We start from the raw sequence: 288,358 nt of genomic DNA on the forward strand, positions 1-288,358 counted from the left end.
GTGTGTGTGTGTGTGTGTGTGTGTGTGTGTGTCAGCAAGGCACATCATGTTTTATGATAAGAGTTTCTATTTTTGAGTTGATATCAGAACATCATGTGAAAAAAAGGCCATTTTTAGCTGACTTCACAATTTTACATTTATGACTAAGATAAGATAAGATAAGATAATCTTTATTAATTTGTTGGGTTAAGGCTGCCGACCTTTGCCAGCGCCATCTTACCCTTCGACCATACATACATTACAACATCACATGGGGAAGTCAGGTCAGAGAGGTATAACAATGGAAAATGCACAACATGAGGAAAGACGAGGAGAAAAAATAACTCCCCCCAGACTGAGCTCCAACAGGGAGATCAGTTTGAGAAAAGAAAGAAAAACACCTCAGCACATAGGACATGAATCAGCATATCTCACAACATAGAAGACATAAGCATCGAAGGCATTTGGAGGGGGTGGGGGGTGAGTGTAGGTCTGTGTCAGTGTACATGCGTATGTGTGCGTGTGTGTGTTCCGTGTTCAACCGAGAGAAAGTGTCCCTTCACCCAGTTAAGCAAAAGTCAACAGTCTTCGGTCGACGCGGGTGGCCTTGAATGAGGAGGGAGAGAGTCACAACACAGTCTTGTTAGCTAAGGGAGAATTTGTTATTCCCGTCAGCTTTTGCCTTGAGCATCCAGCTGGCGCCAGGGGGGCCGCATGAGATGAAGATGGTAGCTGTTTTGGATGGTGCGAACAAACTGAATCCAATTTTACAGTTGGTCTAATGTCCATCACTGGTTACCAGGTCTCTCAATTCCCGTTGTTCTTCTTCAAGATCTTATCCATATAGCAGAGCCATGAGCTTCTCCAAGATCTTGTCCATATTGCGTTCAAAAACACAGTCTGAGTACTCACAGCCCTGCTCATCATCTATCATGTCGGCCAGACTTGTGGGATTTTGAACAGCTGTAGCCGCTTCTTGTTCTTCGATAAGTCATCATCATCATCATCGTTTATTTATATAGCACTTTAAAAACACACAAGGCTGACTAAAGTGCTGACCAACAGAAACATAATAGATACCATAAGAATAATAAATACGATAAAATAATAAACATAGCGAAAACAATAAAATACAAGTCAGTCAACCACTGAATCAAAAGCCAGTGAATAAAAATGCGTTTTCAATCCGGATTTAAAAACCATCACTGATGTCGATTGCCTAATGTGAAGAGGAAGATTATTCCAAAGCTTAGGAGCCATGATAGAGAACGCTCGGTCTCCTCTCAGTTTCAACCGTGATTTGGTGACTGAGAGCAACAGCTGCTCAGCTGACCGGAGCGAACGAGTGGGGACATAGGGCTTCAGCAAATCAGACAGATACGCAGGTGCCAGACCATTTAAAGATTTAAAAACCAATAAAAGAACTTTAAAATGAATCCTAAATTCAATTGGGCGCCAGTGCAGGGAGGCCAGAACCGGAGTAATGTGCTCAAATTTCCTTTTACCAGATAAAAAGCCAGGTCCGAGCCAGATAAAAAGCCAGGTCCGAGCCAGCTCCAATCAGCCAGAACTCTGTTATTGTGGTTCCGAATTGGTAGATGTCGTTCAATCTCCATCGTTGTATTAACAGACCTCTCTGCATTGAATCATATCTGTTATTAACCTCTGTCTCTCTTCCACAGCATGTCTTTTATCCTGTCTTCCTTCTCTCACCCCAACCGGTCGCAGCAGATGGCCGCCCCTCCCTGAGCCTGGTTCTGCCGGAGGTTTCTTCCTGTTAAAAGGGAGTTTTTCCTTCCCACTGTCGCCAAAGTGCTTGCTCATAGGGGGTCATATGATTGTTGGGTTTTTCTCTGTACCTATGAAGCGCCTTGAGGCGACTTTTGTTGTGATTTGGCGCTATATAAATAAAATTGAATTGAATTGAATTGAATCATCGAGAGTGTTGCCAGACACACGACGCAACCGAAAATCGAGTATCCAGCAGCAAACGTCTCCGCAGGACAATCAGGCTCTCCCAAGCCTAGGAGTTGTCGGTTTCGTTAAGGGACCAGTTGATCAAATCCACAATTCTTCTTTAGGTTTTTAGAGAACAAGTCTGGGAGACTCTCTTAGGGTTAGAGAATAAGCAAGACTATACAAAAGACATGAGAAGCCAAGCAGGAAAGATAAGGGAGAGGGAGAAGGAGAAAGTGTGACCGCCTCCACCAGGAGCCAAGAGAAGAAGTCTTTTAGAGAGCATACCATCTCTGTCAGCTTCACTGCCTTGCTCAAAGGCTTTTTTGACATGACATGGTTGTTTGTATAGATAACATCTGCAAACCATGGCTATGACCCACAAGCCACCACTTCTTCGTCTTTGTAGTTTGTTGAATTTAAACTTGATCACCACAGCATCCACTGGTACAAAATCGGGAGCTTTATTATATTATCATTATAGTTGTGTCCTTTTATTTTAATCCAGTTGAAGGTTGATTTACTTGTCTGACAATGGATGGGATGGCCACTTAAATATTTTTCAGTTTTAGTAAATTTGCATTCAGCTTCATGTTTGAAGCTGCACTCATAATCATGACCATTCAGGCTTCAAGTCCTTTTTTTTTTTAAACAGTTAAATGTTTACATTACCCCCATTCTACCCCCTGTAGATTTTAATTAGAGCCTACTACACTGGTGCCCATCTTGGCTGCAGTTTCTTCACGAGGGGCGAGGTTGAAATGAAGTAACACTAGCAGGAGTGTGCCTGTGGGTGACAACAGCAGATGTTTTTAAAATCTGCTCCACCAGAGACAAAGGGTATGAGTACAGTGGTTAGTGATTATTTTCTTACAGTATTTGTATTTTAGATTTTATTTGGGCATGCATAGAAAATTGGAATACTGTACAACAGTTCAGTCTGTTTCACTACTTTATTTGGGATGATTGCTGTCCATGGTGCTGAAACAGCCACCCTTCCCTGGAGTGATTACTTGGTTTTTATGACACATTTTCCTGTCAGTTTGTTGTTTCTCTGGTACCTAGGTTGGCAATACAGACTATACTTGAGGGATACAGGAAATCTGGATATACATATTTGAGCTGCAGGCTGGGATATGACAGTTATATATTTCCTTTGATTTGATGGTTTGCATACTTGCAAGGTCCACCTCTCATTTCTGTATTCTATATAGCAACTTGAAACTTTTACCATGGAGACAATAAGAGCAGATGCTTTCAAATAATACATCAAACAGGATGTTTACTCAGTGAGCTCAATGAGCCATGGTACAGATGTCATGCCACACCAGAACTAGTCTTTGAAACCACTGGCCTTTATTATTTCCACCAGTAGAATATTATCACTATTTTGCAGAAGTTTCGACGTTTTCTGAATTTCCACACTTTCCACTGTAGCCTAAACAAGTAATCCAAATGACACCCCAAAACAAGTTTTAACCTTAGGCTCATTTTGGAAATGTAACAAGCGGCATGTTGTGAGCAGAAATGGTGCAGAGTCAGAAACAGAGGAGCAGCAGTGTCTGGGGGAGAAGTAGAACACAAGGCAGGCGTGTGTGTGTGTGTGTGTTAGGGTTGGGGGGGGGGGGGGGTTACTGTGGGGATAAAGCAGGTTAAATCATGATGACGAGTGCCATCGGTGCCTCTGCCGGTGTCCTGTAAATAACGAGCCTACAGGCCTTTGCCTTAAAGCGGGCTTGCAGTTCTTTCTTCTCACACCGCCCACTATACACAGATTCTCTCGCGCGCATAGAAGCGCGAACGCGAAAGCGTGCGTGCGCGCATGCACTAGAGGTGGGAGTGGATGCTCGTGTAGCTGCTGGAAGCCAGGATGGGATAATCCTGGCTCCGGGCGTTGATGCAGCTGCCGTTGCTGGATACGGAGTGGACTCGGGGCGCAGGGTGGGTCTAGTTCCCGACTGGAGCTGTGTGGACCCCGTGTCGATGTTGTCAAGCGTTCCGAGAAAGACGAGGGCGATGGCCGTGAGAGGAGTTGGTGCAGCTCTTTGAAACGTCCAGGCAAAAGAAATCGACCGTCTTCTCCCATGGAGGACACCGGCATTAATCTGAAGCGCAGAACCGGTGTGGAATAACTTAGGAAAGGAGGGAGAGAGGATACCGGGGCACTCCGTAGAGGATATCAGGGGAATCCTTCATTCATTTTCTTTATGGTTTCTTTAAACTGGGATACAGCTAGAGACGCGAGTGAAGGAACGGATCACTTTTGCCTCGGTGATTAGGAGAAGACTGCCTCCTTGGATCGAGCGGCAGCCGCATCCGACCTACCGTGGGGGGGTGGGGGGAGATCAGGATACTTGGATGGAGAGGGCGCAGTGAAGGCTAGCGGCTTGCCGTGTGTAGGAGGGGACGGAGGGAGACCGGGCAGTTTGAAGGGACGGGGAGCCAGGAGCGGCGGCGGCGGCTCCATGAGCTGCTCCTGCCGGGACAGAGCGCCCAGAGCCCAGCCGGAGCGTCTCCACCGCCGCGGGTAGAACCCCGGGCAACAGGACGGCGGCCAGTTTGGAAGTTTTGATGCATATGATCACAACCACCATGATTTTTATGATTCTTGGTGCTTCAGTTGTAATGGTAAGACACCTTCACCTCCCTCGGCCACGATCTTATTTCCTCACTGGGCTGAGAGCCTCCCGATTTGACAGAAATGCCTCAAAAATGTAGGCCTATCACATTTTCAAGAAACTACAGCAGGCCTATCACTGACACGAGGAAGTAGGTTAGCCTACCTATAATTACCTGCCGTCATAAATAAATAATCTAAGTCCGTTTGAGGCAAGAGTCCCCCCTCTTAGAATCGGGAGGATCTGCCAAGACTATTTTCACTCATGTCTCTGTGGTCTTTATAGCCTGCTGTTATTTATCCTAATAGCACCTAATGAAAAGAATTATTCGCTGTCTGTGGTAATAGCCTAGCCTATTGCTTGACATGTCCCAGCTGACTGGAATGGTTCTTTGCAGGCGATAGCCTGTTTAATGGACATGAACGCACTACTGGATCGCTTTCACAACTACATCTTACCGCATCTACGAGGGGAGGACCGCGTCTGTCATTGCAACTGTGGAAGGTAAATGCCATCATCCAGCACGATATTCGGGTTAAACATGGTGTGCTTCATGGTGTGTGTGCACGCGTGTGTGTTCTCTTCTTTAGTCGTCCATTCTTAATTGCTGAAGAGGCCTCGAAGATTTCCGGCGGTGAAGCCAAACCTGTCGGCGCTCTCACAGGCTACACGACTGTCAGACCCGTTATTATTCGCTCGATCTCACGTTTGATCGCCGTGTGCTGCTTTTTTCTTTTTCTTTTTTTTATACCACCGGTGGCGGTGAGGATTTCTGATTTTGCTCCATACACGAAGGTGTATGTCGGAGCCATAAATAGGTAATGAACTACGAGCGATGTGAGGCCGTTTCAAAAACAATCTGAGCATCAAGTGCGCCGTGCTATTCACACGCAGGCCTACACGGCAAGAATATAACCTGCTGGGGCCAATTATGATCCTAAGTGCCGAAGTGAGGTGGTTATGGCTTAGGAAGTGCTACAGGGCTGAGGGAGCTGGCTGCTCACCAGCCTACCTGTTTGCTGTCACGGTGAGAGCGGGGATTGAAGTGTGGAAAAACAACAGCATGACACTCATTAATGTATTAATTTGGATTTAATGAGCATTATTACGTGTTTTCCATCATCATTAAGCACTTAATATGACACAGGCTAGATATATGGGTGAGCCATGGCACAAGTGGGCCTCTGTGTTGTGTTTTTTTCTTCTTCCTCCTAACTCTCCTCAGTGCCTGAGGGTATGGCAACAATATTAGAGCAGGATTTAAAGTAAGACTCCTATTTTACAAACGGGTGCACACCTATAGTGTCCTCATGTTGGATCCTGATTGGTCTGTGCTCTGCAGACAAGCAGCTAGAAGAACACACAGAGGCTTTAGAGGGAAGAATTTTCACTATTCATATTGGTGCAAGCTGAACAGATGCACACTCAAAGAAAACAGCAGCCCATAGTGTTCATGCTGCAGTGAGGGGGCTGATGTGTTAGCAGTTCATTAGCAGCATTAAGAGGGCAGTTCCACAGTGTGTGTGTGTGTGTGTGTTTTCTTAGCCTCTAAATCCAGAAATGGGTCACCATCAATCATAGGCAATTATATTATGCTTGTCCAAGTCAAAGTTTTGAAAGGCGTCTAATACATGTGATGTGATATAGTTTACTCAAGGCCAAAAAAAAAAAATAATAAATTGCATGTTTGGGTACAGCTCTGAGATGAGATGATGCATCACTGATGGGCTTTTTTCCCTGGAATATTTAGACAGGCATGTCATGTTTGCTACTGCTGAGAGGCCAAAGGGATTTCTTTCAGTAAGTAATGCAAAAAGACTAATGATTAAAAAAACCCTTCTCATATAAGTGATCAAATAAACCTCCATGCTAATGAACAGTATGCACAGTAAAACCTCTGCTCCTCCTGCTAGTGCTCAGGTAACCACAGTGTCTTTCACTGACCTGGAAATACTCCTGAATGAGAGCCAGTCATCTGTTTTCACACAAACAGCAGAAACGTGGGATACGTGGATGAATAGAGCAGAGCGTTGACTTCGCCTGCCTGCCCTTCCATCCATGAGGCGTGGAGGTGTCGGGACGCCCACAGTGCTCACCTTATCAGGCTTGAGGACACAGCCAGTGTCATTTTATTTGGCAGTGCTCATGCTCTGTTTTGGATGTGGTTGTAGGATCTATGATGGGCTCAAGCCTGGCCTTAGAACAGCTGTATCCGTGATGGGGAAGATACAGGAGTGGACTGCGTGTGTTACACAAAATTCTTGACCTGATTTTTTTTATATTGGGGGAGGGAAAAAAGGTGCACAAGAAAACTTATGTGCTACAAGAAACTTATAAGTATTTCAGCAAGGTCCTTCTTCAGGGGAAATAAATGAATCTGGATAGACATTTTGGGTTATCATTACACATTGCTTAGCTTTTTTCTTTTTTTTTTTTTAGATGTTTCCCTGTTAATGGACTTCAGAGGCTGCTTTGATCCCCCATGTGGTCATACTTCTTTAGCAAGATGCTTCAGGTGCTCATCTGCAAGATCTATTTGTGTTTTAAAGTGCTGTAGAGTTCCTGCAGCGCAGTGTCCAGAGATTATCTGTCAGTCACGCAGCGTGGGTGGAATTTACATTAATGAAGTTCAAATTTGTGCTTGTCTGTAGCTGCTCATGATACAGAGAACAGAGTCATACCTTAACTTTTAACGCACTTTTAACAGTCTTAACTACAGTAATGTCAGAGACAGAGAAATCTAATCAAACAGTTGCAAGCCATTCAGATTTACAGAAGTTAGAAGCTATTTTAAATTGCTGCAGCATGTCTTTAGTCTAGCAGGTCTTCACAAACCTCCTTCGGTCCAATCCTGCTATCAAAGTAATGTCCCAAAGAGCGTGAGTGCATCTGGACTCACTTCCAACAGGTAAATCTCTCAGCTCCCACTGCGTTCCCTCACCGTGTTTGTCAGACAGCTGCCTGTGTTGTTATATTGAAAACGCCTTCATCCCCTCCCAGGAGGCCAGGCAATACCTGTATAGTGAGGCTTTCACATCAAGTGAATCTATTTTACAGTAGCGGGGAGGGCAGTTCTGGACAATGAGGCAATGTGATAGCCATAGCTAGTTACTTGCTACAGTAGTGGATGTACAGAGCTTTATGGATGTTCTTTTATTCTTTATTCAGATCCTACTGTGTGTATCTGTATATATATATATATATATATATATATATATATATATATATGTATATATATATATATATATATATATATATATATATATATATATATATATATATATATATATATATATATATATATATATGTATATATATATATGTATATATACACATATGCACTGGTATCTGTCTATGTATCTCTCTCTCTATTTCTCCATCTACCTCTCTCTATATATATATTTACTTGTAATGCAGCATAAGCTGTCCTCTTCCTCTCTGTGCATTATGGGTGGAACATTTCCATGCGTTCCCCTATGAGATGTGAACACCTGTTTAGTAGCAATCAGGCACCCTGTGAATTTGTGGTAAAGGTATAAAATTGCCTTCTTTCTTGCTTCTCTTATTTGGAGCAAATTAAAGAGACTTTCTAACAGGAGCTGGTTTGGCTTTAAATTACACTTTTAATTCTAAAGTAAAGTGAAAAAACAAACAAACTGATGTTTACAAGATCACACCAGAGCACCCAGTACAGTTTGCATTATATACATGTCCTATTTGCTCAGGAAGGCATTTATTGAGCTGGTAGAATATGGGAGTAAATGCCTTGCTTAGAGGCACTTCAACCATCGTCACTGAGAGAGGCAGAAACCCTTCTGTGTTCAGTCCTTGAGCTGCTTCTCCAAATTTAAAAATCACAACTCCGCCGTGAATTTTTCTGCCTAAAGTGCAGCCCGGAGATACCCATGGGTTCCCTGAGAAGGCTTCTGGGGTTAACAGCAAAGTGCGGATTTGTGCAATCTTATCATAATTTAGAAATCTCCAGACACCCCCCTAGTTAGAAGGGTTATATAAGATGCAAACATAGAGCATAATTAACTCTTCCATCACTTTGCCCTGTCTGCCCTCGCCCCCAGGCATCATGTCCACTATGTAATCCCATACGATGGGGACCATTCCTTGGTGGACTCTTCAGAGAACTACTTTGTGAGTGACAGTGTGACCAAGCAGGAGATGGACTTAATGCTGGGACTGCTACTGGGCTTCTGCATCAGCTGGTTGCTGCTGTGGTTGGATGGAGTCCTACACTGTGCCGTCAGGGCCTGGAGGGCGAGCCGATACTACGGTAAGATGGACGCTGCCTGCTGTTTATCTGCTGCTTATACGCAAGCTCAGCAATACTTTAACATCATATAAGTTTTTATTCATTTTAGTTGAACATCCTGAGGCACAAATGCTTGAAAGACTGGAAAAAATGTAATATGTAATGAAATAACGTGTATTTTATTGCAGGGTATTAGCAAAAACGCAGAAAGATCTTTTCGTGTAACTATCCGCAATGTATCTGGATCTCTAAGTGCTTGCCAGGTTAACGCAGCAGTTGGTAGAGCTCTGGAAAATGACCTTACCCCCATTGCTTGGCCCACTTTTGGCTCTTCTTGCTGATTTTTTTCTCAGTTTACTGCGACCTCTTGGAAAAAAAATCACAGCGAAACCTTCCAACTGCGATGATTCAGACGTAGGCACATCAGACAAACCAGCTGAGCTGAAGCTAAATTTAAACGGCTGTCCTCTTTTTCTTCTTTTTTTTGGACAGTCCACATATCTCACACCTTATTTCACTAATAATACTTAATTTGTTTGCAGGAAACAGCAGTCATATGCTCATGTAATGGCACTGTCATTAAGTGTAATTTCTATGCTCGGGATGTATTCAGCTCATTACTTGATAGGACAACATAAAATCACTCTTTAATGTTGTCTTTCCCAAACTGCTGACTCACATTAAACTCCCTGCAGGTATGTCATTTTTAAATACATTAGTGCAATCACTTGTGTCTATTGCTGCACGCTGGTATGTTATTCAGCATCGGCCTCTGAGCCCGAATGTTGTGTTAGCATTAAGCCAAACTGAACAGCTGACATCTTCGCTTGGATTAAAGTTCACATATTTAAGCTCAGTTTACCTGAGAAGAATTAAGCCTAGTTCTAGACTTAAACTTACTTATTTTTGCATTGGAAGATGTGTGTCCTTTTAGCCTAGGGCTAGGTTTACATCAAGTGTTTGGATAAACGGCTCACCCAGAAAAGTTCTGTTTAGGGTCTGTGATAAGTTAGAGCTTTAATGATCTCATTGGGGATGCTATAAGAGCAAAATAGCAATGCAAGTAAAACAGAATATTAATGGGATTTTAAATATGTAATATAGATGATGCAACCTCCAATTAAAACCTCCATTCGGTTGAACTTAATTGGGACGACTAGACAAAGTGGCTTTGCAGGGTCCGACTTAGCAAATTAACAATTATGATTATGACATTCGTGGCTAGATAACTTCCTTGTTTGAAAGTTCAGCCAAGCATAAGTGTAGACTAATAATAAATAATGAACATGCGTAACACTTTTCCAAAACAAGTAAACAGCGCAAGAGGAAATGAAAAACAAAACTTTGGGGAAAATGTATGGCAGTGCTAAAGATAAAGCTGAGTGTTCAGAGTGGATCTATAGGAAAACCCTAACTTTGCAAGCCTGAGATGCATTGACTTTGTCCTTTAAAAGGTTCCAATCTCAACAGGGATTTTCCAAGCAGCAGTCATGGGGTTAACCAGTCACACCACATCAGTTGTTCAATTTCCAGGTAGGCTCTAAATGGAGATGAGGATTTAGGTAATATGGTAGATTTGATTGATTGGCCTGAGAGCAGTGCTCTGAAACAACTGTAATATGTTGATGTCTCTTCTACAATGACTGCAGATCTAGAGCAACGTGACATTTATGGAGGCTCCAAAAGAGAGAAAAAGAAATCTCAGCTTAATAAACCCCTCTTCTTAAATAAAACTTTATTCCTTCAATAAAACGTTTAATGACAGGCCTGCATTTTTGGTTGTGTTACATGACATCGTTAATAATGCTATGTGGAGATTTGTGCATTGTGAGAAATTTTTCTGTGCTGACATTTTCACTTTGCTTTACAGTTTGGTTGAGTTACATAAAAATGGAATCTCACAGTCATACATCCCAAGTCTAGCTTCTTATTACAGAACAATCAGGGACCGAGGATAGACACGTGAGGAACTCCAGAAAAAGTAAAGACCGTTTTATCTTTTTGTGCATTTTGCACCACATCTATGGTGCTAAAAATATTCAGATAACTGGTTTAAATACTTACAAAGGTGTAAAAGGCAAAGGTGTACTAAAATAACTTTAGTTGTACTGACTTTCCAGAGTTTCTGGTAGTGGAGTAGTATCCACTGACAGCTTTAAAGCGGCTCCAGCATTTAACTCGTTAAAGAATGACAATTAGACACTAAAATTCAAAAGATTTTGATGACAGCTCCATAGCAAATCTGTAAAGGTGCATGATGCATCAACACTTCTTGTTTATGTCCAAAAGTGAAGCCAACTTATCTCAGAAATAAGAGCTGCCATCTTGCACTTGTGAGTGTCTGCGCTGTAGTAACTGGGGACATTGTGCACTTAACACAGGATTTAATGGAAGTTGATGTCAGCAGCACAGAAATATTTTGGCTTCACTTTTGGGAAGCTGTTGTGACCTCCATAGTGGTATTTATTTTCTCATATAACTTTCATTTATTCCAACATGTATTATGTTTACCAATAACAATGAAAAACAGTTCATAAAATCTACATCTGCTATTGGAACATCTTTGTGATCAAGTAGTTGTGTTTTCCCAGCTACACTGACAGAAAACATGAATCTGGGCTCTTAATTATGAGTCTTTCATAGTAGACATATCAGCCAACGCCATCAACAGATCCTCTGTTCTGTTCATCTCTCCCACTTAGCCATGTGAGTGTGATATTAAACCAGCACGTTCAAGATCAGAGCCCAGAAACCAAAGCAGCTGAAGCAAATTCAGCCATCATTATACTTCCATGTTATTTTGGTTGTGACATATTAAAAAATGTCAAAAAAAAAAACAACCTCCACTGAAGGTATTTCCAGTAATATGCTGATTGGACCTCCTCTTCAGCTGAAGGTGGGTGGAGCTGTCCTAGGATTTACGTGAGGTCACCAGACTAAATGAACTACAAAGAATGGCTGCGCTCCATTTGGCTGTGACGCTTATTAAGCAGTTGCAAGGTTGGAAAACCTTTTTAAATGGAGTCCAGGCGTGATATGAGGTGGCCAGTTCAATTTAAATCAATATCAGTCAGTTAAAGCAATCTTTTCAGAGGCAGTACCTTTTTCCACATGAATTCAGACATTCACTCACACACACACACATAGCAACATGAAATATGTGTTTACTGAGATGCTTTTAACACGGACACACAGACTAATCAGTTCACGTTAGCGTGTCATTCTGTATCTGTAATAGAGCTGCCGTGTACACCACACACTATACAACACCGTGCACTTGAGAAAGCTAACAAGAGAGGCATTTCAGTGGAAGGTGTAACTGGAGGTTGTAACTTTGTGAGTTGGATTACATGGATACTCTAATAGTCTTTCTAGCAGCAAGTTTTGCCACTTGGAAGCAACATTGAAATGGGCTGTTATTTGGAAAGTTACTTTGAAGCATTGCCTAAATAAGCTTTAATCACAGTGGTCACTAAGGCATAAAAACTGCATGTATAGAGTCACTAATCCAATCTGATAAAAATGCTTATAAAGTTTCTGACTTTGCTCCAAATGATGGTTTTAAAGAGCTCTTTCCCCTTTGGAAATGATACTTCTACTACCATCTTTGCTCATCAAGTGCCATATCTCCGGCTCTCCAAGATCTTTGCTTAAAAGTATAATAATGAAGCGCGTGGGAGCATCAGCGCAGTGGATGACAAAAAGGAAAACTGTCACCGCTGATATTACACTGAATGAATGCGGTGGAAGTCCTGGAAGTTAACTGATTAATGAGGGAAATCTGACCAAACCATTTTTTATTTTAAAGCAAACACTGCTGTGGTGTGATCATCAGTGTGATACACAGTGATGAGTGACAAATCAAAGAAAAAGCCTGAATCTGTGAGCCCTACAATGAAGGGATCCAGTGCCTCTGTGATGCTCCGTTGTATCCACTTAGCACGACGGGTCACTGCAAATCAATTCAGAGATATCCCAGATTTTCAACCTTCAAGAAAGCAATCCACAGGGCAGGAGATGTTGCTAAAGGGATTCACAGGTATTAAAGCGAGTCTTTATTGTCGGTTATTCTTTTAATTTGTCACCCATATGTGTAAGAATACACACACAGCAATCACCAAGACTGGTTTAAACCAGGCTTGAAAAACAGAGAGTGAGATGACTTCACTCCCACCATCTGCTGCGCTGTAGAGAATGCTACATTCCCACATACCGTGTGTTTAAATCCAACTGAGTGTGATAGTTGCCTCTTTATTTCCCTCTGTCGGCACGCTCCCTCCCTGAAATATCCGTCTCATTTCTCTCCCCATCTCCTCGTGACAGATGAAGGATGCATGTTACTTTTGCAAAAGAAAGCAAACGCGGCAGATTTAATGAGACAGAGCATGTGCTGTACAGCTCGCTGGCACCGTTAGGCCTATGCGCCTGTGCGGGCTCGAGCAAAGAAATGAAAAAGCTTTCAGTGGTGCCAAAGTTAAACAGCCACTAGACGCACGTGTGAAATCATGACATGACAGCATGAAGTCCCTCACAGCTCACGATCATGGTGGGTTCTCAGCCTTTTCCCACCCCGCCAGGATTGAAGTCATGTTTGGAAACGCTCATGAACATTTAGCAATTCTTTTGCTGCAATTCAGCCGAGTTTGGAGGCACCGAATGTTGAAACATGGAGAAAACTGCACTATCCTGTTGTCTCTATGCTGTAGCGGGTACAGAGAGTTTGGGGCAGGCCCCACGATGAGGAGGTGGCCTGGATCTTCAGTTTTCAGGATAAAGTAGATGATATGTGACCTGGATACTGGGACCGCCATGGAAAAGCTCCCCAGGCGGGATGGGAATCTGTCAAGAGCTGATCAAAGAGTGACAGTGATTTTAAAATGCACTAATATGGGGCTTTAGGATGGAGGTTTTACCATTCGTTTGCAGCTATAATGAACAACGTGCTCGAATAGTAAAACCTTTGATGTTTGCTGGCTGCTGCTGCTTTGCACAGTCATGGAATTGAGAACAATGCTGGTTTTCTGCAGTGCATTAGTACAACAGTGCAAAAATCATCATAAAAAACACCCAGGGAAAGAAGAACATCCATATTCATTAGCAGCACTTATAGAATGGGGAGAATAGTTGGGGCTTTTTTGGCACTTGGAGGGAATACCCCTCATTTCTCTGTATGTGCCGGTGCTAGGTCACACTCGTTTAGCCTCCCCGAGATGAGGAGCGAAGGTGAGGCTGACAGAGCGGGGAGGAGAGTGTGTGTGATGGTGGGGAGCAGGATGGAGATGCTGTCACATCCCCACCCCCACTTCACACACACACACACACACACACACACACACACACACACACACACACACACACAAACTCCCCTCCAAAGCTAAAAATAGAACGAGGGGAAGAGCAGCTGGAATAGCAAGTGAGAAACGCGCACACACACATGCGCACACACACATGCGCACAAACACATGCGCGCACACGCACTCACGCATACACAGCGCACTCAGATGCACACTGTTCCCTTTTTTCCTCCTCCTAATTCCTCGTCTAGCTCCTCCCTCTCTCCCCCTCTTCTTCACTTATTGAATCTACTCCTGTCTGTTTCCTTTACAGTGCTTCCTGCTGCAAATACATTTTCCTGTTATTGCTGCCTTGCCGTGAACGCCTAACTCGAAAGGCCAAACGGAAAAAACGCAACAACGATCACACAAATTGAGAAAACGATGACTTAGCACCCCCCCCGCTCTAAATTTAAAGCATAACAATTGTATCTCTGCCTCCCTCTTCTCCTGCCATGCCATTATCATTCCTCCGGACTCAATCTCCACCTCCATCCTTTTATTCAAATGAGAGAAACCTGTCTTGGTTGCCCCTTTTCCTTTGGATACCCTTCAGAGCAGTCCTTGTGGACAGCATACCCATTCACAGCTATAAATAACTCTCCCTTTCTCTCCCTCTCCTCCTCACCTCCTCTCATCCACAGAACACTCCCCCCCCCCCACCAGCTCTTGCCTAACTTCACCACCACCCCCTCTTTTCTTGCTCATCCTCTAGCAGGGCCATTTGCTATACTGGGTTTGCTGTCTGGGGCTCTCCCCTCCTTCTCTCTCTCTGCTGTCTCTGTGGACCTCGCGCCGCCTCGCCGGCTCCAGTTTATAACCTGACAAGCACAAACGTCTGCCCCGCCACTCCCCTCCTCACATTATGCACCTCGCATTTGCAAAAAAAAATAAAAATGAAAAAAATAAATTCTACTTTGTTTCCAGGCACAGACACAAATTTCACGCCAGGTCGGCCTTTGAGACGCGTATTCTGTACGTGTGATGTGATGGCTGCTAATTGGGTGGAGTCAGATGGATCCGTTGTGTCTTAAATATGTATAATGTCATATGTGAAATCCATTTTGGTGTATGGCAGCGATGCCAGGACACAGTCACCGATGCAACAGTCGAAGCACAAATGTGAACGCTCAAGGGCAATGCCGCGGCGCGCGTGAAGAGTGACGCCATTTACAGTTCACATGCAATATTTCAAACTTTCTTCTTCTTCTTCTTTTTTTTAATTCTCGTCTCGGTTTCTCCGTCGTAAACAGCTCGCTTCTGCTCCACAGAATAAAAAGCTACGTTTGTTGTGAAGACAAAATAAAAATGTAACATCGTTGTGCAAAATTCACAGACATAAACTGACTTTTATTTTATTTTATGTGTAATGAAATGTGATATATATAAATTTCCTTTCTTTTCATTACGCTTATACCAGGCAAAAGAGGAACATTACTCGTCTGATTCTCTTTTTGTTTGTTTGTTTGTTACATTCAGCTCGTCCATCTTTGAGACTGTTACACACAGTAAGTTTACCCGTTTGGCCATCGAAACATTTAGCCCAGAAATTTGTTCATTTCAGAGCAGAAAAGTGACGCGTGAGCCATCACGGTTCTCGTCATCTTATCTCCAAGGATGAAAAATAGAAACTATTAAAGGACAAATCGACGCGCAAACCTTTGCTTTTAAAGCCAGTGTGAGTCAGGCCAAAATGTATTTATATTTTCAGTCAGTTTCCAACTGCACAGTTTGCTCATTTCAAGTCCCCCCCCCACACACAAATATCTTTACTGAATTAATGCAATTAATGCACAGATGTCTATAAAGAGAACAAACAAGCAAACAAAAAGTCGACTGAGGATCATCTTGATAAATGATTCTCCATTGCAACATGTTTATCGTGCACAACTGCTTTAGAACACGTCTGGAAATCACAAAAATGTACTAACAGATAGATCATCAGATATCACTGACACTGACGTCACATCAATTTTAGCAGCTGGATTGTAGATAATTCAGGAAGAGCCCCAAATACATTGGAAGAGTGAATGTTTCCTCCTGATAAGTAGCCTATTTGTCTTATTTAATTCTTCTAATAAGGAGGGTATTTGTCGGCAGATATTACAGTGCAAACAACACCTCGTGGAGGAGGTTGACTCACACTCATGTAAATATCCTAATAAACAGACACACCAAAGCGTCATCATGCAGGTTGTATTGGCAAATTTCACCAGTATAAACTAATGGCATTTACCACAAAGGGTTTTTTAATTTTTTTTTAATTTCAGTTGGTTTTGTAAATACAGATTCTTGATTTTTTTTTCTTCTTTCTAGTTCATAAAAGTTTAAGAAAGAAAGATCATGACATTAAGGTCAAATAAAAGGAGGTTCATGGGTCTGAGATCAGTCCAGCTTCACTGAAAAAAAGGGACTGGCCATCTCTTGGATTTATGTAAGCATCTTGCATGTATTTAACACAATTGCCTCATGTTTTAAAGTTAAATGTAACTATATAGTGTAAAAACTACATGATATGCAGAAAGGGTGTATTAAATTGTTCATATCATGTTCAGGTGAAGTAAGTCAATAAGATAGCAACGTTAAATCTCGTGAAACCACGCGTGATTTCATCTCGCGGGCTTTGGATCGTGGTTTAAAAAAGGCATCCATCTCAGTCAAGTCGAGCAGCCAACTCTACGTTTTTGGTATGTCTTGATTTTTTGAATTAATATTTACCATATTTCAGCCAAATGTAGTTAAACGTCTAGAGTGTCGCCATGTAACATGCTAAAAAAGAGCCGTTAGCTTATTTGCTGTTTTATCTGTTGTCAAAGAATTGGCGCTTTTTCATTTGAATTTGTCTTTGGCACAAGAGCCGTAATATCACATTAAACCTAATTACGAGGCACTCATAACATAATTTGGTTTTCTGTGTGAATAGATTTGCCAACTGACTCTTCAGTTACATTGTGTATTTACTGCACCGTGGTGTTAGTGAGATTTTGGACATTGAACAGCTTTAGCTAATATCATCAGCGGCATTATGCTAGCTTACATCCCTACCCCTCCTGCCCTCACCTGCTGTCCTTTTGTTTTTGTTTTTGTTTTTTTTGCTGCACATTGAGAGACGACCTCTATTCTGCATTTCACCAGGAGTCAGCTGATGGATTGTGGGTTCAAGGTGTTATGGTAAGAAAGTATATTCTATTTTCGTTTCTGTAACTTAATTATAATAGGTTTTTTATAATTATTAGGTGCATGCATACTCACCCTATTAATACAACTGAGAAATCCAAAATCTGCCATAGGTTTAACTTATACCTGTATGTATTGCCAGAAAGGTGATTACTGGACTCGCATTAATGCACACTTGAACTGAAATGAGGTTGTAACTTGTGGGTTGTTGGGTTGCAAATCAGAAACAAACATCTTTGGATTTTTTTTAATCCCATAAGATCTGGAAACACAGTTTTTATTCAACAAAACATTACTGATTAACCAAGCACAGTGCCTGCTGTTATTTCAAAATAATTTTATGTCATTTTAGATAAAATGCAGCATTCCAGTGCATCCCAACCATGCCTTTACAGTCAAGGTTTCTGACGGAGCTGAGTTTCTCTCTGACAGTCTGCTGAAAGTGTTTGCAAAGTGATCGGGGGAACAGGGCACAAAGCTAAAGGATGTAGCTGCCATTATGACAGTAAGAACTTTAAAATTCTTTAACTACAAAGTGTATATGTATTGCATTAGGTCAGTAAAAGATTTTTATGCTACATCCATTGAAACAGTCAACTATTACCTGTGAGTAATGATTCCACTAAAAGGATGCCATAATTTTCGTCATGCATTTACTGGCCCACTGAGAAAAATTTATCTTTTTTTAAAAAATAAATGTTCTGGAAACTATATATCCATAAAGTTGATGTCAAACAGGAACTTTTGCTATTGCTTTGTAGATGCTGGTGTTGCATGTTGACTGGTTTAAAAAGTCAAGAGTTTTTGTCTGGGATCATTTTCTTCTGTGCTACTGAAAAGTTCACAAATCTTTGTTTTCTTTGTTATAATACTCAAGGATGACATTAATGCTTGAAGTCCCTCATCAAAGTGCTCCGCATCTGTGTGAAAGACAATTGCAACATCTTGGTGCAGGAGTTCATGGTGAGTGTTTTATGAGTAGATTGTGGATTTGCAACATTTAAAAATGCATTTAGTTATCCACTTGATCCTCATTGGACTGGTTAGGACCAGTAGTCCTCTTTAATAATTTGAAGTTCACATGAGGCCTGGTAGTGAACTCGGCCGCCGGCCCTTGAGGCCCCACCCCCACCCCTGTATTAGGGGTCACATCAGTGTGAAAAAACTTTAAATTTGTCATTCTAATGAACAAAGGAAAATCCCACCAGTATTTACATTAGCTTTTGTTTGAAAAAAAAAAAAAAGACCAACTGACCAACAGCTAACCAAATTGTGGGGCTGAAAGTCTAAATTCTAACATCTTCTGAGTGACATAACCTGGATTTCTGATGGGCCGGTGTCTTTCTAACAAAAACTAATGTAAAGCATTTGAAATTATTATGTTTTTCACCCTCTCTTAGAAACTCTGTTAGACCATGAATGGCAGCATGGCAGGCCACTCTTTGGCTATAGCTATTTACTATGTTGCTTGCATTGGTTTAAATTACTCTAACATTAGAACTGGTAGATTCAAAAGAGATGAGTTTAAAAAGGAATCTTAAAGAAATGTTTTGTGTTTAACCAGGACTTGCCTGAGGCCACTGCACAGATTGAGAAAACCACAATGAACATCTGTCTCCAGAGATGCGCCAGGCAATGACTTTTCTGATGTTGTTCTTCAAGATCTGGATAACGTGACCTTTGCAGTAGCCATGCTGTTTGGACCTTTTTTATTCCTTCAACATGAGTTACCCATCACAACTCTGCTACACTTTTGAGGTGATTCAAAGGGTGGTAATGGAGTTGGATGCAACTCAGCTCTCAAGAAAAGCTCACAACTAAGACAAAACTGCTCCTGCAACGAAGCTCACTGTTATGCATGTGAGGTGACCAGCTCTAGGTGAGAGGACATTTAAATCTCACACTTGTTCTGCTGCATTTTTGAAGCTCAATTCCAGGAACGGATCGCAGGGTTCATTTTTATATACTCTGCAACTGCCATGAGGACGAGCTGTTTTTTGTTGTTGTTTGTTTTTCCTTTTGCTCTGTACAAGTTCTGTTTGTCTGTTTGGCAGCATTTTTAAATTTCTCTTTGTATTTTTTCTTTCTTTTACTAGTGAAGAGATGTAGCGTGAACAGTTATACAGTCTAAATATCCCATATGGGTCGTGTGAAATGGTATTTTCAGTTTCATTCAGTTGAAGTAAAGAACGTTGAATATTTCTAAGTGTGCTGTTTTGAACCAAGATGTCACAGTATGATCAGTGCTGTATTTTTTGACAGTCACTGTATCAATGTTATTTTTGCGTCTCTTGAATAAAGGTTTTGACCTGCAAGTGCTAATTTCTTTAGTTATTGGGGTAAAATGGGTAGTGTTAATAGGAAGGTGTTTGCCAATTCAGTAACCTAATTTAATGTTAATGGAAACTAACATTACCTCAAATTGTTTAGTTATAATTGTTGTTTAACTGAATCTTGATGTCAGAGGCCTTAAATAGAATGTTTTGTATTGTTCTTTCCCAACATTTTTCTAAAGAAACAGTCTAATTTCTTTGCTGTGATTGATTCCAGAGAACACGGAAGAACTGACATTATTTAACTGTTGATTTATATAGATTCAGTAGAGGAGTAATGTCAGTTTAATTCTTTAACTACTGCAGTGAAATTAGACATGTTGTTTTGAAAGGTTACTGGTGGATGCCAGCAACCATCTTGGAAGAGAACAATACAATCTGTTATAAGGCCTCCATTTGAAAATTGTGTATTTGATACTAGAATATAATAGCAAAATGTAATTTGAAGATAACATGTAGTATTTAAGTGACCAAGTAGTATTGGGTAAAAGTTATTGAATGGTGTTGGGATAAAGTGAGAAAATTGTGAAGGATTAAAATATTTCAAGAGCTCAAATTACTTCATCAAAACATGTTTAAGTCACATTTTATCAACACAAATTGCACAGATTTATTGAACATGAATAAATTGTGTTAATTTAACTCAATTGTTTAAGTTGCTGCCAAAGCAAAACATCTGTGTGCAACAAATGTCCACCATTGAATTAAGTAAATCCAACAACATATTTTTTTCAGTGTTGTGTGTCTGGTTGCTGATATGCCTTGTATACTCTAACTGGATTTAGAACCAGAAAACCAGGCTAAGAAGGATTTTAGGATTTTACACTATTGTGTGTGTTGAGCTCATGAGTGTGTCGTCTAGCTGCTCGGCTTTGGTGTCTTTAAACGCTTGCATTCAGCTTCTTACATCGACACAACTGCATGTGCGAATGACAGTGCAGCTTATTAAACCACATACTCACGTCCCCATACTTTGTGTTAACATCATCGCTGAGGCATTTTCTTTAGTTCCACTGTCTAGCAGCTCAGTCTTTTGGCTATTTTTATATGAAATATTGACATTTTCATGTTTTTGGGTCTTTTAAAAGGCTCAAACTCTGAGTTCCTCCATTACATATAGAAACGACACAGAAAAAAATGTTTTCACATTTAATTTCTCATTCCCATTGAACATTTCCTATTTATGTTTCATATAAGACTTGAATACTCCCCCTCCTCCCCCCCCTCCTCCTCCTCCTCCTACTACTACTACTAATAAAAATATTTGTCTTGAAACACTTAAGTGTACAACCTGAAAGTTGAAGAAAGAGGGTTAAATGATTTTTTAAACTGAATCTAGGGCAAAATTCATACAATACTACTACCACTACTACTACTACTACTAATAATAATAATAATACTAATAATAATAATTATTATTATTTTATTTATAGGCGCCTTTAAGACCCTCAAGGTCACCTTACAATAGCACAGAACAGTAGCAACAATACAATATAATAAAACATGGAAAAATACAATTTAAACATAAGGTAAACAAGAAAGAGAGGGGGAAAAACAAGCATGAAAGTATAAAAGCTGAGCAGGGTAAAAATGGACTAAGATGTATAATGACGTGTATGCAGTTCTGAATAGATGGATTTTGAAACGTGATTTAAAAGTAGAGAGAGAGAGTTTGTAGTCCGGAGATCTGGTGGAATACTAACATGTTACATATAGGAATTCGGGGATCTATGTGTTGCTATAGTTTTATCTCGATTAGTGGTTCAGCTAAAAGTACTTTGAATGAACTTTGTTAGTATCCTACTGTACTATAATCAATGACTGGCAACTGATGCAGAACCTCGGTGTAATTTCATTAAAAGTACTGCCCTAATTCTGACTTGAAAGCGTCACACAGTTGGTGCATATTTGTTGCCTGTACTTCCATGATGTGACTCTCCCGTTTTACCGCATCCCAGGTGCTTCATTGGATTAAGATGTGGAGGCTGTTTGAGTGCAGTGACCTCATTGTCGTGTTTAAGAAACCAGTTTGCAATGATTCGAGCTTCATGAAATGGCATTATTTGTGACATGGCATTATTTTGGTGGAAAGCAGCCATCAGAAGATGGGTACACTGTTCAAAAAGGGAGAAACTTTGTCATTACACCACCAGCAGTGTCAAGGCAGGATGGATCCATGCTTTGATTTTGTTCACACCAAATTGTGACCCTACCATTAAATTTGTCGCAACAGACATCAAGACTCATCTAACCAGACGACGTTTGGTGAGGCTATGGTAATTGTAGCTGACAGGTGTGGTCTTCTGCTGTTGCAGCTGGTTTGCTTCAAAATTTTATATATGTTGTGCATTCAGGGTGCATGCATGGCTACACGTGGTTATTTGAGCTACTTAAGTTTTGCTACCAGTTCAGAGTAGTCTGCCTATTCTCCTCTAACACCAAGACATTTTTGAGAGCTACTCACTGGATATTTTCCCCTTTTCAGACCATTATCTGTAAACCTTAGAGATGGTTGTGCAGGAAAGTCTCAATAGATCAGCAGTTTGTGAAATACTCAGACCAGTCTGTCGGGTACCAACCACCGTACCCTGTTCAGAATGACTTAAATCACCTTTCTTCCCCATTCTGATGCTCAGTTTGAACTTCAGCAAGGTGTCTTGACCGTGGCTAAATGCATTGACTAGCTGCCATGTGATTGGCTGATTAGATATTAACAATTCTCAACAATCAGATGAAGAAAGGGATAAGGTTATTAACGACCCACAACATTTTTGCTTTTTTTGTATTTTCAGCTTGATGTATGAGCAGGTAAATCGGCCCGTGTGATTCCATATCCTCTGCACTTTTGCAAACAAATTAAATTATGACTTCCAATAAAAAATAAATGACTTACTCAGTCACACGTAACTTCTTTTCATCTTTCTTCTTCAGATACTCCATCCTGGTCATGGCTGCCCCAGTTCTGCAACCTTCGAGACCTCCGTCGCCGAGCCCAGCTCAGACAGCTGGAAGACTCCAGTGGCAACATGGTCCACATCAAGCAGAAGCTCTACCACAACGGCCACCCAAGTCCCCGCCACCTCTGACTTTAAAACAAAACAAAAAAAAGAATAAACTAAACAAAAATAATATAGACGACCCCTGCCCCTCCCCTTGTACCCCTCTTCTCCTCCCTTCTAAAACACCTGTGACCCTTCCCAGCTGCCCCAAGGCCAACTGTTGCCTAAGAGACCCTGAAAACTACCCTCCCACTATTCATAACATGGCCCCCCAAAACCCCAATGACAGGACTTTCTTTTGACTAAAACCAGTCCCTGTCAGCACCTAAAAAAATTAATTTATCAATTAATTAATTACAAAAAAAATCCCAAAATGGAGCAAGATGACGATTATTTGTTGCCACTAAAATCTTGTCTTACGTCCATGTCCACCATTGTGGGAGGAAGAAGAAAAAAAAAATTTTTAAGGGTGTTTTTTTCTGTATAGAGACATTTTCTGTGTTCATTGTTAAACTTGGCATGCTCTTTTAGAACAGGGTAAGATGTGGGTAGTGTATGGAACGGGGCGGCAAGACAGGTGTCATTATATATACATATACACATATATATATATATATATATATATATATATATATATATATATATATATATATATATATATATATATATATATAATTTTTTTTTTCTCTATTGGGTGGGACCAGGATTTTGTTGGCACAGGGTAGGGTGAGTGAGGCTGGCGGGTGGGTGGGTTTTTGTGACGGTTAGAATGCTGCTTCTGTAAATAGTTATAAAAACAGGCAAGTGGGATCTGACAGTGTTTAAAAAGGGGGGTGGGAGGTGGGAGAGGGGTGTTGGGGGGTTCTGTGTGAGTCTTTCATCAGTAGAAAAATTAATGATGGGACTGTGGGTAAAGTTTGTAGGAATGGGAAAAGCAACACGAGTCTGTTTGGAAAACTGGATGTGAAACCATGTGATTTCTGCTAAAAACACACACACACACACACACACACACACACACACACACACACACACACACACACACACACACACACACACACACACACACACACACACATTAATTAGCTTTGTTACTTAGTGAATTAACTGAATGTATTAATTTTTCCTGTAAATATGTGAGGGAGAGGGGAGCGAGCATGGTTGTGATCCGGGTTCTCTTTGCTACATTATTGTTGTTTAGTAGACACTGGAGGAGAAATAAATGCCAGCCAAGATGAGTCAGTTCAACACATTTACGCACACACACACACACACACACACACACACACACACACACACACACACACACACACACACACACACACACACACACACACACACATGCACACACGCCTGCTCATGTTCCGCTCACTGTGGGGAGCACAGTTCAATTTTCTTTATCCAATTCCCTCTCACTTATCAGGAGCAACCAGCCTATCAGCAGAGGGAACCCTCACCCAGCCCCCCCTCCCCTCACCCTCTCTGTCCAGACATTGCTGTTGTGAGGATGAAATGTCTGTTTTATTAAAAGTGCCATTGAAGCACAACAGTGACCTCTGATGTTTGATTGTGTCATTCCAATCATATGAGCGCAGATGAGGACGCGTTCTCATTTCAGAGCACCACCAACAGACTGATTATACAGAGAGGTCCTGCTGACAACTTCAGTTTGGTTTAATATTATTCAAATAGAAATTTCTAAAGCACTGACTAACATCACTTCTGCTGTGACTAACAATGCCAGTGACACCTGGATGCAACTGAGAAAAGCCCTCCATCATTATCCAGTGGAGCATAATGACAGCTTGTGGAGGCAGCGAGGACATTTAGAAGAATACTTTGGCCCTAATGTATATGCTACCAGATACATGTCCTTCGGTCGTCATCGACAGATGCTGGCTCCACGTGCACTCACAGTGTCTAATTGTGCATAAGTTGACATATTTTAAACGAATGCTTCATTTCAGTCTGGAAGCCAAAAATATGTTTTATGAGAAGACGGAAAATCTCCACTTTTGTGACAAATTATTGATTCATTTTGTTCCAGTTATTATTAGGTTAAACGCTGTTTTAAAGTGTACACACAGTCAGACTTTGGAAACAGCACACGAGTATAAGGAAATACAGGAATAAGGAATGCAAAAGTTGGCCTGTGCCAGTTGTTCGAACATACTATAGCCCAGAATCGAAAGATTATTTTTATCTTGTTGTTTACAGCACATGAAATATACCATGTTGGTAAAAGAATATAGTATCGCTATACTTACAGCATGTGATCAAAGTGGTTATTTTGTTGGCTTTAGCTTATGAACTCTGATGTGCTGAAAGAAACTTCCCATCTTCATTGCTGAGAGTCTGAAGGGCAGACTGACAGACTGTACATAAAAGATGGTTACGCCCCCACCTTGACGTCACCCATTGGTTTAGAAAGTCCAGTATAGCCCTCAGACAAGCGTGTTTTCCAGCTGCTTTTGCTCAAATGGAAGCAAATTGCCAATGCAAGGTAGCCATGTGCTAAAACATTTACAAAATGATAATGTTGTACTGAATAAGACTTGAAACTATCAACTGTATCTGTAAACTGTTTCCTGTAAACTCAACAGGAAATTACTTACAGACATCAAAGAGTGGAGAGCGAGACGAGGGAGTTGGCCGATATCCCCATGCTGGTGTTGTCCAGCATCGTGTCTGACCAATCAGTTAGCATTAGCCAAGAATTAGCTAATGCTATCTTACAAATGATCACAAACAAACCAGCATGAGTAACTTAAATTTGGCTGACAGCAAACCTAACTTGATAAAATATTTGTTACATTGAATAAATTAATAAATAAACATTTGAAATCCTTAATATTTGCTCCAGAAGAGAGTTTTAAATAAACAAGGGTATCTTTTTCTTTTTCTTCCTATGACATCACAACAGTGTGACTGGTCAGTAGCAATGCTCATCCTGGACCAACATTATTATGACGATGCAGGAACAATAGCACCAGGGGGACACCAGAGACACCTTGTCCAATAAAAACCTTTTTGCCAGCAGAGGGGTCGTCCCCTCATGGCCATTAGACTACAGGCTTAAGGCACTTCCACACTGACCTTTTTTTTTTAGACTCTGTTTTGAAATCCTTTTTTTGTGAACAGGTTAAAATTCTGACATCATAATCTATTTATATCAACCTCGGTTCTGGAAGAACTGCTGAATTCTTAATCTCCTTCTTCTTCTCCCCACATCTCCTCAGTGAGAGCTGCTACACCATCACCAACCTATACTTATGTACATTCAGGCTTGTTTAAATTTGCCAATGTCTACTCATTCAAGCTACATTGGTATAATATAATCTGCTGTACTGCCAATTGCTATATACTGTAGTCCAGCTTTAATTGCTTCTCTGTGAGTAGCAGTAGCTACTGACTCACCCCAAGTAAAATCTCCATGTTGGTGTCGTCCCTACATCATCTCTAGAGAGGACAACATCTAAGCCCTCCTCACTGACTATGTCACTGGACTCGGTTTCTTGCATTACATTAGCAGCTGTCTCCCTCTACTCACAACAGATTCTTGTATGCTGGAACCTGGGATAACCTTCAGCATCTATAAGAGCCTCAGTGCATGCAGTATGTCCTTCAGCTTAAGTGCAACAATATCTGGACCAACAGACCAACTTGGCCTACTCAGTCAGATCCTTCACAGGCTCAGCCTGACAGCATTTTGTCCTGTCAACATTTGATTCAGCTGGTTCTGTTTCATGTACGCTTGTTGTTCTAGCAGTTAATGCAGCAACATCTCCACCAGTGTGTGAATGTGAGAGTGAATGAATAGTGGCATTGTAAAGCGCTTTGGGTGCCTTGAAAAGCGCTATATAAATCCAATCCATTATTATTATTATTATCTTCGCTCTCTTTAAAGATGGAGTGGCTGCTTCCACCTGAAAACTACTTGTTGTATAGTTGGGGTTCTGTCTTAATTTTGTGCAAGTAAAGCAGCTTGTGCTTGCTCCTTAGCCATTGCCTTGCAGTGTGTAGGTGCATAAATAAACTGCAGTGATGTAGCAACGAGACACAGTTGAAAATGAATGAAAAGAATGAAGCAGTCAGGGTTGCACTAATTTCAGATTCAATGTATATCGTTAATTTTGGAGTGAAAAACTGTAGGACTTGTACAAAGTGTGACCAAGCAATGAGCAAACCATGCATCACATGTGCCGGAGTACACTTGCCATGCCAAACCTGACACCTGCTTCCATCAGAGGTTGTTTTCTCTGAACACTGCGCTGCTTGATGGCATCATCATTGTAAAGGTAAGTCAAAACTCCTTGCAGGAAACACATTTGTTGCCAGGCTGGTTTTGAATTAGTGAGGCTAGGTTTTTATAATTAGATGTGCTGCCTCTGTGCTTTGAAATGTCTGAACCCTCCTGCCCTTTGTTCATCTAGATCAGCTTTAAATTCCTGGCAAAAACAGTCTGCACAATAGTCACTTTTGAGCTTTAACCCTATCTGACCTTTAACTCCATCTAACCATACCTAAAACTTGGTATTTTCACAGAGCAAAGTAATCTGCTTGTGTTGCTGGGGACATAAACATCATTTCATAAAGGCTGTAAACGTGATACTGCACCACTGTGGTTTCACAATTGAAAGCATTATACACACTACAATGCAACTCGAGCTAGCAAAGAAGTGTCTGGGGACTATTACTTCCCTTTGCGGTGGTAAATCACCTCAGCCATCCAGAACCAAGACAAGCACTAACTGTCTCTCTGCAGTTAGGGGGCCAATGCAAATTTGTCAAGTACAGCTAAACCATTTTTTAAAAAAGTTTGAAATCCCATCCACGTTGGCATTAAAGGCCCAGTCATTACCCACTTCGTGACCTTTTTAGTCACAGCGGTGACCTTTTCATGGCCAACAGTGTAAACGGTAAATAAAGCACCAATAAAACGCCAATGTGTCGCTTTGCTCCCGGTGCAGTACAGGAATGCACTGAGGGTGCCATCGAAGTCCTCACTACTTCACTCCCGCAATGCAAAAATCATGACTCATAAATATATGATCAAAAAAAACAGGGCATCATCACCATGCATATGGCACTGCAGCTGAACTCACTGTGGCTCGCTTACACAAGAACGCGTTAGCTTCATCTGCGAACAGCAAGACGCTGCAGAAGAGAACATCAAAGAGAATGAAGATTAAAAACAACATTTACTTAATTAGCCAGTAAAAAAATAAATAAATAAATAAACCCCATACCATTTCCACATATACCACTATAACAGTCTATCATATTCAACCCTATTCAAGAGTCAGTATTTAACAGCTGATTCGCATGATCTAATTCATTGATTGTTAATGGAGCACAATAAAGTGCTTCCCCCTCTCCTGCTGGTGTTGGCTCGCTCAAACACCTTGTGGCAGTGACTCCATTGCTCCCCATGGGTGCCACGTCCCCACCTGTCACAGTGGCACAGTCCATGCTTGAATGGAGAGCCAGTTTCTGAGAGGAAATGGAAAAAGAGGGAAAAAATAGAACAGAATTTCACTGCCATCTTAAAGATATAAAGTAAATATTTATTTATTGTTATAAGCATTATAAATGACCGATTACATTGTTTTTTTATATAATTTGTATATGCCAATGATGTATGTAGGAAATATTTATTCATAACCTGTGCTTTACAGTATTGTGATACCATCACTCATCATGGTAACCTTTTTTATTTTCTTCATGGAGTCATTTTGAACTAGAAATAAAATGCATAGCATTACATAGATTTATCCCTGACAAAACCAAACGCAGTGTTAATCAACACTACATAAATTGACAGCAACAAAAAAAACTTTTAATTATTCAAAAGACAGACAGAGCCATACCTTTGTGAGGAGAGTTGCTTCCTGTCCAGATGTACTAGGATGTATTCTTACAGGACTTTGTTCTGCTCAGGGATTCAAGTCGTCACAGGTAATTCCTCTCGTTTCTTTCAAAGTTGCTTGTGTGAACTAGATAAAAGTGGAGTCAAGTTAGCTTTATTTGTGTGGTACATTTCATACACAGGGGAACTTGGTGTGTTTTACAGTAAATGCATAAAGATAAAAGATTTCAGCCTCTTATAACACACGAGAGGAGAGAGAGAAGACTATGGAGTATCTCGGTGGCGTATGTATCGTCACTTCATTTAGTTTTAATTCTCTGTACATTCAGGAGCTGCGTAATGAGCTGGGTAATCTGATTTTAGCTATAGTGAGAAGGCTGGAACATCTATATATAGACTCGAGTGCAGCATTTGGTATTTTTTGTAACAGCCATTTCATGTGCATGTGAATATGGGCTGAAAAGTACATCAGAATGATAAACCATGTCCACTCAGGCTTTTATGTTTGAACTTGGAGCATAATTATAACTTGCAGAAGTGAAAAATAGTCAAACCAAGCCTGAAGATAACCATAACTTTGCTTTTAGATATACTAAAATTAATGTAGTCATTCATTCTTAACAACACATTGGTATTTCAAAGCATCTCTGAAAGCGTTTGCTTCTTTTTTTTTATGTTACATTCAAGAAATCCTCTCAGAGTCGGCCTGTTTGGCAGAATCAACAGGATGCATTACACATGGCACATGAATAGACAACTGAAAGCATTTATTTTATTTTGAAATTTTATGCACTTCCAAGTTGATGTTGGAAAACCCACGGAAAGGCTATAGATTTCTTAAATTCAGTTTTATTTATATAGCACCAAATCTCGACAACACTCACCTCCGGGTGCTTGATATAAGAGAAAGACCCTGGAATTATAGTATAGAAAAACCTAACAATCAAACGACTGCCTCTAAGTAAGTGGAAAAGAAAAACTCCCTTTTAACAGGAAGAAACCTCCAACAGCGCCTGGCTTAGGGAGAAGTGTAAACGTGTCGTAATCGTTTCAGAGCAGTTAAAACTTTCCTTTCTGTCATTTTAAAGCAGTTTACACATTTAATCACTGAGATATTTTAATATAAGCAAAAGAAGCACAATTTCAAATGAACATCTCAGTTTTTCTACATCATAAATAAATGTTGTTTCAGTAAATCAAAGAAGTGACACAAAAAACTCATATTAGTACTCAGTACTTTACTAGTGTAAGCTAATTTATGGAGCCCTAACTCACTAAAATATCCTATTTGGCCACACATCCTGCATGTAATTCCTCCTTGTGATGATAATGATCAGCGACAGTTGGATTTTATTAGCAGTACAAACTAGAGAGCAAATTATTTTTCCTGTTTGGAAAACAGTTAACCTGGAGGTCTTTCAGTCCAAGACGATGCATTCATCACCCACCCACAAATTGTTGCTGCCATCAGGGTCAATCAAGCAACCTATGCTAGAAAAAAATACATTTTTGAACGAATGAGGATCACTGCCTCCCACAAACTCCTACAGTGCTCCTGTGGTGAAAGTGTGACAGAGCCTGACAGGTCAGACAGAGATTAAGCATGGCTGTGAGTTTGTCCCAGACTGAGATGAAGGCCCTGAATCGCTGCCCAAACACTGCTCCTGCAGTCCTGCCAGCAACGCAGCACAATTATCACACTGACTGCTGCCTCGATGGCAGCTCCAGTCACTGCTGCCCTGTGAGATTCCTGCTTAAAGCGCTGCTGAGTGAGATACTAGAAGATAACATAGCAGTCATTCTGAGGATTAAGGAAAGAACAAAGTCATTTCCTCTCTCACCTCATAGACTCAAGGACAGTCTGTCTGTGTTCAGCAGCTTTCAGGTTCATCTGTTCTGTGATCAGATTTCTGGTTCCTGTAGAGCACAGGTTTTGGCCTCTGCTGCCACCTTTTTCTTACAGCTGCATTTTATGTTAAACGTTAGCTGGAAAGAAAAAAAGAAACAGATATTATTTAAATGTATATGTTTTGACCACTCCTGGCATTGACCTACTTTTAATTAGGGTGGATTTGTGTCTTTTGTCCTGTCCTCCTCCCCTCACCCCCAAACCAGTTGTGGCAGGGAACCTGGTTCTGCCACAGGTTTCTTTGTATTAAAAGGAAGTTTTTTCCTTCCCATTGTCACCAAGTGATTGGTAAAAGGCGTTTTTATATAATTTTAGTATAATTTAGCATGGAAAGTATTTCAGTGGAAACAGTTGCTCTGGTTTGGGGGTAATTTTTGTGGCTGCTTTTATTAAGGCTGTTCCTCATCGAGCATCTCTTGTTGTCTTCCATGAATATCTTGTTGTGGTCGCTGTAAACAAGTGCGTATAGCCAGTCTCTCTCTGAATAAATAAATAATTGGTTTTGTTGTTTTGCCACTTGGGGGCAGTTGAATAACCTGTAAACACAACATATTATTTTCTTATTAAATAATGATGGTGCAAAGGAGAGCAAACAGTTCCCTGTTTGTGTGATATTTAATGGGAGCCCACCTGCTGTATGTAACCTCTGACGCAGTGTACAGTAACAACTTGAAGAAAACACATGGCACTGCTCAGTGCTCTACCGTGTTTCACCAGCTAGTTAGACAATGTGGTCGTGGTGTTGGAAATGGTGTCAGGTCTCTCCTAAAAAACACCTCCTGCTGCCAAAAGCAACACAATTGAGGTTTGGTGATCCCAGCAGCAAGTTAGCTAAAATATCAGCATTGTTTTTCTTTTATCATAGACTTCACTGCAGTGCTATAACTAATGAGGACTGCCCCATTTAGCTGATATTTATTACTGGTGTCCATTTAAAGGGAAAACTGTTGCCTGAGCTCAGCCACACAGACTACCAAGTTGTGCCCTCTAGAGGTGGAACATAATGTAACCATTTACAGTCACATGCATTACTTTTGGCTGAACCTGGTATAAAAGGCCAAAGCGATGGATGGAAAGGAGGTCAAATTCTTGCTTGCTCACGTCCTCTCTTCTACTTTCTTCCTCCACTTTCCATTTTCTCCTTATTTTCTCTTCTTCTGCTGTCCTTCATCAACCTGACTTAGATTTCCTTTGCTTCCTTTTTTATTCTTCTCGTCTTGGCACTCTTTTTGTCACTTTGAGTGCGACATTTTACTTTTTCATTGAGCTATCTCTGTGAGTCATTGTTTGTTTTTTCAAGCTGTCCTTTTAGCTCTGTAGGATATTTGTCTCCATCTGTTTCATCTTGGTCAGGTTCTTCAGCTTTATCCATACCAGCATTATTTCAGTCTTTAATACTGGTAAATGTCTCCAACGTTATCCTTGGGGTTTATTAGATTTTTTTTCATGGCCCCAGTGAGCTGCATGTACAAATAGGTTTTCAGGGTGAGGTTGGCCACTACAGGTTCACTATGATGACCCTCCTCAGTTTTTCGGGACATGTGATTCAGGGTTGGATCTGTCATCAAGGGCTGATTGTGGCCTAGAGTATACAGGGAACTACCCTGGCCACCATTTCTCTCTCTCCTCCTCTCCTCCACATGGCAGACAGGCTTCTGGGCTGATGGCCAGAGGCAGTTTGCTTGCTCATTCAAGTGTACATACCACACCACTGATTTACTGAGTTCACAGTTTTTATCTTTTTGTAAATAAATAGTTCATGCTTAGCGTACTTGCACGAACAATCTCTTTTGTTGCAAGCTGGAGACACTTATGGATTCCTCCCGAATTTAACATCGTAAATTTTTCATGCACTTGAAGTTACACCCAAACACTGATCTGGTTTTAGCACAGAGGTAAAAACAGCACACAGAAAACACACCAACTGTTTAAACAGAGACGTGTTAAAAATATCAGCTCAGCTCAGCAACAGAAGTACATTTTCTCTTTAATATTGGTACAGGGACAACAAAAGGCTGGAAAAGTAAGAAGCACTAAAAAGAAACAGCTGAAGTTCAGTTTTGCAACTAAGTAGGTTAATTGCCAACAGATCGGTTACACCATTGGGTGTAAAGAACATATTAGAGCTGCAGAGTTTCTGAGGATTGAAGATGGGCAGAAGTTCATTAGTCAGCAGAAAAACTGGGTCTATAAATTGTGGAAAAATTTCAGAATAATGTTCCTCAATGTAAAATTGTGGAAATGGTGAGTATCTCGTCTTCTACAGTACATGGTATCATCAAAAGATCTTATCTTCTATAATCTGGAGAACTCTCTGTGTGTCATGGTCCCAGGTAGGGTTGCAAAATTCCCGGAATTTTCAAAGATGGAATCTTTCCATGGGAATTAACGGGAATTAACGGGAATTTATGGGAATAAAGTGGGAATTTTCAAAATTGAAGGTTGGCTCTTCTTAGGGAACTTAAATATAGTTGAGGAAAGTATATTTTAGCATAATATTGACAAAAACAAACAAATGCAATTCAAATACACTTGAATATCCATGCCATTCCTTAATCACATGTACAGAGCACAAGCTTGCTGCATGGCTATTGAGACCACCTACTGGCACTGTGCATGCCTCCATCACATGTACACATGGACCACACTTTTGAGCCTGAAGGACAAAGAGTATTAAAGGCACACATTTGAGCCTGTGGACTTAACAAGTGAGGTAAGTTTTGATGATATTATGGGAAAATATATTCATTAAATGTTTAAATTGTGAATATCACATAAAATGTATTAATCTGGTAGATAGCAATCTGATAAGATGCTAAATAAAATGCTAGCATCTGTTAAGATGCTAAATAAAATGCTAGCATCTGTTAAGATGCTAAATAAAATGCTAGCATCTGTTAAGATGCTAAATAAAATGCTAGCATCTGATAAGATGCTAAATAAAATGCTAGCATCTGTTAGATGCTAAATAAAATGCTAGCATCTGTTAGATGCTAAATAAAATGCTAGCATCTGTTAGATGCTAAATAAGCCATAGCTAGTATAACATAAAGAAGATGCTAGCTTCCTCATTTGGTTGTTTTGTTTTGAAGATCATTCCAGTTGTTTAGCTAGCCTTACTATTTATATCTGTTTATTATCATATTGCAATTGTATTATTACGATCTCTTGCATTGCATTAGCATTTTTACAAGCTCTTGTTTTATTTTACAGAAAAATGCCACGTGCGCTATCTGATGTGTGGAGACATTTTACACCAGCTAATGTACAAGGGAAATCTGTATATATGTGTAAGTATTGTGATAAGACGTACGTGAAGAATGCCACAAAAATGCAGCAGCACATTGCAAAGTGCAAAAAAATTCCTCAAGGCCCAACACATGCAGCAGCCAGGAGTTCCACTCAAGGGGAAAATGAATCTGTTTCAGCTGTATCAGAGTCAGATACCCACTCATCAGCTCCTGGTCCCTCTGGCATCAGAGGATTCTTTGATTTTATGGATGACACTAGCCAGAAAAACGCAGATGAGTGTTTCGCTCGTGCAATCTATGCAACTGGCTCACCCCTGATGCTGACATCCAATGTGTACTGGAAGAGATTTTTGAATGTTCTCCGACCAGCATACATTCCCCCAACCAGACATGCATTGTCTACTCATCTACTGGATGAAGAGTTCAGTCGAGTTCAAGCAAAGGTGAAACAGACCATTGACCAAGCTGACTGTATTTCAGTCATCTCTGATGGATGGTCCAATATCAGGGGACAAGGAATTATTAACTACATAATCACCACTCCTCAGCCTGTGTTCTACAAGAGTGTAGACACAAAGGAAAACAGACACACAGGCCAATACATTGCAGATGAGCTAAAAGTGATCATCAATGACCTTGGACCAGATAAGGTTTTTGCACTGGTTACTGACAATGCAGCCAACATGAAGGTTGCCTGGGCACATGTGGAGGAGACCTACCCTCATATAACTACTATTGGCTGTGCAGCCCATACACTAAACCTTCTCCTAAAAGACATAATGGCACTAAAAACAATGGACACTCTGAATAAGAGAGTGAAGCAAGTTCTGAAATATGTTAAAGGCAAACAAGTAACTTCCGCTACATTTCTGTCAAAGCAAAAGGAAAAGAACAAGAGTACTACACTGAAGCTTCCCAGCATAACGCGATGGGGTGGTGTTGTTATCATGTTTGACAGCCTTCTGGAGGGAAAGGAGTCTCTGCAAGAGATGGCCATATCCCAGTCTGTAGGCATCGACAGTGACATCAAGAAGGTCATCTTGGATGATGTGTTCTGGGAAAGAGTATCTAGCAGTCAGAAAATCCTCAAACCTATTGCAGCAGCAATAGCTCTCATCAAAGCTCTCCTCAACAACAAGAAGAGGGCTTTCAGAGGGGGCAACAAAGAGGAGGTGAGGAAGATCCAGGTGTTACTAAAGGACAAGATCAGAGAGGCTAAGGACAATTACAGGAGGAAGCTGGAGTGGAAACTCCAGCAGAACAGCATGAGAGAGGTGTGGAGGGGCATGAAGACCATCACTGGATTCAGGCCAACCAACAGCAGGGGAGCTGAGGGAGGTGAGAATAGAGCCGACGAGTTGAATCTGTTTTTCAATAGATTCGACACCACAGTGTCTGCTCCCACCCCCACAACCTCACCTGCAGTCAGCCTGGAATCCAGAGCCACACCACTGTGCCAGCCTTTCTCTTCACATGTTGCCTCCTGTGAGATTCCTGACACCCCTCCCCCACCCATCACCATCACTCAATACCAGGTTGAGATGCAAATGAGGAGACTTCACTCAGGCAAGTCTGCTGGACCAGACGGAGTGAGTCCCCTTGTCCTCAAGGCCTGTGCCCCCCAGCTGTGTGGAGTCTTTCATAAACTGTTTATGCTGAGTCTGAGTCTGCAGAGGGTCCCGGTGATGTGGAAGACATCATGCCTCGTCCCTGTACCAAAGACGCCTCGTCCCAGTGGCCCCCAGGATTACAGGCCCGTGGCACTGACCTCCCACATCATGAAGACCCTGGAAAGGCTCATCCTGGACCAGCTGCGACCCATAGTAAGACCACATCTGGATCCCCTTCAGTTCGCTTATCAGCCTCGTCTCGGAACAGAGGACGCCATCATCTACCTGCTCAATCGTGTCTACACCCATCTGGACCAGCCGGCGAGCACTGTGAGGGTCATGTTTTTTGACTTTTCCAGTGCTTTCAACACCATCAGGCCGACCCTCCTGGGTGATAAGTTAGCAGCGATGCAGGTGGATGCTTCTCTGGTGTCCTGGATTGTTGATTACCTGACAGGAAGACCACAATATGTACGTCTCCCACAGTGTGTGTCTGACAAGGTGATCAGCAACACAGGGGCACCACAGGGGACTGTCCTCTCCCCCTTCCTCTTCACCCTCTACACCACAGACTTCAGCCACTGCACAGAGACCTGCCATCTTCAGAAGTTTTCTGATGACTCTGCGGTGGTTGGATGCATCAGCAGGGATGATGAGACAGAGTACCGGGCTGTGGTCGACTCCTTTGTCACGTGGTGTGAGCAGAATCATCTGCAGCTCAACGTGGCAAAGACCAAGGAACTGATCGTGGACTTCAGGAAGACCAGGAAACACTTGACCCCTGTTTCAATCCAGGGGGTCAGTGTTGACATTGTGGAGGACTATAAATACCTTGGAGTACACATTGACAATAAACTGGACTGGGCTAAAAACACCACAGCACTTTACAGGAAGGGCCAGAGTCGTCTCTATTTTTTGAGGCGACTGAGGTCCTTCAACATCTGCCAGAAAATGCTGAGGATTTTCTATGAGTCTGTTGTGGCCAGTGCGATCCTCTATGCTGTTGCATGCTGGGGGAGCAGGCTGAGGGTCGCAGATGCCAACAGACTTAATAAACTGATCCGTAAGGCCAGCAATGTTGTGGGGATGGAGCTGGACTCCCTCAAGGTGGTGTCGGAGAGGCGGATGCTGTCCAAGATAAAGACAATGTTGGATAACACCTCCCACCCACTCCATGACATGTTGGTCAGTCACAGGAGCTCGTTCAGTGAGAGACTGAGATTACCGAAAAGCACCACTGAACGACACAGGAAATCATTCCTGCCTGTGGCCATCTCCCTGTACAACGCATCCACTTAACACACTGTTTGCTGCTACAGCTACACATGTTTCTTTTCCAAATATTTATTTATAAGTGACTTATGTATGTATGTATGTATATATATGTATATATTGTACTATTCTTAGTTAGCGTATTGTCTGTCTTGTCTTAATGTTGGTTTAAAATGGAGCACTGTAACAAAAAATAATTTCCCCCAGGGATCAATAAAGTATTCTGATTCTGATTCTGATTCTGATAGAGGGGGATGGTGCCATCTTGTCAGATGTCCAGTGCCTTTTTGCAGAACTCAAAGAAGAAATCCAGACAATTCTGCCCACTTCCCTACTACTGAAAGCAGAGGAAACTGCTGTGGTCAAGTCATTGGAACAGCGGAGGGAGTTCTGCATGAAGCCAGTGCATGCAGCAGCATACATGCTGGACCCCAAATATGACAAGGGCATACTTTCCGGGGAAGAGATCAACGGTGCCTATGCGGTCATTACAGCCATGTCTGACCACCTGGGTCTCGATAAAGGCAAAGTTCTAGGCAGTTTGGCAAAGTATCGAACAAAGCAAGGCCTTTGGAAAGGGGATGGAATATGGCAGTCATGCCAGCACATATCTGCAGCCACCTGGTGGAAGGGACTATGTGAATCTGAGGCCCTTGCACCTGTAGCCTCCATCCTCCTCCAAATCCCACCATCATCAGCCGCCTCCGAGCGCAACTGGTCACTGTTTGGGAACACCCACACAAAGGTTCGCAACAGGCTCACAAATGTGAGAGTGGAAAAGCTGGTCGGCATTCGGGCAAACCTACGGCTCTTTGAGCCTGACACAGAGCCATCCTCAACAAAGCTGGAAAGTGACACTGAAGAGGAAGACTCAGAGTTGGATGTTGAGGAAGTGGACATGTTGTTGGATGATGATGAGGTCCAGGAAGAGTCTATTGACTGAGCAAAAATGAGAAAAGAGGATTGCTTGAAGGAAGATTTGAATGTTTAATGGGACGTTTTGGAGGATAAGTGGCATTTTTCATTTAACCTTTTGAATGGGACTTTGTGGAGATTTTTGGACAGGGGGCATTTTTGAATGAGCGGGGTTAGGGGATGGTAATATTGAACTCAACATTTCTGTTTTTATTCATCCATGAAACAAGTTATTGAAACGTGTTCTATTCTACTGTACTTACAAATAAATCTGTTTAAATATCTGTTGAAAACATTTTGCATGGAGGTTTTCTTATGATTTCTGTTTATATTTATGCTTGGAAATAATATATTCCCAGTTAGTTCTCCTAAATTCCCATTAATTTCCATAATTCCCATTATTTCCATGGACAGTTTCCAATATGGAATATTTCCAAAATTCCCAAGCTTAACTTACCATGGAAATTTACCGGAAACTTTTCGGAAATTTACCGGAAATTTTCCGCCCCTTTGCAACCCTAGTCCCAGGACTTCTGACCTGATGTTTTGAGTTTTGACATTCTGTATTAAGTTCATTTGTATTCTTAAGATCCCTAGGTTTTCTGTTCAGTATTGCTTATTAGATTTCCCCCCTGTGTTGTCCTCTGTGTCTCCCTCTGTGTGACCGTGGATATAGTGATTTGAGTTATTGCGCTTTGCTTCCACACCTTGTGTGTTCTCTCTCTCTCTGCCTCTCTTGGCTATCTCTGTGTACTTTCTGTGTTATGTTTAAGGTCCACGTCTTGGCATCAGCATTTTCACTTAGTGTCCTTCCCACTCTGTCATGTGTAATTGTCCTCAGCTGTGTTCTCCGTGTTCTTCCCCTCACCTCGTTACCTTCTGTGTATTTATGTCAGCGTTCCCCCTCTGTTCCGTGTCGTGTTATCCCTCATGCTGTGTGAGCCTTTGTGTGCCTCTCTGTGAAACTTTAGGTTATATTTTCCCAGTCTAGTTTAGTTCATCATTAGTTGTATCATTTTCCTGAGTCTACAATAAACTGCCTTTTTGAGTTGATTCACGTGTTGCGAGTCCTGTATTTTGGGTCCAATCTCTTGCCTGCACACAGTGATTCATGACACTCTGAACAAGGGACAAGTGTGAAAATCAATATTAGATGACTGTGATCTTTGAACGTCTTCAGGCAGCACTGCGGCAGCACAGTCGTGACTATTTCATGCAAATCCCTGCATAGGCACAGTTCACTTCATCAACAAGTGCAGGTTAAAGCTGCAATCATGCAAAGAAGAAGCCATATGTGAAAATGATATAGAAATGCTGCTGTGTTCTCTGAATTAAGACTCATTTAATATGGTTTAAGGTAAAGTGGAAAACTGTTCTATTCTCATGGGCACATCTGGAAAGGTGCCATCAGTGCTGAAAGGCTTTAGGCCAAAATTTACTCCCATCCACAGGGAAGGCCTTGCATATTTCAACAAGCCAAACCACACAGTGCACGTGTTCATAGTATAAGAGTCTGGGTGCTAAACTGGCCTGGTTAAATCCTACATCAGACAAGAATGAGACAACATTCCTCTCCTAGAATTCCAGCAGTTCAACTGGTCTCCCCCATTCCCAAACATTTACAAACTATAAGGAAAGGAGATAATACACAGTGGTAAACATGGCCCTCCTGTCCTAACTTTAAATCTGTTTGCTGCTATCAAATTTAGGATGAGCTAAAATTGTACATCTTCTCTGTTTTCTCAGTTTTACTGTAAATAAAATATGGGTTTATGAGATTTGTGAATCATTGCACTCTGTTTTTATTTACATTTTACACAGCATCCCAGCAATTTCAGAATTAGGGGTTTGAAAAGAAGATGCTGTCATCTTGACCCCTGTCAGTCAGCAAAGATGGGCAGTAACGCGTTACTTGTAAAGCGTTACTGTAATCCGATTACTTTTTTCAAGTAACGAGTAAAATAAGGGATTACTATTGCAAAATCGGTAATTAGATTACCGTTACTTTCCCGTAGGAACGCTGCACTACTGTGTTGATTTTTTTTGTGAGGATGTCTCATGACAGTGACGTAAGCGAGTGCAACATTTGTGACAACAGACGTGTGCAGATAAACAATGGATAATATATCGAGTGCAGAGAGAGTATGAGCGTGCAGCGTTTAAAGCGTGGAAGTACTGACCTTACTTTGAGTTTGATTCCATAAAAAGTGACAAAAACATTAGCGTCCGCTGCTCACTGCGTGGGAAGAAAACTTCTTTTTACAGCGAAAAACCCCCTAAACTTTCAAGCAAGCGCAGAGTGCGCTACAACGTAATGGTAAATTCACAGAGAAACTCGCGGATTCTTCAACTGACCGCTGCGGCTCACCTGCACCAGGGCAAACCTCCGCCTACCCAACTCCTGCTTTACAGGTGAAAATAGAGCAACAGGACCACTAGTCTTTGATTTTATTTATTTTCTGCTGTGTTTTACTTGCATCTATTTGAAAGAGTGAGTGTAAACACAGAAAAAATATTTTATTTTATGTGCTGGAATGTGCAGAAAATAGGTTTAAATGTTAAACAAATTTCTTCCAGTCAGTGAATGTTGCATTTAATTTAATTTTTGCTTGATGCATACAGTTAAAATATTAAAACTAATAAAACAAGTTTTAAAAAGAGACTTTTCCATTTTTTGGGGAAGTAATCGGTGATTAGTTACTGATTACTTTTTTCAAGTAACTTGACCAACACTGGTGGACAGGCAGGGTGTTCCTTGAGATGCTTCATGAAACTGCAACCAGCATGTTGGAGTGACGTTCTGGTGACTCTGCTCTGTATTACGAAAATAAACCATGTAAAAGAACGTAAAACATTTCGGATTAACTTAAATTTTGAAAATATCTTAAAATATGGTGTCTTTATAGATAGATAAATAGTATTAATTTCCTCATATAGCAATGATTAGGGTTTTGGGACAAAGAGAACTGATTACAACCATAACCTAAGATAAATTACTCCAAACAACAACCTTGCATTTTAAAGTATGTAACTGACCCGACAATGAGAGTTGTGAAAGAGTCTCATACATATGCTACTTTCAGGTGCTGTCGGAAAAATATGAATGAGTAATGATTAAACCTACCCCTACGGCCCAGCTAAGTGATTAAGCAGAGTTTCATACATGATTGTTTAAATGTTAAAATGTTCTCGTTTCATGCTTCACGTAATTCTGCACGAGCTTTAGAGCAGACTAATATGCTTGACGAATTTAAAGAAAGAGGGGACGTGAAGGCAACAAAAAAGACGTTCCCTGCGTCAAGCACGTAGGGGGCGTGGTCTCGGCTTACATCAGGAGCACAGACAGCAGTAGCAGTTCACATAAAGTGACCGAGACTATTGTGGCTGTCAGAAATATCCAGGCAGAAACATGTCGGTGGCGTGTCTGAGTAGAAATGTTTTGGCTTTTAGGAATTCTAGTGTGATGGTGGTAAGTAGAAAAAAAAAAACCCCAACAAAAAACATCTAATTCGGTATTTGAAGGCTTCACTGACGTAACTATTAATGGCTTTTTTGTTGGTTCGTGCACTGTTTACTTTTTTGCTAGGCTACAGGATATTATCACAAAGTGTTTATGCCTATGTGTAGCATAGGCCTTTTTGTATCCTATGCCTATGTGTAAATCTGACAGTACTTGACAGAGTCAGCTGTCAAGCGAAAACTGTCGGATAACTTTTTCTCCTCGTAAAGACCTCTTTGTTGAGTGGTAGTGCACATAGGTTATACACTTCATAACTTCTAATAAATATATCAGCTATTAATGCATTAAATTGATATTTTATTGTCCTGGAAGAGTCAGTTAGATAACCAAAGTCCGCAAGGTGATGTAACGCTTTCAGTTCAGTTCTTTCAGGCCTCCACTAGGGGGAGACTCCATACTATCTTACACAAAAGGAGCGTACAGTAAGTAACTGTGTTGTGTAAATACACAACGCGACAAAGACTGATCTGAGGGCATCTAAGTGTATTGTCTGTCATTATAACTGTAAATTAAATGCCCTTGTTGCTGTTGTTCATACGAGGGAATGCATTAGCACTCGTACTAGATAGACTCTTGTATTCCAGGATACTCCCCGATTAGTTTCAACATGGCACCACCAACAGGAATGTCACATCATGAGGCGTCCCTTTGTACATATCTAATGTTTTTAATCGGACTGTACTGTTGTACTGTTCTTATTCAGATACCTTGGTAATGTTCAGTTCAGTTCATTTGGGATTGTTTGTTTACTATCTGTGGTACAGATGGTGCGCCATGCTCAGACTGCAGCTGCTCCGGCTCCTGAACCCAGGATCAAAAAGTTCCAGGTTTACCGCTGGGACCCCGACAAGTCTGGAGACAAACCACGAATGCAGACGTATGAAATCGATCTCAACACGTAAGTCATGAACTGGTCATTGAACAGAAGGCTGCTGAGCAGTATGTTTACTTTTTACTGCACGTTTTATGCCATTGTCTAATCTACTGACGTGTCCTCATTATTACAGCTGTGGGCCGATGGTTCTGGATGCCCTCATTAAGATCAAGAATGAAATAGACCCCACGCTCACATTCAGACGTTCCTGCCGTGAGGGTAAGAGAGGCCATTTGGATTCTGTTTGCACATAATAATGTGAACAATTTCTGAATGAAAGAAATCAGTGACTTGGTTTCAGACTGACTGTCTGTGAATATCTCAAATATCTTCAGGTATCTGCGGCTCATGTGCCATGAATATAAATGGAGGAAACACTCTGGCGTGCCTTAACAAGATTGACGCCAACACTAGCAAACCCACCAAAATCTACCCGCTTCCACACATGTATGTCGTCAAAGATCTGGTGCCTGTAAGTACTGCTAGTCGAGAGAACCCATCTAAGTTTAAAAACAAGCGACGTGGAAGAAAGTATATTACAGTTTATTACATTCATCATGTGTCTCTCCTTATTACCACCAGGATATGAGCAACTTCTACGCGCAGTACAAATCCATCGAGCCCTACTTGAAAAAGAAAGATGAATCTCAGGAGGGGAAGGAGCAGTATTTCCAGTCAGTGGAGGACAGACAGAAGCTGGTAGAAAAAGAAAAAAACTTATTCTTTTAATCTCTACGTGATTCACATGGTTAACACAAGCAACATTGAAGCCATGTGTCAGTACTGTATAACACGCTGAGAACTGATCGCGTAACCCAGAGATGTCAAACTTATTTTACACTGCTGACCACATACAGCCAACTTTTATATGTAGGCCAGACCAGTGAAACTCCACTTTCTGTCAGTCTTCAGAAGTTTAACTACAGATTTAATCAATGGGATATCTTATTATAAGATGAAGAAGCTTCATTTCAACAGTGTGCCTTGGTTTTTCTACATGATGAAGAAATGCTGCTGTAGTAAATTGAAAGACATCTGTCAGCCTGACTCTTTCGGCTTAAATTGTAAGAAGTAAATGTGTAAAATTACAGAAATCTATAATGTAATTACTTTGCTGTATTGTGAGATGTCATGGGGGAACCTTTTGTCATTAGGAGAAGCTGTAAAACCTGAGAAATGCAGTTAAAAGTCCAAATTTCTGTCTTTCTTCACACTGGGCCGATTCTGGCCCCCAGGCGTCATGCTTGACACCTCTGGTTTAACCATTAAAATAAATAATTAATTTGGTAGCAACGTTTTAGGAGCTGTTGCTAATTTGATTAAACAGGCAGAATAAGCTGGTATTTGACTGTCTAACATAACAGGATGGCCTGTACGAGTGCATCCTCTGTGCCTGCTGCAGCACCAGCTGTCCCAGCTACTGGTGGAATGGAGACAAATATCTTGGACCTGCTGTCCTCATGCAGGTAGGTAATATATTATATTATTATTATAATGTTAGGGAGATAGCTCTTTTTTTTTTTTTTTAACTGCTGGTGGAGATGCCATTGATACTGAATTTGGTGTCTTTATCCCACAGGCGTACCGGTGGATGATTGACTCCCGTGATGAATTCACAGAGGAGCGCCTGTCTAAACTTCAGGACCCCTTCTCGCTGTACCGCTGCCACACTATCATGAACTGCACTAAGACTTGTCCCAAGGTGCTCCAATGTGACCAAACACACACTTCCTCACAGTTAAGACTTTCAGTTTCTCACTCTGTCTGACTCACTTCTCTACAGGGACTCAACCCGGGAAAGGCCATCGCGGAGATCAAGAAAATGATGGCGACTTACAAAGAGAAGAAAGCAGCAGCTTCATGAGCGTGTGAATATGAAACTGGCTCAAGATCCACTGAGAATACCTCAAACTTAGGAGGCCAGCTGTAAACCTTGCTTAGAACTGTACATTTTGTGCTCTTGATGAGTGTCTTATGTGTTTGAATGAGTCCAAGTGTGTTTAAGTGAACAGGAAGATGGAAATTCTGAGAAAAGGACGCTAGAAATGCCGTACAAGTGTTGCGACATGTTGGACTACAGTTCTGCTTTTTGCATGCTGTACTACATTTGCTTGAAATTGTATCAGCTTGTTAATATTTATATGCATAATCATTAAACTCGAGTAAAGCTTGATATGGAGACCATGCTCGTATGCTGATCACCTTTGTAACTTGCATTCCTAGGGAAGGATAATGAGATGAAAACATATCAAATGTTTTGTCACAGTGACATAATTTTCTGCTCATGGCAAAGAGGAAGAAATAACCTATGGTGAAAAATCTGCACCTGTTGTCATAATGACAACAAGCGCTACCCGAATTCTAAATTTTGATGTCCTACACCTACAAGCTGCCCAACAGCTACGGGGCTGCATGTGTTATTGGTCTGTAGTAAGCCGATTTCACTGTGTAAACGAGAACTTTTTTTTCGACCATAAATATTCTTAGCAGAATGAGTAGTGGTAAAATGTTACCAGGTAATATTACACCCATGTTATGCTAAAGCCATTTACACACTGTCTCCATACCAGCCTTTGTGGTGGTGCTCTGTCATACTGCACATTCTGGTATTGATCCAACACTAAGTAAATACAGGGCCAATATTGTCGATACCAGTACCAATACTTTTAATCTTTAAAGGTACCGACGCTCTTATTGGTATTAGATACCAGCTATGCCAGAAAGAGCAGTGTGTCATGAGTTTGCAGATTTTAGACACATTTTAGACCACTAAAACAGATTTTTTTTTTTTTTACCTCCCATAATAATTAGTTAATACAGTAATTCACACCTTTCAGTTTTGCATGTATGTTGAAAATGTGTTTTTTTGAAGACCTGAAATGTGCCTGTCTCTAACCAACTTTAGGTCAGCTTCTCTTGTTTTAATGTGTTGTAGGCTATAAATAAAATAGAGATGACAGTCAATGCAAAAAGATTCAAATATTTTTAGTAGCTCATGTTTCAAGTATATGATTTCATTGGCAAGTAAATAATTTATTTAACACATTTATTAATTTATTATTAATTTATTTAACTGCGTGGTGAACTTGGATAGAAACAAAGTATTGGTCCTTTCGCGCTGGTATCTATACCAATAAGAGCGTCGGTATCGATATTTGGATTGATCCACCCAAGGGCGTAGATTTGGCATGGACGGAAGGGACATGTCCCCACCAATATCCAGCAATTATTGAATTTTCCCCACCAATAATTTGATCTCTTCGAGTACAGAAAAACTCTGTTTAGTTTTAGCAGCGCCAAGCCTGCGCTGCAAGGAGGAGAGGAGGATGGCAGCGCAAAGGAAGAACCTGGATATAAGAAAGTATTTTTCAAAGAAACCTGTAAGTCACTTAAAGTCAAGTTCACTCATAAAATGTGTCCGTCATAATAACGTTACAGGCTATGCTAGGCTTTGGCCCACATCAGTCTAAAATTGTAACCATGAATAACGTGTTTTGGAAACTAACTGCACAACAGGCAGCACTATTAGTTATCTCAGTCTCAGAGCAGCATTTCTAATTTTGATTGAAACTGTCAGAGAAAACGGCAGCCTCGAGCAAGCCAGGATATTAGTTTACAGAGGCTGTTAAAATTATACGTCTAACCTTAAAATTTCATCCTAATGGTACTGAGATATTCATAGGGTTAATTTTGAGACAATATATCATGAAGTAGCCATGATTTTGCAAATATTCCACCTTGTAGTGCAGTTTGCAGAAATTGTTTTAAAAATGCACTCACCCAACAAACATTACTGATGAGTGACTCATCAGTAATGTTTTTATAGTGTGCCTAAAATGTTGCATAATTTTGCTGAGAAATCTTTTACTTTGTGGTAATTTTAGATGAGTAGTTTTATGGACAAAACCCACCAGGTCATTCAGTGTTCCCTTAGTGCTAATGTATATAAGAGATGTTGGTGTAATATAACTGAAGTAATGTTGTTAAGTCCTTAAAGTCATATTCTTTTATTGTCATGACTGTATTTGAAGCTATTTTTTATTTTTGTATGATACCTGATTTATATGGAATATGGCTGAAGTAAAATACATTTAATAGTAATTTAACATTATATAATTAACATATAAAACTATGAATTTCAATTTTAAATGGTTTAAAAGCATGTAGAATAGCATATGTAGGCAAGTATATATTCTCCCTTTTTATCAAGAAGCAAAGACAAAAAGGTGGTTCGGTGGTTGAATCATCCGTCCCCACCAATGCCAAAACAAAATCTACGCCCTTGGATCCACCCGCCTCTACTCTTGGCGATGGCTGAATACGATTGGTTGGTATTTATATTTAATTAAACGGGTTTTCCAATATTAGGTCATAGCATTTTATTTGTTATTTTTGGCCATTTAATAAAAATGTAAACTTTTCTTTTGTGTAAGGCCAAAGTTAATTTGTTGGATGCCAATTTTCATTCTAGGGACATGTAATCATGACGTGTTGTTTTTGTCATGATATGCGTGATCCACATGAACTGCACCTAAAACAACAACTGTTCACGCATATCATGACGGCTTTATTTGGAAAAAGGCGCCACGTGAAAGAAATGAGCAGATATTTGTGGTCCTTACCAAACCAGCAGTAAACATCACCGCTTCGCGTACCACGCTCTTTAACTTAATGCTATTTCTGCGTCGTCACAATTTTGGACGAGGAGGCTATCCGTAGACATGTGTCATTGTAGTTTAGGTCGCTGCATGGTTTGAAAGAAGCTTTTATGACCGGGAGCAGGAAACTGTTTGTCATTAACATTATGATGGTATGAGAGGTATGCGGGATCTGACGACGGGATGAACGGGAGCGGTAAGTGCGGATGCTTTAAAGGGAATGTTTCCTGCAAACATACACACTGTGTTTGCTAACTGTTAGCCACAACTCTGTTATCTCGCCGGCTAGATACGGATAAATGTTGGCTACTGATGGCAAAAACTAACGGTCATCTTCTGTCAGCTTGCGTACTAAGGTCCCACTTTCTTATTTTTTTCATTTGATCGACTGTGTACTATGTCAGTATAGTGTCAACAAAGGACAAAGGGCTGCTAATAAAGATAAGCATCCAGAATTACTGGAAATTCAACTCTAATGTGAAGCGAACCACCTTTCATTTCTTTATATTTTTGTAGAAAAATGGGAAAAAGGTGCAGCGATTTATCGAAAAATGTGCAAACGTAAATGAAAATACAGTATATAAGGCAGCAACCTAGTTTTTACAGTTCTAGCAAGCTAGGAAGTAACCTTTATTCTTCAGCACAGTCTGAACTCTGTTAGGCATCTTTCATAAAAATGTCTTTAAGTAGTCTTCAAGAATAGTTCTCCAGGCTTCTTGAAGAACATTCAAAGCTCTTCTTTGGATGTTGGCTGCTTTTTGTTCTGTTTTCCGTTTAGATGATCCTACATTGCTTTGATAATGTTCAGGTCTGGGCTCTGGGGACAGTCCAGTTCATGACTGATAGTGTTCTACTCTGTGTTTTTCTATAAATGTGTGCTTTTACTGCACTTGCCATTGCCATAAACCCATTGCCAATCAGACATTTTCAATTCTATGCATTGTATGGCAGGTCAAAATCTGATGGTACTTTGCTCCATTTATAATTCTATCAGTTTTGACAAGATCCCAACACCACTAGATGAAATGCAGACCCAACCATAACAGAAGCCTCACCCTGTAGACACTCATTGTTTACCTCTCTTCTCACCTCCTCCATACTTACTGACAACAGTCACTCTATAAGACCTGCTGCCACTGATTTTTCGGTCAAGTTCTTGTGAAATTTCAGCCAATAACATAATACCCTGGAGATGAATTAATGCTTATCCCTTTAGACCTTGGCAATCTAAAGACTTCACCATTGCCCTACTTTTGCTACTTACAAAAGCACTACAGAAACTACTGTTTCCTCAATTTACTGTTACTTATGGTATTGCTGTTGTATCTGCTGCAGCTGCAGATACTAGCACCTTTCAGTTTGTGTGCCCTTTTGCAGTTTCATAAAGTATTGTTTGGGCTCCGAGTCAGTAAATTTCACTGCTGTTGTTGCTAAAACTGTTTCTAAGTTGCTAAGATGTAACAAAGGAATTTACTGGCCATATCAGGATGGCAAGGTTATCCTTTGGGTGTACGGACTCTTGGTCCCGGCAGAAAAGCCCAGTATTGGGTTATTTAATTTCAAGGATTTGTTTTTGCATCCTCAGCTCAGATGACTGTCTTGTGTCTGTCTAGTCTTTTTTTTTTTGCACACAGGGCATTTCCTTTTTGAGACACTGCATTTGAGACATTCCAAGATGGCGCCGCGTATGGATGCCCTGGTGCTTCAGTGCGTTACTTTTGTCTTGTTTTTGTGCATTTCTTCTGTGTCTGGGCACTCCTCTGGATATTCTTACACCAGAGAAGAGCTCCCTAACTGCAGGACTACAACGCCTGTGGATTTATTTCCAATATTTGTCGCATCTGCGGCAGATTTACTGCTGACTCTGATCAGAAAAGTGAGACGTCGAAAGAGAGGTAAGCGAGCCGGCGTACTCGTGCGTTTGAGGAAACGCGGACTGAGAACGGCCCTTCCTGGGATCTTCCTTTCTAATGTACGCTCACTCTGGAATAAGATAGACGAACTGGCCCTGATGAGAAGCATGAACAGAGACTTTGCCTCCTCCTGTGTCTTATGTTTTACGGAGTCGTGGCTCAGTGAGGACATCCCGGACTGCGCGCTCAAGCTGGAGGGCTTTCATCTGCTGCGCGCGGACCGGCAGGCCGCTCTCTCCGGTAAAACCAAAGGTGGAGGTGTCTGCTTCTACATCAATAGTGGCTGGTGCACAGATGTAACAGTGATTGCTCAGCACTGCTCTCCCTCTCTGGAATATCTTTTTATTCACTGCAAACCGTTTTATTCTCCGCGGGAGTTTGCTTCATTCATCCTGGCCGCTGTTTACATTCCGCCAGACGCGGATGCGCGAGCAGCTCAGTGCGCACTCGCAGAGCAGATTCTCCACACGGAGCGGACATACCCGGACTCTCTCATCATTGCTCTTGGGGACTTTAACAAAGCCAATCTGAGCCATGAGCTTCCGAAATACAAGCAGTATATTAAATGCCCGACCAGAGAGGAGAGGACATTGGACCACTGCTACAGCACGATCAGCGGGGCCTATCGCGCGGTGCCGCGCGCTTCACTCGGACTTTCTGATCACGTCATGATCCACCTAATCCCCGCGTACAGACAGAGGCTGAAGCTCTCCAAACCTGTCGTGAGGACCAAAAAACTGTGGAGCAACGAGGCTGTGGAGGAGCTTCGCACGTGTTTGGAGACCACAGACTGGGACACATTGAAGGCTGCTTCTAACAGCTTGGACGAGTTTACGGACACTGTCACCTCCTATATCCACTTCTGTGAGGACAGCATTGTGCCATCACGCACCAGGGTGAGTTATAACAATGACAAACCCTGGTTTACCCCTAAACTCAAAAAGCTGTGGCTGGAAAAGAGTAAGGCGTTCAGAAGCGGAGACAGGGACTGCTACAGAGAGGCCAAGTACAAGTTCACTAAGGAAGTGGACATTGCCAAACATCAGCACTCTGAGAAGATGCAGCAGCAGATCTCAGAGAATGACTCGGCCTCTGTGTGGAAAGGTTTTAGGAATATTACAAACTACAAGCCTAAAACCCCCCACTCCACTGATGACTTGCTCTTAGCCAACACCCTTAACGACTTCTACTGTCGTTTTGACGAGCCATCAGGCAGCCTTCACACCTCCAACGACCCCAACAATAGAGGCACTTTGGACACTCATTCCCCCACCTCTCCCCCCTCCATAGAGCCATCACCACCTTCAAACTGTTCACCTACAACACCCCCCTCCTCACCCCACACAAAAGAGGATTTCACACCACCTCCTCCGACCACAACTCTTCATATTCATGAAGCAGATGTGAGGAAGCAGTTTAAGAATCTGAATGCTCGGAAAGCTCCCGGCCCAGACGGTGTGTCTCCTGCCACCCTCAGACACTGTGCAAACGAGCTGGCCCCAGTGTTTTCTGGCATCTTCAACTCCTCACTGCAGGCATGTCATGTGCCTGCCTGCTTCAAGTCCTCTACCATAATCCCTGTCCCCAAGAAACCTAGGATCACTGGACTAAATGACTACAGACCCGTGGCTCTGACATCTGTGGTCATGAAGTCATTTGAGCGCCTAGTTCTCTCCCATCTCAAGACCCTCACGGCCCCCCTCCTGGACCCCCTGCAGTTTGCATATAGAGCCAACAGGTCTGTAGACGACGCCATCAACATGGCCCTACACTTCATCCTGCAGCATCTGGACTCCCCAGGAATCTACGCCAGGATCCTGTTTGTGGACTTCAGCTCTGCCTTCAACACCATCCTTCCAGACCATCTCCGAGGCAAGCTTTCCCAGATGAATGTGCCTGATCCCATCTGCCGGTGGATCACTGACTTCCTGACGGACAGGAAGCAGCATGTGAGGCTGGGAAAGAATGTCTCGGACTCCCGGACCATCAGCACCGGCTCCCCTCAGGGCTGTGTTCTTTCTCCTCTGCTCTTCTCCCTGTACACCAACTGCTGCACCTCCACCCACCAGTCTGTCAAGCTAATCAAGTTCGCAGATGACACCACCGTCATTGGGCTCATCTCTGACGGGGATGAGTCTGCCTACAGGAGGGAGGTTGAACGTCTGGTGTCCTGGTGCAGCCACAACAACCTGGTGCTGAATGCCCAGAAGACAGTGGAGATTATTGTGGACTTCAGGAAGCACACAGCCCCACTCCCCCCCATCATCCTGACTGACACCCCCATCACCTCTGTGGACTCATTCCGCTTCCTGGGTACCACCATCACCCAGGACCTGAAGTGGGAGCCCACCATCACCTCCGTCATCAAGAAAGCCCAGCAGAGGATGTACTTCCTGAGGCAGCTGAAGAAATTCAACCTGCCAACACGGACGATGATGCAATTCTACACTGCAATCATCGAGTCCATCCTCACCTCCTCCATCACCGTGTGGTACGCTGGAGCCACTATCAGGGACAAACAGAGACTGCAGCGTGTTGTGCGCTCTGCTGAGAAGGTGATTGGCTGCAGACTCCCATCTCTGCAGGACCTGTACACCTCCAGGACACTGCGGCGTGCAGCCCGGATCTCAGCTGACCCTTCTCACCCTGGACACAGTCTGTTTGACCTGCTCCCCTCAGGCAGGAGGCTCCGGTCCATTCGCACCAGAACCTCTCGCCACAAGAACAGTTTCTTCCCCTCTGCTGTTGGACACATGAACAATAACCACATGACTGTCCCCGCCACTCACACATGACCCTACGCTGTGTCACTGCATCATCTCATGTCTGGCACTGATCACCACCTGCACTCATGTATATATCCTTCTACGTAGCACTCTTAATTCTTATTCTCATGTATATATCTCATGTATATCTCATGCACATATCTTTCTTTCTACATAGCACTTTAATTCTTATTGTTTGCACTGAAGCACCGCAGCAAATTCCTAATGTTGTAAACCTCAACATCTGGCAATAAACCCATTCTGATTCTGATTCTGATTCTGCAGAAATTTTACTCTAAGTTCTGTATTATCGTGAAATTGAAAGTCTGGGCTTTCTTAAGTTTTGTAAAGAGATGACACCTTACATGGGTGACATATTTGAATGAGTTGGTGACTCTTAACCGGATGAAATCAAGCACTGATTTTTACAAAGAAAATTGGTAGAAGCTGGTGAGTAGCAACATGTCGTTAAATGAGCCATTCCAAATAGTTAGGTACACAGAAAACCGTGGTGAATGACTTCAAAATCAAGGCCCACTGTGGTGAATGAATAGCTGATACTTTACAGGCTTCTTTTGGTTGAGTATGGCCTAGTTCGACCAAAGTGAGCATGTGATTTGGTCAAATTGCCCAACTTGGATAATCCTCCACATGACTGCAGTACAGGCATGGCAGAACAGATGACTCGGTTGTTTCTTGTGGTCAGGGTAGTGTGCGTGTGTACATGCGTGTGTCGTACATCATATTCTTATTATGAACATGCAGCAGTTATGGTATCATGCACAATACATTGTCTTAATGATAACTTGATATGTGCGTGTGTTTCTTGTTTTTCCAATCAATATCATCTTGGTCTTGAAATGAAATGAGGTAAGCAACTGTAAGTCTTTCTAGAAGCAAACCCTGGTAGTCAGGAGTCATGTTGAAAATTATTTTGACAAAGCACTGTCTTCAGTTTAATTATAATTTTAATAGAAAGACAGAAGTTTGATATAAACCAGTTAAAACATTTGGCTGTAAAAGGCATTTTTCCCCTTAAAAATGTAGATTTTTACCTCCGTAGAGTTTCTCTCTTTTGTTATCTGTTGAAATGTAGTTAAATGTAGCTAAGGTGTACTGGGACATAAACTAGATGGGTAGGTGATCTGGGAAAGGCGCAGATTAGCCCTCTGCTATCTCCACTTTGTCTTTTATCTTAGCAAAGCACACGATAAGAAAGGCAGAGAGCAATCACTGTTTCTCAGCTAGCACTGTCCACAGTGTTGCAGCAACATCCAGTGTATTTTAAGATAGCTGGTGGCGCAAACAAGCACAGAAACGTAATTGTGTTGTTGTCTCTAACTGTTGCTGTGTTTGTGTGTGTGTGTGTGTGTGCGCGCGCGCGCGGGTATGAACCAGATTAACTCGTTCTTTTAGTTTTCAAACAAGGGAAAGCAGCAGTGTAATGTCTGTGCCAGAAAACAGCTGTGAGGTATTGAATGGCCCTCATACTGTGCTCAGGTGCGATTTAATTACTGTGCCGTTCCCATGGTTACCTCACCCGGGGCGGTGGGCGGGTTGCACTCTGGCTGTTAGCTACCTTTATAATAATAAGATAAGATTCCCCTTTCCCCAGTACATTTTTTAATGTAACTGTCCTGTCCATTTGTCCGCATGCGTAGTCTCAGATATGATAAAAAAAAAAAAAAACTAGATTAAAATAAATAAAAATGAACGTCCTGTCTGCAGTTTTCCGGGTGACGTTTCGTGTGACGGGTTTGTTTCAGAAGCCGGTTAGACTCGTAAGCATGAAGAGCCCGGATCAGTGCAGGCTACAGGGAGCCGAAGCACCACTGCAAGGTGGTCTGATCCGTAACTTTCGGGAAAAGGCTTAATTTTAATCGCGCTTTGACGGTAAGGTCAGTCTATTCCTAAATTGTGTTTTCAAATTAAAGGAATGTGGTTTTCTTTTCGATACGAGCCAGCTGTTTGGAAGCGGAAGTCTGTTCTGAAAATAGCGTCGTTTATTGTGCTTTTGTTTTGATTTTCGCTGTTATCGGTATGAGTTTATAGCGAGCTTTTCACCTCTTTCGCGCTGTAAAGTTAATGTTTTCGTAAAACCTCAAAGTGTTTCCAGCTTAATGAGATGCGCGGATTGACTTTATTAGAGTTTATGGTGACTCTTGAATCTCCTAAAAATCATATACATTGTGATCTTACTTATTTAGAAGTACACAGATGAACAACTGTGAGATGTTTTTACCCGCACTGTCCTGGACTGGAGAGCTCTCCCTGTTCAGTTTAGACTACATTGCAGAGGCAAAACATTTTTTAATATTTGTATCTGAATTACTGCTCAGGATGTCTCACATTAAAGAAAGTCTTCTTCAAGTTTGCGGCATGGACCGGACACAAGCTTTGCACTGCGTTTTGTCAATATTGACTTTGAAGGCGCGCGTGTGTGTGTGTGTGTGTGTGTGTTTTATGCTGCTTGGTTCATGTTAATGTTTTAACAGACGCACCATTCACCCTGCATATCCTGTTCTGTAGGTAGTGTGGTGGAGCCGCAGAGCGGACTCCCCTCACCCAGTCCTCGAGACCCCCTACTGAGTCCTGACACACACATGGTAAGAACCTACTCAGTGTTTCTGATTCCTGTTGTGGTGTGTGTTGTTTGTTATCTAGCTGTGAGTTAGATAGATATAGAAAAGAAAAGGTTAAACTGGGAAAATCAAATGCTGTATAAGTGAAAGTGCAGAAACTGATGACTTGATGTTGTGCCCAGCACCTGTCACCTGTAGATGCAGAACTTGTGTTGGTCTCTGTGGCCTTGTTATAAATAACTTCTATCATTTGTGGTTTTTAGTATCACTTCCAAAGACAATACAAGACACAATCTGGCTTCCTACAGTGGCTTTTTAACATGCAATGTCACCAATGATAAGTTGACTAGATTTATGGAAATGAACCGCTGTGTGGATGTGAAAATGAGTCTGATTTTGAACCTGAAATCCTGTTTGGTTCTCTCTCCCACCAGGATGTTCAGGGGTATAAGTGGGTGCGCTGGCGGGTGTGGTTGTGTCGACTGGCTGCCCTGCTGTCCTTAGGGCTCCTCCTGCTTGTGTTTCACTGGCGCCCACGGTTTGGTGTCTTTGCCCGCTGCAAGTCCTGCCCTCCGGCTTTGGCGGATATTCTGCTTCTCAGAGTGAGATAATCAAACAGTTCCTATGCTGAAGTAAACTCAACCTGATGGCTGGCATTATTATCACTGCCTATCACTTTGTTCCACATTGTCCTTGCAGGACTTAATCTAGGCTTCTTATTGCAAAAACTGGCTTGGTCATAGAGTATTAGTATATGTATTATGTATAGTTGTTTACACATTCTCCAACAAAAGATTCCAGGAAGAAACAAAAATCCTTTTGGGGTTGCGTCAGGAAGGGCATCCAGCATACTAGCGTAACTTTACGTAACTTTTAAAAAAAATATATGCTCGCTAATATATGCAATGATAGTTCCATTCCAAAGTTTTAAATAGGGCGTCATCTCCAGCTTTGTATTCCTGGTGTCCTGCATTCACAGTTTGAAACAAGCTTTTTTAGCTCCTCTCTCATTAAGACCAGCTTCCTTTTACGCCAACTGTCTTCAGATTGGCTGCCAAATGTAAACAGAAGGTTTGAACAGCAGGTGGGTGAATCACTGAAGTACTGGAACTTTTTAGTGAAATACTCCTGCTTACACTAACCTGAACAGTTATTACTTTACTTTATTTTGTGATGTTCTGATCACCTAGATTGAATGGCAGTTTTCTGTTAGATACTTCCTGTCTTGCTTTAAGAAAGTGTCCAGTTTCCAACTCTAACTGGTGAATTTGTGTAACCTTTTCCTTCAGGACAGTTTTGGCCAGCAGCATGTGGTGGAGGTCCTTACAGAGGAGATGGAGGAGGGAAGGTGAACTACTTGTCTATATATTCACACAACACCCTAAGCCTTTCAACTGTGTACATATATCTAAGAGAACTGTTAAACAAAACTAATCTAACTTGGTTGTTTCTTTCCAGTTTGGAGTTGCTTGGACAGTCAGAGGATACCGAATCCAGAGATACAGTTCAGCTGTACAAAGAGGAGGTAAAGCAGATGTTTCAGCAGAACCTTTTGTCCTGAACGGTACTTCTCCAAGATCTGACAGCTTTATTGTGTTGCAGAAAACACTGCTGCGGTACTACCTGTTTGAAGGACTGCGTTATGTCTGGGTGGATAGGAAAGGCGCGTTCTGTCGCGTTAGGTACGGAAAAAACTATAATGCAGTGGGATTCAACTAAACTAGACTCATGAGTTTGTGTGTCTTAAATAAAAAGAAGAACATACCCCCCAAAACTCACTCTTTTAATAGTCTAATGCACTCGTTGTGTTGTGGAAAAAAAAAAGTGGATTAATTTGTTTTTATAGTGTCCTCAATGAGGACTGGACCTGCAATAACCTGCATGGCTCCCAAAAGGGACTGAGTCCCCTGGAGCAGAGCTTTAGGTAGGAAACACATGGACACAACACATTCCCTAATCTCAGAGGACCATGCTGAATAATCAAATGCACGATTTCTTTCAGGAGAACCATATATGGAACAAATCTTATTGATGTGCCTGTGAAGCCTTACCCAAAGCTGCTGTTTGAGGAGGTGGGATACATGATTACCTTCATACCGATTTCTTTTTCATTTGGCTTTTAAATATTTGATGTAATAATTTATTTAAAAAGCTCACATGATGCATCCAGTTATATATATTTTTTAACATATTTTTTTCACTCTTTTTTGTTTCTGTAGATCCTCAACCCATTCTATGTGTTCCAGATGTTCAGCATCATCCTCTGGACGGTTGATCAGTATTATATTTATGCCATATGTATATTTATTATCTCTGTCATCTCCATCGGTATCTCACTTTATGAGACCCGGAAGGTGAGCCTGTTATCAGAAACACACTGGAATTGTAACTGACTGTGTTTAAGCACAGAAACGAGAGAATAATGGTATTTATGTTTTTGTGACCAGCAAAGCATCACGCTTCGCAACATGGCCCAGCTAATCACAACCGTCACTATTCGCAGAAAGTCGGGAGGTGAGGGGTATTTTTGTTTGTTTGTTTTTTTAAGCAGATGTTTTATAATATGAATTTACTTTTTTTCCAGAAACACAATTATTTGTGGAATGTTTAACTGATTGATACTTAAAATAACTTTGACAGGAGTCCACTAATGTAATTCATGTGAAGATGGAAGAGCAGTCGATATGCTCAATAAATAATAAATAATATTAAAAAGTTTTAATTGTTAAAGCCAAGACAGTCACTGAGAGGAGCATGTTTATCAGTTAAAAACACTTCGATTTGCTGATGAGATAAAAAAAATAGTGTTCAAACTAAATGAAACTCATTTGTGTCGGTAACAGTTGCTAACTCTTAAACCACAGATGCACCCTGTTAAAACAGAATGTCAGGTCTGATCATTTGGACCAGTTACAGTGTACAAGTAATTTGTTAAACGGTTTAACTGGCACATGCTTGTCCTCCCTTTATGGTCCTCTCTTTATGCACCTACGTGGACAAGGACCTTGACAATGTGCTTTACCGGCTGTAGTTGTGTAACTTTGTTATTCTATCTCATATACAAACATGTTCTACTAAGCATCGCTGAGTGCAAACAGAAAAACTCCCCAGGGAAACTTTAAGCTGTTCCCTTGAGGCAAAAACCAGCTGAGCTTTTTGTTTGTTTAACTAGTTTGCAAAAATATCCAGCAGCTATAGAAATGTAACAAAAAAAGAGAGAGTGAGAAAATATAATTTGGTTCCACATTGCCTATAAGGTTACACATGCAGAAACAGAGAAAAGTACTACATTAAGCACATTAGTGTAGGACTGGTCACGAGGACAAACATTTGCAAAGGAAGTGTGAAATTATCATGTTCAGTAGGTTTTTGATTCTGACCAGTCACTCCAGAAGCCTTCGCATAGACATCTGTACTGGACTGTGTGTTTTCTCAGAGGAGGAGTGTGTGAGTTCAGTGGAATTGGTCCCCGGCGACTGTTTGATCATCCCTCAGGAAGGTATGCTGCTGCCCTGCGATGCTGCCCTGCTGGCTGGGGAGTGTCTTGTCAATGAGAGCATGCTCACAGGTAATTAATTGACCTTAACAGCACCTAAAGACATTTTCAAACAGCCATTTTGAACTTTTCTAAGACATCCTGCAGATGTGCACGTGAGAGCAAATGTTTGGACATTTTATTTGCCAGTCTGTGTAGTGTATGATAGCTCTGTGGCCCATATGATGTTTTAAAACGGGTAATAGTCGGATGAATTCGTAGATCTTGCATCATGCCTTCAGTGTGTTCTAACCAGGTAGCACCCTGGCCTAAACCAAACTGAGTCGTTCCAGTAGTGAGAATAAATGTGAGGCAGACAATTTCCTGCTTTTTGAGAGACGACAGTTTCTAACAATGTCCCTATGTAACTATCGTAACCAGGTCCTGACCCGATTCTCTGCATCTGGAGTTAATGTGTGGAAAAACAAAATCGATTGGCTGTGCTCCTCAGTCGTCATGTTATTTGCTCGTCGTGCCCACAAGACTAATTTAAAAGTGTTATCAAGGCTAGAGTCAAGTCACATTTCACAACCTTGAGTGTAACTAAAGCAACAAATTGGCCATCAGAAGGGATTTTCTTCACTTCCAAACTACTTTACATGTCAGTGCTAGTTATTCAATGAATGTTTAGTGTAGGAGTCTGTCCAAAAGAGGGTACATAACTTGCTTCAGACACATTTTTATTATTTGACCAACTAATGGTCGTGGCGCTTGGTCATAAAGGTGTGTTACTAATTCTTATTATAGCCTGACTTTTGAGGAATGTGTGCAGTAATCTGCTCTTGTCATCTGTGTCCAGGCGAAAGTGTCCCCGTGCTCAAGACTCCACTGCAGGCTAGTGATAGGAAGTACAGCTCAGACACTGAGCGCAGACACACCCTGTTCTCCGGTACGCAGCTCATTCAGGCAAAGGGAGGAAGACCAGGAGGCGGTGGGGCTGTTGCTGTTGTTACAAGCACCGGTGAGTAGAGAAACCGATGATGTGACTCGTTCTTTTAGAGTTTATTTTGCAAGTTGAAGGGACCCTGTGATGCTTTGACTCCATGCAGAAATATTTTTCACTGAGGCAAGACGGATCAGATTTTCCTGAAGTGATTAATAAACATGAGTATAAAGAAAATATAAAAGGGTTTACAGTTGCAAATAATTATACATTCAATATATTTTGGCACTTAAACTGTTTATACACCAAGTGAAACCACTTCTGTTTGTATGTGGATTATCCACAGGGTTTTTCACAGCCAAAGGTGACCTGGTCAGCTCCATTTTATATCCTCAGCCAATCGACTTCCGCTTTTACCGAGATGCCGTCAAGTTCCTGCTCATCCTGGCTTCAGTTGGTAAGAGCTTTAACAGCAACCTGGTTATCATTGAGACATGAAGCCTTTTGACCCAATAACAAGTTTTTCCAATATTCCCCATCTCACTGCTGCAGCTCTCATTGGAACCATTTACATTTTTGTGGTCCTCTATAGATCAAATGTAAGTGGCATCTCTAGTGACTGCATGTTTTGCTCGCATAGTAAAATACTATCACTGACATGTGGTTGGATGTGTATCCAGGTGACCTGGGCAGAGCTGGTTATTAGGAGTCTGGATATTGTAACCATTGCGGTGCCTCCCGCTCTGCCTGCTGCCATCACTACTGGCACAATCTACGCTCAGCGAAGGTTGAAGCAACGTGGCATCTTCTGCATCAGTCCACCGCGCATCAACATCTGTGGCAAGGTCTCACTCTTCTGCTTTGACAAGGTGAGGAGGGAGAGTGTTGCTAGAAGTGTGCTGTGTACATAGAGATGAACCACAGCTACTTTACATGTTGCTGGTGCTTTGTACATCTGTTTTCTTAGACAGGAACATTGACAGAGGAGGGTCTGGATGTGTGGGGAGTGTTGGAGGCGGGGCCTGCCGGTTTTTCAGAGCTGGTGCCTGAGCCCAGGCTTTTGCCTCCGGGGCACCTGAGGTCTGGCTTGGCTTGCTGTCACACTGTTGCGCTGCTGCGTGGCCAGCTCCTCGGAGACCCTTTGGAGCTTAAGATGGTCGAGTCCACTGGTTGGGTATGTTACCGTGTTACTTATTTCAAAGTGCTTGAGCTCGCATGCATCTCATTTAAAAATTTGGATTTTTTTTAAATAATTGATGAAAATGTATGCTTGGAGGCTCTTTCAGTTTCACAATCTGAAAACATTAATGGGAATTGGAGTTCATTTTTTTTCTGATTTTGCAGACTCTTCAAGAGCCAGATGGAGATGGCAGTGTGCTAAATGCAGAGTTTGGAGGCCACAAAGTTTTGGCAGTAATGAGACCACCAGATCAACAAGCTTATGGAGCAGTGAGTATCCCTGTTATCACTGATACAGGTTGATCAGTAGGATTTATTAAAGCGAATGCTTACTGACTGTAAAGTTGTTATATGGGCAGCGGTTGTTTTTCAAATAGTTGCTCCTGTGTTTCGGCTGCTGATAATGAAAGATGTACTTGGTTTGTGCCTCTTTTCTAATGCAAGACAGTTGGTAAGCAGATGTAGCCAGGGCAGGTGGATAAATGAAAACGCGTAAGCTTAAGCAGCGTAATTTTTTTTTTGTCTGCTTTGTCTGCCATTTGGAAAGATCAAGAACTTGCCGAAAGTCTTCATTTATTCTTTCATTTTGCTCTCAGTCCACGGATGAGGCGATGGCAATTGTACAAAGGTTTCCCTTCTCCTCAGCCCTGCAGAGGATGAGTGTGGTGACAGTGACCCACGGGGGGCGCTCAGCTCTTGCTTTCATCAAAGGATCTCCAGAGATGGTGGCGAGCCTCTGCCAGACTCAAACAGGTTCAAAATTGACACAAATCATAACTATAGCTTTAGTGACATTTACTCACGTTTTGTTTTTTTGCAGTACGTTTTCCTATTTTATGACATTTGTCCAAAATGGAATGTTTGCATTTCCAGTTCCAGCACAGTTCTCCAGCAAACTGCACAGCTTCTCCAGTGAAGGCCTCAGGGTTCTCGCAGTTGCCTACAAGCCATTAAATGTGAACTCTAACTTAAGCACCATTGAGCGGTAAGAACATAGTCTATATTTCTGGCTTAATTGTGGCACAAAAACTTATCCATTTTTTAAAAAATGATCTATAATAGTTTAATATGTTTGCTGATCAAGCTGTTTGTCCACAGAGGGGAAGTAGAGAAAGACATGCACTTTCTGGGTTTGCTGATGATGAAGAACTTGGTAAAGCCTGAGAGTGCCAAAGTTATCAACATCCTGAGAAAGGCGAACATTCGCAGCATTATGGTCACTGGTGAGGAATGTTTTTGTATTCATCACTGACCGTGCAACTTATAATATTTCTTGTTATAAGATAGTAAGTTGCAGGAATCGACACAGATGGGTTTTTTAAAAGTCTTTTTGTCCCATCTTGTGTGTCTTTTTAACCATAGGGGACAATGTTCTAACAGCAGTTAATGTAGCAAAAACCTGTGGGATGGTGGGATCTGACGAGAAGGTGATATTCATCACTGCAACCCCCTACACTGCCCAGTCCATGCCCACCCTGAGGTTCAGCCTGGAGGAGGAAGCGGCTCTTTCTGGCCAAAGTTCAGTAGAGGTCATCACTCAGGTTGGTCTTGCTTAAATGGGACACTCCACTCTGGATTGTACTCTGTTGCTAAAATGTTTGTTACAGTCATACTAGCAGCTATGAAATTATGAAACGGCTACGTTGTGAAAGAGTTCCGGTTGAAGTGTTGCTCACTGATGTCACGCCTGGTTTCTGTGTTTGTGCCTGTGGCCTGCAAACATGGAAGTAAATGACCTCAGTGCTCAAGTAAAGTCGAGGACTCATATTGTTGCCTGGTTATAGTTCATTTTTAATGGAAGCAAATTTGTGCAGCTTTGAAGGCAAATGAAATGGTATGATCTTCATCTCTCTCTCATGTCAACACATTTCTAAACAGCTTGAATGCTTTCTGTTTCTATGACAGTTGTATGCATAACAAGTCCAGCTATGGCCTACTTTTTTTCAACTGGCAGGATTCATTCGAGTTACTGTTACTGATGTCTCTCCTCCTCTCTCAGGGTTTGTATCAGGGTGGTTTTGTCTATCACTTGGCTATCAATGGCAAGTCCTTTGCTGTCCTCTGTGACCACTTCCCTGAGTATCTGCCGAAGGTAATGGAAACTGTGTAAACAGGAATACTTTGACAGTGCACCGCACTTGCACGCTAATGACTTTAACCTGCTGTCACTGCAGGTTTTGATGAGAGCCACGATATTTGCACGCATGGCCCCTGACCAGAAAACCCAGCTAGTGAAGGAGCTGCAAAAACTGAAGTGAGTACAGTTTCTGCAGCATACACAAACTAGAAAGGAGTTGACACATAAGGAGAACAAATGGGAAATAAAACAGAGTAGAAATATAATGAAAGGGAATCATTTTTATAACATTAACTGTGAAATACTGCTACTGTTTCTGAAGCTACCGAGTGGGGATGTGTGGAGACGGGGCCAATGACTGCGGGGCACTAAGAGCTGCTGATGTCGGGGTTTCTCTTTCCGAAGCTGAGGCTTCAGTTGCCTCACCTTTTACTTCCAAAACTGAAAACATCAGCTGTGTGCCCCTGCTTATCAGGTAAAGACTGAGATTAAAAGCCTAGAAAACACAAAGCAGATGGGGGAAGTCTTTTTGAAAACCAACCAAACTTCTCATTTGTGTCTGCAAAAAGAAAAAGATCTGTCCTTTTTTTTCCCCCGTCCTACTCTTTTTCCATTCAGAGAGGGACGATGTTCTCTGGTCACCTCCTTCAGTCTCTTTAGATACATGGCCCTCTACAGCCTCATTCAGTTCTGCTCCGTCATCATCCTCTACACGGTGAGTATCAGCAGATCACAACTCCCTCATCTTTCTCTGCTTTGTCCCCGTAGATCACCTTAAACATGAAGCTGCAATTTATTGCCAGCTTTTCATCCATTGTAGAAATAAACCAAAACATACATTTTATGGATAAAATGACTGAAATAAACTAAAAATGTATGAAAATATGTGTATAAATAACTCATAATAAACGTTACACATGTTTCAGATAAGCAAAGACAAAGATAACACAAAACAGGTGTAATGATACCTGCATTTTGGTAGGTCTGGATAGCCAAAAGCTATCCGGCTATCCAGACCTACCTGGCCCTGTGGGAAATGGTTATTACCCCCTCTTCATCCCACCCTCTATATTAATTATGAATTAATGTGATTAGATGCATTTTTTTTTTTTTAACGATGAGTTCAGTTTCACACCCAGGCCTGATTACTAGCAGATCTGTTGGATAAAGAAATAACGTGACCTGTTTGACAAGGCGAAACAGGCAAAAAGATCTCAAAAAGCAGCTTAAAAACAAATTAATCAACATCTATCAGTCTGGAAAGGGTTAAATATCTGATGGTTTGGGACTCCAGGGATCCACAGAGAGAGACATGATCCACAAATGGTGAAAACTCGGAACAGTGGTGGACCTACAGTGGCAAGCCTACCAAAAATACTCCAAGAGCTCATTGAAGGTCATCCAGGTCACTCATGCTGGAAAACCCTCCGCTTTGGCTGAATGAAAGCAGTTCTCCGAAGAAAAGTTGAGCAAAGTTCCTCCACAGCGATGTGAAACATTCATTGCAAGTTATCACAAGTGCTTGATTGGACTTCTCGCTGCCAAGGGTCAAACCCCCCAAAAAACAAAACAAAACAGTACAACCTGGTCTACAGGTAGTGAGAAATGAATGTGGCCAAAAACTTTAATAAAACGGCATGAGCGAAAGCACACTGCATTCTGTTCAGCTCTCGTCAAAAAAAGCAGTTTTAACTGTTATTCTTAGAAGCAAATGGAAATGACTATGTGTATGTGGAGCTCCAACTTTAAAATGTGGAAAATGTTCTTTCACTTAATATTGAACACTTTGGTAGCCCATAAAATGTGACCTGTGCAGTCTCTTAACACCAAATGCCAAACAGAACCACAGTCCGGTTGACTTGATCTGCATGAAAACAAAACAAAGTCCTAAATCATACAAGTTTGTTTTGTTTTTTTTTCTCCCCTAAATAATCATTCTTGATGTGTGTCCAGGTGAAGACGAGCGTAGCAGACCAGCAGTTCCTGTATTGTGACATTCTTCTGGTGACTCTGCTGGCCATTGTGATGGGAAGAGGAGGCCCTAGTGAAGAGCTGTACCCTTCCAGACCCGCGGCTAGTCTGTTGGCCCTGCCTGTACTGGGCAGCCTCTTCATCCACACCTGCATGATTGCTCTGGGCCAGCTGGCTGCGCTCTTCATCACAACCTCAGAGGAGTGGTCAGCAAAATAGCTTTTATTTCTCATCAGACTGCCCTCAAGAAAACTGTTTACGTTGACTTCTGTGTGTTCAGATGCAGATTTAGAAAAAGAGCATCCCACGTGTTCTGCACTTTAACTCTTATTTGTCTCTTCCTTCATTTTTAGGTATATTCCTCTCAATGCGACTGAGGTCGGAACAGCCAATCTGCCAAACTTCGAAAACACCTGTGTGTTTGACATATCTGGTTTCCAGTACATCATCATGTCAGTGGTGGTCACCAAGAGCTACCCCCACAAGAAACCCCTCTACCACAACAGTGAGTCAACATGTTCAAATGCCAAAGGAGGATGATTTCAGTTTGGGAGGGCGATACATTTGGACAAATTTAGAACTATTCATGAAAGTCATACTGAGTTCAACATTAGTGAAACTTATCACTGATGCAGGACAGTTGAGTCACAAGTGTTTTTTTCTCTCCTTTTCCCAGTGGTTTTCCTTATCCTGCTGTTCGTCCAGTTTGGTGTGACAACCTGGCTGGTGTTGTATCCTGGGGCTGTCTTTAGCCGGTTACTTCAACTGTACAACATCTCTGACATGAATTTTAAATTGCTGCTCGTTAGTCTGGCTGCTCTCAACTTCCTCATTTGTTTTGTCGTGGAGGTGAGTGATTTGTACGGAGCTTCCCAGATTCCCCGTCTGTTAAACTACACAGCAAAATCAACGAAATCAGACATCTTTAAAGTGGCTGTGATAGAAAGCTCGTAATATTCTAAAGTGAACATGTTTGCTAGAATAAGGCCCTACTGTAGACTTTTTTTTTTTATTATAGCACATTTTAAAAGCAGCAGTGCTGACCAAAGGAGTGATGTGACCATGCTTTCTGATGCCTGTTAAAAGATGCACAGCAGCATTTTGGACTAACCACACATAGTCCACTCTAGAGGTGTTGAAGGCCTGAATAAAGAAGATGGGATTTTTCTTTAGCGAATTGATGTAACTGATAGAACATTATTTAACAACTGTGGCCACATTTGTTAAATAAAATAGATAAGCATCTTAAAAAAAATAAAAATAATTAACAGTGAGGGAACAATAAGAAGCAAGAGGGCACACTGTGTCAAGGTTTGTGATACCATCTTGTAGACTGTTAAACGGAGGCTGCAGTGGGACAGAGGGATCAAATTAAATGGGGTAATAGTAATAATGATGCTTTCATTGCTTTAAGTGAGATACGATACTGTGCAAAAGTCTTCACACTTCATTTCCTTATACTTTGCTTTCAAGGAGCCAGGCTTGTTTTGCAAAGTAGGTCTTGAGCAATAGTTCAAGACTCTGAAGTTCTTTCAAAATTTTCTTTGGACACAGACTTGCTTTTTAAAAAAACAAAAAAAACAAAAAAAAACCCCCAAACAAACACACTTCCCATTATAAAAGAAGTGCTGGGTCTAAAAAGTAACTTATATTAGATGAACATAAAATACAGAAATCCAGCCCAGACCTGAGACTGTAATAATTTGTCATTTTCTGAGCAAAATATAAAGTATAGGGGTGCCTCAGTACTGTTGTGCAGTACTGTATATCAACAGATTCCCTGAATTATTCTACCACTTCCATGTTTTTTCCTCCCAGGTGCTGATAGACCTGGGTCTTTTGAACTGCCTTCGACTGCTGCGAGGGAAGCGTCCGTCTAAGAAACAGTATAAACAGCTGGACTCTCTTCTGTCAGACTCTACATCATGGCCGCCTCTCAATCAAACTCTGACCCCCACAGATACAGTTCTGTGCTGTAGCTAGCATCTGCTTGGCCTTCCGTGACTGTAATCTGAGCCAAACTATGCCACAGATGCCCAAACTACATCCCCAACTTGACCAACAATGCAAAGTCTTCAATAATAAACTATTTTTATTTAAGCTGCGTTTTTTTTTTTAACAAGTTATTTCCATGAATTTAATGTGTTTTCCAATGCAAAGCACTGAACGTAAACATTTTTTTTTTCCCAAATCATTTTATTAAAGTATTTACAGGCAGTTTGTGTTCGCACTTGGCTAAACCCGTCTCCTGCTCTGTCGTTAGAATTCCTGAACAAAAAATCGCTTACCAGTACTGTGAACTCACCCTCAGTTTCTTGAAATACAGTAACACAACCAAAAAAAAAACCCAGGAAGTAAAGATGTGATACAGGAGGCACAAGCTGAATTCAACCACTGTAAGAACTTTTTGTGTTTATGTCACACCATTTAATATGGCTTTGAAATCTCCTCTGTTTCCAAAAAAATAAAAAAAAATAAATCTATTGAACACAATGGTCTTTGAAAGCCACACAGGCAACTGCTCTCTGGATCGCAGCTAGCTGCTCCATTTAAGCAGTGGACCATCACTCACCATTCTTGTGACTAAAATGCTGACGGTGGGAAAAAAAACAAAACACACCCAACATTCATACACCTTGGGGCATAGACATCATTTCAGTTACATTGCAATTTATAGAGCACGGTTTCTAAGTGCCAACCCAAGCTTAAATACGGACATTAGCTGTATGAGCAATCAACCCTGCTGGAAAAATACAATCTTATTCATTCATTCAGCCTCATTCACTTGACCTGAGTTCCTACATGCTGTACTTCAGTGGGGTGTATGAAGAAAAGAAGCACGCCGCCAACAAGGTGGAGTTAAGACAGTGAGGCTCGAGAGGTACAGCAGTAAATTCACCATCTGACCCTTCTTTAAATTGCTGCCAACATCACCTTCAAATAATGATTTTTAGGTTGTTGTTTTATTAGTTTTTGATTTTAAAAAAAAGGGCTTTTGGTTCTTTTTTAGTTAAAAAATACTGCTCTGACATTGCTGCCCTCTTCTTAAAGAAAAAACTGCAGGAAAGCTACTTAAAATGGACTTCAATCCAACATCTCATCTTTTTTTGCCTTTACTTTTAAATAGAAATGAAATGACAGTCTAAGGAAGACAGCCAGAAAGCTTTAAAAAAAAAAAACAAAAACGTAAACATACCTTGTCAGATATACAACTTCCACATAAATCCTAACCCCTGTTTTAAGAAACAAATGGCAATTTACATATTAGGTTGTGTCCTGATAAATCTAAAATCTCAGTCAAGTACTCATTAGCAGTGTGTGCATTTTAGACACCAGCTGCAGTTCCAGGTGTTTAAACCATACAAAGAACCCAACATGTAATATTGTCAGATTTTGCCACCAAATAAAGGTGGAAAACATATTTCCTATTTCTTAAAAACAGCAAATGCTATGTTTATTTTAAAAAACAAACTCAATATAAAAAGCTGCTCTAAACAGATTCTTGCGGTGTATGTGTGTGTGAGAGAGACATACTTTTACCTGTTAGATATCAGAACAACCCTAGATTTGATAAAGACAAGCGAGAGAAAGATGAGATTAAAATTTAGTGAGCCAACAACTGAAAATTAAAAACACAAAAAGGTGACGTCTTATTGCTGGGAGAAAGCTGCTGCACAAGTACCAGCTCATCTCATTTTAACATGGCCCCTCATTTTTCCTCCTCTGTTTAAGTCTTTCTGTTTGTCCTTTTGGCATCCTCTGACGAAGCCACTTAGAACCGGAGGGGAGACAGATGGAGGTGAGGGGCTTTTCTTAAAGGGGAACATCACAGTGAGTCCAGAAAATGTCCATAATCACAGTGCCAAACAGATTGAAGTGGGGAGAGATGAGAGCATGTTTTCATTGGACTTCTTCCTGGAGTTCCTCGCTCCCTGTCGGTCCTAGACGGCTGTGAAAGAGGCCGACAGCAAGGATGCTTTACTTATAGATCCCCGTGTACGTAGGGAACTGAAGGAAGACGTTTTTAAGAATACAGTACTGCATTTGCTCTCAAGAGACCCTTTATCTCTCTCCCTCAGGGGCTGGGGGGCCCTCTAGGTGCACTTATCTGTGCTGTCGGAACCCTTGGGTGCCGTCTGGGCCGGTTGGCTGCCGGACAGTGTGACTGTTTGATCTGGTGTCCTCTGAAGGCAGTGTAGAGTTATTGTGCCCTGGTCTGGCATGAAAAAAAAAAAAAAAAAAAAGAAACAGGAATAAATTAGAGACAGCAGTCTTTTCCATATGCCAACAGCTTGACACAAACTGCACACAACTCACTGCCAGTTGGCAACGTTCAGTCATAGTTTTTGTTTTGAATGGACGTCCTACTCCAGAACTGTCCTACTTAAAGGATTCCTGTCGTGTCACGAGAGACAAGTACCAGCACACGATTTTACAGTTTTGTCTTTAAAAAACAAACTTTCAACTTTTACACCACTGCACTTTGGTTGCATTAACACTGATTCTGGCAAAACCCAAATCAAATGAATAGAACTTCCTCTTTTTTATTCAAATAATGTCACATTAAGTAATGCAAAGGATTAGGAAGCTTTCTGTGATCAGTGTAAGTTTCAACCAAAACCAAAAGATATATTAATTAGCCGTAATCTTCAGAGCGGGAGGACATGAAGTCCACCCATCCTAGTAACCGTGTCCTCAAAGCTCCTGTTTATCCAAGAGTATAGATTACAAGTGTCAAATCAAAACTGTAAATAAAAACAACCCCGTTTTGAAATTGTGATAAGAGACTCCCTTGCATTTTAGACTGAAACACAAACTTCATACTTGTGCCTGTGCATAGGTTGCTGTTCTGTCAAATGACTGCTAAGCTCCCTAAAGTAAGCAAGCATTTTGTTAGGCTGTGATTAAAACGCCTCAGTTATATTTGATGAGTATTACCTGTCTATGTTGGGCTTATCCTGTGGCGTCTCCTCTGGGCAAGCGCTGCCCAGTATTCTCTTCCTGGCCTCGGCATACTCTGCTTCTCTCTGGGCCAGGGATTTGACCTGCGGTGTAGGCCTGTTCTGATTCGGGCCCGAGGTCAGAGAACCGTTACTCGCAGGCCGCTTCAAAATGCGTATCTGGGGTGGAGGTGCAGCTGGTAAGGAGTCATCCTGTATTACCATGGTTTTCTTCAGAGATCTTGAAGAATTGCTGGAATCCCTGGAAGCAAAACAACAGAGGCCGTCCATGTAAATTTACTTACATGACAGATGGGAAGAGGCCGCTACAAATGAGTGCTAATAAGTTTAGAGGATAGAATTAAAGTCTTTAAAAAAAGTTGTATTAACAAAAGCAGGTATTGCTATAAATGGTACAAGTATAGTGGGAACAGCAAGAAGCATAAGAACACAAATAACATTTTTCTTCAACCTTTAAAATCCTTACTTTTCTTTCTGGCTGATCCTTAGCTTCTCTTCCAACCGTTTTTCCATTTCCTGTGTGGAAAACCAGCATGCATGGGGATACATATAAACAAATGAAACTTTCAAGATAGGAAGAAGTTCAGCAGGCAATAAGTGGGAAAGTGGATTGAAGTTGGGATTCAGTTACAAGCTATTTATACATGTGCACAGCAGCTGCCAAGTCATAACAGAGTGAGTGTTCCGCCTGCTAACATTAGCCGCCTGATGTTGCCAACGAAAACTAAATGTAGATGTTAGCAGAGGTACCGGCGAACTCCCAGCAAGATACGTTAAATCAACCCGCAAGTTCAACCTGAGGAGCTTCTGAAGTTCCGGCCAACCCCAACCAAGAGCCACGTTCGTGACGTCACCAGCTAACGAGCGTTTGCCAAACTACCGTGACTACAGCTACCTACTGTTAGCTGAGTGATACCAACTGACCAGTTGGGTGACATAACTAGATATCAAACCGGGAACTAGTTGACAACATGGCCGAAATAGTCGAGCAACAGCCTGGCCTTGTGAGGAGAGGGGGAGAACACGCTGAACAATACAACCACTTTCAATCAGGCCCCACGACAATGAACATCAACGTAGCGGTACCTATTTAAAGAAGCTTATATTCACTTTCTGACAAATTTCCTCCTTAAATTGACTTGTCGCCATCCACGGGCTGCTTTGGCTCTGACGTTACCGCGGGGATGTCATTTTTTCCAAGATGTTTTAAGCTTTAAAAATGTATGCCGAAATGAATATGAGGCAAATTTAGATAGGAATATGGACTCTGGTGCTCTTCTGCGAAGTGCCTATACCTGCCGACAAATAAACTGACTTTATTTTGACACATTTTCTACGCGAGCAGTAAATGGCTAGCTTAGCATTACATTAGCCAACTTGAACCTTAGCATTTCAATTGGAATTCCGGGGTTTAGCTCGCGTCAGAAGCCATAGTGCTTAGCTCGCCAACGTTAGCTAAAAATCTAGCACATTAACGACATTCAACGCGAAATTATTCCAAACAGCTTCAGTCGTTTGCTTGGCAAAGTCCGCGTTAAGCCTGGTTCAGTGTCAAGCTATTGCTACTTGTTCGCCAAGTTTCTTACAGCTAACATTAGCTTTAGCCACATTGTTGGCCCGTAAGACCCGTTAACGTTGAACAGCGTTATGGGAACTTCTTAAAGCTAACCCCTTCGTTAAAAAGAATCGCCTAGAAGCACATGTGTCTTTAACCGAAGCTACATTGAGACATTTGTTATTTACCCCACTATCAGCAGCTTCTTCCCAACTTTCAGCGATCTCCTCATCCATGTTACATTTTGCTCAGACACGCTGTAGAGTTAGGTGAACCGTCCTCCTTCAGGTCCGCCTCCCGGCTGCCTTCACACAGTGACGTCACGATCACGGATTTCCCCAGAGTTTGACGCTGATTTTTTTTTTTAAGGCCACACTACATTTCAGTACAGTCTCGGTAAACAGAGCATTTATATTATGCGTAAAGTTATGTGAACTGTGTTCAACAAAACAGTGACTTCTTCATTGTTAACAGCTTTATGATAACAAAAGGCGCACCGTTTTCAGAGACAGTATAAAGACAGAACTCGGAGGACATTTGCGTATTCTAGTGAAATTTCTTAGCCAAACCCCATATACAGATGTCAGTATTTTTAACCAGTTGTGCTACATGACATCTTTGTCATAAAATGACATGTACTTTTTATGCCCTTGCATTAACATCTGTGGTTTAAATTTTACATTAGAAAGCGAGGTAAAAACGTCCATGTGGCTGCACAAATAATATGGCTCGCTATTTAGTGAGCCTCAGAAATCATGAATTCATTCATTATTTTTCCATCTGTATTCCTTCTCCGTGCTAAGAAGATGTCTAAGAAAAAGTCATCAGTGTTCTTGAATTGAGAGAATAATTTCCTCAGCTTCGAGTCCTTTTTTGTCATATATGGCAGCAAAATTTGCTGGATTAGAGCTCATGTTTATAATCAGACCTTATATATTTATATATAAGCATATATTTTCTCAGTGATGATCGCTTCTTTAATTGCATAAAATAAAGAAGACCCACTGTCATTTGTAGTAGAAAGTCAGACTGATTGATGACACAGCAAGCTGTTAAATTATTGTACTGTACTTGTTATCCAGAGATCTTTATTGCTACCGGAGTTACATCTCCTTCCTCATTATCACAGTTTTGTTCATAGATAAGAAAGACTTTTAAATTGCTCTTAAAGTGATTTACACCGGAACCACCGGAGCTAACCTGGACAAAAAGAACATGAACTCAATAAACTCACTGATGTGCATGTCAGTTATAGTGGCAGTATGTGCCCCATTGCAGCCAGATATATTTCTGTTTTACAATGCAACAGAAATGTGCTGCTGTTTTTTTTTTTTTTTTTTTTTACATTTTACTCATTTATTTTTGTAAACAGCAGATTATACTGTACATATTAGGTAGAATATGTCCTACATCTCATTTCAGTGGAGACATTTTTGTAGATTCAATACTTGTAGGATATTAGTGTTCTGAATAAAGACATGAAGGCGATCTGAGTGCAACACTTTGAAATAAACACAGAACTAAAAGTCAAGTGTTTGTTTGTTTTTTCGTTTACCTGGGATCTTTGAGGAAGGATTGGCACACAGCTGTGGCTTCTGTTATGGCAGCCAATCAGAGAATAGCTGCTTTTAAGAAAAGATGGCCTTAAAGGGACAGGAGCTAAAACAGTGGATGTTGTTTGGAAGCTCACTGAGGGCAATTATAGGATACATAAAGATTATATTTAAACCATCCATCCATCAGTTTTTCTACTGTATAAATGGTAGAAACGGATGAACGTATGGAAAAGTGAACCATACAAAAGCTACCCTATAGATAAGGCAGAGTAAAAGAATAAAAATGTAGAGCATTAAATGTGCACTTTCAAATCTTTCATGTCATTTCCTAGTCCAAACAGCCTGTCCACTTTGTTCTCATGTTACAAATAGGTTAATGTCAAAATGTCAGTGAAAGATTAGATGCCCTTATAGTTTAATATTTCAGGCGTAATAAACACAAAGATATGACTATGGTAAATATCTGGAGCAGGTTTTCCAGAGGGTAATCGAATGCATGAAATAAACAACAGACACTGTATGAAAGTAAAAGTTGGATTTATTTGAAACAAAAAGTGAGTTCTCAAAGCAGAGCATTAGAAGAAGGAATGATTATAAAGGAGCTGCAGTGAAACGTCCAGCAAACTGAGTTTAGTTAGACATTATTCAGATTCATTCAGAAATACTACATTAGATGCTGTTGTATTTCTAACCTAAGCATCAGTCAAGGATGCCACAGTTAGTTTTGATTAACTTAATTTCTCTTTTTAAAAGCAGAATTGTATGTGCTACATGAGTGTTAAAAGTCTCCATAATAAGGATAATTCATCATTGCTGCTTTTTCTGCTTTTTAAGATAATTGTAATGCACTAATAACTGGGACATTAAATTCCTGTGTAGTTGCTGGTGAATGTTTGTGGAGAGTGTTTCACAAACTATAACAAGTCAACTGCTGCAGTCACTCCTTTTTAAGAAGCTGTGCAATCAGCCAGTCCTGCACAGTTTAACTGATGATTGTGTTTAGATGCATTTCTGAAAAGTGGAACACTCATCTAGGAGCTGCAAATACCGTTGAATGTACAAATCAGTATGTCTTTGCTACATAATGCTGGAAAACTAATTACGGGCTGGAAAGCCTAATGAAATCAGTGTGCAGCAAAAAAGGAAAAGGCTGTCTAGAGTTCAGAAAATGCTGTCAGTGCTTGATGTCAGTTAAGAGTGAATTTCCTTTGAATGAATGAATTTGGCAAGAAACATTCAGACACAATTGCATTTTAAAATACAGCTGAGAGCTACAGAGTTGATTTGAATTCTGTTCAACACAAAGATTTTCACTGTTAATGTAGCATTGTATAAATTCATGGTTTGTCCATGCACTTTTATCTTGTGATGGCTTCCTTCATTCTACGGGCATCGATGGATGTGGTATCCAGTCACGTATCCTATAATGTAAACAGTCACCAGTGCAGCTACAGCTCCTGCAACCTTCACTGCTATTCCAATGTTGCCGGTGCACATTCTGTTGTAGATCCTGTGAATGGCAGAGAAAGGGAGGAAGAATCAATTATTTAGTGGTCCAGGCTTAAAAGGTTAAAACAATACTTGTGGGTATATTTTTTGTATAATGCTGAATTTGAAACTGAATTTGCAATGCCCCCCATCAAACCTATACATTATATTTTTATGTTTTATCTCATGTGTGTAGTTCTGTTTCTATTCAGTGCATTGTAGCTTTGCTTCTCTATACCACTAGGAAATATGCAACTTTAATGTCATGCATCATTTCAAGTCTCACCTTCGCAGAACAGGCTGTGAAGCCTCCACGTTCATATTGATATTTTCCTCATTCCAGCGGTCGTATTGCACGCTGGGGGTACCGTTGGACTCCATGTGAAAACTTCTCCTTCCTTTCAGAGACTGATCTACTGGAATCACTGCTCACTCACTGCTTCCCTGTACAGGTTCACTGTGCTCTGAAACAGCGAGTTCAGAGAGAGTTGTCTTGGTGTATATAACACAATATCAAGTGTCCATAAAAGACTTTTAGGTCATAATCTTGATCATAATTTTGAGATTTGTGTGCAAATCTGTTTGATTATTACCACTAACTGATGTAATATTCTACACAGGAGATTGCCAAATGTTCAAAAATCAGTTTTCACTTCATATGCTAATGTTTATATAAAGATCTTGCTCACCTGTAGGAGTCTCAAACAGTCACCTCCTTGCTTAGGAATCTCTGCTCTCAGGCACTTTTAAATCCAAGCCTGAGATCAAAAGCCCTGCCTCCTGCTTGGTATGAGACCTTGGCCATAGTACATGTCAGTCTGTCATAAATGCTTTGGCTGTAATCTTGCTCTTCTTTTTTCACCTCATTATATGACTCTTTCTCAGTTATAAAACCTGGTGTGGTTCATTATAGTCTCCGGTTTCATCCTGCACATCCTGTGCAGATAGTAGACTACAGATGAAATAAAAATGTTAATGGTGATGGTCATGATACTCCCCTGTGCCAGAGAAAACTCGATTTGTTGTCTTTTGTTGCCTTTTCCTTGGCTGCACTGCAGAGAGCATTAGTGATCCAGTTTGATGGGGTTGGAATAACAGCACCCTCTGGTGTTTGTAGCATCATGGCCAAGCGAAGCTTGTGTTTAAAAAAGCCGCTCATTACTTCAACGTTCAACACAGTGATCTCTGGTGACATCTAGTGGCCACAAATATGAAGAACAGCTTGAATCTAAAAATTAAATGGCTTCATTATGACTGACCAGTGACCACTCCACTGGAGTTCCCAATTCTGTCTAATATTGGGTCACGCTTGTCTTGCTTTGAAAATGGGGGAAAAAATATGTCTATTTGTTTCATTAATAAATTTAAACTATAAACTTTTCTTATTTAAACATGTGTCATGGTGTGGTCTTTCTTTGCTTGTGACTACTTGATGTTGGTAAATACAATAGATGAAAGATACATATGATACACATTATGGAATATGGTTCTGCTGTGAGGTCCTGCCTCCATGTACTTATACAATTAATCATGAGACTATGGAACGCCAGGACTGCCATAATGAATTAATTAAATACACCATTAAATAATTAATTAAATGTGGCAATAATTAATTAAAATTGGAATTAATTAATTAAATAAATAGTTATGATATATGTAATTAATTAATTATTGACACATTTAATTAATTATTTATGTATTTCACGTTTTAATTAATTATTGACACATTTAATTAATTAATTATTGACATATTTAATTAATTATTTATGTATTTCACATTTTAATTAATTATTGACACATTTAATTAATTATTGACACATTTAATTAATTATTTAATGATATATTTATTTATTTCATTTTGGCAGTCCTGACGCCTGGCTCTCATCATGAAATAATTTTATCTGTCAGCCTCACCCATCAAACTCAGGGGGCGGGGTTAACGCTGATCGAGTCAAAACCATTGCTTTGGCCTGGTGGCCATTGTTTCTAGCACACAACAACCGGCATGTGGAAGCTAACAGAACTGAGCTTTGAAAAACCCTGTTTGTGTGTTACCAAATACCGTTTTAATATTTTTTTAGCCGAGAATGTAGTGGTTTAATCTTCATGTGTCTGGTCGGTTTGTCAAGATACAGCCTCTTTGCAAAAGTGTTTCGATGATTTCGGAGATGTCGTCCCAGTCTCACGGCAAAGCGTGGGATAGACCCGCTCGCCTCGCAAGCAATCCCACCGACAAAGCGCAGGCCCCGGTACACAGCTGTAGTAACCCCCGCTGACTTCTTCGGTGTTTTATTTCCTGATGTTCTTATGTGTCCTACGTGTTTCAGTCGCCAATTCTGAATTATAACTAACATTAAAAACATGTTTAAGGAGGAGAGAGAGCAAATAAATCTGTTTAACATCTGATCTTTGGGTTTTTGTTCAGTAATCAGCGTGACCTGTGTATAAACACATAAAAGAGATAACGTTGGTGTTTCCGTCATGTAGTAACTGCTGGCTTTAACTGTACAAAGGTTGTTCGACACTATGAAACATATACAGACTTCATGATGTTCGGCTAATATTTTTATTGTGAATATTAATCATGCTGACCTCGCTCTGTACACCACGCAGCGAGGTCAGCATATCCACGATATCCTCAGCTCCATGAGTTAACACAAAGTTTCCCAGCTGACTATCTAACTGCCAACTATTCCAGAGACGTGAAAATATACAGCATAAAGAAAAGTGTAAGAGACTCAGCAGCAGATTAGAATAACAGTTATACATTTAATAAATCACCAAATGAATCCAAGAAACGAGCAAACCTGTTCCGACAATTTGAATTTGTATTCCCTCAGCTGCAGACTCGCTGCTGTTTAAATGTTTGAAAAGGAAGATTAGATATAAAAAACGTCAAACATAGACTCAGTCTGCCTTCACATTTGATATGAGGCCAGCACGTATAGTGGCCTCAGCAGGCTATTACTGAAATACACGTGCTATATCTTAAACTATGATATAAACAGGGAGGTCCTATTAACATGTTTAGTTTTAAAGGACACCTTCCTGCCTTTAGTCTCATTCATGAGCAGTATTCGTTTTCTTCTAACATCCAGAAGTCTGCACGATGTGTTTCATAGTTTGTAACAAGCCTTTGACAGGTAAACATAACATGACCGAAAAAGCAAAAAAAAAAAGAAAAAAAAAAGAGAGAGAGTGTTGACATAAGAAGAGAAAATTCTCTCAATTATGGAGACAGGCAAATGGTTCATTTATGTTTGATGTGTGTTTATTCCTCCCTAAATATCGTCGGTGAAGTTCGCCATGCATGTCAGATTTTCCTGCGCATTTTTATACCTCTGCCAACAGAGAGAGAAAAAAAATCACATTCTAACAGACAGCTGGTGCTTAGAATACAGTTGAATAACTATTAAAAAACAGATGATATTTAGATGATAGTTCAGTCTCACACATGTGCCAGTGAACCATTAAACGTCTGTGAAACTATGCAGTTATGAAACGTAACTTTAACCTCAGCCAAACCGATTTGCTCAGTTGTAAATAAAACAGCGAAGTAAACGTGACCCGACAGACAGAACCTGAGTGAATGAAGTCCAGCGTTTAACCACTGAGAGCTAAAACTCAGCTGAGGTTTCAAAGCTGTGTGCCGGTGATTGGACATCAGCCGCTGATAAAGCTGGCTCGCCTATAAAGTGCTCTGTAAGGAAACAAGCTCCAGCAGCTCTGCGCTCGGGGAAAACACTATATTTACTTATCTTGTGCAGAAAAATGCGCTGACATTGCGTTATATCGAGCACCGGCTGCCCAGTTAAACTGTGACTATCACCAGGTAACTAGGCGTGTTTCTTGAATTAGCAGCAGGTGTTAAACAGCTGACAGATGAGGAGGAGGATGCATGCAGGTAAACTGAGGGTCTGCTGAGCTGATCGCTGGTTTCGTGAGAAAAATGTCAGCTCGTTCTTTATGTTACAGAAGCACAGAGACACAAGACCAGGCGGAAAGAGACGATCATTCGGTGAAAATGAGAATCTGCGAATGCAACATGTGGAACACGGAGAGTGGAATATGTAAACAAACCGGTTAATGTACCCCCTCGGTGCACTCTGCATGCTAACTGTTAGCAGAGCTAGTGAAATCTCTGAAAACATCTGAGCACTTTTGCAAGCATGTTCTATGTTGACAACCTGACCAGACATACGGCGCGACATTCGCGGCTAAAACACTGTTAAAAGTGTAGCTGGTGACAGAAAAACGGGGTATTTTAAAACTACACCACCACCATTGCTGCCTGTGATTTGATCTGCATTCTGGGATAACTGGCTGCCCCAAGTCTACACAAGCAATCGATTATCTAGGATCGACCTGTTTTGACTTACTTTGCACGGCAACCAATCAAATGTTAGAGAAGCTGCATGGGCAGCGTTAACCCCGCCCCCTGAGTTTGATGGGTGAGGCTGACAGATAAAATTATTTCATGACGAGAGCCAGGCGTCAGGACTGCCAAAATGAAATAAATAAATATATCATTAAATAATTAATTAAATGTGTCAATAATTAATTAAATGTGTCAATAATTAATTAAAATGTGAAATACATAAATAATTAATTAAATGTGTCAATAATTAATTAATTAAATGTGTCAATAATTAATTAAAATGTGAAATACATAAATAATTAATTAAATGTGTCAATAATTAATTAATTACATGTGTCATAACTATTTATTTAATTAATTAATTCCAATTTTAATTAATTATTGCCACATTTAATTAATTATTTAATGGTGTATTTAATTAATTCATTATGGCAGTCCTGGCGTTCCATATGAGACAGGTATGTTTATAAATAAGATTATATTAGGCCAATTTTCTTATACATATTTTTGACCAGGGGAAAGGGAAAATGCTTATGAACTTGTAAAGTAAAAACATGCTGCATTTAGGATTAACCTGTTTGGTTTTATTAATTTAAAACAGAAGAAGCTGGAGTGCAGATACACTGCAATGCAAGTCGGTAGAGATGCAGGTATACGGTCTACCTGGGTCCCACAGGCTATCACCTAAAAAGACTAAACACATTAAATTGCTGCACATTTTGTTGAATAACATTTTAAGATTTTTTTTTTAAATAAAATATATATTTTATTTTTATTAAAATTTAAAGAGTCAAATGGAAGTCTTTCTAAAGTTTTTAAATGATATTTGTACTATGAAAAGCAGATTTTTGTTTTGTTAAAACATTTTACATTTTCACATTTACAGATAAAAAAAAAAGCCCCCCACACAAAACAAAAAGCAAACAACAAGAACAGAAACCTAGCAAACCCACTCGAATGACTAAAATCAACCACCTCCTCCCTTCCTCGCTGGCTCCATATCTCTCAATAAAATGATCAGTGGAATGATCAAACCCCACGAATGATTCATTTCCTTATAAACCACAGAATACAGTGTGTTGTTGTTTTTTTGGACGCACAAGCCGGAGCGTCAGCTTTGAGCGGGCATCACTACTAACAGGTCTCCTTACTTCTCTTACTCACATTTTCTTTGCATCTCTATGAGAGAAAGAAGCACGGTTTAAAGATCAGTTGCTTTTGTAGTGCATTCCTCTCAACTTCAGTAATTTGAAATGATTTATCTCAGATGTGAATTAGGCCTTTGTGCAGTAAAAGCGCTAAAAAAATAACGTGGAAAACTGATAATAATGACAGGGATGAATGAATGGATAAAGAACTCAAATATAACACAAATTTTGTCACCCAAAACCACAATAAAAAAAGCTTGGCCAATGTCAATAAAATGTCAATAACATAAGATTTCAATTGCAACTCATTTAAAATGTTTTTTTTTTTTTTTAAATTTAAAACAGTGAAATAACAACACATCAAATGTTGTAACTAAGAATTTATTTTCTTTTTCAGGCTTTTACCTTTGATTTAAGTGGATTGATGGAGAATTTGTTTTTTAAATCTTTAAAAGTATTTTATACATTGAGCTTAAATTTCACAGCGATCATGTATGTCCAAACTTAACCAATTTACAAACCTTAAAATTCTTATGAAAATCAGACATGGTCACACTAAAGGCCTTTGCTGATTTGAGATGGCTCTACGAGCTTTGAGCCCAGCAGAGAGATTCTTCTGGGTTCACTGTTACACACGATAGTGAATGAAACTCACTAAATCTTCCCAGCTTTGTTGTATGCCTTCAGAGATGTAGTGGTTAACGTGTCTGCTTAATAAAGAATTGCTAGTTGGATTCCAGCAGCAGATAACTTTGGGGTTATGTCAGAAGGACACTGAGTGTAAAACTCTTCCAAATCAAACATGCAGAGCTACCTGCTGTGACAGGGAACAACCTACAGTAGTTTTTTGGCAACTTGAGGTTGCAAAACTTTGTCAAATGACTGACTACAAGTCTATGCAGTCATTTTTTTGATTAAGCAAACTTTGTTCACTGTGTAGTTCTTTATTTTTAAATGAAGTGATGATTGTAGCCAACAAGGAAGGAGCTTTCTCTACAGTGTATATCCTAATATTTTAAAAATGAGATTAAGGGAGCATTTTTCTTAAATCTCAGCTTTTCTTTTCTAGCCTTTGTAGCAGATTATTGTTGTTTCATAACTCTACAAAAGTTCTCGGTTATCGTCCTTGTTTCGTTGTTTTATTGCGAAAACCTTAGTTTAGAGAGGACACTTTTTGTTTTTTTGACAATTCTGTGCTTTATTGAAATAAAGTCTTGTGAACCACGTTATTTCTGTGCCTCTGCGGAAATTCCGCTAAGAGTCTGTCTTGTGCGGCCCAGTTAAAACACAGCACAGGAAGTCTGATTGGTTAGAATTCATACCACATAGCCAAGAATACTGTGAATTCTACTTACAGTGGGGCAAAAAAGTATTTAGTCAGCCACCGATTGTGCAAGTTCCCCCACCTAAAATGATGACAGAGGTCAGTAATTTGCACCAGAGGTACACTTCAACTGTGAGAGACAGAATGTGAAAAACAAATCCATGAATCCACATGGTAGGATTTGTAAAGAATTTATTCGTAAATCAGGGTGGAAAATAAGTATTTGGTCAATAACAAAAATACAACTCAATACTTTGTAACATAACCTTTGTTGGCAATAACAGAGGTCAAACGTTTACTATAGGTCTTTACCAGGTTTGCACACACAGTAGCTGGTATTTTGGCCCATTCCTCCATGCAGATCTTCTCAAGAGCAGTGATGTTTTGGGGCTGTCGCTGAGCAACACGGACTTTCAACTCCCGCCACAGATTTTCTATGGGGTTGAGGTCTGGAGACTGGCTAGGCCACTCCAGGACTTTCAAATGCTTCTTACGGAGCCACTCCTTTGTTGCCCGGGCGGTGTGTTTTGGATCATTGTCATGTTGGAAGACCCAGCCTCGTTTCATCTTCAAAGTTCTCACTGATGGACAATAACCATATCCAACTTCTTAATAGCAATGAACTGGTCTGCATTGGTGCATCATATCTTTATTCTCTTTCCCCTCCTGCCCCCCCCCTTTCTTAAATAGATAACTATCATATCTGATATCATATCTCACAGTACAATAATATTGAATGGGTTGCATTGTTGTATTTTGTCATGTTTCTCAGGTCTTTGTCTGAATTTCTACGAACATTATTGCTAAGGATTGTCTTATTGCATTGGAGTCACACTGGGTTAAATATGTACACTTGGGTTTTAAGGGGTATTTATTATTTTCTTCTTTTTTTGGGGTTGTATGGAAGCCCCAAACGCAATTTCATTGTTCTTGACAATGACAATAAATAAATAAATACTAAATACTGGAAGGAGGTTGTGGCTCAAAATCTCACGATACATGGCCCCATTCATTCTGTCCTTAACACGGATCAGTCGTCCTGTCCCCTTGGCAGAAAAACAGCCCCATAGCATGATGTTTCCACCCCCATGCTTCACAGTAGGTATGGTGTTCTTGGGATGCAACTCAGTATTCTTCGTCCTCCAAACACGACGAGTTGAGTTTATACCAAAAAGTTCTACTTTGGTTTCATCTGACCACATGACATTCTCCCAATCCTCTGCTGTATCATCCATGTGCTCTCTGGCAAACTTCAGACGGGCCTGGACATGCACTGGCTTCAGCAGCGGAACACGTCTGGCACTGCGGGATTTGATTCCCTGCCGTTGTAGTGTGTTACTGATGGTGACCTTTGTTACTTTGGTCCCAGCTCTCTGCAGGTCATTCACCAGGTCCCCCCGTGTGGTTCTGGGATCTTTGCTCACCGTTCTCATGATCATTTTGACCCCACGGGATGAGATCTTGCGTGGAGCCCCAGATCGAGGGAGATTATCAGTGGTCTTGTATGTCTTCCATTTTCTGATGATTGCTCCCACAGTTGATTTTTTCACACCAAGCTGCTTGCCTATTGTAGATTCTCTCTTCCCAGTCTGGTGCAGGTCTACAATACTTTTCCTGGTGTCCTTCGAAAGCTCTTTGGTCTTGGCCATGGCGGAGTTTGGAGTCTGACTGTTTGAGGCTGTGGACAGGTGTCTTTTATACAGATGATGAGTTCAAACAGGTGCCATTCATACAGGTAACGAGTGGGGGACAGAAAAGCTTCTTACAGAAGATGTTACAGGTCTGTGAGAGCCAGAGATTTTCCTTGTTTGAGGTGACCAAAGAAAGACATCTACAGTACGTATACCTCCGACCTGCCCTTTCAACAATCCAACAGATCAAGAAGCGTAAACCTTTCTGAAACTTCCTGCAAGTCTTGTGCAATACTTATTTTCCACCCTGATTTACGAATAAATTCTTTACAAATCCTACCATGTGAATTCATGGATTTTTTTTTCCACATTCTGTCTCTCACTGTTGAAGTGTACCTCTGGTGCAAATTACTGACCTCTGTCATCATTTTAAGTGGGGGAACTTGCACAATCGGTGGCTGGCTAAATACTTTTTTGCCCCACTGTAGCTGGACCTTATTTCCCTTTGTAAAGTCTGGATTTTTTTTAAGCTAATAATTATATAATAATTATAGTGAAAATATTTCCCTTACCTTTATGGAGGACCACAAGAGCCACACGCATCGAAATAAAGAATTCTGTAATTAAGTAATAAATTGTAGAATAAATTTGTAAATTCCTTTTTGAATTCCAATTTTTAAAAAAGTGATTTTAAAAATGTTTTTGAAAAACCTCATTTCAAAACCCATTTTTTAAATTGCAATTTAAAAAAGTGATTTTAGCCTCGGGATTTACACTTTGCCCGACATGGATTATGTGACGAATGAAGGGACCCTGCAGTGAAACGAGTGTGTGCCTCTTTATTCAGCCTCACCACCTGTTGAAGGTAATGTGCTAACATGACCAGTGTTGGACAGGTTACTTGATCAGTAACTAATTACTGATTACTTCCCCCAAAAAGTAATTGCGTTACTTTACTGATTAATTATTTTTAAAAGTAATTAGTTACTTAGTTAAAAACTAAGGTCAGTACTTCCACACTTTAAACGCTGTCATACTCTCTCCCGCACTCGATATATTATCCGTTGTTGATCTGCACACAGCTGTTGCCACGAACGTGGCACTCGTTTACGTCATTGTCATGAGACACTCTCGCAAACAAAATCACGGTTTAGCAACACAGTAACGCAGCATGCTTACAGGAAAGTAACAGTAATCTAATTATCTTTTTTGCAATATTTACTTTACTGGTTAAATGGTCGGGTTCCCGGAAGTTTAGCGCACCCAGGTTCCCCTTAGCAGAGAAGTTACAGATATAGGCACACCGAGGGATCAAACCTATGAAATCTCTGTTTCGACTCTGCTAAGAGCCTGCCTGTTATTACCTTGCGCTACATGACGGGCTAGTAGAAGCAATACAAAATTCCTATATTTAAAGTGCACGCTCGGGCTCTCTCTTGCTCGCTCGCTGTGTGTGTTTAATGTGTGCATACTTCAAGCGGTATACACGGGGAACAGTGGGGGGAGTATCCCCCCAAAGGAGGGACAAAGGACCCCCTGATGATCCTCTACCTAATCACATGAGCCAAGGTGTGAAAGCGGGTGTGGGTCACAATCAGCCAGGGATTTGGGTGAGCACATTGGGACACCTGGCCCCACCCTATCATGTGATTTCCTGAGGTCAGATGGCCCAGGGTGTGAGTGGGTGTTAAAGCGTCTGGGAAGGGATCTCAAAACTGGATTATAGATGACAGACAGTTTGTATCGTAAACCACCGCCTCTGTTCAAAGATGGTCGCTCACAGTGGACATAAATGGCTTCTTTCACTCCTCTTTCAAACCATCTGTCCTCTCTGTCCAAAATGTGAACACTGGCATCCTCGAAAGAGTGTCCTTTATCCTTTAGATGCAGATGGACCGCTGAGTCTTGTCCCGTGGCGGTGGCTTTTCTATGTTGTGCCATGCGCTTGTGAAGTGGCTTTTTGGTCTCTCCAATGTAGAGTTCTGGGCATTCCTCGCTGCACTGTACAGCATACACCACATTGTTAAGTTTGTGTTTTGGAGTTTTCCAAATGAGTCATCAAGCAAACAGGCATGTGCTTTGACTGTGGGAGAAATTAAGACACGTTTTGTTATGCTTTGTCTTTGAGGGGAACTTAATTTTTTCCCCATTCCGTTTTCAGTGGTGAAGAGTGGGCACTTTCCTGGGAGACAAAGGACTCGCTTCAATTATTGCTACAGGTAATAATTGGTAGCACCACAATCACTCTTAACAAAACGTAATCACAGCAAATCCACACAGAGCACCTCTGTGAGACCAGCTCAGGGACTGCACTTAGCCCGACTAATATTGCACCAGCCCAGTAAAGAAAAACAAACCCAGAATAAAAAAAAAACAGTTTTAAAAGGTGACCCTACTCTAAAACCAACCTGGGAGAAAAATGCAACGAAAAGGAGAAAGAGGAAAAAACTGTGACCAATTCACATGTGCAGCCTGTCCTGCAGGAGGCAATACAATATAAATTACATTGCAGTGCATTAATATCCTGTTTTAATGTCAAATACATTAAATGAACATACCTCCAGCTAACTACTATGTTTGCTGCACAACTTGCTTGTGGTCTTCTAAAATCACTTCTAAAAACATAAAATACAATAAACATCAAATACCTTTCAACAAATTAAAAAAAAAAAAAACACTAAAAGAAAAACTGCCTGTACCTTAATTTTCTGCTGTAAAGACATAACCCCAGTATGTGTGAATGGCTACTCAATCATCTCAGGAGCTTCACCTTCACAGCAGCTTGTCAGTGCAAGAGAGTGAAGAAGAGCACCTGCTGCTATTTCCTCTTTTATACCCTCCTTTGGGTCCCCTGGGTCCTAAAGCCTTCCCATTACAGAATTATACCTTATAGACACTTGTTGCTGCTCTCCTGGTTCAGAAATATAAATATGAAAACTTGGTTATTATGCTTCACACGCCCGACTAATCCCAACAAGACAGCTGAAATGAAACTTGCTTCCTGAACAACAGCATGGTTCTATAGAGGTTAAATGACTCCAGCTCTATCTTGTTATGAAAATGCCTATAAGCAGCGTGACCTGGACGAGGGTCATCTTAATTTCCTAAGACCCGAACTCTTCCACGGCATGCATTTTTAATTTCTCTTTGATATAGGTTGATTGGGACCCGATGAATGTAAAAACAACCAGATTTTTTTTTTTTTTACCTGATTTTTGTTTCTAAGAATAATGAGAGCCACATATCAGGATATTCGTTTAAAGTTTTGATAGAACAGTGGCAGTATAATGTCCTCGTAAGTGGATATCAGGCCCTTGTAGAGCAAAATTAAGTATTTTGGTCTAAATAACCCAAAATGTGATGTCCACATATGTGGACGCCAGGTCCTAGGAGGTTAAAAGAATAAAATATATTACCCCAAATTGATGACGCAGCCTTTGTAATAACTTGATATTCATTTGCTGTCTTTCATTTCTCTAGTAAATCAAACAAACAGCAAGTGGCATTATTTTAAAGACAGAAACATGTACAGCACAGGTAAACATATGGAATCAAGTACAATGTTGCATATGTTGTTATAAGTAGTAGGTATAAGTTATAAGTATAAATATAAAGCATTTTATTTTGTTGAATACAATATTCTGATTAATATCTGAATGCTTTGTGTACTCAGTTTAACTCTGAAGTGACAATGTAAAGACAGGAGAGCATAAAGGACTTCAAAGACACTGGAATATATTTACTGCTGTTTGAAATCCAATTACTTGTACATCAATCATCGCTGCTGTCTTCAGTTGTGATCTACAGTTAATAGTTAAGATGGCTGTATACATACTTCTCTATTAAAAATATCACTATAATCCCAAAGAAAGAAAGAAATAGATGACTAAGGTGAATCTTTATGGATCCTGAAAACTGCCAGAACAAATCTGACAGTATGTAAAATGTGAATCTTGTTGCCTGCTATTTTTCCTGGAGTGGAGCTTTATGAAAAATACTGGGGTTTGTTCAATGTCCATGAAGTATGCATGTGCCCAGTAATTCACTTAATAATCTACATGATGAACTTGGTTAGAATACTTATGATCTTGACTTTTAACATCTGCGATCATGAAATAAAACAGTAGGAATAGCAGCTCTAGTATAGTGGACAGATTATGCAGCAATGTCGAAAATTATAGCTTTGAAGTGGGCATGGGTACTTTTGGAAATGCCAGTTGACTCAACTGCTTTGTATTTCCTGTATCAGCTAAAGATTACGTAAAGTTAGAGGGGAGAATTTGACTGAAATACCCTGCTTAGGTTGCTGCCACTTGTTTTGGTTAAGCAGAAGAAAATGAGCGAGCAATAATGTGGGGATTATAAAAAGAAGAAGAAGAAGAAGAAAGAGATAGGGCAAGTTGTTTTCTTTCACCCAGCCAGCTTCAATCTGAGGAAATACATTTGAGAACACAGATGTTGGATCATAAGCTGTGGCTGAAAACTTTGGTTTGGTGCATCAAGCAGTTCTAGAGTAACAGTGTAGTTTTCAGAGTGAACAATGAAATGAAAAGACACCTAAGTAGTGTTGTCTTCTTCATCTTCACTGGTGTGTGGACTGCTAATGGCAATGTGATGATCCATGAATGAGTGTGTGCTTAGCGCCACGCTCTCCCCCAAGCTGATGTTTTTCTTGGTAGCCATGACAAGAAAGACGTCCCACGAATCCCAGCTTCATAAACACAGGGCCCCAGCACCCAAAAAAAGAAAAGAAAAAAAATTGGGATTCCTTAGGGGGGAAGACAACCCAGAAATCCCCCTATCAGGGAGAACCTACAGCATGAGCGACTGAGTGAGAACCAAACCGGTGCCCGTCTGTGGTTCAGGCTGCCAGGGGCTGGCCAGGGTTCTCTGCGCCACCTGACAGGCCGAAGAAAGCCATGCAAATTTGATATATTTGATTTCTCTGAGCACAACAAAATTTTTGAAAAGGAAACACAAGAACTGTGATGTGAGGCAATGTATGGTACTCGGTAAAGATTGGGGGGTGTATTAAATCAATGCCAGTGATGTCCATAGTGACGACCAAACCACAGGTAAGTAAAAACCTGAATCTGTAGATCTTTTTCTTTTATTTTTGTAATCTAAAACACAGAAATCCCGAAACTGTCAGCTCACAAAGTTGAAATTTGGTGTCAATTTGGCTTAAATTACCTAAAACGTTTAAGTGCATCTATCTTGCCACACTACATGTTCCTAAGCTAGCTAAATTAGTTTCTGTTAGCCAATCAAGTTCAAGCTCATCACATATCATCATTCAGGGTACGTTCACAGAGAAGTTCGTACTCATGTTTGTTTTTTCCTTTTACTTACTTCCGAAAAGAAAACCTAATTTCTGCCGTTCAATGGGCTACTGAACAAATTGAAACTTTTTAAAATTCAGTCATTATTATTTTTATTATTATTATTATTATTACTGCTCTTGTATTCAAGTTTGTCTCTTAGTGTCAGGTGGGGCACACATTGATTTTAACACTTTACATATGAATGGGTAGGATGAGCAGTTTATAACAGCCTGTGTGGTTTTTGTTTTTGCAGGAAGGCTAAAAGCTGTTTAATGTCTGATCTAACTGTGTCAGACATTTGCGTTCTCACGCGCATGGATAATATCTAGAAAACCTCAGGTCTGCAGTACATGTGCAAAAGTGGTTAGAAAGCAGTGCATTAACATGTGTTTTGTCTCCTTGCGTAGCTGCTCAGTCCATCCAGACTCCTCTCCATATCCAACAGTGATGCCGGCAACTCAAATACAAGCTCTCTCCAAGCGATTCCTTCATCATCAACATCTGCATCCACGATCCACCAGCTCAACACCAACATCTGGCAGCTATCCATCCAACTCGAGGGCATCGCCTGCTGTGCTCAGGCGCTGGGCCGCGATTTCCATCCCTTGTTGATGACCTCGCTGTATCCTGTGCTGGAGAAAGCTGGTGAGGAGACGCTGCTGGTCAGCCAGGCGGGACTGAGCTCCATGTGGGACATCAGTAAGGCCTGTGGATACGCTTCCCTCAAGGAACTGATCAATGAGAACTCTGACTACCTGCTTAATGACATTTCACTCAACCTTCAGAGAATCAGCCAGCATCCACAGGTAGTTATGTTTTTAACCCAAAATGGACACAGAAATGACTGCTGGAGGGTTTACCTGATTTCCTCCTTTGTCTGCTTTGTGCTGCCCTGAGCTTGTACTGTATTTCATTATAATCCTGTCTTGTTGCCCAGGCTCCACGGGTGTTGACAGTTATGTTGACTCACTCTGACTGCAGCCTGCTGCCGCTGGTCGGGGACATCGTTCAGGATGTGCTGACGGCTCTGGATCTCAGCTACGAGCGCACAGCTGCTCTTTTCTGCTCCGTGCTGCACGCGCTCATGAAGGCACTGGGTAAGATTTCAACAGTGATGTCAGCTTGAGTCTCACATATGCTGGGAGTCAAAGAGGACAAGGAAGAAAATGTAACTTGTGGCATGCTCTGCCAAATTTTTTTAATGTTGCTTAACTTTATGTTTTCTGCAGTGCCTTTCAAAGTTTCTACCAAGGGGTACATTTCAGGATGTATAATTTGCTCGTTATCAAATTATCAGTATCTTTGGAAACATTTAATACATCGTGATGGTTTAAATGCTGAGTTGTTTTCTGCTGTAGAATTAATATTCATAATAATACTTATACAGCGGCACTATAGGTGTTTGCAGTTTTACAAGCCCTCACAGTAAAAATGTGTAAATTAAATGTCACTAATGGCTCTTTCCAAAAAACATCAGTGTCTGTGTCACACTGATTTGATCAGCTGACTTATTTTATTGTAACCAAACCTATGTTCATATTGTTGTCTTGTTTTTCCTTTAGCGAGGTGGTTTCCTTCCACTTGTAGCAGGACCAGTAAGTCTGACAGCTACAGGCAACGCTCCAGTGACCAGGAAGACCTCAGCATTCGCCAATTCCTGCTGAATTACCGCAAACAGAAAGAACTGGCAGAGAGCATTGGAATAGAGGATGATTATAACACTGAAGACCAAGGTAATAGGTCTGTCTAAGGGCCAGTGGAATATAAGCTATAGGTTGTAGTGGTGATTATTTTAGATTCAGAGTGTAGAGGAGATGGATCATTGTAATTAAGATTCATAGAAATCTGAACCTCACTGCAAAACTGGTGTAACCAGCATTTCATTGCTGGCCAGCACTCCTGCAGAGACTCACAGCTGATGACCCATTAGCAGTCCTCAGAGCCTTCAGGGTAAATAAAACAAACCTCTCTTTTCATTAAGTGAGTCAAAATTATTCAAGTCGTCTTTAGTTTTAAACTCTTAGTAGTGAAAGAATGAAAGATGCTGCCCAACAACAGGCTTATTTCATTCAGAAATAGTTCTGTTATTTTCTTTTTTGGGTTGTAATGTGAAGACTCTTTAAACTAACATTTCTTCTATCAGCACAGAAAGATCACTGTGTGGATGCCTTCTTAGAGGCTGCTTTTCAAACTGTCTCAGAGAATCACAAAGTAGGACTTTGTGATAAATGAAGCTGATAGTTTTTTGTGATCTTTGGTGCAAGTGTCAGCTGATTCAACTTGTCGGTGTAAATTAGGCTACTCGTCAGCTCCTGTCATCAGCTGGAATATTTTTAAATTTGTTATTCATATTTTCATTGATGAACTGACAAATACAGACACATTAAGTCTGTAAACAGTCATTTATTCACTCAGAGCTGCTGCTGGGAAATTGTTTCATCAGCAACATGCAGCTTTTGGATATATCCAAGTTTTGTAAATAGGGGAGACCGGGGATAGTTGTAACGTGGGTCAGTTGTAACACTTCCAATTTCTCCAATCAGGGCTAAGTTTCAAATGATGTGACTCATCCTGTGCATGCCCAATTCAGTTCTGCTATCACATGTGAAAAATCAGCACATTTTGTCAAACACAGACAATTTAACATGAAAAAAAGTAATTTGTATGCCAAAAAGTAAGTTTTTCTACTTTATTTCAATTTGTAATAGCATTATCTGCTTTGCAGTTAAACTCATCAAACTTAAATTATGTTATTTGTATGTCTATGGGGATATATTCTGTGTAGGTCTTTAGTGCTAATGTTTTAGCCGTTGCCTGTAATGTTAGCGAGTTCATGGCTATAGGAGTCTGGGTCAGTTGTAACAGCAACAGTCTGGGTTAGTTGTAACAATAATGCAGATGTTACAACTTACCACACTATTACTTTAACTTATATTAAACAAGTTGGGACAACGACATCAGCAGAGAGAGGTTCACTGGTCGCATTTGTATATGCGGTAATGCCATTGGCAACACAATTCCTCCACTGTTTGTGTTCCCACACATACATTATGCAGACCACTGTGTCAGAGATGGACCAGTAGGAAGTACTGGTAGTGGAAATAAGTCAGGATGGGTGCAAGAAACAGATTTCCTCATCTTTCTGAAGCACTTTGCAAACCACACCAAGGTAAGCCATGATAAAAAGTAATGGAATTGCGATGCTGGTGAACAACTACATTTTTTCAGCTTCATTGTTATGTTCAAAATTGGTGCAAGAGTTGTAGGTTATAATGCCCACTGAGCCAATGAGGCCAAACTCAAGGAAGACCAACCAAAATTAAGGAAATATTCAGTTGCAGAAAATTCCATAACTTGTCTTTTTTGGGGGGTTGGAATATGTTCAAAAGCTAGATTTCTGCATTCTGTCACACACACACAGAGCTACATAAATGGATGTAAGTGCATTCATGTGTTGAATAAACAAAGATTACATGTTAATGTTTTGTTAGTACCCTTATTTCATTGTGTTACATTTCACCCCAGGATATGTTACAACTAACCCAGACTATGGGGTTAATTGTAACATTTCACTCTTCGTGTTTGAGACCATACCATGCAATGGGTAATTGTGCTGCAGAGAAAATAGCTGCACTATTTAATAGCAGAGACATGTAAATACTTTGCATTACATTTTGAATCCACTACCTTAAAAGAGCTCCAATTTACAGACAGAAATGTCAAAAATGTTACAACTATCCCCGGTCTCCCCTACTACAATTCATCCAGGAGGATACAATGGGAAGGTTTTATTGAATTTTGACAGCTTGCTGCTTTTGTACATTACATTTTTGTGCATTACATGCCAGGTGCTGTGCGTGCTGGGTGAAACATGTGGGGACTTTGTGAGGAGGAGGGTTTCTAAAGAGGTTCTGCCCAAGCTGAGCGCCTCTCTGGCACAGCAGGCTCCAATCAGCGCCAAGGCTGGGCCTGTCTACACACACCCTGGCCTACAAACTGCAGCTGGCTGTATTGCAGGGGCTGGGCTCACTGTGCCAGAGACTGGATCTGGGTAAGAGAATAGAGACACAGTGCTCACAAACAGCACAGTTTCACCAAGACACAACATAGTGCATCATCCTGTAGAACTGTACCTGGGCTCTGGCAATGATCAAAGCAGCCACAACATGGACAAATCAGAGCAAGACAACTATTCTTAGTATGACGCCTCACTTTATGGAGATTGGTGCAACATGAAGCCCATTTATGTAAAACCACAGTGAAGATAGATTACCTCTTTCCAGCTGTAATATTTAACTGAAGCTGAAGCTCCTTCACCACCAGGTGGCAGTCTCGTATAACAATGAAAACCAACCATTGGTGTCCCAGCATAAATCAGGGCATCTCTGTTTTATTATACAAACCTTAAACTGTGAAACAGTTTGACATCCTAAATGCACAACGGTGATGTTATTACTAAAAATGCCTCTTCACTGTGGCAGCTCTGTCATTCAACATATGTTAACCATGACTTTGATGATACGGACCACAGCCAGCTGTGCCAGCAGGATGCTGCTCAGGTCCAAACTGCACACACAGCTACGACTGCAAGCAGCTCTTCTTATACCCAACTGAGAAACGTGATTGTTCAATCAGCGAATCATGAGGTGACAGCGAAGGAGGCCGTTTAATTGATAAGATCAGAGAAGTTGTTGTTGTTTTTGTTTACTTTGTGCTCAACATACTTCCATTAGCATGTTGAAAATATTCAAGTGGCCTGCAGGCTTCTGCCATTACATTACCAATTATGCAATTATGAGCTGCTTGTGTGATTTTTCATCAGTCATTAAGTTCATTAGGCGCTGATGTCCCTGTCACAACATAATGGCTGAGGATTGCTCTAATTTTCCAAAGCTGTTCAGTGTGTGTGTGTGTGAGGTTCATTGCTGACAGATGAAAAGTTAGCAGCTGGTGACACCACATGTCACAAAGGTGACAGAGCTGTCTGCAGCCTTTCCAGAGCCAGCGTTACATCTAACAGTGACAAGGACTGCAGTGTAAAGACAATTGTTTCATTTTGTAAGAAACTGTTCCTTTAAAATAGCTTACGGCACTTTCTGTACAGCAAACTCTCTCGTACAGTGCAGTGTGCAGATAAACAGGCACAATACACGTTGTGTGTTTGAGATGCTTAAACGGCTTGTTTTTTGTTAAATCCACGTCACGTTCAGTTTTTGGTCTGCGTTTGAGTCCTCTCTTGCAAACACATACAGTCTGCCTCAGCCAGACTGTGACAACGTGGTATTAAGTGGGAGTGGGCAATTTTGAGAATAAATGCCTGGACAGGCAGAATTATTGTTAGTAAGCGTTAACATTCTAACCTCTCACCATGCAGGGCTCTTCAGTCAGAGTCTGTGCTTTTACTCTTTCTACTTTTAAATGAGCTGCAATTAAAAGGTGAGAAAAGTCATTAAGTAAACCGGCAGAGAGGCCATCTGTACCCGTCTGCAGTAACAGTGAAAGTGCACTGTTTGATCAGCGGACGTCAGAGCACTTAGCATGTCACTGGTATATTATTTTAGCAACTTAAAAGACGTTAAAACATTGTTCTAATTCTATATTGAGAACTTGTAACTTAGCAACATGATCTACAGATATTTTCTCAGATTGTCTTTAAAATACCACACGTGAAGCTGTTAAAGCCACAGCGAGTGATCCTCGGTTAATATTAAAAACTGATCATGTGGAATATTTGATAAGAACGGGGTCTTTCTTGTGACACACAACCTCACAGAGAATTGCAATTAAACTGTGCAGTTCAGCAGCTGAAGCGCTGCACATAGTCAGGCCCATAAATATTTCTTACAAAGCCTCCCTACAGGCTCCAAACTGTACAAGATAAAATAATTTTAAACCTTGTAAGATTATTTTTAATACTTTTAATGCTTTTTAATCAGTGGTTACCTGAAGCTTGTAGCCATCAAGGATCACCAAACTTCGGTTCCTCACTATAGATGCTCTGACATCATTTACTGCTGCTCGCTGTGGATACTTAGCCTTCAGTCTTGTCTTCATAGGGTGACAAACCTGCTTAGCTGGGTTTAGTTTGGGTGACTGAGTCAGCCATCTGTACTTCACAGTACAGAGGGAAAACAATTCGGCTGTCACATCAATATGTCTATCCCCTCTAGTGACTTCTTGACTTGTACGTTTTTTGTAAGGTTTTTCTTCACCAAGAAAAGATTTCTGTGAGTATCCACTTTAGTCACCCTCCAGGATTTCCCAGTCCTTTTAGTGTTGCTCATCTTGTCACTGTGTTTTACATAAGTGTACAGTATTTAAAGGATGCATTAAATTGTTAATTTGTTAAGTCCATAAACACTCTGCTATCTCTCTCTCTCACTTAGATCATTAACTCTTCGGACTGCATTTTGAGTATTCTCTGAAATGGAAGTTCAACTCTTATAAATTGTCATGAAATAATGAAAAACTCCAGATCATTTATCTGCTTATTTTGTCGTGGAATAACAAGGGAGCGGGTATCAGGAGAAAAAAAATCTGATTGCTAATTTCTTAATAAATAAAATCCATACAAATAGAGTTTTACAACCACAGTTACACCACTATCACTGGAATCATATAGCTGACAGTTTGGTTTAAAATGCCTCACTGGCCTCTTGGTTTGACATTAACTCTGTATTTCAAACAAAATCAGAGTACAGACTGTACTGACTGCAAATCTAAACTGTTTCTCTGAGAGGAAAAAGAATAACTGCAAGTTTCTGTAGGTTTAATGGTTTTGGTGTACACACCTGTAAAGTGAATAATTTCACAGATTAAAAATGTCATTAAAGTATACATACCTGAACTCAAATACAGTGTGATGAGGATTTGTTAGCTTTACCTGAAAGGCGGGGGTTTCTTACACTGACTTGCAGAGAATAAACTATATTGGTCTCTCAGTTAGAAGGCAAAGCTCCGTTACTGTGATTACCTCCTGCTGTCTCTTTCTGCCCTGGCAGAGCTGCCAAATGTATATAACAGCAGACCGTAATTTGAAAAAAAGGTCCAATTTTGGCAGCATTCACTTTATCCTCTGTCACAAAGGTAATTTGCTTCTCATGAACTAACTTGCTTAGAAGTCAGTATATGTACTTTTATGTTCTGGGCCCTATGGGTAATTCCTTCTTTTTGGTCTTTATTATATCGTCGTCATCAGATCTTATATGCGGTACTATGCAAAATTCTGCTATTAGCCAAAAATTTGGCACAGGTTGGAATGTAGTGTAGTGATGGCTGTGAGGGTCTAAAGCTGTCTGTAAAACACGGTGGAGGCTCTGTCATGGCTTGGTGCTCTGTTTCAGCATTGGAGATCTTGTCAAAACTGATGGAATTATTAACCCATAAAAGTGCAGTCAGATTTTGATCCACTATCCAATGCAATCTGGAAAACGTCTGATTCACATGGCATCACTTTTAAGCATGACAGTGATCCCAAACACACTGTCAATGCAATACCATAATTTTTACTAAACACATAATTCATCGTCGTTCTTTCAGGCATACTTAATCACTGTTCCTGTGCTTGATAGTGGAAACTGTTACGATGAAATGATAACTACTGCTCACAGTTGTCTGATGGTTTTAGTGTAAAAACTGTGAGCAGTGTTTGCATATACTGGCTCTGATGCTTCTGTATTTAAACACAGTAAGACTACACCTAACAAAGGAGCCAAAATGCATTTGGGCAACAGTCAAGATAGTGTAAGTTTTGGTTAGACATGTTAGACTGTTTGTTCAACACTAAATAAAATAATTTCTTTATGCACGTGTGGCATTTTAATTAATCCAATTGATGTAAATTCATAATGTTTATTTTTCTTAAAGTTGGAAGAGTGCACACAATTTTGAAAGACACTGCAGGACATCATTCATGTTGTCATTTGTACTGGACAGTATTATTAGCTGAAATTATTCCAAGTGTGAGATGGAAACAAAATGAGCCTGATTGGATTTTAGCCATGCTAGCTGCAGGGCTCGTCAGTGCCTCCAAAACAGCTTTTACATATCAGGACATGGGACTTCTTGGGGTGTTCTGTGGTAAAAAAATAAATAAATAAAAAATACCTTGAACTACTTTAAGATATGCAAGCTGAAGCTTTTGGATTAGCTCTTATAGTCTCTTGACCTGATAATTGAAAATCTCTGGTGAGATCTTAAGCATGCTGTGTGTGCAAGACGGTCCGAAAATGTCTCACAGCTTGAGATCTGAGGGTAATTGTGTCCCAGTTACTCCTAGGAGCAAGTTTAAGAAGGTGCTGGTCTGTGTTGGCATCACGCTAAAGCTGCAGATTGTCAGATGACCGTTCATGTTATTAATCTACAGGCTTGACATCTGATAAGTGTTAAGGCTGCTCGAGTACAGTGAATGGTCATTAACATGTTTTTAGTGGAACCAGCTCGAGAAGACTTGGAGATTATTTCAAATATGTTTTTGTTCAAAGGAACATCATAAAGAATCATAAAGAAGATGTGTTGGTTGTGCTGTTAAGTGAATGATCATGGCCAGCAATAGATTTTAAAGAATGGTGAATTAGTTTTAAGGGACATAAAGTCATGGAAAATATCCCCCACCATCACAGCAACACTGCTAGCCTCTTAGATGGCACAACTAATCCATGGATTCACTGTTTTCCTCACCCTACCTTCTGTATATTGCAGAAGGAGGAATGGAGATCTGTTAGGCTAGCTGGAATAGTTTTCCCACAATTTTCAATTTAATATTTGGAGTTTGCTACTGTGGCCTTGTTTTTCTGTTGACAGTTTCTAGCTGCGTTGCGAATGTTGCTGTCACATGATTGGTTGAGCAGATATTTGCACTAATGAGCAGTTGCGGCGTTATCTAATAAATTGGGCGGTGAGCATTTCAGCTCATTTGGTTGCCAAAGCAAGGCTCTGTCTGCTGTGAAGAAGCGTGACGCCGGGCTCAGCTCTCACATGTCATAGCTGAAGTCAGGCTCTTTTTCTTGACTCTCAGCCACGGGCAGACTTCTAGCCTCGGTTAGATTCAAGGTCTTTAGTTCTAGAGTTTCTACACACAACCACTAACAGAACACTGGGCACAAGCTGTTATAGATTGTTTAAAAATTCCCAGTGGGATTAATAAATACAATCTCTATCTATATTTACATGCTTCCTGTCTGTGTCAATACATTGTATGGCCTTAAAAAAACAATAGCTTTAAAGGTCACTGAAGGATTTTCTGCTTATCTTGTACTCCATTGCTGGTTAGTACTATCTCAGGCAACCTCTCAGAGGGGTAAAGCAGTGGAAGCGTAACCTCTCCTGTCTTTTTAAACCTTGTTTTTTATGAGGAAATTAATCTCTTGAGATTTAGAAATTTGAGTTTTCCTTTTGAATTTTTGCCAAAATGGACAACATTAGCCTAGCACACTATTTGATGGCTGGACAAACCAGAACTCCTGGACACACAGAATCACACGGAGAGCACATAAACACCACAAAATCAGGACCTGTTCTTGTTTTATACCCAGGGCATCTTGCTGCGAGGCAACAGTGCTGACCGCTAAGCCATGATGCCCATGTTGCTTTATTATTAAGATGTACCCATGCTAAAAAGCAAAGGTCTTATTTTTCCCATCAAAGAAGGAGACAATTTTTTTCCTTTATCAATCCTGTGCTTGATTTTCGTTGCTGGCACTTGACGCTGTCCTCCTTTCTATCTGACAGGGGAGAGATTTGGTGTTGGGAGATGGAAGGAATATGAAGGAGCAACAGAGAAACAGTCAGCGGCTGCAGCCTCACTCATGTGAATACCGATTTGGCTACAGCTTACCTCTGGGACGCCTGCAGCAAGCCAATTACCAAGCCTTAGTCACAGAGAGAGAAAGACAGAAACACACATTGACTGAAACAAATAATATGTTTCAGCTCCAGCTTCAGCTCCAATTCCACCCTGTTACTCATTTACTGCAAAATTTACCAGCACCAGGCCCTTTCCTCTTTAGTATTTGTCATTCCTCTCCTTCTATTCGAACACCTTGATTCCACAAAAGACTACAGGCCAAGAGTGTAGCCCCAGAAAGGGAGGAAGAAAGGGGATAAAAGCAGCTGCTAAATAATCCCATTTAACTCTGAAATGTGCACTGCTGCTTTTATTCTTGACACACAGCGAGCAGGCCTGGTTGAAGCCGAGTGTGGGTTGAATTGGCAAATAGAGTAAGCAGAGAGGGAGAGAGACATGTTTTGAAATGAGGCTTGAAAGGCAGCCCAGTTTGCAGCTCAGGGAGTTGCTAAATGTCTGCTGGGAAGGATGGTGAAAGAGAGAGATACAGAGTGTGAGTGAGATAGGAGGAGGAAGATGAAAGAGTGGATGGAGGGAGCAGGAGCTGGCAAGGTTACGAAAGGCGCACCAGGTGAATGGGAGGAAAGGAGAACACAGGGAGCTGGGCCACCAATAGACTCAAGACATAAAGGTGGAGGGAAGTGTAGAGGAAAAAGAGGCGCCCCCTTTTCCCACATACATCCACTCCTTAATGCGAGGAAGAGTGGATCTCCTGGAAATCCAGGGATGTGCAAACAGCCTGCTGTGAAATTCTCCACCTGAACCACCTCAGCACTTTTACTGAGCTCATTAGGAGTTAGCAGAGGTAAAGTCCAGGCTTGGTCTACTTTTTATACTCTTTCATCTTTTTCCTAGTTCCTCTTCTTTCCCTCCTCCTTATCTTTACCCCATATTTTTGGAACCAGTATCATATCTTCAAAGGTGATAGTATGTAATGTGCCCCACTTTCCTCACAACCTACTGCACCACTGCGTGCTGTTTCAGCCCATCCACCACCCCAGCATCCACCTGTGTGCTCCTGGAGTTTTATGAGTAACATATTTACAGGGAGTGATCCACCCGAAGACCAGGCACCGAGCTCAAACTGTATTCTGCTGCTGTGATTAATCCGTGAAATTAACTTGGCTTTGTTGAATTTTATTCTTTTTTATTTTCTTTTACAAGTCGATTTCTGTTGTAATTTCTGGATAAAAGTAAAAAAAAAATCAGATTTTTATATGAATAAAATATAGTAAAAATGTCCTGTGTTTGGTTTTCTCAGCTGAAGCAGACCTCGATGTTTGTGAAGCCTGAATTTGTACTATGTGCAAGGCGGTACTTTTCTTTGGGTATTGAAATTCTAGCATGTCCTGCCTGATAATAATTTAGTATGGTCTGATATTTTTATAAAAGACAAGTTGTTGTTTTTTTTCTTGTTTTGTTTTTTTCAAATCTGCGCTCACATGGCCCTGCAAATGAATCTTCAGTCTGTTTCTAATCAAACCACAACACACAGCTCTGATGAAGCACATTTGGAGTGTTTAACTATTAATCAGTAATAACTAATAGTGTTTTGTTCCTGATACTTTGAATGCTAGTTAATCCTATGAATAGTTAAAGTGCAGATCTCAGAGTTTTCAGTCTTAGTTGATTTGACAACAACTGTATTACTGCTAATAGCAAATGTTTAATATAAAGGCCATACATTGTAGGGCCAGCAAATCAAACTATTGTTGTTTTTTTTAGGAAGGCAATAAGTTAACGCCATCTGACTTTATATTGCAGCGGTACATCAAACTTAGGTACTTTGATGTTGTAAATTTATGTTGCATGTAGCACCTTGGTCCTGGAGGAACGTTGTTTCGCTTCACTGTGTACTAACTGTATATGGTTGAAGTGACAATAAAGCCAACTTGACTTGACCAGTACACATTGAATTCCAAATTCTGGCTGTAATATTCAAATATCTCAGCAGAATTCAGGAGTTCCAATCACTTCAATGGCCACAGGCTTATAAAATCAAGAATTAAACATGCAGACAACAGCATCTCAGCCATGAAGTGGTAAGCCATGTAAAATCACAGCGTGGGGTGAATGGATGCTGGGCACATAGTGTGCAGGTTGCCAACTTTCTGCAGAATCAGTCACTATACAGTGGAGAAGGTCCGTAAAGACGTCTAACTTCTGGCATCAACAAGACATTTGCATCAAGAGAACTGCAGCACACAGGGTATTTTCTCTTTATTAGACCATCTATATAAACCTTAAGGATGGTTCTGTTGGAAGAATCCCTGTAGATCAGCATTTTATGAAATACAATCATACGACATTCAAGTCACTAAAACCACATTTCTTCCCCATTCTGATGCTTAGTTTGAACATACATACTGAAATACTAATTGGATGATTAGATAATTGTATTTAATGTCGAACCAAGTGGCTGCCGAGTTTATAAATATTGCAGACACCAGTATTCATGACTTTAAAGTATATTACCTGTAATATAAGACTTTTAACCCTTTGCTGCAATCTTTAGTAAATCAGTTTTTGGGCTTTATTTAAATATCACCCTCACTAATTTTGTCCCTTGAGAAGGTAACTCCCAGAAATATGCAGATGTAGTTCAGCGGTGGTGGCTAAAACCAACAGGAGCAGTTAAGGTAACGTCAGGTTGGCACACAACAGAGCTAACTAGCAATAGCTAGCAAACTTGGCAAAAGTCTTCCTAGCCAGGTAAAGAGCATAAACAGTGAGGAATGACTGTGATGACAAGTTTATATGTGGCATATCATCACAGGTCAGTTGCCTTACTTTAAAGTATATTACCTGTAATATAAGACTTTTGAATAGAATAGAAGTGTCTTCAGGACATGTAGGGCCGTGATCTCCCAATACTGTGTGTACGAATCTGAAAGGGAACTCGTTTCACCATCACACTGGCAAAAACGCAGTATGCAAGCAACCTTTAATAACTCACATCATTCTGAATTATTGATCTAAGTGTTTGGGTAGCAACATAGCAGCCACAAGTAAAAACACACGCTTTAATATATTTAAGTATTTTCCTGCTTGGAGGTGATTTAAAAAACAAAGCTGAAGAGAAAAGCAGTGTTGAGTTAATGAGCTTATAGTTAAACTGTTGGTTTGCATGTTAAAGTCAGCAAAACTCGTTCAGTCTGTCACTTTGGATTATAGGAAGGTGTTTTCCATACAATAGATATTACGTACAAAGTGAACACACAGCTCAGAGCTAATCCTGTTCCCATGTTTTTTCCCTTTCCTGCACAGTGTGTTCCGACACTTAATCCAGGTGGATCCGGACACCTTCTGGTTTACTCTAAATGAGCTGCACTGCCCGTCCTCTTACATCCCACACCACCCCGACCTCCTGCCGGTGCAGCTGAACGGCACGGGCAGGCCGAGAGACGAGTTCTCGGACAACGTGTTCAAACTGCTCAAGGAGGAGTTTGGCTCCGTTACTGAGACAGTTAACCAGCCAGTCAGCTAATGAGCTGCTGCTTGATGAAATTGACTCTTCTCACAAACAGACGACTTATTGAACCACGACTCCAACAGGTCATTTAGCTGAAAGAAAGTCTATCAGCTGTGCCAAAAAAAGCAGCCGTCAGATATGTTTGTGATAAACTTCATGGTGTGCACAGCTCTGATAAACAGCAAGGTATTAAAGAAACCAGGACCACACCTGACACGTCTTCTACATTAGGAAAAGAGCTGCTGATTCTGTTTGATCAGTTTTTATGTTTCACAGGCATGTTAAGGAAATACAAATGTTAGAATTTCTATTTCTTTTCACTCGACAAGTTTGAGCATTTTGAAGCAATTTTGCTTTTGCCGACCCTAATTTAAAAAAAATTTTTTCCGTGAACTTCAAAGGTAATCACCAAAGATCACCCGACTCAAAAGGATTTCATTCTGCTGATGTGAAAGCTGCACTTGAGAAGAGGGATTGTGAATGTCCCACATAGTGCTGTGTGCACCTATTAAAATGTGTCTGTAGCTCAGAGGGTTGAAAGGCTGGCTTCAAGTGTTTGTCCAGATAGGAAACAGTATCCTTGATGATATATTTTACCCCCACCCCAAAAAAAGTGTATGCAGATGAAAAAGTGAAGTCTCTTTTTAACCAAATTACCTGCTAAAAATAATAATTTAAATTCTACAGCTTATATCTTCTATTAAATGTTAGTCTATAATATTTAAATTGGCAGCATTTTTTTAAAGGTTTCTACCCAAAAAAGCTTCAAATAAATCATGAGTGCAGGTGAGTGCATCATCTTCATAAATATTCTTTTTTCAACCAAAACTGTCATGGTCCTGGGTCGGTGACCCAGCGCTTTAAGTTTATTATTATTATCATTTTCCAATTTATTGGAACCCCGTCTGTTTGTGAATCTGTCTGTTTAGTTCAATGTCTTGTCTGGTTCCATGTGTCTGAGTTTCCTGTTTTATTGTGAAGGTCTGTGTCGTATGTGAGTGTGCTCAGCTTACGTTTCCCCTGTCTCGTCAGCTGTGATTTCTCCCCGGTGTGTTCCCCTCCTGTCTCTCATCCCTTGATTACTGCTATCTGTGTATTTAAGCCCTGTGTTTCTTTGTGTCAGTGTCGCGTCGTACCCTCAACTTGCTGTGTGTTTGTAATGTCCTGTCCTCCAGCACCTCGGTTTAGAGTTTTGTTTTTGTAAGTTTTATTTCGTGAATCTTTCCTCCAGCAATAAAGCTGCGTTTTCAGTTTATTCCCATCTCCAAGAGTCCTGCAATTTTGGGTCCACCACTTCTGCTTGCCTGCCACACAGCCAACCATGACAAAAACCTAAAAGCTTTAAAGTCCAGCTCATCAGTGAGACACACTCACAGTGCTGGATGTATCTGTGATGTCAGGCACTGGGTCAGTGTGGCTACTTCACTGATATATTCATAACAGTGAAGTACTTTATTTATCATCAGTCTTACACATGCTGAATATCACAATACATAGCAGCACATCTAAAATACTGCCCATCAGGTAAACTATTCATTACTATGCACGTCACAGGAAACACATCGTATAGTATGTTACAAATATAATTTTAACATTGACCTTAAAAAAGTCCTGATATGACAGCAGCTATGTCATAAAACTTTCTGTTTTTAAAGCAAAGAAAATATTTAAATATTTGTCAGCCAATTTCATTATGATAGCAGTTTTATTTCCCAGATTCTCTTCTTTCTAATCACCCAGCTCTGTGAGCTACTCTGTCATTTAGAAAATGTCCCTTAGTCATTACCTTGATTATCTAACCTCCTGGCTTCTGCTAGTCCACAATTAGTACTTACTGTACATTAACATTAGGTGAAAATGAGTTATGTTTGATCAAAAAGAGAAAAAAAAACTACAGTATTGTGCAGTTTTTGGCTCTTCCCTTACAGTGGGACAAAAAAGTATTTAGAAAATCTGTGGCGGGAGTTGAAAGTCCGTGTTGCTCGGCGACAGCCCCAAAACATCACTGCTCTCGAGAAGATCTGCATGGAGGAATGGGCCAAAATACCAGCTACTGTGTGTGCAAACCTGGTAAAGACCTATAGTAAACGTTTGACCTCTGTTATTGCCAACAAAGGTTATGTTACAAAGTATTGAGTTGTATTTTTGTTATTGACCAAATACTTATTTTCCACCCTGATTTACGAATAAATTCTTTACAAATCCTACCATGTGGATTCATGGATTTGTTTTTCACATTCTGTCTCTCACAGTTGAAGTGTACCTCTGGTGCAAATTACTGACCTCTGTCATCATTTTAGGTGGGGGAACTTGCACAATCGGTGGCTGACTAAATACTTTTTTGCCCCACTGTATTTTCCCGAGGAGGGAGTCTCAGCAGATGGATCCAAACACATTTTTTACACCATATGACCTTCTTGATGTAATCGTCTCATTTATCCAGGCTTGGGACCAGCAGTACGAGTGTACTAGCTTTGGAAGCCCTGAGGGTGGGTGTCTCCTCCACCAAGGAGCCACTAAAAAAATACAAAACATTAAAATATATATATGAATACGGTTACAGCTGTTTGATTGATTTTTCTTTTCTTTTTAAGCTCTACATTTGTGTCCTACTTTTTGATGGTTGTAGTAAGACAACACGGACAGAGTTTTAATTTAATTTTTTGTTTTTTTTAAATGAGATTTTCAGCAATTAGTAAAGGAAGTGCTTCAAGATCCTTTGGAAACTCTATGGCAAATCTAGCTCTGGTTAGAACAGACTGTGTCCTATTAAGGCAGAGGTTGCTTGACATAGTGACAAGGATGCTGGCCGATCTATCATTGTTATCAGTCAGAGCCCTGCAGGGTTCAAGAGATGTGTAAATGAAGGAAGCAGAATGTCTCTTCCATTATCTCCTCACTGATGGGAGAGCCCGGGACCTCCCCACCTCACCGCTCCATAATGGATGTATGACGCGTTTAGTGTGGGGAAACAAGATCACCACGTTTTGTATTTAGCTGGCCTGGCTTAATGTTAGCGAGCACGGCACAGCGCCTCTTTATCTCATCCGGTGCTGTTGCTATTTATCCTGCTGCCAGTACTGACAATAGCACCATTAGTCATCAGCAGCAATAGGATGAGGGGAATCTGGCAGCACCTATTACACGCAGGCAACTGCCGAACATCGCTGCTCCTTGATGCACATGGACAGGCACACACAGAGCAAGGGGCCGTAAAGGTAAACTGCAACTGGCGAAGAACAGCAAAAAACACCCACTTAGGTAGAAATGTGTAGTGAGTACTCAAACTCCATTGTTTCATATACAATTTATTTCATTTGATAAAGGCATACACTTAGTGAGAGACCAAACATTCTAGAAGAAATGTACATTTCCCTCTTTTTTTCCCACCCCAACAGTAATCTCTTCTTTACAAAACATCAAATCAAATTACTAGTTGAAAAATAATTCTGCTGATCACCGCTTTAAACCATTAAACAAGCCTCCTGAAGGCTGCTCATAGTAACAGCAGCACTGTTGTCCCTCTGGAGAGTAATACACCAAAGACGTGGAACCATTCATGGCCTTTGAAACCCAAGAATATATTTTGAGGCAGAGGATTTCAGTGTTTCACTAACATTTCCTCTTACTTTACCCCCTCACCGCTGAAGGCTTTATCCAAAGTGTTACCCATGTCCACATTGTCCCAATTGATCCCTTCAGAGTAACCTACAGCCCAGAAAGCCTCCCCTTCACCTTTACAGATGAGGTTTCATACAAGCATCTAAGCAAAGAGATTATTCTTGAAAATGGCAGAAGTAAAACGGCCCCTCAGACGTTTTCAGACACACATGTTCAGGCTCATTATTATGTGATTACACTCATGTTTGCTGCCCTGCAAATACAGTAGTTTAAGAAACACTGCTGAAGTACTAAGATACATTAGGGGAGCCCCCCTTTCTGAGCAGCTATGGAGAGAATGTGTCATTCATCTGTCTGTACAGCACTTTTGGAAAGCAGGAAAGCAACAGAAAACTGCTTAAAAACTAAAAGATCTAATTGAAAGGACTTTAAAAGTAAAATATGGATTTGGAACAGAATGATGTTTTTTTTTTTTTTTACAATATAAGTAAACTCAGGTAACACTGTTTTTATTGGTTGGCTGCAAAAGTCTTTTTTTTTTTAAGAAAATCACTAAACATGCACTAGCTTTAATTCATATTTTACAGTCATGTACACAGGGTGGGTTTAGAGGCTTGTAGTGGAGAGGATTGAGGCTTTTTTCTTTTAAAATGACTGATAAGAACTGGGCCAGAGCACTGGAATAAAAGAACTAAGCTGGGAGAGGAATACAGTCCAGCTCCTCCATAAACGGGGGAAGTTTGTTTCACGAAGATCACGATCTGTTCCTTCTATGTATTTATAGTCAGGATTCAGAGGCACACCAAATCTGTTTAATTTAGAGGCATTGGGATTTGACCGTTTCATGGCTTTCCAATAGGATGGGGTCCGCATGGAGCGATTTGATTGATTGATTTCTCTCAGCGTGAACAGCCACGAGTGGATCAAACCTGCAGCACGAGCGAGGGAAGGCAAATTTTCAGAGAGGCGTCATAAACTCAAAAGAGCTCTGCGGGGAGGATGGAGCCCGTGTTGTTGTTGGTTTGATTTAAAATCTCTCCCTTTTCAAACTATCGATGTATCTGTGATTTAAGACTTGTGTCTGTGCTGGATAAGCACTGCTGCTCTGGGAACACAGGGAGAACACTTGTCGATGTGTGGCTGTATACTTATTGAATGCACACAGAAGAGAAAAAAAAAAAGATGTAATGAAGCTGAAAAAGATTTTCAGGGAAAGAAGTAGGCTGAGTTTCATTCAGAATACTCTCAGAATAAAAGGGAGGATTTTTTTCTACTGGGGACAGACCCAGTTATAAAATGTACAATATCAGCCTTTCTTTTCTGAGGGTGTATCAAATGACAGAGTAAGGCAGTGGAAGAAGTATGAGCATGAAAGCAGAGTGTGTCTTTTACAGTATGTAAAGTACAAGAGTGGAACAGAGCACGGGTTAATAGTAAGACAGAGGTCTCTTTTTTCTTTTCTTTTTTTATAATTGGTGCTGAGACCAGAACCTGTGGAGCTGCCTAGATCTACACATCAGCACCCCCCTCCCCCTTCCCACCCTTTTGCTGAATGCTGTGAAGCCAGGCTTTACAGACAGGTGAGCAGTCCAACCCAGACCCATGCACAGCGAGAAAAAGCTACATTCCCTGCACAGTTTGCAGCCCTGTGCTTAGAATAAGCCATACTGGACATTTTCTAGAGATTCTGGATTTGTGCACAGGCCTGCACTGTGTGGGAAGAATAGCTTTTTTATGCTGTGACACACATCATATTATGCAATCCTTGTGTAATGCCATCTACAGCGCACAGCTCGGTTCGTTGGTGCAGTCATTGTGGCTACTGTGGTTACTGTCCACGTCCCTCTTCCTCAGCTCTCTGCCCGCCTTGTGTTGCTGACTGCTGCTGCTGCTGCCGTGGCTGTGGTGGGCAGGTGAAGAAGAACGCTTGCCGTGCTCCTGGTGGTGCCCGTGATTCTGGTGATGGCTGTGAGCGTGCTCTTTGGTGCCACCGAGAGACTCCCCGTCGTCCCCGTCAGAGAATCCCACTCCTCTCTTGGTGTCGTCCATGGCCTCAAAGTTGTTGCTGGGGTTACGGCTGATTACGTCGCTCTCCGGCACCACCTGCAGGTAGGCTCTGACGCGGTGGTGACGCGCGCCCTCGATGTCGCTGAAGTCAATGACTCGGCACTCGTACGTGCCCTCGTCAGACGGCTTGACTCGGGAGAGGCGGAGTTTGTGGGAGATGTTGCTTCCTACAACCTTCACAACCTGATGAAGGTAGACGGACAAAAAAACAAACAAACAAATAAAAAAACATATATAATGTGGTTGGACTGTAACAAATATATCCAATATAACTTCCAATCAGAAGAGAGTTTACCAATGAGTGGCCATTTCAAGATAATGGCAACCCAACAATAAATGTAGTAAAGTAAAAGCTATTAGTTTAATGAATGAATGAACTAACAGTCACTATAGCTCCTGTTCATATCAGACCAAGAAAAACCTGCCATCTATTGAGAGTACTGAATTAATTAATGTTGCAATTTTTACGAGTCCCTTTAACTGGAATAGAAGGAAAATGTCATTTACTCTTTCAAAAAATGAAAAAGAGCAATTTGAAAACCCTAAAAATGATTCAACTAATATTTCAGCAAAAAGCAGCTCCAATACTGTAGCTATCTGTGCTGTCAGATCAGCTTTGTTTGGCTTTGTTCTTGTTCTCTATATATAGCTGAAGATGAGCCTTCAAAATAAAATAAAATAAAAAAAACACAGGAAAAGTGCACAAAACCCCCCAAAAAGGACTTTTGCTATCTCACAGACCCCGAGATGAGTGAGTGCACATCTTACAAAATGTGCACTCACCTTCTCACTTCAACTAAGTATGGTGTGCTGTTTCTTGGCTTCAGCTATGAAGTTTTACTATTCACACGGGGCAGCTACAGCAGCGTATTAATGCCATTGTAGGTAAAATAGAAGTTTGAGCTGGGTCAACATATACAGAGCTGTGCAAAAGTCCTTCATTTTTATACATTTACCTCCAAAGTAGTCAAACTTGTTGTCATATTTAAGATAGTTTTGAGTTCACAGGCTTTCTGCAGGTCTTTTAGAGTTTCTCTTTAGCTGTTCTTTTTAGTTATTTCCAGTCCTTGTAGCTGACCCTGTTCAAAGAGTTTTTTGTGTTTTTTTGCCAGGCAACTTAATTTCTGAATATGTTTGCACATTTCAATAAATCGCTGCACCTATTTCTCGTTGTCTTTGTAGCAGCATACAAAGAAATGAGTGAAGAAATAAGAGGCAGCTCAAGACTTGCAGAGTACTGCATGGTCTGTGAGATTAAAGTCATCATTTTTAATGAACCTCATGGCTACCCTTTGTAAAGTGGGAACAACCTCATTACATCACACATGTGGCCCACTTGCCATTTTTATGCCTGGCCACGCAAATTACACTTCAAAATCTGACTCGGCAGTAAGGATAAACTCAGTATTTTAGTGAATCATCATATTATCATAAGCATCTGGACATGACCCTGAATTCTGCCTGTTTAGAAGAAAATAACACACTGGTCTGAATGAAATTGGCAGTGCTCCTTGTTTACTCGTAGCCTCTGTCGCGTGATGGTGATCCCACTTGCAAAATGAAGTGTTGCGGCTCATTTTACAAAAAGACAGTTTCTGCAACATTTCTCATAAATTTGTAACTTTAATCTCATTTGTTCACTGCAAACTTTCAAAATGTTATGAAATTCATCATTTTCTTGTAAACCTGTGCAATTTCCGGAAACACCCGTAATCTTTTCTTTTTTCTCTCTGAATCGGTGAAGTGGTTAAGATGATGATAGATGGATGGCTCATCCAAATGTATCAGATTTCACAAAAAGTTTTTTTTTCCCTTTGCAGTCCTGAGCCGGTTTTCCTCAGAAGAAGAACACAACACATAGAAAATCAAGACAAAACGACATCACAGACGTGGCATTTATCTTCTCATCTAACAATCAGCGAGAATGCAAATCAGTGGATCGTTTCAAAATGCCAAATTATTACTTTGATTGTATAAGCATCCTTCTTGCATGCAAATTCAGTCAAGCCACTTAAGGCTTGCGGCTGCCTATCATACACTCGTCTGTGTTGAGAAAATGAGCTGAGTGTATTTTGAAGATAGTTAAGATGCGTGAAGTACTGGAGGTACAAAAGAAAGATCATGAGAAGAATAGAATAAATGTGTGGTGTGGCCTGGATGCACTCTAAGGCCACGTCTCCTCCAAGCCAATCACTCAGACAAACAATAAAATCTGTGAAAGTACGAAGAGAAGACGTCAAATGCTTTGCAAGTTTGCAGAGCAGGAGTTAAGACGATGAGAGTCTGGGGACATCTTGAGATGTGACGCACCAAGATATAAATACAACTTCATTTATCACCCACCTTCCTCCTCGTGACGCCAGTAGGTGTTGGGATGTGTGCGTCGTGTGTGGCAGTGACATTTGCGCGTTTGGCTGTAAGCGTGAGCTTAATGCGTGCCGTTTGCGAGTTTGCGTCTGCATATGTGAGCATCTCATGGTGTTTTTGGTTTGACTGTATGGATGTGAGCCAGGATCCATTATATAGAGAGAGCTCATAATGATTTTGCAGCTGTGTAGCCTGCAGTGTTTTGCTCCACCCACACAAACATGCACACAGACACACAAAAGCACACAGACACACACACAGTCACAAAAACACAGCATCAGTGATTCAGCAGCAGCTAGCCTTTTGGGAGAAAGCCGAAAGGTTTTTGTGTGTACATGTTTCTGCATGTTTAATGCAGCTTTATGCATCTTCAACTTCTGCACGCACACACACACACACACACACACACACACACACACACACACACACACACACACACACACACACAGCTTTAAAACCCCAGAAAGTAGAACATTTTTTGGTTCATTTTTGTAATTATAAAGTCAGTGGAAAGAGATAAGGCTAGGGGAATAAGTTTATGTAGAGATAACATGCAGTCGGTCCTGCAGTCTGCTCACTTCTGCAGGTAATTAGAAAAAAGTCAAAATGTTGAGTTACTCTATACTGTCCTGCTTCTTTCAATAAAAGGCTCACCTATTTTTCCATTTGCCAGGGGGAATACCAGAGGAGATATAAAAAGATCTGCTGACTTCCCACCCTTCCTTTTCTACTCTGTTTTACTGAGATCTGGTGCTGCAGCCACAAAGTTTCAGTAGTGTTTATTAAAATTTGCAGATGATGCCCTCAGGGGCCACTCCCCCATGGGGAGGACACTTAACCACCCACGAGCAGCAGCGCTGCCTGCTCTTTGCCTGACGCTGTGCTTCTGCAGAGCCATCGAGGTTTTTCGTGAACGTGTTAATGCACCGTCTGGAGCGTTCACCCACCATGCGAGCTGCAACGACTGAAAATCACATCGCTGTGTGCAATACAGCATAAGCACAACCTCTGTGGATCATGCAGAACAAGAAATTTAAATGTAATCATAAGCATTTTGAGTCTTCTAACACCAAGGCAAACATAACGGCTTTCTGGTGAAAATAACTGCAGATATTGTTCGCAACTCACACTTATCTTTGTAGCATCCTTTGCCATCTCCTCCTCAGGAGCCACCTAGGAAAAGTGACAAACATTAGCAGAAGGATCTCAGTTTGATTGGCTTTCTAAAACTAAAAGTGAAACACATGTACCAGAATACAGAACTGATTATGTTTCTTGTTGTTCTTAGTGTGCCAGTTAGATACTGAAGCCCACATACAGTACTACAGTCAATATTTCACAAACACACAAATCAACATGAAATTAGCGAAGGTTTTTTCAAGTTTTTTTGGAGGAAAACTTCAGCTGTCGTGGGATAAATACCATCATAATATGCAGTTTTGTGCAGATTTTTGGCTCCTTCTTGGTCTGTTTTATACACAGTTACTGTATTTAGCTCAGTCTGACTCTGTCTTATCAATTCCTACATGCATCAAGAAAAACAAACCAACTGCTTAACATAGTCAGACATCTAAAAAACAAAACATATTTAATATTGAATATAAATGTGATATGGAATCTGAGTCTAAATGAGCGCTAATGTTACTCGAAGTCTAGTAGATGTGAGAACAGCTGGTTAACACCTAATTATGTTATTGTATTGGCGTCATGTTCTTCTGCATCGTTTTATTAATTTTCGCCCCCATGTGGCTAATAGAATAATTAAAGTTGTTTTAAAGACTTTAATACGAGCTAATGTGAAATCATAAGGGATATACACGTGTTGTGGGAGGAGGAGCTGGTTAAGATGAGAAAGTGTGTAAGTTAATACATCGCCTGAATATGAGCAACCATACCACATGCAAGTCATTTTACTCTCATTTAAAATAGAAAGTAACTTTTTCAGCTCGCTGTAAATGAAGAATCTTATGGATGACGTAAACAACAGATTTTTTTTTTTTTTAAAAACAGCTTTTGACATAACAGGTATCATCGATTTCAGGTCAAAAGCTATAATAATACTTAGATCGCATATTGATGAAATGGTAATGAATACATCAAAACAAATGATAAAAATAAAACATGCAAAAGTGACTGTGGGGCAAAATGGGACCAAAGCTTACAGTCTGCATGTGGCAAGCTGATCCATAACGCCACTTTCTTTGGACTTGAGGTTGTAATTCTCTAACTATAGTTCAAGTCAAGTTAAAAAAGAAAAAGGGCTCATATTACCTTACTCTCCCATATACTCAAAAGACAATTTCTGAAGACAACTCAGAGACAGAGAGCGTAAATACTTATTTCACCTTATGAGTCCGTGGGCTTAAAATCACCTGCTGTGGCAACTGCCATAAAGGTTGTTTTGAGCACTTTGGCAGGTGTTGAAATGTGTCTCTGTGGGCATATTTCAGCAATGTGAAACACAGACGTGAAACCTGACAAGTGTGTAGCTGAGGTCAAAATGAAGGCTGAGTTCCAAGATCAGTACTGGGTAAAGGACACTGGAAGAAATCGCGGCAAGGGGCTCAAAACCTGTTCGCACCTTACAAACCTGCACCCACATTAGTCTGTTTTCCTTTGCATACTTATAGCCCCTTCTTTGATTTCTAATCTGTTCATTTACATGTTACAAACACATTTACTACAGTGCCAACTCTAGTGTGTGCATCAGCATCACTGGGCTGGTGGGATCCCATTGCAAGATCATCTAGAATTCATCTGGAGTTGATCTTTTATTTTAATTTTTCATCTTTTCGATCATTTTGGTAACATTGTAGAAACAAGCAGTCAGGCAGTAGTGATTCAACTGAGCATTTAGATTTTCCAGGTGGCTGTGTTAACTATCCCAGGAAGGATGACCACCTGTAAACAAGATCACTAAGGGTGAACATATCCTTTAAATAAAACCAAAAAAAGGAGCCAGAATTTCTGTTGTGAACTTACTTCATTAGTTGTCCAGGGCTGCCTGTGGGTCCAGTCAAGATGGTTCCTGATGTACCACCACTGGATTTCCAGTGCATAGGAAGGGGTTCCCGCTCCTCTGAATGAGCAGGCCATCTCCACATCCTGACCTCTTTGGGCAGTCATATCGTGAGGCACCTCTGTGAACATGGCTGGACAGACACAGACACGGTTAACAAATGGTTCTAGTAGCAAGCTTTCAGTTCAGACAGACCAGCAAGCCTGAAGTGGATGCCCTTTGGAGCTTGCACCAAAACCGTAATGAGCTTTTTACAAGTGGATGACAATTTTCTTGACTTGAGCCTGGTAAAAGGGCACTTAGTCACTATCTACTCATTTTTTTCTGCCCGGTTTTACTCTTGTAAGGGTAGAAAATGTTCTGATCCAACATTCAGACACAGAGTGAGGTTTGATTTATACATCACAAATCCAACAATCTTTCAGAGAAGAGAGAAAGTTAGAGCTTGAGACCCTTTTCTGTCAAATTAAAATTGAGGTAGAGTGAAATTGAAGGAGGAAGTTGTTAGTGATAAGTACTCAGAAATATATTCTGAAACGCTTAAATCAATTTTCAGGAAAACCCTTAAATTGCTTCAGCAAAACAGTTGATAAATCTGAGACTGGGATGAGTGTAATGAGTCTGCATATTAACTGAACCAATAATATAGCAGTCCTAGCATAAATCATGGCGGAAACGAGGTGAGTGCTTTCTTTGTTCCATTTTCAAGCTGCTACAGCTAAATGATAAGTGTGTGTGTGAAGGTGAGACTGATGAACGCGAACAGGCAGAATGAGTGGGTGTGTACTGAAGAAAGACCCCAAGGGTGAGAAGGAAGTGTAAGTTATATTTGAAAACTACACATAAAAAATGTTCAATGTTTTGGCGTTTATGAAACCTATTAAGAAAAAAAGGCTTTTTTAAAACTTAAAACAGTGTAGCTGTGATTGCTTAAACCTTTAAAATCACAACAGTATATGAAGCAGTCATGAAACTTTATAGCTTTGTAGCTGAGATTACATGAAAGGGTGAGTCTGACGATGGCTGTGGTCCAACCCGTAATAGTGATCCAGTGGGCCACTTTACAGCAGTATCATCATATGATCAAATATGGTGTTTAACTGGAAGAAAGTATCGTGGTACATGTGAAGGATGAGGTAGGTTTAGAGCCAAGTCAGAAATAGATGTTGTTCTTGAAAATTTAAGGTCAAAGACTTGTTTTGCAAGCTGATTTTAAGAAGAATTTGTTTATTTTTTAGGAATTCCCAAGCCAGTGAGAGGAATATCTCAGTAAAGACTGAAGACAGTGTGGTTCCTAAAATTTCGAAAAAATCATCCTCGATAACTTTAGGATTAGGCTTCAAACATCTCGTTAGGGTCCCAGAATCTCCTGCAGAACCAGGCTCAGGGAGAGGCTCAGGACCCCCAACCGGTTACAGCAAATGGCTACGCCTCACTGAACCGAAGGTTTCTTCCTGTTAAAACTGAGTTTTTACTTCCCACCATCGCCAAGCTCATAATCTTATTATTGGGGTTTTCAATCCAACAATAAAGGGTGCAAATAAAACACAAATGACCTGAACTGAATATGTAAGGGTTTCCAACACATTATAAGAATAAACAGGAGAAAATGTATGCCCACCCATCCATTTCCCTACACAGCAAATTCAAAAGTGTTAAATGTTTTGGTGTTAGTAGTCTTCTTGCAAAAGTAGAGTTAATTTTACTCTAAGTAAAGTCACATTCTTTTAATGTAACTCTGAGGTGTAAAATGATAGTAGTTAAAATCGAGTGTTAAAAACGAGTGTTTCTATGTCAAATCTGGAGGTGTTACAATGGAAACTTTAACTCTTGACCTCTTAACTCCGAACTCCTAGAGGGCCTATGACACCAATAGAGTAAATTCACAGACTCCGCCCCCAGCACCATATAGGCTCCAATCTCCAGGAGTTATTAAACTAGGCTAGCATGATCCACAGATGGATGACTGAATATAAAAGATTAATTCACAGTTAAACTTCCTTAGACTGATGAAAAAGTGCGTTTCTTTGGTATAAAAATCAAAGTGTGTTGTATGTGTATGCCTGTCAGTCTGTCAACAGATTTTAATCTTTGAATTATTTAAGAAAGGTAATTTAGAAATAACAAAAGTCACTACTGCTAGTTTTCCCATGAGAGAATTTTCTCCAAAAATAAATTTTCAATAGCCACCCAAATTCACCTTCTGCAGGTGTTAAAGTGCATGTATCTACAATCACGCCATGGCCCTAATTTTAAATGTGCAAGAGCTGTGCCAGGAAAAAGTCTTTGCTATCCAAGAGTAACCATAGAGAAAAAATTCATTCTGCCAATAAACAGAAGCAAAGACAGCCCATTGTTTTAATTAATGTGCCATGCATCATATGAAAGAGTCGTTGAAGACAATATGAGGCCGTCTGTCCAAAAGTTCAAGCTAAACTGGAATTGAATTGATCACCATGAAAATGATACTAAGCATAGTAAATTTGCCAAGGAATGGCTCAAAAAAAGAGGGTTATGGAAATGGCCAATTCAAAGCCCGGCTGAAAGCTCGGGAGTCATTAAAAATATATTTCACAGCGTTTAAACATTAAAACAAGGGAAAACATTCACACATGAACACAAGAAAACAAGAATCTTACATCATTTTTATTCTTCATCCCTTTCCTTTCACATACACCCACCAAAAAAATCAAGACAAAACTCAACAGGCAGCGATCAATCACACCAGAGATGTCTACTACTATGAAAGAAACGCAACACTGAATTCGCTGCTTGCGTCTATATCACTGCCGTATTTTCAGCATTGTCTACAAAACTTTTCATTTATCATGCAGGAATTAGGAGTTTTCCTTCAAACTGTAAACTTCAATAAACTTTAAAAAATCTCCACCTTTGAAATTGCCCCTACCAAGATTTGTCCAGCTTATTCACTCAATAAGACCGAGTGAAATCAGTGCCAACTAAGTGCCGATTTTCATCTCGGTTCATAGATTAATCTCGCCCGTTCAACCAGTGAGGCTGCGCTATGGATCCGTCTTGTATTACGAGAGCGGTACAAGCCTCGAGTCATATATCCCTCTTGTACATTGATCAAATCTGCTTGTATTTTTCATTTGTGAAACCCGAAACACACCAGGTATCGATTTGACATTACACAGCCGGAGTCAGCAACAATGCCCGTGGCCCTTCTCTTGTAGATAATATTCAAAGCTGGGACATAAAGAACGGTGGAAGATAGAGCCTTTGAATTTGCTTTTAGCAATGATCATCTATCTTTTCCCACTTAGCTGTGAAGCCCACAATGCAAAATCCTTGGGCATTTTTTGGGGGAGGGGGCTTTAATGCTTCCCAAATTATAAAACCACATGAAAATGTGATAGTCATCAGCAGTTTATTATAATGTAAGAGAGATAATTCTCACCCAATTTACAAAACCCACACAGCAGATGCTAATTTGATAGCACAATGTGCTGTTTCTCAGTCTGCCTCATCCAGTAAAATGTCTCTTTTCTTAATTGCAATATTTCCTGCACCTGTTTAAGACTTTAAAAGCAGCTTTTAAAATGTAACAAATCTGAGGAAAATCTCACATATTGTCGCGCAGAATTAAATTATCTTCTGCTACTCTGCAAATCTGAACAATTCTCCTGTAATGATGATTCAAACTTGTGGCTCTCTAATGCTGTATCTCTTATTAATAGCCATTTATAATCACTGCATTGTTGAAGCCATAAAAGGCAGTGATGAGTTAGGTCTGCTCACCCCTAAGCATTATTATTATCCGCGAGATAAACGACGGAAGGCTCTCGGGCGACTGCTGCAAGTCGGTGCTTAAAAGCTACAGTACGGCTGCCAAGTCACACTCCGTGTCAGCCCTGTTACCACAGGAGGACGGAGAGATGGACAGACAAATTAACGGGGGCTGAGAAGAAAAGGCTGCGTGTGTTTGCGCAGTCATCGAGAAAATAAATCATCAGCAGAGATCAAATTAACGACTGATGTTTGTGAGAGTGTGGCTCTGTGTGTTTGTATATGGGAAGAATTAATATGAGATGCGCTGTGTGTGAGACAGAGGGAGAGGGACAGGAGAGGAGGAGGAGGAAGGTGGAGGACAGCGTGTGAGGCAGCAGATAGCTTGGAGTGGAGAAAGCTGCAGAGGCGCCTGCTATTGTTTATTTCTTTGAGAAGTGGAATGTGGTAATTACAGTGGTGATAAGAGGGGAACAGGAAATGTTCCTTTGTAGCGTACTTACTCCGGCCAACCTAACGTCTATCTTACACTCCTTATAAGCTTGTTTACACGGATGAGATCCGCCTAGGTGACACTTTTCAGAATAGCGAAATTTTCGAGAGAAAGGAAGGAAATTGTTTTCTGTTTTGTTGAAAGAACCATAAATATAAAATTTCTTAAGTCAAAAAACTACCTTTCACACTTGCTGCTACCCTTCTGTTATAGATCACACTCATCTCCACCCTGCCTGCACATACTTCTTCACCTCTCTTGTGCTCTGTTGCTTTCCACAAGAAGGATGTAAATTCAAGGAGAAGAGATACAGCAGGTTCTAAGATGAGTTATTGCAAAACAAATTCCATTTTCTGATTATTTACTTCCTCTCTGGACAGAATTCTTTTAGTAAATTTGGTTTATGGCTTGTCTTATGTATAGCATTCAGAAGAGATATAATCATACCAATGATACCAATGCGCAATGTCAATAAAGTCATTATAAGAGTTCACAGTATCTTCTTATGTTTTTAATGTGGAAATGAAGAAGGAAGAAAATCAGTCAAGAGCAAAGACACTGGGACTGCGTTGGAAGATGATGGTTTTTGCTTTGGAAATGCTGATTTTCTCAGTGATTGGTGCCAGCTAGCTGTTTTCAGCTCCAATATGTTCACCAATACTACCTGCCCAGCACCAAACAGGAGGCAGATAATGTTAGATAAAATGTCCAATGTGGCAGTTCTCTGGAAGAAAATGGCCTTGTTGGTGCCAGATGTCACGGGAGAATGGCCAGACTGCTCAGAACGCACAGCACGTTGGAGCAGATGGGCTACAGCAGCAAAGACCAAACCAAGTGCCACTCCTGTCAGCTAAGAACAGAAAACTAAGACTACCATTCCCACCAGTTCACCAAAACGAATCAACAAAAGTCTGAAAGAATGTTGGAGGGCCTGATTAGTCTTGATTTCTGCTGTGACATTGACACGTTAGGGTCTAACATGATCTTGACGTAACCAACAACATGGATCTATTATGCCTTTGCATCAGTGGTGCAATGGCGTGGAACATACTTTCTTGGCATACTTTGGGTCTCTCAGTACCAACTGATGCCTCCATCAGAATAATGTGCCCTATGTCACACAACTCAAGTCATCCTCAAAATTTTTTGAAGATGACAATGAGTTTAATGTACACAGATTTCAATCCAGCAGAGCACCTTTGGGATGATTTGCTTCATAGATGTACAGCTGACAAATTTGCAGCAGCTGTATCAATATGGATTAAAATCTCTAAGGAATGTTAAATTTATGCCATGAAGAATTAAGGAACTTTTGTGGGCAAAAAAGTCAGATCCAGTCAGTTGTATAATTTGCTACTTGACTTTTGATACTAAGTTTAGCTCTGTTACTGGTACTCTACAAAACTCATTAATGCATTCACATCTTTTCTAGTAAACCTACAGAAATAGAAAACGAGATAAGCCGACAGCGCATAAATTTGGGAGGCTTTAACAACCAACCAGCAGCAGGTATAGGCTCCACAACTGCACAGACTCAGATCTTGACCTACAGTGCACAGTTTAAAAAGTGACTCCTGAATCTAGCAGTGGATATTAGCTCTAGAAAATGGTTATTTTTTATCATTTGTTACTGTTTGTATACATAAATTCCTAACCTTTTTAAAAGCTCTGTGTCTAAGGCTTGCGAATGGGGAACCGTGTAGCTGCACATATTCTTTGCTCCAATTATCGTCGGAGATTTGGAGGGTAAACATACCACAGCAGGCATAAATCTAATAACCACAGCAAAGAAATTCACAATTTACAGCACAGTAACGCACTTTAAAGAGATACAAGTGAAGTGAAGACCTAAATTTTAATCATTCTTAAATTTATTTATTCATGATCTTTGTCTCAAAACAGAGACCAAACAACAACTCTGACAAGCTCTAAGGACTACACCTGGAGTGACTGTGAATTCAAGAGCAGTCATATTTAAATCCAAGCAGAGTAAACGGGTAAAACTTTTTGCTGTTCACTTCTCCTCTTCTCCACGCCTCAAAAAGAAAAAAGAAAAAAAAATCACTTTCCAAGGGCTCATATGTTATTTTACAGCTGCCTAACAAGGATATTGAGAGACCCGTCATGCATTTGCTTCTGTGCATTTCGCCCGCAGCCTTGTGTAACCCTCTCTCACTCCTCATAGCTTCCACAACGCATTGGTGCAACAGTCGAGTTTTTTTTTTAATACATAAGGGCTTTGGCAACACTGAGCCTCTCTGTGCCTTTTCTGCTCACGATCTGAATCCATCATGATCGGGCAGCTGGCAGCATCAGCCTCTGAATGTCAATGCTGCTCAGTGTGCGAGATGGCTGGTGGTGCATCGTGCCGCGTACAGTGCTCTCAAGAGCTTTTCAGCATCTTGAAATGGCTTCATAACAGTTAAGCAAGTGGTTACAATGTAATGTGGCTCACAGCCTATTAAAATGGTAATTAAACTGATGTATGTGCATCTTCCGTTACACACAGAAAAAGAAGGGTTACATTGCTGTGTTGCCCAGCTACATTTCTGCAAATATAGAATTACATTTTCATTACAACAGTAACTTAGTTAATAATCCCCAATGGATGCATACACATCCAAATGTGAATCTATTTGTAGTTGCTAGTTTTAGTGGTGCTTTAATCTGCTGGTTAAATGGATGAAATTAAACATCACAGTGCTATTCATTTTTGCGCAGTGGATGCTTTATGCTTAGCTGTAGACTGAAAGATACTTTAGCAAATAGTACAGTAAAACAGGCTTCATATTTTGCATATGTTTTTCTTTTGATGTGAAGGATAAGGTTGTAATACCTGTTACAAGGTGCCTCCAGTAAGTCAAAATTTCCATTAAACAAAAATGATTTAAAATGATTAAATCGCTGTTCTATGGGTTCCAATCTATGTGTTTCCTTTTTGTTTGGAAGTTTACCCTTTACCTGTACACACCTTACACATTACTGTAGCAAGGTAAAAAATTAAATGACCAGAGGCTAGACAAGGTGGAAGAACTGATAAATATACAGTTATATACATTCTGCTTTTGGCTCTAGCTTGGTTTCCAACAGCCCATATTAGCAGAAAGTATTTGACTTTCTTGTTGATGTTGTCTTTCTGTCATTTGTTTACACTGAGAACTGTGTCAACATAAACCAAAACAATGAGGTAAAAGAGGTGAAAATGAAACGATCTGTAATACACACCAGTCCTGGGATGTGCGTGCATATGGAATTTTGTGTTGCATGCTCTTATGTCCAAAATCTATTGTGTCTGTATTCTATGTACAGCAACACTGCACAACCGCAGTGGCACACAATGCACACATGTGTATTGTCTCTGTGTGTGTGGACCTTCACCACCCTTGGCTTTGCCAGCTCCTCCATTTGAGATCAGTTTCCTGCTGTTTTGGCCTAAATCCCAGCTGCCGGCCTGCCTCCCCACAGCGCAGGTCAAACACTGTTTTCCCTCTTAATCAAATGAAAAAGGTTAAAAGGAGAACATGGCTTCCTGAGCCAGAGGGTTCAGCCAGAACACCAAGGACAAGTCATCTTTTTCCTGTAATTCAACACAACAAAAGGTGGCACGTCGGCACAAGAAATTATTACCACATCATCACTGAGCGATTATTTCTTCACAAAAACACAATGAGAGCAGAGAGTTCAGAATAACAACTAAGCCCTTGTATTACAAAGCAGTGTGAGACGAATGCGCTTAAAGCATCTCTTGTTTCACCGCATGTCTGAGAGCAACAGCAGGCGAGTGAAGAGGCTCACTTCGATGTAGTACGAGAAACATGAATAACAATATACTGAAATGCCCTGTATTGTCATTGGTAACGGGATCAGCTAGCTGTGGCATTTACTATCTAGAACGGTTTGATTTAATCCAGTCATTCGGATATCACCTCAATCTTCTTTTCACATAACATGTACCAGATACACCAGATTTAGAAGCAACCTTTCTTTCTGCAGAATTTATAGAAAAATCAACTCTCCAGCTTCCTTGTTTTATCTCCATTAATAATAACGACAATAAAACAGCCACAGGAATCAGGTTCCTCATCCCGAAGATGGCTTATTTTGCTCTGGACTGCATCGCTTGTCTTGCTCAGCGCCTCCGTTTGGAACAATGAGAAATTCAGGACTTGAGCTGGAGCTATTTCTGTCTTCTCTGCTATCCATAAAAACATGCAGCCTGTAAGGTGCTGTATGATTTCTCTTCTCTTCATTGGGAACCCTGAGAGGCACAACCAGCTTCAAGTCAGTTATAAATGATTGTCTCATGGACTCAGTGAAGATGGAGACTAATGAGGTAAAAATACACATCCCATAAAGATAAAGTTGGCCTATTTACCTCTTTATCTGTATCTTTATCTGTATGTCTATTTGTTGTATTTTTTATCTGCACTATATTTTCTGCCGCTGTGACAACTTAAATCCCCACTGGGTTTATTTATATCCATTCTTGAAAAACAATCTATCCACTGCTTGCACTGTAAGCAGAGTATTTTCCAGCATGAAACTGTTATTTTACCAACTGTAATCTACAGGAAAATCCTACAAACAACAATTTGTGGGACGTCATCTAATACAGCGGTCCCCAACCTTTTTTGCGCCACGGACCGGTTTATGCCCGACAATATTTTCACGGACTGGCCTTTAAGGTGTCGCGGATAAATACAACAAAATAAAACTAGTACCGGTACCGAAAAACAAGAAAATTTATTCATAACACACGTGAAAAGACCAAGGAAAACCGAGTAAACGATAAAAACGATAACAAAATAACGCTGAAAACCGATAAAAACCCTGAAAACCATACATTTCACACCTGAGCCTCAACTCTCGCGGCCCGGTACCAAACGACTCACGGACCGGTAGCGGTCTGAGGCCCGGGGGTTGGGGATCGCTGATCTAATACATTTCTTACAGTATTCCAGTAAAGTGTATAATAGAGAAGTGTTACTTAACAGTTAGGTCCCTAAGTACTTAAGCACAATTTTCGCAATTCTGCTTGCATATACCATCACAGTGGATTTGACATGAATCAATATGTGTTTGAATGGCAGACTTTCAGCTTTAATTTAAATCATGAACTTATTAAGTATTACAATCATTTTATTCATGAAGCTTTATGGGCAGGTGAGGCCTGTTCCCTTGTTATTCCATAACAAATTAAGCACATTTAAGAAATAGAAAATACTTCAAATGCACATTTTGACTGCAAATGAAAGAGGCCAGCAGCAATAGGTTGAAAAGTTAAACCAATCAGAGAAACAACAAACATTTTTAGGAGTGGTCAGTTCAGCAGTTCTGCCAGTGGAATCAGATCACTTGTGTTTATTGATAATGTGCTCATAGAAGTAGCAGGATGAATTCTGCAGGTCTATACTCTGATTCAACCACCCCTGCAAAACTGGGATTCACAGAACAATGCAAAAATGGCGTTAATCTGTTTTAATCCCAGGTAATGCAACACTTCAGTCACATCTTTATTTGTTTGTTATTTTAAAAAAAAAATACAAAAATCATTAAGACTTTTTTAAGTAATGAGTAATGTAAGGGATTACTATTGCAGAAAAGATTACTGTTACTAACCACGCTGTGTTACTGCGTTACTAAACCGCGATTGTCTTTGTGAGAGCGTCTCATGACAATGACGTAAGCGCGAGCGACGTTCGTGGTAACAAACGTGTGCAGATCAACAATGGATAATATATAGAGTGTGGGAAAGAGTACTACCATGCAGCGTTTAAAACGTGGAAGTACTGACCTTACTTTGAGTTTGATTCCGTAAAAAATGACAAAAACATTAGAGTCCGCTGTACACTGAGTGGGAAGAAAATGTATTTTTACAGCAAAAAAACAATCTAAACTTCTGAGCAAGTACCTAGCACACTGCCACGGGAATGTGAAATTCACAGAGAAACTCCCGTATCCCCCCACTGACATGACCGCTGCAGCACCGGGCAAACCACCGACTGCTCCGCTTCTGCTAAACAGGTAAAAATAGATTTAAGAGCGACAGGACTCAGTGCTGCTGAGTCTTTGATTTCATTTATTTTCTGCCGTGTTTTACTTGCATCTATTTGAAAGAGGGAGTGTCCAAAGAAAAAAAATACTTTATTTTATATGCTGGAATATGCAGAAAATAGCTTTAAACGCTAAACAAATTTCTTCAAATCAAAGACTGTTGCATATAATTTAATATTTGCTTAATGCGATGTGCATGAAGTTAAAACATTAAAACTAATAAAACAAGTTTTAAAAAGGGACTTTTTTTTTCATTTGATTACATTTTATATGAAAAAGTAGAACTGGGCTGAAAGGTCTACTGCTTTATTACCTATTTAGGTTGTGTATCATGTTTTTAAAAAGTAACTAAGTAACTAATTATTTTTGAAAATAAGTAATCAGCAAAGTAATGGGATTACGTTTTGGGAAAAAGTAATCAGTAATTAGTTATTAATTACTTTTTTCAAGTAACTTGACCAACACTGGTGTGTATACAGTAGGAATATGCACAAATGAATGTGAGGTTGACAACAGGGATGTAGATAGATAGTCTGAGAGAAGGGGACATGCAAGAAAAAAAACTTCTAAAACCCTTTAAAATGCACAAAGGAGGAGGGAAACATTTGTTTTGATGGGCCAGATGATGCCCAAAATTGCACATGTAACTTTAAAACTTTGTCTACGGGAATATCATCATCACATTACTATAAATCAGGGGTAGGGAACTCCAGGCCTCAAGAGCCGGTGTTCTGCAGGTTTTAGAACTAATCAAATGATTAGTTCATTACCAGGCCTCTGGAGAACTTCAAGACATGTTGAAAAGGTCATTTAGTCATTTGAATCAGCTGTGTTGGATCAAGGACACATCTAAAACCTGTAGGACACCGGTTCTCAAGGCCTGGAGTTGGACACCCCTGCTATAAATGGTTCAATCAAGAGTATGTTAGACTGACTCACCCCAACTTACATGGATGATCTGATATCGTCGTGTTGGTGTTGATCCTGGAACAACATTTACTATGTTGTTCCTGGAACAACATAGTAAATGTTGTTCCAGGATCAACATTGCAAGTGACCAATCACATTGTTGTGACGTTATTCTTTGGCGCACCAAGCCATTCGTGCATTTATGAAATTCCAATGTTGCAAGGACAATATCAATTCTTAGCGTTTATTAAAGGGTTAGGGTTAGGGTCCGTTGATCGGCGGACAGAGGCAGTTTCTCGCAGCTTAAGTACAGTTTTTTGTTTTACGGCGGTTTTTCCCGAAGTCGCAAAAGTATGACGTCACAACATTCTGATTGGTCACTTCCAATGTTGATCCTGGAACAACATTTACTATGCTGATCTGGGAACAACACCAACACGACGATATCAGATCGTGCAACTTACACAAGGGTACTGCAAAGTCAGAAGTGTTGAAAATTTGACGAAAAGTGAAATTCTGAGAAGCTAAAAATGAAAAGAGCCCAAATTATCTTTGTTTTTTATTCCTTTCTACATCTTTTGACCCCTCAAAATGATCCCATTCACCCTTTTAAAATTAAATCTACCACGTAAAACAAGCACATGGCAAACATACAGATTAAGCTTAAATTCATGTACACTCTAGTGAACTGAAATTCCCAGTGGATTAAAACAAACAGTAAGAAAGCCTCACTCATTTGACCCCTCTGCAACACTATGTCTCTCTGCTTCTCTCTCTTTTTACTTCCATCACAGCTTGCCAGGCAGCTCCTCAGAAATAATTAGCGAGTAACGAGTCTCTCACATGGCCTCATAACAAGCTTCACGCTCTAATAATGAGCTTCTAAACAGTTCGGTGGTAAACAGCTGCCATCAGTTACACAGAGAACCTGCCGGAAGCTTTAAGCCTGAGCATAGCCGAAGACAAACCAGCCAGCCTGAGCAAGCAGAATCCACGAGATTGTTTTGTCTCCTTGGAAGATGTTAGAGTTTTTTTCCCCCCTCTCTCTGTGTCTCTTTTTTTTGAAGATTCACTAATGAGAAACCACAAATGAATTCACTGCAGAAAGGCACATTTTAAATTTGCTGTGCCTATTGCCTATTCATAAGTCTACAATGCTTCACAACTTTCATCAGCAGTCCAAACAAGAGAATGAAATAAAGTGTTTCCTCAGCATAATGAATGTGGAATAGTTTGGGGCTAGGGGAATTGAGAGGTGAAGTTTTATTAAAAACAGACTATTTTTGAAAAGAAGCAAACTTTTCCAGCGTTTTGAATACTCATGGAAAGGCACTCAGTCCTACCCATCGTGCTATTTGTCAAGTCTGCAACCTGCAATACTAATCAGCTATCATCAATTAGCACATATCACTTCCTGTTCACACTGAAAAAAAAAGAGAATACAGCTGTAAAAACATAAAACGTAAGTGTTCACACCAAGTAGCATCACTATTTCGGCTTATGTGAGTTATTTCAAAGGACACATCACAGTCAGGTGTGTAATGATTTTTACAAGCCTCGATGAAAATGCCTCGTGGCTTGTGTGTGGTCAGTTGCAGCAGGAGCTGAGCTAACTAGCCATAAAACAGTGATGGATGATAAGAAGGTTTAAGCAGCGATGAGTAAATGCCACTGTGTTTATGAGCCGTCGCTTGGTGTTTACAACGGGCTCCATACAGAGTCTAATGCTACAGAAACTTGAGGTATAGAAATGTATATGTATGTTTTGGGTATACTGGGGTATGTGCATACTTTATATCTATACATGTTGCAAGCTTTTGCTTTGTTATAGTGTGATCTGCAATCATTTAGAACAATGACGTTTAAAATGCAGTTTGAATAAAGTATAATTCTGAACAGCTTCTCGTGGTGTTAAACCTATTTCTAACGGGATGGATTTGGCATCCCAGTCTTGAATTTCACACCAGTCATCTCGCAACAAGTGCAGGATGTCATCTAAGATTCAACTTTAAATAATTCATTTGATAATAAATTACCATAGATTACCATGTTAAACATTAAAAGCTGTGTGTGCAACACAAGTGTTTAACGTATCTTGTTTGCATTAGAGATCCCCCCCAAAAAATATTTTAAAAATACACATTTTCAAGCTACAACACTATCCAGCCATTCACTGCACAGCTTTATTTATTCACCAAACACAACAGATGGACGCGCAAGATTAGCTACAACACAGGAACCACCACTGGGTCAGATGCACCCTGATATGATTCATGCTGTACCGGGAATATTTGCACCAGATTTCATAGCATTCATGAAAATCCACAAAGATATCACCGACATGAAAACTTTGAATGTATCATATTCAGTTGCAATTTATGCCCTGGGGGGCGTGAATGACTCTACACTATTCATACGATGCTATTCTGCAGCTGCACTGAAATATTTGGATCAACAAATCAAAAATCAATACAAATAAACTCAAGCGAGCAGTATGGCGTGGTGATTAGCACTGTTGCCTCACAGGAAGAAGGACTTGGGTTCAAATCAAAGACCTTTTGTTGTGGAGTTTACATGTTCTCTCTGTGTTCGAGTGGGTACCGTTTCCCCGCCCAGTCCAAAAGCATGCATGCTTTTGCTGAAAGCCTCAGTCCCCCTGTTTCCATTACAGTGTATAAAAACACAGCAATTAAAAGTGCCTCCCCAATCAATCAGTCATTGAATCTGATGTATGTGTTTCTCAGCCTGAAAGACAGAACAATAAATAAAGTCATCTCCAAGGTGAATCTATAACAGTTCCCAATAGAAAACTGTGTGCACGAGGTGTGAAGATAAAGCCACGATTTCAACAATCCAACAAAACACTCAGTGCTCAGACTAACAAGCAGCCAAGAAACACCCTTTTTTTCTCTCCCATAACGTAAAGGATAGCTGTGTCTTTTATTTTGTTATGCATAGTGCTTTCTGCAGCATTGCAGGTATGGAAAGACTAAGTTTCAAAGAAGAAGGCAGAAAAACAACTGATGAAGTCAGAGGGAGGAGAAAAGGCGAAATGAAAGAAACAGGCCTGCAGAAATCACAACAGGGCGCATCCTTCTTTCTCTGCTTCTACAAAAGCTGCTTCTACCAGTCTATTCTCCTGGGCCAGGCAGTGGCAGCGAAGAGGAGACATAGCGGGAGAGAAACAGGAGAGATATCAGCACTCTATATCTAATCTCCCTACCCTCTCTAATGCACCCTCGATAGAAGTCGACAGCTGCACGAGCTAAAATGCGGCACCCAAGGTTTACAGCAAAACGTACGCTATCCGTGTTGGGCCTGACTCGGAGAGATATGGGGGGCGGGGGGGGGGCGGGCGTGTGTGGAGGAAGGATTCTCGAAAAGACCCCAAAAAGGCTTATCAATCATTTCAATCCTAAGGGCTTCTATTTCTGTAACAAAAATAGTCCACATCAACAAGACATTTACACAAATAAACACTTCATACTGTTTTTCTTCAAAACGACAGCAGGATTCTGCCAGCAGGATGAAATTAAGACATTTTTGCTTACAGTTTAGTTTGCAAATCTTTCAGAAATCTCTGAAGGAACGTGTCACTAGTAAACACATAATGCTTGTTTTTGCTTGCAGCAGTGGTTTTTTTAAAACCATGTCGATTTGCATTGCAAGTCCCACTGAAGAATTATTTCCCAAAGCTAAAAGTGAGATTTTGCCCATCTCCCACAGGTTGATTCCTACATTTGAAAATAAATGCGTTTTGAAAAAATCATTTTGAAAACCACAATTACAGCAGTACCAACAGTGCACAGTGGTATCAGCCTTTATTGGCCTCTACTGCCTCTGTGAAAACAAGCAAACATCTACAGTGACAAGTGTGTAGGAGGGACAGTGGCAGATGAGACATTTTCTAAATTATAGCATGTAACCAAACCTGGAAGAAATGCAGAACTGCTACTACATTTAGCTCTCTGTCACTTGATGAAATATTCGATTGATATGATTGGACTCATTTCTCCAAAAGTTAAGCCAATGATGATAATAAAACTTAATATTCCAACAAAAAAACAAAGTTAATAGGAAGAAGAGCTATGAAAGAAGCATTGCAAATGCATTTTCTTGGCATTTAGAGCAAATAAGTGTTTCATTAGCCATGGTAGTGGCTCTGTGAGGATGTACATCTACACAGAATATCAATAAAAATCAGGAAAAAAAAACATTTTACATAAATTTTATGCACTGATTTGGACTTCATTGACTGCAATACATATTTGATCCAAAAGCAAAATATGACTTACTACTTCCTGGAGACACTCTTGTTAGCAAGCACAGCAGTAAGACACCAGGTTTGGTCACATCTCACAGCTCGCATTTTGGCCCACTCATTTTTATAGAAACCCTCCTAATTGTTTAGGTTTCTTGGCTAGAGCTTTACAGCCTGAAGCTTCAGCTTTCTTCACAGATTTTCTATAGGACTGAAGTCTGGAGACTGACTCGGCCACTTCATGACCTTTAGCCACTTCTTTATTGCTCTGCAGTATGTTCTGGGCCACTGTCAAGCTGTAAAACCCATCCCATGGTGCTGTGAATTAGCAGAAAATGGCCCCAAACCATAACACTTCCACCTCCATGCTTGACTGTGGGGATGGTACACTTGCAGTTGGTGGGTCGAGTTGATGCCAAAAGAGCCAGATTTTGGCTTTATTTGACCATAGCACCCAAGTCTTCCCATTTAGTTTCTTGGAGATGAGTGCAACATGTTCCCTGACAAACTTAAGATGGGCCTGTACATGTGCCTTATTGAGCAGAGGAACTTCGTGGGTGCTGCAAGATTTTAACCCAATACGGTGTAGTGCGCCACTAATGGTGTTCTTGGTGACCATGGCCCTAAATGCCTTCAGATCTTTAACAAACTTGCATGGAGCGCCAGACTGTGGGCAATTGATGGTTCTTTAATATTTCTTCAGTTTCCAAATAAGCCATCACCTTTTTACCAAGCATCTTGCTGACTGTCTTATACCCTATTCTAGCCTTAAGCATGTCTACAGTCTTGTTGCAGTTGTCCTTTGACAGCTCTTTGGTGTTACCTACGGTGAAATGGACGAAAATGATTCAGTAATTGATTGACTAATTGTAATCTGTGTGTTACTTGGACACCTGATGGACATCATTAGTTGCCAAAATTCTGGCTGGGTCTAGGAGATCAAATATGTACTTCACTCAATTACATGTAAATCAATATATAACTTTTATGTAATGTGTTTTTCTAGATTTTTTGTTGATATTCTGTTAATTAAAATTAAACCACCAGTGTTCATTTCTTTGTAAGTTAGCAAATGTATAAATTTAGCAAATAATTATTTCCCCACTGTATATTAAAAGGATCCCAAGGACAATATGTACATTATTAGCTGCTACTTTTATCATGTTTACCATTTGAAATTAGCAATGTAGCACAGCAACATTTGTTCACTGGACACAAAATACGACAGAGGCTTAATGGCATTACTGAACAGTTCTGTAATGTGTTGTAGCTGCTGGAAAGCCAATATGCAGTGGCAATAAAACCAGTGTACACCAGAATAACTTCCTTCCACGTGTCATCGAAGTCAACTTTACTTCACTGGGAGACCAATTTAGTCATAGTAGGACTCTCCTTCACATATAAGCAAAGCCTAAGGCAAGGAGAGCATTTCAGCATAATGTAACATAAAGAAGTCCCTGTGATAATATCTCTATAATACCTTTGTGTTTTGCCACAGGTGGAACTGTATGAAATGTTTAGCTGCAGTTAAAATAGCATTTCATAAATAGACTTACAGTTTGAATCTATATTCAGTAAACTGCATTTGTTGAGTATGAAGTGGATGGTGTGTCACAGATGGACCTCTATGTCTTCCTCACACACGAAGAAGCTTTCTTTAATTGGACTGAAAGCGCACTATTGGTTATATGGAGCTGCTGCAAAGAGCCAAAAGTGCCTCCCATTATCTCCACTCTGCTAAAAGCCAGAGCTGAGAAAGCCTTTGAGTCCACTGCTCGAAGCATACAGGCACCAACAGGGAGAAGGGGGGAGGTTGGAGGTGGGGTGTTGGTAGACAGGACAGCTGGAACTGAGCCTCAGTGTCTGGCAGGGAGTGGTGAAATTCCCTTCCACTCAATTCACACCTCCTTCTTCCCCTCCTTCCCTGCTTCCTTGTGCTTTTCCTCCTCACTCACCCTCTCCTCTCTGCAGGTTACTGTTGTGCGAGTAAGGCTCTCATGGGGCAAGCTGACAGCACGGATAAATAAGTGAACAGGCTTATTGGATGTGCACACACACACACACCTTTCCAAACTGAGAGGTACACTCTTACACTAGCTTTCCAACACTCATTAAGTGAAAGCAGATAATCCTGCGGACATATAACATAAAATGAGCTTTGTGAAAGGACGCAAATAGTCAAAGGAGGTTCGATTTAACAAACACACACAGTTTCTCTCTCTCTCTCTCAGACACACACAAACACACATCAGCAGATGTATAGCCAGTCACAGGAGGTTTACCAACAGCCAGGGCTCCCTTCCTTTTCCTCTTTGCCTCTATTAAGGCTGACATTGATGAATGACAGAGATTACAGGACAGACTGCAGCGTAGCTTCATCAGAGAATGAATGTAATCAAACACAGAGAGTATCGGGGGAACTTTACACCCTGCAAGATGGAGGCGGGAGAGGTAACAAAACAGACAATTGTGAATGTGCTCGAGGAAGAAGGGGTTTACTTTGTTATATTTTTAAAAAACAACGTTCATTCAAAGATGCATGTTCATCACCTAACTGGACTGGAAGTTTAAAGAGTGGCACAAAGTTGTTCCAGATTTTACGTGTTTTATTACATCAGGGCAACGTGATTTTGGAATTCACAACTAAAATAAGGTAAAGTCTATCCCGAAATGAGAAACTGAAGCTTTCATGAGTCTGCGCTGCTTGACAACTGCTTCTCTTCAACAGAGAGTTTTCTGTCACAACCAGCAGTTTTGATAACAATTAATCAAATGTGATTGCTCTTACACTGCCTTGAATAATGTGCTGATTAGCTACTCCCACACTCAGTGTGAAGTCGATGAAAATCAAGCGACCGAAGGACAGACAGACGGATAGATAGACAGATAGATGCTGTTTTGGTTCAGGGTGCCTCTCACGCTCTACAAGTCACCGACCCTGGATCCAGTAAAAACAGCCCCAGATCATCACACTTGCTCCTCCATGTTTGACAGTTAATGCCACACACTGTGGAACCATCCTTCTGCTTACACGACGACTTACAAGGATCATGCGTGATGAACGAAAGATTTCAAATTTTGATTCATCAGTCAGTAATAACTTCTTCCAATTTTCAGTATTCCAATGGCGGTGTTTCATGGCCCAGGCAAGACTCTTTGTCTTATTCTGATGTCTGCAGCTCGAAGTCTTCTCTTCACAGTTCAAACTGAGACTTGCTTACTACGACCACTATTAAGCTGTGCTTGAAGCTGTTGTCCTGTGAGCTGCCTATCACGCAAGCTGTTTACTCTCAGTAACCTGTCCTCTGATTCAGTTGTGGCTTTGAGAGACCTCTTCCCTTGCCTGAGTGAATTTTGATGGTGAAGGAAACTGTACTCACTGACACCTTGACTTTCTTTGCAATTTCTCTGTAGGAAAGACCTACATTTTTAATTGTTATGATGGTCTGTCACTCTTCCATTGTAATTGCCTTTTTCTTGCCATTTCTGTAGCAACACACTACTTCCTGCAGTACAATACTGTTCAACTGATGCTTTTGAGGGTATGCTTTTATGCAGACAGAGGGGATTGCAAGTAATCCTGGAAAGTTGGAACACCTGTAGGAATTAGTAGCACCGGCTTTACAGGCTAAATTGTTAACCCATTTTGTGTTCCCTCAAAAAGGCCTTTTTATATAATTCTGAAATATACATATACATACATATTCTTTTTAACCTCTGGCAGTTCACCATATACCTTTGTACCATTTCAAGCTATTCATTCATTGGACTCGAGCGACCTGAATTTAAATAAATAACTGGAAATTGGGGCATTCTAAAGCTTTTGACCAGTAGTGTGTGTGTGTGTGTGTAAAAATCATATATATCATATATATATGATATATATCATATATATATATATATCATATATCTATATATATATATCATATATATATATATATGATATATATGGATAGCGTAGTGGTTAAACTACACGCCTTTGGAACAGAGGATCGCAAGTTCGATTCCTGCCTGGGGCGTCTGTATCCAGTAAGGGTCCTAAGGCTAGACCCCCTATGCTAAGCAAGCCTACCGCAGACATGAGCGAGACAGATAAATATGAAGGCATGCCGGCTCGGACGTCGCCCGGATCAACAAGGTCCGCGTCAGGTGTTGAGGAACCAGGGCACCCTGACGAAAAGTGGGCTACTGGAACAAGAAGGCATCGGTGGGCAAGGGATGAAAACAGGGCGTTGTTGGAATGCTACTACGCAAGTAACCCCGGCGGAAGGGGCTACATGAATAGGATGAGGGACCTATGGATTCTTCGATACCCAACATCCACAATGACGGCGAAACAACTAGTAGCTCAGTGTTCCAACATTCGAAAGAAGGGACTGCTCTCACAGCTAGAGATTGACGAGGTACAACACAAATGCTACGGCAAGGAGGAGTCAGGACGCCAGGTCAGGGGGGAGATATCATCACCCCCACCCGAGATTGGGTACATAGCCCCAAGTGCGATAGGAGAGTTGAGTGCGAGAGGAACTGACCTGAAAAATAGGATCATGGCCAAGCTTGAAACCTGGATCCCCCGTAGCCGGTTACCAAGATTACGTGAAGTACCCTCAGAAGGTCTGCTAGATGATGTTAATGCAGCACTACGGGCAATACCTACAACCACGATTACCGACACTAACAAGCTGATCTACAATACGGCAGCAGTGATCAGTGAGATGCTTGGCTACAAGTTGAACAGCCACAAGGGGCAGTACCCTCCATGGAGAAGGAGGCTAGAGGGCAAGATCAAAGTAGCACGGAGGGAGGTTAGCCAACTAACGGAGTTGCAGAAAGGTGCGACAAATAAGGTGCCTAAGAAATACAGCAAGCTGTCCATACCTGAGGCCTTGGAAACTGCCAAGCAAAGACTCACAGCCTTGGCCAGCCGCTTGAGGAGGTACACCAGAGAGATAGAAGGCAGGAGAATAAACCAGCTGTTCTCCACAGAACCAGCAAAGGTGTACTCTCAGTGGCAAGGGAACAATAAGAGAACAGCACCACCAAGGCTGGAGACGGAGCAATACTGGAAGAGCATATGGGAGAAGGATGCAACCCATAACGGCAATGCTCAGTGGCTAGAGGATCTGAGGGCAGACCACAGCGACCTCCCTGAACAGGGTCCAGTAACCATCACAGTGGCAGATATCCAAGAAAGGGTCTCCAGTATGAAGAGTTGGACAGCACCAGGGCCCGACATGGTTCACGCCTACTGGCTGAAGAAGCTGACTGCACTCCACGAGCGTCTGGCAGCACAAATGAACCAGCTGCTAGTTAACGAAAGACACCCGGAATGGCTAACCGAAGGCCGGACGGTCCTGATCCCCAAGGACCCCAAGAAGGGACCGGTCCCCTCCAACTACCGACCAATAACCTGCCTCAGTACTACATGGAAGCTCCTGTCAGGCATCATATCGGCTAAGATGAACAGGCACATGGGTCAATACATGAGCGGGACACAGAAAGGAATTGGCAAGAATACCAGAGGTGCAAAACACCAGCTACTGGTAGACAGAACAATCAGCCGAGACTGCAAGACCAGACTGACCAACCTGTGCACTGCCTGGATTGATTACAAGAAGGCCTATGACTCAATGCCCCACAGCTGGATACTGGAATGCCTAGAATTGTACAAGATCAATGGGACCCTAAGAGCCTTCATCAGGAACTCAATGGGGATGTGGCGTACAACACTAGAGGCCAACTCCAAGCCCATAGCACAAGTCACCATCAAGTGCGGGATCTACCAAGGAGATGCTCTGTCCCCACTGCTGTTCTGCATAGGCCTGAACCCCCTCAGTGAGATCATTAACAAGACTGGCTACGGATACCGACTACGGAACGGAGCAGTTGTCAGCCACCTCCTGTACATGGATGACATCAAGCTGTATGCCAAGAGTGAACGAGACATCGATTCACTGATCCACACTACCAGGCTATACAGCAATGACATTGGAATGTCGTTCGGACTGGAGAAGTGTAGTCGGATGGTAACAAAGAGAGGGAAGGTAGTCAGAACTGAGGGGATTGAACTACCAGAAGGCAACATTGCAGACATAGAGGACAGTTACAAGTACCTGGGGATCCCGCAGGCAAATGGGAACCATGAAGAGGCCGCTAGAAAGGCTGCAACCACCAAGTACCTGCAGAGGGTCAGGCAAGTCCTGAGGAGTCAGCTAAATGGTAAGAACAAGATCCGGGCCATCAACACATACTCCCTGCCCGTGATCAGGTACCCTGCTGGGGTAATAAGCTGGCCAAAGGAGGAGATAGAAGCCACTGACATAAAGACAAGAAAGCTCCTGACCATGCATGGAGGGTTTCACCCCAAGTCCAGCACCCTGAGGCTGTACGCTAAGCGGAAGGAAGGGGGCCGGGGACTGGTGAGTGTCAGCACCACAGTCCAGGATGAGACAAGGAACATCCAAGAATACATTGGGAAGATGGCCCCAACTGACCGAGTGCTCAGTGAATACCTCAGGCAGCAGAAACCCAAGAAAGAGGAGGGAGACGAGGAACCATCATGGAAGGACAGGCCCCTGCACGGTATGTACCACCGGCAGATAGAGGAGGTGGCTGATATCCAGAAATCCTACCAGTGGCTGGACAAAGCTGGACTGAAAGACAGCACAGAGGCACTAATCATGGCAGCACAAGAACAAGCTCTGAGTACAAGATCCATAGAGGCTGGGGTCTATCACACCAGGCAAGACCCCAGGTGCAGGCTGTGTAAAGATGCCCCAGAAACAATCCAGCACATAACAGCAGGGTGCAAGATGCTAGCAGGCAAGGCATACATGGAACGCCATAACCAAGTGGCCGGCATAGTGTACAGGAACATCTGTGCCGAGTATAACCTAGAAGTCCCGAGGTCAAAATGGGAGATGCCCCCAAGGGTGGTGGAGAATGACCGAGCTAAGATCCTGTGGGACTTCCAGATACAGACGGACAAAATGGTGGTGGCTAACCAACCGGACATAGTGGTGGTAGACAAACAGAAGAAGACGGCCGTAGTGATCGATGTAGCGGTTCCAAATGACAGCAATATCAGGAAGAAGGAACACGAGAAGCTGGAGAAATACCAAGGGCTCAGAGAAGAGCTCGAGAGGATGTGGAGGGTGAAGGTAACGGTGGTCCCCGTGGTAATCGGAGCACTAGGTGCGGTGACTCCCAAGCTAGGCGAGTGGCTCCAGCAGATCCCGGGAACAACATCGGAGATCTCTGTCCAGAAGAGCGCAGTCCTGGGAACAGCTAAGATACTGCGCAGGACCCTCAAGCTCCCAGGCCTCTGGTAGAGGACCCGAGCTTGAAGGATAAACCGCCCGCAGGGGCGTGCTGGGTGTTTTTTTATATATATATATATATATATATATATATATATATATATATATATATATATATTTTTTTTTCCACCCCTCATGGTGTCAAACTGCATTATTAAGAATATTCAATGCTCATAATTACAACATCACTTCTGTCTCTCCACACCGCTATCCAACGATAGCAGAGGAACCACGCAGTGATACTTTTGTTTGTCTATAAACAAAAGAGGCTTTAACAACTGAGGTAAAACATAATGCGCGGATTAGCATGTTGACTATTCCAATAAACAGAGATTAGAATGAATGATTTCCAAACAACTCCGAAATGACATCAAGGGAAGACAACAAATGGGGTGGGATTTGTCTGGATCAACACAATGACATGAAACTGCTGTTTTCGGACTTCATTTAAATGGATGTCTCAGCTAAAAAAAAAAAATCTGCAATGTCAGAAAGTTCACTAAGATTACTGACCTACGCTGTGTAAAAATACTTCATGCATTGTTGAATCTGACAAAAGAAACTACAGCAGTGGATAAGGTTTTATTGTTTCGATAGAATGGAACAATATAAAAAAAAGGCTGCAGTCTGAAGCTGTCAACTTTAAGATAAAAGGCTGGAGGGAGATACTGCATTTCAGACTTATCTTGCTCAAACAAATTCTGATAGTGCTGAGATTAATTTACTTGCACTGCAGCTTTTACCCTTTTTTGGTATTTTAATGTCATAGGAACTTATTTTTCACTTAAAATAAAACCTCCCAACAATCTTATGTACACATAAAACTGAATCATCCCTCTAACAGATTTTTCTTTTCCTCTGTATCGCCACTAAGCTATATTTAGACCCTCTTGAATGTAGCGATAACACTGACCATTTTTGTTCTGTGGAAGAAACACCATAGACATAATGAGACCACAAGTCTGCAAAGAGTCTGTGGTTCTTTAACTTAAGCTCATTATGGTTGTCCAAACAGAAGCTAAGACTAATTTGGACTCATACTGAGTTATACAGTCCTGCATCATGTGCTCATTATACGCTGGCTGCAAATCAGCATTTTGCTAAATGCCATCCTCATCCTTCTGTCCCGTCTTTGCTCTCTTTCTCCACACTATAGCATCCAGTAAACAAGAAACAAGAAATGCCATATGTGTTCTAAAGAGATGCAGAAGAAAAAAATTTTTTTTTTTATTTGAAGAAAATGTTTTATATGGGTTTTTTTCCCATGTGAGTTTGGTTATTAATATGTTAAAAACCCAATATCAGCCAGTTAAGATGTTTAAATCAAATGTGTTTAACAAAAGTATTGCATTAACTGCTTGGGAATTACACCCATTTTTATATAGACATTTTCAGAGGCTCAAAAGTTAACACTCAGTTGATTAACAAGTAGTATCATGTGTTTTGCACCTGTACAGTTCATGGATCCAGTCTCACAAGCATGAGATGATAATTTACCGCCCCACAGTCTCATCTAAATATGGTTATTTTTGTATCCAAAAACACCCCCCAAAACAAAAAAACAAACAAATAAATAAATTCTATGGGATAAATTCAACAACATTCAAAAATGTGGACGCCTGAAACCAGCGGCTGACATCACGGTGACTATGCTCATATTTTATAAAGAGCCCAGGCTAAAACCTAACAGCGAGTGACATGACATCAACACTGTTGTTTCTCAGTGTTTTCTGGTGACCCTCAAAACCATTTCACACCACTTCCATAATGTGATGTCTATCATTCAGTCATAGATTTCTAAGTTTATGGGCTTATTGAATGCCCAAACATTTCACATTGTAAAAACTTAAAAGGAAACGTTGTGAGGCACTTTACAAATCTAGAAAAATGGCACTGCAACAATTATTTGACTGCTACCAAAACTGCCAGGTAAACAGGAGAAAACCCTATTTACTGTTCTACTTTGCAGAAAAATTGTGAGCTTATTCAAATGGATGGATCAGCTGCAGTTTTATTTACCATAGTGCTTTTGCCTGTCTGTACTCTGGTTTATTACACTTGGAAAATATCATATTTACACATCATTTGGGATTACGCTGTATGTGTATTTGTTCTTCAGCAAGACATTTTAGCAAAAGCTAAGGAAGCTGCTAGCTCCCAATGTTAGGCAGTCTCACAAAAAAATCAAGGTGATATACTGAAGAGGTTGGACAGAGGACAGACAGCGGCTGTGTGAATGCAATATGAGGATTGTTAGAGCCTGGCAGGCCTTCAATTTATTGCAGTGTCCTGATAGCAAAGCTGAACATAAATAATACTCCACTTCACTCCTATGTGAAACAGCTGAACTGTTGGGTCTCTGATTAACTATAAATACCAAGCAATACAGTTTGTTTAACAATCTTTTGTTAAAACCACATTTTTGAGACAAACAAGTTGCACGAACCAGAAATTTTCTAATAACTTTGCAGTCTCTCTGGTGGTAAAAGACCCTGAGGGCAAGAAGAAATGGCTAGATATAGCTGGGGTTGCCTCAAGACACAGCTTGGGCTCTGGAACCAATGTGAAGTTGCCCCTAGTGAGAGAAAACGGACAGGGGTGGGTATACTTGTGCCCATGGGGGTGTCTGTATGATGGGGTTTTCCCTGTGGATGAGAGGTTTGCTTTCCTGCAGCTTTACGTCAGGGAATGTGTCCTGACTGTTCTTATGTGCAAAACGACAGGTCAGTGTACCCAAGAGTTCCTTGGTGCTTGAGGGTGGCCCTGTTAGGGACCACATTGTCCTGCTCGGGAACATCTATACACATGCTGGCAATGACAGTGTGACCTGGGGGGGTGTGACTGGGAGGAATTCGCTGCCTGATCTGAACCTGTGCAGTATTTTGTTGCTCCTGGCTTCGGGAAGACCCAGGACATGAAGAGATCTTGTCTGTCAGATGACTTGGGGAATACATTGCTGTCCCCCTGGATGAGCTGGAGGAGGTGACTGTGGAGAAGGAGGTCTGAGCATATGGACGGAAGGATGTGCAGTCTCACTTCAATGTTGCTCATTACATTAAAAAAAAACATAAAAGAGTGCCTCAGGATTCAAGACAGCAGCTCAAGAAGCTGAGGGTAGGAAATAGGTACTTGGCCTACTTTTTGAAAGTTCCCTAGAATTTTAAAGAAAATCACATTTGATTAATCAGAGGTGAAAAAACACACCGCCTGTGATAGGCGAGTGCCTGCCCTGCCTGCATCAGGACCGGATCTTTTCATCTTCTCTGCAGCTGCCACATCAGTGACACCTCCGCCACATTAACGTGCAGAAAGGGAGAAAAGGAAGAGAGAAAAAGTGGGGGTGAGACGAGTGTGAGACACAGCCAAAAAAGATTGAAAGAAAGACAAAAAAAAAAACCAAAAGAGAGAGCATGACTTTGACACAGCAGATTTAAAAAGAATAACAGGCGTGAAAAGTGTCACATCTAATAGGGACATGACACATCAGGCCTCCTCCGAGACGCCGAGCTGTCACACAGGAACAACTCTCTCTAAAAACAGAACGAGCGGCGGCGTTGCGGTGCTAATCAGAGGCGACGTTGGGAATACAACTCCTCAGTTGTAATCTATTTGCAGCAGCGACACTGAGCTTCATTTGGAGCAGATTTCATTTGCAGTGTTTGTCTTCCTGAAACTACAATTTGGTTGAGCTAATGAGTTTGATGTATCGCACATCTCAGGACAAAAGCAAGACATCACAGCTTATCAGGGGCTCACTGTTACAGGCACAATAACGTTTAATCCAAAAAGTTGTGAATTAGTTATTTGATCAGCTCTTTATCCATGTTTGAAATACGGGAAGACGTTATAGTAATTTGATATGGGTAATATAGACCTCATCTGCATTTGGCCGTAGAACTTCCAATAAAAAATATGTTTCCGTTCTGTCCATTTAGGATCTTTGGAACTCAAGAATTAGTCATAATAGGCAGAAATGATATCTCCGCTGACTGTTAATTCTCTTATTAATATCATATCACATCTTTCATAATGAACAAAAGCTATTCTCACATACACTTCCTGGTTCAGTCTTTCTCTTCATTCTACATCAGCAAATTGATTTATACTAGGAAGCAGTTTCACTCTAACTTATAAAAGCAATGGATCCAGTTTCAACTTGAACAAAAGACTCAACTCAGTGTCCACTTTAGTCACTTGTTTTGATTCTTTGAGTTCTATTTCCCCATCCTCATAAGAAAACTGCTAAATATTCAATATTTGTGAACAAGATGTTCTAGATGCACATGTCTTTTTAAGGCAACATGGCAGAAAGACTGAAAGTGGACTTGAAACTGACAATGATAACAGAAGTCGCTGCTTGCATGCAAAAGACCCCCAGTTTGAGACTGGAAGGGGACGAATCCAGTCTCAGGTGATCACAGGCTACTGTATTCCTTGTGCCACTTGAAGCCTGAATGAATGGGAGGGTTATGTCAGAAAGGGTATATGGTGTAAAATGAAATCAAATATGTAGGTCCAAATGCATGGCAACTCCTTGGAAATATGGGAGAGGCGGAGAGTACAATTTAGAATAAGTTGCTTTTTCTTTAATTTTATTTCTTCACAGGTTTTCTCAATTTACTACAGGAGCATTTCTATATAATAAAGGTTCAGTTTCCCCATGATATCTCAGAGTGTTTAATATCAGATAATAGATACATTAACAGGTCATTAGGCAGTAGTTTTATTGGTACAGTCCTCTTAACAGCCAGTGGGATGTATGTGGCCTACAAGGTATGAAATGATTACAGTGCATTTCTTTATTACCAATTACAAAACCGCTAAAACATGCTATGCTAAAGCTATTTTAACACATGGCTAAACTGGGTTTTTTTTCTACTTTTATATGAAGGCAAAACATTAGTCTACGTAGGCAATAACACTGAATAGACACGTCCCTGAAAATGCCAAATAAATCATCAATAAAAACAACAACAATTACAACTGATAACAGCACAGCATCTCTGCCACTGTAGAGGCTGTGATAATGGTCAAAAGTATGAAGACCCACATTATAAAATACAAAAACTATTGTTTACACCTCAAAGTTGAATTTTCACAAAGCACAAAATACAAGAATTGGGTACATTGTAACTTCCGTTGTAATTTTGTACACTCTGCGTGGTCTCCCCTCTCATATTTAAAGAACAACCCTGTTTCTGAGTGTTTAGTTTGTGGGTCAAAAGTCTAAACGATCCAACAATCCAAACGATTGCCACAAACGGAGAAATCAGCGTTTAGCACGTTCACACCTTCTTGAACACATTTAGGCTATTTTATGAGTCACATAAGCTGAACTATCAGTGCAACACAGAAAAAAGGTCCATTGTTTATAGAAACTGTGCTAATTAAAGCTTGTTAAATCAATTATATATTACACATTGCACTTGTGATTTACTAAATGTTCTGGCACAAACAGATTGTCTACACATTGGGAAATAAAGGATACATTTATATAATATAAATTAATTTATATATTATTGCATTTATTTTATATTATAAACTTTGATATTACATTTAGATATTATAAACCAAAGCGTTGTAAAATAATATACGACATTTCTGTCTGCTAGAGGCCAAATCAGGTTTTCTGGCCACTGTGATGTTGGTGCCATTTACTTTAAAGCATGCACACCCACACCATTTTTAAATCCCGAAGACATTTACCCAGAAATGTACTGGAACAAAGAATAAAATGGCCACAGAACTGCACTGAAAGAATTCTAACAGAGGAAACAGGGACATTTCCAAATGTACTGCTAAGAACCATCATCTCTAGCCAAAGCATCCCTCCAGTCAAAAGGTGATCTGATATGCAACATATTCTCATCACTAATCCCTTGTCTGCAGTTTGAGCTTCAGCAGCGAGCAGTTTCATGCCTAAAGCATCCCTCTAGTAGCAATTCAGCTGGATATGCAGCATGCTCTCATCATGCTAGCGTGTCATGTTTAGGGCAATGTAGCTCCAGTATTGAGCAGCATCCTCTCTAGCCAAACTGTTCATTTCTAAGCTGCACAGCCAGATGCTGACAGAAATCCACCCAGGGGACGGTTAAGCACAGCTCTGAGTGGCCTCATCCACAGCCTTTGTGTTGTGGCAGAATATTCTCAGCATGTCTCGGCTGGAAAACACTCAAAATTCTTTCACTGTTGAGGTGCTTTGCCCCTCGTTCTAGTAGATGCCTGTTGACTTTATTTTCATATAGTGCTGGCTTTCTTGCTGAGACTCTTAGGAGAATAGGAGTTTGCTTAATTTAGCAAAAACATTAGGAGCAGGAGAAAACAGCTTGGCTATTAAATAAACAAACAAAGGTTTAAACAAGCTCCTCATAAGCTAATAATTTTTTTTTCTTGATTTTTGCTAGTTGGAGAGAGCCCATTTCTCTTGTTAGGTGACCTGGACTAACCATAATCTGCTTCCACTAATTATAGTTCTGTTCATCTTACTCTCATCAAGAAGGCTGAATCGTTCTATACAGAGTTTCAATACATAAAGTGCTTTGGTATATACACATATATTAAAGATAAAAACATGAACATGCATTAGAGTTTGCCAGGAAAGTTAACAATTCACACTTCAGTGACCAAATAACAACTTCTCCTTTATTCTTCTTAGCAAAGGCTAGTGATGCTTAATGCTGAAATAATTAGCAGTTCAACTCAGTTCAGCTAATTTCTTTACAAAGCACTAACGTTCAATGACAAATACTAAATTTATTGCATTACTCTTTCATATCACTTAAAATCATAAATTAAATTCATTTGGATTTGGAGAAACGGTCAGACAAAAGACTTAATTTAAGGCTAGGATAATAGGTATTATATTAAATAGCATGAACTGATTACTTGTTAATTAATTAAACAGAAACATTTTAACTGTAACTCTAACAGGCTGGTCCAGAGCTGTTATTTGCCATGCAACCAGCCATTACAAACCACACTGAGAAAATACATTTTCTCTTATGCACTTCTTCCACACCAAGCTGAGTGAAATGCTATTAGTGTGTTTGTGTACGTGTGCTTTTTCACATCTCATTCTACACTGCCCACAGGTATCAAGCTGTCCAACTCAGCAGCCCTTTGTAAATACCATGCAGGGCCTTGGACATGGCCAAGAGCTTATTAGTTGGACATGAAAGACAGAATTTGTGAATCACTGGCAGTCGGCTAAAGGAGGGAAAGAGCATGATTGGATTCAACAAGAGTGTCCCTGTCAGTGTGTGTGTGTGTGTGTGTGTAAACCCAGAACAATATTTTAAACAACTACGCACGTGCTCTGGTTAATTTAGCTCGAGTTTTGGTAATTGCAAACTAGGGCTGAACGATATATCGCATTTGCGATAATATCGCGACATGATCAAGTGCAATTTTCTAACCGCAAAGGCTGCGATTATACTCTGGACATGTCCAAATTCATGGGCTGCATCCTCCTGAGGCCGCATTTGTAGACCGATTACGTCACAGCGACGTGCCGAAGGCTGTCCAAATTACTACCATATCCTAGAATTCATAGCGCGGCCCAGCCAAACTCCAGTTTCCAGCAATGGCGGCCGCTACTAAGTTTTAAAATTACTCATACTAATCTTTCTGGGTCACAAAATAAACTTTTAACATATTTTCAGGCGAGAAAGTAGCTGTGTAAACATCAAATATCTGCTCGGTTTATCAAGATATCCCATATTTGCAAAAGTGCTTCGACGTTTTCAGAGGCGTCTGCTACCCACCAGCTCGACAGCTAGCCGGGAGCTCGAGGGTTACTGATGCGGCCGAGAGCGGCACAACTCCCGGCACATCATTTTCAGATCACCGCGGAGTTTCGCTGCTCGGGTTAAACGTAATATATAAGTCACTTAGACAACCTAAAAATGTTATTGTTGGGCTTTTTTCAGTGTTTTGTTTGTTCGTGAGTAAATCGGTTTGGCTGAGATTAAAGTTATTAGATTAGATAAAATAAAACTTTATTAATCCCCCGGGTGGGTTCCTCCTTGGTTTTCACACAGCTGACTAAACGTCAAACAGAAAACTTATTAAACAGAAGTATGAGACAGTCGAGAATTTACACCAGTGTCTGGTTATATTTTAGATAGCAAGAAGCAGACGGCCGAGTTTATTAAACTCCACCGAGACAGCGGTGACGCTAATCAGAAGGCTAGACCGTCCAATTTCACGCCTTTAAATTTTAAAGGCGTGTTTGTGTGTGTGTTTATACAATTGCTATTATGTTTGCACTTTATGTGTAATGTTACTGACTGCAGAGATCAGTAAGATGTGTGTATTTTTTATTTATTAGTTTTATTTATTTAATATTATTTTTTAATTGAATGACTGTCTAGTAGTTCACAGATGTCGAAAAACTGAGTGTGGTAAAGCCACTGATTTTGTTTATGTATATTTCTGCAATCTGCACATTGTACTGACTTTCATTTTAATGTTTACACCAGGGTTCCTTGCCAGCACTTTATGCTCAGATGTTTGTAAGCTAAAAATAAACTATTGTGTATGTTCAAATATACTGTTGTGATTGAAGAAGTTAAATAAAAATGTCAGTCATCAATTCATGCATCACCTCATGTCATCATAACAGAGGTCTGTCTTCCAGGAAAGAACAGTTTAAAATTAATGTAATATAGTATTGGCCATACTATATGATGTATTGCTTGTCTTTGTTTAATAATACAGAAGACAAAGACCTTAAAAAATAATCGCATATCGCATCGCAATTGCAATATTGGGGCAAAAAATCGCAATTAGATTATTTTCCATAATCGTTCAGCCCTATTGCAAACCCAACCACTGGCAGTAGATTCATTCACAGGCAGCAGTCACACACAAATGTCCACACTTTGTCTGTGTCCGTATACATTCACACCTGCTGTGTAAGGGAGAGGCTCTCTACAGCAGTGTAATTAGGCCTGGTATCTGCAGAAACATTTTAATGGATAACCCTGCTTGAGAATGGCCAGGGGCAGCACACGTAATTGAGCATGGTGTGTATATGTGCTGGCTTGTGTGTGTGTGTGTAATTCACAAAGGGAGGGCTACAAAAAGGGCAATTCTTGCTGCTTGCTTTGTTTTGTTTCAGCTTTCTTGATTATGTGTGCAGTAGCACCTAATAAATGTGGATTTCAAAGCACTGTGTCTTTGCGATCACACAGATACTCAAGGATCTGAGAAGAGATCTGGTGGGGGAAGCCAGTGATGCTTTCATTGTTTTTTCTCTCAACTGAGTGGGGGTAGGAGGTCGGGGCGAGTGTTACTAGATTTGATATGCGGGAGTTGACCTCTGAAATTAAAGGTATGCTCTCTTCCTTTTCATTTGTTTATTTGTGGCTACCTAAAAACTCATTCAGAGGTGTAACCAGGAAGTGCGCTGAGTAGCAAGACTTGAGGAACTTTAGTTGATGTCATTGAGCTGTCTGGTTTACACAGCTACAGTCTATAAGGACGTTTTTTACGGGACTCCGTGAAAATTGCATCCCATCATTTGGTAGCTTCCAGAACCACCTTTACCAGCAATAACCAGAAGAAACAGTAACAGTTATGACTTCATCAGTTTCTTATATCACTGTTGAGGAATTTTGGTACACTCTTATTTACAGCGCTGCTTCAGTTCATTATTTTTGGGCATTTGTTAGTGCACAGCTCTATTAAGTTCCTGCTACAACATTTCACTCAAGTTGAGATCTGGACTTTGACTGGGCCATTGCAGCACCTTGATTCTTGACTTTTTTTCTTTTTATTCCCAGCCATTCTGTCGTAAATTTTCCAGTGTGACTGGGATTTTTGTCATGTTGCATGACCCAATTTTTGCCAAGCTTTAGCTGTCGGACAGATGGTCTGGCATTTGATTCTAGAATACTTTGGATTTTGCCAAACATGGCTCTGTGCTTTATAGCCAAACATCTACACTTTGGTCTCGTCTGTTGGGACATTGTTCCAGAAGTCTTGCGGTTTGTTCAGATGCAACTGTGCAAACCTAATCTATGCTTTCATGTTCTTTTCACTGAGAAGAGGGTTTCTCCTGGCAACCCTTCCAAAACAGCCACAGTCTTTAGTCTGTTTCAGTCTTTAGTTCAGTTCTTTAATTGAATTTGAACTTGCTAACTTTGGTCTGTAGAGTCTGAGATGACTAGGAAGCTGCTGAGTAGTAAGACCTGGAATCGCAGAACTGCAAAGATTCCTGTGAAAACCAACTAATTTCTGACTATTAGCCAATGGACAAACTTTCACTAGCAACTTTTGGGTAGTAGTTACTTTCACAGAAGCTACAGGACACTTATATCAAGAGCAACATACAGTATTTAAATCCAGCAATGATTTTAATTTTATCAAGCAGAAGCATTTGGTGACTTCTTCATCGTGCAATTTTCCAATTTCCCAAATTACCTCTGACACCTCAGCAGGGCAGGGCAAAGCTCATTGTTGGGCCTGAAAGGGTTTCATATTAAAGGCAATGCTGACTGAATAATGTAACCTTTCCATGCCGCTATTGAAACAGTGATTCAGAAAATCATCAGAATGTACTGTAAATGCTTGGTTTGATATCAGCCACATGAAAGAAGCAAACACATTAAAGCAATCTTCAAAGTCAGCTCCCCCCATATGATTGAAGTCATGGGAAGCTGCCTGCTGATTATGGCTACGTTCACACTGCAGGCGAAAGCGCATCAAATAAGATTTTTTGACCCTATGCGACCCATATCCGATCATGGTATGACAGTGTGAACGGCACAAATCCGATATTTTCAAATCCGATCTGGGTCACTTTCGTATGTGGTACTGAATCCGATACATATCCGATGTTTCAGAAAGCGACTGCTGTTTGAACGTTCAAGTCGCATTAAATCCGTCTTTTTACGTCACTGACACAAGACAGACGCCAATTATCAGCTCCGGAGAAGCGCCCGAGAAGACATCGCGAACGCTTCCTGGCCATCCGGTGAAACTGCTGGGAAGACAAAGCTGGAGAAACGTGAACATTTTATTTGTACTGTATAATCTGCAGACTCTGACAGAAATCTGCAACTATCCTTTGAAGCACCGCTCCTCTAAAACAGCAATAAGGATAATTATTAGGTTATTTACATTATTATGTAAATAACAAAATAACTTAAAGCAAAAATTGGGAAACGTGAAGTCCGAAGTCTTTATATTAAGGGCCATCAGTCAAACAATATTGTTTGCTCTGGGTCTAAACAGAGCGCGTTGTGTGTGACGTCTTCTTTTGCGCATGCGGGCCGCTTTGAGCGTTCACACTAGAGCGCGTTTGCTGTCACATTTTATTTGTAGTGTGAACGAGCAGACAAAAAAATCGGATTTGATCAAAAAATCTGAATTGAGCATTAAGACCTGCAGTGTGAACGTAGCCTAAGTCATGGGTTGATTTCAAAGGACTGACACGGGGCCCCATAACATCACAGCATATAGAACAGCAGGAGTCACTGTACTTTCTTGAGAGCCTCAAGTCCTTAAGAGGCAGTTGCCATGGTGAGGAATGGGTGTGTGAAACAATCAAAGTAACTTGCATTTGAGAAGTAGGAGCTAATGAAGCTCACATGCTGAAGGATAACTGCAGCCTGCATAAGCAAGGAGACCAAAGCTGACTGCTGCTGACAGGTTTTATCAGCTACACCAGGTGTTTTTACATATCCAGCTGATTGGTTTTCTAAAAGAGACTCCTCCAAAAAAGCCAACTTAAATAGGAATTTAATATGGATGTGATACTTCCCCTTACAAAGATCTGTGGCATGTGACTGAAAGGTCTGTAAAATTCACAAAGACTGGACTTTTATGTGAGCTCCTCAGGACTGTAGGATAATAAATCCCATGACACAGCATATTGATGCATCTTAGTTGAATTATTCATCAAAAGATTATTTACATGAAGTAGTTTTGTTATTGCAGAAGTCAGACAGGTTGTCAATGTGACTGACATTGTGCTTCTTGTTGTAGCAGCCAAAACTACAGAGTTAGAATATGTATCTACCGCACATACCTGCTGCAACTGAGGACATCACGAGCAGCCTTTTCTGGCCTTCAGCAGAGCAGCTCATGTAATGAATATTACATGGTAGCTCAATGGACTTGGATGATTGTTTTCATAAGTCTAAACCGTAGCGCTAAATGATGAGTTCACTGCAAATGAGTGACGCGACAGCCTTGCAACCACACCCAAAGGTGGTGTGGTTGATTCATTCCAAGCTCAACAAAAATGAAAACCCAGCTTTTCATTTTATTTATTCCTTCACAATTATTTTCTTTTCTTCTTTGCACATAAAGCTTTGTGTGATGCCACAGTGCCATACAGCACCAGGATTTCATTCTTTCTTTTTCGGTGCATAATGTACAGCTTGGCCTAAAAGACTAAAATCAGTTCAGTTTTCCGTAAATGAGTCATAAGGAATCAACATTGAGCTAACTTGTAATACAGCTGCCTACTCTGGGAAAAAAAGCAGCAGAAATCAGAGGGACTCTTCAGAGAACAATGGTACTTCACTAAATTATGTGGCACCCCGCTGAAGGCTGAGGAGCTCTTTCAGGCTGCAAATGACTGATCCTGGACCATGGATACATAACGTTCCCCTCTTCGCCTGCCTCCTTCCTCCTCCTCCTCTTCCTGCTTCAGTGAGACTGCCAACAGATGAATCCTGCCAAGTGCCTCCCCAGGAGAAGTGTGTGTGTGTGTTTGTGTGTCACTCTCTCTGAGTCTGAGAGTCTTTGTTTATGTGTGTATGTCTCTACTTTGATGGCAACGTTGGCAGTAATGTGTCTAATGGAAGATAAGCAACACTCTCTCAGACAAGACTTCACAGCCTAGCACTTCGCTCAACATCATCATGCTGAGAGGGAATAGAGGGAATACTCTATCCCCCCCTCTCCATCACTTGGCACGTATACACACACACACACAATTCAGTAGTGTACATCCATGCAAAGCGCACACACTGAGACACAGAACACAGAGGGTTTGGATCATCTCTGTCAAAGCTGGCTTTATCATTTCTCACACAGTGTCCACAGGGCTTCGCACGCCTGCACGCGCAGCACACATCCACGGGTCAGATGATGAGTTCCCAGAGATGAGTTTCTGTTATAGAGGGACACCTCAGAGAAAGTGTAGTTTTGGTAGCTGTCTGCAATCATTTCCCCTCCCAAAGTGTCCACCCCCACCTCCACCCACGCACACACAAAACCATAAAGTCTTTGTAAGTGAGCGCGGCAGAAGGTACTTGCACAGAAAGACAGAGTGAGAGTCCTTGACTGCCGGGTGACCCCCGCAGCTTGTTTGTGCCGATTTTGAAGAGAGTTCCGATCGAGGGAGAGGAGAGGTCTCGTAGTGTAGTACACACAACACGGCGAGCAGTGACAGCCGAGGAAAGGGAGGAAGAGGTGATGGAGGACACAGAAGGTCTAAGACCACATTGTCTAGCAACGAGCAAAACACCTGAACCGGTGCCATGCTTCCATACAGGTTAGCCACGTTTATCGTCTTCAGTGACTCCGTGTTGTTTTGTCAAATAATATCTTTTCTGGTCGCAGAACAACTATAAAATAGCAGGAGTGACATTTAAATGTTCTGGCCATTTTCTTTTTTTTTTTTTTTTTAACTGGTCATTTTTTCTTAAAATCCATTATTTATTTAATTCACTTTCTACATGAATATAAAACAAACTGGGTGGAGCCACAGAACAGCAGCTTCACTTCAAAACCTGCAGAGTTAACCTTGTGCTTATTCACATCAGTCCAAGTACAGTAATGGCCTATTACAGTGGCAAGACTGCATAAGCCAGACTGTCCCTAAAGTCAGTCATTGTGTTATAATTTCATTAACTGCAATTTTGTTAGAGTTAATTGACTAAACTGATAAAATCCTTAAAGAGCAACTCACTGAAAAATGTATTCAAAAACACTATGAGCATTTAATTTTCACCACACAAAGACCGCCTGCGGTGCTCATGCAGCTGTTACTGTCAGGAAATAAGTGACAATGTCTGTGACTAATCATATGAGTTTCTAAGACACTGTTAAATAATTACAATACTATCACAGCCCACCTCTGTTCGCCATACATTGGCTCTGTTTTAAAAGGCTACCCAGATAAATTGTGGCTGGCTACTCAGGTTAAGAGAGTGCTCTGGCCAGTCATCCTGGTCGCTTCACACGCCACCGCAATATCCTCACAGAATCATTTCCATTTATGCTTGCTGTTAAGGCCACTGCAGTATTCTCCTGAAGAACAGGCGTCACCACTAAGACAATACACTCACATCAACTCTGATAAAGGAAGGGTCAAAACTGGAAGCAATGACATTGCAGTGTTTTTTCCAAAGAGGTTCTAGTTTTCAGACTGCTCCAACACATCCCTCTGTATATCTGTGTCGCTATCAGCGTTGCTGTGAAACGACAGTGAATGCCACCGGATGTGACATCATTTTTGGCGCATGCCACTGTGCGACAGGGAGTAATCGGTGAGCATAAAAGCACTCTTTACCCCATTGACTTGCACTGCCGCTGGTGGCTGTAACTTTTGTTTGGCTCTGTTTCTCTTAGCAAGCAACCTGTAGTAGGTGGAGAACTGGTTCATGTGTCACTATCAGTGTTGGGTAAGTTACTTTAAATTAGTAACTTAGTTACATTACTAGTTACTTCTATCAAAAGTAACTCAGTTACTTCAAGTTACTCGTTACTTTCAGAGTAACTAGTTACTAGGGAAAGTAACTTTCGTTTTACTCAGAATTCTCTTGTTAATGTGTTGCTTCCGTAACTGGATATCCAGCAAGATTGCCATTCTTCTAGCTTGCTTACGTGCCACAAGTGCACTGTGCCACCTACCAATAGAAAGGAAAAAATAATGTGCACATTTCCACGAGAGAAATCCCACGCCTGATTCTATCCTAGCCTGCTTTTTACATCCAACACAAAAACTGCAGTCGTGGTGCTTTCGATTGTACTCAGAACTCGGAAATTCTGCCTTCTGAATAGGAAGATGTAGGCAACACCAGACTGCAGATGAGCTGCATACAGAGCTGGACTGGGTCAAAAAATTCGTCCCGGGCATTTTGACTAGAGACCGGCCCACCATTATAGGAAAAATCATAAAGCCTTTGAATGAAAATAAGCACTGTTGTGACAGTGATGTTCACTGTTTTGTATCAATCTATCAATTGTTTGTTGCAAGACTCAGATAATTATTTTTTTAAAAGTGACATTTTAAATGAGAATAAGAAAGTATTTCTTTGTGCCCCCCTTTCCCTTTTAATGCCCTACATGGACCTCTGGCAACACTTTGCTAGACCCACCCCTGCACAGTTACCAGCTGTCAGCTACTTAGAAAAGGATCCTGGTGTTATTTGTCTCTCACAAACAGTTCATAACTTCCCTTCAACTCATTCATGTCATCTAAAAGGTAAACCTGTTTCTCCATCACAGCTCTGATGATCCAGTAAGGACATCTCCTGGTTTCATCTTCATGTTTCCCTCTCATCACAAAACCAAACCATATCATGACCAGCAGGTTTACAGCTGTGGCTCCAGCAAACACCAGCTGATACTAGAAACTAATATTAAATAACTTCTAACAACAGCTGATCAAGCTTAAAGGTGCTGCTGTTGTTTAGCGCGACATCCGCTGGTTTCCTCTTTCTGGCGCAAAGTGGGCGATAAACAAACAAGAGAGAAAAGCCGATCAGCTGATCATTGATCAGTTTCATGATTGAAGTAGAAACAGGAGAGAGATGGTGAGAGGATGAGAGAAGAAGAGGCAACTGTGCAGCAAAGACACAGAGTAACTCCAGTTTTGTGTCTTTTTCATTGTAGCTGAAACATAAACTGTGTTCCTTTTCACCTCAATACGAAACGCGTGATATTTTCTTTGAATACGAGACGATTCCGTTTTTTACTGGACGGTTGGCAACTCTAATAATTAACCTTATGAACAAAATAAAGTTCAACATCAGTAACATAGCACCCACCCAGCTGTATAGAAACTCCGTCATGCTAGCTAGCACGCAGTACGAAAAAGTCAGCATAACGAAAATAAACTCCACCTAAACTTGGTTCATATCTGACCCAGATGGACTGCAGGTTATAACTTCTTACCTGAAGTTCAGTTCACCTGACACTCTCGGACCGGCGGCCGCTTCGGGTCTCTCCTCTTGCCTCCCTTTTCCTTCATCCACCTGCTGGCTTCCACCACTTGCTAATGTTATTGAATTTGTGGAAGCTCCGCGATAGCCACCACACGAAGTAACGAATAAGCCTACCTAAATCCCAGTAACGAGTAACGCGTTCCCGGTTTTGGCATAATAACTAGTTACCGTGCTCGTTACCACAATAATAACGTAGTTACTGTAACGCGTTACTTAATAACGCGTTAGTCCCAACACTGGTCACTATGCACACCAAGGCTACAAAGAACAGGGACTACTTTTACCAGCTGCAGATATCTGAGAGGCAGAAGCGTATGGATCTGTTCTGTTGTCTGTGATGGTTCTCAGTCATCCAGGTCATCGTAGTCTAAGGAGCTTGAAAAGAAAAGCGTCTCTTGAAGACGTTTCACCTCTCATCTGAGAAGCTTCTTCACTTCTGAACTGAATTGAGCATAAATAAAATCTAAATCACCACACAGTCATCATGTAGCTATAACTTGACTATGCTTAGATAAACAGCTAAAGTAACAAAAATCGCATTAGTGTCCAAAACTATATTGAAGTAACGTTATTATGGATGGTCCCATCTAAGATTCTTTGCTGGCTTGGTTTAAGCTCAGGATACTTTAAGGAAAGCAATTTAAATCTGACTGTGAAACAAATCAAAAACTTGAGCAGTCGTGCTGTGCTGAGACTAACAATACCAAAGTAGCTACCCACCAAGTTGCTGATCATTACCAACCCAGACCCTCCAAAACACCACTTTCAGCTAGTCTTTAATTGTGTTAATTAAAGCAGCTCTCAAGGTTTTGAGAGTTTGTTTTCAGAAATGCTAAATATGTTCACTCTCAGCAGTGCCTAGGTGTTTATTTGCTTTTGGTAACTGAAGGAGCCTTTGGGTTAATTATGCCACCCCTAGGAAGAAGCATGACCCATCAAACTGATTACATCTATGACTACAACTAAGAGATTTCACATTTTATTTTATTACTTCAAAATAATAAATAATAATCTAGAGTTTCCACTACTTTGTGGCAGTGCTTGAAATTAAACAGCTATCATGAAGACGTAGCTATCCGCGAATTGCGAAGAGCAGGAAGAACCAGCGCCTCTTAATGTGAAAATATCACAAATTACCATTCTGAGTACACTTTGCTCACGAAAAGATGTGCAGGCAAAGTCGGGAAGACATGAAAAAGATTGATTTTTAACTCCTGAGAAAACTAAGCTGTGTATTTTGCAGAGGGAAGGTGCAGCTACAGTGGTAAGTTCTCTTCTTTGTGTAGTTTATCCTAGGCTGCCCTCCAGCACTTGTCTCCTCAGTGAGGAGTATATACTAAGGTCAGGACCTAAATGCATTGGCTCTACCTACTGCTGAGCACCAACAAGCTTTAAAACTGTCAGCCTGTCCCTCTCCCTCACCCGTCCTTCCTGTTTGTTCTGACACAGGCCTTCTTTTTCTATTTTTGAATCACTTTCTGTGCAGCACATTCACTGACAGTAGCAGAGAGACAGAGAGAGTATACGCCTGAAGGAAATTCAGGCTACAAAACCTATAAGGAAGAAAAACAACAACCCAACACATATTGTCAAATTAGCCATCTTATTGACAGTCTAATCATTTGAGAGGCAGAATAAACAGAGGCTTGTATATGGTGGTGCATCAAAGGAATGCTGATAGTTTCATTTCCAAATAATTAGATTTTTAGTGATTAATTGTTGTCTATGAGAAAACTGAAATTTTCACAGTTTTTCAAAAGCTATTGTTTTTCCCCATCAACACTAACAAAAAACAACCATATCTTATTTATGATGGCACCAAAGAGAAAAATCCAGCAACCTCAAATACTTAGCATTTTTTAAATAAATAATTCAAACAAATGTTTATCAAACCTGCACTCAATTCATCTGTTAATTGCCAAATCAATCACATTGATCAACAATGTTGTAAACCCCCATATGCAGTGTTGGGTTGGGTGTACAGCGCACTACACCCTGTGTCCTGAATCCTATTTATTATCCTCTTTAACTCATAACACAAAACTTTAACAGATCTTTAAACTGTAGATCACAGTTTTTGTTGAATATTGTAAAAATGAAGATATGCCTTGCTCTTGAAGCCAATATTCACCTTCTATGTATTAACCCAGGAAACCATCTTTTCCCCGGTGTTAACAAAGCAGCCTGAGACATAAAAAAAAAAAACCCAACATTGATGCAATCACCTCAAGTTTGTTGCTCTGTTAAGAGTGGTTATTTCTGTAAGATGACGTGCAGCTGTGTACAACTCATCCCCAATGTTGCCATTTCCTCATGGCAGTTAGTCATGGTGGCTACATTTTACCGATGTTCCTAATCCCAGCTACAAAGCTCTGGCTGATTGACTGGAAACAGGATTCAATGCGCTCAGCTACTGATCTATTCTCCACCCACTCAAAGGAAGGATATGGCTACTAATTCAGGGGATGATGTCGAGAATCACATTAAGTTTCCAAATGCTTTATCAATGCTTTCCCATTAAAGTACATTATTATAATCATGGGGCTGGCTTAATAAGCCGTAAAATTTAGCACTAAACAGTAACACGTGCAGTGCATTTATTTTGCGTCTAAAGAATTTATCCTGTGTTCTCTTGGAAAGGCTAGTAAATGCATGGTCCACGGTCACGAGGCCAAAGTTGAAGTATGACTCACTAACAGACTGAGGAGCAGATGTGAAAACTGAAACACTGCGCTCATTTTCTTCATTACCTTTTATTTAACTGAATATTGTTACAAAATCTCTCTGAGATGAAGCAGCTGTTTTGGTAATTATTCCCGAAAAAGCAAAGACGATGCATTGTTTACTCAGTGCTACTGGGATAGGTGCCCATATTAGCTGACCCAGTTCAGTCTTCTATATAAGTAACAGTAATTCAGTGCACCTGACTGGCTTTTTATTTTATTTTATTTTATTTTTTTTACGACAGCCATTCTTCTTTGTAGTCACTGCAGTGATGATGTATGGAGCCCCAGTATCATGTACTGAGTCACCACCATCACATGTGAACCGCGAGTGCGGCGATGAGCAGACATCGACATTTGGTGTGCGATTCCATAGAAGACAGGAGTAAACCCTGCAAGCTGCTGCGCAGTGTTTGCCAGTGATACTGTGTTGGCTGCTGTTAAATTTTTAATAGTCTAACAGTATTGTGATGTCATTAATTGGTGCTCCAGTTTGCCTTCAGTGAAAGTCCCATCTGCACCTCCTATATTTATAATGCAACAAATCCTCAAAAAGGGCGTTTCAGTCGGTAAGAACAGTTGTAAAGGAGGTGTAACCATCACAGTCTGTGGCTGCATGTGTGCCAGATTGTTTGGGGTGGGGGGATATGCTCGTGCACCCATTTACTATATTCTTCTCAAATAACTGTCACTTTGTGGAGGGGCAGCCATGTCTGAAGCCTTTTAAGACAGTGCAGCAGCCACAAAACATGATGGAGCGTGATTCACTTGTTGAACAGAGAAAAATAGTTAATCCAATCTATTAATGGGAATGTGGTGCTGGTTACTCTGGTGGCAAAGGTCAACTTTTGTGAAGATAAATGAATGGTGTTAAGTGAAGGCTCACAAACATCTATTCTTTAACATGACCTGTTTTACCTCGGAAAATGGTTTCATGCTGAATAAAAGGGGTTAAAGATGAGACATAGACAGCTCTGGTAATGTTATTCAAACTTGAGCTGTTTTCTTATTACTTTCTTTCTTTTCTTTTTTTTTTGTTTGACATTGTTATTTTCCCCCAATGGCTCATTTACCCTCACTGATTGGAAGCCAATTGATTGGTTGGAATAATGGCTTCACATCCTCCTAATTAGGAGTTAATTGAAAAGTATCAAAGACTAAAACAGCGTCTGGGCAGATGCAGACAGGAAATCCTTGCTCGATTTTCATAAAGTTCAAGGCTGTTTTTCTTTCGACACTTTTATTTGCTTCTCTTCGTTCCCACTCTTTTGTATACAGCTCATGCAGGAAAGGAAAAGCGAGGATGAATTATGACCCCCAGAGGCTCAGAAACCACAAATACGATCCAAATGGGAAAGAAAATGAAGGTCTCTTGATTTCCCTCAGTTGACCCTGTCGTGCCATTTGTTGAACATGACTCACGGTGGTGCAGCTCATGCTGTGAATACACCTCATAACTATGGATGTCATGGCAAAATTGTCTTCTGCAAATACAAAGGTGTTAACTGAGTAAAGGTGGGTTTATCCCCATCAAAATCGCTGAACCTTCATCGCTCCTACCCTCCTCACTCATTATGAAAAACAATCCATTTGAAAATCCTATTAGACTTAACTCCATACCACAGTATTATGCACCGTGCTTTACTAATTATTACATTGCAAGGCCATTTAGTATTTCAATTAGGAACTAGACTACATGAATCTGGTAATACACTTGGTTCTGCAGGAGTTTTAAATCTCTTGTTGCCCTCCTCTTTTCTCTCATTTTTACCCCCAGGATAAAACAAAAACAAGTGTATCTGCACACACTCATTTCCATAAAAATCCTGCACATCCACTGTCCTAAAATATGTCTTCCCACAAGCACGTTATTCAGCTTGAAGTAAGGAGTCAGAGTCCTTATTTTACAGATGCACCGTGACCTGTCATGAAATATTTTTCATGTTGGTCCATATGGAACAAAATGATAAATATTTTAAGCTGAAATGCTAGTGTTTCGCTAGGATGTGACTACAAAGGGGGTGAAGGATCTAATGAATGGTGTATATAATGAGAATCCAGCTCAGACTTTACACCAGGTTGGATGCTGCTAAATCATGTTGCCAGAGGGAGTCCCTGTGGTGACCACAGAGCATCCAATATATTTGGATCCCTGCAGGCACAACCTTAAGGCAGCCCCTTAACAAATATATAGTGAGATAGTGATGATCCCAGACAAACGTCTTAATGATATGTGGATACGGACAGCCTCATCCATCTGTAAACGTTAAACAAAAACATGTGACATGGTTAACTGTTGAGAGGTCAAAGGTTTTTCCTCCATATATGAGCACCTGTTAACATGTGACTACGATCTATATATAAAACCACATTAAGGAGTTCAGCTCAGCTTGTTACAGAACCACATTCATCAAATTCAATTTAAAAATTTTTGAATTTGATGACTTTTAAAGGTACAGTATGTTGAACACGTTAATCTAGAAGGGGGTGCTGTTGCTTCAAAAAAAAAAAAAAAAAAAGCAAAAAAAAAAGCATGCAGTGGCTGTTCCAGACCCAAAGAAGTGCAACTTTTATGTCTTAGCCCAACTTGGTTTCATCTCCACTGGACGTGGACATCTGCAACCAATGTTTATGTCTAGCAACAAATCATCCAACAGTAAACCTGCATGGTGATCTGCTGGTGGAGCTACACAAATTATTTTTGCTACTGGAAGTAAGCCTCCAGACCTCTGCACGGACTGATGCTGATGGCCGGGGTGTCAGTGAGGGGTGGCAAGTGCTGTAAGCAGAGTGTAAGGAGACATACCTGCAGCCATTAGTGCTAGGTTAAAAAAAATCTCTCCAGTGGCTCCTCACCAGAAGATACAGCATCTGCTGCTTTTCTACTTCATTCATCATTGATCTGCCCTTCAATATGATTGACAAGTAGCCAGAATTATTGACTCTGTAAAGGAAAAGAATGTGATCTCTGCTGCTTATTTCTTCTCATGTTGGACAGAAGAATTAGATTATGCTAGGTTCACAGCAGCATTATAAAATGGACCAGCACTAGCTAGTTAGTGTGCTTACAGACTGAAGCCTGGATTGGTTGCGCGCACGGACAGCTAGAGACCTGAAGGCTGAATAGTCATTCCTGTTATACTTCTTTGAAGTCCACTGCCTGAGCAAATGCGTATTTGGTGCACCGTGATGTGAATTCTCTGCAGACTAGTTCCTCGCACTTACTGTTTGGTGATGTTTATGCCACAGGGACCCAATTGGACCCTAGACACAGGAAGTATAAAATCCTTTTCACAATAAGTCTTTGATTGTTTTGGGTATTTTTACATTTAGTTGAAACTGGCACTTCCTTTTTAACATTTTAAACTAATAATCCTACATATTACACCTTTCAAATGTGAAATTTGTAGGAGTATTATAGATATCTAGGATTATTTTCTGTTTTTGTTTTTTTGTTTTGTCAAAAATATCAACATTTTCACAGCTCTGGTTTCAGCCACTTCTCCATTATTTTATATTTATGCCTTTGTTTGAGAGACCTTGCATCTCATTTTTGATGTAATCATGTTTTAAGGTGCATTTTTACATTACAAATGGCGTGCCTTAGAGTCTGAGTGCACATTTACCACTGAAAGAAAAGTGTACTTCTTCTTTTTTCGACCCAGACAAACACAACCCTGCCAAGCACATCTGCCAAGCTGGTAGCATGACACCTGTGGAGATTGGCAGGCTCAGCCAAAGTTGCCAGGACAAACTGGGGAGCTGTGGCATTCACTGTGTGTTTGACTTTATGACATAGCCGAGCGTAAACCCTGGAGGCCATTTAGGAAAGCTCCTGCTGAGAAAGAAGGGGGGCTGATCCAAGCCAGATCAAAGGTTCCTCAGTAAAGATTTTACTCGGATATGACAAGAGAATATTAACATCCACCTGTCAGCTGGCATCACCTCTCCTCTGGCGGGATGAATCACGCACTGATCAGGAGGCAGGAGGATGAGCAGAACTGGTGGAAAGCCGCAGCACTCAGAGAAAACAAAATCATGCCAGTCATGAGGGCTGGCTGGCTCGCCATGCATCACAAGATCACAACTCATTAAAATGGTGATCACATGAATCAGATTTCACTGGAAATGGTCTAAATTTAAATGATAAAGCTTGCTCTCTGACTGGTTGATGAACACTTTTTGTATTTCCAATTTTATGCATGAACGCAAAACAAAAACAACAACAACAAACAGAAGCACTTTTAGTGACCTAAACACACACACAAAGAAAACACACATTTGCACTAGTTGGCATCATCATCGGCACCAGCCTCAAGCCCATGCGATGCTCTTTTGTTTAATTCCACCTCTGCATATGAGCAGATGGCATCACCTGTGCCACCCTCTCCACAGCCTCCTTTTCCATGAAAGAAAAGAAGTCCGAAGCGGAGCTCACACCTACCGTTCCCAGAGATGTGGTTCTCTATCTCGCCGTGTCCAGCTTGCCTCGTGGAGACACTAAGTTGCATGTAGAGTCCCATGTAATGTAAACTCCCCAACAGCACCCTGAACGCTCCCATTTCGCTTATGTTTTGTCTCGCGCTCTTTTTCACATCGAGTGGAGTGCACGTCGAAAACAAAATTTTTCTTTTTTTTTTTCTTTTGTTGTTGTTTAATCCGGAAGGCTTGTTCTGGCGACGAAGGGAGTGGGATACCTGCGAGAAATAACGAGGAAGTCGCCGCAGCCTCCTCCTGTGCTAGCTGACTGACTGACTGAGTGAATGTGGCTCTGCTTCCGCTCACTCGGTCCTACATGCGGCGGAGGGAGACTTTTCCCCCATTAGAAAGTGCCGCGGCTTGCAGTGGGGAATATCAATTATGAGAGGAGTGATATTACAAGCACTCAGCAAACTTAATGACGCTGAATTTGTCATTAACGAATCCGCTTTTATGAAGCGGCGCGAGGCCACTAAAAGCTGAAAACCCTTATTAAGCTAGTATTCAAACTAATTAGTATTTTAGTATTATAATGTTTACGAGTTAATGTCGTCGCGGACGTGTTTTTTCACCAGACAAGCGTGCAAGGGAGGTATCAAAAATTAGGATTGGGTAAACAAAGTGTTGCGAGAGCCAGTGGCTTGTTTCATCACTGTACACACACACACACACTGCTAAACTCTGAAATAACTGCGCCCACAGTGGGCATCACAACCACATATGGCTAACTGTTTTTTTTCCCTGTCCACGCCAATCTTTCCTGTGCACCTAAATACATTGGCGCTGTTTGGGGGTCTCATAGCTCACCTCTTGCGTCCAATGTGAACCACTCACTACCAATGTGAGTGGTGGGAAATAATTGTTTCTTTTGATGTAGCTGACAGTCTGCTCACTGATTCATTGCATTGTTTAGACTAGCAGAGCCACAGTAATGAGCTTCATCGCTGATTTGGCGCTGGAGTGTGGTTTGTTTGCTTGAGAGACTGATGTCAGGGGCACGCTGCCTGTGTGTTGTGTAGCTGTCCGTGGTGCTGAAATGTAGCCTCACTGCTGTTCGCATGAGCAGTATAGAGATCAGATTTCTCAATATAGGGCAGCCCAGCCAAGAGCATCATTTTTGTCCACCTTGTTAACCAAAATAACATAAAACTCTGGATGGTGTTTTTTTTTTTCTTATCAGCTCTGCCAACTGGATTTTATTTGTCTTAAATGCTTCAAAAAGTGTGCAAAATAGAAATTGAAACTTTACTTTGAATACACATATGTAACTTATACCGGTAATATGTTTTATTATATTTTGTTCAATGTTTCTGTCTATCTCACAACTTTGAATTACTTAGCTTAAGATATGTATTTGTGTTATTTTCCAGTGGTGGGTCTGTTTCACACAAGGCACAGATGAAATATTCAATCAAGTCGCTAAAGGGGCAGCTGCCCCTCCAGTCTTAGGTCAGTATGCAGTAGCATTGCACTCTCTGTCAAATATTGCCCATTCAACATAATTTGTCCAGTGTTTTGTTCCAATAACCTTGTGAAAGCTATGCATTCTTTGTTTTGGAGGCAGGAAACAATTTTTCATAGTATTTTTTTCCTCCTGTCCACTAACACCATTCTTTCAGTTTTTCCCGTTTTTCCCTCAATCATAGGTGCTTGTAGGACATTGAACAGAACTTGAGCAAGAGCATAACTCGTTAGGAGTGTCCTCCTAATGGAAAAGGAGGACACTGTTGTTGATGTTTTGCTTGTCATTCTGGTTGTAATACCTGATAGTCACTTTGCAGGGGTGCCATTAGGGCACACTTACAGTTGTATGTGTGCTAGTAATATTTTGCCAGGTCTCACTGAAAAACTATTTTCACAGTAGGGAACGAGAGTGGATACTCTGGTGGAAACATCTTATGCAGCAATAAGTTCAGCCCCTATGCTGAGTTCTGGCGCAGAGCGGCATTTGGACTACAGGAGCAATTAACTTTTTTCGAGCCTGCGAGTTTAACCCTCCTGCCATCCTTTAAAAAACTCACACCCATCACCCTAGGGACCATTCTCAGCCACGCCATAAAAAGACCATATATCCATATTTTATTAGCCAACCTTGTAAAACTACTTCTCCCTGAAATATTCATGTAAAGTTTTAATTATATTTTCGTTGTTTTAACCCTTCAAATCCCAGTGTTATTACATGAGCGCCCTGTGTTATAAGCCCCAAAAACCAAAAAACGAAACTAAATATTTCCACAAAAAACCAGTTGAAGTAATATGTGATTGTCATTATAAGTAGGCCTTTAGATGGACCAAAGATTGGCACCAACATACATTTTGACCTGCCATTATTTTTTTTGCATTTTTTTTGCAATTTAAAAATTAAAACTTCAAGGCCCTGAGTCTTCATTGACATCCAAGAAAAGAAGAAAAAATAAAATCATATGATGATAATTTGGGGTTGAAAAATAGCGTTTATAATGGAAGTCAATGGGCAGAAAATGGTCCCCAGGGTGATGGGTGTGGGGATTTCTGCTGCTCAGCCATTTTAGGCTGATTTAAGGAATTCACACTGGAATATTAACATTGACAGGTAAAAACTATCCTGTGGCAAGTTTGGTTATATTCCACTGAACACAGTGGAAATGGCAGCCATTTAACACATAGCAGTGGCACAAAAAGGTCCCAAGAAGGCAGGAAGGTTAAGTGCTGTTAGCTTTATGTATGCAAACTGCTAATGAGGCAAAGTTGATGATGCTGAGAACTTAAGGAAAAATCAGTTTCAGTGGTGTAAACTCAGGGCCACATGTACCCCACCAATATCGATCGACCAGTCAGGGCATTTAAGGCACCATGCCGGCAGACTGAATTCACAACCAATAAGAGACGGTTGTCATTAGACCAAATCTCACCTGTCTGCTTCAGGTTTTCTGCTGTCTCTTCCTTTACCTTAGACAGCCATTAATATAGGTAGAGGGTGTTAAACAGCCAGCCTGCCTCTTTCCCTGTCACCACCGGTATGCTTACTCAGTGTCTGCTGTCTACATGTGCGAGCTCATGACTGAATATGTCAACTCCCGGCCTGCTAGATGTGTTTAGCGAAAGTCGCATACAGTGATTTTGCCTGGCAGTATACATAGATTGTTGCCATCCTTCCCTCCTCATCACACTGCTTTTGTTATTTCTTGCCATGTTTACTGAGGGTCAAAATACACAGCTTTTATTATGCCAACATTTCAAACCTAAATATTATTAGTGCTAATACATAAAAGACTTAGCTACAGAGCTATATTTAGCCTTACATGTTAGCTTTACAGATTTTATCTGGTGTGTGTGCAGATCTATCTATCTATCTATCTATCTCTCTATATATATATCAAAGCATTAAGGTGTCTGTTTTGCAAACTTTACCAATCCCTCTGTTCACTCTCAATAACAGAATACCTTCTTCTTCCCTACTAAAAAGAGAAAAGCTCAAAACCACAGTGGTGCACAGTGTTTGCACTCAGTCATTCGGAAAATACAATTATTCTCCCTCCCGTCGGCTGTGAAATTGCTGTACAACCGCTGTTAAACACGCTGCAGTCATAATCACTGATAGGAGATGCATGGGGCTGGGCCTCCTCCGCCAATACGGTATGCAAACGACGCCCCGCCGCTCTACCCATCTTGTTACTGAGTGATATTAGACTTTGTAAAGGCACTTAGGAAATGCAGCAGATGTGGCAGCTGTCAGTGAGCATCCCACCCAGTCCCTCCCACCACTGCTGCCTCCTGTCAGCAGTCATGGTCAAGGATCTGGAGAGGACATGGTGTACTTAAATGGGTGATTGATAATGTAAGCCAGTTTCTAACAAAAGTTAGGATATAGTGTAATAAAAACCAGAAGCCATTAATTTAAAAAAAAAAAAAAAGAACCTTTCAAGGTAGAAAAGCACTTTCCGTGCTCCACAGTCAAATGGTTTAGATTCAGGATCTGCAAATAATCTTAATATTTAATCGTCATCATCTATGGTTCAGATGCACAGAAATCTTTACCTGTGATAGGAACAGGCTCTGATCTTTGAGCCCTGACTGAGTGTTTTGACAGAAACCTGACATAACTGCGTCATATAAATCTCTTAATAGGCTCAGATGGGGCACAACCATATGCAACTTTATTAATATTCTAAATAAATTTGGCTCTGAGGTTTATTGCTCTTTGTAGATTTAACCAACTTAATTCAACAAGATATAACTAGACGTAACACCTGCTTCCCAACATCTATCAAGTATAAAGCTAGTATGAAGATGGATATTTTAGATTTAAGAATCCTCAGCTAAAATCTAAAATTGGTGCGTGACCTGACTTAGCAATGACCATAATCGACACAAGTGTCATGCACAAGTCTAACACAGTTCATCACTTAAACGTCTGCCTCTGCACCTATGAAGGAAAAAAAAAAAACATGTCCAGTATTTGCGGTCAATAACACAAAATGATTGTATTTAATTTTATTTTCAATCAGCCCAATGAAGCACTTCACTCTCAGACGCGTGCCTTACTTGTGGTTCCTAACCTATTACAAAGAAGAAAGAGGGAGAGCTTTCAGGCCGCTCTTCTGTGAAACCAGCTCCCAGTTTGGATTAGGGAGACAGACACCCTTTCTGCTTTTAAGATAAGCTAAAAACTTTCCTTTTTGATGAAACTTAATAATAATTAGGGTGACCCTGTATCCCCAACCAGTGGCAGGCTGATGGATGCCTATCCCGGAGCATGGCTCTGCTTGATGTTACTTCCTGTTAAAATTGAGTTTTTCCTTCCCACTGTCACCAAAGCGTAAATTCAGTCTTTATATAGAAATTACTCTTATAAGATAAGGATGATACTAGGCTGATATTCTCTCTCAGTTAACATGTAATTCATAACAGGTTTTTTTCCTCCCAAACAAAGATGCAGCCTGGCGGACAAGACAGAGACAATAATGCAGTAGGTCTGTTTGTGTACACAGCTGTACTGTAATCCACCTCCTCACTGATGTGCGTGAACAGCATCAGCGTCAACGAAAAACAGCAGTGGGCTGAGAGCTCCGGGAGGCTGCTGCGATCCATCCGTGGGTGGGTTTAGACAAGTAAAGAAGAAGCAGGTCTGCCTTTCCGCAAGGATTCTAATATTGCGAACGGGGCTGCAGATATAGGCTTGTTGTCTCCATCTGCGCTCCGTGCAACAGTAACCAAGTGGGGGCATAATGAAATTCATGTGCACAGACCGTTATCAGCTTGCTGTGCCAATCCCACGCTGTAAAACATGACATTTAATCAAAATCAAAATGGCCATCAGAATTCCATCACCAAATGTTTTTATTAGAAAATATTTTACACCTAAATCTATAAAAAACAAAAACAGAAACAAAACAGACCAAACAAAAACTCGCCAGGTAAAAAGCTTTGAGGGGGGAATTTCTGAGTTTAAAATCTGTGTCCATGATTATCCTGCAGTGTCCAACACCAGAGTTCAGTAAATAAACAGCACTGTTGCTGAGAGTAGTCTTGCTGGCTGGGTGTTTCAGTCAAGATACAATTTTCTGCCCTCCAAACTCAACTCCCACTGTGTCTGCAGTAAACATCTTCATTGGAACTGAACCAATTCTCTGACACAAGACTTAGACAAGTAGACAAAAAGGATATTATTAACTTAGGGCTGTAATTTTAAATTCTTTCTCACATGAAACCCTATCTCCCTCCACTGAATGCTTTTAGCTGTTTCTGTTCATTTAATCATTAATTTTCTGGGTTTGATGATCACCGAGGTTCTTTGTGTTTGAGGGTGGGAAAGCGTGAGCGTCTGCAAGAGAAGAAGTGAGCTTAGAAGTTGTCTGCGAGGTCCATGATCCTCTTCCGCTCGGCCTCTTTGAACTCATCGCTCTTTCCATCTCCGATGCTCTCGGCGTACTCTGCAATACATAAAGAAAAATCAGAGGATTAGTTGGCTTGACAGCACAGCCGTGGGCCTTCTAACTTTTGCGGTTAAACAGAACATGCTTGGAGCCAGAAATTGACAGAATTGGTCCTCCTCCGGCACTGAACAGGAGGCAAATGAGGGAAGAAAAACATCGTACACTTCAGGTTTAGGAATTTTCCTAAGAAGTTTAATTAGAGTAATGTAGGTTCAATAATTCATTTGTTCAATAAAACAGACAGAAAAACGCAAAGATATTCACAGAAAAACAAAAATTTATTAGATGGGTTTTTGTCAAAGCCACCAAAAACTAACCAGTGCTCTGGTCCTGAAACACCACCTCACTTCAGCTTTACTTTGTGCTGATTAATTTAAAACTGACTGAATACAAATATACTTTGAATTATGCATGCAAGCTGATTTGAGAAACTGACCATCAAGGGCCCTGGGGCAAGTCTGCAGTTCAGTTAGAAATTACTGGCACTGACGCCTGCTTCCTGCACTTAAAATGCTGAATAATTAGAAAGAAGCAGAGCAGAGATGCTGTAACTTCGGGAGGGAGAGTGAAAGCTATTCTCTGTATATTAAAAGGACTAAGCGAAAGGGAACTATGCATTAAAAGGCTTTTGTTATTAAATAGCCTTTCACTCTAGTCTAGACATTCTTCAGTCTGTACATCACTTTTCAACAAAAAGTCAAATTATAGGATGTTTCCTGTGGAAAGAAAGAAAAAAAAAGGGCTTTTCTATAATAAGACGCCCTGCAGCAGTGGCTGCACTGAAATCTACCCTGTTTCCTCAGTAACCGGTCCAGGTGTATTGTGTAGTGCTTGTACTTAAGTGTGGACTGCTCTACATTTGACTGTTTTCTTTATTGTCTGCCTCTCGCACGAGCCCTCTGAGACAGCGCGACGGTCGATTTGTGAGTCTAATGTGCAGAAAGTTGCAGCTGCCGCAGCCCCGGCGGAGTCCGTGCATCCGGCGTGTCTCTCACCCAGCCTCTGAGGCAGGGATTACACATTAAACTCAGGGATGTCGAGACAGAAAGATGGAATAAAAAAATAAAAAAATAATAAAAAAAAGATTTTTCTCTGGGAGACACTTCAGAGAGAAGAGAATGAAGGGGGGCTTTCCTCACAAGAGCCCGCAGGGTTTAGGAGGATAAAGAATGGCTGCCAAAGACACAGAGAAGACTTTGCTTTTGAGGGTAGAAGGATGTTTTTATGTTATTAGATTGTACATAAAGGATAGTGACAGATGTAATAGGGCTGAGGACGAACCTCAAGAGATACTGTAAAAGAACACTACTTGTTTACAGATGTTCTAGAGGAACAGGCAAAATTATTTATTATGTTAATTCTGGTTTTATAAGGACCTGTTTCTTAATTTTTCATCGTTCTGACAAAAACAAAAGAAATCAGTTTAGACTTTAAAAAAAATGTGTTGATGCTCAAAAAGCAGGATATGGATATACAAAAATTTAAGTGTTTCCACGTGTCAAGAACTGGAGTGAGAAGTATCAACTATAAATTCAAAGAGAGCCACGCAGCACCGAGCAAGCCTGGCAGAGGTAGTCAAGGACACTGGAAAGAAAACAAGTGAGAGATATTTCTTGAGACCCCAGAACAAATGCAGAGACACGAGTGAACTTAGCCATGTTGGGAAATGTAGTCCCAAGGAAGATAATCACTAGGACCCTGCACAGGAATGGACCGTGAGGTTGCAGACCAAGAAAAGAGACACATTCAAGCCAGACTGAAGCACGCTAATGATAACCTGGAGAAAGATTATGTAGACTTCTTTGGCGAAAGAAGGGAGAGGTGTACAACCAAAGATCACAGTGTACCTGGAACTGTGAATCTCGTCAAGGTGGAAGGAATCATGAAAAAAGGATGTAGGATTATTTTGAAAAATAAACCTCAAGCAGTCAGCAGGTAAACTTAGTCTGGGTCACCGTTTTTATCTTCCAGAAAAACAAGAACCAAAGCACAAAGCCCTGATCTAAATTCTACTGAAAATCTGTGGGGTGAACTGAAGATCAAGGTCCATCCCTGACGACCATCTAATGTTAAAAAGCTTGAGAGATTCTCCAAAGAAGAATGGGCTAACATGCAGACATGCCTAGCACACCTGCTGGCCACTGTACGGCTACATCCTACAAATCTGTATCTATCAGAGTAGTATGGGAGAGCATTAATAGCTACAGTGGGGCAAAAAAGTATTTAGTCAGCCACCGATTGTGCAAGTTCCCCCACTTAAAATGATGACAGAGGTCAGTAATTTGCACCAGAGGTACACTTCAACAGTGAGAGACAGAATGTGAAAAAAAAAATCCATGAATCCACATGGTAGGATTTGTAAAGAATTTATTCGTAAATTAGGGTGGAAAATAAGTATTTGGTCACCTCAAACAAGGAAAATCTCTGGCTCTCACAGACCTGTAACGTCTTCTGTAAGAAGCTTTTCTGTCCCCCACTCGTTACCTGTATGAATGGCACCTGTTTGAACTCATCATCTGTATAAAAGACACCTGTCCACAGCCTCAAACAGTCAGACTCCAAACTCCGCCATGGCCAAGACCAAAGAGCTTTCGAAGGACACCAGGAAAAGTATTGTAGACCTGCACCAGACTGGGAAGAGTGAATCTACAATAGGCAAGCAGCTTGGTGTGAAAAAATCAACTGTGGGAGCAATCATCAGAAAATGGAAGACATACAAGACCACTGATAATCTCCCTCGATCTGGGGCTCCACGCAAGATCTCATCCCGTGGGGTCAAAATGATCATGAGAACGGTGAGCAAAGATCCCAGAACCACACGGGGGGACCTGGTGAATGACCTGCAGAGAGCTGGGACCAAAGTAACAAAGGTCACCATCAGTAACACACTACAACGGCAGGGAATCAAATCCCGCAGTGCCAGACGTGTTCCGCTGCTGAAGCCAGTGCATGTCCAGGCCCGTCTGAAGTTTGCCAGAGAGCACATGGATGATACAGCAGAGGATTGGGAGAATGTCATGTGGTCAGATGAAACCAAAGTAGAACTTTTTGGTATAAACTCAACTCGTCGTGTTTGGAGGAAGAAGAATACTGAGTTGCATCCCAAGAACACCATACCTACTGTGAAGCATGGGGGTGGAAACATCATGCTATGGGGCTGTTTTTCTGCCAAGGGGACAGGACGACTGATCCGTGTTAAGGACAGAATGAATGGGGCCATGTATCGTGAGATTTTGAGCCAAAACCTCCTTCCATCAGTGAGAACTTTGAAGATGAAACGAGGCTGGGTCTTCCAACATGACAATGATCCAAAACACACCGCCCGGGCAACAAAGGAGTGGCTCCGTAAGAAGCATTTGAAAGTCCTGGAGTGGCCTAGCCAGTCTCCAGACCTCAACCCCATAGAAAATCTGTGGCGGGAGTTGAAAGTCCGTGTTGCTCGGCGACAGCCCCAAAACATCACTGCTCTCGAGAAGATCTGCATGGAGGAATGGGCCAAAATACCAGCTACTGTGTGTGCAAACCTGGTAAAGACCTATAGTAAACGTTTGACCTCTGTTATTGCCAACAAAGGTTATGTTACAAAGTATTGAGTTGTATTTTTGTTATTGACCAAATACTTATTTTCCACCCTGATTTACGAATAAATTCTTTACAAATCCTACCATGTGGATTCATGGATTTGTTTTTCACATTCTGTCTCTCACAGTTGAAGTGTACCTCTGGTGCAAATTACTGACCTCTGTCATCATTTTAGGTGGGGGAACTTGCACAATCGGTGGCTGACTAAATACTTTTTTGCCCCACTGTATTTCACGGTTCTTAAATGGCATGGTAATTGGTTTTAACTCGTTATTTAAAACCAGTAGCACTTTTAAACTCCTTAGCTGACCAAGTGCATAAAGTTGTCTTTGTCTACAGTGATTAGGGCTGTGCGATATGACACAAAATCTCATATCCCGATATAAGACATCTATCGTCCGATAATGATATAAATCACAAAAATGTAACATTTTCTGTAAATTCTGTGAATCTCGGGCAGCTCGTCTTGCGTGAAGTGGTTCCAGCTGGGCGTCGTGTATCTGGAGTCGAGTGTTTTAACCGATGCATGAAAGTATACAATTTTAGATATAAGTTGTAACGGCCGCCGTTTTCTTTGTGAGTATTTATTACGTGCTGCGGGGAAAAGCCTGTTCTAACGTCTAAGTCTAAGGTTTATTTTTTAGCACTTGACGGTCTTTTTTGCTTCTCATCTGAAAATACTCTGCATACTCTTTCAGGTGATTCAGTTTATTTTGAAAAGTCTCAACAGGATCTTGAGCTTTATTGTGAAAGGTTTATGTGGAACAAGCGGACACGTGACAAGATGGTTTTACCGTCGTTGTTGCTAAAGACAACACATAAAAACAGGCGCTTGTCCGTCCGTAGTGTGGTTATATTAAATATAAGAAAAAGAGAGAACTTTAAGAAATTAATATAGCCACTACAGTGACCATCAGAACGATGAAAAAATATTGCCGTAAACAGTTTATTTTGCGACACCACGAAACAAACGATAGCGTAAAATTAAACATAAACGTTTTTATATCGTCATCCGATATATATCGTTATATTGAACAGCCCTAACAGTGATTAATAAATTTCTTTCTCTAACTCTTATTCAATAGGAAAGCTATTAACAACAACACTTTCTATGTTTCCTCACCACAACAAATAACACCTAAATGCAGCATGATGCATTCTTTTTCATTAGGAATTTTAACTTTGTAATGCCACTCATGGAAAGTAATGTCAACCTTTGTAGGTCAAAATATGTATGTATAAAATTTGCATTCAGAAATTCTAAAAGAAGAAAAATATTTCACATGATTTTAACACCATGCTTCAGTTGGAGATAGCATTTATCATGCTTTAAAGCCCACAGTACAGCAAAAGTATAGATGAGTAGACTGTAGTCAGTAAAAGCAGAATTTCAAGCCCCTGCAAAGTTGTAATGAATGGAGTAATTAGCCGAGTTTGGCCACTGTAATAATCATTTACATCTAGTCGAGGGACTGCAGTCTGTGGCACTTCCATGTTAGTTTCATTTTTTTAGGTCAATGCTTATTTCACTAAGATGAAGTCTGAGGTAAATCTGAGAGTAAATAAATGGAAAATGCCAAGCTGTGCGTACAGTTGAGTTTGACATTTATTGTCAGCTTTATGCAAGAAATTCATGCCAAGTTTTGATTTTCTCTTCTAAACAGCTTGAGCTAACACAGAGATTTTTTGAAAAATGCACAATTCTTTGACTGTTCTGTACAGTGAAACTTGTAGAGAGACAATGATAATACCTAATAGCTAAAACTATTAAAACTATTTAAGAAGAAGAAAAAATGGCTCTTTAAGGCACTAAGATGACAATGAGCTTAAATACCTAAACCCACACTTCTGCCAAGCTTAATTCTTGCCTTTTCTTACCTGATAAGAAGAGTATATTTATTTAAATGTTGAGTAGAGATGAACGCTACAGTGAGATTACCGGAGACGCCCAAGTGCAAAAAGAGATTTTCATATTTTTATGGTAAATGGACCAGTTCTTATGTAGTGGTTTTATGTAGTGGTACTTTACACAACTTTGCTCATTCATCCATTCACACAAGCACTTTTTTTCTATACTCTTTCTATACAAGTGCTCCTATCTAACATCCACACATTCGTAACTTGGGGTTAGTACTTTCCCCAAGGATATTTGGCATGCAGACAGGAGCAGACCTTACTTTACCACAAAAAAAAATAACTGAAGTGAGACTGCAGAGATGTATTTAAGTTTGAGCAACATTAGAAAGAAGTTAGAAGTAAAGGCAGCATAGCACGCTACAAGAAGTGCTTCTAGAAGTACAAACACTGAGCTCAGGTCAGAAGACGCTCAGGATGACAGTAATCTGCTCGGGTTACTCCATCATTGAGTATTCAGGGGAGAGCTAGGTTATAGCAGGCCACAGCACTAGGCATAAAGTTAAGTGTAAAGTTAGACCAGCATCTGCAGATATGAGGATGCAGATTTGTCCACAGATTTGTGCAAATACAAAAGCCTTGAATGTCAGAATCAGGGATTTTAATTTGATCCGCAGAGGTTTGGATGCGAACGAGACTTACTTAAAAAGGCACAATTTTAAGGGTGACTGAGAAAAGCAGGTGAGGGGCAACTCAGAGAAAGCAACTCAACAAAAACATGATAATCTATGGCCTCTATTACTGCCAGCCTGTCATTGTGACCGAGTGCCAGTGTCTCCATGTCTATAAATGGTGTTGCAGTCAGCCACACAGACAGAGAGGTCAGAGATTCCGTGACTCTTCAACTCTCTGCAGAACCTTTTCTTTGGCATGCTGGTACCCTCTCCTTCTGTCACCACGGCAACACGGCAGAGGACAATACAGTAGTGAGCATCGCCATTACTCAGGTCAGCGACTGGGACGGATCTGCCATGAATACAAGGAGAATCATTTCCAGGAGCAGCCTCTGCAACGGCAGCCAAGGATAGGGACACGCTATAGGACTTTCAGCGTGATTACAGCTGCAGCTGGAGCACCATAAGTCATTTAAAACACTGCTAAACCAGTCTCAAGCCACTGTGATCCCACTGAACAAAGGACAGCTGGTACAGAATATGCCCACAGTGGGGTAACCTACCGTCTATAATCATCATGCAGTTTGCCTTTTAACAAACAAACAAAGAGAGTGGGAAAAAAGATACTGCAAAAGCTCTCTAAAATCTGGATACCATGACAACATTTAGCAAGACATAAGCTTCAAAAAACAATAATTGCTGCAAATGTTTATTTTCTTCTCATAAACCAGTTTCATCAGCACATCTAATAAACACAAATAAATTTTTATCTATGTCTATATTTTTGATATTTTCAGAGAAAGTCTGTGTAGGGTGGACTTTGCTACTTACATTAAATGCAATAGTTTGTATTTTTAATAGAGATGGCACGATACCACTTTTTTATGTCCGATACAGATATCGTAAATTTGGATATCTGCCGATATCGATATGAATCCGATATAGTGTGTTTTTTAATCAATAAAACGTTTTTTTAATATCTTGCTGCATTTTGTATAAGTTTTTACTCAAGTTTAAATAAATAACAACACTAAAGCTATTCTGTACGTAAAAAAATACACTGCGCCCAAAATATTTCATAGTTCAGCAACACTGATCAATCTAATAAACTTAAACCTATTCCATGCTCCCTATTCTGGTATTTTAAAGAGTACTTAGCAGAAATATTCAACAACCTAACTAATAGGGTTGCAAACTCCCAGCAAAAAAAAAAAATAGGGAACCACCCTCCACCTCATGTTGCTTAATCGATGTAATCAAATGTAATTTGATGCAGGGGGAAAACTGCACAGAAATAAAAAAATTTTCAAGAATAATTAAATAGATTCAACATCTTTCTTCAACAGAATTGCAGAATTCACAGATGGTACTTTCCCAAAGGAAAAAGTACTATAGCTTACTAGGGTATATTAGACTTAACAGTTACTACACTGAACAAAAATATAAACGCAACACTTTTGTTTTTGCTCCCATTCCCCATGGGATGGACGTAGAGACCTAAAATTCATTCCAGATACACAATATAACCATCCCTCCCAAACAGTGGTCACAAATCAGTCCAAATGTGTGGTAGTGGGCACATCTGCCATATTGAGATAATCCATCCCACCTCACAGGTGTGCCACATCAGGATGCTGATCTGACATCATGAGTAGTGCACAGGTGTACCTCAGACTGCCCACAACAAAAGGCCACCCTGGAATGTGCAGTTTTGTCTCACAGGAAAATGCCACAGATGCCACAAGCAATGAGGGAGCGTGCAATTGGCATGCTGACAGCAGGAATGTCAACCAGATCTGTCGCCCGTGCATTGAATGTTCATTTCTCAACATAAGCCGTCTCCACAGGCGTTTCAGAGAATATGGCAGCACATCCAACCGGCCTCACAACCGCAGACCTCGTGTAACCACACCAGCCCAGGACCTCCACATCCAGCAGGTTCACCTCCAAGATCGTCTGAGACCAGCCACCCAGACAGCTGCTGGAACAATTGGTTTGCACAACCAAACAATTTCTGCACAAACTGTCAGAAACCGTCTCAGGGACGCTCAACTGCATGCCCGTCGTCCTCATCGGGGTCTTGACCTGACTCCAGCTCGTCGCCGTAACAGACTTGTGTGGGCAAATGCTCACATCCGATGGCATCTGGCACGTTGGAGAGGTGTGCGCTTCACGGATGAATCATGGTTCACATTGTTCAGGGCAGATGGCAGCTGAGAATGTCCCAGTTCTTGCATGGCCAGCACCGGACATGTCACCCATTGAGCATGTTCGGGATGTGCTTGACCGGCGTATACGACAGCGTGTACCAGTTCCCACGAATATCCAACAACCTCGCACAGCCATTGAAGTGGAGTGGACCAACATTCCACAGGCCACAATTGACAATCTGATAGACTCCATGCGACGATGTGTTGCACTGCATGAGGCAAATGGTGGTCACACCAGATACTGACCGGTTCTGGGTCCCCAGACCCCCAATAGCGCAAAAAACTGCACATTCCAGGGTGGCCTTTTGTTGTGGGCAGTCTGAGGTACACCTGTGCACTACTCATGATGTCAGATCAGCATCCTGATGTGGCACACCTGTGAGGTGGGATGGATTATCTCAATATGGCAGATGTGCCCACTATCACACATTTGGACTGATTTGTGACCACTGTTTGGGAGGGATGGTTATATTGTGTATCTGGAATGAATTTTAGGTCTCTACGTCCATCCCATGGGGAATGGGAGCAGTAACAAAGGTGTTGCGTTTATATTTTTGTTCAGTGTATATACAGTAATGGATTTCTATATATTTTACATCAGATTAAAACTTTGGGTGTAAGATTCAGATAATTATTTATTAAAAGCTAGACATTTTAAATGAGAATAAGAAAGAAAAGTATGTCTTCGTGCCCCCTTTTCCCTGTTCATGCCCTATCGGCCCCCCTGGCTAAACTTTGCTAGATCCGCCCCTGCACAGTTACAGCCGTCAGCTGCGTAGAAAAAGATCCTGGTGTAGAAAGTAATATTAAATAAATTCTAACAACAGCTTATCAAGCTTAAACGTGCTGCTGTTGTTCAGCCGCTGGTTTCCTCGTTCTGGTGAGAAGTGGGCCAAAAACAAAGAAGGGAGACGGACTCCCAACAGAAAAGCCGATCAGCTGATCATTGATCAGTTTCACGATTGAAGTAGCAGGAGGAGAGTGAGAGAGGCAGTCTCTCCATATATTGGTTGTTAAGCTTACCATGGGAATGCTTTACAAACATTCAGAGATGAACTTACACACTTGCTTTACTTCTCTCTGGGATAACTTCCTCGGAGATGAAATGCCTGATTGCTAGCAAGGCTACAAATACACACAGCCGCTCTATCACGTGATGCATACTGCTGCAACTTGCTACGGTTATGAGCCGAGTTACGCCGTGTAGCAAGTTTTGTGAGGTGCTTTTTTGATATTTAATGGATCGGATTACATTTTTTATTTCTTGCCGATATCCGATCCAGCAATTTGGGTCAGTATCGGACCGATACCGATATGTAATATCGGATCGGTCCATCTCTAATTTTTAAGTCTTGCAAGTTCTTTCTTTAGTACATGTTCTTACCCCACAGGATACCATGGGAGCCATAATTTCTAGTCCCTGGAATAAGGGCTTGACATTACTTAACTGTTCTTTTGTGATGGGAGGGTGAGCAAGGGTTTCAATATTTTTGGTCAACTTCCACCTTTAGCTTAAATACAGCGTAAAGACTTCTTTTGCACCTTTTTCTTTCTTTACCTCTTGAAGGCCGACTAGGCGTAAACCTTGAAGCTCTTTTTTGAACTTCTTATAGAACAAAATAACAGAGTTTGCATCAGCAGTTAGTCAGGGTGGTCTCTGATTTAAAAACCCCAAAACTATTCTAACATCTTTATTGATATAAAGATTCATGCCACAAGAATGTGCTGCAGGAAAGAACCCAACTTCTTAATCGACACAGTCGCTTAAGTACTGTTTTAGTCAACGGTACAGTTCAATGGCACAAAGGCTGGTTTTCATTGTGTTAAAATAATTTGAAGTGGAGACTTTCAGTTTTATTTGAAGGTATTACACTGAATATTTAAGAATTGCATTCATTTTTGTCCACTGTAGGCTCAAAACTACTAGTATCATAACTTTAAGTGTAAGAATTAGCTTCAATACTTGGGTAAAAATCCAAGTATTATTATACAAGGTTATCACAACTGAAACATTTTAAAAAAGGCAAATCATAAACCTCAGAATTCAAAACCAAAAACTTCACAACACAAGCAAAATTGTTCCTGCGGAGCAGTTTTTTATTCTTCAGTAAGCTAAAGCCGTTAAGGTCAAGATAGCAGAGCAGGCGACACACACTGCATGTGCTTAACCTTTTCCTGTGGTTTAACATTGACCGGGTGGGGCACTTGAAATGGGAGATGGCTCCACACACTGTGGCCTAGTAGAAAGGGTGAGGTCACTGAACCACACGCGCGCAGATGAATTATGATAGACATATGCAATGGCTCTAAGCTATTATGTATGCGGACGCATAGTTATTTGCAGAACACATAAACACAATATAGTTTATGAAAAATAAGTCACATCAAGATCATGCAAGGAAACCTAACATGCACATTAATATGTAGAAAACATTCAAGGGCAGGCACGAGTACAGAATGCAAACTGAATCAGAAATGAAGTAAACATCTGCAAGGATTTCCTCTCAAAGGTTTGTTAATATCTAAAAAATATGCAGATAAAAGCAAGCAAGGACATGTGCGTACAAATAAACATGGAGACATGCTAATGGCAATCACACACACACACACACACACACACACACACACACACACACACACACACACACACACACACACACACACACACACACACACACACACACACACACACACAAACTCTGTAAGTAAGCAAAAACATAGTGTGGACAAGCACGATGTGCGTGTATGCAAATATGCAGATGAAAACAAAGAGTCACACAGCCACATTTAGGATACAAATTCCTGCACACACGCACACGGGGAGGACTGGAGAAATGCCACGCTTGCTGGCAGTGCCATGTGTGACGGATGGCTCTATCTACAGTGTTACATGCCACAGAGAGCCAGAGGGTGTGTGAACGGAGCCACGTCCTCGAGCTTTATCCAACAATGATACGGGAAGGATGGATGTCGCGCCGCGAAGGAAATAACACAACCTGCTAGGTCTTTGACGGCAGAAAACAAATATAGCACGAGGAGAAATCTCTGGCTAAGTGAAAAAAGTGAATAAAGGACAGACAGACTGTCTCTGCTCTACTCAGTGATAATATGATCAGTTCAGATTTGCAAGCCAGGCTCAATTTCATCATATTGTTTTACCATCTGCAGAAAGGTAATACAATTAACAAAAACAAAACAATCACATCTGCCTGGATATTTTAGATGCTTGATTTTATCGTGTTTATTTTTCCATCTGAATTGTCTATATCGTAATATTCAGGACAGTCTAAATATTAAAGACACCCCTCTCATACAAGGTGACCTCTGCTACTGCAAATGCAAAGGAAGAATATACTAAACAAAGGTCAGAGTGACAGGGTCTCCCCAGGCCTACTTCTTTGTTCAAGAGAACAGGAGCATATGACATTATTTGTGGTATTTTATTATATTCCAACCTAACCACTTTGGCAGGCAAACAGCACAGGCTTGCTATCAAACAATAACCAGAGCCAAAGAACAGCGATTATACCATCATTTTCCCCTGAAATGCTGTTTCCTTGCCAGGCTGAGAAGCACTTGGAAACAGGATTTTACAAAATGTGTCAATAAAATGCACTTCTGAAAGTAATATAAATCTCTGTGGGTGTAAGAGCAGCTTTTGAAGGCACCACTTTGCCCTTTCAAAATATGCAGTTTTTCTACTTTTATCCTTGTTCACTCTAAGGTGAAGGATCTGCGCTTTTGGGCAAGGTCCCAGATCAACCTGTAGATTTGATATAAAGTCACGGGAAAGGCCTGTGCTGAGAAATGTGTCACTACAGATTATTCTCCCATTTGCAGAGTATGAAGATAAGGAGAAAATTATTTCACACTTTCAATTTGATAGATGAGGACTATCAGAATGGACGTTTTTGTCAGAATTCTTCCAACTGCTTTTTTTAACGGCGCAAGGAATTTATAACATAGCATTTCTAAGCATACAATAACATAATTACTTCAGAAAAAGCAAAAGCAGTACTATTTGCCTTCTGAAAAACTAACCTTTTTATCAAACCACTGCTGTGCAATGATGCATTTCAACTTTATGTACTGTAATACTCAAAGTTTGTAAAATCAAGCTAAAACTGAGGATTTTCTTCCACAATATAAAAACTTCAGCGAGAGTTTGAGCTGTCACCTGTGAAAGCATCATGCCAAAAGAACTCAGTTTGGACTTGAGAAAATGAAGGATATCTGAAGATTTCAACAGTCAGAAGCCAAACTGGATCTGGGTCGTCATTTTGTCCTCCAACATAAACACAACTCAAAACATGCGTAGCTCCTTGTAAAGAAATATCTCCGTCAAATTTGTAGAAGCTTGAGAGATTTGCCAAAGAAGAATGGCCTGGGGAGAAGGCGTGTTACAGACTTGTTGCAAACCACAACAAACGACTGCAGGTTGTTATCCAGCAAAAAGGAACTGATTGATTTTAACCCTGGCTTTTTTGGGTTTTTGTAAAATAACTTTGCCTGTTTGCAAAGTAACATAACATAAACATCCAAAATAAAAAGCTATGTTCAAAATTCTTTACTCACGTTAACAGCGCTTAAAAAATACTAATAACCTTTTGTGTATTGATCAAACACATTTATATGTTAAAGCACTCCCCATATGTTTTCACATAAAACAGTGTCTGTATGTTTATGTGCAGCAGAGTAGCAGAGATACTAAGGAAATATTGAGAAGATAAAGTTACTCACCTCTCATGATGTGGCGCACTACTTTGACAGAACCTCCTCTTAGGTTAAGAATTTGATGGACCCTCTGTTGAAGCTACATGCAGACAAAAAAGAAAAGAAAATAGAATTCCTATTATCTAAAGCTGTATATTGTTGATTGTTTTGATGTGTCTTATTACTTGGTCTGTATTTTAGTGATAAACAAGAACTAAAGGTAACATTGTAGCTAAAAAGACAGTTTCCACTTTGAGTTAATGCTAGTTTGCTCAGCTTAAAATGTCCAACTTTAAGCTAATTGTTTGCTCCATATGTTTATTCTTGGACTCTACTATAGTGGCTTTTATGTTATACTAGGCCTTTTAAACACTAGTGCTTGGAAATATTGCCTCAAATCTTTATCCCAATATTTCATTCATATTTTTTACAATATAGAAAACAATGCAGTGGTTGCACCTTGCAGGCAGTAGAATTTAGCCCAAACCCTGACAAAAGGTTTCAGCAGCAGTATTACAGTGTAACAGTAGTGACACGGCGTTATAGACTGTGACATAATGCAAGTCAAATGCCTAAGTAGTATTTTTTTTTTGCCTGCAACTGCAACACTTTAACAAACTGCACCCATTAAAAGCTATTTGACCTCCATCTGTTTTCATAGTTTGTGTGATCAGACATGTTAAGAACAATTAATCTGAAAGGAAATTGGCAAGCCAGGACCAGTTTGCGTGCGTGTGTGCATGCGTGCACATGTGTGTGTACCTGTGGGATTCCTGAGTTGCTGATCTCCACCATAATGTAGCAGATCAACTGAAGAACAAATAGCCCGGCGTCCAGACGACGAAGGTAAAACTCATCCTCCATGCTGTCGTCCAAGATCTCCCCACGACGGACCATCTCCTGCACACACACAAACAGACAGAAAAGCCTTGTAAAAAGAGAAATGTTTTCAAGCACAAAGCAGAGTTTTCTGTTGTTTGTGGCACACTTATAAAAGATTCAACAAACAGAAAAAAATCAGAGCCCAAGTTTAATTTAGGTGTTGTTTTTCAGCCTCTTCCACAAATCAATTTTCTTATTGACCAGACAAACAAATCAATCGATTTCACAGCTCTACTGCTGGCTCTCACACACTTACACATACGTACACACACTTGCATAGTTATCCATCTTAACGGTCCTGTCAGTATGCCAATAACACAGTGGTGCCAATAAGCACACAGCCTACATTAATCATCATTAGAGATCAAGAAGCAGACCTGAGGGGAGAGGGGAATCTGAAGCGTAAGCCACTAGAATGGCACAGAAATACAAACAGTGTGTATAGCACATTGCAGCCTCTAAGATTTACATCTAAACGTCATCAGTAAAGTCACTATTTATTGTGAATGATGCAACTGGCCTGGTAATAAAAACACTGAAATATTCATGTATTTGCAGAATGACAAACTGAGTGTATTTGGTGACATTCACAGGAAACATGCTTTATTAAGCTACCGATAATGCAAATGCAACCATTTTCTAATGATACACCTTCATATTGAAGCATATAAATGGTAATACTAACTTTTCAATGAGGCAGCCAAATTTCACTTTTACCAAGCAGCTAAAAATCTGATTCTTGCTGCCAGACAGAATGACGGAAAAGGGACACTTATTGCCTAGCCTCTATTATTTAAAAAGAATTTCAGGGTTGACAAAGTACAGTGGGGCAAAAAAGTATTTAGTCAGCCACCGATTGTGCAAGTTCCCCCACCTAAAATGATGACAGAGGTCAGTAATTTGCACCAGAGGTACACTTCAACTGTGAGAGACAGAATGTGAAAAAAAAATCCATGAATTCACATGGTAGGATTTGTAAAGAATTTATTCGTAAATCAGGGTGGAAAATAAGTATTTGGTCAATAACAAAAATACAACTCAATACTTTGTAACATAACCTTTGTTGGCAATAACAGAGGTCAAACTTTTACTATAGGTCTTTACCAGGTTTGCACACACAGTAGCTGGTATTTTGGCCCATTCATCCATGCAGATCTTCTCGAGAGCAGTGATGTTTTGGGGCTGTCGCCGAACAACACGGACTTTCAACTCCCGCCACAGATTTTCTATGGGGTTGAGGTCTGGAGACTGGCTAGGCCACTCCAGGACTTTCAAATGCTTCTTACGGAGCCACTCCTTTGTTGCCCGGGCGGTGTGTTTTGGATCATTGTCATGTTGGAAGACCCAGCCTCGTTTCATCTTCAAAGTTCTCACTGATGGAAGGAGGTTTTGGCTCAAAATCTCACGATACATGGCCCCATTCATTCTGTCCTTAACACAGATCAGTCGTCCTGTCCCCTTGGCAGAAAAACAGCCCCATAGCATGATGTTTCCACCCCCATGCTTCACAGTAGGTATGGTGTTCTTGGGATGCAACTCAGTATTCTTCTTCCTCCAAACACGACGAGTTGAGTTTATACCAAAAAGTTCTACTTTGGTTTCATCTGACCACATGACATTCTCCCAATCCTCTGCTGTATCATCCATGTGCTCTCTGGCAAACTTCAGACGGGCCTGGACATGCACTGGCTTCAGCAGCGGAACACGTCTGGCACTGCGGGATTTGATTCCCTGCCGTTGTAGTGTGTTACTGATGGTGACCTTTGTTACTTTGGTCCCAGCTCTCTGCAGGTCATTCACCAGGTCCCCCCGTGTGGTTCTGGGATCTTTGCTCACCGTTCTCATGATCATTTTGACCCCACGGGATGAGATCTTGCGTGGAGCCCCAGATCGAGGGAGATTATCAGTGGTCTTGTATGTCTTCCATTTTCTGATGATTGCTCCCACAGTTGATTTTTTCACACCAAGCTGCTTGCCTATTGTAGATTCACTCTTCCCAGTCTGGTGCAGGTCTACAATACTTTTCCTGGTGTCCTTCGAAAGCTCTTTGGTCTTGGCCATGGCGGAGTTTGGAGTCTGACTGTTTGAGGCTGTGGACAGGTGTCTTTTATACAGATGATGAGTTCAAACAGGTGCCATTCATACAGGTAACGAGTGGGGGACAGAAAAGCTTCTTACAGAAGACGTTACAGGTCTGTGAGAGCCAGAGATTTTCCTTGTTTGAGGTGACCAAATACTTATTTTCCACCCTGATTTACGAATAAATTCTTTACAAATCCTACCATGTGAATTCATGGATTTTTTTTTCACATTCTGTCTCTCACAGTTGAAGTGTACCTCTGGTGCAAATTACTGACCTCTGTCATCATTTTAAGTGGGGGAACTTGCACAATCGGTGGCTGACTAAATACTTTTTTGCCCCAATGTATATCGGTAAAGCAAAAAACAAAACATGGATTTCAGCATCAAGCTAATGGGTATCCCCATGACCTTCAGACCCAAATGATTTAATCTCTAAGGACTTCTCCTTTAAGATCAATCACATTGAAAAGCTGCCTCTTCTGAGGACTACATTACAAGACTATTTTGTGGAAGCCCTTTTAAACCATGCTGCAAAGCTGGGAAACAAAATAGCATGTCAGTGTAAGAGACTTTGTGATTTAACAGCAGGATGGAGTTTGTACAAGTCTAACAAGCTTCAAGGTCAGTGTTTGGTATGCCTACTTTATTCTGCAAAACAGCCTGAAGTTTCTTAGGCAAGCTTTTTAAAAGTAGTCTTCAGGAATATTTCTCCAGGCTTCTTAAAGGACAGTCGAGGCTCTTCTTTGGATGTTGGCAGATTTTTGTTCTGTTTTCTGTTAAGATCCCACGCTGCTTCAATAATGATGACATCCGGGCTCTGAGCAGGCCTGTCCATGATCAACAGCATTCCATTTTCTGTTTTTATTTTTTCTTCCTAGTTTTTTATGACCATACGTTTCTTTCTTTTCATCACCATGAACTGTGTTTTACAAATGGGTGTACCTCTCTTCATAAGCCTTATTGTCACCGACTTTCATGTGTAATCTGGCATACCTCAGCCTCTTCTCCCCATTTCCCTTCTTGAAGAATGGCTTCTTGATGGCCATCCTTCCACTGACATCACTTCTGATAAGGAGCAGATGAACAGCAGATAAATCAACTAGAGGTCCAGATGCATCTCACAGGTCCTCTGTCAGGTCTTTATTGGATTTTTAGGTTTGCCCACATCTTCTTTTGTCCTCCACTTGACCAATTAAGACAAACTACATAGCATGCTCAGATACACCAAGTTTTTGGTTCTTCTTAGTAATCACCTTGTTGGCCCAAAAATATTATTTTATGCCTCCCAAACTGTGTTAGCATTGACATTTCTTTTTACTCCAGCTAAAGAAATGGGAACACATAATATGTTTTGCAACATTTGCAGCCAGCTACTAGTAACAAAGTAACAACAAAAAAAAGTAAAACTATTCTACTTGTACTATAAAGCACACCTACCTGGAATGATTCAGAGAGCAGAACTGAAACATGACAGGTGATGCTGATTAAAAAATACTTGATTTGGAGTGCTGCCATGTATGCTGAAAACTGGTTATTAAGTTCAGTTTACAAGTATTGTATGGTGCATGACTGACTTAATTAGTGAATCCAAAAGAAACTAACAGGTTACACATGGTTTCCCCTGGTTTAGGCTTCATTAATTACAAGAATAGGGGGAAAAATACCCAAGTCAGCTAATGTCCCTGACATTTTAATATCATACTTGTGCAAAATGTTTTTTTTAATGTCAGTGAAGTATCAGATTTGCATCATTTTTATTTGCTTCCACAGTCAGAGGCTCAGTTTAATTTATTTAGTGCTGAGAAACTGTGCCAAGGAGAGAGAGGTGTTTTTCAAAATGACAGAAGAGGAGGAAGAGGGAAATGCTCAGAAAACTCCTCCTCAGTATGATCCTGGCAGCTACTAATATTAATTTTGAGAACTTTATCACCTCAACCTCTAATAGAAAAAGCATCTGCCCAGACTCAAAACACATTTAGTGTATAATTTTAGAGTGTACATATGGCCGGTCAAGGCAAGAGAAGCCATGATGTCACCAATGGAGGATGACAGAAAGAAAGAAAATTGCAGTTAGGCTTATGTTGTCACAGAAAAATGTGTGCAAGGTTTTCTTTGCTGACATAAGACAGCTAACATCAGCACTCTGGTATGTTAATCTATCAAAACACATATGACTAAGAATAATTTCACTCATCAAAACAGAAGAACAACCTTCATGGATGGGCTCTATGACACTTAAAGCAATATTATTTGTCAGATAATTCAATTAAATGAGTTGCGCCTGGTTAGTACTTGGATGAGAGACCACCTGGGAATACCAGGAGCTGTACACTTTTGGTAAGCTGTAGCTCAGGTAGAGCAGGTCTTCTACTAATTGGAGGGTTGGTGGTTCAAACCCTGGTTTCTCCAGTCTGCACGACAAATATCCCTGATATTAATCCAAAGTCGCTCTCTGATGCATTCATCAGAGTATAAAGGTGTGTGAATGTAGATAGAAAAGCCTTTAGGTAGAAAAAGCATAGAAAAAGTGCATGTATGAATGGGTGAATAAGGCAAGCTGTATACAGCACTTTGAGTATTAAGAGTTGAAAAGCAGAATATAAAAACCATTTACAAGGAACTGATTTTTTTTTCTTTTTTTTAAATGTCATTTTAACGTGAACGTTTAAGGGGGTTGCAACGCTTTCAGAGCCAGCCTCAAGTGCCCAATAGAGAACTGCATTTTTTGGCACATTTCTCAGCTCCAGCAGCTGATGCCTGATAACGAGCTGTGTGAAAACACTGCTTTGAAAACCAGAGGAACCAGCTTCCAATCTAAGTTACAGAACATACAAATCTAGGTGAATTAACACTGAAAGTTTTTCATTTATCTATATGAATACCCCCCCCCTTTTTGGGGGGTTTAAGGGACTAGAAGCAGTTTTTAACCAAAAGCCTTAAACTCTATAACTGTAACTCACTTAACATAATTAATGTGTGACGTTTACTTCTAAAGGCCTTTTCCGTAACCCATGATCCACAATCCATTTAGTTACACTTCAGCAACAACGGGCCTCATCAAAAAGAAAAAGTAATAAAAATTTTGCAAAAGTCACCTGCAACACTTTACAGTAACAGCAAGAAAAGCTCGACAGATCAAGAAAGACCTACGAACGTGTGAGAGAGTGGAAGTTCTTTTTGAAGCATGACGTGCATTTACAATTTATTATAGAAAGCAGTGGAAGTGGACATTTGGGATATTAAAAGCTGAACCGGCGTAGGCACTGTGGCAGGATTCATTACAGCGAGAGAGTTTTGTTCACTCGTAAGTTTTGACAATGTGACCAATATCTTTTGTGTGTCAGCTCGGTCCCTCTGGCAAACACCGGACAGAAGAAGCGGAGGAAGAAAAACGTGTTGAAAGGAGGGACTGGACAAGTCAATTACTGCAACCTCAGGGGAGCCTGGCAGCTAGGCTACAGTACAGACAAAGTAATAAGCAGTGATTTTCAGCTGCATTGTGCTTGTGTTTGTGTGATGGCATGTGTATGATTTATAGAACAGTCTGCATACTTTTGGAAACCACATAGGTTTGTTTGGGTCTTTGTTTGACATGTTCATAAGCGTACATATCTCTGAACAAGAGCCTTTATCTAGTGTGCTCCTTAATGTGTGTGTGTGTGTGTGTGTCTGCTTGTTATTCCGGTGCTCTCTTTTTTGCTGGCATACTTCGATGCAGAATTAAAGTGATTTCTTTGTCAGCAATTTACAAAAACCCACTGTGGCTGTGTGTGTAGGAACTAATGGTTTTTGATGAAGCTTAAGCAAACTCCAGAAGGAGGGGTTAGATAGCCTCATTATGAAACAGAGATGCAGAGGTTCACAAGGAAAAATCTGAACCAAACACTGCTTTGTGAGAACACACGTTGACATGCTGATTTCTAGTTGTGATGGAGAGAGCCAAAGAACAGTCATCTGCTTCTGGGCTTGTATCAGTTATCGTTTGCTTACAAAGTGGGGAAACGCAAAACAGCAGTGTTACAGGAAGATGGGGTGGGGTGGGGGCTATTTACAAGCAAAAACAACACATTCGGTGCTGAGCTCTGATCAAATGTTGAAATGGTTGACGGTAAAACACAGTTTGTCCGTGTTCATTCTCAAGCAGCTTTGTGTTCTCGATCTTTGACAGCTTCCTTCAATGTTTCTTTTATGAACAGGACTACACTTCTCCTGTAATTTATCTTTTAAGTTGTGATTGTGAGTTAGCCCTGACTGGATGACTCAATCAAAGACTCAGGAAAGCAGCGGCGCACTGCTTTTAGCCAGAGTTGGGGAAGTAAAGCAAACATCGTAACAAAGACGGTAACAAAAGAGTAAAAGAAAAACCAACAAAAGGTGTTTTTCTAAGGCTACCGTTTTCTTCTAGAACCAAACATATTACCTTATTTGGTGTCGTGATGCTGAAAATAGAGAAAAAAATTTAACATATTAGCCCAAACTACCAAATAAGCCCAAAAAAGTGTCCAACAGAGTCCTTGGGAAGGCTATAGCACCTGATACATCAGACCTCCAAAACAGCTTGGACCCATCAGGGCATGAACACAGACCTCCTGAGGTACGCTGTGGAAATCTGGCACTGGAATGTTGGCAGCAGATCCTTTTGGTCCTGACAGTTGCAGGGAGGGTCTCTGTGGATCAGCCTTGGTTCAGAGCATCTATGGATGCTTGATTGGACTGGGATCTGGGGAGTTTGCAGGCCAGGTCAACACCTCAGGCTCTTTGTCATGTTCTTCAATCCAATACTGATGAGTTTTCACAGTGTAGCGGGGGGGGGGGGATTATCTGTGTTTTCCACTTTAAAGCTACGTAATGGCTTCACACGGGCACTTCCCTAACCTACTTCCCTAACCACGGGCACTTCCCTAACCTACTTATGGGTCCTTCAGGGACTGCCTCGCAGTGTATGAGACTGGTCCAATTGGACTTTTACCTACACTTATTTTTGTCTCGAAAACAGATACAAACAACTGATGGTTACAATATATCAAGAGTATTCACACCCGGTAACGCAACTATTTCCAATATTAGGTTGTTTACTGCAATAGGTATTATTTAGGCATCATTAGAATATTACAGTTTGGTAGTATTTTCAGTTTAGATGATACATTCTCGCCGTTAATCACATGACAGCAAACTCATTGATTCAGGCATGTAGATATGGTTAAGATGACCTGCTGAAGATCAAACCAACCATCAACATGAGGAAGAAAGATGATTTAAGTGACTCTGAATTTGACATGGTTGTTTGCACCACACAGGCTCGTTTGAGTTTTCCAGAAACTGCTGATCTACTGGGATTGTCCACAGCAGATGATCACCATATCTATGGTTTAAGGGGAATGGTCTGAAAAAGATAAAATGCCCAATGAGTGGCCAAAATGCCTTCTTGATACTAGAGGTCAGAATAGAATAGCTAGACTGATCCAGGAAGGCAGGAGTAACTCAAGCTAACACTTATTACAGCCAGCGTACGCAGAAAAGCAACTCTGAATGCACAACCTTGTCGAACCTTGAAGACAGAAAGGATAAGGAAGCAGAATACCACACTGGGTGTCAAGTTGAACAATAGATGATTGGAAAAACACTGGCTGGCCTGATGAGAGTGTCTTTTGCAACATTCTGGTGGTTAGGTCAGAATTTTTCATAAGCAGCATTTAAACGACAACAACAACAAAAAAAACCCACAAAAATGTTTCTGTCTTTGTAAGAATCAGCTAATGGTATGGCGGATACTTTCTTGGGGCCCATTAGTAACAACTGAGCATTGTTTACATGCCACAGCCTGTCCGAGTATTGTTGCTGACCGTGTCCATGCCTGTATGACCACAGCGTATCCATCTCTGGGTGTCTGCTTTTAGCAGGATAATATAGTACATCACAAAGCTCAAGTCATCTCAAACTGTTTTCCTTAACATGACAATGATTCAGTGTACTCAGCTAATCTCCCCAGTCACCAGATCTCAATCAGAGAACCTTTGGGATGTGGTGGAATGGGAGATTTGGATTATGGCTGTGCAGCTGAAAATCTGCTGCAACTGCATGATGCTATGATATCAATAAAGACTAAAATCTTAGAGAAATATATCATGTTTCAATGTGTCATCACAGTGAACAAATAAGGTACGTCTGAAGGCAGAAAAAAATCTAACCGTGTGCAAGCAAGGAGTAAATAGTTAAGTGGCCACTGAGTGTATATCTTTAATAAAAGAAGCTTTTATTGCTGCATTAGGCCATATTCAGTGCTAGACCTAATTAAGTTCATCATGATACACCAGTATTGGCAGTACCCACTATATATTAAAACAATTAAACATAGACATCAGATCATAATGTATTTTCTTTACAAAGTGCACATGAACAGAACAGTTATGGTTTGACTTACTCACCAATTTAGCACGGCTCTGCACTGATGCCTGAACTTACCCACTCGCCTCATGGCTAATTGAAATAAGGTGACTATAGCTATCGGCATTCACCTCTCACATACTAACTGAAACTTCCCACAACAAACTTGCTAATTTTGACTGAGTCACTCACATGGGTGTAGATTTGATTTAGCTAATTATTTATTTAATTACTAGTTTTCTGTCTGCTCTTTCTGCTACTTCTTCATCCCTGTTTCCTTTCTATCGCTGACCTGTTCACTCCATCACCATGTCCTTGACTCAGAGGTGTTTTTGGATGGCCTGATTTAGTCACTGCAGTTTTTTGTTGTATTTTCACCTGCTTCACATTTCTTGATACCAGTTTAACCACATATTTTAAATATTTACATCTGGGGAATTTTTTTTTTTTTTTTTTTTTTTTAAAGCTATCATGGTCATATCATTGCTATTGTCTACAATAATCATGTAGTGAAAATCAGTGATTGTGACACTTCTATACCACATAAATGTGTTGGTTAAAATAAATTGGATCACTGGGTAAAAGAAAGAGATTTTAACAAGGAGATGCAAAAATTGGTCTCTGTGTATCTGACACTTGACTCTAAGTTTACAGCTTGGTAAAATAATACCACAATACTTCCATCTGTGAAGTGCAACATTACCTGTAAATACAACAGCATTTTTTCCCCTTTAAAATGTATTAGTCTTTAGAAATTATTTTTATATGAACACAGTAGATGAAGAAATGAGAGACATGTCTTTTTGAATTAAGACTGAAAAGTTAATACCTGTTAACATTAAATAATTCAGTCCAAACTGGAGCTGGGCACACTCTGGTTAAAGGTAATTTTTAGTCCTAAATCCCTGAGGACTAAACAGTCAAATATATGAATGGAGGGTGACTTTTAAAGGGAAAGAATAACAGATGAGGATAAAAAAAAAAGCTGAGAGGAGAAAGAGAAATGATGACAGGAAGATAAACAAGCTGTGACACAAACAAAATTTCACTGAAGAATCGTGTATGAATCAGGAAACAGAGAGGGAGAGCGAGTGAGGGAAAACATTTATTCTTGGAGGACGTTTAAGAAAACTAAATATATCACATCCAGGTGCAAAACCAATTCCAACTTAACACAGACTTTCTTTGAAAATGTCTACTGTCAGCAAAGCTAAACTAGCTCATTTCTGCTGTACTTGCTACAGACCAGTAAAGGAAACCCACACTCGCTCTCTCTCACACATGCACACACACAACACCGCCAGCAACTGAGTTCTTAGGAGCTAGGAAAGGGCACTCAGGCATTTTACAGTATTGAGGTCGGCCTCAGCCATGTTTTGCTGAGCTTCATCAATCTCAAAGAGCTGTTACCAACAAGCTGAGAGCAAAGGGAAGGTTTGGAAAGGAAGAGAACTGAAAGCAGCGGCATTAGGGAGAGGAGGAAAAGAGAACTGAGGGAAATAAGAAAGATGTGTGAGGAGTGAGGTGGTGTGATATAGCAACAGAAACTGAGGATGAAGGAGAAAAGATGCACAACAAGAAATACATTTTATACATAAGCTGCTCACAAGGAAGTAAAGGAAGAAGGAGAGGTAGAAGAAAAAGGGGGGTATGGAAATTAAGTAGAATAATAATATTAGAGGTATGTAAAAACGCAATTTAATGCAGAAAAAGGAAAATTGGAAATATGATAGGATGAAAAACAGCTTTAAGAAAAAGGAGGAGAGAATGAGTGGGATAGAAAGAAAAGAGAAAGAGATACCAAGGTGGAAAGAAAATAAGCAGCTTATTAGAAAGGGACTGGGCTGGAGATGCAGAGAAAAGGCAGCAGCAGCTTTTCCTCTGCTATCCTCCTGAGGAATCTGTGGATAATATGTTGCAGAGGAAAAACATTTTGCTTACCGCCCCTTAAAAACAGGCTTAACTAGGGGAAACCAAAAAGCACGGCGGAGAGAGATAAAACGCTGCTGCTGCTGACGGCAGTCGATTCTGACGAGGCGCTGGACAGAACTGGGTTGGCGTCTTTATCGCCTTATTTAAAGTAACGTGGCATTTGGATTCACACAGACTTAAAATATCACTCGGGTGTTTTCAGGACTGGATGTCGGACCAGCGGGAAGGAAACCACTGCAACCGCAGTATCATTTGTTGTCCAACATTAAGGAGAAGAAGTGATCAAATCAGAAAACACTAATGGAATTTCTATGGTTTGTGAATTAAAATGACATGTCAAAAGGAGCTGGAGAGAACAATCATGGCCTCATGGGTACACGTGAGGCCATAAGTTACACACAACAAAACTTCCTCGCTGATGTCAGAGGAGAACAGCTAGACTGCTAGAAGAATTAAGGTGTAAACAACATGAAAACATAGATCTATACAGTATCAATGGATGTAATGTATGATGTAATGCTGTGGGGGATGATTTCTTTGCACACTTTTGGCCCCTTAGCACCAACCGTACATCATTTAAACACCCATCCTACCTGAGTGTATATGCCCTTATTTTCACTTTAACCTTTTATGAGTGTTACCACTCCAAATATGACAAAAAGCACTTCAGTCTATAAATGACTTTGGGTCCACAGACAGCACCACCCCACCGTAAAGTACTTCATATCCCTGCTACATGCTAGAGGCTTCAGGCTACAATATGCATGCCAATATATAGCTCTACACCAGGAATATCCCACTCCAGGCCTCGAGGGCTGGTGTCCTGCAGTTTTTAGATCTCACCCTGGGTCAACACACCTGAATCAAATGATCAGTTCATTACCAGGCCTCTGGAGAACTTCAAGACATGTTGAGGAGGTAATTTAGCCATTTAAATCAGCTGTGTTGGATCAAGGACACATCTAAAACCTGCAGGACACCAGACCTTGAGGCCTGGAGTTGGACCCCCCTGCTCTACACCATTAAACACTTATATTCATATAACTATAAGTCTATAAATGGTACAAGTGCTCCTTTGCAAGCAAAAATAAAAGGTGAATAATGCTCACCAACACGGAAACTAAAACAGTGCTCTGATTCAACCTAAAAAATGTGCACTCGAATAAAGAAATGCATCTTATCAATGTGATTTACTTGAGCTCATGACTACTAGCTGAAAAAACCTCCAGTCAGAGCCTAGATATTTTAATTATTCTCTTTTTCAGTGTAAAATGAAGAGAATACTGTTGCTGTGCGACAAACTGGCTCACAGTATGAAGGCTGAACTGGCTGAAGCAAAACCATGTGGCTTCAAAGATAGCTGCACACGTAGACATGTTTCTTATCACCATGTTATCGCAGTCATACTTCCACCATCACGGAAGAAGAGGCGAGAGAACGATAGAGGGAGGCAGGGAGAGAGAAGAGAAAAGGAGAAAGAGAGATGGAGAGAAAATGTCAAACTGTCTGGTCTTTTCTTGGCAATCCCACCAAAGATGCCTGTCTGAGAAATTAATCTTCTGTCATCTTTAGATAGGAATCTCACACTTATCTGTCTCCAGCCAAACCCCGGTTCCCCTTGTCATTCTTGCTTTCACTCAAACCTCGCTCTTTCTCCTTGCATTTATGACACCATCTCCTCTTATTTTGACTATATATCTGTTGAGATATTTAAAGTATAACTATGTCTTTTCTTATCTTCCAACCTTTTTGAGGCTCTTTCTCTCTCCATTCAAGCCATTATCCCCTGCTCGGTCACTTATCTTCTATCTCTAGCCCTCTATCGTTGCGTCTAGCCCACAGCTCAATGCGCTGACATATACACACGCAGACAGCTCAATAGGCCACTTTCACACAGCTATCAAACTTTCCATTCTTCTGTAAACTGTCATATTGTTATCAGCAGGACTGTGATTGTATTTTAGGTCTCTTCCCTCATGGCTTTGGATGTGACACTGTGTGGAACCGCACACCTTATCTACCCCATCCCTCCAAAAAAACCAAAAAGGACTGTATTTTTGAACGCAAACACCAATCCTTTCAAACAGGAAATGCAGCTGAAATCTGAACATCTATATTGCAGTGTGATTTAGCTGGTGGACAATACAAAACCATGTCTGTCTGATATTGCGCTGCGGTCCACATTTTTTCCCCCGTCCGTGGACAATTCCAACTCAGAGTTTATCTTGTGCTGTTGCGATGACCTGCTGCAGACTGCTCAAGTAACTCACAGACCTGTCTCTTAACTTCCTTCTCTTCCTCTCTCTCTAAATGTATTCAACCTAGCAATGCTTCTGTACGTGTCCTTTAAAAGAGTGTCGACGCAACACCACAGATAAACCACCTGATAAATGAGCTCTTACTGACAATACATTTCCCTCTTCCCATTTTCTGACACTCTGAATAGGCCACCTGTCCAGGGGGGTACCCCGCCTCGTGCCATATGACAGCTGAGATAGGCTCCAGCACTAGCATGACCCTGAATTGGACAAGTGGTTAAGAAAATGAAGGAATGGGTGGACGGGCTTTTATAAAACATTAAACTAAATTAGGCTGTTCATCACTTATAAAAAAGGGCCATAAATCTTGAGTAAATGGCCCCAAAGTTTTCTCTATCTATAGCCTTTAATACACACACAAACTCTTCCAGGCCTGGAAAGGGAATGCAGGAATGGTAAGTTCTGGGCAACTTATCTGGGTGCATTCGGTACAGCCTGCCGTCCACAAACGCAGGACAAAGCTTAATCATGCAAAGACGAAGCCATATTTGAACAAGGTCCAGAAATAGTGCTTCTCTGTTCTGCGGTCCAATGAATTTACATTTCTACTTAGAAAACATGGACGCTGTGTCCTAAAGAGGAGAAGGATCATCCAATTTGTCATCAGTCCTCAACGCCAAGGTCTGCATCTCATATGGTACGGCGGTACATTGGTTCTTATGGAACTGGCAGCTTGCACAGCTGGAAATGTACCATCAGTGGTGAAAGATCTATTCAAGTTTTACAGCAACATAAGCTCCCATCCATTGTCTTTTTCAGGCAGGGCCTTGCATATTTCAGCAAGGCAACGCAAAGCTGCATACTGCAGCTTTTACAATAGGATCCTCTATCAGACAAGAACGGGAAAACAACACTCTCAAAAGTCTAGCAGCTGCTCTCCTCAGTCCCAGACATTTACAGACTGTTGTGAAAAGAAGAGGGGATGGCCTTAACCCATGTTGATGCCATCAAATTAAAAATAACTCTAGTTTCGCCTGAAATGGTACATTTCTTCCATGTTTTTTTTAATCCATTGTGAGTAAAACATTGCTTAATGGTATTTGGAAATCATTGCATTCTGTTCTTAGTTATATTTTACAGAGCTTTATTGGAATTTGTCTTGTCCTACAAAACAAACAAATCAAAAAGATCAAACCAACCCAAAACAGAAAAACGCCTGTATAGCAATATTACTCCGAATAATGTCTCAGTGACTCATAATTCATTGGTGGCTTTTGTTTGTGGTCAATAATGAAATCCAGGAAACACGAATGCATAATGTAAATTCATCATCAAATCAAAAAGCCTCACTGACAGACTGAGAGGGTAAGAGGGAGGGATGCGAAAAAGGAATAAAAGAAGAGATGCTTACATGTTTCTCTCCTTCAATCCTTTTGTCAGCCTGTTGAACAGCCTCGAGGTACTTAAAATGCAACTCCATCAGTCGATCAACCTGGAGAGAAAATGAAATAGAGCAAAGTAGAAAAAAAGTGAGAGATGCAAAGTGGAAAAAAGAAACATAAAGAGGACACTACAAAGCAGCGCAAAAGCAGGATGAAGCTCTGCGAGCATATATTGAAAAATTCTAACAGGGACAAACAAATTCCACCTTCTTAAAATGAAGTAACAATAGAAAAATACATTTCCAATTTCATATTTCTTTTTATATGTTAGTATGCCACTGATCATCCCCTCATTTATTTGGCTACAGACCTTTTGCAGGGAGTAACCTATGGAGTGGCAAACAAAGAGAAGAAAACACAAGCTTCCCTTATTGCCTTAACATATCGCCAGACGCTGGATACAAACCTTAAAAGCTGATTAAAATGAGACTCTAGGTTGCCTCAGTAGTGAGAAAGCTATCGACATTTGATTTGTACCACAGGCATTTTCAAAAAAAGTCATGCATCCAATAAAATGGCCTTGAGCCACAGGCTGAATATGACACATTTGGGCACATGTGAGTAGGATCGTGGGAGTTGAGGTGGGTGGTGGGAGAGTGTGCAGTGTGTCGCGCTGTCAGGTTTGACATCATAATTGCTTTCTCACATTCTGCAACATATGGGAGACGGTATACACAGGTACAGAGTGACTCGATGACCTCGGTGTATTTAACCTCTCGTAACGTCTTAGAACTAGTTTCTGGAAAAAATAGAACTACTGCAGACTGGTTCAGGTAAAGGTGTTCCCCAAGTGTGTGGAAGCTGAATGGCCTTCTAATGTGAGTATGTTATGAATAAGGCTGCTCAATTAATCGAATTTTAATCACGATTACGATCTGGGCTTTCAACGATCATTAAAAATGACGGAGCCGATTATTAGCCCCTCCCTCATTTATCCGCGACACCTTAAAGGCCGGTCCGTGAAAATATTGTCGGGCATAAACCGGTCCGTGGCGCAAAAAAGGTTGGAGACCGATGATTAAGAGGACCCGAGGCAAGCTCGGAAAGCTAAGCAGAAGTTATTTGGAGAGTGACTGCCGTTGGTTGAAAAGAGAGTTTAAAAAAAAAAAAACTTCAGTGATGTTGCACACTATTTTATATTATTTTTTTAAAGTCATTGTTAACCCTTTAAAGCCGGTCAGAGCAGCACGCTCCGTTTTGCGTAACTATTTTTAAATCCCTGTAGAACCTGAACCGCGTAAGCTAGCGCAATAATTTGTTTTGCATATGAAACCGGAGGAGTTGTACTTACATCTGATGCCATCAGCTTGTCCTCGGTCACGGTTTCGTTCCACATATAGCTTTGCAAAAATTGCATAAAAAGCGCTTGCAGGAACAAAAACATAATATTCCAGAAACACGTTTTGCCGTTCCTATCAGCTGTTCGTAACACTTCCCACAGTGAAATGATGCACATGCTGTTTTCTTTGCAAATTTGCATCATAGGATTGTTTTTTGTTTTTCCTGCAGTATATAAAAATTGCTGTATCTCCAAAATAAAACTATGAAGACACTCAAAATAAATTTCCTGTGGTGGGAAACTATTTTTTGCAACTTTATTGTATTTAAAGTTTTGAGGGATAAACCTCTTAAATTTCTCCAAGTAGAAATATATGTAAACAAAACAAAAGCGATTTTCAATTTTTTTTGTAGTTTATTGCACTTTTTTGCAATTTATGTAATTACTATGCACTTAATGCATACATATTATTAAAATATGGGCTATAACAGTTGTATTGATGTATAGCAACTTGAAATGCTCCCACAAATGGCACTACAGCATGTAAAAAAAAAAATATAAGCTCTGGTGGACTTGGTTCTATAGTAGGTCTTAAAGGGTTAAATAAATATCGTCAAATAATCGTGATCTCAATTTCAGTGAAAATAATCGTGATTATCATTTTTGCCATAATCGAGCAGCCCTAGTTATGAAAATAAGATCTGTGGCAAAGCCCAATCGTGGATACGCTGAATATTCAGGCTTTCACCTTTAATCACTTTTGCTTTATTCGTTTCCATGTATACTAACCTTTTTAGCTGTGGTATTTCTACCAGTTTCAAAATAGACTTTTTTGTTTTTGCTTTTGAAAGAAAACATATGTAGTCTATCTATGATTAAAAATTATTTCCAAGAGTAATAATTTGTACATTCATTATACATGTTCAACACTGTTGTCATGAAGTTAAAGCTAGGCAGCCAGTGTTTTGTTTTTACTGACCACACAACTTTAATACTTTTATAAATGAAATGTCACTGAACTTGTCTTTTTTTTCCTTTTGATCCTCTACAGTTGCTGTAAAACATTTTGCATCGCAAAGACCGCTCAAAGTTACGACTGGGCGTAAGTTTTGTTGATGCAGCTCACGTAAATTTAAACTAAAGACTAGTTTGAACAAAAACTCAAGATATTAGGAAGAGGCTTGGGGGAAATCAGTTGATGTGACTGCCATGTGAATTTTCTGACTAATAGTTAAAAGCTTCTTTTGGCTGCTCCCTCACAAGGGTCGCCACAGCGGATGGATCTGTATGTTTGATTAGGCACAGATGACCTCCAAATGTAATCCTCCCATTTAAGTGGGCTTGGGGCCGGCATGAGGAGTACACAAACTTGTGACCCCATGAGGCTGGGATTGTATCTCCTCCCAGTCCTAACCAAGGATCTTCTCTGTGTAAAGAGAATATGTAAACCACTACACCAGCGGACTGGACCGGTAACAGTCCGTGAGTTGTTTTGGTACCGGGGTGCAAGAGTTGAGGCTTGGGTGCGAAATTTATGGTTTTTATCGTTAACTCGGTTTCCCTGGGTCTTTTCCCGTGTTGTAGTTGTGTGTCTTATTTTGAATGAAATATTTACGCATTACCATAGCGACAAGAGAGCATTAAGGGGCAGAGAGGAGGATGTTACACTCAATGTTGTTGGCGCATTTCAGGATGATGCTGCTAATAAAGTTACACAATTACACAGTGAATTTGTGTTTATTATTATATTTACAAAATACCACAGTTTTTGTCTTGGTCGTATGATTTTATTTTGTTGTATTTATCCGCGACACCTTAATGGCCGGTCCATGAAAATATTGTCTGACATTAAACCGGTCCGTGGAGCAAAAACGGTTGGGGACCGCTGCACTACATCATGGAGCACAGAGAAATACGTAACTACCAGTGTCCAAAAGGGACAGATGATCAACTTTTCCCAGTTCCGATAAAATGACTTTAAATGTCTGCAGATACAGAGTACCGAGCAGCACTAGAAGTATTCAAAACGATATTTTTTTTTAAAATGTATAACGCAAGATCAGGACCTAAAGATTATGTCACAAAATAAAATACACAAATAAAATACATTAAAAAAAAAACACCCCCAAGAATATACATTTAGTAAACTAATAAATGAAAACAGTACAAGGATAAAGAAAATAAAAGATTTAAAAAAAATTTGATTATGCTTTTCATCCAATATTTTTTCACTAGTCTCATTGACTAGATGCTGCTCTCATCTAGGGGCTAAACATTATATAAGATCAAATATTAGCAAGTGTGGATGAATGACAGAAAGAATCCAATATGGAAAGCTTCGTTGCCTGTAAGTTTCATTCTAGTATTTGGGTAAAAACCAGTTGCAAACATATGACAAAGTGCAGAATAACCCTTGCTGTAAGGCTACTTAAGCTCAGTCATGCTGTAGTAGTATTCAGAGCCTTCTCTCACCGATACCCAGTCCTGACACATTTGAGTCAGGATTGGATCATTATCTACTCCTAATATTGATCAGTGCGTTTCTATTGCACAGAGTACAAAGCAATTTTAGAAAATATATTTTTAAGTCATTTAAATTTAGGAAATATAGTACACCTGCTCGGAATGAAAAAAAAAAACAACTGGTAATGAAGACAACAACACAGTCTGATGAAGCACTCAAAAACATGAGATGCAAAACAAAAAGGGGTTGCAAGGCAAGAAGAAGAATGAAGAAACCAGCAAGACGACAATGATACAAACCTTCTCACAGTCGTTCTCCGTGAACTTGCTGAGGAGCCTGCTTCTCTGCTGGGACTTGAGATTTCTCAGCATGGAGGCGATGATGGAGCAGACGTGTTCTGAGAAAGAGTAAAGTGAGAAGAGAAAAGCTCATCAACGACACAAAATATCTCTCAAATATCTCAAGCACGGCATCGCTTCACTGAAGACCTCACAGGGGTTTACAGTAAGCTTAAAACCCAACAGGTGCATGATCTTTCACCACAGTTACAGTTAAAGCAAACAGTCTCAAACTCTTAAGAAAAAAGAACCGATTACCGCAAAGCTCATTCTCACCCACATCCACAGAAAGGACAAATCGATTAGCACTTGATAATTTGCAATTAGAGCATGCAGCCGGCTAAGCATGGATACTCTTACAGAGAGTGCACAGAATGAGAGGAGGGAAAAATGTTAATGAAATTTAGAAATCAATTTTCATTTTAGGGCATGCTGGAACATGCTAAATGGTTTTGGCTGTGGCTGAATTACATTTATCGGGGTGATAGAAATTCGTCTGTGGCAGCTCTGGGGCCATTTAGCAAGCAGGAGGTCTAGAAACATGTTAATTGACTGAATTAGCAACAAACACCAGTTAGTCACATTGAGTGCCCTTGTTAGCCAAATTCATGCTATGTAAGACGTGTTATCTCATTCAAAGACCTTCTTAGTCACAAAGCGGCACCAAAAGGCAGCAATCGCATAATATTGCTCCATGATATTGAATGGGAAATACAGTGTACACACAAGGGGGGAAGAGAATATGACATTGTAAAATCTCTGGATATACAGAGTGGAGGGGGAAAAAATGTAATTGGACTTTATCAACAAGAGGTCAATATTCTCTCTCAACGAGGCTTTGCAGTTGCTAAGCAACAAGTGTGCAGGAATCAATCCCATTTCTACTTTTTAAAAGGGGTCGTATTTGCTGTCAGCTCCCTTTGTGCAATCCCCTATGACCCGCAGGCTCTCTACCCACAAGAAGTGAAGGCTGGGAACACTTAAGGCCTCTAACACCTGCCAGATGTAGCCTTTTCAGAATATAGAAATATCCATCAAAAGCAGAGGAAAAAAAAAACGTGTGAAAATGAACTGGAGTTGCAGTGTTTCAGCATGGCAATTCAGCGGAAATGTAAAATGTAAAAAAAGCTAAAAATTTAACAATAAATGTGTATTCCTGCTAAATCTGCAAGCGAAATATTTGGTTATTTTAACACTTCTGTTCGCATCTATTGCTCTTCTATCAAACTAAATCCCTCCAATGTTTTACATCAAACTTCTAATAATTTACTCAATACTTCTGATGTAATTAAAGTCCCTGAAACTGTAGCTTTGTGCTTTAATTATGCCTCTAAGCAACCAAATATTCTTGAATAAAAAACAGCTTTTAGTTATTTGTAATGTTGGTGATAAGCCCTATATGGGCATGGCTTAATCAGGTGTGACATACGGTGATGGCAAAATAACAACACCACGGTTATATTTTGATTCAAATATTATTAAACTCTGATTCATTAAAATTTGAGAATTCAATACGTGAAACTTTCAAGGAATTCTGAATTCACATTATCCATATCTCAACAGTCACTGCAAGAATGCCCATGTCTAAAGTAGACCAACTTTTTGATTTATACTGCTGTGATATGTTTGTTTACAGGAGTAAATTAAGGATTAATTAACCATACTTCAAATTTTGACAAACTAAAATCACCTCAGCACTTCTATTAAAATCCTTTATATCATCATGACACATCAGAACAAAGGAAAAAATAAATGAACTATTTCTGACTGGTTCAGAGGTATCACAAGTATCTGCTCAGGCTGAACATCAGGACGGTTCAGTCCAAAGATCCCTTATTTTAATGTAGACAGCCTTATTTCCTGTACACAAAGACAAGGAGGCTAAATGCCATTTCCAAAAGGACACTACTTTATCAACTTGATCCAAGTGGTAATTGATGTCACCACCTCCACGCCCTGCCGGGGAGGCTATTGATCGCTGGCTGCAGAATGTTCTTTCCAAAGAGTTTAAAACTAAGCAGAGACTGCTCCTTTGAGATTTGTGAAGGAGGTGGGAGCGGGATTACATTGTGGCTACCAGATAAAGGGCAAAGCTGAGTAAAAATAAGCTTCCTCATCTGTCTTAGAAAAGTGTGCAATCAATACCTCATTTAAATGTTTTCTTTCAAACCTCCTTCAGTATTTCACTATGGGAAGCGCCCTCTGGCGTGACCAATCACGGAAGCGCCACTACCACCACGCCTGTTCAAGACAGACCAATTACTTCAAGGACAAGGGCCCCCCCAACCCCTGGCCCCCACACTAGGCATTCTCACTTTCTTCCCTGTAAAGATTATAAGAGCTCCTCAGCGGTCCTCAACCAGAATAATTAATTTAATATGTTCATTGACGCAGCCATTAAGGTTGTTCAAGAACGTGGTTTTTTTTTTTAGTTTTCGGGAACATTTATTATGCTGTAGCTTTGTATTTTCATTGAGGAAATAATAGCAGTTGTCGCGTTACTGCTAGCACATCCTGTGCCTTTGGTAGAATTGTGGGTATGTACTAGGGGTGCAACGATACACAAAATTCATGGTTCGGTTCGATACTCTGGTATCACGGTTCGATATTTTTTCGATACAAGAAAATGTTCATGCCTTTTTAATTTGTCATTTATTAAAATTATAAATATATGTTTTAACTCAAAAGTATGGTTTTTAAATGTAATGTTGCTGAAACAACAAATTAAAAAAAATAAATAAATCTATCTGATCGAGAAATCACTCATCTTTGGAAAAGAGAGTTTATTACAGATAAATGGCTCTTTCCAAAATAAAAGCTATACTATCCGCTTCTTCTGGGCTATATTCTCAGCAGCATATTAAACATATCAGGTCCCCATAAGGAGAATCATGTGCTAACGGCTGTCTAAATGACTCGGGTAAAGTTTGTAGCATGCATGCTTGTTGTTTTTGTCTGCTTCCACTTGTCTTTGCACTAGGATGCTGTCGGTGTAAATGTGCAGTGATATTCGTTGTGTTCCCACTAGTGCTGTCAGCGTTAATCTCGTTAAAATGACATTAACGCCATAACGCAGCAAATCTCCGTTAACGAGTTACCACGGATCGCCCCGTGTGTGGGGCTGGACGGGGTCAACACGTTAACAAGATAACTGTGCTAACGCACTAGTTCCCACCAATTGAGCATTGCGTGGCACATCCGACATATTGTTTTTCTTTTGTCCATGACGCGCTTACCATCAGGGTCATGCTTCACATGAAAACCAAGATAGTTCCAAACGCCAGATCTGAATGAGGGTGGGTGAGGTTCAGCTTTGAGCTTAGCTTCTGTCTTGCTAGCTTGAGCTGCGCTCAGTGGATCTGCACTCGACAGTGCAGCCTAGGCACAGTAGTTGAACGCAGATTCACTGAGCGCTCAACACAGACAGCATTGTCAGAAGAAAAGTTGATAAAATAAATAAAAATTTTTGTATTGTTCGATACATATGCGTACCGAACCAAAAGCACTGTATCGAACGGTTCAATACCGATACGAGTATCGTTGCACCCCTAGTATGTACGGACATGTTTTATTTTTTTTATGAAGCCAGACATAAAGCCAAGAGAGCAGTGTGACTGGACCTTGTTTCTGAACTTTCGTCCCCTGGGTTAATTAGCCGCCAGGGTGGAGGAATGGCAAGCACGCGCAGTCTATTCATGAGTGTTAACAACCGTTGCCAGGTGCTACAGGCTACAGTTTGCAACGAAACCAACCATTTACAATGGCGTGGTGGGTTCAATGGCTACAGAGCAGGGCCAAAAAGGCTTTAGAGAGCAAAATATCCTCTCTCTTAAGCTGAGGAGTGGTATCTAGGCTTTTATTCCAGACATTTCCAAATTCCGAAAAGGTGGGGGATCATTTGGTCCCATTCTGAAATTAACGCTCCCTCAGTTCTCACGGTTTGGCTGAGATTAAAGTTATTAGATTAGATAAAATAAAACTTTATTAATCCCCCGGGTGGGTTCCTCCTTGGTTTTCACACAGCTGACTAAACGTCAAACAGAAAACTTATTAAACAGAAGTATGAGACAGTCGAGAATTTACGCCAGTGTCTGGTTATATTTTAGATAGCAAGAAGCAGACGGCCGAGTTTATTAAACTCCACCGAGACAGCGGTGACGCTAATCAGAACTAGCCTTCTGATTCAGAAGGCTAGACCGTCCAATTTCACGCCTTTAAATTTTAAAGGCGTGTTTGTGTGTGTGTTTATACAATTGCTATTATGTTTGCACTTTATGTGTAATGTTACTGACTGCAGAGATCAGTAAGATGTGTGTATTTTTTATTTATTAGTTTTATTTATTTAATATTATTTTTTAATTGAATGACTGTCTAGTAGTTCACAGATGTCGAAAAACTGAGTGTGGTAAAGCCACTGATTTTGTTTATGTATATTTCTGCAATCTGCACATTGTACTGACTTTCATTTTAATGTTTACACCAGGGTTCCTTGTCAGCACTTTATGCTCAGATGTTTGTAAGCTAAAAATAAACTATTGTGTATGTTCAAATATACTGTTGTGATTGAAGAAGTTAAATAAAAATGTCAGTCATCAATTCATGCATCACCTCATGTCATCATAACAGAGGTCTGTCTTCCAGGAAAGAACAGTTTAAAATTAATGTAATATAGTATTGGCCATACTATATGATGTATTGCTTGTCTTTGTTTAATAATACAGAAGACAAAGACCTTAAAAAATAATCGCATATCGCATCGCAATTGCAATATTGGGGCAAAAAAATCGCAATTAGATTATTTTCCATAATCGTTCAGCCCTACTGGAAATACAATAAACTGGTGCATGCGCTACGTCCACACGTACCCGGGTATTTTTGAAAACGCAGATTTTTCTATGCTTTTGCACCTTTCGTCCACACGTAAACTGCGTTTTTGGTCACTGAAAACGAAGATTTTTAAAAACTCTGTTTTTGCATTTACGTGTGGACTAGAAAAACGGAGAAAACGCAGCGTCAAAGGTGTGCGCCACGTTATTGTTTCGGTGAAATGAATTTCTACAATACTGTTAATTCTACTCTCTGCAGTGTTTAAATGCTTACATATACACACAGTTACTGTCCGTCCACACATACGACTCAGTTCTGCTTCTATGCCCCAGCTTTGTTTACTTTTTCCCACCGAGGCTTCTAGACTTCTGATTGGCCAACATTTCTGCACGGTTAGGAATCTAGCGCCACCTGCTGCTTTGGCATGTTCATAGCAGCGTTTTCCTTCATTTCTGCCTTTATGTGTGGACGGGATTATTTTTTAAAACGAAAACGGAAAATCTCCGTTTTCAAAAATACCCGTGTACGTGTGGACGTAGCCTCAGTCTCTGAATGGAAGCGCTAATTCGTCATTCGGCTTTTGTCAGACTAAAGTAACTGTTAAAACTGTTTGAAAAGCTAAGCTATACAACAAGGAGAGATTGAGAATTTCCTTTTAGTTCTGTTTATTTGATATTGACAAAAGTTAGTCAGTTTTGTCTGTTCTTCTGTAAAACAAACTAAGATTTATTTTTAGAATTAATATTTTGTTTCTAAGTGGAATTGACAATTTAGTCTGTTTCGTTTGTTCTATTTTGAAACTTAAACGCTTTAGCGGCTGCCTTTTGTGTAGTTTGCAATATTTGCCTTTATCTATCTGAAAAAGTCTCATGTTCCTTAAGTACATCTACCCTGTTGAACTTATTATGGGAAATAAATATTTAAATAAAAACAAGCTGCTGATTATTTCACATTTTACTCGTGAGCAACGGCACATTTAAATCTTACAAATATAGTTATTTGGCTTATATCGTGATAGATATCGTTATCGCCTGAAATGAAAAAAACATATCGTGATATGAAAAAATCTCATATCGCCCAGCTCTAGCTGAAGTGTTTTTTGCCGCTTCTGAAAAGTTGTCATATCTTAGTTAAAACAGACATAACAGCAGTGCGTATATACACCGTCATGAGGAACTTGCTCTGTAACTTTGCACAGACTGACACACAGCCTGATTACGTGCAGCAGCAAACACCTCCTGTCATTACGCACGACACACATTCCCAGTGTGTTGAACACCATGGCAGATCTGCTCTCTAGAGGGAATCAACTCTACCGGGAGTTTAGACCCAATTCAGAAATGGTGCAACAGCTGTGGGAGAGGTTCGGACAGATCTGTTCGCATCACACAAAAATGCACAATGTCCTCTGTTCTTTTCGTTAAGAAACAAGGGCACGCCATTAAGCGAGGATGCACCCATCCTATTGCTGGCTTTGGCATCAGCGAAAACAATGAGTGATTTGCATGCTATGAATGACTTATCTATGTCCTGTTCCTGTCTGCAGTTTGTCCCCCATCCTTATAATAATTTTATAAGGTGGCTCTGCGCCCCTGCCTTCATGCCTAAGGTTAGGGAGTCTACCTATAGCTGCCCCAGGATCTATCAGCTTTTCCTCTGCCATTTGTTGCTGAGAGCCAGAGGTGGCTAAACTCATTTTGTCCTGTCCGATCATTAGCAATCTGGGAGTAGGCTATATCTCCCAGTCCTTCAAAAACAACACTAGATCAATGGATATTGCCGTTATAAATGTCAAGCAACAATGTCGTCTGAAAAGCCTACCTCACCGTGTTAGAGTTACATCATTGCTGACAATAAGACAACGCGAGACTGCTGTTAGTGTTTGCACTTCCAAAAAGTAATGCACGAAACCCTCGAGTAAAGTTAAACTACTTCACAACAGTGAACAAGGTCCCTGTCAAATATTCCTAGAAATATTTGCACTCACATTACCCAATGCATAATATTCCAATTGCAAATATTCACTCATCCTCCTCCAATCATTCATCATTTGCATTTGCCTTGCCCCAGGGGATCCATAGCACTAAGTTAACATGCAAATAACCCTGAGGGGCCTGGATTCATTTATTGATTGACAGTTAAAGGAAGCATGGTGTAATTCTGAATGACAGAAGAACAGATAGGTGGTAGCTAAATGATAGACTGATTGAGTCTGGACTAAGAGCACCCTAGGGAGAGCAATCAGCCTCTCAGCACCACAGGATAGACTGTCAGGAGGTACCTGAAGGAGCATGAATGAATTGTGGTTTTGTTTGTTTGATTTATTTCATTGCTATCAATTTGCTATCATTAGCTTGGCTAAGTTTAAAAACTTAATCTACATATTGCCCCTAGGAAATGCATAATACATCTTGTTCCAATACCTGTTGGTGGGTACACAGTCTGATAATTTGGGAACTTGGGTGGAAATTTGCAGTCCTGGATGTTTTCAGCTGCCACAGTAACTAATGTTTCTGTCCTATTTTTGTCATAATTGAAGCAGTCATCTGTTTAATTAGCATCTTCACGGTTCCTCAGATGAGTACATAAACAGGTATCTGAGAGTATGTTCTTGGAAGCAGAAATGGATTTGTGGGCAGAAATGACAAAAATTAAGGTTTATTTATGCTCCTGTTGACAAAATGCAGACCATCCTGATGACTTAACACACATGACATGCAGAATCTGTTTGAATATTTTGTGAGTTAAAATTATTCTTCTTAATACAGCTGTACACACCAACCGCACAATTTCCATAGAAGACTTTGTGGCATTTGTTTTTCTTTTAACCAAGCTTGAATTTTCAGATGCGAATAAACAGATCTGACCAATCAGACCACTGTGCTTGCAGCTCAAAATGCGCACAGGTACTGGATATACAAATAGTAAAATAATACTATTTTACCTCAGACACAGATAGATGCTGCTTCGGCTCAATTGGCTCTCTAAAATTGTTTTTCTGTCTGAAATGTGGTCCCAACTCTAAAAGCAAAAGCTCAAACTGCCCAACTGAGATCCTGAAATATGTACGAAAGTGGCCATGATAGAGCTTGAAATCTTGGCTCAAACCATGAAATTCTCCCTGGTGCTTGCTTGTCTTGAGAATTGGATGAACCCAGAATCTCCATTTCATCCTTTTTCTGTGCAGAAAGACCAGGTCCAGCTTGTCATCACTAAATTTCGACTTTTCTTTTTCCACTAAAATGCAAGTTCATATCCAAAAAATTCAGAATTTAGCATCACTTTTTTGCAATGGACTTGGTGAGTAAAAGGCTTTTAGAAGTTCCTCTGGAGGATAAGGTCTGGAGAAAGAGACCCAAGTTCACATCTTCGGATTCATTCATTATGTTTCTCAGTAAGATTTTCAGACTTTGTAACACATTATACAGTACAGTTTTTCTTTATGGGAGCAGTTTTTGTATACAAAGTATATCTGGTTCTAGTCTATATTTGTCAGAACAGCCATGATCACAGATGAACTACAGGCAATGAAGCAATTTGTATGTAATTTGTATGGGACATCTAATGTTGTCCTTTCTGAGATGTAGCAAACAATAAGAGTTCCTTTACTAATGGAATTGAGCAAGGATGCTGCCAGGTTGGAATTTGTGGCAGGACACTTGACGTCTGCTCAGCATGCATATTTCAGACCATTTTTTCCAACGAAAAAAAAAGCAGCTGTCAGGTTAAATCAATATCTGACTGTACTGGACACACGCAGACAGCTCCGCCAGGTAAGATAAGAGAATTTTAAGGTTGCACTTTTATTGCTTCTAAACAGGTGTTAAAGTGGAACGGAACAATCCAGAATGGGAATCCCAGTTAATTAGTAGTCTAATCTGACAGGCAGTTTCCTAAAGAAAACTATCAAGAAAGTTATTTACCTCTGTGTTGCAACTTGTATGTTGCTCACAGTTGATGGGATGAAGATGCTTGTTCAGTACTTAGAAAGTAATGTCATCCCACAGTCAACTTATGTCTTCAACACATCCTTTCTTCTTGTAATCACTTTGACGTATTCATGCTCCAGATATCAATAAAGTTGCCTGGCTAAAACTACAGAAGATCAGAAGGGAAGGAAAAATGTTCATGTGTGATAATTCATTTTCAGAGACAGAGAAAGGTGTTAAAAAGAGAGGACCGTAGAAGAAGCTGTGAGATTATTTTCAGAGGTAAGGACTGCTCAGTGAAATCTGAAACGCTAAAAATCTAAAGGTTGGGTAAAGTTCTAAATTGTTTTTTATATGCATTAAAGCTATTTAAAAATTTAACAGTGCAAATGCAAATTCCTTGCTGAAAGTTTAACCAAAAGCCATTTCCAGTAGAAATGGGCTGACATATCCTGAGCATAACCATGTATAATATCCACTGAAGTTAAAAAGAGGTGCTTTGCAACATTAAACTGCAGTGTGCCAAATAAAAAAAGTCTAATATGTATTTTTCGGACCATAAGGTGCACGGGATTATAAGGCACATTAAGCAAAACAAAGCAGTCAGATAAATCAAACTTTATTCAACTCATTTTTCTTGCTTCCTCCACTTCTGTACCATGGATTCATTAATGCTGTATTCTATCACAGCTGCTCTATTCCCATGTTGTTGCAGTATATTAATGACTAACCTTCTATTGTGGATGGATTGTCTCAGTTGTTCTCCTGACTTAAGTTTGGTCCGTTTACAGCATCCTGCCATGCGATTGCATTTGTCTCTAACCGTCAGGAACCCTCACGTTAACTTTTATCGAGTGGAAAAGTGTTAGTGTTCATCCTCCAGCTTCACTGTTTATGTTATGCTAACATAGCTGTGTCGCTAGTGATCACGTAGCACATCATTATATACCAGCTAGCCCAACCTCAGTAACCTTACAAACGTCACTGCTGTTTAGTTTCCTGTCTGGAAGTGATAGCAGAGCTGTACGTTTGAATTTTTTCAGAAACCTCTCAGCAGAACATGGTATATCATGCATAGGTAACTAGCGAAAATAGCGAGCTAACTTCCTGTTAACTTCTAACTCCGTTAAATGTAATAAATTCTGTTTTCATTGATGCCTGGATGTTAAACTTCATAGTTAAACCTGGTAAAGCAGCAATGCTGATTGCTTTATTAAAGATGAAAGAATTTAGACAGTTTTTAACTCTCAGTGATGCCGCAGTGTTCGTTTGACTTTGGGACCTTGGGAGTTGGGAGTTTAGGACACAGATTACTCCCAGATTTACGAGCACCTTAGTCCGACAAATTTGGCAATAACGACGGCCCGCTTGCATGTTCTACAAAAAGAAATGTACTTTAGTGGGTATCTGACAGACAAACACCAAACCAGTTCCACATCACTGAAGTGGCACCATTTTTACAAACCAAATCTGGTTCATCCTCACTCAACGATCCGCTTTCTCCCTTCTCATTCTCCGTTGCCGCCATGCTTTTTCGGCCATGTGCGTATGAAAACAAAGGCACTGTGCATGCACGTTTTACCCATATTCTATCGCGATATTTCATTTTCTTATTGTTGCCTAACATTGTACTGGTATTATCGTGAACGGTATAATATGGCCCAGCCCTACTACTAAGTAATACATTTCGCCTAAATGTTGTCCAAGTCCCTTTCTGATCAGTCTGTTGAAATAAACCGTTTATATACAGTACAAGTTAATATACCCCAGCACATTTCATTAAAGTTTACAGAGATAAAACATGATCCCCCTACAGAGGAAAGACCAAATATGAAGAAGATGTTAATTAGATATGTCTTTACACAAGGCTCTAAAAGCATATCTCTCCCTCTGAAATACACTAATAATAGGATTAACACAGCACGACTACGACAACACAGTTTGCAATCATACTTGTAAAATGTTACTGATACCAATCTATGCCTAAAACGTCTGTGCTGGGAGAAGGATGAATAAAGGAGATTTCTATTTGATTCTGGGCTTTTTTCCCGAAATATACAAGTTTCATCTTAATATCTAGATAACCAAGTTTTTCCATTATAGTCACTTATCTAATGTCATATATTTTACTATGCATTCATGCTTTAAGAAAAAAAAATCTCATTTGTTAATATCAGAGAAGAGATGCTTGTGATAAAGTAATAAGATGATAGAGTTTGAAGTTTCGTCTTTGTAATGAAATCTCTTCTTGAGGACGAGGAGGAGTGGAGTTGCTTTCATAAAGGGATGCCGTTTCCATCAAATGGTCTATTCCATCTTTTATACCCACAACGTGTATATCTTGCAGACCTGCAGAGCCATAAAACATGATGGTGCTTCTGGTCTCTTTCTGGCAGCATGTCTCACTCATTACCTATAGTAGTGCAGTCATTAGAAAATAAGGGTCGCGATACGGCCGTTCGCAGCACTGGAAGGTGTTTGTGTGGCATTCAAAATGTATCATGCACAAAGGCCTCTGTTCCCTCTCTCACCACCAAACAAACACGCACATGCACACAAGTGCACACACAAAATAAAAAAAACCTTTTCTGAGTTGGAGCTGGAGAAAGAGCTAGGACTATTGTGCCTCACCATGTAAATTAGTTGTTTACTTCTGTTCCCTCCCGCACTCGCTCACATCATTAGCCACCTAAATATAACAACCGGCTGCCACCAATTTCCATCATACAATCTCATTTCACTGGTAATGACAGAGTACATACACCAATAAACCGAGACCCTAAAACAAGGTGAATGGCGGAGTCGAGACAAGAATACTTATGAGCACAGAAATGTAATTTGTTGTTTGGGTTTTTCTTTTTTCCGCGTCTTTTCAGTGTTTTCTCGTCACTTACAATGCCCTATTAATTATGCCATTCTGTGTGCTAACTTGGTCTGGCAATCCCTGGTCATTTGGGCTATGCTAATTTCAAAAAGGATTTCACAGGGATCAGTCTTCACAAAAAGGTTTATGATAGAGAGACTAATAGAGTGAATGTAACCAAGGGGACTGTGGATAGAAGGACAGCGAGGTGCATACTTCCTAATTACTTCTGTTTGAAGCGCATGATAGTTAATTAATCTACGCTGTTATGTTATTCCAGAGAACCACTTGAGTCACACCATATTCAATTAGAAGTCTTACGGAGAAGGAGGGTTCACTCTTATATTGTGACAGGCAACTCATTACATCTATTGCTGTTTGACGAATCAATACAGACGTGATTGGGAAAGTTACGCAGGTCCCATTTGTAACCACAGAGAATAATAACAGTAATCATGTGCCAAATATCAAACTAGGAGCACTATATTGATTCTACGAAGTTATTTTGAGTCCCCCTCCCCCCAATGATTATGTTTGTATTTGAAAAAAAATAAAATAAAAATAATAAAATAGAAAATAGTAGAGATGCACAAAATCAGAATTAGTCTGCTTCATGCACAGTGGTAGAGGCAAACAGCTGTCCACACAAGTTCAACAAAGTAAATATAAGTAAAGTAAAAAGGCAGCTAAAGCAGCTGGTGTGCCCCACACACACACACACACACACACACACACACACACACACACACACACACACACACACACACACACACACACACACAATGTTTCAATAAAAAGTTTGTAATTTACTAGTTGGTGTAATGCTGCATAAAAATTAGAATAAAAAAAACACTTAAAAGACAATTTTGAATTCATTGTATGCCTGTTGCTTATATCTGACAGGAAATATGTGCAGTGTTTTGGTGTTGCTGGTATAACCTTTTCCTCTTTATCATTAATAGAAATCTTGAACTGTTAAGAGAAATGTAGAAATTTGTTCGAGTGAACCATCCTCTTTGTAGCTTAGGATAAAAACATGGAAGATTAAGTTAGATTAACTGGGGCTTCTATAGGGCTTTTCCACGCTGAGCTTTGAAATGTTCTTTACTAGAAGCAACATTCACTGATTCATACACACATTTAATACAGCACTTTGATGTATGTGTTTAAGCACTCTATAGCTACCACTCCAAGCGATGCTTTCAAAACTCAAGGAGCCAGGGATCAAACCACTCACGTTCGCATTAGTGGATGGCTTGCGACACCTCCAGAGACACAGCCACCCATTTAATTAAAAGACCTCACATTCCATAGGAATATATTCCATAGGAGGGAAAATATTTTAACTCTCCAAATCCAAAAATGTAATATTTTTGAACATTTTTGTAGTTTGCAGTTTACAAGAGAAGTTGAAAATCTTGACATTTAAGAGAAATGCATTTAGTGCATATGTAATAAATTCCACCTGCCTACTTCCACCTTCAGTAGGAACTGTTCTGCATTTATGATTTAAAAAATAAATAAATAAATTATATATATATATATATATATATATATATATATATATATATATATATATATATATATATATATATATATATATATATATTAGGGGTGCAACGATACACAAAATTCACGGTTCGGTTCGGTTCGATACTTTGGTGTCACGGTTCGATATTTTTTCGATACAAAAAAAATGTTCATGCCTTTTTAATTTGTCATTTATTAAAATTATAAATATATATTTTAACTCAAAAGTACAGTTTTTAAATTTAACCCTAACCCTTGTGCGTGTTTTTTATTTTGACAGCGAATGCGCACCTGCGGACCACTTATGTGCAGCCCTGGTTATTTAGCTCGTCATATTGCAGCCACAGAAATTCTTTTGTCCATGAAACCATAAAGCTGCACTTTCTTTTTGCCTTATAGTCTGATTTGTCATAACTTCTCCGTTTTGTGGTAAGCTTTTCTTTGGCTGTCACTTCTTCACCTTGACCTGTCTTATTTGGCTCAGCAGAACTAAAATATAAATCTGTCTGTGAAGGTTCTCAGTCATCCAGGTCATCGTAGTCAAATATAAATCCTGCTGCTTTTACACACGCACTCACATAAGCTCAGCGATTCTCTGCGCGATCAACCTCTCACATGTTTAAGCTGCGGGAGATTTCACTTGTCATGTTTGCATAGTAAGCTAACAATTAATAAGACGATGTCAGAGGAATTGGTGCACAAATTATCATCACTCACAGATCAGTGCTGTCGCTCTCTATACACAGTTCGCGCGATTGCAAAGTGAAAGCAAAAAAACAAGCGCAAATTCAAACGCGATTTCAATATGTCACATATTGACAGTGGCTCACCGATGCCAATGACATAATTACCCAGCTACATTTCCGAAAGAATGCAAAAGCATTGACATATATTTTTCCTTCCTACAATAGCCCGACGGGCAGGGCAGAGATAGATTTTGGTACCCCGACTGAAAAACACCACACCAAAGTATCGAACCGAACCGTGAATTTTGTGTATCGTTGCACCCCTAATATATATATATATATATATATATATATATATATATATATATATATATATATATATATATATATATATATATATATATATATATATATATATAAAATAATGTCATGTAATGATGCCTATAAAAAGGACCAGTAGTAATTCCCCAGTTTTTCCCTTGAAGACCACAAATCAGCCCAACTGAGCATGGTTTGATTTGGCCTAAAAACATCATTTTCTGATTCTGAGCTTGACCTCTTTAATCATTACTGCATATCACACTGTTGATCTCCAAACACAGCTTATGTTGTCAAATACAAACCCATGAAGACCACATTTGTCAAAATTCAAGGGCTGGGAGAACCTTGGGGATGGATTTCCACATTAGTCTTTTAAGAGTATGTCTGCCCTGCCAGAGGCTTCAACACACTGAGGGGGGGCTTTATTATCTTGGTCCTGCTCTTCAAGGGGGTCAAAGGTTAATTTATTGAGTCCCTGGGTGAAAATGGGACACAATGGAAGACAATTTGTTCTTCTCTGCAGAGCAAGCAAGCCCCAGCTGACATATGAAACCTAATTAATACGAACAGAAGGAGAGGAAGGATTTTACGTCTCGGTCGTTGATAATCAAACAAAGGGCAGAGAGATGGACAAGCTGTCTACCTCCTCTTCCTTCAGTCTCCTCTCCATTTTTATTCACTTGTCGTGTATGACACGAACCTACGTCTCTCTCGCCGTCTCTCGTTTGCGCTTCCTATCTCTCACTCAGAGACAAGAGAGGTTCGAGAGCACAGGCAGGAAAATCAATCAAGATTGGATTGATAGTGTAAACTGACAGGCCAAAGAGGTAGCAAACCATGATACATGAGCAGATTAGGACTGAGAGCGCCTGCAGGAAATGAGTGTGACTAGACGTTGCAGAAAACTAGAAAACAGGAGCAGAAACAAGTAGGGATGGGTATCGAAAAACGGTTCTTGTTGAGAACCGGTTCCCACTGTTTCCATTCCTTGGAATTGTTTGCCATTTTTGCAAACGATTCCCTTATCGATTCCAGTCGCCCCGAATGACGTCACCATGTTGCGGAGCGTCATTTACCTGGCAGGAAACATGGCGGCTCAAACGCTCAAAAGTTAGGTTATACTTTACTAGCAATACTTGCAAAGTAGATACTTCATTTAAGGGAGGAAACACTACGAATATGCAAAAGCATTTGCTCACAAAACACGTGATAACCTTAAATGAATGTCGTGTTTTTAATTCCGCTCCGGACTCGTGAATCTCAACCCAACAGCAGCGGTAACGTTTGCATGTCCTCTCCCGTTAATGCGGCAGGTAAACAGTGCATATTATGTTAGCACGATCTGCCTTATTACAAAACCTGCCATTACTGTGCATTTAGGTGACCATGATGAGAGAGACAGACAGAGTCTGGCTCAGATGCTGGCAGTTGTCGCTGCAGTCTACCGGTAGCGTCTCCTTTCAGGCCACGATAGACGAATGTCACCGAGCAGTGACTAAGTTTGTGGTAAAAGGTTTGCACCCATCTGCCACAGCAGATGCCTCTAATTTTCAGAAAGTGAATGTGTTTAATTGTAGGCAGGGACATTACTGGATATTCTGCGGCAATTGCTACAGAATAATTTATGTTATACTTTGTTATTGCTACAGAAGAATATTTATTTTATTATTTTACATTTACAATTTTTTTTCCTGGGGACCCTGTGACACCCCATTGAAGAGCTGTAGGCTGTGGGTCTCTTAAGATCTCACTGTTGGGTTTGTAAGGCCATGTTACTCCTAAATTTCTATCTTGGTCAAAGAGAAGATATAAAACAACAACTGTCAATTTCTTGATATTCGTTTAGAATCACATCTGTAAACCCTGAATATTTATTACTCGGTGACTTGTATATATTGTGCCAGTCCTCATATCTTAACATACTGTGTTGATAAATAGTCTAGTTTGTTTTTGTTGACGCTAGTGTACTGGAGCAACTGTAACCCACATAATTTCCCTAGGGATTAATAAAGTATTCTGATTCTGAAGAGTCACCATAACTTTAAAAAGAGACTTGCTGCCCCTCATACAAAGGTTTAAAGAGGGACATGTCTTTTCAGGTATGGTCACAATTAAAAATGAACCACAGTTTGTTTAGTTCTGTGAGCAGCCGAGTTCATTAAAGCTACAGTGTTTTATCATTTAGTCCCAGGGCCCATTTAAAACCTAGAATCGCAATACAGCAACACTGTGATGTTGAACATTATTCAAAACAATTATCTTTAACACATCACAATGTCTGTTTAACTCAAAGAAGAAGAAAAATGCAAAAACTTTATGCAACTAACATTAACCAATTTCAAGGCTGCATCTCTTCAGGTTTTTGCCTTTTCCCTGCTCTCAAACGCTGTGCTTTGTAGACATTTGAAAAGTGCCACCACGAGGAGTCATGAAGTACTGACACAAAGTGAAAAAGTCAATACATTGGCACCAGTGTATTGATAATGTCTCTGAGAAAATGAAACCAAAAACAGTCCAATCCCATCAATATTTTGTCCCCCTAGATTTTACGCAGTTTAGAAATGTTGCAATAATTTCTTTTTCATTGCTTGAACCAACGTGTCACTCTACTCCAAGAGATCAAAACAAGGTAACAAGATTACAGCTGAACACAGCCTCGCTGACCTGCTGTAATTAGTAACTGACCTTCATGCTCCCGCTCTGAAACACCAGTTTTTCTCATCTTCTTAGGAGTTTTCATGAAAAGCGGGAAGATTGTTCGCAACCCCAAGATGTCCACAAATTTATGGCAGTTATCTGTTCCCTCTGGTCCAATCATTCCATGGTCCAGGACCTTCAGAGCACTGGTTCGGGACATCTTCTTTTCTCTGCAGGATAGAGAAGAAACACTGAATAAATCTTAAATGCAGGCTTTTTTATTTTGTCCTGGAAAAGTCTAGCTAACGGTATTGAGACACCGATAACAGACATGCCATTTTTTTAATGCATTTATATCTACATGAAATTTCAGCCTTGAGGTGCATGTTCTCATTTCTAACAGAAAAACAATATATATTTATTCCTGCAGAGTCAAACAACATGGATTAAATTGGACCACAGCTTTACATGATCACTAGAATTAACAGATACAAAAAAACAAGGTATTTGACAATTATGCTGCTGGAAATTTTAAGCACTTAAAATAAACAGTGGAGTGCATAAAGAATTACTTGTGCAAACACTTTTGTTATCGAGCACCACATAAAAGGGATTTCAGCACTTGCTTCTGGCTTTTGGAATGTTCTCTTATCTGCAAACAAAACATACAAGTGATCCAGATCTAAAATAAAAGAATACGTTTTTCGCTGTTCTCCTCAGCGTGAGGTTTGTGAATTTACTGACAAATACTTGGCGTTTTTGCGTGGCAACTTTAAACTTCTGTAGTGGTTCAGAAAATTCCTCAAACAGCTGCCTGGCAATCCTTCTTTATGGTAGCTGTAGGTGTTGTTGACAGTTTAGCAGTGCATAAACATATAATAATATCTTTCAGGGTCTATATGTCACATCCCTCGAGTATCTCTCTTCAAAGCCAGGGCTTGGTCTAAACAATTCTTAGCATTTCATAGCATTTCACAGACTAAAAATCATATCTTACAAACACACAGCTGCTTTATATTTGATTCACAACAAATAAGTGCAGTTTTAAAGAGCTGATTTGTACAAGTTGTAAAACAACACTCACAGTATTAAGCATGAGAGATTTGAGACGTTCAGGAACGTGCAAGCTTGCCAAGCAACAATGAAATGTTGCCTATATTCTCCACTCACATCATTTATTAAGTTGTATATCCCTAAAGGCTGTCGGCCCAATGTAATGCATGAAAACTCATATATGCTTTTACTAATAAAAGAAAACGAGTAAACACGACAAGATGAATTGTCATCTGTTTTTCATCATCAATTTATTGTAGTAATAACGAGGATATGCTGTTCTCTTCTCTTTGCATCAACCCCGTCCGCTCTACACACTTCTTGTAGGAAATGTAGCTGTCTATCAAAGTGTCACTTCCTCCATTCCCACCAATGACAGATGACAGTGTTTATCTCACAGGAGGGACACATATTTCAGGCAGTTGTGTCTGGTTCTGCAGACAGACACATTATATATGATGGACGGCAGTGAAGGGCAAGGGGGAGCGATATGCAGTGTACTTTCAGAAGGGAACCTTCTGAAGGGAAGCCAATTCAGCTAACAGACAGCTGACTTAACTCAAAGTCCTGGTGTCATGAACTACTCTGCTGTCACATAAAAAATGGATTGTGGGTTGTATCTAGTGGATACAAGCATGACAGCAGCAGTATGTTTTCGATTTCAGTCAGATTCTAGATTAGACTAAACCAGAACAAAGTCAAAGAACCTGGAAAAGAGTTTATTAACCTGAGCAAGACAGTTACGAGGATTGATCAGAAAATGGCTACATCCCACTGGAAAAGACAGGGAACTACATTAATAAGAACTTGTATGAAAGCTGATGCATTTAAAAGTCTTACTGTGTGTTTGTAAAACTGCTCTGATAAAACTCTGTTTCAGTGGCGGGTCTAACAAATATTTCGCTCTGCCAGGAATTCATCAAGACACCAGGTCTCAAATCTTTTATGTTATATGAGGCTGAAGAGGTCTGAAATTGAGCTTTTGATCGAAGCGTCACAGTGAGTAGAGCAGCTTTTCATTTTTTTATTATTCTGTTTATCTTGGTTACTTTGTAACTCAAAGATCAAAAACACTACATTTTGTATGATGTGGGGTTATTTTGTTAGGCATGTTGGTGGTTTATCATAAATATAAGGAAAATGTAAGTGATCCGGTGTTTAAAGTGAATCTTTATTCTAATTTACATCTCTCTTTTAAACCACACCTAGCTTTTTTTATGATTCACAGTTCAAAATTATCCTTATTCATATTATACTGGACCTTAGTGCAAAGCCTGATGGCTAATCTAACAAGCTCCAGCATTGCTCTGTGAGGAGAGGAAACCTTCCAGAACGCCTACCATTTCTGCAGCACTCCACTAATCACTTTTCAAAATAAGGCACATGACAGCCCTGCTGGAGTTCAGCAAAAGGCATAAAGGACGCGCTGACCATGATAAACAAAATTCTCTGGTCTGATGAAACAAAGACTAAAGTCGCTGGCCTCAATGCCAAGCGTCATGCCTGGAGGAAACCAGGCACCACTCATCACCTGGTCAATAGCATCCCTACAGTGAAGTATGGTGGTGGCAGCATCACGCTGTGGGGATCTTTTCTGGCAGCAGGAACTGCAAGACGAGCCATGTTCAAGGGAAAAACACAGAAACATCCTTGGTAATAACCTTCTCCAGAGCACTCTGGTTAATCTTCCAACTAACCTAAGCACACAGCCATGATAACAAAGGGTAGAGCTGGGCGATAGAACGATAACGATATGTATCGCGATATAACTTTTACTCGATAGAAAAATTAAACTATTGCGATAGACCTCGCCGCTCTTGTCCTCTTAAAAATAAATAAATAAAAAAATAAAAAAAGAGAACAGCCAATCCAAATTAAGTAGCGCAGAGCCAAACCAATCACAGCCGCAGCGTCACGTCACGTGACTTGTTACGTACGGCACAAGTGCCAAGCCGCACATGTGTATTTGTTTGGGAAGCAGCCAGCCACCGTACCGCCCGGGTAATGGAGGAAATGAGTGTGCCGACTAGAAAAAAATCAACCGAGCGTGACCGAAGAGAAAACAGATGATGGTTCCAATGCCGGAGAGATTGTCGAACGGAAGAGCCATAGAAGTTCCGTAGTGTGAAGGTATTTCGGCTATTTCAAGTATGACAAAAAACAGAGTAGCGTTCACTGTAAATTGTGCCGAAAGCAAGTCTGGAAATACAATAAACTGGTGCATGCTCGGCTACGTCCACACGTACCCGGGTATTTTTGAAAACGCAGATTTTTCTATGCGTTTGCACCTTTCGTCCACACATAAACGGCGTTTTTGGTCACTGAAAACGAAGATTTTTGAAAACTCCGCCCAGGGTCGATATTTTTGAAAACTCCGTTTTTGCATTTACGTGTGGACTAGAAAAACGGAGAAAACGCAGCGTCAAAGGTGTGCACATTTTTTGACGTCACACTGTGCGCCACGTTATTGTTTCGGTGAAATGAATTTCTACAATACTGTTGTTAGTCTGTGGTCTGGGAGAGAGTCCTGTAACTCTGTCTGAAAAATACAGTATATAATGACCAATGTTGGGCAATTAATTATGTAGTTACTTCTTCAAAAAACTAACTGAGTTATGCAAACAAAGTTTTTTGCAGCTGTTTACCTAAAAATGCAGCCAAGGCGTTTTTTTTTAAATAAATATTTCAAACTATTTACAGAACAATCAGCTGTTCTGCATCAAATTTGATGCCACACAAATCATTTGTGCCACTCCAAAAAATAATTTCTGTCCACTATGAGATAAAGGAGAACATCACAAGCCTGATACCTGCAGGCCTGACAACAGGAGATGCATCACTCCTGTAACACTCATTGTTCTGACGCACACAACAAAACTATTGACTACACTACACACTAACTACACAAGATTTGTGCTAAACGTCGCAAATCTCTCACATCTCAAAACACTGCCGTCACTCCTAAAACTTCCCCCCATTCCTAAACAACTAAATGCCATGTTACCATATTATTTTTTGATTGGTCGACATGGTACATTTTTCCACCAATAGGAAAGGCTGGGGGTTTTTTGGTTTTGTATTTGCTCACAGGCGGAGAGTGCTTTGGAGCGTTTTCCTTATAAAACGCAGTTTCATAAACAACGATAGTAATCAGGAAGGAAACCAAACATTGCATATTTTTAATCATAACTCTGGTTTTACGTGGCCTATCAACACAATTTAAAAACTAGTATAAAGTCCACACTTTTTCCGTCAATTGTTCCGTCTGTCCTGCTCACATCTCCAATGGTTGTACACGTTGTCATTAACGTGGCTTCAGCCACGCCGCTTTGCTAGCTAAAACACCAGAGTCGGCACATAAGGACGCTGTCATAGCCTCACAACGACGTTGATTAGCTGCGTATAGAGCTGGGCGATAGAACGATAACGATATGTATCGCGATATAACTTTTACTCGATAGAGAAATTAAGCTATCGCGATAGACCTCGCCGCTCTTGTACTCTTTAAAAAAAAAAAAAAAAAAAAAGGTCAGCCAATCCAAATTAAGTAGCGCAGAGCCGAACCAATCACAGCCGCAGCGTCACGTCGCGTGACTTGTTACGTACAGCACAAGTGCCAAGCCGCACGTGTGTTTGTTTGGGAAGCAGCCAGCGCGTAATGGAGGAAATGAGTGTGCCGACTAGAAAAATCAACCGAGCGTGACCGAAGAGAAAACAGATGATGCTTCCAACGCCGGAGAGATTGTCGAACGGAAGAGCCATAGAAGTTCCGTAGTGTGAAGGTATTTCGGCTATTTCAAGTCTGACAAAAAACAGAGTAGCGTGCACCGTAAATTGTGCCGAAAACAAGTCTGGAAATACAATAAACTGGTGCATGCGTCACACTGTGCACCACGTTATTGTTTCGGTGAAATGAATTTCTACAATACTGTTAATTCTACTCTCTGCAGTGTTTAAATGCTTACATATACACACAGTTACTGTCCGTCCACACATACGACTCGGTTCTGCTTCTATGCCCCAGCTTTGTTTACTTTTTCCCACCGAGGCTTCTAGACTTCTGATTGGCCAACATTTCTGCACGGTTAGGAATCTAGCTCCACCTGCTGCTTTGGCATGTTCATAGCAGCGTTTTCCTTCATTTCTGCCTTTATGTGTGGACGGGATTATTTTTTAAAACGAAAACGGAAAATCTCCGTTTTCAAAAATACCCGTGTACGTGTGGACGTAGCCTCAGTCTCTGAATGGAAGCGCTAATTCGTCATTCGGCTTTTGTCAGACTAAAGTAACTGTTACAACTGTTTGAAAAGCTCAGCTATACAAGGAGAGATTGAGAATTTACTTTTAGTTCTCAGTTTATTTGATATTGACAAAAGTTAGTCAGTTTTGTCTGTTCTTCTGTAAAACAAACTAAGATTTATTTTTAGAATTAATATTTTGTTTCTAAGTGGAATTGACAGTTTAGTCTGTTTCGTTTGTTCTATTTTGAAACTTAAACGCTTTAGCGGCTGCCTTTTGTGTAGTTTGCAATATTTGCCTTTATTTATCTGTAAAAGTCTCATGTTCCTTAAGTACATCTACCCTGTTGAACTTATTATGAGAAATAAATATTTAAATCAAAACAAGCTGCTGATTATTTCACATTTTACTTGTGAGCAACGGCACATTTAAATCTTACAAATATAGTTATTTGGCTTATATCGTGATAGATATCGTTATCGACTGAAATGAAAAACACATATCGTGATATGAAAAAATCTCATATCGCCCAGCTCTAGCTGCGTATATACGAATGTGAATCGCATTATTGGCTGGACTATGGGATAAGGTGGCATCGTTCTAATCCCATACAGGAGCAGCCAGTTACTTACTGACTAACACAGCAAAACAGAATTGTTAAAGTATTAATTTTAATTTCAATTCAGGTTACATTTTTTTTTGTACGCAACGCAGATTTTCTGTGTGCAGAGACCGCAGTGCGCAATTGCACATGCGCGCAGCTTAGAGGGAACATTGTTGAGATGTTGTTAGGGAGGTAATGAATACATGAAGACTGAGGGCTGCAGCAGGATTATTTAATATGATAAAATGGAAGTTTTCTCTGTACGAATTTAGCGTCAAATAAAGGTCATCCTTGCACAATGAAGTGCTCAGAAGTGAAAAATTACAGAACTTGTTTCTTTCTAAAGAAGACATTTACAACATTCCCAGAGTTATATATTCTGCTCCATCATATGTTGTTGTAATTACTCCCCCACCTCCTTTTCTGACACTCTCTCCTTTCCCCTGGTAGATGATTTACCAGAAAAAGGGTTCTGCATTCCAATAATGAGATATTGATCGAAGCATTAAATCTGCGTGACCAGTGATGTGATTATTAGAACAATAATGCAGAAGCTGTGAAGGTTTCATAAAGGCGTGTAATGTGCCTTTATGAATCTTTAAGGTCACATCTCTGCGGTGCTGCAGTCCACCAGCTGTTGATTGATTGGACTGGCAGAAATGGCAGGCATAGAGGTGCGTAAGGAAAGCTGTGCCACAAGGGCCCCATTCTATATCAAGACGTTTAATGTTTATTTTTATATCAATGAAGAAGTCATTTAAAGTTTCACTTATAGTACTTCTGTACGTTACTACACTGAGAACAAAGTTCATACACCAAGTTCTATTTATGAATTTGTGGAAGTGATACTGTTCATTGGTACTCAATATTGCAACAAACATGTCCATGTACGGGCAGCACGGTGGCACGGTGGTTAGCACTGTTGCCGCACAGCAAGAAGGTCCTGAGTTCAATTCCACTGTCAGGCCGGGGTCTTTCTGTGTGGAGTTTGCATGTTCTCCCCGTGTTTGCGTGGGTTCCCTCCGGGTACTCCGGCTTCCTCCCACCGTCCAAAGACATGCAGCTTTTGGGGATAGGTTAATTGGATAATCCAAATTGCCACTAGGTGTGAATGTGCGAGTGAATGCGAATGCGAATGGTTGTCTGTCCCTGTGTGTTGGCCCTGCAACAGACTGGCGACCTGTCCAGGGGGTACCCGGCCTCTCGCCCTATGACAGCTGGGATAGGCTCCAGCGCCCCCCGCGACCCTGAAAAAGGATAAGCGAATGGATGGATGGGATGGATGTTCATGTACGATATCTATGATGCAGATGAAACTAAACTGTCGCCAGGTATATGGCAAGTAGCGTCACTAAGTTTTATCTATTCACATTTAATTCGTTCTCATGTAGCAATTACTGCATTTGCAGTAATTCACCCATATATCAATTTTTATGGCAGAGCACTAAACCAGTCTAATTATTCAAATGAGTGCCCTGTTTCAACTGCAAAGGACTGATGACTCTGCTTTATGCCTCAGTCACACTAGAGCAACAATAAGACAGCGACTTACTTGCAACTGGGGAGGTGGGGGTTCCATTAAATCTGTACATTCACCTACCAGTTGAAAGTAGCTGGTTACCCAGAAGCTGAGTGAGACACATCTATCAATGTGAATTAGGGGAAACGACTCAGCTATTGCCATTTGGTTGGAGTTTGGTTATATTCCTATAATAAAAGCAATGCTGCTGTGTCTGTCGTTTTGCAGTTACACTGTGTTCCTACAGCAACTACATAACTATCTTGTGTTTCTGTTTCAGATTCATGCGGTTCCGACTGGTTTCTGAATGTAAGCAGTTTGAATTTCTGTGTATGTAGACAACAACAGCCTTGCAATTTCACAAATTTATCACAGTTCATTGCTGTATTATCATAAAGACACTGCATTTAATAACCACTGACAGCAGACTGACTCCATCTTTTTTGCTTTTCCTTTGCCATTTTGAAACACCAAGCTGCTTTCAGAACAGTAACTGACTGCCGAGTGGTCGCAAACCAGACTGCTGTCTTCAAAGCAATTCTTTCAAAACATGAGAAGACTGTAAGTTCATTACACATGGATCTTGCTGTAGTCTCTTACAACTGTTTTACCTAGTGAGACTGTAGCATAAGATACAGAAGACACTATAAGCTGTAGATTACATAAGTATAATCTAAAATTGAAAGCTGTCATAGCACAAATGTTGAGATTTTGCAGCAAAAATGTAGAGCTCTAAAGTCCAAGGTTTCCTAAAGCTCACAAATATATGAAGGAGTTCTCTTACACAGTTTCTTGTTCCTTGAATAATTAATTTTTTCTCCCTGTGCGAGCCATGAGTTCTGCACTAGTCTTTATTAAAAAAAAGAAAGAAAAAAAAAAGAAGATATTTTCAAATGTTTTCATCTTTCCTTTCAATATAACCATGTTTACAAGTACTACTGCTACTAAAAAGCTTAACATCATTTATTCAAAACTGTGGTAGAAAAAACTAAACCGCATAAATTTGCATTGTTGTGCTAATCCTATGTGAAGAATATAATAATAATAATAATAATAATAATAATAATAATAATAATAATAAGGATAACAATAGTTGTAGATTTTTACTGTTATAATACCCTGTTGCCAGGCAAGGACAAAATTTTATAAATTGAACCTTGAATTGCCTGAACTCTGTTTTACCTTGGAGTTTGACTTTTCTAAAAGGTTGTATGAATAATGGACAAAATAATAAGCAACAAGTTTTTACACGTTGCATCCATATGTTGTAAAGAGAAGCTAGTATGTAGGGCTGGGCCATATCATACTGTTCACAGTAATACCGGTATAATGTTGGGCAACGATAAGAAAATGAAATATCGCAATAGAATATGGGTAAAACGCGCATGCGCAGTGCCTTTGTTTTCATATGCACACGGCGGAAAAAGCATGGCGGCGACGGAGAATGAGAAGGGCGAAAGCGGATCGTTGAATGAAACGGATGAACCAGAATTGGTTTGTAAAAATGCTGCAACTCCAGTGGTGTGGAACTGGTTTAGCTTTCGTCCGTCAGATACACCAAAGCACTATTTTTGGTAGAGCATGCTAGCGGGCCGTCGTTATTACCGTGTTTTTTGGAAAATACGGCACACTTAAAATCAATCCTTTGATTTTTCTGAAAATCGACAGTGCCCCTTATAATCCCATGTGCCTTATGTATGAATATGGACAGGTGCTGCTAGTGGGAGAGAGACGTCTTTCGCCGAGTCCTTTAGTGCTGCAGGCAGGAAACGTGCTCAAATAGCGCACAACTTCGGGTTTTTTCATTTCTATATGATAATTCTGTATTATTAAGCAATAAAAACAAGTAGTCTGATGTCCTGTAATCATTACGAAGCTATATTATTAGAATTACATAATACAATTATATATTGTATTATGAAATACAATGAAACATTAAGTTTTTGTACAAAGTATCGGTATCGGATCAGTATCGTCGATGCCATCTTGAATTTTACTTGGTATCAGATCGGAAAGGAAATCAGTGGTATCGCACATCACTAATGGATTGTCGGAGCATCACGGCTATCGTAGTCAGGAGCCTTGCAGAGTGATACGTACTGTGCTTCAACATAATATTACCGTATTGTGTGTGTATAACCTCTTTTTTAAGTTTTGTGGATATTATACATGGTTATGCTGAGGATATGTCGGCCAGTTTCCACTGGAAATGCCTTTTGGTTAAACTGTCAGCGAGGAATTTGCATTTGAACTGTTAAATATTTATATAACTTTAATCCACATAAAAAACAGCTGCTTGTTTAAGTGAAAATACATTGAATTTTTTGGGGTTTTTTTGCACTAATAAAGTTGTGGAGTTGTAAAGTATTTTGTCTAGTGTCAATTATATCATCAGTTATATCGTTATCTCAAATTTTCAAATGTATATTGGGATAAATATTTTTGGTCATATCATCCTGTTCTACTAGTATGGCAATATCAAGTTCCTGAAATATCACAGTTTCCACCGTAAGATTAAAAATGTTTTGTAAGCAGTAGTTATTATCACGGCAGTAAATGATAGCACTACCTTGCCAAACAAAAACACTAACTGGGCAGATGCTGTGAACAGCAACAGTTAACATGAGTGAACTGTCAAAGAGGCCCACCACCAAGCACTCAATTTGTAGAGAAACTGGGAAGTAAAACATTGTAGTCGACATCTGCAACAGCAGGAGAGTGAAAGCTGATTTCTGTAGAGGGTTAACAAGACTGAACCTAAATTACACTTGGCTTTAGCGTGCAATATGTAGCTGAGTATCATAAGAAAAAAAAGTGTATTAATGTGAGATGCAGACATTGTGGGTGGCTCTCAACCAGGTGAAAACTGAGCATCTACAGCATGAAGCCATCAGGGAATGTTCCACTTCTACATTTCTACAACGTCTTACACAGCCTCACCTCAGCATGAGATTCATCAGCTGAAGCCCTTCACCTCTGAGAAAGCGGTCACGATTGGAGGGCAGCATGAGGCAGGAACACAGAGCGTCAAACAGGTTCTCCATCATCTCCTGCTCTTCAGCTGTGGACGGGTTGTGACGCTTGAACACCTGGAGAAGGTAGGCGGGAGAACAAAGGAAGCATTTTGAAAAGGATACATAGTATGCACATTTCTTTTTTTCTTTTATTATTTTTTACATTTCTAACAATTTACCACGGATCTGGAGAAGCTCATATTAGAGAAATACTAAAGCTTCACCTGTGTATGCCTCTCAAAGGGCTGTTGGGAAAATATGAAGGGTAGTGCACAGAAGAAACTAAAAATAGAAGGGGAAAAAAAAAAAAAAGCAAAAATCTTACAGATAGTTGCTGCAGTAACACATCAATGCCATCCATCTCACCCAGTAGTTCTCTGGTATCTGTGAAGGAGAAAAATAAAAAGGAAAAGACAGCAGGGAGATCATGTCGTGATGGTGGCAAAAAAAGACATTTAGTGAGCAGCGGGGAGGACAGAAAGCAGGAAAAAGAATGTTTAAGTGGACAGAGAAAGAGGAAAACAAGAGAAATGGTGGGGCGACAGAAGGGATAAATACTGAGGAACACAACTGCTACGAGGGACCTCCAGAGAGTCAGCAAATGAGGAAAAATGAGGGCATTGACAAATACACATCCTCACAAGTTATTCCATGTAGACCTGAGCATTACACAACACACCTCTGCTTCTCAGCAGACCCAACTGGCACACACTCACACGTCCTATAAATTGACATTAGAAAGTGGCACACACAACACTAATAATATTATGTGCTATGACCTTTTTCCCCCTTTACCTTTCTTTGCTCGCTTTACAATAAACAGCTGAATGAGCTGGAGAACATGATCAATTTTCATGCTATTTATGGACTGGGATGCTGAATTTTAAAATGCACTCTTTCAGAGTCCAGTTTTAAATCCAATTCAACATTAAAATTAGCACATCAAGGCTCTTTCTTAGCAGCTGTATGATTTGCCTTACTTTTACTTCAAATAAGGTACATCATTTCTGGCAGCATTTCTCAAAAGAAAGAAAAATGTTCTTTAGTAAAAGAACCTTTTTTTTAGATTTACATTATATTTTGTGTTCGAAAGGTAAGTGGAATAGGATGGAGGCAGCGCGAGTGAATGAGAAGGGTGGTGAGCTTAAAATGAGACAACTCCAGCTGAATGTCAATGTAACTTGTACCATTAACGACTACTTGTTTAAGGACCAGATAGTTCTGTGTTTACGTGAGGCTCTACTGGGTTTTTAGTGTTAGCGGGAAAGACGGCCAATGCACAAATGAGAACGAGAAACATTAAAAGGTAACATGAAGTCATAAAGTGGTGGAAGGAAAAAGAAAGGGAGAGAAAAGAAAAGAAAAGGTAACACTGAGGAAAAATATGTAGGGAGGGAAAAGGGAGCACGGAAAGGGCACAATAAGATAAGGCTGCGACAGACCATGACTAAGCCTAAACCCGCAGAAAAAAGGAATGAAAAGAATGGAAATAGGTTGGCAAAAATATGAAAGATAAACTAATATCATTTGGAATCCACAAACCATTTAGTGAGACACACTTACTGTCATTGTTCTGCAGCAAGATGGCCAGGATTTCACTGCAGTAAAGCTTGTTAGCATCAAAAGGCATCTTTGCCTTAGAGGGAGAGGGAAAGAGACCAAAATCTAATTACTACTCATCTTGAGAAGCTGTGCTTAGTTTTCGGGTGGAGGCTTGTGGTTTTCATGAGAATTTGGAAATCAAAACATATTTTACAACAAACTTGTTTCTTTCTTTCTTTAAACTGAAATTCTTGCTTGTATTTTCTGGTTTACAGAAACTCCAAATACAAAAAATTAACAACAACAAAAAAAAAAAAAAAAAAAAACCTCCACCAAGGCAGCTCACTCTCTGGACAGTATTTGTATTACATTTCGTATATATTCATTTTGTTTTCTTTGTTCTTTTTAAACCTACTTTAAGAAGTTTGTAGTAAAAAGGGTAGCATGACACATGTTAGCTTTACACAAACATTTTGTAGGAGTAGGTAATGATAACAGGCATTGATTTGTAAATAACTGGACATGAATAACTTCATCTTATTATATAATATTTTCCTACAGTACATTTCTAACTAACTCTGGAGCTCATTCTCTTTCTCTTGACAACACGCTCTTTAAAGATATGACATATTTTGAGGTCAACTTGAAAGAAAGGCAGATGTGAAATTTAAAAGTGATAATAATCTCCAAACTCTTTTACACTACGTCCACACTTAAACAGGTATTTTTGAAAACGCAGCTGTTTCTATGCGTTTGGACCTTTTGTCCAAACGTAAACGGCGTTTCGAATCACCGAAAATGGAGATTTGTTTTTTAAAAACGCCGTTTTTTTTGCGTTTCCGTGTGGACGAGGAATACACAGTTTGTCACGCAACGTCAAAGGTATGTGCCTTTTTTCACGTCACGCTGCGCGCCACGTTATTGTTTACAAGAGATGAATTGCAGAATGGCAGATAGAGACAAAATACTGTTAATCTGACTATCTGCAGGTTTTACACTCTTACATATACGCACGCAGTTACTGTCCCTCCATTTACAAAGGCAGAGGCGTCACGGTGTGATTATTTTACGTGTAGTTGTTTTTTTCTGTGTAATAATATTCAACATTGCTATCAATACATTTTTCAAAAAATGCCTCTCTGTGCAAAATGGGTTCAAAAACATAAACAGCTGTGGGATACTGTTTGTCCGTGATTTCGACAGGGGGAACAAATCGTGGCAGGATCAGCCTGATATTATTTGTATCCCGCTGTAACTTTACTGTATGAAGAGCTAACATCTCCAAAATGTCAGGAGTAGTTAGTCATTACAAGAAGTGTTTGTGAACTAAAAATCAAGAATGTGAGATTCTGTTTGTCCGTGATTTGGAGAGCCCAGCGCTGCTCCCGACGCAGGGGAAACTAATTCTGTCGCAGAGACCTGCCTCTGCACTTGTGCAGGTGAAGCCAAAGGGAAGACATGCTTCACCATATTTTCTAGTATTTGGCTTAGAATGAAGTTTGTTTGGAAACATATTTGGCAATGCTTCATCTCCTGCTTTGCGTTTGTGTTGGCGCCCCGTCAAAAACCTGTCCATTATGCTAGCAGTGTCCAAGCGTTCTTTTTATTTTTATTTTCATACCGCGCCCCCCCCCCTGCAATGGCTCAGCACCCCCCCTAGGGGGCGGGCCCCACACTTTGGTAGATCATTCCCTATATGCCTATATGTCATCAAAACAAACAATAGAAGAAATATAGTTTTAAAATAGCTCTATACTTTGGATTATTATCACTTTCACCTTCAGATCAATCAACTGACCCTGAAGGAGAGGTCAGAGGTCATATGTGACATTATTTTATAATGTACTTTCTGCGTCTTCACAATACACACCACACTCCAACAAATAATTAAGTTGACCTCAAAGACCTTGGTGGATCTAAGCCTAATTTTAACAGATTGTTAACATGAGCTCACTCTATACCCACAACAATTTCTATGAGAATTAATTCAAACACCTTTAGGAGCAAGATAGCTTAACACTACGTGAAGGTCTTAAAGTGAAGGGAACTAAAGGCAAATGCTAATTCAACATCAAAATACTGGTAAATAAACTCCATAACACAGAAGTCACGACATATTTTATCCTCAAAATATTTTGTTTTAGCTTGGGTCTAAAAATCAAGAAGGACGCTGAAAACTCTGGATTAGTTTTTGATATTTGCTTAAGAACATGATGATGACATTTAATGTGATATGTATTTGTAAAGGCTCAATATCTTGCAACAACAAATAATCATTAAAAAGAAATGTATTAATCCAGATTGATTCCACCGTTACAAACTTCTAAGTTGGCCTTCTGGTGGGAAAAATTAAAAAAATTATTCAAATCCTGCTAACAAACCAATCACGTAGCCTTCTTGGGGCAACTTAAAACAATATTCTCGTTCTTACCTTGATTCTCTTGAGCAGCCACTGCATGAGTCCCTGCTGGGCAGCCTCTGTGCACATGCCTGGTCTGAACTCTGCCATGTTCTCAATGATGGCTGCAACACACAACACCATAGTTCAGTCTTTACTGTTAATATCAGCCCTTCATTCTAAGTAAGTTTCTAAAAGGATTTCTGATAGACATCAAAATCTGCCAGATTGATATCAAAACCAATGCCAATCTTATTTAAGGGATTAAGAATTGCCCGGATGTGACTAATCCACTTTCTGCCTAATTATAGAAGCATGTCTTAACATTTATGTTTAATCTGTGTTGCTCTGGGTTCCTTTGTGTGCAATGTCGTTTTATTTCTAAGCCTAATATCAAAATCAACTATTAGTCAAAAATCATTCTCTGACTTTACAACATGGTGCAGTTTTATAGAGGGTTAATCTGTTTTCTGTCCCAGCTTCTTCCTTAATGTTATCATCAGAAAGACTTGATGTCTCCATCACAGTAGACTAAGTGCAGAGGGGGTTGAAGGGAGCAAAAGACATTGTGGGGTGTTCATGACACCAGGGGGAAAGAGGAAGATTAACAGGAAGGAGGCAGAGGAAAAGCAGAAGGGAGGGAAAAGGGGACGGGAAGACAGTGTCAGGGATGAGGGATGGAAAACAGAGTGAATGAGGAGATAACAAGATGACAAAGGGAAGAGAGTTTTGCAAGAGCATAAAAACTGAAATAAAGCAAAAACATCTGGAGAGAACAGCTGCAGATGACAGGGAAATGATTGAAAGAGTGAAACAGGGGATGAAGTGACAGGGTGCTGAGGGAGAGATGAGCCTTTATCAGTGATTCAAACAGAGCAGACAGACAGCATCCTGGAGGACAGCCGGCTCAGAGTAGAGAGCAGCCAAGGTAGACAAAAGGCTTATTCAAGCTTGGAGAGCTCCCTTGATAACTCGCACACACAAACTTGAGCAGAGGATGCACAAGCACTGCCCCCACGATATAACCCTCATACACAGAGCCAAATACACACACCTAAACAGCCCTCTTGACACTCGGCCTCAATCTGGCAACAAAGAGGAAAAAAATCGTCTCAGTAGACTCATTCTACACAAAAAGAGCTGAGAGGCAGAAAAAGTCTGATTCATGTGGGGCTAAATACAGAGACCAGGACTTTTCAAACTATCTGCTGGCCCATGCCCTCTCCAGGACCTTGTGTATACAATTATTACTCCCCAGAAACTCTTATGACTTTTATGGTAGGCTCTGAAAAGGTATAAAACCTCCAAAGAGTTGGTGCTAGAGACATTGACAGCTTCCTTTCACTGTCACTGAAAATTTCTAGGGCAGCTGGCAACAGGGGGACACACTGCTAGCAGAATACAAATAAAGTTAGTCTATAGCCTCTATGATGTATACCCAAGTCTGCAAGGACTTCCTGTCACCGCACTGCCCAAAGACATAACCCTGGCTCATACACACCTTACAGGCACACCTCCCTCTCGAAAAGTTTCAGTTCTAAAAAGAAGGCACGCTTTGCCAATTATTCTTGCTCAAAATATTCAAATCTTACTGAGGTGCTATTTTTAACCAAGTCTGTTTTTATAGTGTTGAATTTAGGACCAGACTCTCTGCAGCACCTGAGATAGGACACCAAATAGGAGTCTCCCTTGTTTTGCATATGAACAACTCTGCATTTAGGGTGGCGTCCAGTGTTTATTGCTTTATGCTGCTCACTTGGAACTTGGTATAAATTGTAGCCCTTATTACGTGTTACATGAGCAACTTAAATATTTACTGATTTCTGAAGTTCGCGGAAAAAAACTGAACACAAGCATTACGGCAAACACATTAAAAAGAAAAAAAAACAAAAGAGGTTTTTCTTCAGCATAACATGCCCCCTAAAAATTAATTAAGGTTACTAAATGTAGGAAAAAAAATAGGTCACTGAAATACAAAAATAATAAAAACTACATTTTAAGGGGGGGGAAAAGAACTAAGATTTTATTTGCTTAAAAACTACAAATGTGCAGTGAATGTCTTTAGCTTTAGTTTTAAGACCGCTAGCCTGAGGAGGCTTTAGTGCATCCATTTATTGAAGATCCAGATATCTACATGCATTATGGACAAAGGTGTTGGGCCACAATTCAGGTGTTTTCAGTCCCATTGCCTCAGGATTATATAATAAGAAAATAAATATATACAAAAACTCAAGCACCTAGCTGTTCAGTCTGGCTTTACAGCATTTGTGAAAGATTGGGTCATTCTAAAGAGCTCACAGGTCATGGGTCTGTGATAGCATGCCACCGCTACAATACGTCAGTTTGTGAAATTTCTTCCCTCCTAGATATTCAACAAGCAGCTGTAAGTGTTGTTACTGCAACTAAACAGCAGACCAAATAAAGTTATTAGACAGGATCTCTGAGTGTTAAAGCACACAGTTACTGTGCAACATGAGTATAAATATCTATAAATGTAAGAGTTGTTTGCCGTATAATACTAGTATTTTAGAAAATAACCAGAACATTTTTGTTTCTATTTTATTCTGATAAAGTCAGAAAGTAGAAGAATGCTGCAGCATCAACTCTGCAAAGGGTCACATAATTCGTGCAGCCACAGAATTAGAACGAATAAAACATGTGGTGGGTGGAAAAAATGTATCTATAAACAAATAATAAATATAACAAATAAGAACCTGCTGACTCATCGAAATATGTACAAGGGCAATCCCAAAAGTAACATCTCCAAAGCAGTGGGGAAACTGTTTGTACGGCTGTTTGCCACACTGTTGTGGTTGGTGCTTTCTCCACTCCGAAACAAGCATGCACGACTTCGCTGGGATTCTCAATCTTGGCTTGGCAGCCCTTGAAAATGGAGCTCCCGTTGAACGCTACCGCCAAGTGTGAGGTTCGCGCAGTTATTCCACTTTTGAACGCAAAAGGCATTAAACCGGTTGAAATTCAACGCTAACTGACGAAAGTGTACGGACAGCCGTGCATGGATGTCAAAAACGTTCACAAGTGGTCTAGTGACTACCACCTGTTCCCTAAGTTGAAAGAACATTTGTCCCGTAGACGATTCTGCTCCGATGAAGAAGTGACAGATTCAACGCTTCCTGAAGGACATGGCGGCGAGCTGGTATGACACAGGCCTTCTAAAACTGCCGCAGCGTCTACAAAAATGCATCCACCAAAAAGGTGAAAATTATTTTTTAACCTTTAAAATGATGTAAATATTATAGAAAATAAACAGTTGTTTGTATTTCTAAAAAAAACGGGAGACCTTACTTTTGGGATTGCCCTCGTAGTTGTTAATACCAAAGTGCCAAAATCTGATAACTTCAAGCATTCAAGCAACACAGAAATAAATAAAAAAAAGCTCATATGAGACTACTGAGGAGTACTTGAATTACTTGAATTCACTCCACTGAACAACAGGACAGAAACAGACTGTTTAAAAAAATAAACAATTCCAATTTTTATTCCTGCCACCTGGTTTGTTTGGGCAGTTTCACTTGTCTACTATTCCACTCAATCCATGATGAACGTTTGACTGCTTCATGCCAAAACGTCAACTGACTGCTTGATTTATTTTACATATATATGTTGGACAGGTGAGAACAACATGACTTTAGCTGTATTTCAGTCCTATTTCAGGTGGTAGCGCTGTAGTTTCAGACATTACCTGACTGAGGAAATCAAAGTTACATTCATGTTATTTCCACAGCTGAAAAAGCACCGTGTATAGTCCTTTAAACCATTATTCAATGTCATTTTAGCCAAAGTGGACAAAACCTTTTTTCAAGCATAAAGTATGGAATTAGCTGACAAACACATTATTACATGTAGCCTTGTTTAACTGTAAATCCATGTTTTGTTTTGTTTATGTTTTTTCTTCCTGAGTGTGATGACAGTTTACTTGAGGACAACTAGAAATTGGAGTTTCATTGCTAAGATTTTGGATTATGTCTCCTTACCGAGGGTGTTATAGATTCCATCAGCCTCCTCCTTCACCTGCTCGTCCAGACGCTCCATATTCTGCACCAGCAGGGCAACCACCTGACCCTCCAACTACAGACACACAAAGATGAAATTCAAGTCACGGTTCTAAAACAATTTTGCCAAAGGTCATATACAACTTTATCAGACTTTTGGAGAAACAATTTTTCATCTTTTAAAGGTTTTGGTGAAAGGTAACATAGCAGAGACAATATTTTTTCATGTTCTAGAAACACTCCCACCCTTGCACTTTGTTGGAGGTCTGTCAGATGATTGTGTCTACCCTGTCTGAAAACAAAATTATAGTCTCAATCTCAAAAAAAAAAGAAGAGAAAAGATGTATATAGACTATCCAGGGATAACAGAGAGATGGTTCACTTTTAAGACTTGTCTTTGCAGAAGACGCTTGCTTCCTGTTGGAGCCTCTCTGACGATGTCCGAATGTTATCAGTCAAGTCAAGATTGGAGACTCATAACCACACAAAGCTTGCAAGGTGCCAGCGGGCTGGATAAATGTACTCTTATAGATGAAAGAAGACAGTCAACACAGATTTATGAGCCACTGGAGACCACCGTGGATCATTTTGATTTATCTTACCAAGGATGACACCTGGCCTTCAGGCAGCAAGGACAGAGGAGCCGAGGGCATTACAGCAAAGAGGACAGACAAATGGATTCAACCAACCTTTGCTGCCCTGAAACTGTTTCCCTTGGAAGTAGCTGTAAAGAAGAGTGAGGTTTATGGGCGCTCCATTGCATGGTAAATGGACTGCATTTATAAAATTCCTTCATTCTGCGAGCCCTGCACAGCTACCCGAGTCACTATCATATAAGAAGCCAGCTCACAAACACACACAAAAGCCAGTTTTGTCAGCAATTTCTGATGTTTATCCTGCTTCATCTACAGTTCTTCCTATCACACACCAATATAACTAAGATAGAGGCCTCGGATATGTGTTCTTAACTTGACTGTGTCAGTTATTTAGAACACAAACAGTATTTCAACATATTATACTTACACAGAAAGTAACATTAATATTCTGTTCTGTGTTTGTAAGACCATTTCAGAGAAAGACCCCATGGGCAACACCACAGAAACCATCTATACATCCAAACATTCAATAAAATGAATACATTTCATTAATTATTTACAGTGGCACATGCTATTAAGGAGAGGTAGGGAGATGAGCTGAGGAATTTGACAACTACACGACAGCGTTAGGCCAAAGGAAGGCAGTTCTTGTGAGGTATTGTGGTATGCAGTCGCCATTATGTCTACAGAAAGGACAACAAGCCCAAGGCTTACTATACAGACCAACAGCACAATAACACAACTGCTGAAAACCTTAATGAGGGCCACAACTGACAAATGTGCAAACCATTCATTGCTGCTTGCTACATAAAGAGCTGTGTCTGCTGGTGACATTGCACACTAAAAATTCGTGTCTACCTCTTAATGTGCCTGCAAAGAGGAAGGTTAGCATGAGAACCAGAAAACAGAGCAGGTTGGTGTGGTCCAATGAAACAGGTTCTTTCAGGGATGTCAATCAGGAGGTCTGGGTCCCAGAATCGGTCCAGGAAAGACTCCCATCCAACCCACTCAGACAACTTTGGAAAATTTGAGCTTTAAAGTTTTTTGTGCAGATAAAGACCTCCACCATGGCCACTAATACTATGCCAAAAGTAATTAAGTAATAGATAAACAAAAATAAATGGCAAAAGTTCCTGTTTTTTTTCCACTATCTACTGTATAATTGTTTTGTTTAAATATATCACAGTGAAAGAAAATTTTGTGTGAATTAACAGAAACCATCTGTTTTATAATCACAGGACAATTTGAGCTGAGCTACCAGAACCTAATCTGTCATTTTTCTGAAATTACACAATTTTTTACATTTTGAGCCCAAAGAGTTCTGACAGATTTCTTCATTTACTACAGCAACATTTGTTTATCATATTAAAAAACAGAGACCTACTGTTACAAATACACTTCCATTCATATAATTAGATATCACAGGGATTGAATGTGCAGTTAAACACAGATAGAAAGAGGATTTTCACTGGTCCGGCTTATGTGATATCCCCACATTCTGCTGCTGGTACTGTGTTTACTGGGCTTGCAACATGCATTAAAGGAAGAAGCTGAGCCAATGAAGGTACTTTAATATTATGAGTAATGTTCTGCAGTGATCTCATTGAATAGAACAGGATGATGCTACCAACTATACTGCAGAAATTGTTCAAAGAGCACAACCAAAGATCCATGGTGCTGGTTTCACCTATAAAATCCAATCTACCATCTATAGAAAGTGCTAAAAATCCACAGAGGTCATCCCTCCATCCAACTATCCTTTTCGGCTTATCCGGGGCCAGGTTGTGGGGGCAGCAGCCCAAGCAGAGAAGTCCAAACTTCCCTCACTCCAGCCACCCCCTTCGGCTTGGCCGGGGGGACACCAAGGTGTTCCCAGGCCAGCCGAGAGATATAATCTCTCCAGCGTGTCCTCAGTCTGCGCTGGGGCCTCCTCCCGGTGGGACATGCCTGGAACACCTCACCCAGGAGGCATCCTTGTCAGATGCCTGAACCACCTCAACTGGCTCCTTTCGATGTGAAGGAGCAGTGGCTCTACTCTGAACCCCTTCCGGATGGCCGAACTTCTCACCCTTTCTCTAGGGGAGAGGCCAGCCACCCTTCAGGGAAGCCCATTTCCGCCACTTGTATCCGCGATGTTGTTCTTTCGGTCACTACCCACAGCTCGTGACCATAGGTGAGGGTAGGGACGTAGATCAACAAGTAAATTGAGAGCTTTGCTTTCACACTCAGCTCTCTCTTCACCACAACAGACTGGCACAGCGTCTGTTAATCTCCTGCTCCCTTCTCCTGTCACTTTTTAAGTCCATACCAGGTAAATGAATAAACTTGAATTAGCTAACATAGATACTTAAAAAACAACAACAACAATAACAACACAGGTCTGGTGTTAGCATCTTGTTCACATCAGAAACAGTGCTATCCTCGTGAAGTTGCACTGAATTTATCAGTATGTACAAAATGCCACGCGGACGTGTAAAATATTGGGATCAAACTACTCAAAAACTCCCAAGACTCCCAACCAAAGTTGTCAAGTGTAGCAGAGAAAAAAAGTCAACTGATTCTCTTATGAAGTGTCACAGTGACAGGTGTGAAGAAACACAGGCATGCATTTCTTTTCTCCATCATGGCTTTACCCGCATATTATTGTAATTTGACCTTTGTCTGTGTCGATCTAAATGTCAAAAAACATAATGGGCTATCAAGAATCACGACACTCTAATATTTATGAAAGCCCGGCAACACGACAGGCTGAACTAGAAAAGGAAAAAAAAGGAACGAGGGGGCTAAATATACAGAAATGGAGAGACAGGGAGAGATCATCAACGGTGAAGTGATGCCAACACACACAGCCGGAGGGTGACAAAGAAAACAGAACGAAAAAGAAAGAGTGGGAGAGTCGATGCTATAATTATGCTGATCAAACTACATACTGAAATCCATTTTTTCCTCTTGACTGAGTTCTTGTCATGTTGCTAATCCCATCATGTTTTTTTAACTGTCACAGCTCACCGCTGAGAGATAATTAAAAAGACTTTAAATAAATAAATCAACAGGTAACTTCAGACATTTGTGCCCCTGTAAATGACACTGGCAGCTTTACTAAGAACTAATGTTTGTGGATTTGTTTCCCCTTTGAAGTTATTTTAATACAACGCTTTTTATTAGAATTATTTTAATTTAATGTAATTTGTGTTTCAAACCACACACAAAGAAGACAAAACCAAAAACCATGAATGCTTCTAAGTGAGACTAAACTGAAACTTTGCTTTTGATTCATTAACAAAGACTAAGCAATCAATTTCTCTCCACCAGAGCCAAGAAGCTTAAATACTAACTCCAAACAGTGCTGCTTCATCAATATCATCAGAGACTCATGAAACTTTTGTACTCACCAGAGCATCTATGAGTACCTCAGCACCATCCTCGCTCTCATGAAGTGTGTCAATATCTGTCAGCTCCTGAAGCAGGTCCACCACGGCTATGGCGACATGTGGCTCAGGCTCAGGCCAATAACAATACTCCATACTTGATTTAACTCTGCAATCCTATAATACTGTAGAAGTAAAATCAATGCTTTCTCTTTTCCTCTAAAAGCCAGGCGACTACTTTACCCACAATGCAAATTCATCACCCAGTTTGGTCTATATTTTTGGTTTGTTGCTGGGAGATGCATCTTGAGTACCAGTGCCTTCACTGAAGGTATTTTAATGGCTACAGTAATATTTATTTTGTGTATTTTTAAGGGTTTATGCATTTACTCCAATATGGTTTTGAATCTGAAATATGACTCACTTAGTAAATTGTATTTTGTTACAGTTTTAATGTAAAAGCAAGTTTATAGTAAAAAAAACAACAACAACAACAAGCTTTGTGTGCAACAAATTCAATAAAAAGTTGACACATCTTTACTCTCTTAGCTCACATTCATTGTTCTTATCCTGTCCTTGGTTCTTTGTACTAGCTACGTTTACAACAGTAAACTTCTATGATACAGGGAACAAGTTTAAAGACCAATGTTATGTAACAAAACATTCAATAGAGAGAGGTGATCTGAATCAATCTCAACGTGAAAGGATATCAGTATTTTCATGACTGAGGAGGCCCAGTAGTGAGTGGACGGCGTTCAGCTCCACCAGCAGGTGGTAGAGATCTGGCATCGTAGCAATCACATGCATTTCCTGGATAATGTCATTCAGATCAAGCTCCGACTCCATGAACCTAGTTTAATAACACAAATCAGAAGTTTTGCATTATAAGTTTGATCATAATGACAGTGTTTCTTAGAAATGCTGAGACCCTCTTTTTTTCTTTAGATCCACTGAAGTCCACATATAGTTTTGTTTGTTGGAATAAAGTCAAACAAGACTTTATTAATCTGTCTGTAATAGGCTTACTTTTCTGGATTGTCTGGAAACTTAATCCTTAGTTCCTGGTTTTTGTATGACCTCTTCTCAAAGGTCAGGATCATTTTCTTCACTGAGCTCTCATCGACCAGTTCTGCCTGTTTGATTAGCACAGGGGAAAGGGAGCAAAAAGATGGAGAAGGGAAGACGGGGAGAAAAAGGGAAAAATAAAATTATTAAAGCAACTGCTGCCATAACAACAAAGAGACTGTAGGGTCACCTTAATCATGTGATTGAAGCAAATTGTGCAGACATTTTGTTCAATCAGAAGGAATGCATCTGAGTGAAAAGAGAATGTGTTTGACCTCCTGATGGATTATAAACCTCCGCAGTGCTGGACAGATAACAATGTAGAATAAAACAACCTTTCCTGGAACTTATTTTTATGCTGTTTCACCATGTTAGGTGTTTCAATTCAAGTCTCACTCTCTCCAAGTTTCTTGAAAGATCCAAGATTAACTGGGTGATTCAGGACAGCAGATCCTGGTTATAGTAATCTAGTTTTGTTTGGTTTGTCAAAGCCATAAGAGCATTAGACCCTGCAGACTGACTGCACACCCAGTGTGGTCACTGAATATGGGACCAGCAATACTGGCAAGACTGGCAACTTTGTGATTGGAGGATTGATGTATGGGAAGTTTGAACCCCAGTGGAGCAAGAGGACCTCTCAAAGACCTTTCAGGAATAAACCATTTTGCAATTCCTTTTTTTAAAGCAGAAACCTGGATAGAAATCAACCAGAAAGATTAATGAACAATACGAAACTGAAAGGGAAATTTGGGCAGGGAAACCAGTGGGGAATCACAGAAAACTATGAAAAAGGAAAGTGAAAAGTGGCTATAAAAAGCTTTGTGTGCCCACTACAATAATCATCTGACAGTTTATATCATTTATTGCTTATTATTCTAAGCTGGTACTGCAGACTAAGCAGCTTGGAACAAAAATAAAAAATACAAAGACACTTTATAAATGGACGTTTACTTTTGTTTTTTTAATTAACCGACTTTAACAGGTCACAGAACAATAAACAGACATGACCGCAGTGGCCAAGTCTCGTTTAATGGCGTGACTTTAAATGATGTAAAAAGAGGGATCTCTTAATCAGACCCAAAGGCAGGATGCAGCAGTAGTGAAGAGGAGAATTTGAGTTAGTGGCAGCACCATCAAATCTCACATTTGTCTTCAACAAAGGAGTGTGAATTATTTCCTCCTGACTAAAGCAGAGATTGCCTAAAAGAAATTAGTCAGCTTTGTCATTTAACACTGTATTCCATTTGAATTAAATTGCTCTTTTATATTATCAATGCACCATTCACAAAGAATGCCAATGCATTTAAGTCTGTTGTTTGTGTTGTTTACAGGAAACAAACACGCTCTTGAGTAAGTCTGACTTAATAGATGTGCTCCCACGTGTTAAAGAAACTGAACTTTTGTCTATTTAATGTTGTCAATCTTAATCTGTTCTAATTACTCCACCGACACAGATGTCACAGGTAGTTACATTTAGACACAATGCATGCAGAGTATACCAACAAATAACATCTAATAAGTCTGATTCGGTATAAATCTGGCTGAAACATTTTTAATCATAGCATGTTTGTGTTTGTTTTAGTAGCGTTTGTGTAAATCTATCTGAATTTGCTAATATGGCTTATGTCCTGATGAAGCATGCTAGTATGGTGAAAGCTGTTTAAAGATTGCCATGCAAACTATGAACTCAAAACATATGAGAATAAAGGAACATATTTAATTTTCATGATCTTTGTCACATTTCTTCATTTTTCATCACCCAAAGAAACCAGAGTAACAACTCTATAATAATAACATAACAATTACAATAACCCACCTCGGGTTCTTCTGCATCCTGGTCCATCAGCTTTTCCAGGATTATCTTCTTGTCCCCTATGAGCTCTTCAGTCTCCCTCATCTCAGCACCTCCTTCTGCTCCTGCCACCTCCCTGTATCTGGCCAGCTCTCTAGCACTCATCCCTTTCAGCTGCTTCCCTGCTCTGGAGTCTTCATCTCCTCCTGCTCCTCCATCCTCTTCGCCCCTGGGACGCTTTGCTCCCCTATCAGGCTGCAACAAGAAAAGGGATCATTAAATGTGTGTACAGGGATTTACTCTATAAGATGAATATATGAAAAAGTGTTGGGAGAGCCCAAAATTATGTGGTTGCTTGTTTTCAGCAAGGTGGCATTTAATGAGATTAAAAACAATCAATGAAATACACCATTATAGCACCTGACTAGGTCATATCTGGCGCAACTATAGAAAAGTCAATCTAGAAATACTCAATCATGACTTTTCAAATGAATTTTAAAAAAAGAAGCACATATAATTTTATCAAGTTAATCGAAGCAGCTGTCAAACAACTAATCTAAGAAAACTGATGGCATTAAAAAAAAAGTTGCAACTAAACAGTGAGCCTAAGTAGAAGACGAGATTTTACTGAAATACAGATTTATGAAATGGGACATATAATGACGATTTGCATATTTGATGCAAATACTGGGTGAAGTCGATTTCTCGTACGTATGCCTTGTATGATAAACGAAACTGTTCAGGTACACATTTGTTTCGACAATAACATATAGAAGACCGAATCTAACTGACGAAAGAATCCCAAAGATTCAAAATGCTTTGCTAGGCATAACTAGTTTTAAACAGATGTATCTCAGGGAAGTCCGCAAAGTTTCCCCGCTCTTGATGTGCTGCTGCGAGATAGCTAACAGACTTAGCAAACGGGCTAACTGCTAGCGTTAGTAAACACGGACTTGAGATCCAAAGTTGTTTTCTTTTCGCGCAAGCGTCACTCAGTTCTAATTGACTGATCATTAAACAAGGACGCAAACAAAGGAGGCTAAATAAAAGTCTACATGCTCACACACATTAAACTGTTAGCGTTTATTTACAACCCAATGAATGAGATAAGTTACTGTTAGCTTAGTTAGCTCTCACACACATTATCAGGAGTGAAACGTCTACCTGATAGTTCAGGAGCTCTCCGACGTCCATTTGTCCAGGATAAAATTATAAGAAAGCTGAGACTTGTATTTCAAAGTTGAAAAAGCGCTCTCACAGTTTAAGTAGACAGCTATTCCGCTAACTACAAGCTCCCTGCATACACATGCCTGCCGTAAAACAGTCTTCACTCATTGCCGTAGCAACGAATTGTCGTAAACGTTGACGTTGCATGAGCAGAGTTTTCAACCATCTTCGTAAAGTGTCGGAGCGATTATTTGGACAGGGATTTTGATTATTTTCAAAGTTACTGTCATCGTTACATCATCATCCATGCTGTTGCTGAATTCTCCCGTTGACTGGACTTCCATGTCTCTCCGTGCCTGTAGTGAACAATTGTACTAGGATTATTTGTATTCCGTTGTATCTGTGTTATTCATTTTCTCATAAGTGATTTAACCAAACTTGCAAATATAACTTAATTTGCTTAACAGTACAGCGGACAAACACTATTATAGACAACAATAATATTAAGAAATACTTTATTTTCCCCATATTTTTGAAATTCCAAGCAATGGTAAAGAAATACATAATATTTCTAAATCAGTAATAAAGGGGGAAAACCACCTTAAATATCAATAAAATGTTCAAATGAAAAAGCAGATCACTGTATGTCAGATATCTGAATTGCATTATAAAAGGTTGTTGCATCTTGTATGAAAGATTTCCTGTATCTGTTCTTGTGGCAGCGGAGCTGAATCAGTCTGTTGGCGGAAATTGTAAGCGGTGATGAAGTTGATTAGGGTTATGAATGACTGAAAATAGTTTTTTCAGTGATCACTTTTTAAATGTGTCCAGTTTGCAGCCAGTCACAGAGCCAACAGCGCACACCACAACCACCACAACTGGCTGATTAAAAATCTCCATCATTTTCTATCGGGAAGGTCTCAGCGTCCATAGGACATTGTTGTCTTGTATACAGCCTCTGTGTGGGTTTTCGAGGTCTGTGGTTAATCTGGACATCCAGGTACTTATATTCATCCACAATATCCACTCCCTCTCACTCTTTCTTACTCATGTTCAGAAGCAGATTATTTCTCCAAGACCATGCCACAAAATCATTCACTAGTGCTCTATACTCCTCCTTCTGCCCATGACTAATACATCCAATCACTCCAGTCACATGTGGTGGTCAACAGTTCTCAAGCTCTGATAATGTCGGCTTCTACTTCAACGCCAGTATCATATGCTGCCTTATACGTGAGCTGTAAATTTGACTCAGGTTAACAGACACGGGTCTGAAGAAACTTGGGGCTGATACCATCAGAGTTGGAGAAGTTAAAAGTATGGTTACTTTTAGGGCCCCTCCCCCTGCCCAAAAAGAATTCTGCAAATCAATGGCAGTGCTTGAAAGTTAGATCCTCTAAACAAGCAGTAACGGGAACACATTGATTGTATGTTATCATACAATTATAATTGTATGTTATAACACAATACAATAAATGAATTCATTATTATCAGGGTGTCCTAAAAAGTGACTACAAAGCTTCAGTTGATCCTAAATGCTACAGCAAGATTAAAGAGTCTTGCGTCATCAGGCCCTATCTTATCTTAAAGGCCTCATAATACCATTTCACACCAATAGAACATTTCTGGAGCTGGAGGCTTCTTATGATGTGCTGAGTGTTACTTCTTCACTCATCTCTTTTTACTCTCCATGTGTTTATATATTTATTTCAGTTACGTAGTTATTGATCATCTCTGGCTGTTTCTACACAGTGTGTCTTTTGTCCTGTCTCCCTCTCCTCACGTCCAGGTGGTTGCAGCAGATGGCTACCTCCCCCCTGAGCCTGTTTCTCCCAGAGGTTTTTTCCTGTTAAAAGGGAGTTTTTCCCTCCTACTGTCGCCAAGTGTTTGCTCATAGGTGGTCATTTGATTGTTGGGGGTTTCTCTCAATGATTGTAGGGTTTGCATAATAAAGAATCCCGAGGTGGGTGATTTAGTGCAATATGAATAAAATTAATTTGAAGTTGGATACAACATTCTAGAATATGCATTTAAAACATTAAACCTAAATTTTTTTCATTTTTGTGGTTATGTCATTGTTCTGGTTTAGAAGAATATGTGTACATATGGATGCATTATTAATAAGCTACTTCATCCACCACTGATAATACATCTTGACAAAAATATGTTTCCCCTCCCAACAAAATCCTTTGGGCTCTGTTGCCAATGCTGAAATAAGCCCACTTAATAATACAACTAAATTACACATGACTGTTACCTCATCAGACCTCACAACATTGAATCCTGGTCTTATAGGCTCAATTTTGGTGCATTCATAACAGAAGATGCTTCATATGCCAAACTGTCCCACTGTTCCAGACAAGCAGAAAATCACCTTTTCAGTGAGCGTCATTGAGAAATGTATGAGTGCCGCATGGTGTAGAAGCCTCCTTTGCCACTCCAGTCTCTGGCCAGTGATCTGTGACAGTAGAGCAATAAAAACAACATTTAAAAGGAAGGCCACTGCCAGGCAGTCAAGCTTGACGTCCCACCAAACACGAGGGAAAATGCACTTGATCAAAGGCAAAAGAGAGAAAAGAGAATAAAAGGGAGCATGAGGGTGAAAAGAGGACTTTATATGGAAATCCCGGGGCTGGTGAGAGGCAGTTTCAGATGAATACAAAGCTTTGAATCAGGGACCTGGAGAAGGCTCTTTTTATGAGTTTGACAAATGAATTTGGGTTAAAAAAAAGACAAAAAATAGATGATGAAAAAGTATTTATACTGATACTCCCAATCCCAATGCCTGTTTGTGGTTATTTACCAAGTATACAATAAGGTAAACGTCCAGGTGCATTATTAATATTTATATTGCTTACAGTTGTATAGTATGCATGTGAACAATGACAATGAGCCACATGCATCTTCTGATGACCGAAAGCTGGATGGTGAAAGACGAAGAATATAGTGACTATGGAGGTCATCAAAATGTGAAAAGTTCAAGAGAGCAGATATCTGAGCCATGAGTTAAATGTATAGTCATCTGGGACACAGGACATGATATGATTTGATCCAGCAAAGCAGACACACACAGTGTAAGGCACTTAAAATTAAAATTTTAAATAATTAAAGTTAACTTTTTTTTTTATCACAGGGTCTTTTTCACACAAGTCACTGTAGAAAAACCAGCAGTTTATAAGACGAAATGATTAATTGCTGACTTCCATTTGGCTTCAGTTGAAGGGTATTGTGCATGATGGCTCACTGTCACATTGAAACTGTCATGCTTTACTGAGATAGTTTAATAGAACAGAAATATTGTAACACCGGTACCTAAGTCAAGTCAAAGTGACTGTAATGCACAGTATTGCAAATATATTAGTTGATCAGCGTCTCACCTCACAAATGTGCTTCTGGAAGAATGGTCAAAAATCCCAATAAACACACTCCTAAATGTTATGAAAAGCCTTCCCAGAAGAGGGTGCAAAGGGTAGGCCAACATCACATTAAACTCTTTGGATTAAGACTGCAGTGACACACAAGTTCCTAACACTTTTGTTAATATAGTGTACTTTTCTTTCTTTTTTAAATTTTCTTTTACAGTGCCCTAAGACCCATAGCCATGATTTAAGTCATAGAAAACCTCACTTACTTACAAACGCAAAGAAATTGATTTCTGACACTTTCACTTAGAGCATTGTGAATGTTTCCTGCATTCAAAATGCTCTTCAGCAGCTCGTGTTCGTCCTACTGTCACTAAGTGTTTGGTCATAGGTGGTCATTTGATTGTTGGGGTTTTCTCTCAATGATTGTAAGGTTTTTACATAAAGAATCCCGAGGTGGCTTTTGCTGTGATTTGGTGCAATATAAATAAAATTGAATTTCACTTAGAGCATTGTGAAGGTTCCCTGCGTTCAAAATGCTCCTCAGCAGCTCGTGGTCTCCTGGAAACTTCAGACACAGATATGCTTTTAAGTTTTAAATTATGGCTGCCACTTGACTTACTTGAATAAGCTTCTGATGGATGGAACAAATTTACATTTAAACAACAGAGAAGATACAACTCTACAGACAAGTTCATGTCTTTTTAATCTTAGATGTTAGACCTTATTGTATTATGTTGTATTTTTTTAAATATTTCTTTGTCAAACATTCTTACTGTGTTACAAAATAAACTGTATGCTAAGATCAAATAAAATTAATTTATTGTTTTTCAGCAAATCTACTAATGAGTTCAGCTGAAGCACTAATTAACTCTTTAAGGGGATCGTCAGAAAGGTGTATCTTGTGTATCTAGTGTAATATTTTTATATAAACATGTCAACTAGAGTATTTACTCTGAATGAAGCCTTCCTTGAAGCTTGCATGATTACAAACACTTTCTGTTCCACGCAGTAATTAACACGTTTTGCTATCCCTGAAGGAGCCAAAAGCTTTTCACACACAGCCGTCTGCCTAATGACACTGCCTCATCGTTTCCCCCACAGAATTATTCTGGTTCGACGCTGTGCGATCCCTTTACACAGAATCGCACAGCATTTTCCTTGAAACAGAACAATACAATTTCACACAAGCTGAGAAGGCTGATTACATTAAATCACATGAGGTCAGTGTGATTGTATCATGCTGTGGAGACACGCATAAGTGTGTTCAAAATTCAGAGTGGCAATGCTATTAAAAAAAAAAACATTCAGAGAAGGAGCGAGAGAGACACAGAGAAAGGGGGAGAGAGCGAGAGATGATGATGACAGCCGATTGGCCTTATCATTTCCCCCTCACTAAGTCAAGTGGTGCAATCAAATGATTTTCTCTCCTCTCAAACATGATTTGAATTACTTGAGTACTTAAAAGCCCCATTCTCCAACAACGCACATTAAGCACTTACCTTACTTAGATTTCCAGAAAACTAAAGAATTAACAAGTTGTTTGGTCATGATGTACAGTAGTTCTCTGTGGATGAACAAGAAATAAGCTTTGCTATCCTCCTTGGATGGAGGAACATTTGATAATAAATTAATTTTATTTCAACATAGCAAACTAAATAGAAATTGCACCGTATTCCTTTGATTGTTAGGAAATCGTAAAAATACAATTTTGTATATTGTGTTATAGTCTGCAGAATATGTCAAGAATTGCTTGTTGTACAAGTAAAAAGGTGCTTTATTATTATTTGGGTTATGTGCCTTTTCATAAAGCTGCTATTATACTTTTATCTAACCCTAACCAGAGAGATTTCTGCATATCGTTGCATTAGATAATGTTTGGGCTTTTTTCTTTTCATTTTTCTGGTGGTGTCTGCATTTTCTGCTGTCAGATTTAACACGGCAAGTATTTTTTGATCTATTTTAAAATCAATTTTGCTTCTATTTTGGGTAAAGCTTTGTATGTTGTACTTCACAGTATACTATCAACATGTCATTCTTTCTTCCATCCATATTCTTCTGCTTATCTGGGGCCAGGTTGCGGGGGTAGCAGCTCTACTCTGGCCTCTCTTCAATGGCTGAGATCCTCACTCAATTTCTAAGGGAAAGCCCAGGCACTCCTTGAAACACATTTCCGCCACTTGCATCTGCAATCTCATTCTTTTCAGTCACTACCTAGAGCTTGTGACCATATGTGAGGGTAGGGTCGTAGATCAACCAGTAAATTCATAGCCTTGCTTTTATGTTCAGTTCTCTCTTCAACACGATGAACCAGTGCAGAGTCCACATCACTGCAGCCGTGACCTCATCCATCTGTCAATTTCACGCTCCCCTGTCTCATCCCTTGTGAACAAGACCCCGATACACCTAAACTGTCCATTTGGGGCAGCAACTTGTCTCTGACCCTGAGTGGTCACTTTAATCTTTTTGTGGCTGAGAGCCATGGCCTCAGATTTGAAGCTGCTCATTCTCATTTAACCACCTGACGAAGCCAGTAGAACCACATCATCTGCAAAAACCAGAGGTAGGATAGGATCTAAGGCAACCAAAGTGAAAGCCTTCCCCCAACCTGGCTATGCCTAGGTCTTCTCCAAGACCTGATCCCCACGTACAGACAGAGGCTGAAGCTCTCCAAACCTGTCGTGAGGACCAAAAAACTGTGGAGCAACGAGGCTGTGGAGGAGCTTCGCACGTGTTTGGAGACCACAGACTGGGACACAATGAAGGCTGCTTCTAACAGCTTGGACGAGTTTACGGACACTGTCACCTCCTATATCCACTTCTGTGAGGACAGCATTGTGCCATCACGCACCAGGGTGAGTTATAACAATGACAAACCCTGGTTTACTCCTAAACTCAAAAAGCTGTGGCTGGAAAAGAGTAAGGCGTTCAGAAGCGGAGACAGGGACTGCTACAGAGAGGCCAAGTACAGGTTCACTAAAGAAGTGGACATTGCCAAACATCAGCACTCTGAGAAGATGCAGCAGCAGATCTCAGAGAATGACTCGGCCTCTGTGTGGAAAGGTTTTAGGAATATTACAAACTACAAGCCTAAAACCCCCCACTCCACTGATGACTTGCTCTTAGCCAACACCCTTAACGACTTCTACTGCCGTTTTGACGAGCCATCAGGCAGCCTTCACACCTCCAACGACCCCAACAATAGAGGCACTTTGGACACTCATTCCCCCACCTCTCCCCCCTCCATAGAGCCATCACCACCTTCAAACTGTTCACCTGCAACACCCGCCCCCTCACCCCACACAAAAGAGGATTTCACACCACCTCCTCCGACCACAACTCTTCATATTCATGAAGCAGATGTGAGGAAGCAGTTTAGGAGTCTGAATGCTCGGAAAGCTCCCGGCCCAGACGGTGTGTCTCCTGCCACCCTCAGACACTGTGCAAACGAGCTGGCCCCAGTGTTTTCTGGCATCTTCAACTCCTCACTGCAGGCATGTCATGTGCCTGCCTGCTTCAAGTCCTCTACCATAATCCCTGTCCCCAAGAAACCTAGGATCACTGGACTAAATGACTACAGACCCGTGGCTCTGACATCTGTGGTCATGAAGTCATTTGAGCGCCTGGTTCTCTCCCATCTCAAGACCCTCACGGCCCCCCTCCTGGACCCCCTGCAGTTTGCATATAGAGCCAACAGGTCTGTAGACGACGCCATCAACATGGCCCTACACTTCATCCTGCAGCATCTGGACTCCCCAGGAACCTACGCCAGGATCCTGTTTGTGGACTTCAGCTCTGCCTTCAACACCATCCTTCCAGACCATCTCCAAGGCAAGCTTTCCCAGATGAATGTGCCTGATCCCATCTGCCGGTGGATCACTGACTTCCTGACGGACAGGAAGCAGCACGTGAGGCTGGGAAAGAATGTCTTGGACTCCCGGACCATCAGCACCGGCTCCCCTCAGGGCTGTGTTCTTTCTCCTCTGCTCTTCTCCCTGTACACCAACTGCTGCACCTCCACCCACCAGTCTGTCAAGCTAATCAAGTTCGCAGATGACACCACCGTCATTGGACTCATCTCGGACGGGGATGAGTCTGCCTACAGGAGGGAGGTTGAACGTCTGGTGTCTTGGTGCAGCCACAACAACCTGGTGCTGAACGCCCAGAAGACAGTGGAGATTATTGTGGACTTCAGGAAGCACACAGCCCCACTCCCCCCCATCATCCTGACTGACACCCCCATCACCTCTGTGGACTCATTCCGCTTCCTGGGTACCACCATCACCCAGGACCTGAAGTGGGAGCCCACCATCACCTCCGTCATTAAGAAAGCCCAGCAGAGGATGTACTTCCTGAGGCAGCTGAAGAAATTCAACCTGCCAACACGGACGATGATGCAATTCTACACTGCAATCATCGAGTCCATCCTCACCTCCTCCATCACCGTGTGGTACGCTGGAGCCACTATCAGGGACAAACAGAGACTGCAGCGTGTTGTGCGCTCTGCTGAGAAGGTGATTGGCTGCAGACTCCCATCTCTGCAGGACCTGTACACCTCCAGGACACTGCGGCGTGCAGCCCGGATCTCAGCTGACCCTTCTCACCCTGGACACAGTCTGTTTGACCTGCTCCCCTCAGGCAGGAGGCTCCGGTCCATTCGCACCAGAACCTCTCGCCACAAGAACAGTTTCTTCCCCTCTGCTGTTGGACACATGAACAATAACCACACGACTGTCCCCGCCACTAACACATGACCCTACGCTGTGTCACTGCATCATTTCATGTTTGGCACTGATCACCACCTGCACTCATGTATATATCTTTCTACGTAGCACTCATAATTCTTATTCTCATGTATATATCTCATGTATATCGCATGCACCACCTGCACTCATGTATATATCTTTCTACGTAGCACTCATAATTCTTATTCTCATGTATATATCTCATGTATATCGCATGCACATATCTTTCTTTCTACATAGCACTTTAATTCTCATTGTCTGCACTGAAGCACCGCAGCAATTTCCTAATGTTGTAAACCTCAACATCTGGCAATAAACCCATTCTGATTCTGATTCTGATTTAGATAGGTTGAGCAAACTCCCACACATCCTTGCATATCCTCTGGTCCCCCTTCTCAAAGATGGGGACCACCACCCCAGTCTACCAGTCCACAGACATCGTCCCAGATCTCCACATGACATTGTAAAAGCATGCACTACATCCGGAGCCTTTAGGAACTCAAGGCAAACCTCATCCAGCCTAGAGACCCAGCCAACTGCCTCAGTGATCTTGCCCCTAGTGAGGGCTGAGTCGTTCCTCAACTCCACATGACAAGGTCTTCAGAAAGGTACTGTGAATGCCAGTGCATCTCGGAAGGGATTTATAAAGAAAAACACACATATCTAAATTATTTAAAATAAAATCCCTGCATCGTAAGGGAAATCATCTATACGGGTAGAATTATTTCACAATGGACTACCCCAGTAAATTCAGAGTTATTTGTGGGAGTCAAAGTGCATGTCTATGGAAGAGGATTAGGTACACTAGAAAAAAACAGTGGGGATTTCTTATTTTTCACTGAATTCTGAGAAAAACATCAGATTAAAACTTGACATTTCTGATTTTAATCTCAGAATTCTGTCCCTCTCACAGCTATTTGAGAGGATCTATATGGCTTGTATTCCCATGCTTGGAAAAAAGAAGTTCATGATAAATTTTCCTTTTTTTCTTATACAGCTTTTCCTTGACTGTTAAACAGCAGTTCATTAGCAGGTGCTCATTTGCATGGGTTGCATAAGTAAAATTTCTTTTTTTTAAATTATGCTAATACATTTTAACCAACAAAGAAGAACAACTTTGGATGGATGGATGTGCACACTGAAGCATGGTGTTTTCCTGATAAGAAACGCAAGAACAAGCTCAAGCCTATTTGCTACAAACGTTTTCAGAGGAGCCAGAAAGCACCTAATAGCCTCTCTCTCCATTGTGCGGTTCACAAACCTGACACCGATAGAGGCTGTAGGCTGCTGCCTGGCCTGCTGTAACATGGCAGTGAAACAAAGAGACACAGAAGATGGCAGGACACACACTATAGAGATAAATGTATGTAGGGAATGGTGTAGGAGGAGAGAGAGCAGGGAGAGAGAACAAGCGATAGAGGAGGTGGAGAGTGGCAGGAAGCGATAGAGGAGGGGAAAGCAAATTAATTTTATCTCCATTATGAATATGATGGCTGTGGTGTGCTGTGGTGGTGGCCCACGCCTTTGGGTGATAGCAAACCAGCGGTATTTAATCGGAGGGGCTTGTGTGCATGCACACGCACACACACATGCACACACACACTGTTCTTGGCTGGATGGAAAAGCCTGTGAAAAAGAATTTAGAACAAGATGTGATACAAAACTCCAATGAAACAGATACTGATGAAAGTGTTTTAGATTGATTAGCAGCTCCTTAAAGGCATGAAAATTTAATTAATCAATCTGCGCACCCTTGTGTATACCAACGGAAGACCTGATTTAAAGTCACAGAGCAATAAAATACAGGGGGCTTCTGTTTCAGAATGGTTATAGTCCTTCTATAGCAATGTGCTCTGATAGCCTGGTGCCATATTTAAGGTCTATCCATGCCTGCACTCCTGCCCCCCACTACCTTGTGGATTGCAAAAATTACAAGTGTATATACATTCTGAATATGTATGTCCAATCTCCATATACACTCGCTCTACATACAAAGCAGTGGGGATTAATTCATAATGGACATACAGAAAAAAAATCCCAATATTACTCCAACACACCCAATTGGGTCTTTGTCACACACGGACATCTTTTTCAAATCCCCGTATTCACTCATAACCCCACTCTCGAGCTCAAGTCAGAAGTGCTGCTTGAAAATCAAATGTGTCATTAACTCAGATTTTTAATGAATTATTCACAGCACTACAGAAATCCCTACGGATTAATCCCTGCATCACGCCTTCTCAGCATGCACACACGGCACCAAGCCTCGCTTGTCTTGAATGACATTTTGCATGCACATAAATTCACATGCATACACGATTACACGAGTGGACACAGAAAGTTGTAGTGGCGCCCACTGAGAATTTCTTTATCGTTTCCCCACAAATGTTTCCACATGTATAATCGCATTTCCACAATGCAGACATCTGATAGTGGGATTAGCTGTTCAGAAAATTTCACAATGCACACCAGTGCATCATCATCTAAGCTTTGGGTTCAAAGATTAATTTCTGCCAGTTAGTGGGTGGAGAGAAAGCAGATTTTCTGTCAAATATTTTAGCAAACATCTAAACTGTTGTGAAAAACCTCAATTCTGTGCACACACTGTGTTCATACTATGCATAGATTAGTCAAATCCCAGTGTTTCTAAAAGCAGCAAAGTTTTTATTACTCAGCATAATTATTAAGTGTATCAGAGATCTTCTTATGCCTGAATCCTAGCTAATCAAAACAATAATGAAAGCTTTGAATTGAGAAGCAAGAAACAAGAAACATTCTAACACACAAATGACCAAAAACACCCACTTAATATCACATGTGAACCTACCAAGCGAACTTGTCAGCACTAGCATGAGCTGAAAACTTCCCAGCTCTACACAGAAAAAAGAAGTGAGTAAAAAACAAATATACTGACATCATAAAGTGAACACAGCTTTTATTCTTTGGAAGAACATGGAATTAACATAAACATTTATTACTCTACTTTTAGTGTATACTCTTACATGTGTTAAGCGCAACATAACAATGAACTTTTTAGTTAATGAACTTGCAGTGTGTAAAATCTCACAACTTGATTTCAGTAGATTTTATATTTGGAAAAGAACATTTGGCACAAAAGACATTAAATGAGGCAGGAAACAGCAGATTGAAAAGGCAACACTAACTATCAGCCACCTAGAATGCAGTTTTGAGATCCCTTCCCAGGTGCCTTAACACCCACACACATCTTGCATCAGCTGACCTCAATATCATGTTTTCTCAACATGATAGGATGAGGCAAGGTCTCACAGTGGTTTCACCTAAAACCTCTAGCTATACTGACCCATGTCTTTTTTCACATGGGTCAGTATCGCTTGACTGGCCCGTGTGGCATAATGTGATGAGCCAAATGATAATGGGTCAACAACCCCCGTAAGGGTTTAAATACCTGTTACCCTTTGTGGGGTTTCTTTTTTTTATTTATTTATTTTTTTAAACACAGGTTACTGACTAACAGCCTAATAACATGGATGTGGAAAACACTTTAGTTTGTGGGACGATCAAAGTGAAACTAATTTTATTGATTTAATACATATTGTTGGTGATAAATAACATACAAATCTAACCAGTCAATTCCTTAATTCATATCGAGTAAAATCGAGAAAGCAACATGAGGACCAAATAGTAGTACATTTCTATATTTTCTCCATCACCAATGGAATAATAACAGTGTGATTCACAGTTTGCGCTGCTGTAACTTAAAAGTTGGACTTTGTTCAGTGGTGTTAGGTGTTCTGTAGAGTGAAAAGATTTACCATACATCAAGAACGTCATGGTGGATTTGATGCACACTACATCTTTGTGAAGTACTGACGTGTCAGATCCTCCAGATCCAAATGAAGCTTCAAACCTGGAGGTCAGGTTAGAGTGTAAAGATTAATCAGCAAAGTCAGTGTCTTCACATCATTCTTGCAAATCACATGCAAGCCGAAATACAGCAGAAATGCAGGCTAAAGCAGAAGCAGAACAGAATTTGCCAGACATCAAATAGACATGGAAATTGAGATAGCTTACATTGCTGCAATGCTTAATGCACATAAAGAATTAACTGCTGCAGACAATGAAGATGGTAAAAGTCATGTTATCATCACTGGCCCTCCTTTATCTCCAGCTGTGTCACAACAACACACTGATGAATACATCAATGCACACTTCTTTCATCAGCAGATGAAAAGAAGAATACTTCAGAGTCTTGGTATAAAAGTGTTACATATGCCAGCCAACCTATGTTGCAGCCTTTCTTTCTCTCCTCACACACCCCAACAATTTCAAGACACTGCAACCATCATTCACGCCAACCTTAAAGCCTATTGCCCATTCTTATTTCACAGTGGGGTCCTCATGAAATCAGTGGCAGACCTAAACAGATTTTTTACAGAGGTCTCGGACCTTGCTGCCTTCCTTGCTCATCATGATCTTCTTACGGCAGAGTATTTGACTGTTGGAAGTCAACCTCTGTCCCCTTCTGGCTGCCTCTGCCTCAATTTTATCCCACAACTTAGACATTCACATTATTCACACTCTCATTACACATACATATAGGATCTTGGGGGTGGGCACAATCACGGAGTCCATATTACCATCAGGGTGTACACCTCACCCCTGGCGTCGTTGCCCACCTCTCAATTTTAAATACACTTAGACATTGAGGGCTATCAGGAGGGACTATGCGCTTACCTGCTGCTTCTTGGCAGGTAGCTCCATGCCCTCCTGGGTTTTAATTACACCTTAGAACACACATGCATCAACACTACAATGAGCGGGTGGAGGGAGGTTTGGAGTCTTCTCCCACCCCCATTCTCTGCGGCCTGCTGGAGCGGGAGGGCTAGTAGGAGGAGTTGGCCGTCCGACTGCGGTCTGGAGTGTGGGGCCTCCCTGCTGCTACGGAGTCGGGGCGGTCTGCCTCTCCCCACCGCAGGGAAAAGGGTAACACCACCTGGGTCTGGGTGCAGTTCCCCCCTCCAGGGGCAAGGGTACCTAGACCCGGTTTGTAGAGTACGCTTGGGGAGTGTGATCGTGTGTACAGCGTCTCTTTATGTCTGTCTCCACGTTGGTTGAGTGTGGAGTGAGTGCATATGAGAGCATGAGGGGGGGAATGGATGTTTGTGTCTGTGTGTGCCTGTATGTCTGTGTCTATATGTCAGGTTGGGTATCAGACGCCACCTCTGGGGACACCTCAGGCCCTCCAAGGTTTGGAGGCCTATCTCCCCCCCTCCACCACTTCCCCTGCCGGTGGCGGACTCCCTCAGGTGTCGGTGCGTTGGTGGTTCTTTGTGTCTGGGGGTGGGCGTCCAGGTACACACCGGCTCACTCCTTGGCGGCCGCTTATCGGGGCCTGGAACCTGGGGCTCGCTCGGGCCACTTTGGAGGTGGGGTGCCCCCGGCCTCTCGGCCTGGGGCTCGGTCACTCAGGCACAGCTGGCTGCCGGCGGAGCTCACGGGCGCGTCACTGCAACTCCCCCTGGCTTCTGCTCCGCGGCAGCTGAGTGAGCCCTCATCTGGGACTCTCCTCAGCTCTTGCTGGGACAGTGGCGCGGCTGCCCCTCTGTTGGTCTTCTATGGCCTCTTGTGTTCTGGGGGCCTCTGGATGTCTGGAGTTTTGATCTCCTCCATACCTGCTTCACACCCTGGAGGACGGGGCTGTGCCCCCCCCACACTCCCTAGCAGATCGTTACATGGAGAAACCTTTGGAATACAAGCACGCTGATCCACACAGGTATGCACACGGGTGTTCACTGCTCGTAGACTTAAATTACACCTTTCTTGGCTGCTACTTCGAAGCACATCTGTCCTGCGTACTGCACAACAACATTGAATATTTAGTATTTACTGCTGTTTACACTTAGCTAGATTAATGCGATGGTGTTGTGTTTAGTATGTTGCTTTGTTTTTTTTTTTGTTTTTTTGCTTGTTTTCTATTCTTCTCTCAACAGGTGATCCAGGAGATTCTTATTTTTTTTCTCCCCCCCTTTCTCACTGTCCCTCTCCCCTTCTGTTTTTCCTTTCCTTCCTCTTTCTTTCTCCCTTTCCTATCCCTCACTCATGTCTGTCCCGTCTGTAACATCTGAAAATAAAATATAATAAATAATAAAAACAAAGATCGACCAAATGGACCAATACGGCAATGCCACGAAGATCCATTTGGCAAAGTAAATCCATTGGGTATCCTTGTTGGTCTTCAGACAACAATTCTGATGGCTAAAGAACCAAATGGGACAGGCAAAAAAAAAAAAAAAAAAAAAAAAAGGAAGTCAACCTTTCGCAACTCCAAAAAAAAAAGCTTAAATCTTAGACCTAGCGAGGAACTAGACTTACTTACCAAATGGATTGGAGGGGGGAATAACTTCAGCATGCTTTAAGAACGAGAGCAGTCTACGTCAATAATCCAGCGGCTGATCTTGACAGATTGTGGCAACGGTTAGATAAGAACTTCGGGAAGTTCTCCAGAGGTCATCGAAGCTTTGCTTTTCAAATGTCTTGAGAACTTCCCAAAGATCTCTAATAAAGATAACTACGGAGCCCCGCAGGGGACATGGGAGAAAAAAAAATTAAGACGGACTTTTGCGAAATCTCGCAAAACAAACTCGGGATCTCGCAAAACTTTTAGCCGCATTCTTCGGACGCTGGCTCGAAGCCGACCGGGAGGTCGAGGCACGATGTGCCGGGAAAGCGGTGTTCCTCCCGGCTGTAGTAGGTCTCGAGCTAAAGGGAAGAATGCGGCTAAAAGTTTTGCGAGATCTCGCAAAAGTTTTGCGAGATCCCGAGTTTGTTTTGCGAGATCTCGCAAAAGTTTTGCGAGCAAAAGTCAGTCTTAATCTTTTTTTTCTCCCATGTCCCCTGCGGGGCTCCGTAGATAACTGACATCTTCAAGAGCTTGCTGATCTTTTCCTTGAGGTAGATGCAGCAAAAAATTAGGGCTACCTATCTGGTTTGAGCATCCTCAATTCAGCAAGAGGAATCAACTCAATTCTGGAAAAGCTCCCACAAAACCTTCAAGAGTCACGGGTTACTGAAGGCACCAAATACAAACAAAATCGTTTTGTTCATTACCCACCAGTCTCATTCTTTGTTAAATTTGTTAACTATCATGCAGTAATGAGAACAGACCAAAGCTTTTCCCTCCAGAGCTCTAGTGCAGCCCCCCTGAAATCTGAGAGAATTTTAGATAATCAGTGGAAGACCATGTTTCCCATCTCTGCTAATAAGACAGAGGTTGAAGCCTTCAGATCTCCAGATGGCAAAATGCCTGGCATCGATCCAGACAAGCATCGTATGATTTACAAGAAAACAATTACTCTGGAAAAATGTAGGGGTTTCAGAATGAAAACTATGGATGAGAGGAAGAGTTTTCTCAAAGAGCATTTCATGCTACAAATGCTGCATGTCTACAAACCATAAAGCTAGAGATTGCAAGGCTGTTATTCACTATTCAGAGTCCAACTCTGAACATGTTCAAAGATGTGTTTAATCAATGTATATCCTAAAGGATGTCCTGAAAAAAAGGAAGAAGCTGTATGTGTAACTTGTCATACCCTCACATATGGTTAGTAACAAGTTACTAGTCAGGTCTGCTTTCTTTGACATATTCAGCATTCAGGGAGCCGGCTCTTCTTACACCTTGAAAACACGTCCTAGCGTAATACACACAGTGGAAGAAGGGCCATGGACTTTGTGATAGCTCTAGATGGTGACGTACTCCTAGAATCCAATCCATTATTATTATTATTATTACTTATTGAGTGAAACTTAACTCCCAATAATAGAGAAGAAATTCCCGTACCTGAAACAAATGAAAAACAAGGAGCAAAAGTTCAACAACAGGGAACAAGAGTCCAAAAAGGGCGTCTACAATGGCACTGATGCTCCAGCAACAGCCCACACATAATCCAGAGTGCCGGAGGACAGCAGCACAGGAGCTCAAAGTGAAAACGACCCAGAAGTCGACAGCTCCAAAAGTCCAGAAGTCAGTTAAGCAGGCCAACCGCGTGGAAGGTAGCGGCGGTGACTGAGCAGGTCGGGAGGCCGGTGTTCTGAGAAACCATCCTACTCTGACAAAACATCCTACCCGTATCATAATTTGACGGTGACTTGCGACTAAACCTAACCCTACCCCTAACCATAAGCTTAAGAAGTATTCCAGATGGGTGACAGAAAAAGAAGTTAATTCGGCATTGGTGTTTTGCGCATGCACCACGTCTGCAGATGACGGCTTGGGAGCTGCAGAGTGTTGGATAGGCTCAGTCGAGACTCCAGCAGGAGCTGATGCAGGGCCAGAAGGCGTTGAGACCCCTGGCTGAGTGTGTAGCTGACCAGGTGGCTGAGTGGCTGACAGAACTGAAGACTGAGCTACAGAGAGCGAAGCTAAGGGCTGATCTATGGGGAGTGGAGATGATTGTGGTGACGTGTCAGAGGTGGTGGAGTGGCTGACTGGACTGCAGGCTGGGTGACTAACTGGGCTACAACCTTAGCTGAAGGCAGTAATGATGGTTGTAATGGAAGTTGAGTTGGTGGTTACAGTAATGACTAAACCAAGGGCAACTTAACAGGAGGCTGAACAGCTAACTGGGCTAGAGACTGAGCTGAAGGCTGCTGGGCAGCTGACTGGATTGGCAGGGACACTGGAGACTGGGCTACAGACTGAGTGATTGAACTGGAGCCTGAGCAGCTGACTGTCGTGACAGTTGTGGTGGAAGAGGAGCTTGTGGTTGGGGAGCAGGAGGCTGAACTGCAGGCGACTGAGCAGGAGACTGAGCTATGGGCTGGCTCGTACTGTCACGATCTGGGAGGCAAATCGTCAGGAGAAAGAGGATTTGGACCCAAACGCAAGCAGGGGCGACACCGTAGCTGTGAGAAAGTTTATTAATAATGAAAGGCAAAATGCAAACCAAAGCATCGCAGAGAACTACTCTAACAAAAACCTAAACTGGGAACAGCTACAAAATAATAATGAAAGGAACAAAAAAAAAAAAAATCACGGGGAAGCTCTCTCACACTCTCTCACGTCTTCTTGCCCAAACTCACACACGCTCATACGGCAGGGAGGTCACAGGTCCGGGGAGGAAAGCCTGTAGCAGAGGAAAGGGAAATCACTCACAAACAAGAATACTAAAGCACAGGAGCTGGGAGAAACACTAACGTCTGTAGTACAATCATCTAGCGACGAGAGGATCTGTTTTCCAGCCTCAAATAGTGCTCCAGGTGATGACAGCTGATTGTTGTCAGGTGTGTGAGCCCACAGTGAGCTCCACCCAGGCAGAGAGGGAGAGAGAGAGAGAGAAAACCAAACAACACATGTAGCCTTGTGGGGCCGGCCGGGCAGGCACGGAGACCATGACACATAGCAGAGTAGTGCTTGGCTAAAACTTAAATGAGTCAAGACGCTTTTACGTTTATGTTCACAATTGTGTGCAACAGATCAAACAGCCCACAAGAGCAAACCAGTGGAAATGTGTCTACCAACAACTACCCAGCTGATCGTGCAACCAGGTGACCAGCTAACATTTTCTTCTGGCTAACAGGATCTGCATTTCTAGTGGATGTAGCACAGAGACAATGTTACCAGGAGATTTTCTGCCTCGCTGAACCTAATTTAGATCAAGAATTACAGTCAGAGATCACAACTTGTGTCACCAGTCTGGCACACAACAAGCTTAGCAGCACACGTTTTGAACGGTTCTCTACTTGGAGTACTCTTTGAAGGCGTGTTAAGTGTTAAATTTATCTCAGTGAAGAGCAAAAAGCTGCAATAATCTTTGCTCTTCAGAGAGAACTGTATTCAGATGATGAGGGCAATAGATTAGTATTGGTATGGCTTAAGGTGCACATCTAAAACGTCCCCACCAGGTGAATTATTACATTTAAAACATGCTTTAAATAAAAGAATCTGTAAAAACATGGAACTTCCAGTTGATTTTAAACCCAAACTCTGAACATACAGTAGATACATGGGTTTAGTATACGTAAGAATAAGAAAACCCCTTATCCAAATTCCTTCTACAGGATGATGAAAATGAAAGTAGAAGCAAGTTAGGATTTATATGACTTACCCCCCCCCCCCCCCCCCCCCCCCCCCCCCACAATCTTTCAGGGACCTCTTCTTTTTGCAAATGGGGAACTTGACCCAGCACTGGTAACATTATTGTTTTTACCCATTACGCTCTACTTATTATAGGTAAACAGAGGCTGGGGTTGGGGTAATGAAAACAGATGTGAGAGGTCAGCGTGAGCACTGAGTTAGCAGCTGTGATCATGACAGTAAGAAATGAGCTTGCTCTGGAGGGAGAGAAGCACAATGTTTCATCATTTCAAGTCCACCTGGAAGGCATAACTGCAACAGAGATAAGATGTGCCTTGCTCCAGGACACGTCAGTGGCAGATGCAGAGGAAGGACGATGCACTAGAAGTTTAAATCAGTAAAGATTAAATATTCAGTATTTGGTCACAAGCTCTGCAGCTTTACTACTATCAGGATATTACTGCACCAGCGTGTTCAGTACATAATCCACTACATATTTCTCTAAGCAAAGCAGAGCGCATGTGCAGGATGCCATCTCTGTTTCCCAGATGCCCCAGGATGCACCTGGAAAGGCAATGCAAAGCAACAGCAATGCGCATAAAGAAAATACACACAGAGATAAAAACACATCAAACTGCCAACACATGGCTTGAATTGTAAAATATATGTCAAAAGTTGGGTACTTGTGGGTGAACAAGTAAGATGAGATGTTTACTGTCAGTTTCAAAGGACGTAAAGGACACAATCTGCATTTAGGCGAGGGGAAGAGAAATCCAATTTCACTGTGTATACTGCTGTCGCATTTTAATGTCAGCCATAAATGTACTCCAGCTGAATCATATCCAGAAGCAAACTGGATGTGATATGAATGTTAAAGGGTCTATATATATATATGAATTACTGTTAAGCCCCTCACAGCAAAAACTGCTTGTCATATATATATCTTCAAGGCATAAAAAAGGTCTTTGCTGTAATTAGCAAGATTATTTGTCTGTTTTCTGATCATCCGTCTTTCTTGTGGTTTTTGACCATAAAGGGCCACTGTAGCTCAAATGATGACAGAATAAGAGGAGTTGATTCTTACAGTTTCTGATTTTGTACCTGCCAATCCAGGTTATTTAACGTCAAATGTCTTTTCACTTCAAGTGTAAGGAGACCAGGTGTCCGTCTATATGGCATTTTGTCAGTCTGTCCCTTTGTCTGTGTAATCCCTATCAATAGTCCTTTGCCGTGGTGAGCCACAGGCAGTTGGCCTCTCTCTGTATGAGTCTGATCCCCACAGCCTGTGAAGTCAAATGTTGACAGAGAATCACAAACCCCATCAGAATACTAAAAAGGCCAGTGAGTGCTTTTATGAGAAAGTGAGAGCAGGAGTAGGAGCACCCATACAAGCGTGTGTTTGTGTGTATGTGAGTGTGTCTTCATATTCCTACACTATAAAAATGACAAGCCAGGTAATGTCTTGTATTTTGTACCAAGAATGATCACCCTTACTTCAGGGAAATTTTGTGCAGCTGCTCTTTAATTCTTCAAAATGACCTTTTTCAGAGAATAATCATGAACCCCCCAAAGAAAACCCCCCACAAAAAACCCTCAGTGAGACAGTTTCTCTTTTTTACAAAACAAATGTCCTGAAAGAGTTAACATACTGCTACAAGTCTGCAAGCTATGGTAGCTATTGTAAAATGAACCTGATAAGCTTTCATTCCAAATAAAATCTCTTGCCAACCTTGTCTTTTTTCTTTTTCTTTTTTTGCAGTGCATGCATGTTATTCTTTGTGCCTGGCATTGTGAGTGTGTGCTAGAAGGAAGAAAGAGAATAGAAGAGTAAAGGAGATAGAGATAGAGATGAAAGGCCAGTGTTGAGTATAGTGGCTTTCCTGCACGGCTCTATGGTTTCTGAAGGGTGTCTTGGCCTCTCATGCAAATGAGTTTGCATCTTATCAGCTCTCCACGACACTGAAGTCCAAATAATGAGTACTTGGCCGTAGTGGTTGGGTGCACTCGATTTGGTCTGCCAAGCACACTGAAACCTTTAAAATAAAAACCACTAAGCATTAGTTGGAATGAGAGTAAAGCTTAATGAAGTGTGTGTAACCTCAGCTGACAAGATATAATTGTCGTGCCTAAAGATTCACCATATAACAACAGCATATTTCTATAGTGTCGCAGGGTTTTGCTTTGAAGTCTGGTAAATTTTAATGGAGCACTAAATAAAAGCTGTAATATAACCATGTTAATAACTAACAACAGTGTAGCCAGTGTAAATATGTTGGTTTTCCATCTGTAAAATCAAATTAGTTGCACATAATGCATGCATACAGTTGCTTAGTCATGATTGCAATGTTACCATTTTATATAAAATAGAGAGCAATTGTTTATTTACAATATCAAAAATAGGGATAATAACATTTCAAAATACTGCGTGCACATGTTTAAAATGTAATTATGTATTGTTTCATTTACTTAAAGAGAGTGTTGTACAATCAAAAGCTCATTTACACTTTCTCTCCACGATTTTGCAGATTGTAAAAATGGAGGTTTTGCAACAGAAAGCATACAAACAGCTGGTTAATGGAGACATTAATCTCAGAGAACCTACGCTGCACTAAAAATGATTTAGCTGTTGGTAAAAATCTGTCACACTGACTAAAATCAAAGCACATGGTGGGACAGGGGTAAAATAATTAGAGGGCATTTTAGCACAAAGATCCGACATCCTCATGGTATCTACTAATCAGTGATGATCCACGTGTAATGCTATATTAATTGGATGAAATGGCCAAAAGAAAAAAACAACACCATGTAATATACTTGACTAGACTGTCTCGTCTGCTTGAGCACAAAAAACTACTTAAAATACTGTTTCATGCTCTCTTGAAATAATTCTTAAGATGTGCTGTCTGACTATATTGGCAATCAATGTATTTATAGCTGTTGCTGGGGGAGTATAGAGAGTGTTGCATTAACTTGTAAACATGAAAAGAGCCAAAAATAGTTGTGGCCAGAATGAGAACTGGCAAGACAGAGAGAGAGGAAAACAATCATCATGATGTCGGTGTGAATTAATTAACTGGCTTCAGAAAGTTTCACAACATAGCCATGCAAACCAACTTATTTTTGTGTTAATAGCCACCCATTAATCGCTTAGATTTCCATTCAAATTCAGCAAAAATAAAATAAAAGTAATAAAAGTAAAAAATCAGGTGAAAGAAAAGATATCCCAGTAGCAGCATTTGTCTGAGCAGCGTGAACGCAGTGTGACAGATTTACTTTTTTGGCCTGATCGGGACAACGTTTGTTTAACAAGCGTTTCAGTGCCGTCACACGTATCCTGCATTAACCATCACCATTCTTTTGCTGCCGCAGTCGCCCCTTACCCTCAAAGCAATCATTTAACCATAACCTTATCTTGAGTTCACATTGATTTTCTCGCCAGTGTTATTGCTATTAAAACACCTACCGGAGGACACTAAGTCAATGTCAGTGTCATTGTCAGTGTGGGGGGGGGTCACATGTTTCCTCTCTTAGGCATCTTTTTTCTTGTGACATTATCCAAATTCACGAGTTTGTTTACTGACAGAAAATGCGTGGGTTTGAAAATGTCTGAGTCATTGCTGTGCCCCACTGATGAAGTGAGCAGATTGGAAATGGGAAGGTTAATGAGATTTTCACAAAGTGTCCGTCTAGCGGTTTGAACCCAGATTAAATTGACACAGTCTGATTAAAATTAATTGACCTGTGAAATGAGTGTGTCCCTCAACAGTTAAGGATTGATGGATATCACAAAGGGTTCAAGAGGGAAGAAGACATTATTGGGGGAAAAAGGAAAAATTAACTATGTTTGTTTGGCAGTAAAGGGCATATATGGCAAAAGACAGCTCATGTCAGCTCATCAAGACAGGTATACTCTGACACACACACTTCTGGGGATTATATACATTATATATTATCTTAAACCTGAACTGGAAGTGTTTATGTAAGAGAACAAAGCCTTGCTAGCAGCTCTGCATGTCGCTCATGCTGACAGTGCTGTCAAATAGAAAGCTTAATGTTCACTATGTGGTATGCTAACAATATAGTAATATTTGCAATATCATGGAAATCTTATTAGCATATAATGTAGTTAGTCATAAAACACAGATCCCTGTATGTTAGACAATGTAAAGCCTCAGCTCACCTTGGACTCCATACTGTATATACATTATTGTATTATTGTAAGTCCATATGCAGAAAAAACACCTAGTCTCTCATTACTGTAACAGCCGTATGAGTTCATCCCCGAAATAAAACCCATTTCCACGCCTCGAATGACCCTTTTGTACAAATAGTTAACTGCAGTTCATAGTCTACAGTGTTGGACTAATTCACTTTCAGTTCATAGTGATGGAAACTCTAATTGAACAGCCATTAAGACAGTAATGAGGAAGCCTCTTAAGGAATTAACTGAACTGCGACTGAGTTATGCATCTATTCTATGAAAAGGACAGAATTTATCACACTGTTGATCAAATCAATCAGAAAAACAGTGACTGTTTAATTACTGCATTTACTCAAAAATGCAATAAAGATGCAAGGCCAGGTGCACGACTAGAGATACTACAAACCTTGCTGGAAGCAGGGATATAAAAATCAATGTTCCTCACATTCGGCAAGGCCATGCCTCACAAACATAACAAGGATGCTGATGGTATTAGCACAGTCCAATGAGTGGGCATTACTGCTGCAAGGCCATAACTAGGATGTGGTGGATGGATGGCATTACTGAGAGAATGTCATGCTTGGAAAAGCTTCATTGTGTATTTCATTAAAGGATGTGCTGCTTGACTGGCAAAGGGTATGGCACCGCATAGAAGTGACTAATCCAAACTGAGCTTTCTTTGACACTATCTATCTATCTATCTATCTATCTATCTATCTATCTATCTATCTATCTATCTATCTATCTATCTATCTATCTATCTATCTATCTATCTATCTATCTATCTATCTATCTATCTATCTATCTATCTATCTATCTATCTATCTATCTATCTATCTATCTATCTATCTACAGTAGTACATAGTAACACTATGTTATGTTAAGTAGAATTTTATAAAAATATTTCCACATTTGCTTCTATTCCAAGAACAAGCACTGCAAGCATTAAGTATGTGGAATTAAAAATTCCATTGAGAGGAAAATCATCTATTAGTGATGTGAAATTTTTAGAAAGACTTTAAATAAATTTACTGTGTATAAAACGGTAAATACAAAAGAATCATAAGCGTTTAAAAAATTGTTTAAGAAAGAAAAAGGTATTTGTTCCTTTTCATATCGGATGGAAAGCATTTAAAAGTATGGTAACCAATGAGTGAATAAAATATCATAATTGATATAATTGCTCACAGAAAATACATGTATCGAAGGTTACCCAAAATATTGGCAATAAAACTGTAAAAACATTAAAATCACCAGAAGGTAAAAGGTGATGATTAGTGATCAGCCAAAGGTGGGTAAAATAAGGCTATCTGGAAGTTGACTACTAGAAACATGAATGCAAGATGCATAACTGAAGGCTTGCCAGCTCAAAGGTCGTCCAGCTTAACAAGACCCACATCAGCTGTTGAAGAACCAGGACATGCTGATGAGGAGCAGGTTAGTGGAACATGCGACTGTGCCAGCTGACCTAGTAACAGAGGTTATATGCAAAACATCTGGGAACTATCTATGAATAGAAAACCAGAATCCCCACTAACCAAAAAGCACCTAATTGTTCAGTGCAATAATGTCAACAGGAGTCTGGTACTATCAAAGTTGGATCAAAGAGGCTATAACACAGTGGTAATGGTGGTGAGCAATATAGAAATAATGGAAGCACCTAGAAACACTTGCGTATAAGATACAACAAGCTTTTCAATACTGAGGCTCTACAAAGTGCCAAACAAAGGCCACAACTCTAGCTACAATGCTGAAGAGATACCAGAGAAGCAAAGGTCAAGAGAATAAATGGCCTGTTCTCCACATATCCATCCAGGGTGTGCTCTCACCTACAAGGTAATAGTAGCACACAGACAGACCACGCACAGCTGAGACTGAGCAATACTGGGGGAACATCTGGGGTAAAGAAGTCCAAGACCAATGCCAAGCGACTGGTGGACATTAGAGCAGACAACAACAAGCAAGAACCAGTCGATCTTACAAAGACACACATCCAACAATAAAATCTCTAGAATAAATGAGCTGCACAGCACCAGGCTATGACATGATCCATGGCAGAAGAAGCTAAGGCATTCTATGATTGTCTGGCAGCACAAATAAGGGGTCTGCTGCCAACAGGCAGTCATCCAAACTGGCTAACACAAGGCAGAACAATCCCAGTCACAATGGATTCCCACAAGGGTACAACACCATCAAACTATTGTTGGTAGTAACTATTAAAATGATCTGCTCCTCCACAACATGGAAGGTCCTTTCAGACTTTTAGAACAGCATCTTAATAACCAAGCTGAGTAAGCATATGAGGAAAGCTCAGAAAGGCATTGGAAATAATACCAAAGAGCCAAAGCACCAGATCCTGGTTGACCGAGCAGTATTTTATGACTTTAAGATGAGGCAAACAAACCTGAGCACCACTTGGATTGACTTCAAGAACACCTGCGACTCAGTGCTCTCCAAATGGATAGTGGAGTGCTTGGCACTGTACAAGGCTAAGTGTAGACTGATAACGTTCATTAGAAACTCATTCGGACTGACTGTGGAAACTCGAAGGCAATTCCACAAGTCACAGTTAAATGTAGAATATACTGAGATGATGGACTGATAGGAGGACACAGATTCCATTGATGTCAAGGCACAAAAATGTCTTGCAATGCACAGAGGTCACCCGAAGTCCAGGCTCTTTTATCAAAAGAAAGAGGGAGGGTGAGAATTAGTGACCATCAGTTGCACAATCCAAGATGAAACAGGCACCATCTGCAAACACATCAGGAAGATGGCCTCCTGAGATGAGCTGCTCCAAGAATGCCTCAGGCAGCTGAAGACAGATGGTGATGCAGAACAGAAAGAGAAACCATCATGGATGACCGAGCCCCTGCATGGGATGTACCATCCACAGAAAAAGGAAGTGGCAGACTTAAAAAAAATCCTGCCAAAAGTCCGTCCTAAAGTACAGAGGTTCTAATCATGGCAGGATAAGAACAGCCCTAAGCACCAGGTCCATAGAGGCAACAGTCTAGCTCAGGAGATAAGACCCACATTGCAGACTGTGCAAAGGTCCCCTGGAGACTATCCAACACATGATGTAAGATGAATGCTGGGACCACATACACTAAGAGGCACAACCAAATGCCTGGGATAGTGTGGAGGAACATCTGTGCATATGGTCTAGAAGTTCCCAAGTCCTGATGGGAGACACAACAAAGGGTGGCTGAGAACAACGGGGCCTGTGGGACTTTGAGTTTGGACCGACAAGCACCTGGTGGCCAACCAACCAGACATAGTGGTGGCTAAAAAGGAGCAGAAGACCATAATTGTGACAGATGTGTGAATTCCAGCACACAGCAACACGAGTATAGGAAAACAGAGAAGTACCAGGGGCTGAAGGAATAACTGGAGCAGATAAGGAAGGTAAAGTCCAGAGTAACAGGAACATGAGAAGCTATTACCCCAAAACTGGAAGAATGGCTCCAGCAGATTCCAAGCACAATTAATCTCAATATCTTGTCCTAATAATAATAAAAATAATTTAAAAAAATTGTGTCACATAGTGTAAGAATGTAAGTAATTCAGATAAAATATGGTAAAAACATCCAGGGACAGAATATATACTCAGTCTATAATCCAAAATTGTGTCGCTATTACTTACCATGTAGCTTGTTAATATGCAGATCAGCTTCCTCCTCTACCTTGGTGGTAACACTGCATAAAGGGAAACGTAGCATGAAATACAATTACCATGCAAATAAGTCATGTAAATGACACAACTGTCAGGAACCTGCAGCCTCCACCACTGCAGTCTTATTCTTTGAAGAGCAGTAACAATGCAATAAATTAACAGAATTGTTTCAAACTTAACTTAACAAATCTCTATTTGCTCTTCATGTACCTTATCTGTTTTTAAAGGATAAAAAAGAAATAAGGTGCTACAATCTATTCTACAGTCTTGTCTTCTTCCTTTCATCTTTATTTTCGTCACCTGTTCCACCGATTCTTCCCTCCTTTTTTGCTTTTCCCCTTTTTCAGTTGGACAACTTTGCTTTATCTTCCTTTACTTGTTTTCCTTTCTCCATCTCTCCCAAGACTGACTGATGTTGTGTTAAGGCAAGACAGACAGACGGTGGGTGAGGGATTGCCCCTGCCACCCTCTGACACCAGGCCCTATTCAGGCCGTGGAAATGATCGATGTTAAATCTAATTTTAAACACCCCCAGTTTAACTATGGCAGACAGACGGTGAGCAGAGGCTAGCGTCTGGCAACACAGCTGGGGCAACCTGATAAGACCTATGGTTAAGTCTACCTGCTGCTGTGTCTGTGTGGGTGCACGTGTTTGTGTGTGCTTCCTTCTTACTTCAGACAGCTTTCTTTGCACAGGAGCCATCTGTCCTGTATTTAAAGGGGAGTTGGAGGGCGCAACTTTAGATGACACAGATGAGGATCTCTCTGCCCTATGTGCTAAATCTACAAATATTACTCAGTGGAATACCACAGAAACAACTAATTGGTGATATAAAACACAATAAAAGTTTTGCTGATGTTGGGATTTCCCCAATGCGTGGTATAGGTCATAGGTTATTTAATGGGATTTAAATTTGCCAGTTCATCTTGTAGATTATATTAAATATGGAAACATCAAGGAGTAGTACAAGTAGTAGTGTCAAATGTACTTAGGTCCATAATTTGCTGGATAAAGTAACAGTTTTTGTAGTTTTGCAGATCTTCAGCTTTAATTCAAGGGGGTTTGACAAAGAGATTAAATTAAATTTTTAGGGATTTGAGCCATTTTTATACATAGTCCCTCAAATTTAATTAATAATTAACTGACAAGTAGTTTCATGGCAAGGTGAGGCCCATTCCCTTGTTATTGTATGTCAAATGAACAGACCTAATAGCCAAAGTTGATTCAAAGTGATGAATGGTTCAGAACAGAAACTTCACAACATCTAACTAAGCCAAGAAAATTCTTGAGGAGGTAGGCGTTTCAGTCTACAATCAAGAGATGTCTTCATAAATGAAAGTACAGAGAGTTTATAAAGATTAACTTATACACGATTGATAGAAAGAGGAAAAATACTGATAAGGAGAGCAATAGCTGAAGCATACTACATCATCTGTCAAGGTGGTAAAGTCAGTGTTATCTTATGGGCATGTATGGCTGCTGGCATTTTGTGCATTCAAGTTTTTTTTATCTGCCTAACATGAAATAATTATTATATCAATAAAAAAAATAACTTTATATTGATGATAATGCACTGCCCGTATTTGCTGAAACTTTGTGCTACAGTGAAATACTTTTTCATAGCCTTTGTAATTTGAAGTATACACCATCAGTGCCCAGAGATGCCTTAAAGGAATGTCACAAGATGTCAGCAGAGATGAGCTTGGTTAACTGAAGGTTGCTCTGGCTGTTGATTGCAAATCCTCCTATTGAAAAAACATGACACGTAAAAATGATCACACATGGCTGTTAGACTTACTGATGGGTACATTTTAATATAAATGCATCATGAAGTCTTTTTTTGTTCACTTGGTAACACTGATGTTGCAACCATTTTTAGTGTCCTCCCCGCTACAAACCTGGCTCTGCTCATTAATCTTTAAAACAATCACCGACCATACACTGAACCATGTAATTGTTCTGGACAAAAGAGTAGAAGAGGACAGAAGTCAGAGAAACAAGCTTATTTTTTCAGCAACAGTGTTGTGAATTCTGGGTTTGTCAGTGTTTCTCCTTTAAGCTTTTGTAACTCGCCCTGATGATGATTTATGGCTGGCTGGGAGAGCTGATTAAATCACTGAACAGAACGCCAGGTAGCATTACCGAGGCCATCACCACTATATATGGCCGTCGCATGGCAACCACTACATTCCTTTCTGCCTGTTTGTCGTTTGAACTGCCCAATTGTCTCTCAAGCTTGCTCTCTCTCTTTCTGCTCTCATCCGCTTTCCCTTTCTCTGCACGCGCAAATAGTGTCAAGAGAGAATGCGAGAGCCCCGATGAATTTAATTATTCTCTATGGATACAGCACTACAGAATTCTTAAGTTGTGCACTCCCAATTTAGGAGTTCACAAGAACAATAAAAAGAAATCACAAAGGCATGCAAGGATTGTCTAATGGATTTGCAGGTCTAAATTTATTCATGCAGGTTTCAATCTCACCTCTGTCAAATGTGTTGCATGAAATTCACTGCAATGAAGTGTACTGGTGCTTTGTTCATTGCTCTGTAGGTGCATTGATTATTATTTTTTGTCTCTCTAATGTTTTCTTAAAAAAGTTAAATCCAAACTCCTCACCTGATCGGCCACAGGGTCCAGGTTTAGAGTTTTGCTCCAGTACAGTTGTGTTACAAACTTAATCATAGATTAAATCTGCTCAGGTCCCAAAAGGTAGTGTGCCAGCAAACAGGAAAGCAACTGCAAGTTAAATAAAACTGTTGTGAATAGTATGGAATTGCACAAACAGCAATGTAAGCTAATGTCAGAGGTAGTCCTCTTTGTGTTTAAAGCTGGGACTAAACCTGCTGTAAATGCTCTGTCATGTCAGACACATAATATACCAGTTAAACAGCCTCCCAGCAGCCTCAGCAGTTGATGGCCTGTAAATTGTTGATCAGTGGCTTGGCACAGGCCACCCAAATTGATTCCAGGAGCATCCTCCAGGAGTGAGGGTGTCTCGACAAAGGCCAAATATACAGCCATGCATTAGAATGAGAAAGGGGGGGAATGGAAGTAGAGAGAGGCTAGGTAGAGGTAGAGGTAAAGAGTAGAGTGAGAGAGAGAGAAAGAAGGGTAGAAATGTCAGCGATTCTGTGTGTGTGTGTCACAATGGAGATATACACGAGAGACACGAGAGTGGAGGGTGGAAGAGAGGGAAAGAATAACAGTGAAGAATGAAAGTGTCTGTGTGTTTGAATGAGTGAGTCACAAGAGACAGAAATACATTTAGAAAGAAATAAAAAAAGAAACAGAAATATTTTACCACATAAATAATATAGATCAGTCTTTATGAAGTATATTGTTTTATTTAATATGCTTTTATATATCCATCCATTCTGCCAGCCAGCCAGACCTATCATAGGGCAGATGCCAGGATCTGAAAGTCTCTTGCTGGGCATTTAGCACACTCATGTAAGGAATTAGATCAGCATTTTGGAAAACAGATGCTGACAGCAGTGTCATGTCTTAACATGAAATATGGTGTGTGGTCATAGCTGAAGATAAATGTAGAAGAACAGGTTAGTCCAAAGCAGTAAAGTAAAATAGTATAACTAAGCTATTTACCTCTTGTTTAAATTCTACCAAGAATAATCACATAGCATCTGTGGTAAATAATAGGACCCCACCTTTTGGTTTTTTTTTTGTCACACTATGATTGTTAGGTTTGGTAGTTATCGTCCCTTCCTTTGACACTTAAGCCCTTGGTAAAATGACGTAAAGGGGAAAAAAAGTAATGTAAATTAGCGAGTGGCCCTCTCTGATTCGTGTGTCACGGAGAGGAAAATGGAGGGACTGGAAGGGGCAGCTCAATGGCTAAGAAAATCAAACAGCTTAAAGGATGAGAAAAAGCAAATGATGAAATTGGACTGACCTTTAAAATGTCTGATCAAACGCTGTATTCTTAATTCTGGTGGTTTCAGACATCCGTGCCTCTTTTCAAAGTGCATTTTCAGATTCATTGAAGAAAAAAAAATCCATTATTTATTATTAATTGGTGTACTTTGGCTCACTTTTGACTGTTTTCTTTTATTTCAGTAAATCCATTTTTTTGAAATATTAAAGAGGTTAATAATCTTTTACTTTGTAATTCACTCAATTTTATTTGGATAATTTAATCAATTTGCCTTTAAATGTGTTAATCTTTGATTTTTTATTTTTGTGCAATTATCGTTTAATTAATTTATAGATAGATAGATAGATAGATAGATAGATAGATAGATAGATAGATAGATAGATAGATAGATAGATAGATAGATAGATAGATAGATAGATAGATAGATAGATAGATAGATAGATAGATAGATAGATAGATAGATAGATAGATAGATGTGTCTTTAACACACCTCAGAATAGCCACTCACAACAAAATACACCAATTAAAAGCTCGGGAGCTGTGGGACTTCACTCATTAACTTGCAAAGTTTTGGAACCAAACAGAGACCAAATTCATCAAACCAAAGTTTAGAATGTTATTTCTGCCCGCCAGTGTAATTTATCACGTTTAGGGAAGCTGTCACCAGTTAAGTGGATTGCCCGTAATTGTGGCTGGCCCATCACTAAACAGAACCGACTAAACCAGCTCATCAGGGACAGACTTGTGAAATGGAGGGTAGCGATCTCTTTATCCCTCAGCAGAGAATTGAAGGTGGCAATCTCTCTTTCTCTTAACTTGCCTGTCTTTCCTGTGCAGTGTTTTTTCTTCCTTCCTACTTTAATGCCTCACAGCTCTGCTCTGGATGTATATCAGATGTATTATTGTGAAAGGGTTTGAAATGCTTAACAAAATGCAGAAGGATTTATCTAAATACGCAAGTCCTGCGTGAATACTGGGAAAACTCCTGCTACACAATATCCATACAATACATTATTGCTCTTTCATGCTATGTTTATACTAGACTAAATAGTATTTTAGATTTGAGTGAAAACTAATTCTTACATATATAAAAATGTGTTCTCACTCCCCTTGTTCTCACTTTTCTAGATCAGTCATGTTATGATCAGCTAAAATTGTGATTCCACCTCTGAATGCTCTCTTTGCTGTTTTTGTTTTCACAGGGACGTGAATTGTTTGCATAACTTCCAGAAAATCCAAATTTTGTGGATGAGTACACACAGCAAATGTTCAGGCAGGCAACCGCAGTGCCAGATGTGCCTTGAACAAGACCTGTGACGAGGACTGTCTGGGTGCCTATATTTAAAACAAACAGAGAATCAGACATTCATTCAGTCCTGTTGCACTAGCTCCTACCCTCAAATCATATTGAAGATGCGGTACAATGTGGCATCGCTCATATTTAAGCTGCTCTCTCTCTTTTTTGTAATAAAAAGCAAACTCTGAACCCCACAGTGACAGTTTGTAGCAGCTAACACTGTTTAAATTGCACTTCAGCTCTTTAGCCTGTGCACACACAGACAGACTTTTACAAGCCTCAGCCAACGGGCCAAGCCCGGTCATTTCATGCCAGAGATCCACGCCAATTTCTCAGAGCTGACTGATTTTTTAAGAGAGATCGATGAACCCGAGGCTTATCAGATGAACAGATGTCACACAGAGAACTATGGGTAATTACACTGGACTCATAATTCCCATCATCCCTATCCCCCCATGTGATTGAGTTTGTGTGAGTGTGGGTCAGAGAAAAGAGAGAGGCTCAGGGGCAGCTGGTTGTCTTCTTTTATGAGGTATGTCAACCTAAATAATTACTTTGCTGTGATTTGATCCCGTTAAATGACAATCTTCTGCTTTCTGTGTGAGATGTAAACCGGCTATAGTTTTTGGGGTAAAGTTCATAATTAAGATGTGACAATATTCACAGAATTTTTAAATAAGGTTTGTATTTGATGTGTATCATTGCTGCTGGAGTTAATGCCTCATGTTCTGCACTGTTAAAAAGAAAAAGCTGGGAAAACTCAAAATATCAAGGCAACATGATTGAATCCATTTTCAATATTTCTCAAAGTTTGACTGCTGTTGACTTTCCTAAGAGTTACATGTTTAGACAAGATTTTTGGCTACCTGAATTTTCATGTTCACCTAATTACAATATTCCTGTGAGGTTAACAATTAAATTCTATCTTCAGTGCCACATATTGCTACCCTCCCTGAGGATGGGTTTGTGTTCGTTGTATTTGAAAAACCAGGGACCTTGTATATACTGTAACAACACATGTAAGCTTGTGTGGTGGGGTGTGGTCTGCGGTGCCGTGAGGATGCACCTGCATGGCATCCGCAATCACGCCCACGGGGACTCAGGGGTTGATGGGTGTTGTGGTGGTGTGACATATGTTGAATAAAGATGGCTCAAAACAGATCTGTGGTCCCGCCGTGCCTTAATTCCAAAATGAACTGCTGAATATAGTTAAATGCATAGTTTCAAGTGCTTCCGAAAATTCATTCAAATAAAATTATTTGTTGCATTATTAGCAACGTTTAACGTAGAAAGCCATTTCCAAAAATGTTGGAGATTCTGAGAACTGGAGAAATGAGTACTGGATCCATGTGATCTTTGTGCCCTCGGGAGGCGCTGCATTAAAAACAGGAATGATTCTGTGTTGGAAATCACTGCATGGACTCAGGAACGCGTCCAGAAATCACTGTCTGTGATCCGTGTTCACAGACAGTGATTTCTGGCATCTATTTCAGTCACATCTACAATTGAAGATTAAAGTTCTGTCATGCAAACAAGAAACCATATGTGTAAACGATCTAATAATACTGCTGTTGTCTCTGGGCTAAAGCTCATTTAAAGTGGACTGAGACAAAGTGGAAAACTGTTCTGTGGTCAGACAAATAATATCACTTCCATCCTCCTACACCATGACACCCACATAGAGCTGTTCCAGAGTAGTTAAAGCGTGTAGGGTAGTGAAAGCTGTAACCTTTGGAGGTCCTTCAGGTGAACTGGAGATACATCCAAACATAAATGAATAATACCTGCATGTTTAAAGATAAAATGTGTGTAAATATATACACACACATCAGTTTAATATGAACACTATTCACAACAAACCAGTTGTGAGAAACGTTACATCCACTAAACTAAGAATCAGAATGCTCCACAGTCAAGTGCATATATGCTCACATGGATGTCTACAAGGACAATGCTGTAATTTGTAAGGCTGACTTAAGCAACAACAAAATCCTTGTTATGTAGCTTAGGGAAAACTCATTAGGGAAACAATGGGGGAGGAAGTTTGTTGGACTGACAAGCCTTCATTCTTTTTGTCATTGGCATATCTTTAATTCTGAGTCAGCTATATTTGAAAATTGTACTGAGATGATCAATTACTAGTTGGCACTATTACCCTGGAGATCATTATACTTGCCTTAGAGAATTCAGTTCAGTCAGCACCACTGTAGTTGAGGGACTATTGTTAGTTCCAGCTGCAGTAACTTATATTTTGGCAGTGTGGCTTCGTTCTGCCATTCCATTCTACGTGCATGACTGCATAAGACAGAATAATCATTCCTGCCTGCCTTTCCATGTGCATCCATGTAAGAGATCTGCTACTCTTTAAGTCAGATCCAAAACAAAAGGAGCAGCTGTTGTGGAGGTGGGCTGCAAAGCGACTTGCAGGCGCACAGGAAATGTGCACTGCAGCTGTGCTTGACTTCTTAGCAAATCTGTTCAATTATATAAATCTTATAGAAGCCTGTGCAGGGTTCTAGTAAGACTATAATTCCCATCTTGGCTATATCATAGTGTGTGGATAATGTGGACCCAGAGTTGCAGAGTTGAAGACTTAGTTGCTGGACTAAACAGCCACTTCACAAACGCATGGCACAACACAGAAGAGCCACCTCCACAGGACAAGACTCAGCAGTCCATCTGCACCTTAAGGATAAAGGACACTCTTTCGAGGATGCCAATGTTCACATTTTGGACGGAGAGGACAGATGGTTTGAAAGAGGAGTGAAAGAAGCCATCTATGTCCACTGTGAGCGACCATCTTTGAACAGAGGCGGGGGTTTACGACACCAACTCTCTGCCATCTATAATCCAGTTTTGAGATCCCTTCCCAGACGCCTTAACGCCCACTCACATCCTGGGCCATCTGACCTCAGGAATTCGCATGATAAGGTGGGGCCAGGTTTCACAATGAACACACCCGAAACTCTGGCTGATTGGGACCCACACCCAGTTTCACACCTTGGCTCAGGCGATTAGAGGATCATCAGGGGGTCCTTTTGTCCCTCTGTGGGGGGTTACTCCCACTAGGTTTATACAGTATCTGGGACTCTCCACCATTTGACCTTAGAACTGAAGAAGCTTCTCGGATGAGAGGTGAAACGTCTTCAAGTAACTTAAAGAAGTCCAGACGCTTTTCTTTGCAAGCTCCTTTGACTACGATGACCTGGATGACTGAGAACCTTCACAGACATCTTGCTGGACTAAAGGCAAACTTTTATTATGTGAAGCTGAAAAAAAAATTCAAAAACCCAACTTATTCCAAGACACTGCTTCATGCAACCACTACTTCTACTTCAGGATCAATCGCTAGAAAAAAAACGTGTGAGTGAAATCAAGAAAGCTGCATTAAATGTTGTGTCAATTGCAGACTGCAGTTTTTAAAGTTCTGTGCTGATCTTCGGGCCAAAACAAAGCTATTCTCAACTATTTTTAGGACTACAAAAACAGCTGTCAGGACATCAATCCAGTGGCAGGTGGAAGCTGAAGGAGAAGAAATGTGTTCGGTATGTGCCGTCAGTTTGAAATGCAGAGTTTGTTTGTATTTCTTTTTTTTCTTTTTTTCTTTTTTGAGTTACCTGACTGCAGCTCTCGAAAGTGATTTAATTCCCAGATGTCATTAAGCTGGCATCAACCGTTGATTTGCTTTGTAGTGCTTTGTTCTTGTTTGGAGAGCTATTTGTTCAAGGGTTTTACTGCAGGCATTTTTAACAGGAAACTCTGACTTCTTTGAGTTTGTGTGTACGTGTGGGTTTGTTGTTGCCGCTATAAATTGTTGCTAATGAAGCCGTGCTAGCTCCCCATCCGAGCAAACTTTGAAACGAGAAAAGAACATTGGTATAGCTGCTGGCAGACTTGATTGCTGTCTTCAAATGCAGCATCCATTAAGACGATGTAAATGTATGCGGCAAATGCACTTTCACTGTTTTAGCAATATTCTAAAATATTTCATCCTCTAAGATTCAAGAGAAAATAAATCAAATATAGGCTTTGCATTCCCATTGCACTTACATGCAATCACATATCTGCCTCTTTGTAGATCGTACGGATAAAGTAACAAGGGTTAGCTTTCAGTGCACCCAATATAGTTTGATTTACCTGTAGCCATTTAAAAAGGGGGGTGCACAATATTCCCCCTAATGTGAATTGAAAAGCACTGGAGGAGAAAATCATTTCATCACTCTATCTGAGATGGTGTCACAGGGGAGAGGGAGAACTGACTAATGTGTGTGTGTGTGTGTGTGTGTGTGTGTGTGTGTGTGTGTGTGTGTGTGTGTGTGTGTGTGTGTGTGTGTGTGTGTGTGTGTGTGTGTGTGTGTGTGTGGGAGACAGACAGTCATTTCAGTGGATCCACAGAGGATAAATGATTACCTCTGTTAAGATGGAGCTTTGAGCTGAAGAGACTGCGTGATGCTGTGATATTGAAGGCCCGGTGTGAATCCTATCGACCACAGTGCATCACCACCCACACAGCCTGCATTCATATAAACCTGCTAGCTATGCACTGGGTGCACAGTGTCACCACAACACCTTCTTAATATTGAGCTGTAACACCTTATGAAGAATTCATGATTTCACTGCTACCCTTCTTTGCATTTTCTCTTGAATTGTATTTCTGCCTGTCAGACTGACGGTCTGTTTAAAAGAACTGTCTACACATTTACACCCTGGAAAATGCTTAATGAAGTTTAGGACTAAGCTAAACATTATTAAGATTGTTATCTTTGTGTTTATTTGACAAGTTATAAAGATTCTGCAGGTCAACCTTTTGTCTCTAGTTTGACTGCAGTGAATTTTGAATCCATTGTGTTTCTGCCAGGCATGACCACTGGCCATGTGGTGTACGCCATTTTATCAGTTGTAATCACAGAAAATCTATTCAGAGCTATTACGACTGCTAGAAAGGCTACAACAATGAGGTCTGTCACCAGAACGACTCACGACTGGTACAATTATTTAACAAAGAAAAAGAGTTTGCTATAAATAAAGAACCCAGGAAAAACAAAAGAGAAAATATATACAGTCAAAGACAAACTACAGGGTGGGCCATTTATATGGATACACCGTAATAACATGGGAATGGTTGGTGATATTAAAGTCCTGTTTGTGGCACATTAGTATATGTGAGGGGGCAAACTCCTCAAGATGGGTGGTGACCATGGTGGCCATTTAGAAGTCGGCCATCTTGGATACAACTTTTGTTTTTTCAATAGGAAGAGGGCCATGTGACACATCAAACTTATTGGTAATGTCACAAGAAAAACAATGGTGTGCTTGGTTTCAACGTAATGATCATGGAAAATCTCATCTAGAAAATATCTTACATCCATGTGGTATTTTTTAAAGCTGATTTTAAACCAAAACTCTAAATATAATCTGCTCTGGAGTGTTATATTTGTTCAACACGAATACATATAGTTATTTTAAGAGCTAGAAAAGAAGGCAGCTGAACTTCTTTAGGGGTTTTTTTTGAAGATGTCTCACCTTTCATCCAAGAGGCTTCTTCAGCTCTGAAACCAACCGGTGGAAGGTCTGTAATGGGTGGTTAAAAACCTTTAGTGGTAATGACCCATGCCTTTTTTTCTCACATTTGCTCCTGTGATGACGCATATGATTAATAATGGGTCAACAACCACCTCCTAAAGGAGAACCCCTATTAAGGTTTAAATACCTGAGACTCTCCACCTTTTCTGATTCAAAACTTTTTGGGTGAGAGGTGAAACGTCTTCCAAAAAACCTAAAGAAGTCCACTCGTCATCTGTTCAGGCTCTTAAGACTATCATGACCAAGATGACTGAGGACCTAGACAGATATAAATATAGTATAGATAGTATAGAGAGCCATATTTCTAAGATTGAAGACCAAGACTTGTCAGCATACCTCAGTCTTCTTTAGAAGTAATCCCCTCTGGACCCAGGACATGAGAGAAGTTGAATATGATATAAAGAAAGGGCTTCTGTTATCGCTATTGCAAAACAATGTTAATTAGTACTGGACAATAAAGCAAAAAGCTGATGCATGTACTACAAATCACACGAGAACTACAGAATTTAGGCTAAAATATCTAAAGCTTGCTGTGCTCATGGTAAACACGCCCAGATTTGTTAAGGCAGGAGAAAGATGGTGGTTATGATGAATACAAACATTAATTTGCAGGATGTCGGCTTCTGCATGACAGTATGACTCACTACAACAATGCACTGCCACGACCTTCACATCCTAACGATCTGTCTCTTTACATAATCCCACAGTTCAGACAGGACTTAAATTGCAAGGTGAACAATTGAATATTGATGCAATTTATTTGTTATCCTGCCAGACTTGATTTACAGCCTCAGAACCACTCAATCATGAATCAGTCTACAGATTCCAAAATTCAGTTCTCGCACACCATTAATGATAGTCATGTTGACAGAACTGAAATGCCACTGCTGTGTTATAAGGGCATAGTGAAGTACAGCAAATACACAGTAAATGTATCACATTAATTGTGTTAGTGGATTTTCAGTGAAAAGAAGTAATTTAATGTCATTTGCTTGAAAGTTGTTGCAAAATGAAAGCATTCACACCCTGATTCAGACAGTGATAGTTAATCTGGAACAGGTGACTGATTGTGGCTCACAGATCACCGGAGTACGTCACATAATGCTCCGTGTCTTTTGAATTGGGGACTAATTGTACACTGCAACATGACTCCGATGCAAATGATGAATTTCCCCAAAATGATGTACCTATTTTATTTGACACACCACTTGTGCTGTGTAAACAAGCTGCTGCAACAGCTTCCACTTAACACTGAGGTAGCTCCACATTACAAATGGAACACAAGGAATCTTTAGAGACAGAAACGCTACATAAACAATCAAATGTGATGTTTCATATGATGCTCAATCTCTTCAACATATTTTCAAATGCTCAAAAACAGCATGCAAAAATGCACTTTTACCAAGGCTAACCAACTGATACTGCAAGATAGATTCGACTAAGAAGGAATTGCATGACAATTGCATCTAATTACAGTCTAAAGAACACACCTAATTATTTGAGTAATTTCTGGATGTCCGTCTGTACATTTTCTACCTATCTTGAGGGGCCTGCTCATACATATATGCTTGTTTAGCCTTTTTGAGAAAATTCACTGGCATAGCCTCTGCTATGACAAACTGAGAGTCAAGCATCTCCATGCCTCGTAACCTTAGGCCTGGGTGGCTGCAGCTTATAAAGCAGAGTAGGTCATTGAATATTTGGAAGGTTGGTGGTTCAATCCCTGGCTGCACCAGTACGCAAACCTATGTATCCTTGATACTGATCCCCAGGTTGCTCTCTAATGCATTCGTCACCATATTAATGTTTTCAGAACGTTAGATAGAAAACAATTAGATGCAGAAAAAAGTATAAATGGGTGAAATAGGCATGTTGAATAATTGCTCAGTAGAGTAGACTTATCCTAACCCTAACATGAACCTAGGTCTAACCTAAATCCTAAAACAAAGTCTTTCCACTCAAACAGGCCTTTGAAAGTGTGAGGAAAAATGAGCTGGAAAGGTTCTGATAGTTTGACGGGTTATTGTTCATTTATTTATTTATTTTGTCAATGGCTCCTGTATCAAATAACTTCAGTTACTTGCTCATATTTTTTTGGGACAAAAGCTGCAACCTGTAATCTGCCACAATATGTCTCTTCCCCATAGTCTCGTCTTGAGCGGGCACAATTACACACACACTGTATCCATAGAGCAACTTTTCAGTCCTCTGTACCCTTTTTAAAACAGGTACTTAATGATTTCCTGCATGTGATGTTTTAGGGGACAGTAAAATCAGTAAATTGTGTCTACAAATCCACGAGTTACACTGTGTCCAAGCCGCATTGAACAAGTACTTATTTAATGCACTGAGGCCAGAGAGTTGAACACACAAACACACACAGAGTTCAACATGTTCAGATCTTTTCTATAGCTGCTGCAGTCCTATATAGTCCACATCTTTAGGCTACATTCTCATTTCAGTGCCTCGGGGGACAATTCTTTGAAAAGGGCAGTGACCAAACAAGATGCTCCATGTATCTCACTACTCATGTTACTATAGCAACACAGTCATCTCAAGTCTCATAAGGAGTGTGAGCGTAAGTATCCTATAAGCCTGTGTGTGTGTATGCCTACATGGGTTAAAACAACAACTGTCTGCCTTAGCAAATTGTGTGTGTGTGTGTGTGTGTGTGTGCGCACAGCCAAGACGGGAGAAAGAAATAGGGTTGTTTTTTGGTGTGTTTATAGGCTCCCTGAATCCTGGACCTTTTATTGAGTTGCTTTATGAATTAACATCTCACAGATGTCACAGTAAAGACAAGTTAGTGTTTTATTCATTGGAAATAGAACCAGTCAGTAGATGATTTGTGTATGCAAGACATCGTTTTTGGGGGGAGGGTGTCCTAATTCTGTATTAGAGCTCAGGAATACTGCACTGAGAAAATAAAAGAGGGGAGTTGGTCAAAAGTAGCAAGGTGGGGCACAGCAGTGGGGGATTTTTTCCTTCTCTCTGTTAGAAGACGAGCAAGCTGCAACTTTATCATTATTATTGTTTGAGTAATTGATGGAGCCTGCCACCTTTCGTGTAATCAACACCTTCTTACATTCCTTTCCTGGTGTGAAGCAATTTAAGTGCTCACTAACCTCACTATATTGCCAAAAGTATTCACTCACCACATCCAAATCAGGTGTTCCAATCACTTCCATGGCCTCAGTTGTATAAAATCAAGCACGTAGGCATGCAGACTGCTTCTACAAACAGCTGGGGGTGATTGTGGTGTGGGGAGGTTTTTCAGGAGTTGGGTTTGGTCCCTAAGTTACAGTGAAAGGAACTCCTTCAGCATACCAAGACAATTCGGAAAATTTCATTCTTCTTTGTGGGAACAGTTTGGGGATGGCCCCTTCCTGTTCCACCATGACTGTCTACCAGCGCACTAAGTTAGGTCCATAAAAACGCGGTTGAACAAGCTCGATAAGGAAGGTCAGAGTTGTGACCTGATGGAACATCTTTGGGATGAATTAGGGCAGAGACTGCATTTCAGGGCGTTTCATCCAACATCAGGGTTTGGCTTCTGGAAGAATGGTCAAACATACTCCTAAACTTTGTGGAAAGCCTTCTCAGAAGAGCTGAAGCTGTTATAGCTGCAAAGGATTGTCTCACATCTCATCCCTATGGATTAAGAATGGGACGTCACCCAAGTTCACGTATGCAAAGGCAAATGAACAAAGTGCTTTAAACGCAGTGTACAAACATTTCTTTAAACCATTTAGTCGACCTTCAAAGAAACTTACATTACAAATATAAAGGGCACGGCTTTCTTTAAGTGTAATCACTCTCCATGTATCCTTCTCATACACTGCTGCATGTCTTTCTGAGTCTGCTGAATGAATGAATCACATCAAATACCCACGGTGTTGCTTGAGTTGTTCAAATATTTGAAAAAGGAAGTGGCAGTGAAGGAGACACAGACCGGCAGGGGAAGTCGGATGAAGAGGAACGACACTAGCGGGTTGACATTTGTGTATATGTGAGAATTATATCTGCCGTAATTGCTTTCTCAGTTGTGCATGTAACATGCATCTCCATGACGGACTCGGTTTTGTAAGTCATCCATCATCGTCCTCATGCCACCACATAGTTTGTAGCACAAATTCAATATGAACATGTCGTAAAGATAGAGGCACATTACGATGCGATGGTTTCAGTGTCTGCCTTTATGTGTCAGGATGCATGCTTGTGACTGCTGAGTGCTCAGTCAGCAAAGGGCTGCTTGCTCTGCAGGCTGCAGGCACCCTTTGATGGCCTCTCTGTTTCGCTGCAAAGTTAACAGGCTAATCGTTTGCTCTGCTATTTTCTTACAAATTACCTAAAATTACAGAACTTGATACAAAACGTTTTTAAGTTTATCTCAAGAATCCAGCATGTTGAGTTGCAAATAAAGAGCGACATGTAGACATGACATTTACTTGGGCCTTTTCTGTAACAGAGTCACATGCTCGATGAGCAGTGGGTTACCAGGGCACTGGTAAAGAAGAGTAGAGCCTTGCAGAAGATCATATCTTGATTGTGTCTAATTAAATCATATTTAAATTAGTGATTAAAGGTTACTTTAGTCAACATTCTCTTTTTAACAATGTATCCAATACCTGCACATGGTTTGGATGTGGATGCATGCATAGTGGCAAACCTAAAGCACCGTCTATTTCACTATTTTGGTTTTATGGCATTTTCATTTAACTCTTATTATCTGCTTAAACTTAGTGAAGATGATCAGCCCTCATACAGATAAGGATAATGGCTCATTTCTGAACACAGTGGCACATTTAACTGCTGAAGAGGTTTATCAGATTTGCTGGACACAGACAATAGTCAAAATCAATGTTCGCAGCACATTGTGTTTTAAGGGACAATGATTTCACCTCATACACCTATAGTGTTAATATGTTAACTGTGTACAGCTGCTTCAAAGGTTATCAGATCAATAAATGACTCTTATCCCTGATATCAATCCCTTAATTGTACTACAGGTACTTTACCTAAGTGCCTGTAGTACCATACTAATAGGCCAGAATGTCTGCATCATCCATTCTGATCACTGATAAAGCAGAAATGGCCCAGATTACATAAGCAACCTCTCCAGAATAAGAGCTGGTAAAATCTATGCTAGTGTCGTCCAGTCCACTATCGCACCAATGTGTGCTAGATTAACCTGTCCACTCTAAGAAAGTGGGGTTTTTCTTCTATGAGGTGTGGAAAACCTTTTTAACACCCAACAAATTTAATTAAAACACATTTATTTCCTAATTATTTGGTTTAGGATGTCTAAAAAAATTCTGGTGCCTCACAGGACACAAATCTCTCCAAAGGGAAATTTTAGTAAATGTTCTTTTACTTCCCAACTGTTCTCATCATTTTCAAATGCTGTTATAGCTAAAATGGTTTTGGGTCCAAATGCAATGCTCCAGGCAAAAAATATCAAAAAGGTTATATGATATAGCACTTAGTGTTTCAGTGATTATTTATAGGTGATATGTGTCAGCACACGGGGAACTAGAAGCTCCAAAAAAAGAGTCAATAGCAGAATAAGCTGTTTGGCACCAGCAGAGAAGATCTGGCAAGTGGTTTTTTTGTCGCAACCCACATACTCAACGTTGCTGCTCAACCCACAAATGCATCTTCCTTACAAATGTGGCACCATTAGGGGGGAATAAACGGGCTTTCCAACATCCCCATGAAGCATCAGTACAACAAAGAAATATTTAACCATGCATAAATATCCTTACATCCTAGAAAATCAGGAAAGAATCCATTCAGTTTCTTAACCACGTATCCAACTATCCCCAGGGCTGCGGGGGCACTGAAGTCTATCCCAGCTGACATGGGTCAAGAGACAGTGCACACCCTGGACATGTCTCCAGTCTATCACAGGGTACAGACAATCAGCTACTGCTAAATATGCCATACTTTTTGTGACACATTGCCAGGTCGTGTGTGTTTATGGGAGGTACCTGCTCTGCAGTCTGCTTACCTTTGCCCTGCATATACATCTCCCACACACAAGCAGCAGAGCGGTGACTCAGCTGTGCAACAAGCTTCCCGTGCAGTTGTCATTTTTAGAGCATCCCTAGGCCTCTGTCTAGAAAAAAAAAATGAAACATTGAGTCAATGGCTGATTTGAGGATCTTTTAAAAACCAAGCTGAATTTTTTTATGTAATGTCTAAGACTTCTTTTTTATCATCTGTGCAATAATCACATGAATGAAGTGACGCTCTGTGCCTGTATTGTATTGATATGCTTATATGCAGCAGTTTCTCTGCTTTTGGCAGGTACTGTAAAGCAGACAGCAGACTGCTGCAAGCTAAGAAAGAGAAAATTCTAACAGAGCCTAAAGTACTTTTTTCTGAGGGATTTTTGGTTTGTCAAGTGGCCAGTTTCAATTCAGCTGGAGACTGGAGAGCCGAAGGGATGGGGATTGTTAGCATCTTCTCTATTGGTCCACACAAAGTTTCCCAGTGACTAACTAGGATGTTAGGTAAGTTTTCAAAAAAAAGGATAGCTGAATGGATGCTCAACTCAGTAGGTCCTCTGGGAAATTATTTTCAAAATACTTTGTTAAATGTTAGTTTATTGGTGTTCGTTTTGTTGTTTGTTCTTTACGTGAACAATACCAAGAGCTGTGTGCATTTTTAAGAGCTACTATCAGCTTCTAAAAGCACACACACACAACAAATGATATGTACTGGTGACATGGTGGGTGTCACAGTTAAGGGTCAAAACACCCAGTGAAGACATCATCTCGAGGCGAAAGGCTGCAGTTGCTTTATAAGAGCGACAGCATTTGTGGCATCTTTGGATTTATTAAGCCATTTTCTAATTTTTGTGATATTAGAATATATTCTAACTGTCATCATCAAGTTTGTCAGCATGTGTGAAAAATGCAAAACAGCACAATATGGCAGTGCTGCTAGAGCAAACTGCTGCAAACATTTAAAAGATGGCCATTCTGGCACCAAGTCGAAAAAATGGAAAGGAACCATACTGGACAATTGAAGGCTCAAGCAACCCCCAAACAAGTATATGAACAGCTCCCAACGTGCTAACAAGCCTGCTATCATGACTGTAAATGCTCAATCACCCAGCAACTATCAGCCATTGTCATTTCTCCTCCATCACTGTCCTCCAACTATCAGGACTGAGGCTGTACCCTCCTCTACCCACCAGCACACATCCAAAACCACTGCTTCCCCACCTATCAGATCCCAGTCAATGATCTCAAACTTCCTATAACTTGCCAGAACCTGGGCAGGATCACTGCTCCTTATTGAGTGTTAAATTACATGAATTATGCATTCTGGCTTAGAGCAGGAAGACATTATGGCACATGGTCCCATCCTAGATATTACAAAGGTGGTATAAATATAGAGTTAATCTAATCTCCATTATCCACTTAAATGATGATATCTGCTTTGATGTAACCTACCAGTAACCATGGACATCACAACTGCCTTACAACATAGTGCATTACTGTTATATACTAAACTTCATCACAGTGCTGAAAATCAACCTCTTGTGCACTTTGCTTTGTTTTCATGCAACCTTTAAATAACAAAAAGTTAATATACTTCAGTTTCTTTTTCAGGACACTCACAATTTGAGAAAATTAACTTCAACCTCATGTCATGTATGGATCCTCTATCTGACAGGAAAAACAGAAAACTAAACTAAACTAAATGAGGACATTAGATGTAAGCTTTACAGTTCCAGTTTATCAAATATCACTGCACGTTCCTTACCTTCTAATGTAATCTCTCTTCTTCCTCATCTCACATTATTTTCTCTCCCTGAGTAATACAGCATTACCTTTAGCTAGCAGACACACTGTGTCACAGTTTGCACAGAAACACTTTGTGTGTTTGCTGGTATTTGTTGAGCTGTTAGAAATGTTGCATTTGAAATTACCTTACCTTAAAAAAAGATTGCTCCTCTTCTGTTGCTCCAGCTAAATGCTGGAGCTGTACTGTGACTGCAACTTCATTTACATCTGTACAAAGAAACATAATTCTGGATCATTCCAACCCACTTTAACACCTTCGTACAATAAATGATACAGAAATGATATGCTTTTGTGTCTTGCATCTTTTGTGTGATAAGCAGTGGTTATGGATACACCAATAACACTGTTGTTTATGTGTTATTGTTCTGTCAATTTTAATTTAAATTGGTTTGATGTTTGAAGGTTTGCAGGGAGAGGAAATAACTCCCCTGAAATGGCTTAAACCTAAACTAACGAACCTTTTTTGAAAATGCAAGGGATGGAAATGACAGATATCTGTTTTAGAATGTATAATAGCTAAAGTTGCGAGAAAAATAAATATTCAAATAAAGTGCAGATAGCTGAAAATTCTAGTAACAAACTATTTTTGCTTTGTTACAGTCTGCCTTTGCAGATTAGTACATAAGAAACCAGTTAAACAGTGACTTTGCTAATACACCATCTCGGTTATTCAGTTTTATTTTTCCTGCTTCTAATTCACTTGTTCCCTAAAATACCCCACCACCTAACAGGTGCATGAGGAAGAGATGGTCAGTGTCATTCACTTCACCTGTCAGTGATTGGTATATATTATCAGGCTACACAAAATCATGATAGAGTCCTTTTATTAAAGTCACAATACACCTTTACACTAATTCCTTTTGCATGTCATACTTGTGCAAACAATGGAGAAAAGCTTTGGACACGATGCAAAAAGACCAAAGGCCACAAGTAAAACACCCAGCAGCTCATTGCGCAGGCAGAGTCTTACCTGGCAAGTATCACCATGCTAAAAGTGGCCAAATGTAAGACACCAAGAGGCATGGCACATCCAAGAGATTAAAACGGAGCATTTCTCTCCAATATAAGAGCTAAAAATACACACACACATACAGGCTCACAACAAAGTATTTCTTTTTTCTTAAAGTACCAGTTCCTTCTGTTAATAGTCTTCCTTTGAGTCTACATCCAGAAATAAAATGGAGACATTTTACAAGCACTGCAGCATTCATGAAGACGGGTTATACAAAGCCGAACATTAAATTCTGAATGAATTAAATTATTTCCAAAACAAAATTCCAATTACCTCCTCCGAATTTATATAAAGTGTTTATTCCATTCCCCCTGTCCCCTTATCTTATTTTCCCTCTTTTGTTTGTAAGTGTATCAACTTTAATTCTTTTTGGCAGAAAATTAAACTTCATATTTTCTCTCTGTACTTCTTTGTCTCTCTCTCTCTCTCTCTGTCCCTCCTTTCTGCCCTCTCCTTTTGCTGGTATCAAAATGCGTGCAGCGTGAAATTAAAGCCAATGCATTTCTGACTCTGAAATAAATTCACCCTCCTGATGAGGTTGGACTTGGTCCAAGGCTCAGTGATGAAAACACTTTTACACTTATTTTCCTTCATGGTAGAATTATCCACTGCCTATTATAGTTCAGCATACATGACTCTTTCCTCTGGGAATGTGGCTGCCGTGTTTAACAGGGCGTGCTGTTTTTCATGGCCATTTATGAATTCTCTTCATGTCCTCAAGTGCCTTAAAGAATCTGTGTTTTTCTTAGGTAAAGTGTTAGATCTGACCAGTACAAGCTATGATTTGAGCATATGGCTTCAAGGCCTGACCATGTTCTTTGTATGGGCATCATCGGGCCAGTGATAAATTATTGATAAAAGGAAAATGTAACAGAAAAAAATATCTTGTTTAAAAATATTTAGTTTTTCAAGTTACAAATGATCCTGTGAAAATGGAGCAGTTAATGGAATACTTTGGTCAAACATCTTAAATTAAAGGGTAGAATTTTTCATTAAAATCCTGTGTGGTGGTTGTCATGGGTGTGTGTGGATGAGAGGAAGAGAGGACCCAAACGCAGAACTCGCTGCTAGGTGAGAATTGGTGATTTATTGTAGATAATGGAGAAATGAACAGAACATAAGACGACTGACTGACTGGACAACTGAAAAGTTGTGTCCCAAAACGTAGGCTGCATCCTTCGAAGGACCAAGCGCACGTAGACCACGAAGGCCGGGTCCTCCAAAGGATGCCGCCTACGAATGGCTGACTGCGCATACGGCACTCACGGGAATGACAACATCAATGACAAGACGAAGGACTGGCGGGAACTGAGGGCTTAAATACAAGACTAACGATGACGACGATTGGAGACAGGTGAGTACGCGGCTGAACTTGACTGACTAATGATGCATGGAATAAACTGGAACACAATACACAGGTAGACAGGCTGGCACAAAAAACAGGAAGTGAAAAACATGGATGTGAAAAATAAACTGAACATGACAAAACTGAAAACCACCCAGGAACCCTGACAGTGGTGTAACGAGGCAAAATTACAATATTTGGTTCTTCAAACCTACTGATATGAAGACTGCTTATGAAAATGCACAAAATGTACAGAATTTTGACTTTTTATTTCTCTTTGAATGCAGCATTAAATTAGTGGGGAAAATAAGTGGGGATAGGTTGATTGGAAATAGGTTGACTGGACAGACTGGCGACCTGTCCAGGATGTACCCTGCTTCTCACCTAGCTGGGATAGGCTCCAGCGCTCCCCGCAACCCTGAAGAAGGATAAGCGGAAGCGAACCGATGGATGGATACTCAGAAAAAATACTGTGAGTCAAATGTAAATGATCGAATCTTCTCCAAAATGTGTGTCATCAGTCTGTTCATACATGATAAACATCTAGGTGTGAACACATGTCGTTGCAACAGATAACATTATCCAATTTACATCTTATACATGTGATTAGTGAGTGCTCTCTGATTCCACATGGTGAACGCAGGAAGTGATGTAACTCCTTTGTGCACTGGGCTAATTATGCACGCTCTCTTTATACTTAGCCAAACAGCATCTGCCTCTCAGCTGTTAGTAACATAGTAGTTAATGCACAGTCATGTTTATGGTGTCTAATTGAAACTAATTTGCATTTAAACTAAACAAAGAAACCAATTAACCAGCTACGATTACCTATGGATCTGTGTACTTGTGCATATTCAAAAGCTTTCCAGAAGTCAATAAAACTGGAAATCTAAAGTTTCACCACCCAGCATAAACATATTATGTGATATGGGGCTTAAGTTTTTTTTTTCTAACAAGAATTCCCAGAATACACTTTTTTCTTCAAGTAAAACACGGAGTATTACTTGCTGCAAGTATGAACAAATAGCACCAGTATGACTGCAGAATAATAACATTATGGTTCTTCTAGAGGATGTTAATAGAGATGAAACAGCAGACTGTAATTCTTTTAGTCTTTAAATTACCCGCGTTCAAGCAATGCAGGTCCAGCTCTACAAGCTGTAACTTACTGTTTTGAAGGCATAAAAGTTCCAACTAAACTTCTGCTGTTACATATTGGATTTTCAGCAATGCTGCCTCTGAGGCAACTTTAGCAATCGGTCAGCTTTGATAGTCTAATAGCGCCCTCCGCGGCACCAGCTCAACGATGATGTATTCCGGTTCACAGATGACCAAAAAGGAGCTGAAGGCAGTTGAAAACGACTCTGTAGCTCATAAAATATTGATTATTGAAACATATAGTCCGATTTTCTTGAATCATGGCCTCTTGGAAGCCATGGAGAGTGTTAAGAATTACAGCCAGTCCTGTTTTATTCATGACTTTGTTCCTTATAGCCCCCAGAGGTATCATTATTGCTCAATTGCCAAATAACCATCTTTGAACTTTTTTTTTCCTTCGCCACTCATTTAGAAAAATTGCTACGGCTCATCATCATGCAAAGCTGAGAGCCAGGACCATATTTAAAATTTGAGTTTATTTCCCCTTTAATCTTTGATGATTATAACTCACGCAGCAGTGCTCCGGCACTCAGGTGGTGATTATTCATTCACTAGCCCTTTTCTCTCTTGGCTGCAGGTTGCTCCCAGTCCAGCCATATTAATCAAGTGCTGCTCTAATTGACTGATTAAGTCGTGTCTCCAGAAGCCAAAATGGCTGACTGACTCATTAAACTATGACACATATTCTGGTTGCAAAATGGCTGACTGCAATCCAATTTCCCCGTCATTTATAGGCACTAAAAATTGTCCTTTTTTCCATTAATTCAGATTTAGTGTTGAGTCCAGCATCTTCTGCGAAACCACACGTTCGATCAATGAGTGTTTCCAAAGGAAGAGAGTTGCATGTGGCATAGCAACAACTTCATTAATTTTTCAGAACTATTATTCATTCCTGACACAGATAAGTCGAGACCTACACTGATGCTGTGTGCTTTTTTCATTTGAGACAGGTGAGCTCTCACACGCAGTCACAGTTTCTGAACTTAAAGCTAAATAAGCTGAGCTTAGTGACGGCTGTCTGAATATTATTTACTGTTCATAAAAGTTTAATCTGTTTGCTAAAGTCTCAAGAACATTTTCAAGGATTTTTTAAAAAGAGGATGTTCCTGTTCTGACTTTATAACTAAGTCACTGAGTTAAAATTTTATTTATTCAGCAGGAATCCAGCAACTGTAAAAGAAATGTGATAAATTTCATAGCCAGAGCTATCATTTTTATACCTGGCAGGATTATGTAGGTAAGTGTATCACCATTATTATATCCCTCTGTCCAGGATATTGTTGAACTCCCTGCCTTCTGTCCTCCATCAATAAAATATGAGAAAACTCAAAATGACCTCTTCTTCGCTAGCAAAATTAGCAATATATTTTCATAAGCCTTGGTCCCAGAATGAGGATGAATTTGTCATATGGGTCCCAGGTTAAGAAATAAGGCCTGCATTGGAGAGGAAATGTGCTACCTGTGGGCTGCCAAGTGTCTGTGCAAGAACCCACTGGGACCAATTCATTATATTAGCATCCCCCATGTCAAGAGTTTGTCTACAGGAAAATGCAGGAAAATATAGCGGCCAGGGAAATCCATCTGCACTGAGCTAATGAGGCAGCAAAGAGCTAGTGAGTACTTCTCCTAGCAAAACATAGTCACACACATTCTTACTCGCAAGCGATGCAT

The 288,358-nt window shown here is 40.5% G+C and overlaps 8 protein-coding genes and 3 long non-coding RNA genes across 16 annotated transcripts; 7 read left to right on the plus strand and 4 right to left on the minus strand.

The window, feature by feature from the left end:
• Positions 1–3,736: 3,736 nt before the first annotated feature.
• tmem240a (transmembrane protein 240a) lies at positions 3,737–23,231 on the plus strand. Its single transcript, XM_085394261.1, has 4 exons — positions 3,737–4,563; positions 4,951–5,057; positions 8,630–8,838; positions 22,592–23,231. Exons 1-4 carry the CDS (start codon positions 4,507–4,509, stop codon positions 22,744–22,746), a joined length of 528 nt encoding a protein of 175 aa, XP_085250387.1. The 5' UTR covers positions 3,737–4,506; the 3' UTR covers positions 22,747–23,231.
• LOC146645030 (uncharacterized) lies at positions 16,537–19,471 on the plus strand. 2 transcript variants are annotated; one of them, XR_014909173.1, is made up of 5 exons: positions 16,537–16,584; positions 16,706–17,321; positions 17,680–17,832; positions 18,205–18,290; positions 18,892–19,471. It is a non-coding gene; the product is annotated as an uncharacterized LOC146645030 (long non-coding RNA). The 2 variants fall into 2 exon arrangements; XR_014909172.1 differs by lacking the exon at positions 16,537–16,584 and having other exon boundaries at positions 16,599–17,321.
• A 9,592-nt stretch (positions 23,232–32,823) lies between the features above and the next one.
• On the plus strand, positions 32,824–37,513 carry LOC146645031 (uncharacterized). The gene is made up of 3 exons (XM_085394255.1): positions 32,824–33,150; positions 33,651–34,833; positions 36,821–37,513. The coding sequence occupies exons 2-3, from the start codon at positions 33,655–33,657 to the stop codon at positions 37,511–37,513; spliced, it is 1,872 nt and encodes a 623-aa protein (XP_085250381.1). The 5' UTR covers positions 32,824–33,150; positions 33,651–33,654.
• A 3,303-nt stretch (positions 37,514–40,816) lies between these two features.
• Positions 40,817–44,208, plus strand: LOC146645032 (succinate dehydrogenase [ubiquinone] iron-sulfur subunit, mitochondrial). Its single transcript, XM_085393499.1, has 8 exons — positions 40,817–40,954; positions 41,770–41,903; positions 42,013–42,098; positions 42,215–42,351; positions 42,462–42,578; positions 43,244–43,345; positions 43,459–43,581; positions 43,663–44,208. The coding sequence occupies exons 1-8, from the start codon at positions 40,895–40,897 to the stop codon at positions 43,741–43,743; spliced, it is 840 nt and encodes a 279-aa protein (XP_085249625.1). The 5' UTR covers positions 40,817–40,894; the 3' UTR covers positions 43,744–44,208.
• Positions 44,209–46,477: 2,269 nt separating this feature from the next.
• atp13a2 (ATPase cation transporting 13A2) lies at positions 46,478–65,791 on the plus strand. 3 transcript variants are annotated; one of them, XM_085392916.1, is made up of 29 exons: positions 46,478–46,733; positions 53,745–53,821; positions 54,232–54,399; positions 55,087–55,145; positions 55,256–55,322; positions 55,400–55,479; positions 55,644–55,721; positions 55,800–55,869; positions 56,017–56,151; positions 56,245–56,311; positions 57,234–57,365; positions 58,132–58,293; positions 58,562–58,672; positions 58,768–58,814; positions 58,896–59,084; positions 59,183–59,389; positions 59,560–59,664; positions 59,991–60,147; positions 60,268–60,379; positions 60,493–60,617; positions 60,757–60,935; positions 61,394–61,486; positions 61,569–61,648; positions 61,794–61,946; positions 62,090–62,186; positions 63,425–63,648; positions 63,796–63,947; positions 64,119–64,291; positions 65,261–65,791. In XM_085392916.1, the coding sequence occupies exons 1-29, from the start codon at positions 46,721–46,723 to the stop codon at positions 65,423–65,425; spliced, it is 3,477 nt and encodes a 1,158-aa protein (XP_085249042.1). In that variant the 5' UTR covers positions 46,478–46,720; the 3' UTR covers positions 65,426–65,791. The 3 variants fall into 3 exon arrangements, with proteins under 3 accessions (XP_085249042.1, XP_085249044.1, XP_085249043.1); XM_085392918.1 differs by lacking the exon at positions 46,478–46,733 and adding an exon at positions 52,858–53,113; XM_085392917.1 differs by lacking the exon at positions 46,478–46,733 and adding an exon at positions 52,858–53,108.
• Positions 65,792–66,026: 235 nt separating this feature from the next.
• Positions 66,027–70,279, minus strand: szrd1 (SUZ RNA binding domain containing 1). Its single transcript, XM_085392920.1, has 4 exons — positions 70,147–70,279; positions 68,870–68,919; positions 68,381–68,644; positions 66,027–67,658 (listed from the first exon to the last, which is right to left on the minus strand). Exons 1-4 carry the CDS (start codon positions 70,192–70,194, stop codon positions 67,547–67,549), a joined length of 474 nt encoding a protein of 157 aa, XP_085249046.1. The 5' UTR covers positions 70,195–70,279; the 3' UTR covers positions 66,027–67,546.
• Positions 70,280–86,531: 16,252 nt separating this feature from the next.
• Positions 86,532–88,557, plus strand: LOC146645035 (TELO2-interacting protein 1 homolog). The gene is made up of 4 exons (XM_085394257.1): positions 86,532–86,558; positions 87,215–87,613; positions 87,745–87,904; positions 88,370–88,557. The coding sequence occupies exons 1-4, from the start codon at positions 86,532–86,534 to the stop codon at positions 88,555–88,557; spliced, it is 774 nt and encodes a 257-aa protein (XP_085250383.1).
• Positions 88,558–104,881: 16,324 nt separating this feature from the next.
• On the minus strand, positions 104,882–157,633 carry LOC146645036 (V-set and transmembrane domain-containing protein 2-like protein). Of its 3 annotated transcripts, none has more exons than XM_085393612.1 (4): positions 157,338–157,633; positions 111,161–111,330; positions 109,307–109,351; positions 104,882–105,994 (listed from the first exon to the last, which is right to left on the minus strand). In XM_085393612.1, the coding sequence occupies exons 1-4, from the start codon at positions 157,453–157,455 to the stop codon at positions 105,524–105,526; spliced, it is 804 nt and encodes a 267-aa protein (XP_085249738.1). In that variant the 5' UTR covers positions 157,456–157,633; the 3' UTR covers positions 104,882–105,523. The 3 variants fall into 3 exon arrangements, with proteins under 3 accessions (XP_085249738.1, XP_085249739.1, XP_085249740.1); XM_085393613.1 differs by lacking the exon at positions 157,338–157,633 and adding an exon at positions 150,121–150,409; XM_085393614.1 differs by lacking the exon at positions 157,338–157,633 and adding an exon at positions 126,699–126,833.
• A 5,040-nt stretch (positions 157,634–162,673) lies between these two features.
• On the minus strand, positions 162,674–238,718 carry ctnnbl1 (catenin, beta like 1). Its single transcript, XM_085394531.1, has 16 exons — positions 238,542–238,718; positions 237,402–237,632; positions 235,547–235,653; positions 235,231–235,370; positions 234,545–234,642; positions 230,539–230,632; positions 226,577–226,668; positions 224,167–224,239; positions 222,929–222,987; positions 222,530–222,678; positions 212,223–212,404; positions 195,343–195,440; positions 191,270–191,350; positions 177,083–177,220; positions 176,348–176,420; positions 162,674–163,284 (listed from the first exon to the last, which is right to left on the minus strand). Exons 1-16 carry the CDS (start codon positions 238,569–238,571, stop codon positions 163,196–163,198), a joined length of 1,734 nt encoding a protein of 577 aa, XP_085250657.1. The 5' UTR covers positions 238,572–238,718; the 3' UTR covers positions 162,674–163,195.
• Positions 238,719–258,687: 19,969 nt separating this feature from the next.
• Positions 258,688–264,973, minus strand: LOC146645038 (uncharacterized). The gene is made up of 3 exons (XR_014909164.1): positions 264,883–264,973; positions 264,553–264,605; positions 258,688–258,738 (listed from the first exon to the last, which is right to left on the minus strand). It is a non-coding gene; the product is annotated as an uncharacterized LOC146645038 (long non-coding RNA).
• Positions 264,974–272,901: 7,928 nt separating this feature from the next.
• On the plus strand, positions 272,902–274,469 carry LOC146645039 (uncharacterized). Its single transcript, XR_014909004.1, has 3 exons — positions 272,902–273,135; positions 273,248–273,317; positions 274,144–274,469. It is a non-coding gene; the product is annotated as an uncharacterized LOC146645039 (long non-coding RNA).
• Positions 274,470–288,358: the final 13,889 nt, after the last annotated feature.

Source organism: Rhamphochromis longiceps, linkage group LG20 (genome assembly GCF_057381845.1).
Source record: "Rhamphochromis longiceps isolate RC_006_pf linkage group LG20, R_longiceps_female_GT1.1, whole genome shotgun sequence".
In the NCBI taxonomy this organism is placed as follows: domain Eukaryota; kingdom Metazoa; phylum Chordata; class Actinopteri; order Cichliformes; family Cichlidae; genus Rhamphochromis; species Rhamphochromis longiceps.

Excerpts from the sequence above, each read along its gene's own strand:
- tmem240a (XM_085394261.1), top strand. The coding sequence starts at position 4,507 with ATGCATATGATCACAACCACCATGATTTTTATGATTCTTGGTGCTTCA. Across the intron at positions 4,564-4,950 it reads TTGGTGCTTCAGTTGTAATG|GCGATAGCCTGTTTAATGGA; the intron begins GTAAGACACCTT and ends GGTTCTTTGCAG. Across the intron at positions 5,058-8,629 it reads TGTCATTGCAACTGTGGAAG|GCATCATGTCCACTATGTAA; the intron begins GTAAATGCCATC and ends CCTCGCCCCCAG.
- LOC146645031 (XM_085394255.1), top strand. The coding sequence starts at position 33,655 with ATGCCACGTGCGCTATCTGATGTGTGGAGACATTTTACACCAGCTAAT. Across the intron at positions 34,834-36,820 it reads TCCTCAACAACAAGAAGAGG|GGGGATGGTGCCATCTTGTC; the intron begins GCTTTCAGAGGG and ends ATTCTGATAGAG.
- LOC146645032 (XM_085393499.1), top strand. The coding sequence starts at position 40,895 with ATGTCGGTGGCGTGTCTGAGTAGAAATGTTTTGGCTTTTAGGAATTCT. Across the intron at positions 41,904-42,012 it reads TATGAAATCGATCTCAACAC|CTGTGGGCCGATGGTTCTGG; the intron begins GTAAGTCATGAA and ends TCATTATTACAG. Across the intron at positions 42,579-43,243 it reads TGGAGGACAGACAGAAGCTG|GATGGCCTGTACGAGTGCAT; the intron begins GTAGAAAAAGAA and ends CTAACATAACAG.
- atp13a2 (XM_085392916.1), top strand. Across the intron at positions 58,294-58,561 it reads TGCTGTTGTTACAAGCACCG|GGTTTTTCACAGCCAAAGGT; the intron begins GTGAGTAGAGAA and ends GATTATCCACAG. Across the intron at positions 61,487-61,568 it reads TCCCTGAGTATCTGCCGAAG|GTTTTGATGAGAGCCACGAT; the intron begins GTAATGGAAACT and ends CTGTCACTGCAG.
- szrd1 (XM_085392920.1), bottom strand. The coding sequence starts at position 70,194 with ATGGATGAGGAGATCGCTGAAAGTTGGGAAGAAGCTGCTGATAGTGGG. Across the intron at positions 68,920-70,146 it reads AAGAAGCTGCTGATAGTGGG|GAAATGGAAAAACGGTTGGA; the intron begins GTAAATAACAAA and ends TTTTCCACACAG. Across the intron at positions 67,659-68,380 it reads GATAAGCCCAACATAGACAG|ACCAGGGCACAATAACTCTA; the intron begins GTAATACTCATC and ends TTTTCATGCCAG.
- LOC146645035 (XM_085394257.1), top strand. The coding sequence starts at position 86,532 with ATGTCCATAGTGACGACCAAACCACAG. Across the intron at positions 87,614-87,744 it reads GAATCAGCCAGCATCCACAG|GCTCCACGGGTGTTGACAGT; the intron begins GTAGTTATGTTT and ends CTTGTTGCCCAG. Across the intron at positions 87,905-88,369 it reads CGCGCTCATGAAGGCACTGG|CGAGGTGGTTTCCTTCCACT; the intron begins GTAAGATTTCAA and ends TTTTTCCTTTAG.
- LOC146645036 (XM_085393612.1), bottom strand. The coding sequence starts at position 157,455 with ATGGGAGCGTTCAGGGTGCTGTTGGGGAGTTTACATTACATGGGACTC. Across the intron at positions 111,331-157,337 it reads GAACCACATCTCTGGGAACG|CCATGTTCACAGAGGTGCCT; the intron begins GTAGGTGTGAGC and ends GTGTCTGTCCAG. Across the intron at positions 105,995-109,306 it reads AGGATGCTACAAAGATAAGT|GTTGTGAAGGTTGTAGGAAG; the intron begins GTGAGTTGCGAA and ends TACCTTCATCAG.
- ctnnbl1 (XM_085394531.1), bottom strand. The coding sequence starts at position 238,571 with ATGGACGTCGGAGAGCTCCTGAACTATCAG. Across the intron at positions 222,679-222,928 it reads TGTTACTGCAGCAACTATCT|GTGTTCAAGCGTCACAACCC; the intron begins GTAAGATTTTTG and ends TACCTTCTCCAG. Across the intron at positions 176,421-177,082 it reads GCAACTCAGGAATCCCACAG|CTTCAACAGAGGGTCCATCA; the intron begins GTACACACACAT and ends GTCTGCATGTAG.